We start from the raw sequence: 288,358 nt of genomic DNA, 5'->3' as shown, positions 1-288,358 counted from the left end.
CTCTCCATCTTCGGTCCGCCTCTCCCTCTCTCCCTATTTATTCCAGAACCTTCACCCCATCCCCCTCTGTGATGAAGTGTCTTGGCCCGAAGCGTCAGCTTTTGTGCTCCTGAGATGCTGCTTGGCTTGCTGTGTTCATCCAGCCTCACATTTTATTATCTTGGATTCTCCAGCATCTGCAGTTCCCATTATCTCAGGTATTATATGCCAACGGGTTATAACTGCATACCTGTAACTAGGGACTAATTACTTGAAATAAACTGTGATTTTTGTTCAGGACAGAAGCCTAGTCCATGCTTTCTTTCAACATGAGTCTGAAGGTCAAGTAAATGGGGAAACTTTGGATTTTTTTATAAAAACAAAAGTGATTTGTGTTTTGATGAAAAGTTGAGCAGTTTTGGTCTTTAGTCATCTGAGTTTAGAGGAATGAGAGGTGAAACTAGATGACTCTAGAATTAGGAGGGACAGTTTAAAATTAAGGGCTTTTCAAATTAAGATGAAAATGAGGAAGAATTTCTTCTCTTAGAAGCTCATTCATCTTTAGAAATTTCGACCTCAGTTGACAGTGATAACTTATGATATTGAAAATGCTCAAGGCTGAGCTGCGCAGCCTGACAAGGGAGTCAAAGTGCTGCTGGGAGTTAAGGCCACAATCAGATCAGCCACAATTTTACTGAGTTGTGGAGCAGCCTCAAGGGACCAAATGCCTACTCATGTTTCTCTCTCTTAGGTCTTTATGTCCAAGGGATGGTTCTCCTTCTCTACAAATAGTTTTATACTTTTCTGCACATACGAATGCTTGAGTGCCACAATGGCTCAGTGGTTAGCACTGCTGCCTCACATCGCCAGGGGCCCAGCTTTGATTCCAACCTTGGGAAACTGTTTCTGTGGAGTTTGGACATTCTCCCTGTTTCTGTGGGGGTTCCACCTGGTGCTCTGGTTTCCTCTCACAATCCAAAGATGTGTAGGTTAGGTACAGAGGCCATGCTAAATTGTCCATTGTGCCCAGGAAGGTGCAAGTTAGGTAGATTAACCATGGCAATTGGAGGGTTACAAAGATAGGATAGGGGGGTGAGTTTGGGTGGGTTGCTCTTTGGAGGGTCAGTGTGGAACTGATGGGTTGAATGGCCTGCTTCCACACTGTAGGGATTCTATGATTTACATACTGTAAGTAACACATTGCATGACAGAGTCATCCTCATCAAATTCAAAGCCCAAGACACTACCACTTCCATCCCTGGGATATGTTCTGTCCCACCAATAGAATACACCTGCTAGAGGTGGCAAAGTGGTATACACTCGGGAGGATATTGACCTGTGAGATTTCAACAATGACTCTGACCTCCTTGAAATCTCATGGAACCAGGTTAATCATGAGAAAATCTCCATTTGATTACCACTTATTGTCTCTTCCATCTCCTTAGCTAATAAATCAGTATTTCTCCATTTGAACACCAATTGGAAGAGCTGCTGAGGATGGCTAGGGCACAGAATGGTGGGTGACTTGCATATTTATCACCAAAAGTGGTTCTACCTCCATTTTGAAATTTTATTCTTTCAGGGGGTGTGGACATCACGGGCGAGAGCAGCATTCATTGCCCATCCCTAATCACCCTTGAACTGATGACTGCTGGGTTATTTCAGAGGGTAGTCAAGAATCAACCACTTTGTTATGGGTCTGGTGGCACATGTAGGCCAGACAAGGAAAGGAAAGCAAATTTCCTTTCCTAAAGGACATTATACAATAGACAATAGGCAATAGGTGCTGGAGTAGGCCATTCGGCCCTTCGAGCCAGCACCACCATTCATTATGATCATGGCTGATCATCCACAATCAGTATCCTGTTCCTGCCTTATCCCCATAACCCTTGATTCCACTATCTTTAAGAGCTCTATCTATCTCTTTCTTGAAAGTTGACATTAGTAAAACAGATGAGTTTAATAGCAATTGGTGGAAGTTTCATGATCATTAAAACCAAGATTAGCTTTTCTATTCTGTCATTGTGTCCTGTGATGCCTTGGAAATGAAGTGGGTCAAGTGGATAAAATGTCAATGGCGGAATATTTAGGAGACAAGTCTAGTACCGTAGGGTGCAGGTTGGTGCTGAAGAATGCCACACAACCATCCTGAGCAACAAAAATCAATTAGTGCAGAGCTGATCTCAATGGGTCAAGAATAGAGATGAGCAGGATTGATTGGAAAAAATGGTTAGCAGGAAGTTCAGTAACAGAAATATATACCACCTTCAATGTACAGATGGTTGAATACAGTTGAGGTATATTCCCTCTAATACAAAAGGTTGGACATACATATGTAGAATTCCCTGGATGCCCAAGGAGGTAGGAGCTAACATTAGAAAGAAAAGATGTGCTTACGACAAGCATAAGGTAGAAAATACAATTGAGACTCATTAGGAAAAGGAAATGTTTAGGAGGAGGTGAAGAAACAAATAAGAAAAGCAAAGAGGAACTTTGAGAAAACACTAACAGATAACAAAAACATAAACCCCAAAGTCTTCTACAGGCACTTAAAAAGTAAAAGAGTGGTTAAAGGAAGCGTACGGTCAATCAGAGGCCAAGAAGGGATTTACAGATGGAGATGGTGGCAGGGGTATTAGGGGTATGGCTGAGGGATTAAACGAATGCTTTGCCTCTGCCTTTACACAAGAGAAGAATGTTACCTACGCCACGGTGACAGAGAAGGAAACTCTGTCACTAGAAAGTGTAAAAATTAAAAGGGAAGAAGTCTTGGTTGATTGTTGGCATTCAAGTTAAGAAGGTATTGGGATGAGTTGCATCCAAGGATTTTGAAGGAAGTGAAGATCGAAATTGAGGAGGCACCGGCCATAATATATCAGTTTTCTCTGGGTTCTGATGCCAGAAGACTGGAGAATTGCCAACATTATGGAGGCAAATCCCGGTAGTTACGTACAGTTAGTTTAATTTCTGTAGTTGGAAAACATTTGGAAACAATAATTTGGGTTCAAATCAATAGCACATGGAAGAAGGTGGGTCGATTCGGGAGGCTCAGCATTGATTTCTAATTGTATTAACTAATTTAATTGAGTTGTTTGAAAAGGTATGGAAAGGGTTGAAGAGGGTGACATTTAAAACCTGTCATGCATGAATTTCCTGAAGACATTTATTTGATAGAGTGCCTCACTGCAGACAGTGGCAATGTGGTTACAAAATTGGGCTGAGTGATAGAAAACAAAGAGTTATGGATATGTTTTGGGCTGGGTGAAAGTTTACAGCAGGAGATCCCTGGGGACCCTTGTTTTTCCTGATATACATTAATGATCTGAATCTTGGCATGCACAGGCCAATTTCTAAGTTTGCAGATAATACTGAATTTTGTAGAATAGCAAACTGAGACGAAGATAGCATGGAACTCCAAAAGGACATTGTTGGTGGAGTGGGTGGGTAGTTGGCAAATAAGGTTCAAATCAGAGAAGTGTGAGGTGATGCTCTTTGGTTGGAAGAATGCTGAAAGACAATATAAAACACGGGGTATAATTCTAAAAGGAGTTCAGGAGTAGAGGGACTGAAATGTATATATGCAAAGATCATTAAAAGTGGTGGGGTAAATGGAGACAACAGTAATTAAAGTATAGAGCATTCTCAGCTTTATCATTAGGGGCATAGAGTACATGGGCAAGGAGATGATGTTGAAATTGTACAATTGTTGGACCTCAGCTGGTGTACTGTGTACAGTTGTGGGTGTCACATTATTGGAAAAATGTAAATGCATTGGAAAGAGTGTAAAAACAATTTATTAGAGTGTTTTCTAATATAAGATACTTCAGCTGTGAGTATAGATTGAAAATGTTGGGGCTTTCTCCCTGGAGGGAAAGTTGAGAAGAGATTGGATTGAGGTTTTCAAAATTGTGAGTGGACTGAACAGAGCAGATGGGTGAAGCCATTTCCACTTGTAAAAGAAGGAAGACCGAGAGGACATAGACTTAAATTGATGTCCAAATGAAGCATGGGTGATGGGGAATAAAGTGTTTTCACACAGTGAGTTGTGAAAGTATGGAATGTCTGGAAATTTGGTGGAAGCAGGTACAAGTGAGGCATTCAAGAGGGCATGGGATGGTTTTTGGATAGTGTTGGTATGCAGGGATATGGGGAAAGGGCGAGAGATTGGCAGAGCTGGACGAGCTAATAAATCTAGTGCCAGCACGAAAACCCGGATGGCCTCCTTCTGTTCCATAATAGAATGGTGAGTCTGTGAGATTAGTACCTTAGTTTAGGTCTGTCCATAATAGCTTCTGGTGCTGCTGGCTTACATTCCTTATGGTATCTGGGTTGATCTCTTGGCTTCATGTTAATAGCTGCAGCAAGGATAGGCTGGGCCCTGAGACAACAGATTGTAATGGAATACTGTTCTGCTGCTGCTGTTGACTGATAGCACTTCAAGAACACCAAGTTTTCAGATACTAAATCTGATCTGAGTCTGCCATTAAATACTGTGTTATATGGCGCACCATGTTGGAAAGTGTGCTCAGCATAAGACTTAATGTCCAAATGGATTGTGCAGTGTTCACTCTTACCAATACTGCCATACTGGATGCCTAGATTTCCATGATGTTTTGGCACAACATTGGTTTGATGCGTTTCTTTGAACAGGAGCTCAGTAATGGTGCTGTGTTCACTGTGCCAAAATTCTTGGGCTATTCAATTTATCTCCTGCATGTCCTAGTTGAAAAGGGATTAGGACATCCACAAAACATGCATTAAAATTATTCAAAAAACTATAATGGCAATTTTTCAAAAAGTACACAAAATTTTGTAGCGGCAATGAACAAATCTTGTAGTGTGTTGGCCGACCTCAAACTGAGGCCCAATGTTATGAGCTCTCTGGAGACCTTTTGCATGCCTGACATCAGACCACAATAAACGCTGCCAAGGCTTTATAGAGATTTGAGATGAGCTGTAATTGGAGAATCTAATAGTTACTGCCATTAGAAATATTGAAGATGCTGTCAATGTCATTTGCATCTTCTTTTCTTTTTTACAAATCTGAAATGAAAAAAAGTGGAGATTTTGCAACTGGAAAATAGCAAATGATTTGAACTAACACCACAGTGTCACTTACCCTGCCAATGAGATGGGCATCACTATGCTGAATAGTATCAAATGTCTGCATGCAGTAACTGGCCATCTGTCGGTACTTCTATTTGGCTAAAGCAATTGTCATCACATGGCCAATGATTCATACAGATCAGTTGAGCTCTCTTCTGAAAAGTACTTTTTCAGGCCATCTGTAACATTTTACACCACTTTATCCTTCTGTTGACAATTATACTGTCTGTTAGCTCAAAAAGATTGCAATGTGTGGGATTCCTGTAGGTTCCAGATCTGTTTTCAGAACATTCAATCCAAGGACACTTCTACATTTATTTATACATGTATAAATTTACATTTATAACCCGTGACAACCCAAAATCTAAGAAATACAAAAATGTGACTTAAATTATCTTGAGGAATGGCCTTGGTTTGGAGGATCAACATGAAGAATCTGTCTAGCTTGTGACAGTAGTTATACCAAAGGGTTGTGCCTAAATAATGTGAGAAAGCTTGTAAGAAAGATGTGCGGGGGTTGGAGAATATTTTAATCTTTATGTGGATTGGATGAATCAAATCATTGAAAGGTAGATTGGGGGATGGGTTAATAGAATATATTTCTTTAAAACAATACATTCTGAAACCAACAACAGATAGACTATTTTGTCATCCAATGAGACAGGTTTAATTAATGATCTCAGGTAAAGAATTGCCCAAACTCTAGTTCTGGACATCCTGCACCCAATCCAGCGTATCCACCAGACAGAGGAGCAGGAGTATGCTGTACTGTGCACTTCCATGGTTCACGGAGGAAGTTGCATATGCCGATGTGCAGCTGTCTTCAGAGAGTCATACATAGTGGAAACAGACCCTTTGGTCCAACCAGTTCATGCTGAACATAATCCCAGACTAAATTAGTCCTACCTGCCTGTTCCTAACCCATATCCATCCAAACCTTTCCTATTCATATATTTAACCAAATGTCTTTTAAAAGATGTAATTGTACCCACATCTACCAATTCCTCAGGAAGTTCATTCCACATGCAAGCCACCCATTGTGTAAAAAATTTGCTTCTCATATCTTTTTAAATTCTTCTCCTATCACCTTAAAAATGTGTGCCCTGGTCTTGAAATTCCCCATCCTAGAGAATATGTACAGTCAGGAAGTAGATTAAAAAAGGGACCCAATAAGTCCTAGATGTTTGGATTATTTCTGGTTCCATGCGTGAGTGAGCACAGAGATAGGAGGTTAGTCCAGATGACCGTGTGGTTGGAGAGATGGCGCAGGAAGGATGGCTTTAGATTTCTGTACATTGGGATCATTTTTGGGGAGATGGGACCTGTATGATGGCAGTGGAGCAGGGTTCCTGAGCTCAGGGCTGATCAGCACTGTCTGCTTTTCATTTCCTTCTTTATATCCCCCTTTTCTCATTTTTAAAATTCTTTTTATTTACTTCTTCTGAAGAGTTTGGTCGCAGTGACAGCATTGGCAGAGGTGAGCTCAGCACCAGCCATGGCTGCTGTGGTGGAGGCAGGTTTGTGTTCCTTGTGGCATCTATATCCAGTGTAGCCTCATGGAGGTGGTTGCATTGGCAAGGTAGGCCCACAGCGGACTCTTGGTGGCAGAATCAAATTTGAGCCAGAGCGGGACCCGCGACATTGGTAGTGGCTACAGTAGTAAACTCTGCCGAGGCCTCATGGTGGTGGCAGCTTCAATGGAGGCAAGATGGCACCAGAGAGTGGTGACTCTTCTTCCGATAGTGTGACAAGGGAACTCATGGCTGGGCTTGTGGTTGAGCACTTAACAAGAAGGACTGTAATACTGAACTTCATTTATTTTTGTTTTGCCTTTATATGCTATGTCTTTTTTTCTGTGTTTTAAGATGACGTCAGAGAGTGACGATGCTATACAACACCTTTCACTGTATTTTGTAACAAAATACATGTGACAATAAACAAATCAATTCAAAAAATCAACAAGGTGGACATGTTGTACTTGAACTGGAAGGGGACCAGAATCCTGTGGGCAGGTTTGCTGGCGTTGCTCAGGAGGGTGGAATCCAGAGACAGTATTTACCAGGGGAAGAAGAACATTTAAAATGAGAAGAAAGATTAAGTGAGTCAGAAAGGCATGGACATTATTGGCCAGCTTTGTCTTAAAGGAGTTTAGCACGGTTGGATGATATTATTTAGCCTTATATTCTCTGGAGTTTAGATGAATGACAGGCGAGCTAATTAACGTATATAAGATGCTAAAGAGAATGGACAGTAGATGTAGATGTAGAAAGATTGTTTCCACATGTGGTGAAATCCAGAGTGAGAGGTCATCATTTTAGGATGAGGTACAGTAGAGTGAAGACAGAGATGAGGAGAAATGATGTCTTTGGAAGAGTTGTGAATCTGTGGAATTCACTATCACGCAGTGTGGTGGATATTGGGACACTGAGTAAATTTAAGGAGCAGACAGACAAATTTTTAATTAGTAATGAGTTGAAAGAGAAGTTATGGAGAAGGTGTAGGAAAGTGAAGTTGAAGCTGAGATGAGATCAGCTGTGATTCTATCTAATGGCTTGAGGGACTGGGAGATAGCAAGAACTGCAGATGCTGGAGTCAGAGATAACACAGTGTGGAGCTGGAGGAACACAGCAGGCCAGGCAGCCTCAGAGGAGCAGGAAAACTGACGTTTTGGGTCGGGACCTTCATCAGGACTGGGGAGGGGAAAGGGAACTGAGAAATAATTAGAGGGAGGAGGGATATCATCATCTCACCTACCTTTCCCCAGCACCACAAATGCCAAAGTTGCAATTTCCAAAGCCATTGAAATGAGATTCATAGAGTCATAGATTTGTAAAACACGGAAACAGACACCAGACTAACTAGACCACGCTGACCGTGTTCCAAATCAAAACTGTCCCATGTGCCTGTGTTGGGCCCATATCACTCCAAACCTTTCCTATTCATGTACTTATCCAAATGTCTTTTAAATGTTGTAGCTGTACCTGCATCCAACACACTTCCTTTGGCAGTTCATTCCAAACACGAATCACTCTGCTTAAAAAAATTGCCCCATTTGTCCTTTTTAAATCTTTCTCCTCCCACCTTTAAAAATGTCCCCTAGTTTTGAACTCCCCCACCCTCGGGAAAAGACTCTTGCTATTCACCTTATTTATGCCCTTCATGATTTTATAAACCTCAATAAGTCACCCTCAACCTCCTACGCTCCAGTGAATAAAAGTCCCAGCTTATCCAACTCAAACCCTCCATTCCCAGCAACATCCTGGTAAGTGTTTTCTGAGCCCTCTCCCATTTTATAATGTCCTTCTTATTAACAGGGCAGCAGGGGTAATTCCCAATCATAATCTGATCAAGCAGGAGACAGGCAGTGATGGTGGAGGTTGTTTATTGGAGGCCCGCGACCAGCAATGATCCACAGGGATTGGTACTGGGTCTACTTTTGTTTGTCATTTACGTAAATGATTTAGATGAGAATATAGAAGGCATGATTAGTGAGTTTGTAGATGACACCAAGATTGGTTGCATAATGGAAGCAAAGAAGGTAATCTAAGATTACAAAGAGATCTTGATCAATTGGTTCAATGGATTGACGAGTGGCAGTGGAGTTTAATTTGGATAAATGTAAAGTGTTGCATTTTGGTAAGACAAACAAGGACAGGACTTATTGAATGGTGGGGCTCCTGGGTAATGCTGCAGTACAAAGAGACCTAGCAGTTCAGGAACATAAGTCTTTGAAATTTGTGACACAGGTAGATAGAGTGATTATGAAGGCATTTAGCATGCTTGTCTTCATTGCTCAGGCCTTTGAGTGTAGGAGTTAGGATGTTATGTTGAGGTAGTACTGGACATTGGCGAGGTCTGTCTGGAATACTGTGCCCAGTTTTGGTTGCCCTGTGATGGGAAGGATATTATTAAACTGGAAAGGGTTCAGAAGAGATTTACCAGGATGTCAAAACACTGAGGAAGGTTCACTCAACCCAAAATGTTAACCCTGATTTCTCTCCATAGAAGCTGCCAGATCTACTGTGCTTTTCCAGCAATCTCTGTTTTTGTTTTCTGGGATACTGGTAGGAATAGAGAGTTTGAGGTGTGGGGAGAAGCTAGATGGGTTGGGATTTTTCTCACTGGAGCATCGGAGGTTGGGGATGGTGGCCTGATCGAGGTTATAAAATCACGAGGAGGAGATAAAGTGAAAGGCAGGTCTCTTTTCCCTAAGATGGGACATTTCAAGACGAGAGGCATATTTTTAAGGTGAGATGAGAAAGGTTTTAAAAAGACATGAGGAACAATGTTTTATACAAAGATTGGTTCATGTGTGGAAAGAACCTTCAGAGGAAGTGGTGCATGTGGGTACAGTTGATTTAAGATGTTTAGATAAGTACATGAATAAGAAATGTTTGTAGGGAATGGGCCAAGTGTAGGTGGGACTAGTTTAGATTGACATTATGGTTGGTGTGGTCTGGTTAGACCAACAAGACTGTTTCTGTGGTGTTTGACTTTATGACTCGATAACTGGGAGAGATTAGCTATTTGGATCTCTCAGGAGTTGAAGCAATGAGGTTCTGAGAAGGTTTTGAGCACCTGCACTTTCTGCAGAACAGAAGCAGCAGCTAACGTACTGAAGAAACAATAGCCAGAGGAAATCTGCTAATTGTGTATAATTCAGGTGCCACAGACAAAGCATTTTGAAAGATGTCAGCCTAGCATAACTGTTCCCAGAGAAGTAGGGAAAATGCTTGTCTGCCTCTTTCAACCACCTTGATGCTGAAAACATCAGGACTAACTGGTGAAAGAAGCAGGACCATTGAATTCAGCCAAGTCGCCAAGCTCCACGAACAATATAGTATCAGAGATAATGGGAACTGCAGATGCTGGAGAATTCCAAGATAATAAAATGTGAGGCTGGATGAACACAGCAGGCCGAGCAGCATCTCAGGAGCACAGATGCTGCTTGGCCTGCTGTGTTCATCCAGCCTCACATTTTATTATCCACGAACAATATACCTGTTTAGTTTTATTAGATTCTAACTCGCTCAATCAATCCTTCCCCTCTCCGTTATCTATTTGTGTGCAAATTTTGAGTGTGTATGTATGATTGAGTACAATGAAAACCATCATCTTTGTTTGAAAGAAACTCAAGAAATCATATGTGATGTGTCTTTTATGAATACAGTATGTAATCAGTTAACCACTTGATGAATTGGTGACTATTTGTTTTAACAAAAGCTCCTGTTGTGGTCGAATGAAGAGATAGCAAATGGGGAACTAATCCTTCATTGTCTGGGCAATGGGCAGAATATCCCCTCCCTGGTGTAGTGTGAATGTGAAGAAAGATAGGGAGAATATGGACAGAATGAAAAATCAGAATTTTGAAATTGAGAAAACATTTTGATTTTCCCCTCAAACCTTAAACGGTGCCTTCAACATCTTATGATTGAACATGAACTGTCTAGCTTTCATGCATTTGTATCTAATGAAAGCTCCAACGTATGTTATTTGTATACCATTTCTAATTTCCCTCTCCTGTCCAGAGAAATTCCTGACATATAAATCAGTGTTTGTGATTAGAGCTTGTCAAATGCCTGCCTTGGCCATCAACCAACTCATTCCTCCCTGCATGGCTCATGACCACCATTCTCCTCAATCCTTTATTCATGGTAGCATTGAAAAGCAAACCAGCCTCACCATAGCAGTCCTGCTAACATTCTGGCAATATTACTGAAGACTTGCGATCTAGAATTTGCTGCTCCCCTAGCCAAGCCGTTCCTGTAGAGCTGCAGCACTGGCATTTAATTGACTGTATGGAAAATTGCCCAGGAATGCTCTGTACACAAAAAAGCAGGGCAATTCCAACCTATCCAATTATCACCCCATCAGTTTCCTGTCAATCGTCAGTAAAGTGGTATAAGGTGTAATCAACAGCACTATCAAGCAGCACCTACTCAGCAATAACCTGCTCAGTGACTCTCAGTTTGGGTTTGGCTAGGACAGCTTAGCTCCTGACCTCATTACAGCCTTGGCTTAAACATGGACAAAAGAGCTGAATTCCTGGGGTAAAGTGAAAATGACAGCATTTGACATCAACGCTGTATTTGACCAAGTGTGGCATCAAGGAGCCCTAGCAAAACTGGAATCAATGGATATTGGGGGAAAACTCTCTGCTGGTTGGTGTGATAATTGGCACATTAGCAGATGGTTGTGGTTGTTGGAGGTCAGTTGTTTCAACTCAGGACATCTCTGCAGGATTTCCTTGGAGTGGCGTCCTCAGCCCAACCACCTTCAGCTGCTCCATCAGTGAGCTTCCACCACCTTCCAGTTCCCCTCTAAGATACTCACCATCCTGATGTGGAAATACATCTCTATTCCTTTACTGTTGCTGAGTCAAAGTCCTGGAATTTTCTCCCGAACGGCATTGTAAATCAACCTCCAGCACGTGGACTGTATCAGTTCAAGGAGGCAGCTCACCTCCACCTTCTCAAGGACATCAAGTTATTTCTGTGACCCTGATGCACTTGTATAGTATGATTTGCCTGTAAAGCACATAAACACTTTCCACTGTACCTTGGTATATGTGGCAGTAAAAAAAATGAGAAAAGAACTAGAGTCAGGTAATAAATTATGTCCCATGAGTGAATAAAAAAAATTGTGGCTGATCTTGAACCTACACACACACCACTTTAGCCCTTTAACACTTCACATTGGAGCTCGGTGACACCAATGACTTGCATGCTTCTGCCATGTCACTTTGCATGCAGCAATACAAATACAGTGGCATAGGGTGCATTTTGCTGCTCATATGTCACTTTCTTAGCATGCACTTACTGACTCTTAAGATGTCAGCCTCTGTGTAGTGATGTTGCTTTCTTAGTGCTCAGGGCCTGTAATGCACAGTTACAGGCTGCCAGCCTCTATGGCTTGCATTATTTTTAACGGAGTGGGAGAGGCAGGCAGCTTGTCGCAGTGGGAAACACTGAACAGCCAGTGGGGTGTGTGGATATATCACTATGCGGCACCATACTATGTCAATCTCATGTCTGCAGCATATGCCACCAGTTTACACAGAAAATATATTGCTGTGCCTGAAGCAAATGGCATAGAGTCAAAGGTGAGCCATCCTTATTGAGACGAAAGGGGACTATGGTCGTCCAGGGGTACCAATACAGTCAGTTTGTCTGATTCTGAGCTGAAAACAACAAATGCTGGAGAACACAGCAGGTCAGAGAGCATCCATGGAGGGAGAGCAAGGTGACTTGGATGAGGGGATTGAAGGATGGGTCAGCAAGTTTGCAGACGACACAAAGGTTGGAGGTGTCGTTGACAGTATAGAGGGCTGTTGTAGGCTGCAGCGGGACATTGACAGGATGCAGAGATGGGCTGAGAGGTGGCAGATGGAGTTCAACCTGGATAAATGTGAGGTGATGCATTTTGGAAGGTCGAATTTGAAAGCTGAGTACAGGATTAAGGATAGGATTCTTGGCAGAGTGGAGGAACAGAGGGATCTTGGTGTGCAGATACATAGATCCCTTAAAACGGCCACCCAAGTGGACAGGGTTGTTAAGAAAGCATATGGTGTTTTGGCTTTCATTAACAGGGGGATTGAGTTTAAGAGTCGTGAGATCTTGTTGCAGCTCTATAAAACTTTGGTTAGACCGCACTTAGAATATTGCGTCCAGTTCTGGTCGCCCTATCATAGGAAAGATGTGGATGCTTTGGAGAGGGTTCAGAGGAGGTTTACCAGGATGCTGCCTGGACTGGAGGGCTTATCTTATGAAGAGAGGTTGACTGAGCTCGGTCTCTTTCCATTGGAGAAAAGGAGGAGGAGAGGGGACGTAATTGAGGTATACAAGATAGTGAGAGGCATAGATAGAGTTGATAGCCAGAGACTATTTCCCAGGGCAAAAATGGCTAGCACGAGGGGTCATAGTTTTAAGCTGGTTGGAGGAAAGTATAGAGGGGATGTCAGAGGCAGGTTCTTTACGCAGAGAGTTGTGAGAGCATGGAATACGTTGCCAGCAGCAGTTGTGGAAGCAAGGTCATTGGGGACATTTAAGAGACTGCTGGACATGCATATGGTCACAGAAATTTGAGGGTACATACATGAGGATCAATGGTCAGCACAACATTGTGGGCTGAAGGGCCTGTTCTGTTCTATGTTCTATGTTCTATGTAACGATTCAAGTCTAAATGACGCTTCATCAGAGCTGAAGCCTGATTAGGCACTTTCAGTCCTGCAGGTGAAGTTCAAACAATCTGGAGATTATAGATAGGTCAGCTGGAGTGCTATTGAGACGTCAGGTTGCTGCTGGATGGACATGATGCATGCAACAGTAACAGAGGGAGGGATTGTTCCTGACTTGAAGCATCTCACGTGGCGTGCAGCTGGGCTTTAAATATGGGAACAGATGTATAGGCAGTGGGAGTAGTTTAGTTTGGAATCATGGTCAGCATGGATTGGTTGGACTGAAGGGTTTATTTCTATGCTATATGACTCTATAAGAACAGATGCAAAGTATTTATTTATTTTAAATAACAAGGTGTAGAGCTGGAATAACACAGCAGGCCAAACAGTATCTTAGGAGCAGGAAAGCTGATGTTTTGGGCCTAGACTCTGCCATGTCCTTAATCCTATGATATATTCGGAACTGATCAATATCCGGCTGTATCTTCCTCCTCAATGGCTGCACAATTTCCAGAGAAGGTGCCTGAGGTAAAGTTTGGAGAATTTGGGAAAATCTACTGTCAGCTTTGATGGACTGAGTACCATTTGACAAAACATAATTCCTTCCAATGTGTAGGAACCATGAAAGAATTCATATATTTTTGGAAGATAACAGTCAATGCATCAATTATCTCCACAGTTACCCATGGACTGGAATGAAGTTCATCATGTCAATTATTTATCAACTTTCAGTCCCATTAATTTCTCCAGGACTGTCTTTTTATGAATAATTTCTTCCAATCCTCATCTGTTGTAATCCATCAGTTCCCTAACATTCCTGGAAGGATTTTTGTCATTTGTGTAGATGATTTGGATGAGCCTGTAGGAGAAATGGCTGATAGATTTGTACCTGACAGCAAAGTTGGTGGTATCATGGACAGTGAAGAAGGTTATCTAAGATTACAAAGAGATCCTGATCAATTGGGTCAATGGGTTGACAAGTGGCAGATGGAGCTAAATTTGCATAAATGTAAGGTATTGCATTTGGTAAGACAAACAAGGACAGGACTAATACACTTAATGGTAGGGTCCTGGGTAGTATTGTAGTACAGAGAGACCTAGGGATCTGGAACATAATTCTCTGGAATTTGTGCCACAGGCAGATAGGATGGTTAAGAAGTGTTTAGCACGTTTGCCTTCAGTGTTCAGGCCTTTGAGTATAGGAGTTGGGATTCTATATCGAGGTAGCACAGGCTGTTAGTGAGGCCTCTTCATGAGTACTGTGTACAGTACTGGTTGCCCTGTTATAGGAAGGATATTAAATTGGACAGGGTTCAGAAAAGATTTACCAGGATGTTGCCAGGAATTGAGTGTCTTAGATGTAAAAATAGATTGGAAAGGCTGGGACTTCTTTCATTGGAGTGTGGGAGGTTGAGGGGTGATCTTGTAGAGTTTTATAAATTCATGAGGAGCATAGATAAGATGAATAGTAAGGGTCTTACCTCTATGGTGGGGAAATTCAAAACTAGGGGTCATATTTTTAAGGTGAGAGGAGAAAGATTTAAAAAGGACATGAGGGTGATTTTTTTACATAGAGTGTGATTCGTGTGTGGAATGAAAGAAAGTGGTGGATGCAGGCTCAGTTACAATGTTTAAAAGACATTCGGATAAGTTCATGAAAGGTTTGGAAGGATATGGGCCAAATGCAGGCAGGTGGGGCTGGTTTAGTTTCGAATCATGGTTGGCATGGATTGGTTGGACTGAAGGGTCTATTTCCATACTGTATGACTCTATGGCTCTATCAGAACAGATGCAAAATATTTGTTTACTTTCTGTGCCATTTCCTTAATCCTACGATATATTCTTCAACTGATCTATATCCCACTGTACCTTTTTACAGCCTTCTACACTAACCACAAGGCCACCAATCTTTGTATCATCTGCAAACTTACGAACCCATCCATCTCCATTTTCATTTAAGTCATTTATATATATCACAAACAGCATGGATCCCTGCGGAACACCACCAGTCACGGACCTCCAGCCTGAGAATCACCCTTCCACCAATACCCTCTGTCTTCTATGGGTACACCTATTCTTAATTCATGTGGCCGTCACCATGGATGCCATGCATCTTAATCTTCTGGATCAGCCTACCATGGGGGACCTTGACGAAAGCCTTACCAAAATCCATGTAAACAACACCAATTGCTCTACCCTCATCAATCACCTTCATCACCTCCTCGAAAAATTCAACATCTTGGTAAGACATGACCGACCCTGCACAAAGCAATGTTGGCTGTTCCTAATTCGGCCATGCTTTTCCTAAGGTACATAAATTCTATCCCTAATGACTCTCTCCAATACCTTCCCAACCACTGATGTGAGACTCACTGGTCTGTAGTTTCTTGGATTATCCCTATTTCCCTTCTTGAACAAAGAAACAACATTAGCTACTCACGATTCCTCCAGGACCTCTCCAATGGTTGGCGAGGATACAAAGATCTTGGTCAAGACGTCAGCAATCTCTTCTCTTGTCTCTCTCATTAACCCTGGGGTAGATACCATCAGGCTGAGGGGACTTATCCACCTTAATGTTGTTCAAGAGAACCAACACCACTTCTTCCTTGATCTCAAAATGCTCTAGCATATTAGCATGTTCCACACAAATCTCACCATCCTCCATATCCTTTTCCGAGGTGAATATCGATGCAAAGTACTCATTTAGGATCTCACTCATATCCTGGTCAGATTGTATCTCAATTGCTAATCCATAACAAGTAGAAACCTGAGTTAACTTGCCCACTACTCTCTTAGCTCTAATTGACCTCAAACGAAAAGCTTCTGGGAACCAGGTTGCCAAAACCATAACATAAGGATTTATTGCTTTCTGCTTTCATTTTCAGCAATGATCCTGCACAATCTGCCAACACTCAACTAAATGGATTTTTAAAAACTGGCATTGTTACCAAATTTAATAAAATGTGAGGCTGGATGAACACAGCAGGCCCAGCAGCATCTCAGGGGCACAAAGGCTGACATTTCGGGCCTAGACCCTTCATCAGAGAGGGGGATGGGGTGAGGGTTCTGGAATAAATAGGGAGAGAGGGGAAGGTGGACTGAAGATGGAGAGAAAAGAAGATAGGTGGAGAAGACAGTATAGGTTGGGAGGTAGGGAGGGGATAGGTCAGTCCAGGGAAGATGGACAGGTCAAGGAGATGGGATGAGGTTAGTAGGTAGAAAATGGAGGTGCGGCTTGGGGTGGGAGGAAGGGATGGGTGAGAGGAAGAACAGGTTAGGGAGGCAGAGACAGGTTGGACTGGTTTTGGGATGCAGTGGGTGGGGGGGAAGAGCTGGGCTGGTTGTGTGGTGCAGTGGGGGAGGGGACGAACTGGGCTGGTTTTGGGATGCAGTGGGGGAAGGGGAGATTTTGAAGCTGGTGAAGTCCACATTGATACCATTGGGCTGCAGGGTTCCCAAGCGGAATATGAGTTGCTGTTCCTGCAACCTTCGGGTGGCATCATTGTGGCACTGCAGGAGGCCCATGATGGACATGTCATCTAAAGAATGGGAGGGGGAGTTGAAATGGTTTGCAACTGGGAGGTGCAGTTGTTTATTGTGAACTGAGTGGAGATGTTCTGCAAAGCGATCTCCAAGCCTCCGCTTGGTTTCTCCAATGTCGAGGAAGCCACACCAGGTACAGTGGATACAGTATACCACATTGGCAGATGTGCAGGTGAACATCTGTTTAATATGGAAAGTCATCTTGGGGCCTGGGATAGGGGTGAGGGAGGAGGTGTGGAGGCAAGTGTAGCATTTCCTGCGGTTGCAGGGGAAGGTGCCGGGTGTGGTGGGGTTGGAGGGCAGTGTGGAGCGAACAAGGGAGTCACGGAGAGAGTGATCTCTCCGGAAAACAGACAAGGGTGGGGATGGAAAAATGTCTTGGGTGGTGGGGTCGGATTGTCGATGGCGGAAATGCGTTGTATCCGAAGGTTGGTGGGGTGTTGTGTGAGAACGAGGGGGATCCTCTTTGGGCGGTTGTGGCGGGGGCGGGGTGTGAGGGATGTGTTGCGGGAAATGCGGGAGACGCGGTCAAGGGCGTTACCAAATTGTTACCAAATTTGCTGGTTTGATTGCCTGTTGGGGTTTTCTTTGCAACCAATATGTTTTACAGAGCTATGCTACATCTTTATGAAGTCTTGGCTGTGCAAGTTACTAATTTTTGATGTAATTGCACTTAACAAGAAATATTGTCTATTACAAATAAATAAATTCTACTTACAGATAAACAATTATGAACTGACGAGATATAGCTCTTGGTTAAAACTGTAACTTTTTAATAAAGTCCTCCCTCTGCACATACACATACACATACACACAGACAGGCAAAACACGTGGGTATCAGAGATAATGGGAACTGCAGATGCTGGAGATTCCAAGATAATAAAATGTGAGGCTGGATGAACACAGCAGGCCAAGCAGCATCTCAGGAGCACAAAAGCTTTTGTGCTCCTGAGATGCTGCTTGGCCTGCTGTGTTCATCCAGCCTCACATTTTATTATACACGTGGGTATAATGGGCAGAGGGAAAGACTGGAAATGCAGCACAGTAATCCTGGTTCACCAGGTCTGCTGAGATGGTCCCTTGGCTTGACAGGTTGTTCTTTGATTCTCCTTCACCAGATACCTTCACTTGCTTCTAGAAAGTACAGGGTAACTGGTTCACACTTATAAAATTATTGGAATAGTGAAATAAATGTCACAGCTCACAGCAACTGAAAAGGGGAAATATGAAATTTCTTTGCTCAGATCCTGTGGAATTGTCTGCCACAGGAAGTGGTTTAGACCAAAACATTGAAGACTTTCAAGAAGGAGTTAGATATAGCTCTAGAGGGATCAAAGGGAATGGTGAGAAAGCAGAAACAAGATATTCCATTGGATGATCAGGCATGATCATCTTGATTGATGGAGCTGGGCTGAAGGGCTGAATGGCCTACTCTTTCTCCTATTTTTTATATTTCTATCTTTCTAAGCTTGAGATTTTTTCACTGCAAATAAAAATGGCTCATTCTCCTTCAGATGTCCAGTGGTTTCTGCCAAAATATTCACACCCCAGCTGTTTAGCTATCTGAGAGCCAATCACATAGTTGTTGCCAGGCAGAAGGGCTTTGTTATCAATAAATGGTCACTGGTCAACGGACCAATTAGTTATTTGTTGTTAGCCAAATCTCAAATCATAAATACCCCTTTGCTCCAGCTTGTCTGCAAACTTAGTTTTGACTACTGCTTGACTAAGCATATATATAAACAATAATTTCTATAAGTGTCAGGGAAATGGCTTTTTAAAAGAAAAATGCAGTGATCCTCCAACAAACAGTCCATTTCCTATTTCAGTTCATAAACAAAACTGTGGAAAATTAAAAATGTATAGGGGTCTTTCTTCTTTTACTAAGTAAAGGAAAAGGTTACCAAAAGTCATGCTGCTCATATGGTGCGTATAGACTTTCAAAATGCTTTGATTAGGTGCCACATAATAGATGTTTTAACAAAGTTGAAGTTTGTAGAACTAAAGGGGCAATGGAAGCTTACAAAATGGCAAAGGGCCAGAAAGTTTAGTGGTGAATGATTGTTTGCAGGCGAGAGGGAAGCATGCTTCAGTGTTCCTGGGAGACCAGTACCTTGATCATTGCTGTTTTTGATTTGGATTAGTGATCTAGGCTTGGCATAACTTCAAAGTTTGCATATGACACAATGCTCAGAAAAGTAGCAGTAAGGGCAGTAGTTAAAAGATTGTAACAATCTTCAGAAGGACAGGAAGAGACTGGTGAAACGCAGAAACATGACATATAAATTTAATGTAGAGGAGTGTGAAGTGATACTTCTGTTAGAAAGAGTGTAATTTGAGTCAATAACTAGCCATAGACCACAAAGGACAATGGATAGCTCTCCTCATTTCAGATACAGTTATAAATATTCTGTATAAATGAGAAAGACTGGAGGTGCAGAACTGTACACACATGGTGCCTATTTATGAAGTATCACAGCTGGTGTAAGAGTTAAGCCTGCTCTGTCAGCATCACACTCTGGCCATCTAACAATTTTGGTGTGCTCGCCTTTGTTGGTCAGTGTATTGAGTACAGGAGTTGGGAGGTCATGTTGCAGCTGCATAGGACATTGGTTAGGCCACTTTAGGCCACTTTTGGAATACTGTGTGCAATTCTGGCCATCCTGTTATAGGAAGGATGTTGTGAAACTTGAAAAGGTTCAGCAAAGATTTACAAGGAGGTTGCCAGGGTTGGGGCGTTTGAGCTGTAGAGAGAGACTGAATAGACTGGGGCTATTTTCCCTGGAACATCGAAGGGTCAGAGGTGACCGTCTCGAGTTTTCTAAAATCGTAAGGGACATAGATGGGGTAAATAGACACGGTCTTTTCCCCAGGGTGGAAGTGGCCAAAACTAGATGGCATAGGTTTGAGGTGAGAGGGGAAAGATTTAAAAGGGACTGAAGCAGCAACTTTTTTACGTAGAGAGTGACACGTGTATGGAATCAGCTGCCACAGGAAATGGTGAAGGCTGGTACAGTTACAACATTTAAAACCTATCTGGATGGGTATGTGAATAGCAAGGGTTTTAAGGGATATAGACTAAATGCTGGCAAATGAGACTAGACTTATGTAGGACATCTGATTGGCATTGATGTGTTGGACTGAAGGGTTTGTTTCCATTCTGTACATCTCTCACTCGAAGACCCTATAACAACTGAACGACTCAACTTGCACCTAGAAAGAATGGATAGAGGCAATATAAGATAAATGTGCAATCTTAAGATAGGTCCAGGATTAGAGAGAGAGAGAGAAAGAGAGAGAGAGAGAGAGAGAGAGAGAGAGAAAGACAAAGGAGTGTATACACAGAAAACTATCAAGGTGAATGGATAAGTTGAGGAGTAAGTTAAAAAGAATGTATGATACTTACCTCTACAAAGAGAGCACAGACTTCAGCAAGATAATAAAGTGTGAAGCTGGATGGACACAGCAGGCCAAGCAGCATCTCAGGAGCACAAAAGCTGACGTTTCGGGCCTAGACCCTTCATCACAGAGGGGGATGGGGTGAGGGTTCTGGAATAAATAGGGAGAGAGGGGGAGGCGGACCGAAGATGGAGAGAAAAGAAGATAGGTGGAGAGGAGAGTATAGGTGAGGAGGTAGGGAGGGGATAGGTCAGTCCAGGGAAGACGGAGAGGTCAAGGAGGTGGGATGAAGTTAGTAGGTAGGAAATGGAGGTGCAGCTTGGGGTGGGAGGAAGGGATGGGTGAGAGGAAGAACAGGTTAGGGAGGCAGAGACAGGTTGGGCTGGTTCATCCCCTCCCCCCACTGCACCACACAACCAGCCCAGCTCTTCCCTTCCCCCCACTGCATCCCAAAACCAGTCCAGCCTGTCTCTGCCTCCCTAACCTGTTCTTCCTCTCACCCATCACTTCCTCCCACCCCAAGGCGCACCTCCATTTCCAACCTACTAACCTCATCCCACCTCCTTGACCTGTCCGTCTTCCCTGGACTGACCTATCCCCTCCCTACCTCCCCACCTATACTCTCCTCTCTACCTATCTTCTTTTCTCTCCATCTTCGGTCCGCCTCCCCCTCTCTCCCTATTTATGCCAGAACCTTCACCCCATCCCCCTCTCTGATGAAGGGTCTAGGCCCGAAACGTCAGCTTTTGTGCTCCTGAGATGCTGCTTGGCCTGCTGTGTTCATCCAGCTTCACACTTTATAATCTTGGATTCTCCAGCATCTGCAGTTCCCATTATCACAGAGTTAGGCAAAATAGTTCTGATGAACTTTTACAAATCACTGGTTAGGCTACAGGTAGAGTAATGTGTCTGAATCCTGGCACCACGCTTTAGAACAGACATTAAGACTTGAAGATGGTGCAGAGATTACTAGAGATGGTACCAGAAATGATTATGATCATTTCTAAAAAGATACAAAGAGAATCTGGGTTGTTCTCCTCAGAAGATTAAAGGGAAATTTAATAGACATTTGAAATTATTGTAGGTTTTGTTAGAACAAATGAGGAGAAAGTCTCTGTTGATGGAAGACTCATTAACCAAAGGACTTGGACACAAGATAAAAGAACCAGAGTTGAGATAAAGGGAACACATTTTAAGCAGCAAGCCTTTATTGTTTGGTATGCACTGTCTGAAAGGTTAGTATCAGCAGATTCAAAATAAACTTGCAAAGGGAATTCAAGAAATACTGGAAAGCAAACATATAAGGGAGTATCGGAAAAAAGCAGGGGAATAGAACTGAGATAATGGGAACTGCAGATCCTGGAGAATCCAAGATAACAAAGTGTGAAGCTGGATGAACACAGCAGGCCAAGCAGCATCTTAGGAGCACAAAAGCTGACGTTTCTCTGATGAAGGGTCTAGCTTTTGTGCTCCTGAGATGCTGCTTGGCCTGCTGTGTTCATCCAGCTCCACACTTTGTTATATAGGGGAATAGAACTAATTGGATAGCTTTCCAGTAGATCCATGATGGGCTGAATAGTCTCATTTATGTACTGTGTGCTATTTAACTTTAAGGTTCTAACCTGAGTCTATCTATTCTATTTGTTATGGTTATTTCTTCTTTTATCGATCATGTAAATTGTGTTGTGATGGTTTTAAAAATGCACAAATCAACAAGGTATTATCCCGTCACACTGTGCAACAAACTAGAATGGGCTACGGTTTAAATGCTCTCTAAATGAATTTATCTGAAGAAACGCCTATTTTGTCTATAAATACTTTGGCATTTCTTTTATGTCTGAGCCAAATCATTGCAGGTGTCCCAGACTTTCCCTGCCAAAGTCAGAACACTGGTATTTTTCTTATTATTGACAATAGTCTTTGAACATGTTACAAAACTTGGACATTGAATAGGCCTTTGTCTATTTCTTTTCTTCTGAGACACGCAGAAATTAGCACCACTTTCTCTTTGAACAATCAATTGCAAATAGTACATAATTTGTAACAAGTTTCAGACCTTAGGGACCATCAGGCCACTTTTCATACAACTAACTGGGCACAGTGCCTATTTATGGGGAGATCGCAGGCAAATTGCATCTCGTCACTTCTCAGCTTGCTCACCGCTCACTTCTTGCATTTTTAGCATCAGAACCAAGTGGTTTGATGTGGGCGGGATTTTGTTTATATTCATTATTGCGGGTGATGCCGTCTAGGCTAACATTTATTGCTCATTATCCACTTATTACTCAGAGGGCAGTTAAGAGTCAACCATGTCAACCAAGTCTTTTCAAAATGGCAGCGTAGAAGCGCTCCTGAGCCAGGGCTTGTCCACTCCAACTTGTCTTCTTGCAATTTTTTCTTTCTTTTTTCAGTTCTTTTTAGTTTTTCTTTTCTCTAATTAGCTTCTGGAGGGAGATTAGCCATGGAGGCAGTGGTGGTGGCAACAGCAGCCGCTGGGGGCTTTTGTGGTTAGCCACACAGTGGCTGGTGTGTCCAGGCAGATGTCTTTGAGGTCCAGAGTGCTGAAGGGCAAGCTGGGGGCCAGAGTGGTACCAGTGTGGTGCTCCAGTAGTCTGTTGGGGGTGGCTGGTGAGCCTGGATGGCAGTTGATTGTGAGACAGCTGGTGTGCCCAGATGGTGGTCAATGTGGGGATCTCCCAGCATGGGAGAGAGATCAGGCCCAGTGCTGGGGAGAGATTAAGCCCTCGTGGGGAGTGCAGACCCTTTCTGGGATTGTCCAGCGCTGATCAACTGCAGGTCCATGGTTAAAAAAGGGCTGTAATTTTGAACTAGGTTTTCTTAATTTACTACTTTATATGGAGAACTGTAACATTGTACTTTTAATTTTTTTTATTGTTCTACTTGTACCGAGGATTTTATACCGAGGTACTTTGTACCCAAGATGGCTCCAAGAGTGATAACTTCGTACAGTTTTCACTATACTCCAGCATCCCCCTGTATTTGAGTACATGTGACAATAACACCTAATTCCTATTAACATTGTTGTGGGTCTGGAGTCATATAATGGTCAGTCCAGGTAAGACCAGGATGGCAATTTTCCTTTCCAAAATAATATTAATGAACCAGATCAGCTTTTAGGGCAATCGATATTTGTTATATGGTTGCTATTAGGTTATTCTTTAAATTTTAGATTTTATTGCTTTCAAATTTCACCAGCTGCTATGAGGTGAGCTGTGCATTAACAAGGTATTTAACTAGCAATAATCCCCCTTAAGTGGCAACTTGCCGCTGCCTATTGAGTTTCTCGTCATACTGCTTGCCAAAAGCATAAAAGATGGACTAGATGCTCTCATTGTCAAGATGGGGTTTGCTGGTTTTATCTGATTCTGCCACAAATATCGCCCAAATCACCTAGACTTCTATAAGATTGCACCCAAACAGTTCTCATTTTTACAAAACTAAACTGATCATTTCACATCTGGGAATCAACAGGCAACTTTAGAGTAGAAATATAAACTCTGCTTCTACTACAGCTACAGAAAGAAATGTTGTTGAATTGTTCAGTTTGCTTTCCAATAGTTATTAAATTGAAATCCAGAATTACTAATGAAGGGAGCTGAAAGTGATATAAAATTACAGAAAATGTCACCTGATGTTAAGGTCAGATTGGTAGTGGCCCATTTCCCTATCATTAAATTCTAAAAGCTGGATTGATTTACACATATTCCAACAAGCACTTTACACATAAACTAACTCATCAATATTTATTGCCTTTTGACGTCGAAATGGGCTAGCCTAGGTAATGATTCCTGTATGCGATTGAATTTCATATGGCGTCTCAAGATTCCTGACTTCTCATTGGCTCTGTTATGCTGGCCTCAATCCTTATTGCCACACGGGACTACTCTTCTGCAATAAATTGGGCACAAAGAATGTTATTGCCGGTCGAAGTGCTGAGCAGAGAACAATGACAAAAACTGGGCAGTGAACAATGTCAGTTAGAATCTTATTTTTGATGGACATTGATTGGATGAAATGCACTTATAAACAAATGTTCTTTGTGGTCTGCTGTAGTTATGTGACCTTTACGATGAGGCATACAAGCTGCGGGCAGCTGTCTTGTGGACTATTTAATGAAAAAATATATTCTGACCAGACTGCAATCTGCCGTGCTTCTAACATGGTGTCAGAAGTGGAACTGTGATTGAGCTATAAGCAACTGAAATAAGCCAAAACACAATGAAGGAACATGACGCAACCGATATGCCAAAGCAGAATGGTAGAATATTATTTAAAAGGTGGTAGATTGGGAAAACTTGACGTACAAAGGGACCTGGGCATCCTTTTACAACGGTCAGTGAAAGCAAACATACTGCTGGAGAAAGCAGTTAGGGAAGCAAATGGAGTGTTGGGCTTCATTGCAAGACATTTTATGTTTAGGAGCAAGGAAGTCTTCGTGCAGCTCTACAGGACCATCAGTATGGTGTATAATTTTGGTTTTCTTACCTAAGAAAGCCACACAGGGAGTGCAGCAAAGGCTCATCGGACTGATTTCTGGATCAGTAAGTTTATTGCAAGAAGAGAGATTAGGTTGATTTGGTCCTCATTCACTGAACTTTAAGCATGAGAAAGGATCTTATTACAATCAGGTTACATCTTTCCCTAGTGGATCATTTCCACAAGCATCCAGAAGCTAAGACCCAACTGGGAAAGAACTCAGCTAGTTTTTATTGTACACAAATAAACCCACCATCAAATTAGCCAATCCCCCAATTAATATCAATTAATATTATTGCTGACAAGTAATAAATACTATCCACCAGGGGCAGCCTGAAAAGAATAGAAATTCAAAAAAGGGGATTACTAAGAGCAGGGAACTAAGTGATAGCAGTGGAAATAATACACTTCAGCTCCTGTGGAGCCCACCTTTCTCTAAGAACTTCGAGGATACAATGAAAGCCATGGAAGAGACACAGGTAGTCAGGAATTACAACACCCGCTATTGCCTGCTATCCAAAAATTCAGCTCTTTTATTTTTCATTTACATACAGAAGCGGTTATGAGAACCACTGAATTTTTTTCCCATGACAAGGTCACCCACCTAGCTCTTCACTCATTACCCACCATCACCAATTAAAAACCAAATTACATGCAGAGCCCACTAAGGGCAGTGCAATGATACCAAAGGTGAATGAAATGTAGGAGAAAGAGAGAAAATCAAATCAAAGCGGATTTGAATAGGGAGATAGGCCAATCCAACCTCTCCAAGAGAGATATGGGCACTGGAGGGACAGAGTGCTTTATCTCCCCATCCAACTTTTCTCAAACACAGGATGAGGCTATCACTGGCTCGGCCAGCATTTATTACCCAGAGGGAAGTTAAGAGTCAATCACATTGCTGTGGGTCTGGAGTCACATGTAGGCCAGACAAGATCAGGATGGCAGTTTCCTTCCCTAAATGACATTACTGAACCTGATGGGTTTTGCCCACAGTTGACAATGGATTCATGGTCATCATTGGACTCTTTCATTTCATATTATTATTGAATTCAAATCCACAATCTGCAATGTTGAGATTCACACCCAAGTCCCCGGAACATTCTGGATTAATAGTTCAATGATCGTACTGCTAGGCTGTCACCTCCCTTATTATCCCCCCATCTAATTCCATTTTGATTTAGCCCCCTTCCCCTTTCCTGACTCCTCCCTCACCTTTGATGATTTGCACTGCCTTTATGGACTTTGTAAGTAAATATCCAATTGGTTACACAAGTGATTTACTTATGGTGGTTAATAGTTAAAAACAAAGAAAAGGTCACTGTGATTTGGTGTTGGGGAAGATTTTTGGTTGTGTGAAGCTCTTCCAAATATTAAAAAAAAGGAGTCTTCCCTCCCTCTCTCTCTCCACCACTCCTTAACCTTTTATCCGTGACTGTCCTTCATGAATTTTGAAATTAAATTTTCAGTTGGAAGCATGGGTGATTTACTGGTTGTGGTTAATAGATGAAAATAAGTACTATTCTGCCAAGTGACTTTGACAGTGTGCTCAGGAAACCATCCAATAGGATCCATCATCTCCCAAACTGCGAGTAAATCTGAAGTGGTGTTCACCTCTGTCTCACGTTAAATGTGTGAAGAAAACGGTCAATAGCAAAGTCTGCAACTCTAGAGTTTGATTTGCTTAGCTGACAAGAAACTGCTTCCACATTTGAGGAAAGAAATACTTTTTTCTCCAAATTAAATCCGATTTTCATAGGTTATTTTCTTTTGCTGCCTGTGAATACCTGCTCTGTTCTTAATGATCGTTGTCGGGCAATGCCTCGGCCAACTGTTTGAACTTGGGAATGATTTAGTGAATCGCGTTGACATCTGTCAGTGTTCTGGCACAAAGTTTTCATCAAGGAGCTTGACATCATTTCCTCGTCCTGTTTGTCTTTGTTTTCATTTTGAGTCGGTTTATTGTGTTCCTGGGCAGTGGAAATATTTCTTACAGCCATCGTGCAATGATAGAACATCCAGATGTTCTTAAACTGTGCTCAAAACAACTCAGACTGACAGAAAGAATTATAGGTCTTGCACAATTAACTGTCAGAAGTCAAATAACTTTGAAAGATTTTGGTTTCATGGCCACCAAATCACTTTAGACGTATGGGTGAGATTCTACTATTAAAATAGTTTGACTTGGCTGTTTCTCAAGGGCTAGCTATGACATCGTTAAGCAATATTACCCAATACTGCTATTTCCTCTTGGACATTCTGTAACCATTTACATCACCTCTGGCCCTATCTTTTGCATTTGCGTTTGCCTTGCACTTTCACCTCTTTGGTCATTTAATTAAATCTGCCCTCCATGTTCTGTATTTGTGGCACAGGGATAGTGTCCCTATCTCTGAGCCAGAGCACTTAGGTTCATATCCCACATGTTCCAGAGCTGTGTAATAACATTTATGAGCAAGTTGGTTAGGAAATATCTTAAAGCCATTCATCTATCAAATCTAACAGGTTTACTTAAAGGCCAGTGACTGAGACCAGGGGCTGGATTTTCAGACTTCGATGGGACATGCTTGGGAGGCAGACAGGGACCTTGTCAGCCATTGTGCCAATTCTCTGGTTCCATCCTGCCTTCGGGCCAGTTTTGAGGAGGGAAATTTTGTGAGAGTGGGTGGTGAGGAGTGCAGGCCTACCTTTCTCTATGTGAATGGATGACATGCCTCATTAAAAGCTGATTGAAGTCAACTAAAGGAAGGTTGACTACAATGTTCCAATTAGCCCTAAAGTTCTTTTCATGAGCAGGACTAGTGGGGTGGTAGTGTTCCAATGTCTGGACTGAAAGGCCTGGGTTCAAGTCCTATCTGCTCCAGAAGTGTGTCATAACATGTCTGAACTGGTTGATCTCAGGGCCTAGAAGCAGGATCCTAGAGATGCGTGAGGGCCATTGTTTCATGCAGGCCTAGAAATGCTCCCTGCCTGTTGCAGTAACTGTAGCGGGGGCCATTGGGGTGGAGGGTGCTCCACCATATGATCATGCGCCATGGCCCATGGATGGTTCTCTTCCAGCAGAAAATACGATCCCTGTGGTTATGGCACAACTCCTTGAAGGTGACCAAGCCAACCATTTCCCTCCCTGAATGTCAGGGACTGAGCAACTTATTCCTAATTCTTTAAGTAGACTTACAGTACATTGTCTCCCTGCATAATCAGTAATGCTGATGAGATTGCTGGCTCCCTGACAGAGTGTAGTTCAGGGAGGTGGGCCCAGGGACAGAAGCAGGGGTCATGCATCCATCGGTGTGTGGTCAACTTTTACTCTGCATGCTCTGGGCAAAGCGTATTAGCTGCTGATGAAATTCAGCCCAGAGTTCCAAATTCCTGCTAATCTTTGTGTGAGAAAATGCTTCCTGACATTGACCCTTAAACTTTAAATTCAAAACAATACAAACTGAGTCCATGCAGCCAACCCTTATAGTTTCTTGCTCCATAATTATTTAACATTGCTGAGACAGAGTTCCCAGAACTGAATGTTGTACTGCATAACTGTAACATAATATCCACTCCTTTGTGTTCCAGCTCTCTTGAACTCAAGGCCAACATTCCATCAACCATTTTAATTATTTTTGGAAACGTCCACTAGCTTTTAGTGATTTTTGGACGTGGTCTTTCAAACCTCTTTGCCTCTCCACAGCTCTCAGTGTTTTGTCATTTAGAAAATGTACCAATTTGTCAGTGTTTGGTCCAAGTAGATGACCTCACACTTTCCTACATTGAAACACGTCATCCACAGTTGTTCCCACTCAGTTGATTGATAGATGACCCTTGGTAACTTTTATTTCCCACTGACACTATTTTCTGAGTGCCTAGCTTTAGTGGTATCATTTAAAAAAAATGGGTGGAACCTCATAGAGGTCTGAGCAATGTGGGCTATGCCAGATATTTGGCAGCGTTGGATGAGAAGCCCAGTAAAGGCTAACTTGATGTTGGGATCGTCTTGCACCATCTTTTATGCTTTTGCCAAGTGGTATAGTAAGTTTCTTGCTATGCATTTGCAGATTGTCATTGAAGGAGTTTATAGGTTGTTCAATGCCTCATTAATTCACCTCATTAATATTCAGCTTCCTATCTTACCAGACGTGTCAATTGTTGAGAAATCTTGATAAGAAAATCACAGCAACTACCAGCTGATTTCAGCTCAACACTTGCTTTGAAAGACATACATGTTATTTAGGACCAAGCAGTATTTCAGGGTATGATCTGTAGGCGTGAGCTGCGGGCATTCCTCAACCATAGACATTGACATCTGACATTTACTAACTGCCCCCGCAACCATCATAGCACCTCTCCAATTCATCAGCAGGACTCTCAAGAAGCACAGAGTTGTATTGTAGGACGCACCAGCAGCCAGAATTGAAAGCCTGCAGCAGGAACACATTGAGTGCAGAGACAGGCACTCAGTTCATGGATTAGACCATCTCATCTCAGTGGAGGATGAGACTTCCATGGCTGACAAGGGAAGTCAGGAACAGTATAAAAAGCAAAAGAAAAAGCATACAATATGGTGAAGATCAGTGGGAAGCTTTTAAAAACTGACAGAAGAAAACTAAAAATGCAACAAGGTGTTAGAAGATGAAATACGAAGGTAAGCTAGCCAGTAGTATAAAAGAAGATCGAAAGAGTTCTTTTAAATAAAAAATAAAGAGAGAGACAACAGTGGACATTGGGCTACTGAAAAATGAGACCAGAGAGGTAGTAATGGAGAAAAAAAAAATGATAGGGGAATTGAAGAAGTACTTTCCAACAGTTTTCATGGTAGAAGACACCAGTAGTACGCCAGAACTTCAAGCCAGATGAGGGCAGAAGTAAGTGTCACAGCCAGAACTAAGGAGAAGGTGCCGGGGAAGCTAAAAGGTCTGAAGGTAGAAAAATAACTGGGATCAAATGGACTACACTTCAGAGTTCTGAAGGAGATAGCTGAGGAGATTATGGAGGCTGGTGGTGATCTTTCAGGAATCACTAGAGTTGGTGGGGCGGGTGTGCCAGAGTACTGGGAAATGACTAATGTAACACCCCTGTTTGAGAAGGGAGGGAAGAAGAAGACAGGAAGTTATAGTTTGCTTAGCCTGACCTCAGTCATTAGTAAGATTTTTGAATCCATGATGAAGGATGAGATTGCGGAATACTTGGAAGTGCATGATAAAATAGGGCTGAGTCAGGCTGGTTTTGTCATGGGGAGGTCATGCTTGACAAATCTGTTATAATTCTTTGAGGAGGTAATGAGGAAGATAGACAAAGGAAGGTTGGTGGGCATGATCTATTTGGATTTCGAGATGTCCTTTGACAAGATGCCACACATGAGGCTGCTACATAAGAAAAGAGTCCCTAGCATTAGGGATAATGGGAACTGCGGATGCTGGAGAATTCCAAGATAATAAAATGTGAGGCTGGATGAACACAGCAGGCCCAGCAGCATCTCAGGAGCACAAAAGCTGACGTTTCGGGCCTAGACCCTTCATCAGAGAGGGGGATGGGGAGAGGGAACTGGAATAAATAGGGAGAGAGGGGGAGGCGGACCGAAGATGGAGAGTAAAGAAGATAGGTGGAGAGAGTATAGGTGGGGAGGTAGGGAGGGGATAGGTCAGTCCAGGGAAGACGGACAGGTCAAGGAGGCGGGATGAGGTTAGTAGGTAGATGGGGGTGCGGCTTGGGGTGGGAGGGATGGGTGAGAGGAAGAACTGGTTAGGGAGGCAGAGACAGGTTGGACTGGTTTTGGGATGCAGGGGTTGGGGGGGAAGAGCTGGGCTGGTTGTGTGGTGCAGTGGGGGGAGGGGATGAACTGGGCTGGTTTAGGGATGCAGTTGGGGAAGGGGAGATTTTGAAACTGGTGAAGTCCACATTGATACCATATGGCTGCAGGGTTCCCAGGCGGAATATGAGTTGCTGTTCCTGCAACCTTCGGGTGGCATCATTGTGGCACTGCAGGAGGACCATGATGGACATGTCATCTAAAGAATGGGAGGGGGAGTGGAAATGGTTTGCGACTGGGAGGTGCAGTTGTTTGTTGCAAACTGAGTGGAGGTGTTCTGCAAAGCGGTCCCCAAGCCTTCGCTTGGTTTCCCCAATGTAGAGGAAGCCACACCGGGTACAGTGGATGCAGTATACCACATTGGCAGATGTGCAGGTGAACCTCTGCTTAATGTGGAATGTCATCTTGGGGGCTGGGATAGGGGTGAGGGAGGAGGTGTGGGGGCAAGTGTAGCATTTCCTGCGGTTGCAGGGGAAGGTGCCGGGTGTGGTGGGGTTGGAGGGCAGTGTGGAGCGAACAAGGGAGTCACGGAGAGAGTGGTCTCTCCGGAAAGCAGACAGGGGTGGGGATGGAAAAATGTCTTGGGTGGTGGGGTGGGATTGTAAATGGCGGAAGTGTCGGAGGATGATGCGTTGTATCCGGAGGTTGGTGGGGTGGTGTGTAAGAACGAGGGGGATCCTCTTTGGGCGGTTGTGGCGGGGGCGGGGTGTGAGGGATGTGTTGCGGGAAATACGGGAGACGCGGTCAAGGGCGTTCTCGATCACTGTGGGGGGAAAGTTGTGGTCCTTGAAGAACTTGGACATCTGGGATGTGCGGGAGTGGAATGTCTTATCGTGGGAGCAGATGCGGCGGAGGCGGAGGAATTGGGAATAGGGGATGGAATTTTTGCAGGAGGGTGGGTGGGAGGAGGTGTATTCTAGGTAGCTGAGGGAGTCGGTGGGCCTGAAATGGACATCAGTTACAAGCTGGTTGCCTGAGATGGAGACTGAGACAGCTCTTCCCCCCCACCCACTGCATCCCAAAACCAGTCCAACCTGTCTCTGCCTCCCTAACTGGTTCTTCCTCTCACCCATCCCTCCCACCCCAAGCCGCACCCCCATCTACCTACTAACCTCATCCCACCTCCTTGACCTGTCCGTCTTCCCTGGACTGACCTATCCCCTCCCTACCTCCCCACCTATACTCTCTCCACCTATCTTCTTTACTCTCCATCTTCGGTCCGCCTCCCCCTCTCTCCCTATTTATTCCAGTTCCCTCTCCCCATCCTCCTCTCTGATGAAGGGTCTAGGCCCGAAATGTCAGCTTTTGTGCTCCTGAGATGCTGCTGGGCCTGCTGTGTTCATCCAGCCTCACATTTTATTATCATGGTCCAGGTATAGACTGGCCTGATCCCCAAGATGCTGATTGGCCTGCTGTGTTCATCCACTTCCACACTTTGTTATCTTGGATTCTCCAACATCTGCAGTTCCCATTATCTCTGATACTACAAATCCCACTTTTCCCAGTATTGTGCCAGTCCCCCACAAACTGGAACCCACTTCTCCCACACCAATCTTCCAACCATGAATTCCTCTCTCTCACCTTCTTTGCCCTATGCCAGTTTGCATGTGGCACAGGTAATAATCCAGAGACGATAATTTTTGAGAACATAAGAGCATAAGAAATAGGAGCAGGTGTAGGCCATCTGGCTTTCGAGCCTGCTTTGCCATTCAGTAAGATCGTAGCTGATCATTTCATGGACTCAGCTCCACTTACCTTTCCGCCCACCATAACACTTAATTGTCTTACTATTCAAAGGTCTGTCCATCTATCTTTGCCATAAAAGCATTCAATGAGGGAGCCTCAACTGCTTCACTGGGCAGGTAATTCCACAGATTCACACCCTTTGGATGAAAAAGATCCTCCTCAATTCAGTCCTAAATCTGATCCGCCTTATTTTGAGGCTTTGTCCCCTAGTTCTAGTTTCACCTGCCAGTAGAAACAACCTCCCTGCCCCTAGTTATCTATTGTCTTCATAATTTTATGTGTTTCTATAATTTGGAAGAAAGGAGGAGAACAAACCCTGATCTGCATCAGTGGAGCTGAGGTGAAGAGGGTCCAGAGTGTCAAGTTCCTGGGAGCAACAATAACTGACAATCTGCCCTGGACCTCTCATGTAGACGTGACAGTGAAGAAGACACAACAATGCCTCTTCTTCCTTAGATGGCTTAGGAAATTTGGCATGTCCCTCAGGACCCTTACAGACTTTTACAGATGCCTTAGGAAGTATTTTATGCATAATGACCTGGTACACCAACTGCTCTGCCCAGGACTACAAGAAACTGCAGAAGGTTTCGTGCACAGCCAAGACTGTCATGGACACCAACCTCATCCATGGACTCCATGGAAGGGCTGCCTACATCATCAAAGACCCCTCCTACACCAGTATTGCTCATTTCCAAACCCCTTCCGTCAGGCAGAAGATACAGAATCTTTAACTCATGCACCTACAGGTTCGAGAACAGTTATTAGACTGCTGAAGGGCTTCTCTAACTTCAAAAAATGTTGATCTTACTAATGTTGTTCTGCTTAGTGCACCTCCTGTGTAGCTGTAACCTTGTATGCCTTGCCTTATCTAAGCACCCTATGATCTGTATGTCCTTGTTTGCTATGTGTAACTGTACAGAGTATAGTCCCAATCTACTCAATCTCTCCTCGTAAGCCAGCCCTCTCAACATTGGAATCAACCTAGTGAACCTCCTCTCCATTCCAAACTGTACCAGTACAGCCTTTCTCAAGTAAGGAGCCCAAAACTGTACACAGTACTCCAAGTGTGGCCTCACTAGCACGTTATACAGCTGCACCAAGTTGAGGTTCTACTTCTGCATTTGGTGTCTAGCTCCTCATACTGGCAATGCAGAACCTCTTTCTTAATTCTACCTACATCAATGTACTTTTTTTTATTCTTTATTCATTCATGAGATGAGGGCGTTGCGGGCTAGGCCAACATTTATAGCCTATTCCTAATTGCCCGGAGGGCAGTTAAAAGTTAACCATAGTGCTGTGGATCTGGAGCCACGTGTAGGCCAGACCAGGTAAGGAATGCAGTTTCCTTCCCTAAAGGGCGTTAGTGAACCAGATGGATTTTTCCAACAATTGACAATGGATTCATGGTCATCATTAGATTCTTAATTCCAGATACTTATTGAATTAAAATTCCTCCATCTACTGTGGTGGGATTCAAACCCAGGTCCCCAGAACATTATCTGGGTCTCTGGATTAACAGTCTGGTGATAATACCATTAGGACATCACCTATTGGATCTTGGCAAATGGATCATTCCCTGCCACTGAAGTTCCTCTTCAGCCCCCATTTGTTGTCCTGAATCCTGGCACTGTGCCGACAAGACACCCTTTGGACTCATGAAAGATAAACAGAAATTGCTGGAGAAACTCAGCAGGTCTGGCAACATCCTTGGGAAGAAACCAGAGTTAACATTTTAAGTCTGGTGACTCTTTAACAGAACTGGACTGGACTTATGCTCTTTGCTGCAGAGAAAAGTGTCAATCCCTTTGACTTGCTGTGCTGTACCACCACTACATTCCTTTTGATTCGCCTGCTTAGATGGTTTCCTGCACCACGGTGACATGGTCAATTAGCTCATCCCCACCATAGACACTGTTCTCATTCAAACAAATCGAGAGAACTCCAAACCTGTCGGACAATTGCAGAGCCTGACATGCCTGCACTCCTGTCCTATGGATCCTTTTACCTGCCTCCTTGCAGTTACATTCACCTGGTCACTGACCATATCAGAACTCAGTATCCTAAGAGGTGTGACTTATGGTACAAAGAATCCAACTAATTTTTCCCCTCCAAGATGCTTCACAGTGTCTGTATTTCAAACCCCAGCTTCCATAAACTTTGAGCTGAAGCTGCTTGAACGTTGATCACAGATATATTTGCCCCGGATCCCAATAGTACAATTGAGCTCCCACATACTACAGCTTTGACACCAATCACCCAATCCTGCCATTTGGCATTCAGACTCTTAATCTCTATGCTTTGCGTTCTTCGTTCTGATCAATTTCTTACCCAAGCTAGTAGGTTGTAACCATTTGCTGTTTGCCTAAAAATTCAATAAGGGCTGATGTCTTTGTGTTAGTTTGACTATTCTTTCCTTCCAAATCTGGATGAAATAGAAATACATCTCCACACTGAATTTTACTAAAGTTACTAACACCTGGAACACATACTTTGTTTTCTCTCTAAATCATAATGGCGTCTCAAACAAGTACTCAGAAGGAATTTCCTTAGAGACTCCCGAGGTCTCAGGTTTTTAGAATTAATTAAGTTCAGGCTGAAGAAAGTCAGTACGTTGCTTGCCAAACCTGTGTGTTAGATATTAATTCTACCTTTCTCAAAGTTTCGTTTACAACAAATCATTTGAGGTATGATTTCATAGGCTGGAAATTTGGCCCTTTGACAAGTTTATTTCACAGAATTTTGAATACGACAACATATTAAGTTTGTGTCAGTCCTTTCGAAGGCCATTCCAGTTTGTCATTCATCCATTTTCCCTATATCCATACAGTTATATTTTTCATTTCTGATAAGTATTTATCATTTTTCTCTTAAAGTTGCTCCTAATGTTGTACTTACCATTCAATTAGGCAATGTATTACAAATCCTAACCAATAGTTCAGCAAGAATATTTCCCATCATTTCACTTGTGGCTCTTTGCCAATCTTAAAGGTGCGCCCTCTGATTGTCAACCCTACAAACGTTGGAAACAGTTTCTCTTTTTGTCACATTAACTCAACATTTTTAAGATTTTAAATCCCTTGATCAATTCTCCTCCTACCCTTCTCTGGTCTATTAAATATCATGAACTCATGAATAAGTGCTGAATTTTGAAGTTAGTTGACATGCTTTCGGTTAAAATTGACATATGATGTCAGGTGAACATTGATTAGCACAGCATCTTAACAATTGGAAGGTGAACCAATTCACTTTAGCTTGTACTAAAACCCAGGCCACCACTGCATGTTGAGATACCGGTCTGGAATATCTTGGGCTGTGGCTGTCTTCATATACACAAGGAGGCTGCATGTTCCTTAACTCTGAGTCGTAGTTGCACACAAAACATTGTATAAAAGGGACTAGAAGTTGAAGCTTTTTGTCATGCACTCATTGGAATTGGAATACAAATGGACTTGAATCATTTTTGTGAAGTCCACATTGATACCCTTGGGCACCAATTTATACAGCATAATAAGAAGGTGATGATTGGCATGGTGTTGTAGTGAGAACTGACAGCATCTGTGGAGAGAGAAACAGAGTTAACTGTACTGACATAATGGGAACTGCAGATGCTGGAGAATCCGAGATAACAAAGTGTGAGAAATAATGGGAACTGCAGATGCTGGAGAATCCAAGACAACAAAATGTGAGGCTGGATGAACACAGCAGGCCAAGCAGCATCTCAGGAGCACAAAAGCTGACGTTTCGGGCCTAGACCCTTCATCAGAGAGGAAACACCACCCACGCCCTCCACCTCCTCCAGGACTTCCGATTCCCTGGCTCCCAACACCTCATTTTCACCATGGACGTCCAGTACCTATACACCTGCATTCCGCATGCAGATGGCCTCAAGGCCCTCCGCTTCTTCCTGTCCCGCAGGCCCGACCAGTCCCCCTCCACCGACACCCTCATCCGCCTAGCCGAACTCGTCCTCACCCTCAACAACTTCTCTTTTGACTCCTCCCACTTCCTACAGACTAAGGGGGTGGCCATGGGCACCCGCATGGGCCCCAGCTATGCCTGCCTCTTTGTAGGTTACGTGGAACAGTCCCTCTTCCACACCTACACAGGCCCCAAACCCCACCTCTTCCTCAGGTACATTGATGACTGTATCGGCGCCGCCTCTTGCACCCCAGAGGAGCTCGAACAGTTCATCCACTTCACCAACACCTTCCACCCCAACCTTCAGTTCACCTGGGCCATCTCCAGCACATCCCTCACCTTCCTGGACCTCTCAGTCTCCATCTCAGGCAACCAGCTTGTAACTGATGTCCATTTCAAGCCCACCGACTCCCACAGCTACCTAGAATACACCTCCTCCCACCCACCCTCCTGCAAAAATTCCATCCCCTATTCCCAATTCCTCTGCCTCCACCGCATCTGCTCCCACGACAAGACATTCCACTCCCGCACATCCCAGATGTCCAAGTTCTTCAAGGACCACAACTTTCCCCCCACAGTGATCGAGAACGCCCTTGACCGCGTCTCCCGTATTTCCTGCAACACGTCCCTCACAACCCGCCCCCGCCACAACCACCCAAAGAGGATCCCCCTCGGTCTCACACACCACCCCACTCCGGATACAACGCATCATCCTCCGACACTTCCGCCATCTACAATCCGACCCCACCACCCTAGACATTTTTCCATCCCCACCCTTGTCGGCTTTCCGGAGAGACCACTCTCTCCGTGACTCCCTTGTTTGCTCCACACTGCCCTCCAACCCCACCACAGCCGGCACCTTCCCCTGCAACCGCAGGAAATGCTACACTTGCCCCCACACCTCCTCCCTCACCCCTATCCCAGGCCCCAAGATGACTTTCCACATTAAGCAGAGATTCACCTGCACATCTGCCAATGTGGTATACTGCATCCACTGTACCCGGTGTGGCTTCCTCTACATTGGGGAAACCAAGCGGAGGCTTGGAGACCGCTTTGCAGAACACCTCCGCTCAGTTCGTAATAAACTACTGCACCTCCCAGTCGCAAACCATTTCCACTCCCCCTCCCATTCTTTAGATGACATGTCCATCATGGTCCTCCTGCAGTGCCACAATGATGCCACCCGAAGGTTGCAGGAACAGCAACTCATATTCCGCCTGGGAACCCTGCAGCCTAATGGTATCAATGTGGACTTCACCAGTTTCAAAATCTCCCCTTCCCCAACTGCATCCCTAAACCAGCCCAGTTCGTCCCCTCCCCCCACTGCACCACACAACCAGCCCAGCTCTTCCCCTCCACCCACTGCATCCCAAAACCAGTCCAACCTGTCTCCGCCTCCCTAACCTGTTCTTCCTCTCACCCATCCCTTCCTCCCACCCCAAGCCGCACCTCCATTTCCTACCTACTAACCTCATCCCACCTCCTTGACCTGTCCGTCTTCCCTGGACTGACCTATCCCCTCCCTACCTCCCCACCTATACTCTCTCCACCTATCTTCTTTACTCTCCATCTTCGGTCCGCCTCTCCCTCTCTCCCTATTTATTCCAGTTCCCTCTCCCCATCCCCCTCTCTGATGAAGGGTCTAGGCCCGAAACGTCAGCTTTTGTGCTCCTGAGATGCTGTTTGGCCTGCTGTGTTCATCCAGCCTCACACTTTGTAAACTGTACTGAGTTTCTTTAGCACTTTCTGTTTTATTTCAGGTTTAACCTCTGCAGCATTTTGCTTTCATTTATGTTCCCTCAGTTCAAAATGACTGAGCCCTGTTGAGTGCCCCTAATGGGAAACAGTAACTAGATTTATTCAGAGATAATAGCAACTGCAGATGCTGAAGAATCTGAGATAACAAAGTGTAGAGTTGGATGAACACAGCAGGCCGAGCAGTATCAGTGGAGCGCAAAAGCTGACGTTTCGGGCCTAGACTCTTCATCAGAAATGAATCAGAAATTTCTGATGAATGGTCTAGGCCCGAAACGTCAACTTTTCTGTTCCTAAAATGCTGCTTGGCCTGCTGTGTTCATCCAGCTCTATTCACTGGATTTTTTCAAATCATTAGGACACTACTAGTAGTAAAGTTTTATCGTGGTCTTCAAAGATTGACATCTTCCAATGTATCCTGAGATTATGGGGGATAAGTGGAAGATGTAAATTGTTGATTTCCAAATGAGACACTTCTTTGAAAATTTGTGCCATACAATTTCAACTTTGTTCAGATTGTATTTCTTTAATAATCTATACCTTGTGTACTGACCTTGCTGCTACAATTTTCTAATTCCTTTTTTTGAATGCACTGATGCTTCAGGCAATCTTGTTCAAATGGGGGCAATAATTTAATGAAAGTGATTCCACATCAAAAGCTGCAGGAACAGCATCTCATATTTTGCTTGGGAAGCCTGCAGCCCTAGGTAATCACAAGCTTCAAAATCTCCCCTCCCCTGACTGCATCCCAAAACCAGCCCAGCTAGTTCCCGCCTCACTAACCATTCCTCCCACCTCAAGCCCCACCCCCTTCTCCTACCCACTAACCTCAACCTGCCTCCTTGCCCTGTCTGTCCTCCCTGGACCGACCTATCCTCTCCCTACCTCCCCACCTACATTCATCTTCACTGGCTCCAACACCGCCTCTTTGACCTGTCTGTCTCCTCTCCGCCTGTCTTCTCTTTTATCCATCTTCGATCTGCCTTGCCCTCTCTCCCTATTTATTTCAGAATCCCCTTCCCCTCCCACATTTCTGAAGGAAGATCTTGACTCGAAACTCAGCTTTCCTGCTCCTGAGATGCTGCTTGGCCTGCTGTGTTCATCTAGCTCCACACTTTGTTATCACTGATCCTGCAGCATTTTTTTTTCCTTTGCAAGTCTGCAAATATCTGATTAGATTTCTTTTGTCCTAAATTTTAATTGATAAGCTTCAGTGATGTGCTCATAGCATTGACTATAGTCTTTTTAACAGTATCATAAGTTGCAGATTGCTCGGACAAATTGTTATGCACAATTATAGCTGTACACGTCAAAATAATTTGTAACTTTAAGGTACAAGCCAGAAGCATCTTTTATCTGTTCATCTACCTTCTCAAATCAGGTAAGATATTGTTCAAATCCATCTGCAGTAAAATTAGGCAACAAGCACAGATTCTTAGTTAAAATCAAAGCTTTCATTGGAATAAAAATCATCCTTTAAGCTACTGTGTCTTTTTCCTTCTCCACTGTAAGCTTGACTGTGGCCAACTTGTTATCTAATTTCCCTATCTCTATAGCCTTTTTAAGTTCTATCTCTGTTTCCATTAGTTTCTGTTTTCTCTCCTCTTTTCATTTTCCTTTGTTTTTCTTTATGCCCACCTTCCATTTTTCTATTTTTCTTTATCATTTCTATTTCTTCTAACTCAAGTCTTTTTATTTGTAACTGCATTGTAGCTAATCCTAGCAGTACCATCACTGTTGTGGATTTCTATTTCTCTAATTCTAAATGGTGGAATGATCTGTTCATTATGAGATTCTGCTGTCACCTTTACCTTCAAGTTATCTGCTAAATGCCAAAGTTTAGTCTCAGACAAAGATTTCAAATTATTCACTGCTATTTCCTCTTACATGAATCTCTCAGCAACATTCGAAGTTATTTTGAAAATTTGTGCAATAAATATCACCGCAACACAGTTGTTTTATGTTCAGTGCCTCCACGTCACAGTTTATATATAACAGACAGATCCCTCTTAAATTCAATGAAATCAGATTCCAGATTAGCTCCCACTTGTTAAAATCTCTGATGTTACTACTGGACAAGTAAGACCCGAGAAAGGAATCTGGTTTGGTCGATTATATTTCAGTTTTTGTTTTTCATTCGCTGGGTGGTCTTTCACTAAAACATAAGCACACTGGGCTGCAGAGTTGGTTTTAACAATCAAACAGAAGTGTATTATTCAAAAAAAAGCAAAATAAAGTAAGGACAACAAGCTTAGCTTCTCTAACTTGGCAAGCCTGCAGAATTTATTACCAGGAAGGACTAGGATGAAGGGGTATAGGAACACCTTCATTAATAGAAATTGTTGGCAGTGACTATCACTAGTTAGGGAGTATGATTTTCCACCTAGGAAATGGGTTCTGGGGATCCTTGCATGACTGATGTGCCCAATCCTAGAGGCCAAACTCTGATCACACATTTGGTGTTTCCGGGAAATGGAAGCAGTCCTTGGCTTTGAGATCTTAGGCATTCCTTTCTCTGGTTTCTTTTCTGTACTTGCTCTTGCCTCTAGCAGATGTCAAGGTATGACATCCCTTCATACAGGCATTCCTTCCAAGTTGGTTTCTTCTCTCATAATATCTATGTTGCATTTCTTGTGGGAGGGAAGCCTTCAGGCAGTCTTTGAAACATTTCCTTTGCTCTTCTCTCGTTTGAGTGCCTTCCTAGAGTTGCGTGAAGAAGATTTGCTTTGACAGTTGGAACTCAGCCATCCTAAGCATGTGGCTGGCCCAGTGGAGTTGGTTTTGGATGTTGGTGGTGTTAGCTGCTTCAAGAACGCCGATGTTAGTATGCCTGTTCTCCCATGTGATGCAGAGAATCTGCCTGAAACATCGTTGATGGTACTTCTCTCGAGTCTTGAGGTGACATCTATATATAGTTCATGTTTTGGAGCCATACAGAAGATTCGGAAGAATGACTGCCTTAATACAGAGGACCTTGGTATCAGCATGAATATCACAGTTGTCGAATACTCTTCATCCTTAGGCATCCAAAGGGGGCTTTCACAGTTCGGATGCGATGTTGAATCATTGCATTGATGTCAGCCTTAGATGAGAGATAGCTTCACATATTCTTCATTTAGGAGGATTTTTCCATTGATCTTAATGGATGGTTGGACCCCCATACTTGATTCAGGATGGGTTAGTAAATGACTTGACTTTTCTTAAGGTTGAGGCTGAGACCAATTCTTTGGTCTGTTTCTGCAAAGACATTAAGCAAGGCTTGAAGATTCTCTTCTGTGAGAGCAGAGTTGGTATTGTCATCTGTATCCTGAAGTTCCACAAGTGGGGTTGGTGTCATTTTCTTCTTGAATTTCAACCAGTTGAGGTTGAAAAACTTTCCAACGATCATGTAGACAATGTTGTCACCACTGTTCTTGGCAAGATGAAGAACGGTGGCAATAGAGGTGGAGAATAGGGTGGAGATGATGACATATCCCTGCTTCAACTTTCCTGACCTCAATGGATTCAGTCATGTTACCATCAGTTCTGGAGGAGATGGAAGAATTGATTAATTTCACTGGACAACCAACCTTTGACAGAGTCTTTCATAGCACTTCCCAAATGATTGAGGTAAAGGCCTTGGTCACGACAATGAAGACCATGTAGAGTGGTTGGTGTTGTATCTAGCATTTCCCTTAGAATCGCTGAGCAGTAAAAATCATATCCATAGTTCCATGGTTTGATCGGAAACTACACAGGCTTTCGGAAAGGATTTCATCTGAGATGGGGAGAAAGTGCCTAACCAGAATTCAGGTGATGATATTCCCGGTGATGGAGATCAGGGAAATTCCTTGGTAGTTCCCTACAGTCCACTTTGTGGGTATTCTTGAAGACAGTGGTGATGGCAGGATCACGAACATCACCAGGGATTTCTTCTCTGTCCCAGACTTTCAGGAAGATGGAGATGACAGGTAAACTCTCCTCCTCCAAGTTTGAAAATCTTCATTGGAATTCTGACTACTCCTGCAGCTTTCACAGACATTCTTCATGTGTCTAATGGTGGCTTCAACTTTTCTGCCACACTGGATAGGAGTCCAAGATCAACTTTAATGGGATGTTGGGGAATTCCTTAATCACGTCATTGATAACGCGGCTTAGGAGTTCCTTGAAGCATTCTCTCTATTGGAGTCTGATTTTTCTCTGTTTCTCAAAAGGATGCCATCTTTACTCTGTACCAATTTGGGTCCATGATAATGCCTTGGTGGCACTAAAAATAACCTGGGTGTCATGCTTGTCGTCAAGGAGTTGTGACTCCTTAGCTTTCTCAGTCCACCACTGGTTCTTGATCTCCCTGTTCTTCTTTGCAACTCTGCCTTTGTTGTTTTATGAGTTCTCCTTTATGCCTCACTTGCTGACGCTGTTTTGCTAGTTTTGGAGAATTTTCCTCTTCTTGTCAACGCTGATTTGATGGAGTTCATTTTCATTGAACCGGTGTCGGTGTTTCGTAGTTTTGTAGCCAATAATTTCTTCACATCATAAGAGTTGATGGCTGTCATCAGCTCTTTTCAGATTTCCATTAAAACATTAAAATGAGCTCGGAACATTTTGCTGAAGACATTGTTGGATGTTCACCAGACTGCTTTGCTCTTAAAAGCTGCCTTATATTAGAACATAGACATGGAACATAGAACAGTACAGCACAGAACAGGCCCTTCAGCCCACGATGTTGTGCCGACCATTGATCCTCATGTATGCACCCTCAAATTTCTGTGACCATATGCATGTCCAGCAGTCTCTTAAATGTCCCCAATGATCTTGCTTCCACAACTGCTGCTGGCAACGCATTCCATGCTCTCACAACTCTCTGTGTAAAGAACCCGCCTCTGACATCCCTTCTATACTTTCCTCCAACCAGCTTAAAACTATGACCCCTCATGTTGGCCATTTCTGCCCTGGGAAATAGTCTCTGGCTATCAACTCTATCTATGCCTCTCATTATCTTGTATACCTCAATTAGGTCCCCTCTCCTCCTCCTTTTCTCCAGTGAAAAATGTCCGAGCTCAGTCAACCTCTCTTCATAAGATAAGCCCTCCAGTCCAGGCAGCATAAACCTCCTCTGAACCCTCTCCAAAGCATCCACATCTTTCCTTTAATAGGGCAACCAGAACTGGACGCAGTATTCCAAGTGCGGTCTAACCAAAGTTTTATAGAGCTGCAACAAGATCTCACGACTCTTAAACTCAATCCCCCTGTTAATGAAAGCCAAAACACCATATGCTTTCTTAACAACCCTGTCCACTTGGGTGGCCATTTTAAGGGATCTATGTATCTGCACACCAAGATCCCTCTGTTCCTCCACACTGCCAAGAATTCTATCCTTAATCCTGTACTCAGCTTTCAAATTTGACCTTCCAAAATGCATCACCTCGCATTTATCCAGGTTGAACTCCATCTGCCACCTCTCAGCCCATCTCTGCATCCTGTCAATGTCCCGCTGCAGCCTACAACAGCCCTCTATATTGTCAACGACACCTCCAACCTTCGTGTCGTCTGCAAACTTGCTGACCTATCCTTCATTCCCCTCATCCAAGTCATTAATAAAAATTACAAACGGTAGAGGCCCAAGGACAGAGCCCTGTGGAACGCCACTCACCACTGACTTCCAGGCAGAATATTTTCCTTCTACTACCACTCGCTGTCTTCTGTTGGCCAGCCAATTCTGTATCCAGACAGCTAAGTTCCCCTGTATCCCATTCCTCCTGACCTTCTGAATGAGCCTACCATGGGGAACCTTATCAAATGCCTTGCTGAAGTCCATATACACCACATCCACAGCTCGACCCTCATCAACTTTTCTAGTCACGTCCTCAAAGAACTCGATAAGGTTTGTCAGGCATGACCTGCCCCTCACAAAGCCGTGTTGACTGCATTTAATCAAGCCATGCTCTTCCAGATGGTCATAAATCCTATCCCTCAGAATCCTTTCTAACACCTTGCAGACGACAGACGTGAGACTTAGTGGTCTATAATTGCCGGGCATTTCCCTATTTCCTTTCTTGAAGAGAGGAATTACATTTGCCTCTCTCCAGTCCTCAGGTACAACTCCAGTGGAGAGTGAGGATGCAAAGATTTTCGCGAGTGGCGAAGCAATTGCATTTCTCGTTTCCCAAAGCAGCCGAGGACAAATCTGGTCTGGGCCTGGCTACTTGTCAATCTTAATGTTTGACAAAATTTTCAGCACATCAGCTTCCTCTATCTCTATCCATTCCAGCATGCACACCTGCTCTTCAAAGTTTTCATTCACTACAGAGTTCTTTTCTTTCGTAAAGACAGAAGCAAAAAACTCATTTAGGGCTTCCCCTACCTCCTCAGACTCCACACATAAGTTCCCTATGCTATCCCTGATCAGCCCTACTCTTTCTTTGACCATTCTCTTATTCCTCACATAAGTGTAAAATGCCTTTGTGTTCTCCCTAATCCGTTCTGCCAAGCCTTTCTCGTGCCCCCTCCTGGCACTCCTCAGACCATTTTTGAGCTCCTTCCTCGCCTGCCTGTAATCCTCTAGAGCTGAGCTTGACCCTAGTTTTCTCCACCTTATGTAAGCTACCTTCTTCCTTTTGACGAGAAGCTCCACTGCTCTCGTCATCCAAGGTTCCTTTATCTTACCCCTTCTTGCCTGTCTCAGAGGGACATATTTATTCATCACTTACAACAACTGTTCCTTAAACAGTCTCCACATGTCTATAGTGCCTTTACCATGGAACATTTGCTCCCAGTCCATGCTTCCTAACTCATGTCTAATCGCATCATAGTTTCCTCTTCCCCAAATAAATATCCTCCCATTCTGCCTAATCCTCTCCTTCTCCATAGCTATGTAGTATGTGAGGCAGTTATGGTCACTATCACCAAAATGCTCTCCCACCACAAGATCTGATACCTGCCCCAGCTCGTTTCGCGAGCACCAAGTCTAGAATGGCCTCTCCCCTCGTCAACCTGTCAACGTACTGAGTTAGGAAACCCTCCTGAACACACCTTACAAAAACAGCTCCATTCAAATCTTCTGCTCGAAGGAGGTTCCAATCAATATTGGAAAAGTTAAAGTCACCCATTACAACAACCCTACCACGTCCACACTCTTCCAAAATCTGCCGACATATGCTTTCTTCAATCTCCCTGCTGCTATTGGGGGGCCTGTAATAAACCCCTAACGAGGTGACTACTCCCTTGCTGTTCCTAATTTCCACCCATACTGACTCAGTAGGCAGATCTTCCTCGACAATGGAAGCTTCTGTAGCTGTGATACCCTCTCTGATTAGTAGTGCTACACCCCCTCCTCTTCCCCCCCACCCATTCTTTTTAAATGCTCTAAACCCTGGAACATCCAGCAGCCATTCCTGCCCCTGAACTTCTTTCTGAACTGTTCCTTCACCTTCAGCTTCTCCTGGTGACATCTGATGGACATTGCGGAGTGGATGAGCCACTGTTCTGTCCAGCAGTCATCTGCACTGGTTATTGCTTTGGTAATGAGGACATCCTTTAAGTCCCAGAAGTGAACAATGACATCATTGATGATGTGCCAGTGTTTTGATTGCGGACACCCCCGAGAAGCCTTCAGCTTGTCTCTTTGGCCGAACAGTGTGTTGGTGATGACCTGCTGGTGTTCACGTATTTGGCGAGTAGTAGAATCCCATTGGTGTTGCAATTCCCAACTCCTTCCTTTCTGATAGTGCCTTTTCAGAGTTTGGCAAACTTTCAAACATTGGCATTGAGGTCTCCAAGGAGGATATTTTTATCTTCCTTAGGGATGTTGGTGAGTATGGTGTCCAGGGTGAAGTAAGAGCCTTCTTTGGGCTCAACCATGGTAACAAGGGTTGGAGCATAGGCACTCACAAACATTGCCTGCTTGTTCATGGCAAGTTACAGACGGAGAGTCATGAGGGGATTGCCAACGAGGCCAGCTGGGACCACTAAGAGTCAGATAACGAGTTCATTCTTGATAGTGAGTCCAATTCCATGTGTCCTAAGATGATTCCTGGGTTTTGCTCTCCAGAAAAAGGTGTAAACATCATAAAGTCAGTTTCTTGTTCTGGGCAGTTGTTTTGCTTGTTAGCCATGAGTATTCATACATTCCTGGTTAAGAGACTTTGACTTTGGCTTCAGACCACAGATAAATGAACCTGTTGGGTGTGGTTTTCCAGCCAGTTTGATGATGACACAGACTATTTTTAGGATTCCTTTTCTAGCCCCTTGCCCATGTCGGGTGAGCTGAGTGGATCCTAAAGAGAGCTGCTCATTTGTGTAGAAAGCTGAATTGGTCTCCTGGTCCTATTCCAAGAGTGAAATGATGAAGTCAAACTCCACAACCTACTGAAACATCAGCTTTTGTGCTCCTCTGATGCTGCTTGGCCTGCTGTGTTCATCCAGCTCTACACCTTGTTACCTCCACAACCTACATGCTGTCCAAAGCTAGGACTCCAGATCTCACAAATCTACCCTTGTCATCTCTTGCTCATCACTGTCGGGCTTGTGTTGTATGTGTGTGGGGGTGTTGAATTCTTCTTGTGTGGGACATCTTTTAAAATGGGAAGGCAGTTAGACATCAGCAGACAGATGGTCCTTCACAGAAGGGAAATGCAGTTCCAGTAGCAAGGATCTCTTTCCTGCTACAGCCTTCATCTACTATCACAGCTACTGATAGCACATGAATATCTTCTACCTGAATAAATGTTGAGGACTTGTTTTGGATTGGACTTTGTCTAGTTCCTCCCCTCTGACCTTCCCAATATGAGTGGTTGAGAGCTCCTAATGGCATTGCTCTCAGAATCAATGGAACACTCAAATTTCTCTACCACAGCGAAGTGGCAATTCACAGAAAGGACTACAGCAGTACCTTCATAGAAACATAGAAAATAAGAGCAGGATTAGGCTATTCAGTCCTTTGAGCCTACACTGCCATTCAATATCATCATGGTTGATCATCCAATTCAGTACCTTATTCATACTTTCTCCATACGCTTTGATCGCTTTACCCCTAATAACTATCTGATTCAAGACACAGACTTCAGTGGTTCAAGAACAATGCCTAACTTGGTCACACTTTCTTCCACCCTGTTTCCTGCAAGAATTCCATTCCATTCCCCTACTTTGTGTGTGTCCATCATATTTGTTCTAATGACGTCACCTTTTACTGTGGCGCCCTGGCATGTCCTCCTTTTCTGTCAATCAAAGATTGCTGCTCATGATTGACAGAGCCCTCAACTGTGCCTGATTCATTTCCTGCATGTCTGCCCTCACCCGCTCCCTGAAAAAGAATCAGGTTCCCCTCATTCTCATTCTCTATCCTACCAGCTTCTGTAGCTGGTTACCCTCAAATATTAGATAATAAAATGTGAGGCTGGATGAACACAGCAGGCCCAGCAGCATCTCAGGAGCACAAAAGCTGACGTTTCGGGCCTAGACCCTTCATCAGAATTACCCTCAAATATTTCCAGGATGATGCCGTAACAAACCATACCTTCTCTTTCCCTGTACTGTTCGCATTCTGTAGGGACTGTTCCCTCCATGACACCCTAGTATATTTCATGTCATCCCTAATGCATTCTCCTACAAATCCACACCTCCCCCAACCACCATGACACCTTCCATGCAATCGCATGTCCTTTTGCCTCTTCCCTCCCTGCTGTCCAAGACTCCAAACACTTCAAAGTGAAGCAGCAATTTATTTGGGCTCCTTTCAGTTTAGTGTACTTTATTTTCTGCTCACAGTGCTTTCTCCTCAACGTTAACAAGATCAAATGCAGACTAAGGGACCATTTTCGGCACAACATCGAGGGCTGAAGGGCCTGTACTGCGCTGTAATGTTCTATGTTCTATTTTGGAGATCACCACTGCTTTGGTTGTAAGGATGACACCTACCTTCCAGTTGTTTGCCATTTCAAAATACCTTTTTACTTTCATGTTAACATTTCTCTCCAAGGACTGCTCCCGTGAAGCCCAACACAAGCTTGAGGAACAGCACCTCATGTTCTGCTGAGGGACTTTACAGTATTCAGGACGCAACATTGAAGTTAATGACTTCAGCGCATGAACACTGACCTTCATTTTGATTACACACTCTTCCCCCCAGTGTGTCTTCTTTGTATGAGTTTGCTTTCATCAGAGCTGACCTATTTTTTATTCACACTAATTTTAACACTCATGCTGCATCCAGACTTCTCACTGACCTTTACTAGTAGTCCCTTTGTTTTGCCATCACCATGTGTTCCATTCATTCATCCTTCCCTTTTGTCAACAGTATAAAAACCATAATTTTCCAGCTGTCTTCAATTCTAAAGAAGAGTCACATTTGAAATGTTAATTTCATTTCTCTTCCGGCAGAAACTGGTAGACCTGTTGAGTTTCACTAGCACTTAATTTTATTTCAGATCTCCAGCATCCATTTTTTAAAAACATTATTGACAACAGGCCTGGGTTTTTGATAAAGGTAATCCATTCCCAAGTCGGTGAACATCAGCAACCTGTATTAAGCATATAGGATACATACAAGAAATGATAAGCATCTTTGCAACCTACACACTTGTATACCAGTTTCACATTATCTGACATCCTTGACAATGAATTGCTTTAACTGCTTAAACCACAATTAACATTTAGATTCTTGGAAAAGGCTTGAATGTACAACTTTGGACTGAAGACAGGAATGTTGGTTGGTTTGAGATTGCAGTCAGATCAACCAAGACCTTACTGAATAGCGACGTAGGCTTGCAAGGCTAAATAGCCTACTCCTTATCCGGTTTCGTATGTGTGTTATTCCACCTTGAAACAACACTGTGTAAAATTTGAGATTTTTGTATGAGCACATAGAACATAGAACATTACAGCACAGTACAGGCCCTTCAGCCCTCGATGTTGTGCCAACCTGTCATACCAATCTGAAGCCCATCTAGCCTACACTATTCCATGTACATCCATATGCTTATCCAATGAGGACTTAAATGTACCTAAAGTTGGCGAATCTACTACCGTTGCAGGCAAAAAGTTCCATTCCCTTACTACTCTCTGAGTAAAGAAACTACCTCTGACATCTGTCCTATATCTTTCACCCCTCAATTTAAAGCTATGCCCCCTCATGTTCGCCGTCACCATCCTAGGAAAAAGGCTCTCCCTATCCACCCTATCTAACCCTCTGATTATTTTATATGTTTCAATTAAGTCACCTCTCAACCTTCTTCTCTCTAATGAAAACAGTCTCATTCTTTGTCACTCTCCACAACTCCACCGACCTTAGTGTCGTCTGCAAATTTACTAACCCATCCTTCTACGCCCTCATCCAGGTAATTTATAAAAATGACAAACAGCAGTGGACCCAACACCGACCCTTGCGGTACACCACTAGTAACTGGTCTCCAGGATGAACATTTCCCATCAACTACCACCCTCTGTCTTCTTTCAGCAAGCCAATTTCTGATCCAAACCGCTATATCTCCCATAATTCCATTCCTCTGCATTTTGTACAATAGCCTACCGTGCGGAACCTTATCGAACGCCTTGCTGAAATCCATATACACCACATCAACCGGTTTACTCTCATCTACCTGTTTGGTCACCTCCTCAAAGAACTCAATAAGGTTTGTGAGGCATGACCTTCCCTTCACAAAACCGTGCTGACTATCCCTAATCAATTTATTCTTTTCTAGATGCTTATAAATCCTATCCCTTATAACCTTTTCCAACACTTTACCAACAACTTAGGTAAGGCTCACTGGTCTATAATTACCAGGGTTGTCTCTACTCCCCTTCTTGAACAGGGGAACCACATTTGCTATCCTCCAGTCGTCTGGCACTGTTCGTGTAGACAACGACGAGTTAAAGATCAATGCCAAAAGCTCGGCAATCTCCTCCCTGGCTTCCCAGAGGATCCGAGGATAAATCCCATCCAGCCCAGGCAACCCATCTATCTTCACCCTCTGTAGGATTTCTAATACCTCTTCCTTGTGAGCCTCAATCCCACATAGTCTAGTAGCCTGTATCTCAGTCTTCTCCTCGACAACATTGTTGTTTTCTAGAGTGAATACTGTCGAAAAATATTCATTTAGTGCTTCCCCTATCTCCTCTGACTCCACACACAACTTACCACTACTATCCTTGATTGGGCCTAATCTTACTTTCGTCATTCTTTTATTCCTTAAATACCTATAGAAAGCCTTAGGGTTTACCCTGATCCTATCTGCCAACAACTTCTCATGTCTCCTCCTGGCTCTTCTGAGCTCTCCCTTTAGGTCTTTCCTGGCTACCTCGTAGCCCTCAAGCGCCCTAACTGAGCCTTCACATCTCATCCTAACATAAGCCTTCTTCTTCCTCTTGACCAGAGATTCTACCTCCTCCGTAAACCACGGCTCCTGCGCTCTACAGCTTCCTCCCTGCCTGACAGGTACATACTTATCTAGGACACACAGGAGCTTTTCCTTGAATAAGCTCCACATTTCTATTGTGCCCATCCCCTGCAGTTTCCTTCCCCATCCTATGCTCCCTAAATCTTGCCTAATTTCATCGTAATTGCCTTTCCCCAAGCTATAACTCTTGCCCAGTGGTATACACCTATCCCTTTCCATCACTAAAGTAAACATAACAGAATTGTGATCGCTCTCACCAAAGTGCTCACCTACTTCCAAATCTAACACCTGGCAGGGCTCATTACCTAGTACCAAATCTAGTGTGGCTTTGCCCCTTGTTGGCCTATCTACATACTGTGTCAGGAAGCCCTCCTGCACAGACTGGACAAAAACTGACCCATCTATAGTACTTGAACTATTGTGTTCCCAGTCAATATTTGGAAAGTTGAAGTCCCCCATGACAACTACCCTGTCTCTCTCACTCCTATCGAGAATAATCTTTGCTATCCTTTCCTCTACATATCTGGAACTATTCGGAGGCCTATAGAAAACTCACAACAGGGTGACCTCTCCTTTCCTGTTTCTAACCTCAGCCCATACTACCTCAGTTGACGAGTCCCCAAACATCCTTTCTGCAACTGTAATACTGTCCTTGACCAACAATGCCACACCTCCCCCCTTTTACCATCTTCTCTGTTCTTACTGAAGCATCTAAATCCCAGAACCTGCAGCAACCATTCCTGTCCCTGCTCTATCCATGTCTCCGAAATGGCCACAACATTGAAGTCCCAGGTACTAACCCATGCTGCAAGATCACCCACCTTATTCCGGACGCTCCTGGCATTGAAGTAGACACACTTCAAACCAACTTCTTGCTTGCCAGTGCCATCTTGCGTCCCTGAACCTTTATTTTGGACCTCCCTACTCTCAACCTTTTCTATACTCTAACTACAATTTTGGTGCCCAACCCCCTGCTGAATTAGTTTAAACCCACCCGAATAGCCTTAGCAAATTTCCCCCCCAGGGTATCGGTACCCCTCTGGTTCAGGTGAAGACCATCTTGCTTGTAGAGGTCCCACCTACCCCAGAAAGAGCCCCAATTACCCAAGAATCCAAAACCCTCCCTCCTGCACCATCCCTGTAGCCACGTGTTCAACTCCTCTCTCTCCCTATGCCTTGCCTCACTAGCACGTGGCACGGGCAATAAACCAGAGACAACAACTCTGTTCATCCTAGTTCGTCCTAACATGGGTTCCTGGAAGGCTGCTTTCTTATTCTTCCATGGAATTTGAATGTTGTTGCTGGGCCAGCATTTATTGCCTGTCCTTAGTTGCTCTTGAGAAGGTATTGGCGAACTGCTTTCTTGAATTGCTGCAGTCCACCTGTTGTGAGTTGACCCATAATCCCTTTATGGAGGAATTCCAGGATTTTGACTCAGTGATACTGAGGGAACAGCAATATATTTTGTCCCAGTGACACCGAAGGAACAGGATATTATGTGGCTTGAAGGGGAACTTAAGGTGGTGGTGCTTTCAGGCATAAGCTGCCCTTGTCCTTCTACATTGAATTGAATTGAATTAGGTGTAATGTCATATGTAAGCAGACGAGTACGGTGAAAAGTTTACAAGTCGCTACTTATGGTGCCAATTTGGTACAAGTTCTTGACGGAAAAAAATGGAAAAAAGAGAAATAAAAAGCTCAGAACTACAGTCCTTCCAACCCAATCCACGCTGTCACCTGGGTCCCTGGATTAACAGTTCATTTTGCCACTAAGTCCTTGTTTCTCCAAATGCTGTAACCAAACCCGAGTGTCACTATTTTAATCCACGTTTTAAAAATGTAGTTAATACATCTATACAGATTATACACCTTTCACCACAGAAATCCTGTGAAGAGATAGGCAGCATATCTGAACTGCATATGCTCACCCATCACACAGGATGCAGAATCAGGTATTGAAAGCATTATGTCAGTGCCCGATGACAGCCACATATCTCTGACTAGTGGCACACATCCATCCCTGATCATAGCCAGCACATTACAGAGTGAAGCTACACAGCCAAGTCATTATAACTGTAAATTATTAGATCTGGTTGTGTCTTATCCCTGCTGAAGTGTTACCTTGAATTGTAGAGATACAACATCTAAATGCATTTTTATCAGATTATTTTCCCCACTCTTTAAAGGAAAAAGGTGGGGACAGTGTAGTTTTGCATTGATTCCAGGGCAGACAAGCATCCTATCTTGAACACAGTCACCTGTAACATGTGACTTTCCAGTATAGAGCTATCTGCCTCATCTACCGCAGTTGCTGCTGTCGTCGCCATCGTGGTACCCAGTGCAGAATTCAGTCTATTTGTGAGTCTGACATCTTGTAGTAGTGTAAATGGGAAAAGAATACTGGAAAAGGCCAAAACTATGGAAGGAGAAATGTTGCAGTTTTAAAACAAATTACTGGAACTAGTCGTAAGATAGTTTCCATTGATGCTTTGTTCAAACAGTGGGGGAATCTCATTAACAGAGCGTGTGTATTTGGAGGTAACGTTGACTAAAGTTGGACTGTTGAACTTTTTTCAATCAAGACAGTTGTGTTGTAACTAAGGTTACTGCTGTCTCAACAAGAACCCCAGCTTCATAATACTTTACATCAGGACTAACACAGAGGGAGCACTCAGGCCATAATTACAGCTAAAGGACCATCTACTGCGGGTACTGGAGTTTGTTATTAGAGCAACTCTGCAGTTGTGGCTTGGGTAATTTTTTGGTTTTCTTGGAAACAGAAGAGTTGATTTAGAATTTACCTTGACAACTCTCAAGTTGCAGTAATGATGACTTCTGGGAGGGCCAGATAATCAGCAGCTCAGTTTGATGAAAGACATTTAAAGAAAAAGATGACACTGTCTCTCTTCTGACTTGTGGCAACTTTTTGTCTCTGGCTTTTCATGCAAAATTCAGTAGCCTTTTCACACCTAAGACTGGGTTACGTGACCTCTTGCTGTGCTCTTCATAGACTGTGTCTCTTAGGAAAGCACTACGTTCTTCACAAATGCATTACATTAGAAAAAATATACTCTTTTCAAAATCCCATTATGCCCAGCCAGGGATATTATAAATTAATATTTTAGGTAACACTTCGGCACACTAGTAAACAAACCAAAACTACACACTATACTCCTGTTGTGGTCTCACTAAAGGCCTGTTCAGCTGCAGTAACACTTCCCTACTTTTATGTTCTATTGCTTTTGCAATAAAGGTAATGTTCTATTTAACTTCCAAATCACATACTGTACCCCCATATGCACGTTTTGGGATTCATGTACAAGGAGACCCTGATTCATCTTACTGTGAAGTTATGAAGTTTCTATCAAATGAAATAATACATTACTTGTTGCCAACGTACAGAAGTTCCCACAATACCTGCCACTCTATGTGAGGGGAGACAATGGACTCGTGGTATTATTGCTGGACTGTTAATCCAGAGACAAAAACAGAAATTGCCGCAAAATCTCAGCAGGTCTGGCAACATCTGTGAACAGAAATCAAAGTTAATGTTTTGGGTTCCTTCTTCTGAAGTCAAAACAGTTCTTCAGAACTGCTAATCCAGAGACCCAGGTAACATTCTGGGAACCTGGGTTTGAATCTCACCACAGCAGATGGTAGAATTAGAATTTAATAAAAGTCTGGAAATAAGTCTGATGATGCCCCTGAAACCATTGCCAATTGTTTGGAAAAACTCATCTGGTTCACAAATGTCCTTTAGGGAAGGAAACTGCCATCCTTGTCTGGTCTGGCCTACATGTGACTCCACACCTACAGCAATGTGATTGACTCTTAAATGCTCTCTGGGATGGGGAATAAACGCTGGCCTAGCCAGTGATGCTCTGATCCCATGAATGAATAAAAATAAAATGCCCACTCACATGACCTGTGTAGATTCTCAGTCCACTTGAAACTTACCTTCCTACCTACTTTTGTGTAATCAATAAATTTACATACTATACATCTAGTTATGGACCAACAGATTTATTTGAAAACACAAGCCTTTGGATCCTCATTCCTTCTTCAGGTGTTAGTGAGAGAGGTAGCATTAAGCACAGAATTTATAAGTGAAAGATCAAAGGGACACACCACTGATGAGGATGTATTAAACAAACCTAAGACACTGTTAAATCTTTAATCAGTTAGAAGGTTTTAACCCATTAATGTGTATTTATAAATCCCTGAATTTCCTTCAAGTCACTGTCCTGAGAGAACTAAAGGCTTTATTTGCTTCTCTACCCTGTTCTTCCTCTCACCCATCCCTTCCTCCCACCTCAAGCCGCACCTCCATTTCCTACCTACTAACCTCATCCCACCTCCTTGACCTATCTGTCCTCCCCAGACTGACCTATCCCCTCCCTACCTATACTCTCCTCTGCACCTATCTTCTCCTCTATCCATCTTCAGTCTGCCTCCCCCTCTCTCCCTATTTCTTTCAGAATCTTCCCCCATTCCCCTTTTCTGATGAAGGGTCTAGGCCCGAAACGTCAGCTTTTGTGATCCTGAGATGCTGCTTGGCCTGCTGTGTTCATCCAGCCCCACACTTTATTGTCTTATAAAGAAGAATACACATTTCTGAGCAGACAATGCGCGCGCGCACACACACACACACACACACACACACACACACACACACACACACACGCAAGCACGCACGCACACACACACACACACACACACACACACACAAATCTATGGGGTGAATTTGTATTTGCAGATACATTCAATTTTGTTCAGAAAGCACACAGTTCAGAGAGAGTCAGTTAATGTGGCATTTTATGAATTCCTACTTTAGAAATAAAACCAGTCTGACTCCAAATCAAAACACAAACAGATTCTAAATAAGGTCTCACACCTAACATTCATTGTTTGCCCTAAAATGTCACCTTTTCTTTACAATGATAAAACCTTTAGTTCTCTCAGGACAGTGATTTGAAAGGAATTTGGGGATTTACATACGCATATTAATCAATTAAACCTTTCTAACTGATTAAAGATTTAACAGTGTCTCAGGTTTGTTTAATACATCCTCTTCAGTGGTGTGACTCTTTGATCTTTTACATATAAATTCTGTGCCTGATAATACCTCTTCCACTAACACCTAAAGGAAGAGTGAGGATCTCAAAGTTTGCGTTTTCAAAAAAAAACTATTGCACTATAACGGTGTTGTGTGATTTCTGAATTTGTCCACCCCAGTGCAACACTGGGCACCTCCACATCATAACTGTACATCCAGTAATTGAAGTAATCCAAGTTAGTGTACCAGTGGCACTCCACTGGTAACTGCCAACCAACCCAAAATGATTCATTTATTCCTAATCTGTTTTCTTTTAGCTAATCAGCTTTATCCACAGGAATGTGTTAACCCTACACCAAGTTCCTGCTTTGTATCTTTCCGGCAGCTTTTGAATGTCTTTTGGAAATTTAAATAAACCACATTTACAGGTTCCCCATGAACCAGGTTACATTCTCAAGAAATTCTAACAAATAAATTAAATCTGATTTCCCTTTCACTAACTAGATCAATTCTCCCTGATTGTGTTATGATTTTATGAATTCTTTCTTTAAATGGATTCAAGTATTGTGTATATGATATGTTCTCTAGGACAACTGGTCTATAATTTCATACTTTTAGTCTCCCTCCTTTCTGGAAAAGAAGAATTACATTAGAGATTTTCCAGTCTGCTTGGGCCTTTCTAGATCCAGGGAGTTTTGGAAGATCGCAACTTGCTATCTCTGTCGCCACATGTTTTAAGACTCCGGGATTGACACCATCAGGTCCAGAGGACCTGTCAGCCTTTAATTCTAATATTTTCTCAGCATCTTTTCTTTAGTGGTTGTCTTTATTTTAAGTTCTTCTTTCTTTTGTTTCTTGATATTAAAACACTATTAGGATGTTTTCTGTGTATTCTACAATGAAGACAGATACAAAATATCTGTTCAATAATTCAGCTATTTCCTCGCTTCCCATTATTAACTCCCAGATTCAGCCTTTAAAATTCTAACAATCATTTCAGCTACTCTCTTCATTTTTAAATACTTGTAAAAACTCTTATTTTCTGTTGTTATATTTCTGGCTAGTTTTCTCAGTTCTTTTCTCCACACTGATGTTAATCATTCTTTGCTAGTTTCTATAATCTGTCCATCCCTCTGATCTACCACTAATTTTGAGGTGTTGTAAGTTTTTTTTCTCTTCATTTAACATTATCTTTAATTTTAGTTTGCCACAAATTCAAACACTTTTCGTAGAGGTTTTCTTTCTCAACTGCATGTATCTTGGCTGAAAGTTCACCTTAACTGTCTATCACTTCTCTGTGCTCCTATCTTTTAAACTATTTTCCAAGTTAACTTTAGACAATTCTATCCTCATATACTTCTAATTTCCTTCATTAAGTTATTTTAAGATGCTTGTCCTAGACCCACAATTCTCTCCCTCAAACTAATGATAAATTCTATCATATCATTATCACCTTTGCTTGTGTTTCTTTCACTGAGATCACTAATTACCCTTTTGTAAAGATCACTTCTTTATATCATTCTTTATTATGGAGTGAGGATCAAAATGGGAAAAGACACTGGAATAAGCCAAAATTATGGAAGGAGAAATGTTGCAGTTTTAAAACAAATTACTGGAACCAGTTGTGAGGTAGTTTCCATTGCTGCTTTGTTCAAATAGTGAGGGAATCTCATCAACAGAGTGTGTGTGTTTGGAGGAGTTGCAGTAATGGTCAAAGACGATATCACAGCCGCACTGAAGGAGGGCCCCATGGAGGATTCAAGCAGTGAGGCAATATGGGTAGAACTCAGAAATAGGAAGGGTGCAGTAACAATGTTGGAGCTGTACTACAGGCCTCCCAACAGCGGAAAACAGATAATGGGAAGGTGTAGGAGAAACAGGCTGGTGGTGATGGGAGATTTTAATTTTCCCAACATTGACTGGGAATCACTCAGTGTTAGGGGTCAAGATGGAGCAGAATTTGTAAGGTGTGTCCAGGAGGGTTTTCTAGAGCAGTATGTATGTAGTCCAACTCGGGAAAGGGCCATACTGGACCTGGTGCTGGGGAATGAACCGGGTCGGGTGGTTGATATTACAGTAGGGGACTACTTTGGAAATAGCGACCACAATTCCGTAAGTTTTACGATACTCTTGGACAAGGAAAGGAGTGGTCCTAAAGGAAGAGTACTAAACTGGGGGAAGGCCGACTATACTAAGATTCGGCAGGATCTGAGGAATGTAGATTGGGAGAAACTGTTTGAAGGTAAATCCACATTTGATATGTGGGAGGCTTTTAAGGAAAGGTTGATTAGTGTGCAGGAGAGACATGTTCCTGTGAAAATGAGGGATAGAAAGGGCAAGATTAGGGAGCCATGGATGACAGGTGAAATTGTGAGACTAGCCAAGAGAAAAAAGGAAGCATACATGAGGTCTAGGTGACTGAAGACAGACGAAGCTTTGCAAGAATATCGGGAATGTAGAGCGAATCTGAAAAAAGGGATTAAGAGGGCAAAGAGAAACATGAGTTGGAGGAGTTGCTGGCAAACATGGTTAAGGAAAATCCCAAAGCCTTTTATTCATATATAAAGAACAAGAGGGTAACTAGAGAAAGGATTGGCCCACTTAAGGACAAAGAAGGAAAGTTATGCGCTGAGTCAGAGAAAATGGGTGACATTCTTAACGAGTACTTTGCATCGATATTCACCAAGAAGAGGGACATGACAGATGTTGAGGTTAGGGATAGATGTTTGCTTAGTCTAGGTCAAGTTGACATAAGGAAGGAGGAAGTGTTAGGTATCCTAAAAGACATTAAGGTGGACAAGTCCCCAGGCCCGGATGGGATCTATCCCAGGTTACTGAGGGAAGCGAGAGAGGAAATAGCCAGGGCCCTAACAGATGTCTTTGTAGTGTCCTTAGACACGGATGAGGCCCCAGAGGACTGGAACTTGCTAAAGTGGTCCTCTCGTTTAAAAATGGCGGCAAGGATAATCCAGGTAATTATCGACTGGTGAGCCTGACATCAGTGGTAGGGAAGCTACTGGAGAAGATTCTGAGGGATAGGATCTATTCCCATTTGGAAGAAAATGGGCTTATCAGTGATAGGCAACATGGTTTTGTGCAGGGAAAGTCATGTCTTACCAACGTAATAGAATTCTTTGAGGACAAAGTTGATTGATGAGGGAAAGGCTGTAGATGTCATATACATGGACTTCAGTAAAGCATTTGATAAGGTTCCCCATGGCAGGCTGATGGAGAAAGTGAAGTCATATGGGGTCCAGGGTGTGCTAGCTAGATGGATAAAAAACTGGCTAGGCAACAGGAGACAGAGAATAGTAGTAGAAGGGAGTTTCTCAAATTGGAGACCTGTGACCAGTGGAGTTCCAAGGGGATCTGTGCTGGGACCACTGTTGTTTGTGATATATGTAAATGATTTGGAGGAAGGTGTAGGTGGTCTGATCAGCAAGTTTGTTGATGACACTGAGATTGGTGGAGCAGCAGATAGTGAAGGGGACTGTAGGAGATTACAGCAGAATATAGATAGACTGGAGAGTTGGGCAGGTAAATGGCAGATGGAGTTCAATCTGGGCAAATGCGAGGTGATGCATTTTGGAAGATCAAATTCAAGGGCGAACTATACAGTAAATGGAAAAGTCTGAGGGAAAATTGATGTATGGAGACATCTGGATGTTCAGTTCTATTGTTCCCTGAAGGTGGCAACGCAGGTCAATAGGGTGGTCAAGAAGGCATATGGCATGCTTTCCTTCATTGGGCGGGGTATTGAGTACAAGAGTTGGCAGGTCATGTTGCAGTTGTATTGGACTTTGGTTCGGCCACATTTGGAGTACTGCGTACAGTTCTGGTCGCCACATTACCAAAAGGATGTGGATGCTTTGGAGAGGGTGCAGAGGAGGTTCAACAGGATGTTGCCTGGTATGGAGGGTGCTAGCTATGAAGAGAGGTTGAGTAGGTGAGGATTATTTTCATTAGATAGACGGAGATTGAGGGGGGACCTGATTGAGGTCTACAAAATCATGAGGGGTATAGACAGGGTGGATAGCAAAAAGCTTTTTCCCAGAGTGGGGGATTCAATTACTAGGAGTCATGAGTTCAAAGTGAGAGGAGGAAAGTTTAAGGGAGATATGCGTGGAGAGTTCTTTAGACTGAGAGTGGTGGGTGCCTGGAACGCGTTGCCAGCGGAGATGGTAGACGCAGACACGTTAGCGTCTTTTAAGATATATTTGGACAGGTACATGGATGGGTAGGGAGCAAATGGACACAGACCGTTAGAAAATAGATGACAGGTTAGACAGTGGATCTTGATTGGTGTAGGCTTGGAGGGCCAAAGGGCCTGTTCCTGTGCTGTAATTTTCTTAGTTCTTTGTTCTAAATCTCTCAATGGAGTTTGGCTTTGAGGTTAGTGGCCCTTTCGTTTGTTGCTGATCACAAATGCTAAGCCACAGTTTGTTCAAGGCTATGAAATGGGGCTTGAATCTTCTGACTAAAAGACCTGAATGGTAGAACAAAGATCAATTTTACTATGCTGTAGTTAACATTGGCAAATACCATCAACCATTCGTAACAGCATATGAATAGACTCAAAGGTCTTTGGCATCTTAAGAATGGAGAAACTGTAACCACAATTTAGAACACAGATTCACAAGTCCTAGAAAATGGGGTCCGCTATATAGGACTGAGACAGGATTAATTCCTTTGCTGGTGGATTGTGAATCTTTGTATTAACCCACCCCAGGAGCTGTGGGTGTTCAGCCACTGAGTAAATTCAAATCTCTTGAGACCATTTTCAACACTTTGTTAATCCATATCTGATGTTGTATGATGACCCTTAGTAACTTGAAGTCTTTACCTCCAACAGACGAACATACCACCTTATGCAACACAACAGTTTTCAGGTGTTATTCCAACTGCTGAAAACATTCTCTCTATGTGTCATTTTACTCCTATAGTGAGATTACCCTTGAGGCCTGTTTTGAAACTGAATGAGTCATATGAAGACATCTGTACTTAATGTTAAATTGGCGTGACCAATATTTTGCACTTAATTTTGTGTAGGCAATGAAACAAAGCCACAAAAAGAGTCATGTTCAATGAAATTGAACATGGGATCTCAGGGAGTTTTATATTTATGTCAGATTTTCTATTCACAGGGGCTGGAAAATCCCTATTCATATTTAGGTGATGCTGCTTTGCCCTCACAGTTTGAACATAAACACCACTATTCTGTGTAAATTGTGATTTCCACCACATTTATGGAGAAGTGACATCGGAGGAGTAAGTGCAATTTCCAGGCCTTCAATGGCTTGCAGTTTTCTTTAGTTGCCCAATTTTTGGGAAGCGGGGATAGTTTATTTTACATAGAAGACAACAATTACTATGTTCAATTCATAACACTTCAATGCCAGCAATGAAAATTACTCTGTCCACTCTACTCCTGTGGGGTAGAGCGATCAAATAATGATCTCAGTTAGGAAGTGATATAAACCAAGGATGCTGAAAATTCAGAGTCCCAGATGACAGAAAACTTTCCATGCAGAAAGTTCCATATTCTAACTTTTTACTACTCATTTGGGCACCACTGGAAAGGACACCATTTATTACTCACTACCTAATGTTGGTGAGTTACTTTCTTGAACTATTTTGTTTTTTGATTTCACAACCATTTCACATGGCAGTCAAGAGTCAACAACATTGCAAAGGGTCTGAAGTCACATAAGGGTCAGATTACATAAGGGACAAAGCTAGGTGAACAAAATGCTTTCATGACAAAAAGAAAATCATATTATGGCAAACATGGCTGATGCTACCTCTTTTTATTTAGGATTTTATTTAATTAATTAAATTTAATTCCACAGTTATAACGAGAGGATTCAAATTTATATCTCCAGATTGAGATCAAGATGGTTTGTACCAATTTCACTGGCTTAGAAATCCAGAGGTCCACGTTAGTGTGGTGGGGGTATGGGATTCCAATTCACTATCGCCAGTTGGCAGAATTTTGGTCAAATTATCAAAATCTAGTCCCAGTAGTGGTGAGCATAAAACTATCCATGGCAATGAACAGGGGGAGGCAATGGCCTAGTGGTATAATCCTGGATGTGAGTTTGCTCGCTGAGCTGGAAGGTTAGTTTTTAGACGTTTTGTCACCATTCTAGGTAACATCATCAGTGAGCCTCCGACGAAGCGCTGGTGTTATGTCCCGCTTTCTATTTAACTGGTTAGGTTTCCTTGGGTTGGTGATGTCATTTCCTGCGTTGGTGATGTCATTTCCTGTTCTTTTTCTCAGGGGATGGTAGATTGGCTCCAAATCAATGTGTTTGTTGATGGAGTTCCGGTTGGAATGCTATGCTTCTAGGAATTCTCGTGCGTGTCTCTGTTTGGCTTGTCCTAGGATGGATGTGTTGTCCCAATCAAAGTGGTGTCCTTCCTCATCTGTATTTTAGGATACGAGTGACAGTGGGTCATGTCGTTTTGTGGCTAGTTGATGTTCATGTATCCTGGTGGCTAGCTTTCTGCCAGTTTGTCCAATGTAGTGTTTGTCACAGTTCTTGCAAGGTATTTTGTAGATGACGTTCGTTTTGTTTGTTGTCTGTATAGGGTCTTTTAAGTTCATTAGCTGCTGTTTTAGTGTGTTGGTGGGTTTGTGGGCTACCATGATGCCAAGAGGTGCGAGTAGTCTGGCAGTCATTTCGGAAATGTCTTTGATGTAGGGGAGAGTGGTTATGGTTTCTGAGCCAATTTTGTCTGTTTGTTTGGGTTTATTGCTGAGGAATCGGCGGACTGTGTTCATAGGGTACCCATTCTTTTTGAATACGCTGTATAGGTGATTTTCCTCTGCTCTGCGTAGTTCCTCTGTGCTGCAGTGTGTGGTGGCTCATTGGAATAATGTTCTAATGCAGCTTCGTTTGTGGGTGTTGGGATGGTTGCTCCTATAGATCAGTATTTGATCCGTATGTGTTGTTTTCCTGTAGACGCTGGTTTGAAGTTCCCCATTGGCTGTTCGCTCTACTGTCACATCTAGGAATGGCATTTTGTTGTTGTTTTCCTCCTCTTTTGTGAATGTTATGCCAGTAAGGGTATTATTGATGGTCTTAAAGGTTTCCTCTAATTTGTTTTGTTTAGTGATGACAAAGGCGTCATCCACATAGCGGACCCAAGGTTTGGGTTTGATGATTGGCAGAGCTGTTTGTTCGAGTCTCTGCATTACTGCCTCTGCTAAGAACCCTGATATCGGAGATCCCATGGGTGTTCTGTTGGTTTGCCTGTAGGTTTTGCTATTGAAAGTGAAGTGGGTGGTGAGGCATAGGTCCACTAGCTAGATGATGTTGTCCTTGCTGATGAGGTTGGTGGCGTCTGGTGTATGTGTCTTTGGTTTTTCTAATAGTGTAGTCAGTGTTTCTTTGGCCAGGTTGATGTTGATGGATGTGAACAGGGCTGTTACGTCAAAGGAGACCATTATTTCATCCTCTTCTATCTTCGTGTCTTTGATGGTGTTCACTAACATCACCAACGCAGGAAATGACATCACCAACCCAAGGAAACCTAACCAGATAAATAGAAAGCGGGACATAACACCAGCGCTTCGTCGGAGGCTCACTGATGATGTTACCTAGAATGGTGACGAAACGTCTGAAAACTAACCTTCCAGCTCAGCGAGCAAACTCACATCCAGAACCTCAACCTGAGCTACAAATCTTCTCAAAACTCGCTAGTGGTATAATTGTTAGACTACTAATCCAGAGACCCAGATTCTGGGTACCCAGGTTTGAATCGACCATGGCAAATGGTGCAATTTGAATTCATCAAAAATCTGGAATCTGCTGATGACCATTAATCTATTGTAGATTGTCAGAAAAATCCATCTGGTTCACTAATATCCTTTAAGGAAACAAACTACCATTCTTAATTGTTCTGGCCTACATGTGACTCCAAACTCACAGCAATGTGTTTGACTTCTAACTGTCCTCTGGGCAATTAGGGGGTGGGCATTAAATGCTGGCCTGGCCTGTGATGTCCTCCTCCTGTGAATGAATAAAAAGTTGTTCCGCCTGTTAGAATTGCCACAAGGAAACCTAAGCTTTGAGTAAGTACATACTCAAATGAGTTAACAAGGCTGTTTAACTTATTGTAAATTTTGTTCAAATCTCCCTTTTCCTTTCCAAGTCTTTGACTTGATTGATCTAATTTGATTTGATTTATTGCAGTCACGGGTACCTGAATACAATGAAAAGCTATGGTTGCGAGCAGTACAGGCAGATCATAGTAAGCAAAGATTGTAGGAACTGTAGATGTTGAAGTATCTGAGATAACAAGGTGTAGAGCTGGATGAACACAGTAGGCCAAGCAGCATTAGAGGAGCAGGAAGGTTGTTGTTTCAGGCCTAGACCCTTCTCCAGAAAAAGAAGACCCTTCTGAAGAAGGGTCTAGGCCTGAAACATCAGCCTTCTTGCTCCTCTGATGCTGTTTGGCCTGCTGTGTTCATCTAGCTCTACACCTTGTTACCTCATAGTAAGCAAAAATGTATAGAGCATTGGGTGCTCAGAGAGAGTGAGGCATGCAGGTTACATTACACATGAGGTGCATGAAGCAAGATCAATATTAACAAGATCAACATCCAATCATCACTCTACTAATGACAGGGAAGAACTTGTTCTTGAAGTTGTTGTTGCGTGCGTTCAAGCTTCTGTATCTTTTGCCTGATGGTAGAGGTTGTAGGAGAGCATTACCAGGGTTGGAGGGGTCTTTGATGATGTTGGCAGCCTTTCCCGAAAGTGAGAAGTGTAAATGGAGTCACTGCATGGAAGGTTGTCTTCTGTGATGATCTAGGTTGCGCACACAACCTTATGTAGTTTCTTATGATCCTGGGCAAACCAGTTGCTGTACTAGGTCATTATGTGACCAGATAGTATACTTTTTATGGTGCATCTGTAAAAGTTGGTGAAGGTCCTTACAGACATGCTGAATTTCTTAAGACACCTGAGGAAGAAGAGGCATTGCAGTGCCTTCTTGTCTGTTGCATGTATGTGGGAAGTGCAGGACAGGTTATCAGTTATCATCACTCCTAGGAACTTGACAGTCTCAACCTCCGCTCCATTGATGTTTGGGGGTGTCTTCTCCTCCTTTCTTTCTTAAATCAATGATCAGTTCTGTTGTTTTGCCGATACTGAGAGAGATTGTTATAATTTCACCATGAAACCAAGCCCTCTGTCTCGTTTCAGTATTCTGACTCATCATTGTTCGATATCTATCCTACAATGGTAGTGTCGTCAGCAAACTTGTAGATCACATTCATTTTGAATCTGACTACACAGTTGTGGGTGTACAGGGAGTACACTGGGGGCTAAGGATGCTTCCTTGGGGGCTCTACTGTTGAGTGTTATCACAGAGGAGGTGCAGTTGTCTATCTGTACTGAATGCACGAAGCTGAGGTTCTAGTTGCAGAGGGTTAGGCTGCGATCCAGGTCTTGAAGTTTTGAGATCGGTCTGGAGGGAGTTATGGTGTTGAAGGCGGAGCTATAGACAAAGAGCAGGAGTTTGACATATTGGATAACAAAGTGTGGAGCTGGATGAACACAGCTGGCCAAGATGCTGCTTGGCCTGCTGTGTTCATCCAGCTCCATACTTTGTTACCTCGGATTCTCCAGCATCTGCAGTTCCCATTAAGTCTGACATATGGGTCCTTGTTGTCCAGATGTTCCAGGGATGAGTGCAGGTCTAGGTCCACTGTGAACCTGTACTTGTAGGCAAATTGCAGGGCATAGAGGCAGACTGGGAGGATTGAGTTGATGTGGGCTATGACCAGCCTCTCAAGGCACTTCATGACTGTGGTGTTCAGAGCCACTGGGCAGTAGTCATTGAGGCATATTGCATGCACTTTCTTTGGTAATGGGATGATAGTGGTCTTCTTGCAGCAGGGCTTTAGGGGCTTTGGCTTGGAGGATAGAGAGGTGGAAGATGTCAGTGAATACCTCTGTCAGCAGGTCCACATAGGATCTAAGTGCACTGCCGGGGATTTTATCTGGGCCCGTCACTTTCCATGCATTGGCTCTCAGTCTGCAGCAGTGGCGGAGGGAACTGGTGTGTCTGGGGCTGTTGGAGCCTATCTATGTTGAGGAAAGTCTATGACCAGGTTTAGAAACACTTGAAGTAACATTGGTGATTTTGCAATTTCCCTGCTGGCTTCTATTAGATCAGACATTCAATTAACATTACTTAAGGAACTTCCAGTGATATAACTGCAAGAGTGTTGAGAATGAAGAGCTGGTTACATTTCTTTTACCCCATTATTAGCATCGGATACTGTTGTTGGCTCCTTTGTAGAAAAACTAGTCCATCAATACGTTGTTGTTTTTCATATAAAGACGTTTATTCCAAGGTGTGATGTAAACTGTGGGATCTATAAGTATAATGTTTAATGTTAGTTATTGTAAGATTGCATTTCTGATTTTGAGCTAGTAACTGGTGGGATTTTCTGTGAGATGTAAATTAATAATTAATCTGTAAGTATTTCTGTCACAATGGTGATATTGTTTAATAGCAGTTTTTGAAGTTTGGCTATGGAGTGAATGAGTTTTATGCGCTCATAGACTTTTGGTTATTTTTGACTGTTTGCAAACCAGCATGGTAAATTGTGATGTCCCAGAGATTTGATAGCGTTGTATAATCTGTCGCTTTTTAATCTGTCTATCCTTAGTGGAGAGAGAAAATTTTTTTTTCACTTTCTAACTTTTATATTTTCATCTTGTGATGACCTTGGAACAGGATGGCTGTATACAGTGCTCTTAAGAAGGAAATGATAGATTTAGTGAATTAGATTACCTTGGAGTGAAAGGTTGGTGCTAGTCCCAGATCTGAAGAAGGGACTAAACCCTGAAAATGGTTATTATGATGCGTATATTGAAATTCAAGGGTTTAGTAGCTCCAGGAAGAAACTATCCACAGTTTCAGTTCAAAAGTTGAAGTCATGAGGAAGCCTCTGTTGTTGGTATTATATGCATGGAGTTTTGGTAACTGTTCCAGGGGTGTTCGAGTCCCATAAAAAAAAATTGTCGCTTATAAATTTAAAGAAGTAACTGGGTTAACGGAACTTTACTTTTACTGTGTTTAAATTTTTTGATTTTGACTTATAAACAAATTTGGGTTATTCTATATTATCTAAGCTCCTTTTGTAATAAACTATCGTTAAAGCAAAATCTGCATCATGACTTTATTAAAGCTAAAACAAATAAAAATACGAACTATTAAACCAGGTTTCTGACTGGGCTTCGTCTTACCTGGTAACAACATCTTCTGAGGCTGTTAACACCTTGCATATTGAGAAGTTCTTTAAGCTTTTGTTTCACCTCTAGAATATATTGAACAAAAACAGTTGTTGGAAAAGCTCAGCAGGTCTGGCAGCACCTTTGAAGAAAAATCAGAGTTGACGTTTCTCTGTTCTGAGGAAGGGTCACCAGCCCCGAAATGTTAACTCTGATTTTTCTCCACAGATATTGCCAGGTCTGCTGAGCTTTTCAGCAACTTCTGGTTTTGTTTCTGATTTACAGCATCTGCAGTTCTTTCAATCTTATGTAATATACATGTTGAGCTGGGAATGTTTTAAATTGGTGCTTGCTAACTTCTTCAGACTACAGCACAAATTCAAGGAGCTACATCTTTTGCTATGGATACCTTGTTGGTAGAAAGCTGGATAACTTTGTCTTCACTGATGAAGGATTTGGAAACTACATCTTGGCAAGATTAGTAATATTAGATTGTTCAGGATTTTGCATTGATGTCACATGCAATATATTGTTCGGATGAGAGATCTGTTCCTCTAGTCAGATGGTTTCTTGAGCTTTAAGTAGTCAACACCCAGTAAAATGCTCTGCATTAAATGAAACCTTTGCTGTATAATGCTTCTTGAACAATTTTTTAGGCCCTATATCCATTCCTATTTGAACTGTCTGTTCTAGAGTTAGATCCTCTTCAATAAAATTGTTCAGTCATTGACCTGTGAGACCAATAACAAGTCTGCTGCAAATAATCTCCTGACATAAGTTTTATGTTTTACTTTGGTAAATTAACTTATAAGTATCTCTAAAACAAAGGTGATTTCTTTTAAAAGCTGCTTTTGAAGCTAAGCTGTAGAATGAATGAAATTTGCAACTTTTGATTATTTTAGATTCTTTGTGACCCAGCACAGTAAACAACGAGGTCTCAAAGATTTAATAGAGAGTTCTGCAATCTGTCTCTTTTTAAGAGTAAGGAAAATACCTTCAGCTGAGAGAAAGACAAACTTTTTGCTTCACCTTTTAATTTTGTAGTTTAGTCCTGTGAAGACCTTGGAACAAGATGGCTATATGGAGCAGTGCTCCTGAGAAAGGAATGATAGATTTAGTGAATTAATTGCTTTGGAGTGAAAGAAGTTAGTGCTGGTCCCACACCAGAAGTGACTGTGGTTAACCTCAGGCCTGAAGAAATGACTAAACCCTGAGAGTGGTTACTTAAGATGTTTACATGGAAGCTCAAGGGTTTGGTAGCTCCAGGAAGAAGTTAGGCTAATGGGGCTCACTAATTTAGTTCATTATTGACCTGTATGTACTATCTACAGATCTTGGGAGTTGATATCTGCTATTGAAGCTTGAACTTGCCAGTTATTCTTGAAGTTAAAGAATAATCAAAAATTTACAAAGTTGTCAAAGTTAATCTGTTTCTGATTGATCTGTTGTCTATGTAACATATAATCTGCTGTTTTATTATCTATACAGTAAAGTGCACTTACATGCTCAGCATTTGGAGCCCCATTCTAAAGCTGTTCGAAATCTTAGAAATTGTGCTTTCCACATCTGCCAATTTGCTGATCCTCCAAATGGATTTGAATATTTAAACCTTTCTGATGGAAAGATTAAGAGAGGTAAATTTTGTTGTGAGGTTTGATTAGTAGGCACTTGAAGTTTTCACTAATTATTTGATTTGGTTGAATATTGTTCGAATTTTAATCTCATTGTATTGAATTCACTGTTGTTTTGTGTTCTTAGTGCCATTAAAGTTGATGTTAAATCTTTGTTGTCAAGATTACTCTTGTCCTAAACTGAAAGCTGTTGAGGTTTCTGCTGTGCTAAATGCTGTTTTCAATGTAAAGTTTGTTTTTCCTTTCCTATATGGAATCTCTATAGAAGTGAATGAATATATTCAAAAGGAGGATCAAGTTCCAAGCCATTCCCATTGCTCCTGAGCTCCTCTCAACAATCTGACAATTAATAATGAGTAGGAAATGGGCTTAAATAGTTAACAATTTTATAATTAATACCTTCAATTGGAGCAAGGGCACTGCGTCAGCCCAGGGCTTGTCTGTGTCACTGTAATATCGAGAGGAGGTTGGTATACGCATGCAGGTGTGCAAAGGTCATCAGAGGAATTTAATACCACTTCTAAGCCTGTAAGCTGATTGGTGTACCAACCAAACATTTGGGGAAATTCTTGGAAGCAAAATTAAGTGCAGCATTGCCATTTTTTTAGTAAAGTGATGTCTGATATCTACATGTGCATTTCATAATATCATAGAATCCCTACAATGTGGAAGCAGCCCATTCATCCGATTGAGTGCATGCTGACCCTCCAAAGAGTGACCCACTCTCCTATTTTATAACCATGCAGTTACCATGGCTAATCCTCTAAGCTGGCACATCCTTGGACACTATGAGCTATTTGGCATGGCCAAGCCACCTAATGTGCACATCTTTGGACTCTGGGAGGACACCAGAGTACCCAGAGGAAGCTCACACACACACACACACAGGGAAAATGCAAACAGAGACTAGGTTTGAATCTGGGTCCCTGGTGCTGACGCAGCAGTACTACCCACTGTGGTGCCCTAGTGTTCAGGATGACATCTTGCTAAAGTGATTATTGATACAGACTTGATGCTGGCTGAAGGCAAGCAGATTTGGATGCGATGTTAGTATTTAATGATTGGTGTTATCATTTTGGAGATTCATGCTCCAGCTGTTGTTCTGTCTCTTAACTTCACAAGACTGAATTTCAGGGAGGATTCCTATCAATGCAATTTAAAAAAGATTGATTTCTGGCAATTTATTTTGCCTGTTGCTACAACTCTACAAGAGTTTGGTGCTGACCATTGTTTTAATTCGCATAAGTCTACACGTAAGTGGTGTGGCAGGTACTGAAAAATTTTTGATGACTTCATGATTTCTATATGAAGGTGTATGTGTAAACCTGTTTGGGTATCTAAGAGTAAGTTTGTGCAAGAGGAGACTAAAGTAAGAGCTGCATGTTTACACCACTTGCAGCTTCTAAGTTAAAAGAGATTGTGGAATAACGGGGAAAACAGATGCAAGTAGGAGAATTAGACTAGAGAATACCTTCACTTTCAACCTCACTGCTGGTCATAGCTTTTCTGATACTAGCCAGTGCCATATTTTCCAGTTAATTTCTACTGTCTGCACTATATATGCCTCCTTCTCCTGCAATAAGCAGGATTGGATGTCAGTGAATATTATGTAATATGTTTGGATGAGTTGGTTTGGGTCATGGCCAAATGGCGCACAGTGACTGTGAGCTGTGAAACTTTGGTGTAAATTGCAAGACTTCTTGGTAAGTGAGTGAGCTGAAATATTTGCATGTTAAATATGATCTGTGATTGATGATGTTATGCTACAATAAGCAGTTTGAGAGTCTCTTGGTGCAGTTGGTGAGACATATTCACAGACCTTGATCACTTGTTTTGCTTTCTTTGATGCCCATTCCAAATGGGACAGAATGGCTTGATAGGCTATTTCAGAGGGCAATTAAGAATCAACCATATTGTGTGGGTCTGGAGTCACAGGTAGGCCAGATTGGGGGAACACTGGATTTGCTTCCCTAAAAGACATTAGTGAACTGGATGAGATTTTACAACAATTGACAGTAATTGCCTTTGTTCTCAATTCAGTTTTTATTAGTAGAATTTAAATTCCAAGTGCTACAATGCCAATACACCGTCATCCTCTTATTGGGAGGTGGTTAATTTCTTATAGAATCACATCTACCTGTAACATATAGACTCTTCTGCCACAGATAATATTGTCTTAGCTGCTTCACTATAGTTGTTTTAATTTAATCCAATTGACAGCTGGGCTTCTTTGGTAGGTAGGATTTCAAATAATATACATGAACTAATTACCAGAAATAAATGTCAGCTTCATGTATAAATCTTGCAGATTATTGGACTATTTAAGACAAGAACAAATTATTTTTACAGTCTTGCAGATTGATTTTTTTTCATTTGTGGGATGTGGGCACTGCTGTCAAGGCCAATGTTTATTGCTTATTCCAACTGCCCTTGAGAAAGAGCCATCTTCTTGAACAGCTGCAGTTCATATGTTGCAGTTACAGTGCTTATAGGTAAGAATTTATAAAGTTTGTATTTTACACCGTTAATGCATCTGCATGAAATTACGCTTACAATTTTTAAAAAAATCTTAGATTTAGGCATTAGTTTGATATAGTGGATTTTCGTGTGCACTAGAGAACGTACTGGCACCGTATGTGATTTCTTGGTGTTTGCATTGTTATGAAAGGATAATTGCTACCACTGCAGCAGCCAGCTGTGATCACAGCATGCTTAATGGTGCACATTTCAGTTTATAGGATAATTGACCTGTTTATGGAACTATTCTGTTGCTGTGAACACAAGTTAAACATCTTAGGAGGCAGTCCAAATCATGAATGGCACAATGGCATTTTTTTTAGGAACTTGCAAAGGGATGTAGACAGCCCAAGCAAATTGGAAGAACTAGGACAGATATTTCAATGTGTGAGATTATCCACTTCTGATCTGGGAAGGATAAAGTATATTTCTCAATGATGATTTTAGCAATAAACAAGCTGGGTATCTATTTGCACTAAAAGCTGATGCAAAAGTACAAAAAGCAATCATAAAAGTTCTTGAAACTTTAATTAGTTGATTAATTCACATAACAATGTGTACAAAATGATTAGAAGATTCATTACGTAAGTACAGAAAACAACTAATGTAGGAATACAGAACCATCGGGGATAAATTTAATGTTAGTGCTAGACCACGTTGGAGTAAAATCTGATAGTATGTCTTCAAACAAAGGTTACTAGAAATTATCTGATCCATCCACATAAACGATAGTCAAGAAAGCACACCAAAGCCTCTACCCCCTCAGAAGGCTAACGAAATTGAGCATATCCACAATGATCCTTACCAATTTTTATAGATGCACCACAGAAAGCACCCTATCTGGGTGCAACACAGTTGGTATAGCAATTGCTCTGCCTGAGACCGCAAGAAATTACAGAGAGTTGTGATTGTAGCCCAGTGTGTTACAAAAACCAACCTTCCTTCCATTGACTCAGTCTTCACTTCCTGCTACATAGCACAACATAATCAGAGATAGTAAGTACTGCAGATGCTGGAGTCAGAGACAGTGCAGTGTGGAACTGGAGGAACACAGTAGGCCAGGCAGTATCAGACGAGCAGTAACATTGACGTTTCAGGTCGGGCCCCTTCTTCAGAAATGGGGAGACAGAAGGGAGCTGGGAAATAAACCGAGGAAGGAGGAGTGGGGCTGGAGAAGGGGGGGTGGGATGGTAATAGATAAATGACATTTCGGGTTGGCATCCTTCTTCAGAAATGGGGACCCTGGTTATACTCTCTTTCACTGGGCAGATGATAACAAAGTTTGAAAACACGTCCCAACGGATTTAAGAACAGCTTCTTCTCCATTGTTATCACACTTATGAATGGACCTCTTATATATTAGAGTTAATCTTCTCTATAGCTAAAACACTACTTTGTGCATTCTGCTCTATTACCCTGAAGTACTTATGCAGGGTATGATTTGTCCAGTTAGCATGCAAAACAATACTTTTCGTATATCTCAGAACATGTGACAATAATAAATCAAAACCAAAATATCAAAAAACACTGTTGGCCTTTATTGTTGGGAAGGTGGGTAACAGATTGGTGTGATGAAATCTTGCTGCATTGTACAGGACTTTTGTGACACTACATCTAGAATCTGTGTATGTATTTAAGTCTCATGACACAAAGTAGGAAATGCTTTTCTTATAGGGTATTACAAAGGTTCACCAGATTAATTTCTGGGAAGACAAGGCTGCCTTATGAGAAATGATTGAGCAGAATGGGTATTTGTTTTCTGGGCTTAGATGAGTGAGAGGTGAATTATTTGAAACATCTACAACTATTAAAAGGTTAATGCTGTAAGAGAGCTAGACTCCAGGGAGAATCTAGACCAATATTTCATCATTTCAGGATAAGGGGTCAGATGTTTCAGATTGAAATAAAGATAAATTCTTCACTCAGTTGTGAATTTTGGAATTTCCTGTGGAGAGTGGATGTCTGGTCAATGATTGTTTAAAGACTGATATCCATAGATTTTGGGCAATGAGGCGTTCAAGACATATGAAGTCAGAGTAGGTAGTTGTATCTGAGCAAATGTTCACCCCTAATAGAGCCATACAATTGCTACTTTTACTTCTAATGTTCTGATAAATTGTGGTGTTTGGGTTCCTGCTTGTCCGCTGCTTTCTTGTGTCCATTTTTCATTTTCTTTCTTGTCTTTTCGTTTTACTGTTCCTTTTTCTACATCACTCTCTTACCTTTTGCCTTTGGCAGTGACAGTGGGCCTGGGGGGAGAAATGGCATTGGAGCATAGCAACTTTGACATTGGTGGGCTCAGCACAGCACTGGCCTCAACAGTGGCTAGCGGGTTTTGAGAAGATTTGTAGCTCAGGTTGAGGTTCTGGATGTGAGTTTGCTCGCTGAGCTGGAAGGTTCGTTTTCAGACATTTCGTCACTTTTTTTTAATTTGAAAAAATATACATTATTCATAGAATGTACAAAAAATAAAACATTTATACACCTACCCAGTCATGCAAGCTGCTCCCGGTTACCCAGGGGTACGTACATCAACTAAAGGCAAAAACAAAACAAGGAAGAAAAAAAAAAGCAAAGAAAATACCCCGGCAGTCATCTCCCCGCACAGTCATCTCCCCGCACAGTCTCCGTTGGCTCCCTGACCACTTGGGGAATGCGCCACTAGGCCCAGTTACCAGATAGGGCCCTTTTTACTGTTTTGGACGAGGGGTTCCATATGGTGGTCTTTCCCCCCCGCGCCTTGGCAGCGGCTGCCCCACGTTTTAGCGCGTCCCTCAGCACGTAGTCCGGGACCTTGGAGTGCGCCAGTCTGCAACACTCGGTCGGGGTCAGTTCTTTCAGCTGGCACACCAGCAAGTTGCGGGCAGACCAAAGAGCGTCTTTCACCGCATTGATGCTCCTCCAGGCGCAGTTGATGTTGGTCTCGGTGTGCGTCCCCGGAAACAGCCCGTAGACCCGCGTCACGGAGCTGCTCGGGACGAACCTCGACAAATACCACTGCATCCCCCTCCAGACCTCCTGCGCATAGGCACACTCCAGAAGGAGGTGATCGACAGTCTCGTCCCCCCCGCAGCCACCTCGAGGGCAGCATGCAGTGGCGCAGAGTTTCCGGGCATGCATAAAGGATCTCACTGGCAGAGCCCCTCTCACCGCCAGCCAAGCAATGTCCTTGTGCTTGTTTGAAAGTTCTGGCGATGAGGCATTCTGCCAAACGACTTTGGCAGTCTGCGTGGGGAACCACACGACGGGATCCACCCTCTCCTTTTCCCAAAGGGTCCCGAGGATACTACGTGCTGACCACTGAGTGACGGCCTTGTGGTCAAAGGTGTTTCCTTCCAAAAATTTCTCCACGAAGGACAGGTGGTACGGAACGGTCCAACTACTCGGAGCGTTCCGCGGCAACGAGGCCAGGCCCATCCTTCGCAACACCGGGGACAGGTAGAACCTCAGTAAGTAGTGACACTTGGTGTTTGCGTACTGAGGATCTACGCACAGCTTGATGCAGCCGCACACAAAGGTAGCCGTCAGGGCGAGGGTGGCGTTTGGTACACCCTTTCCCCCATTTCCCAGGTCTTTGTACGTGGCGTCTCTGCGGACCCGGTCCATCCTCGACCCCCAAATGAAGTGGAAGATGGCCCGGGTGACCGCAGCGGCGCAGGTCCGGGGAATAGGCCAGGCCTGCGCCACATACAACAGTACCGAAAGCCCCTCGCACCTGACAACCAGGTTCTTACCCGTGATGGAGAGGGACCGGAGCGTCCACCTGCCCAGCGTCTGCTTCAATTTGGCGATACGCTCCTCCCAAGTTTTAGTGCATGCCCCAGCTCCACCAAACCAAACACCCAGCACCTTCAGGTAGTCTGTCCTGATGGTGAAGGGGATGAAGGAGCGGTCGTCCCAGTTCCCGAAGAACATGACCTCGCTCTTACCCCTATTGACTTTGGCACCCGAGGCCAGTTCAAACTGGCCGCAGATGTCCAATAGTCTACTCACCGACCGACGATCGGTGCAGAAGATGGCGACATCGTCCATGTACAGGGAGGTCTTGACCTGAAGGCCTCCGCTGCCTGGGATAGTCACGCCCTTCAGGCTCACGTCCTTCCTGATGGAGGCGGCAAAGGGCTCCACACAGCACACGAACTAGGCAGGAGAGAGTGGGCAGCCCTGCCTGACTCCAGATCTAACAGGAAAACTGTCTGATTCCCACCCGTTGATCGAGACTGCGCTAACGATGTTGGCGTAGAGCAGCTGGATCCAATTGCGGATGCCCTCCCCGAACCCCAATTTGGAGAGGACGTCCCTCATGTAAGCATGAGAGACCCTGTCGAAGGCCTTCTCCTGGTCCAGGTTGACGAGGCAGGTGTCCACCCGCCTGTCCTGTACGTAGGCGATCGTATCCTTGATGAGCGCGAGGCTCTCAGCGATCTTCCTGCCCGGCACAGCACAGGTTTGGTCAGGGTGAATCACTGACTCCAGGACAGACCTGACCCGGTTGGCAATGACCTTGGCCAGGATTTTGTAGTCCACGTTCAAAAATGAAATGGGACGCCAATTCTTAATTTCTTCCCTCTCCCCCTTCCTCTTGTAAATGAGGGTGATGATGCCCTTCCTCATGGACTTGCACATTTCCCCTGCCCGAAGCGCACTATAGTACACCTCCAGCAGGTCCTGGCCGACCAGGCCCCACAGAGCGGAATACAGCTCGACCGGTAAGCCGTCGCTTCTGGGAGTCCTATTCCTCTGCAAGGACTTGAGGGCTCTGGCCAGCTCGTCCAGGGATATCGGCCAGTCCAGCCACTCCCTCGTGCCGTCGTCTAAGACCTCCGTGATAGACGACAGGAACGACTCTGAGGCCGTGCTGTCCGTGGGCTTCGTGTCGTACAGTCCAGCATAGAAGGATCTGCTGATCCTCAAAATGTCGGGCTGCGACAACGTCACCGAGCCGTCGTCCTCCTTCAGCCGGCTAAGCACAGAGCTCTCTTTGTGCACCTTCTGGAAGAAGAAACGCGAGCACGTCTCGTCCTGCTCCACGGCGCGGACGCTGGACCGGAAGATTATCCTGGAGGCCTCCGCGGCGAAGAGCGAGGCTTGCTGGCCCCTCACCTCGCGGAGGTCCTACGTGACATCGACCCCCACCAACTGCAGAAGGAGCAGGTTCTGCACCCTTTTCTGGAGTCGCGACAGCTTTCCCCACCTCTCTCTTGCCTTCTGAACACGCTTGAGGACAAAGAACCTCTTGATGTTCTCCTTCACCGTCTCCCACCAGTCGCCTGGAGACTCAAAGAGGGGTTTCACGGTTCTCCAACCGGCGTACTCCCTCTTAAGCTCCTCGACGGTCTCCGGGGTCAACAGAGTCGTGTTGAGCTTCCACGTCCCCTTGCCGGCCGGCTGGTCGTCCTGTAAGTGACAGTCGGCCAGCAGGAGGCAGTAGTCAGAGAAGAACACCGGCTCGACGCCGGTGGATCTCACCGAGAACGTCCGTGACACAAACAGGAAGTCTATCCTTGAGCGGATAGACCTGTCTGGCCGCGACCAGGTGTACCTCTGCTGCGCTCCATCTGCAGGGGTGCTGAAGACGTCGAGCAGCTTGGTGTCCTTCACCGTGCCCATCAGGAATCTGGACGTGACATCCAGTTGACTCCCCCACCCGCTGTCCCCACGCCGGATCTTGCATCTGCATCGATGATGCATTTGAAGTCACCGCCTCGGATGACCAGCCTGGACGTAGCCAGCAGGGGTGGAAACCGCTGCAGGACGGCCAACCGCTCATTCCGTACCGCTGGGGCGTACACGTTGATCAGCCTCAGGGGAGAATTTCTGTAGGTGATGTCAGCCACTAGGAGGCGCCCCCCCACCACCTCCTGAACTTGAGAGATGGTGAAGTCGCGCCCCCGCAGCAGAATAGCCAGGCCCGAGGAGCGACAGTCGTTACCCCCCGATCAGATCGAAGGCCCACAGGTCCAGGCGCCTGACCATTTCCCGTACCTGCCGAGGTGCGGTATCCCGCACTCCTGCAGAAACAGGAGGTCCGCCTTGACGGTGGTCAGGTAGGCCAACGTGGACACACATCTCGCGGTTGACTTGACGCTGCGCACATTAATGCTCGCAACTCGTACCCCCATTGTGGGCAGTGACCGCAGTACCTTCCCCAAGTCCAAGGTCCAGCCCCTCCATCTGTCCCTTCATGCCCATTGCCCGGGCTAACTGCTGGACGCTCTCCGGGCTCAGGAAACCGTCCATGCTGCCTTCCGGGTGGCATCCCCCCGTCAGGGGTGCGGAGGCAGGAGGGTCCGGCTCCGGGTCAGGCTGGGGACGCCCTGTTTCCTCCCTCCCGCCTGGAAGTTCCGGGGGGACCTCCGGTGCTCCAGCGGCACTTGACTGGGTGTCGGAGGGAGCCTCAGGACGCCTCCCGTCACCTGGAAGCGGGGTGCTGCTTTCCTTCCCCCTCGAGACCTTTAACTTCTGCTTCGGGTGGGCCCTCTCTGAATCCTCCTCGTCAGAGGAGCTCTTATAGCCCCCCTGTAGCTGCCTCTTCCTGCCTGATGGTTGCGGTTCCTGGGCCCGTCGACGCACCTTCCTCCTCGCTTTCCGGACTGTTGTCCACTCCCCTGGGTCGCCTGTCGCCGCCTCCATTGGCTCCGGGTTGTCGGGGGGGATCGGAACCTGCAGGGGTGCTTTGCTGGCCTCGGGCCCATCCTGCAGGGCTGGGCCCTCCTGCACGGCCTGGCCCTCCTTCACATTAGTGGGGTCCGTTCTGGGCCCTGGTGCCTTCCTCTCCTCCCGGGGGGGGCTGGCCCCGCATTTCCCCCGCCGGCGACCTGGGCGTAGGTGGTACCCCGCCGTGGGCATGCCCTATAGAAGAGGCCCGCTTCCCCGCAAAGGTTGCAGCTTCTCTCTCGTGGGCAATCCTTTGCAAGGTGTCCCTCCTCCCTGTAGTTCCTGCACATGGTGGCTTTGCAGTCGGCCGCCATGTGACCTGACCTACCACAGGCATGGCAGACTTTAGGTTGCCCTGCATAGGTCAGGTAGCCCCTGCTCCCGCCGATCGCGAAGCTGGACGGTGGGTGTGCGACATTCCCGTCTGCGCCCATCCTCAGCGTCACCTTGACCTGCCTCTTACTCGTCCAGATGCCAAAGGGGTCCACGATGTCAGTTAGGTCCCCTTCCACCTTCACGTACCTTCCGAGGAAGGTCAGGACATCAACTGCTGGCACATGCGGGTTGTACATGTGTACACTCACCATACAGCTCCTCTGTGCTGGCGTCACAAACAGTGGGACAGCGGTCAATACAGAGAGGGGGCCCTCACCTCCTTTCTCCTTGAAAACCTCCAGGAAGCGCTCGCAAAGCTTGGCACTCCTGAAGGTCACGTCGTAAAAACCTCCCCCGGGGAAATCCTGGAGGCAGTAAATGTCCGCAGCAGCGAACCCACAACAGTCCAACAGGACCCTCTTCACGAAGAAGGTGCGGTCCACAGGTGCACCTTCATCCACCTTCTTTACAGAAACATGGATGGTGTTCCGGACCCCCTGACCTGGGGCACGAGCACTTGCCGCAGCCATCGTTGCAGGTTGGCTGCTCCGCTGAACCAGCGTTAGGCCGAAGCCAGCATTAAGATCCACTGGTCGCAAGGGTGCACAGCCAACCCGACGTCCTCCTTTCACCTCCAAGGCAGCACTCTCCTCCTCCCGGCCCATAAAAGAGTGGGTCTTTATTTTGTTCCGGATGTAAGCTGGTTCACTGAGCTGGAAGGTTTGTTCCCAGATAATCAGTCACCATTCTAGGTAACATCAACAGTGAGCCTCCGGTGAAGCACTGGTGTTATCTCCTGCTTTCTATTTATCTGTTTCGGTTTCCTTGGGTTGGTGATGTCATTTCCTGTTCTTTTTCTCAGAGGATGGTAGATAGGCTCCAAATCAATGTGCTTGTTGATGGAGTTCCAGTTGGAATGCCATGCCTCCAGGAACTCTCGTGCGCATCTCTGTTTGGCTTGTCCTAGGATAATACCTTGCAAGAACTGTGACAAACACTACATGGGACAAACAGACAGAAAGCTGGCCACCAGGATTGACGAACATCAACTAGCCACAAAAAGATATGATCCACTATCACTGGTATCCTTACATATAGATGAGGAAGGACACTACTTTGATATGGGACAACACATCCATCCCATTGATTTGGAGCCTATCTACCATCCTCTGAGAAAAAGAACAGGAAATGACATCACCAACCCAAGGAAACCTAAACAGATAAATAGAAAGCGGGACATAACACCAGTGCTTCACCGGAGGCTCACTGATGATGTTACCTAGAATGGTGACGAAACGTCTGAAAACGAACCTTCCAGCTCAGCGAGCAAAACACACATCCTCAACAGTGGCTTTGACAGCAGCGCTGGTTCAAATGATTACACTCTTGCATTTGTTCAGGCTAGTTGTGGACTCTGACGTTTCAACTGATTCCAAGATGACATTGGCACTAGCGGCAGTGAGGCACAGGACTCGAGGAAGTGGTATCAGCAGTTGCAGTAGTGGCGGCACCATGGCATTGTCGAATCCTGTGCAGGTGATGTCGTTGAGTCCGGAGTCAAGACTCATGGCAATGACGGTGAGGGTGATCTGGACACTTTCTTTTCCTTCTGTTTCAGTTTCACCAATTTAGGCTCTTGTTTTTAATTCTAACTATTGCATTCTAAGCTAGTGCTGGAAAGTGAAGATTTAGTACACATTTCATTGCACTCTTGTACTCAACTACACGTGATATAATGTCTAATCAAAATGTAACAGTGATCACAATCAACCTGTTGTTTTGAATCCTGGTCAAAGCCAGAACCCTGAAATAATTAGTTGAAAAATCTCGAAGAATGTTCACGCTACACAGCAGACAAGAGTGTCAATGAATCCCGTATAATTCCAGCGCATCATACAGAAGAATATACGAAATATAAATATTGATACAATTAAATTAATTGGCTTAGAACGTTTTCTAACTCACAGGTTCTATTTTGCCACATTGTTGGGTAGAAATCCTATTTTTCCAATGGATTTTGAATTTGTTTTTTATTACCCTGATCAAATCAAAAGGTTGGGAGCACCAAAGTTTTATATATTTACACTCATATAATACTTGACTTTGACTTCTATCAAAACAAGGACATTTTTAAGAATAACGCTGCATGAAAGGCCCACTTATTGTGTTACTTCCAGGGGAAAAAAAGTACATTGTGGGTAGATACTTGAGTATAACAAAATCCTGTCAACAGCAATGGGTCTGTTTCTACTGACACTTGAATATGGTGTTCATCTTCAGCAGAATCTTTGCATCTTGTGTCTTGGGCAATTGTCATCTGGCAAACAGCATCAGCCCAAAAGCAACCATGATTGAATAACTTGATGCAATCTGTTGTGCTCTTCAGATAATTAGCAATGTCTTTTCTTTTGTAGATGAGCAGAGTGCTCTGAAGGAATGGCCATTTCTGCGCAGCAGATGGTGGTTAAGTAACATCAGGCAGCAAGCCATCAAAATAATCAACATCTCCATCATTCATTCATATTGCCAGATCACTGTTCATTGACACTCCTTGATTCATTCTGCACTAGTGCCAGATTTTGAGTGGTGCTTGGAATGGCACCAGCAACTTCCTGATCTTGTGCAGACTAAATACAGCTGGCTCGGGTTGTTTCCACAGTTACTGAACAACTGCTTGCTTTTGTTTGGAAGACATAATAATACCTTGCCAGATTGATTTTAAGGAAAAAACATTTCCATCTCTTTAATATAGATTTAATATTATTCTTTCCGTAAAACCAGTAATCTAAATTTTAGAAATTGGAGATCTTCATAGAGCCATAAGTAGGAATCTTGCCAAAACATTACTGGTATTTTGATGTGAACCAGTATGATATTTTGAATGCAGTCTGGAAAGATACTAGTTAGTATTTGAGGTCAGAGTCTTACAGCATGGAAACAGACCCTTCAGTCCAACTTGTCTGCACTGACCAGAAATCTTAAACTGATCTAGTCACATTTGCCAGCATTTGGCCCATATCCCTCCAACCATTCAAATTCATGTACCGATCCAGATGCCATTTAAATGTTGTAACTGTACCTGCCTCCACCATCTCCTCTGGCAGCTCATCCCATAAATGCATCACGCTCTGTGTGAAAATGTTGCCTCTCATGTTCACTTATGAAAATTTCTCTCACCTGAAACCTATGCCCTCTAGTTTTGGAGTCCCCTACATTGGGGAAAAGACCTTGGCAATACCTTGAGAGATTAGTGGGCCTGACCAGCAGCTGAACCATGCTCAATTCCCAAACTACATCCATTTGGCCTCAGTGCCCTTGTTCTAAGCTCGGGTTGTGCAGAAGGAAGAAAGCATTCTGGTTTGCCAGTCCCAATTATTATCAAATGACCTCTGCTGTAGCATGTGAAGGACAGGATCAGGGTGGCTAGGATGCTCCATTGCTGCACTGATCCTGTGTGAGGAATCACACAGGAAGAATGGCTGTCGAGGTCAGTGAGGTATCGTCTTCACTTGGAGAGGATCATTAGTTAGATGGCATAAAATATAGAAAAAACAGAGAAAGATTGAGGAGGTGCAGGTCCAAATGTAAAATCACATAGCTGGATAACCTACTGTCAAATATGCTGGCTAATTATATTTCATAAAGGAAAGCACTATGCAGTCACATGGAGTTAATTTGATTGTATAATCTCACATTGATCATGTACAATATTAAAATTCTTCAATAAAGTCAGCTGTCAGCAAAGATGCATCAGAATGAGGGGTGAATGAACTCAGGTGTCTTGACTCACTCTCACTCCTGTGGCTTTCCATGGCAGGATGCTGGAGATGAAATCTGCTTGATATTGTACTTAAATTGGACGTTATTACATTTTAGTCCATTGCACTATATGTAAACATTGTGCAGAGAAATAATAGCTCAGGAAAGGTCCTGACCCAAAACGGCGACTTTCCTGCTCCTCTGATGCTGCCTGGTCTGCCGTGCTTCTCCAGCTCCAACTCCAGCATCGGCAGTTCTCACTAGCTCAGGAAGCTGGTTGCCTCATTCTTTCCATGAAAAAGACATTCACTTCATCTTTTGCCAAAGCCACTACCCCTTTCTCCACATTGTTTGTGACATGGCCTGATCCTAAAATTATAACCTTACCTCCACCTACGTTTAGCCAATTTACATTGATATTTTCAGGTTGCGTCAGACATTTTATTCAGACAGTAAAACGGTAAATTTGGGTCAGTGACAAAGAACTCAACCGTTGTCTCTTGAGGACTAGCTGATGCATACTTTGGCATAACTTTGACATCTGGGTCTGAATCCAGACTAGCCTGCTTGGATCAAAGTATCGTCCCTCTGTCCAGCTGTAGGATTCTATCCAGAATAAGTCAAAAACCAGTTTTTTGCATGGGTTTAAAGTACAAAAATGATAGCAATTTGTAACAACTTGGCACTAATGCATAGTCTGAATAGGAGAACTAATGAAAATGGACAAAAATTATTCAACTGCAGTTGCTTGCACTCTTGAGATCTAAGTGTAGTGTTACAACAGAGCAGACTGAGCTTTATTTAGGATGCTTTTTCTTCATTTGGTGCCCTTTCCTAACTGCCCTTAAACTGAGTGGCTATCTAGACCATTTCAGAGGAAAGTTAAAAGTCAACCACATTGCTGTGGCTTGTAAGTTACATGTACGCCAGGCTTAGGAAGAATAGTATATTTCTTTTCCTAAAGAACATTATTGACCCAGATGTGTTTTTACAAAAACTAATGAAAGTTGTCAAGGTTACCATTACTTAGATGAACTTTTTAATTCCAGATTTATTAACTGAACTTAAATTCTACCAGTTATAATAGCTGGATTTGAAACTATTCCGAATAGCCTGGGCCACAAGATCCTCAGACTAGTTACATTACCATTATGCTATCGTCTCCCCCAACCAGAGAGTCCTTGGCAATGAAGCACCCAACCCAGCGAAATACTATACCTCCACAATAGATATGGATTTTCTTATTTAAAAGTGTTGACTTGAAAGTCTCTTTCTCATATGAACATTCTATATATTTTGGCCACTTTTCCCATGACAGGTTAAATACTGAAATGAATATCCTGTGTGAGTGGTAATGGGAACTGCAGATGCTGGAGAATCCAAGATAACAAAGTGTGGAGCTAGATGAACACAGCAGGCCAAGCAGCATCTCAGGAGCACAAAAGCTGACGTTTCGGGCCTAGACCTTTCATCAGATGAAGGGTCTAGGCCCGAAACGTCAACTTTTGTGCTCCTGAGATGCTGCTTGGCCTGCTGTGTTCATCTAGCTCCACACTTTGTTATCTTGAATATCCTGTGTGTGCTTTTTAGAACATCATTCAGCAGTTAGAAGGTGCAAAACATTCCTACCATTTTGCAGGGAATCACTGACCTGGATTTTCTGATGACCAGACAGTCCTTATTCCAGCATAGACATGAGTTGTGCATAAGGACCCTGCAGGATCTCCATATTAGGAAGTTCAAAAAGAATTGGGAAATTGACAATTCCACTGTGTAGTTCCTCTATGTCTGGAACCCGCTGAACCTTGCCATTTAAACTGGAGAATCTGGATTCCAATGAAACTAAATAAATAGCTAATCAAGAAAAGTTAGCCTATTAACTACACAGTCTATCTCCTATTCAACAGCTCAATACTTGCCACACATACACCAAATACATCTCCACCAGGCCAATTACCATTGCCCAGACACTGATCCAATACATGCTGGTTACCTATTCCACTTGGTATTCTATTTTCCTGGCACCCTACACCTAACCAATCTGGCATACTCCTCGCTGGCCCATACCCTTACTCAGCTGGCACTCTATCCAGCTGACAACCTACTGACCTGGCCTCCTACTCAGCTGTTACCCTACCCAGCTGGCATCCAGTTTACATCACCCCTACCCCTTATCAAACTGGCACCCTGGCTCTTTATCTATCCGGCACCATCCTTATGTAATAGCTTATTCCCCATTACATCTGGCACATGACCTTTGCAGCATTCTAACATCTTACTTTAATTAAGATTTGATTCCCTACAGGGGGGAAACAGGCCCTTCGGCCCAACAAGTCCACAACGCCCCTTGATATATCCCAACCAGACCCATCCCCCTACAACCCACACACCCCTTAAATCTATGGTCAATTTAGCATGGCCAATCCACCTGGCCTGCACATTTTTGGACTGTGGGAGGAAACCGGAGGACCTGGAGGAAACACACACAGACACGGGGAGAATGTGCAAACTCCACACAGCCCGAGGCTGGAATCGAACCCGGGTCCCTGGTGCTGTGAGGCTGCAGTGCTAACCACTGAGCCACCATGCTGCCCTATTTATGTACTTACCTGTTTGACAGCAGCTGTCAAAGTGACATCTAGACCTTTAAATTTCGGAATACAACAGATGACTACTGTGAAAAGGGGAAGCAACTGCTGGACATGCACATGGACAGCAGTGAATTGAGGGGAATGTAGGTTAGGTTATTTTATTTTTGGATAAGGATTATTCCACGGCACAACATCGTGGGCCGAAGGGCCCGTACTGTGCTGCACTTTTCTATGTTCTATGTTCTATGTGACTTAGCCTCCCACAGTAGTTCTGTACTACTAAAGAATTGTCATTACGAAGGAGCCATGAGCAGAATTTCCTGACAGAAATGCGGAGCTCCTTCCTTTCGTCAAGAAGAAGGGTTGACAATCTGTGTGAGATGGGTTCTTCCCTTTTCTACTGAATCAAACATTATTACACACCTCTTAGCTTGGTAAATTTCCACCCATCATCTTGTTTATGTTCAGATTAAAGTTAAGGCCATCACTGAAGATGATGGATAACTCTGAATATTAAGAAAGTGCATGAAAAAAAGCATTGATCACCAAAATTTGGCTTACAGGAATTTTCCTATTACTTCAATTGCATTTCATAGCTAGAATGGCACTGCAAAAGTCAGCAGGCTACATCACCAAGTTGGAATGGAGAGTCCAGATCACAATATTTAGGAAGTCAGGTCGATTGAGATTGGATAGTGAGTAGTGTTGCCACAGAGTTGTGTAGTGTAATTGTGAATTGGAAGGCAGGAAGCTAGAAAATGTTTGTTAAAAAAAGGGAGAAGAGTACAGGTTCCTTTAGGAGGTAAAGTGCTTTTCTAAGCTTAGAGATTGACACAGAAAAAAAATGCTGATACGTAGCTGAAGATGTACAACCAGTTCTGAAAATGAAACATATATCAATTGCCTGTGTGATTGGAAACCTTAGGCTTTTTTTGATGTTTTGGCAACTAGTTGGAACCAGCCAATTAATGTAAACCAACCACTTAGCAACTGAAAACCAATTGAATTTCAATCTGAGACAACAAGGTGTAGAGCTGGATGAACACAGCATGCCACGCAGCATCGGAGGAGCAGGGAAGCTGATATTTTGGGTCAAGATCCTTCTTCAGAAATGAGGGTGGGGAAGGGGATTCTGAAATAAATTGGGGGGAGGCGGATAAAGGAGCACATAGGTGGGATGTGATGGACAGGTCAAGGAGGTAGGGATGGAGCCAGTAAAGGTGAGTGTAGGTGGGGAGTTAGGATGGGGGTTGGTCACTCAAGGGAAGACGGACAGGTCGAGGAGGTATGGATGAGGCTGGTAGGTAGGAGGTGGGGGTGGGGGTTGGTCAGTGAGGTGAGAGGAGTGGATAGGTGAGAGAAATGACAGACAGGTCAAGGAGGCAGGGACGAGCTGGGCTGGTTCTGGGATGAGGTTGGGGGTGGGGAGATTTTGAAGCTTCTAAAATCCACATTGAGACCAATGGGCTGCAGGGTTCCCAAACAAAACATGAGGTGCTGTTCTGCAACCTTCCGGTGGCATCGTTGTGGCACTGGAGGAGGCCCAGGGTGGACATGTTGTCCAAGGAGTGGGAAGGGGTGTTGAAGTGGTTCGTGACTGGGAGGTGCAGTCGCATGTCACGAATCGAGCGTAGGTGTTCCACAAAGTGGTCTCCAAGTCTCCCATTGGTTTCCCCAGTGTAGAGGAGGCCACTTCAGGCACAAGCGTTATTCGTTATGTTTGGTTGGAGCGGGATACAGGTGAGTCTTTTACTGAGGACTGACCGTTTGTGGATACAATATACCACGTGAGCAGATGTGCAGGTGAACATCTGTTTAATGTGGAAGGTTTTCTTGGGGCCTGAGTTGGGGGTGAGGGGGAAGGATTAGGGGCAGGTGTAGCGCTTCCTGTGGTTGCAGGGAAAAGTGGCAGGGATGGTGGGGAGTGTAAAGTGGACAAGGGAGTCACAGAGAGAGCGGTCCCCCCGGAAGGCAGATAAGGATGGTGAGGGTAAAATGTCCTTGGTAATGGGGTCAGATTGCAGGTGGCGGAGCATGATGCATTCAATCTGGAGGTTGGTGGGGTGGTACGTGAGGACGAGGGGGATTCTGTTTGTGTTATTATTGCGGGGAAGGGACGTGAGGGATGAGTTGCAGGAAATGCGAGAGATGCAATCGAGGGCATTTTCGACTGCTATGGAGGAAAAGTTGAAATCCTTGAAAAATGAAGACATCTGGGATGTCTGGGAGTGGAATGCCTCATCATGGGAGCAGATGCGCCGGAGGTGGAGGAATTGGGATTAGGGGATGGCATTCTTGCAGGAAGGTGGGTGGGAGGAGGTTTATGTTCTGGCAGAAGTGGAGGGCGTGAGTGGTATCACGGACGTAGGTAGGGAGTTCCTGGACCAAGGGGGAGAAAATGGAGTCGAGATAGGTGGAGATAAATTCGGTGGGGCAGGAGCAGGCAGAGACAATGGGTCAACCAAGGCAGTCGGGTTTGTGGATTTTGGCAAGCAGATAGAAATGGGCCATGCGGGTTTGGGGAATGATGAGGTTGGAGGCTGTGGGTGAGAGGTCACCTGAGGTGATGAGGTTGTGGGTGGTCTGGGAGATGATGTTTTGGTGGCCGGCGATGGGGTCAAATTCACCGGGACAGTAGGAACGTAGAACAGTACAGCACAGTATAGGCCCTTTGGCCCACGATGTTGTGCTGACCTATTATCCTACTAACATCAATCTACCCTGCATACCCTACCTTTTAGTACCCTCCATGTGCCTACTCAAGAGTCGCTTAAAAGTCTCTAAAGTATCTGACTCCACTATCACTGCCAGCAGTGCATTCCACACACCCGCCACTCTCTGTGCAAAGAACCTTCCTCTGACATCTCCCCATACCTTCCTCCAATCACCATAAAATTATGCCCCCTTGTAATAGTAATTTCTGCATTGGGAAAAAGACTCTGGCTATTCACTCTATCTATGCCTCTCATCACCTAGTACACCTCTATCAAGTCACCTCTCTTCCTTCTTCATTCCAATAAAAAAAAGGCCTAGCTCCCTCAATGTTTCTTTATAAAACCTGCCCTCCAGTCTCAGCAGCATCTTGGTAAATTTCCTCTGCACCCTCTGTGAAGGTTGCACATCGTTCTTGTAATGGGGTGACTAGAACCCAACACGATATTCCAAGTGTGATTCAACCAGAGTTTTATAGAGCTGCGAGGTTAAGGAGGTATCAGAAAGCTAGCGCCTGGCCTCGCCGATGTAGAGGTCAGTGCGCCATACAACAACTGCACCACCTTTGTCTGTGGGTTTTATCGTGATGTTAGGGTGGGAGCAGAGGGCTGCAAGTTTTGTGGAGGAGAGGATGGAGTAGGTGAGAGGGGTAGAGAGGTTGATGTGATTGATGTCTTGATGGCAGTTGGAGATGAAGAGGTCGAGGGAGGGTAGAAGGCCTTGGGGTGGTGTCCAGGAGGATGGGGTGTGTTGGAGGCGGGAGAAGGGATCAGTAGATGGAGGGTTAGGCTCACGATTAAATAAGTAAGCGCAGAGGCGGAGATGGTGGGAAAATTGTTTGATGTCCAGGCACAAGCGTTATTCGTTATGTTTGGTTGGAGCGGGATACAGGTGAGTCTTTTACTGAGGGCTGACTGTTTGTCCTCAGTGAGGGGGTGGTCTGGGGGCATGGTGAAGACCTGGCAGGGCTGGGTGCTAGTGTATACTCTGGAGCTGCTGGCTGTTTAGGCGGTGGGCGGAACTACAGCAATGATGCCACCACTCCACCCACCAACAATGCCACTCTGCCCACACCGATGCCATTCTGCCCACCAACGTCGCACTGAAGGTGCAATCCTCCACTCCAACCCTAATGTCACTATAAAACCCGCGGACAAGGGTGGAGCAGTTGTAGTATGGTGCACTGACCTCTGCATCACCAAGGCCAGGTGCTAGCTGTCTGACACCTCCTCCTACCATCCCCTTTGATCATGACCCCACTTCCAACCACCAAAACATCATCTCCCAGACTATCCACAACCTCATCAACTCAGGTGACCTCCCATTCACAGCCTCCAACCTCATCGTTCTCCAACCTCGCACCACCCCTTTATATCTCCTTCCCAAAATCCATGAACCCGACTGCCCTGGTTGACCCATTGTCTCTGCTTGCTCCTGCCCCACCGAACTTACCTCCACTTATCTCAACACCTTTTTCTTCCCCCAGTCCAGGAATTATATGTCCATGACACCACCCACAACCTCCACCTCCTCCAAAACTTCCAATTTCCTGGTTCTCAACACTTCATTTTCACCATGGACGTCTAGTCCCTATATACTTGCATTCCCCATGCAGATGGCCTAAATGCTTCCTCTCCACTTATTCCTCTCCCGCAGACCTGACCAGGCTCCCTCCAATGACACTCTTATACAATTAGGCGTAGTCATCCTCACCCTTAACAACTTCTCCTTCAACTCCTCCCACTTCCTACAGACAAAGGGGATGGCTATGGGAACCTGCATGGGCCCAAGCTATGCCTGCCTCTTTGTAGGACACATGGAACAATCCCTCTTCTGAAGCTACACAGGCCATACACCCACCTCTTCCTCCATTATAATCGATGACTGTATCGACGCTGCCTTGTGCTCCCACGAGGTGCTTGAACAGTTTATCCACTTCACTAACACCTTCTACCCCAACCTCAAGTTCACCTGGACCAACTCCAATACCTCTCTCTCCTTCCTGGGCCTCTGTTTCCATCTGTAGTAACCACCTGGAAACAGATACCTATTTCAAGCCCACCAACTACCCTGGCTACCTAGAATACACCTCCTCCCACCCACCTTCCTGCAAAAATTCCATCCCCTAATCCCAATTCCTTCGCCTCTGCCACATCTACTACCATGATGAGGCATGCCACTCCCAGGCATTCCAGATATCCTCATTTTTTAAGGACCTCAACTTCTCCTTTACAGTGGTCAAAAATGCCCTTGACGGCATCTCTCGCATTTCCCACAACTCATCCCTCATGCCACCTCCCCGCAATAACAACAAAAACAGAATTCCCCTCATTCTCATGTACCACCCCATCAAACTCTGGACTGAATGTATCATCCTCTGCCACTTCTGCCACCTGCAATCTGACATCGCTATCAAGGACATTTTTCCCTCTCCACCCTTACCTGTCTTCCGGGGGGACTGCCCTCTCCGTTACTCCCTTGTCCGCTCTACACTTCCCACCAGCCCCATCACTCCTGCCACTTTTGCTTGCAACCACAGAAGTGCTACGCCTGCCCCTACACCTCCCCCCTCACCCCCATCCCAGGCCCCAAGAAAACCTTTCACATTAAACAGATATTCACCTGCACATCTGCTAATGTGGTATATTGTATCCACTGTTCCCTAAGTGGCCTCCTCTACATTGGGGAAACCAATGGGAGACTTGGAGACCGCTTTGTGAAACACCTACGCTCGGTTCGTGACATGCGACTGCACCTCCCAGTCATGAACCACTTCAACTCCCCTTCCCACTCCTTGGACAACATGTCCACCCTGGGCCTCCTGCAGTGCCACAATGATGCCACCCAAAGGTTGCAGGAGCAGCACCTCATATTTTGTTTGGGAACCCCGCAGCCCAATGGTCTCAATGTGGACTTTACAAGCTTCAAAATCTGCCCACCCCCAACCTCATCGCAAAGCCAGCCCAGCTCATCCCTGCCTCCTTGACCTGTCCATCTTTTCTCTCACCTATCCGCTCCTCCCACCTCACTGACAAACTCCCACCTCCTACCTACCAGCCTTATCCCTGCCTCCTTGAACTGTCCGTCTTCCCTTGAGTGACCAACTCCCATCTTAACTCACCTACATTCACCTTTACTGGGTCCATCCCTGCCTCCTTGACCTGTCCATCTCCTCTCCCCCTATCTTCTCCTTTATCCACCTTCGATCCACCTTCCCCCTCTCTCTCGTCAGCTTTCCTGCTCCTCTGATGCTGCTTGGCCTGTTGTGTTCATCCAGCTCCACACCTTGTTATCTCACTTTCTGCAGCATCGGTAGCTCCTACTAGTGTTGGAGAAAGTGATGCCAATAGCCTTGTAGTGGGTTAGTTAGGCTAAGAGTTGGATTAGGAGTGGAGAAATTGTGCCTTTATTTGACCAGACAGCAGACATGCCAGATACAGAACTGACTAGAGTGGGGATAAAGATGGCTTTTTTTGGGCATTTTTGTGCATCTAAAATAACCACGTGACTGATAATACCACGTTTGTTTAATTCATTTTCAGGATGTGGACATGTGTAGGGGCATTTATTATTCATCGTTAGTGTTCTGAAGAGGTGATGGTGTACGTCCTAATTGATGGCTTGAAGTGAACAATTCTATGTCTATATCTTTCGAGTTGATACATACAGACCAGACTGGGTGAGGACTCCAGATTTCCTTTCCTGAATGAATCAGTAGTGATTTAACAACAACCCTGCAGTCTCATGACCATTTTTCTGATATCAAAGCTTTATTTTCAGATGTAAAAATAGTATCGTTCTAAATACTCCATATCTATAGTTTGTACATTTAATAGAATACGTAATAGCCAGGCTAAGATAATTCAAACAATCTGCTACAAAGTTATCTACTCGACTCTCCAATAATTTGGCAAACTTGTAACAACCCCATTTTCAGGCTTCTAAAATAAAGCTTTCTGATAATGAGATCTTACCACTTCTAAAGCATTCTTAATGGTTTGGATGTTGAAACACGGTCCATCTTGAAATATGCTATGATTTTCTCAGTGGACACAGGCATTGAAATGAGAATAATGGATATCTGTTCCTTTTAGCTCGGGTGTATTTGAGCAGAATGAAATATTTTTTCCCATTCTCATATTATCTTCATTAACTATGTGGCAAAAGTAAAATAAAAAGATTTGTTTATATTACCAGCACATGCAGGAGCTTTAGTCCTAACAAGAGGATAGGGTACCAAATAAATAACTATGGGGAGTTTCTGGCAAGAGGATGAGCATAGGGAGGACATGGACAGGACCTCACTGTCACAGGAGTGTGCTGGCAGACAGCAAGCTGGATTGAAGTGTGTCTACTTTAACATCAGGAGTATCTGGAATAAGGTAGGTGAGCTTGCAGCATGGATAGGTACCTGGGACTTCCATGTTGTGGCCATTTCGGAGACATGGATAGAGCAGGGTCAGGAATGGATGTTGCAGGTTCCAGGGTTTAGATCTTTCATTAAGGTCAGGGAAGGTGGTAAAAGAGGGGGAGGTGTGGCTTTGTTAGTCAAGGACAGTATAACGGTGGCTGAAAGAACTTTTGATGAGGACTCGTCGACTGGGGTGGTATGGGCTGAGGTCAGAAATAGGAGAGGAGAGGTCACAATGCTCTGAGTTTTTTTAAAGGCCTTCGCAAAATTCCAGGGATGTGTAGGAGAGGATCGGCAAAACTATTTTGGGCAGGAGTGAAAGGAACAGGGTGGTCATTATGGGAGACTTTAACTTCCCTAACATTAACTGGAAATGCTATCACTCTCGTACGTTGGATGGATCAGTTTTTGTCCAATGTGTGCAGGACGGTTTCCTGACACAGTATGTCGAAGGGCCGACAAGCAGGGAGGCCACACTGGATCTGGTACTTGGTAATGAACCAGGTCAGGAATTTGATTTAGTGGTAGGTGAGCACTTTGGAGAGAGTGACCATAATTCAGTTATGTTTACTTTAGCGATAGAAAGGGACAGGAACATGCCACAGGGCAAGAGTTATAGATGGGGGAAGGGTAATTATAATGCGATTAGGTAAGACTTAGGAGGCATAGAATGGGTTAGCAAAATGCAGGGGATGGGGACAATCGAAATGTGGAGCTGGTTTAAGGAACAGATATTGCGTGTCCTTGATACGTAGGGAGGAAGCGATAAGGGAAGGGAACCGTGGTTTACTAAAGAATTTGTATCTCTTGTTAAGTGGAAGAGGGAGGCTTATGTGACAATGAGACGACATGGTTCAGATGAGGCAATGGAGAGTTACAGATTAGCTAGGAAGGATTTAAAGAGATAGTTAAGTAGAGCAAGGAGGGGACATGAGCAGACATTGGCAAGTAGAATAAAGGAGAACTCTAAAGCTTTCTACAGGTATGTGAGGAATAAGAGGATGACTAGGGTAGAAATAGGGCCAGTCAAAGACAGAAGTGGGAAGTTGTGTGTGGACTCTGTGGAGATTGGAGAGGTGCTAAATGATTATTTCTCATCTGTTTTCACTGAGGAACAGGAGAATATTGTAGAGAAGATGACTGAGTTACAGTCTACTAGAATTGAAAGGATGAAGGTTAGTAAGGAGGAGGTATTATCAATTCTAGAAAGTGTGAAGGTAGATAAATTCCCTGGGCAAGATGGGATTTTTCTGAGGATTGTCTGGGAAGCTACGGTGGAGGTGGCGGAGCCTTTGGCCTTGATCTTTGAGTCCTCATTGTACCAGAGGACTGGAGGATTGCAAATGTTGTGCTCTTGTTTAAGAAGGGCTATGACCCAGGTAATTATAGACCTGTGAGCCTTACGTCTGTTGTAGGAAAAGTTTTGGAAAGGATTATAAGAGATAGGATTTTATCATCTGGCAAGCAACAATTTGTTTGGAGATAGTCAGCATGGATTCGTCCAGGGCAGGTCGTGTCTCACAAACCTCAGTGGGTTTTTTGAGAAGGTGACCAAGCATGTGGATGAGGGAAAGGCAGTTGACGTGGTGTACACGGACTTCAGTAAAGCCTTTGATAAGGTTCCACATGGTAGGCTATTGGAGAAACTACAGAGGCACGGGATTGAGGGAGATTTAGCAGTTTGGATTAGAAATTGGCTTTCTGTAAGAAGGCAACAAGTGGTGGTTGATGGAAAATATTCAGCCTGGAGTCAGGTCACTAGTGGTGTGCTTCAAGGGTCTGTTTTGGGACCACTGCTGTTTGTCATTTTCATAAATGACTTGGATGCAGGCATAGGTAGATGGGTTAGTAAGTTTGCAGATGACACTAAAGTTGGTGGAGTGGTGGACAGTGTGGAAGAATGTTGCAGGTTGCAGGGAGACTTGGATAAACTGCAGAATTGGGCTGAAAGGTGGCAAATGGAGCTTAATACGGATAAACGTGAGATGATTCACTTTGGGAGGAATAATAGGAAGGCAGAATACTGGGTCAATGGAAAGATTCTTGGTAGTGTGGATGTGCAGAGAGATGCTGGTATCCACGTACATAGATCCCTGAAAGTTGCCACCCAGGTTGATAGTGCTGTTAAGAAGGCTTACGGTGTGTTAGGTTTTATTGGTAGAAGGAGTGAGTCCTGGAGCCGTGATGTCATACTGCAACTGTACAAAACGCTAGTGCGGCCTCATTTGGAATATTGTGTGCAGTTCTGGTCGCCCCATTACAGGAAGGATGTGGAAGCATTGGAGAAGGTGCAGAGGAGATTTACGAGGATGTTGCCTGGTCTGGAGCACAGGCCCTATGAAGAAAGGCTGAGGGGCTTCGGTCTGTTCTCATTGGAGAGAAGGAGGGTAAGAGGGGATTTAATAGAGACATACAAGATGATCAGAGGATTAGATAGGGTGGACAGTGAGCGTGTTTTTCCGAGGATGATGACTTCAGCTTGTACAAGGGGGCATAGCTACAAATTGAGGGGTGATAGATTTGTCAAAAATCTTAATTATGTGAACTTCATTGCATTTTGTTACATTATACCCAGCAATGTGATTTTTAATATTGACAGTTCTGACAATATTATTAAAAGATCTTCACAGTTATTTACATCAAAGCTGGTTTTCTCCCTTGCTGCCCTACATTGGAGACTGTGTAGATGAATGCAGCAAAGTTCTTGATAACATGTTTTGGCTCATTTAGCAGATTGTTGTTGGAACAGAGTAGTAGTTGTAGCCTTTATGTAAAAACTGACTGTTGTGCTCTACATCTGTTATATCAATACCATTTGTTGTGCTAAAATATTTTATTTATTTGGTAATTCAATTTGTGACTTTTTGAATTGGTGAAATGAGTTATATAATTTTCAGTATTGTGTGCAAATATACCACTTAATTTGAAATATTTCTGTTTTTTGAGGAAATGCTGTGGACACCTAAGTGAAACTGTTGTATTTAAGACTGCAATTCCCTGTAGCTACTACAAAATCTTTATTCTACAGGCAAGAGGTAAAGAAGCCTATCTTCAAACATCCCTACTTGTCCTTGTAACCCTGCAGATGATCAGAGGATTAGATAGGGTGGACAGTGAGCGTGTTTTTCCGAGGATGATGACTTCAGCTTGTACAAGGGGGCATAGCTACAAATTGAGGGGTGATAGATTTAAGACAGATGTCAGGGGCAGGTTCTTTACTCAGAGAGTGGTAAGGGCCTGCCTACCAATGTAGTTAACTCAGCCACATTACAGACAATTTCAACAGTCCTTGGAATAAGTACATGATGGGATAGTGTAGGGGGAGGGGCTTAGATTAGTTCACAGGTTGGTGCAACATCGAGGGTCGAAGGGCCTGTTCTGCGCTGTATCGTTCTATGTTCTATGATATAATAGGGAGGCAATTGATTTGCTTTGTACATTAGATATCACGTTTTTTGCCAGTTTCCTAGTTAATTTTTCCCAGAAATGCAAGTGTTTCAGCACTTGTAGCAAGCATGAACAGTATTCATGAGTTTCCACTATCGGTAAATACAGCTTCTGCCTTATCAGTTCCCCTTTCTGCTGCTGTTTATTTCTAGTTCTTTGCATTTCTTTACCTAACTCTTTTGCTTCTCTTTCTGTCCCCTTCTGCTTCTCTTCTCCTTTTGGGTCAAAGATTGTGCATCTTACTCTCTCTCAAAGTTTCTTCTCTCTCCTACTCATATAGTATCTCTCTGAGAGGCTTTACTTGTTATAAAACTCAACTTACTTGGAGTATTTTTGGAAGTTAGATTCACAGGAAGCATATCAATCCCTCATTTTGTCTCTATTACTCATTCTGTATCCCTCCAAGGAGCTTTCCTCTTTTACTGTGTACAAGGTACAATGGTGCATGTGAATATCTTCAAGATCCTTTAAAGTCACAACCTGTCCTAGCTTGGAAACATATCACAGTTCCTTTACTGTTACTACATTACAACTGGTACCACGCTTCAAAAGTGCTTCATTGGCACTTAAGGGACTTGAGACTTTGGTTGTCACAAAAAATGCTATACAAGTGAAAATCTTTCTTTCTTTCATTGGGTTAAAATCCTGGAGCTTCTTACCAAATGGTACTTTGAAAGTGCCTTCAACACAGAGAAGGCAGAATTTCCAGAATAAGGCTTATTACCACCTTTTCAAAGGCCAATGGAATGGGCATTCGATGCTGGCCCTGCCAGTGATGCCTACATCCCAAAGAATGGAAGTTTAAAAAAAAACTCCCACAGTCATGCCACATCTATCAGTCAAAGTCACTTTCGTCAACTGCTCAGAGGTCAAACAATCACAGTTCTGTCTTCACAGCAGTGATTACTTACTTTTGGAAATTCAATTTTAATAACATTTATTTTTGGAATGATCGTTAGGAGCCCTGTTGTGAGATGACAAGTGGATAACTTGATTAAGGATTTTGAAGACCACTCTGCCTAAATTATAACACCAAATCAGCAGATTCACCTTGGCTGTTACACAGTTATGTAAATCTAACTCTATTTTCCGTTTTTATTAAAATTGGGAGAAATACACAATTTTCACTCATAATCTCCTCATCCGCTGACTAAAATTGCAATCTGTGACTTTGAAACATGATTCTTACAGTGTTTGACATTTCAATAATAAAACACCAGTCCACATTATGAGACACCTGGAATAACAATACCTTATCGCTTCTCAATCTGATAAATGGTGTCACTGGTTATAGATAAATCCAGTGTTTGCAACCTTTGAGGCAAACATCTCAATGTCAACTGAGAAAAGGCTGGTTTATTGACAAGAGAGGCCCAATGCATGAGTTACCTCTGCCATGGAAGAATGGAAATTGACTTTCTGTAAAAGTGGATCAATCTCCTTTTTCTAATAAAAGATTTGGAGTTTTGTCAAAACCTTCTTCGTACTCACACTAGCTATCAACTTTCAAGAAGATTAGTTAAGGTATTGTAAGGGCAGAGAATGGGTACAGTTGCTGGAGTAGTACAGGTTTGTATCATTGCGCGAGTGGTGGTCAATCCCCTACCAGAAAGTGGCTAGCCAGATGAAATGGTGCTGTATATTGGTGGAAAGAAATGTTTTCCAAATTCTGGCCATTGGTTTGCCTCAAATAATGCTTCCAGTTCAACATTTTGGGGCCACCGATATTGGGTCTGACTTGTTTGATGATCTTTGAGCCAGAAGCAGTAATAGTAAGAAATTTGTAATTAAAAATAAAACAGCAGATGCTGTAAACCGGAAGCAAAAATAGAGATTGGTGGAAAAGCACAGCAGGTCTGTCGGCATCTGTGGACAGAAATCAGAGCCACCATTTCAGGTTGAGTGACCTTTCCTCAGAACTGGACACCCAGAAGGGCCAGTTGATCCAAAATGTTAACACTGATTTCTCTCGAGAGATGCTGCCAGACCTGCTGAGCTTTTCCAGAAATTTGTAATTACTTTCTCATATTGGAAAATTGTAAATGTTTTAAAAATTGTTTGAAAAGAACTTGTTAAGAGTTTAACTCACACATAAAGAACCCAACTGTATTTCCTGAATATTAGAAATGCCAGTCTTTGTGATTTGGAGACCTTGGTTCTCAAAGCAGCGCAAGGAAGGGTGTTAAAATAACAAGGCCTTGAAGTAAACAGACACAAAGAGGAAGAGAAAGGTTGACGAGAGGAGGTGGTCAGCAAGCTGATTTGGAGAATTAGCTTCTTCAGCAATATGGAAGCATGTACTGCTGTTTCTTTCACTTCTGAGCATGATCGAATGCCCAGAATCAGCCTTACCATGTAAAGCCAGTTCAGATAGGCCAATGAATGCTGAGAAAGTTCCACAAAGAAATACAGATTATTACATGGATGGAATCTTGATAAAGTGGAAACAACAGGTTTTGGAAAATTGGTTAAATTCTTTTCGGAAAGGGACTGAATTATGCCTTAGGAAGATCCAAGCTTGGAAGAACTTTGCAGCTGAAACAGAGAGCATTCTAGACTGTCTAGAAAATTAGTGAAATTTACCTTGTTGTATAACTAAGCTATAATTTACAGTTTGTACCATGTTAATATATATTTAATTTACATTATTACTTTGCCATGAGTCAAAATCTGTTACAAAAATGACATCTTGTTCGATCATTTCTTCAGTTGGGGATTGTTTAGTAAACATTTAACTCTTACAGTTTGTGATCTTAGCATTACATATTTTCCAGCTACAGAACAGTGCACAAGTTTATCATTAACAACCTTAACCAGGACATAACAAGCAAGAATCAGATCTTCAGCTATGAAAAAGTTCATTGATTTTATGAGAACAGCTCTTTAATTGATGTAAATTATCACTGATCTTACACATCCCATAATGAACACAACATCTAATAATGAATTAAATATTAACTTTTTATAACTGAGGCAGCAGAACATTCTTCCCAGGCAAATTACCTCAGGTCTTTGATTAAATTGATCTACACTGCCACACTTCATGTCTTTTCTGTTTTAGTGATTTGTGCATCAATTTTAATCGGATGGTAGGCTTTGTTTACAGGATTTAGACATGGAAGATTAAAGGGTGAATTATTTATGGTGTTTAAGATGAATTAAAGTTGGTATATTCCTGTTGGAGGCATCCAGCACAAGAACTTGTAATTTTAAAAATAAAGCTATGCCATTCAAGGGTGGAATCAAGATGATCTTCAAACAAAGAATAGTGAAAATCTGGAACTCCTTACAGTCAGCTGTGGCTCAACACTTAACTCAGTCTGAAAAGTTCCTGGTTCAGTACTTACTCTAGGATGTTAGCACAAACTTCAGCGTTGATATTACAGAACAAGTGATGCACTGTCAGAGGTGTCGGCTTTCAAACCAAGACCCTGTTACCCTCGAAAATCACAAAAAAGTTTATCCACTGCTTATCACAATGTGTTTGGCTATTATCTTTCGAAATTTACACTGTTGACACTTCAAAACAACTGGCTGTAAAGCACTTTGGGAGATCCTGCGCTCACAAAAACTACTACATACATGCAGGTCATTCTTTTAACAAATCCGAACATAGAATTATACATCTACCATTCTGCATTTGTGTTACCAAGTATGTTTTTACACCCATCTTGTTTTTGAGGAACCCTCCAAAAGCCTCAAGTTAACATTTTTAGTGAACCTTAATTTGTTGCTGAGACTGGAACAAAAACACAGGAGCAAAGTGATTTTCAGGTCTGGGACACGGAGGTACAATGTAGCTCAACCGGCTAGCTCTACTGCTTAGATTCCATAATCCTGAAACAGAAAAGTCACATCAGACCTCAAATATTAACTTTGTGTTTCTCTTCACAGATGCTGCTAAACCTGAGTTTCTCTAGCATTTTGGGGTAGGGTATTGCAGATCCTCAAACCATGTGGAGCTGCAGAATTGTCATTTCCAAGTACTACTGTTTATGTTCCTCATTGTAGAATAGAATTTCCATGGAAATTATTCCAAACATCCACCACTTCGTGTTGTTGTAATGTATCTCTGAGCCCTGCCTTAAACCTTTCAAATCTTCAGGGAGGTGATCCCAGTTTTACACCATTTGTGAGACCTGATCTGAAGTAGTGTGTATACAGTTGTGGATGCCAGAGCATAAGAAAGGCTTGAATATATTGGAGAGAGTGCAGCTGCGATTTACATGGCTAGTTCCAGGGACGAGGAACTTCAGTCCTAAGGATAGATTGGAGACAGGAGCAAATTACAGCAGAAGCTGGAATCTGTACTGAAAACAAAAAAATCTGCTGGAAATCACAGCGTGTCAGGCAGCATCCGTGGGGAGACAGCAAGCTAACGGCTTGAGTCTAGATGACTGCTAGATGAGCTTTGAAGAAGAGGTCTGGAGCAGGTGGGGGCCTGAACCCTGACTTCCCGGTCCAGGAGTAGGGAGGAACCAGCGGGCACAGATTTAAAGTGAGTCACAAAAGCAGAAAAGGCCTTCCTCACTCAGCGAGAAGTTAGTGTATGTAACGCAAATAGCTGGAAGTGTGGCGAGGGTGTGTTGAACAGAGGCATTCAAGAGAGGGAGTGGGTAACGTGCAAGCGGGGAGGGTGTTGGAGAAAGGAGATTGGCATTAAGTCTGGATGCACTTTGGAAGAAGCTGCGCTCTTCAGAGATTTTCAACGACAGCTCAATAACCTACACCACACTCCCCCGGTGCTGAGGAAGATCCCACAGGCCCCTGTTTTTTCCGAGGATGGTGACGGCGAGCATGAGGGGGCATAGCTTTAAATTGAGGAGTGAAAGATATCGGACAGATGTCAGAGGTAGTTTCTTTACTCAGAGTAGTAACTGTAGCAGATTCGCCAACTTTAGGTACATTAGTCGTCATTGGATAAGCATATGGATGTACATGGAATAGTGTAGGTTAGATGGGCTTCAGATCGGTATGACAGGTCGGCACAACATCGAGGGCCGAAGGGCCTGTACTGTGCTGTGATGTTCTATGTTTAAGGGAACGGGGGCGATCGGCGGTTGACGACCGCGGGCAACGCGAACTGACGCCCTCTAGCGGCGCTGACCCCGGAAGTGCTCGGCGCGCGCCGATGCGGAGACGCGGCGGTTAACGGTTGGCGCCTTCCCCACACCGCAGGCCTGCCCCTGCTTTAAACAGCTAGATCCAGACTCCGATCGCCACTCACTGGCAATAAAAAGTCTTTTTTTTAATCATTCCCTAGCCCCCCCCACCCCCCGACTCCCTTACTATCCTGACGGTATGACCGGCAACTTACCTCCCTGTGTGATTGACTGTGGAACAGGGTGAGTCCGGTGTGTCTTGTGTGTTAGTCTACCGACGCGTTTACAGGCAGAATCTTCACTTAATATTCCCCGGCCCCGTCGCCACCCCCTTCACCGTCCTTTACTCCATCCTCTCTGTCCCAACGGTTGCCCTGGCAACGGCCGCTGCGAACCGGCGGGGGCGTTTCCATGTTGGCGAGAGGTCAGGGGGTGTGGCCGGCATGGATTTGTAGGGGGAGGTTGGTGCGTGGCTGCCCCTGGAGGGTTGGGGGAGAGTGGGAGGCGGGTCCGGAGTGGAGTGGGGCATGACTAGTTGCGTGGGCAGTGGGGTGGGACGTAGCTGGTGGGCGGGAGCATGGCTAGGAGGGCTAGTGTAGTTGAAGGGACGTGGCTGGGGGGCGTGGCCAGGAGTCAGGGAAGAAGTGACTGGGGAGTCCGGGGGTGTGGGAGGTAGAGCAAGGATTTCATGGATCTTTGGCCAGGAGACAGGGTCAATGGAAGCTCGTCTGACTTAGTCTTCCAAATCCATGACCCCTTCCACCCAGAAATGCAAGAGTGCCAGAAGCTTGGGAACACCACTGCCTGCAGGTTCTCTTCCAAACCACACTCCATCCTGATGTGGAACTATATTCTTAATTCTGGCTGGGTCAAAATCCTGGAACTTTCTTTCTAGCAGTGTTGTGAGCCTTCGTACATCCTAAGGACTGCTATGTTTCAACACCACTTTTTCCATGCCAATTAGGGATAAACAATAAATGCCAGCCTACCAACCATTGCCCACAACCCACAAATGAATTAAAAGCTATCAAACCATAAAACCATAATAGGAGTGGGAGTAAGGCCGTTCGGCCCATCAAGTCCACTCCGCCATTTAAATCATGGCTGATGGGCATTTCAACTCCACTTCCCTGCACTCTCCCCGTAGCCCTTGATTTCTTTTGAGATCAAGAATTTGTCGATCTCTGCCTTGAAGGCATCCAACGTCCCAGCCTCCACTGCACTCCGTGGCAATGAATTCCACAAGCCCACCACTCTCTGGCTGAAGAAATGTTGTCTCATTTCATTTTTAAATTTACCCCCTCTAATTTTAAGGCTATGTCCATGGGTCCTAGTCTCCCCGCCCAACGGAAACAACTTCCTAGTGTCCACCCCTTCTAAACCATACAAACTGCGCTAGCTCTCTGGAGGGCAGTCCAGTCAATCTCATTCTCCTGTAGCCATACCAGTTTATTTCCTGGAAGTGATGGTCTAGGACCACAGTGCATAATCTCGCACATTTCAAATGGAGATAAGGAGGATATTCTTCTCCTGGAGGGTAATAAATCCAGAATTTTTTTTACTGCAGAGGGCTGTTGAAGCTAGGTCATTAAGTATGTTCAAGACTGAGACAGGCAAATTTTTAATCAGCAAGGGAATCAAGGGTTAAAGGGAAAAGGCAAGAAAGTGGAGTTGAGGATTTTCACTTCAGCCACTGATCTGTGGAACAGACTCAATTGGCTGAATGGCCTACCTCTGCTACAACTTATGATCCTATGTGTACTAGATCAAGGACTTCTGAAGAGGCATTATTCTTACTATTCACCAACCTGTTCAGCTGTGGCACGATACATCTCTACAGCAGGTGGGTCTTTAACCTAGGTCTTTTGGCTCAGAGGTTGGGACCAGTGTACCACATGAACCTCTGAGAAGGCATTATATTGGATTCTGAACATTAACTTTTGTTAATGTACAAGTTTCTTCCTTCACAAATGCTTCTTTTACAAATCAAGCCTATAGTGTTTCTGCAGGATTTTTGTTTGTTCCAATTTGTCTCTGCACACTGAATTAACAAAAAAAATTCTTCCTCCATTACCTTTGTATCTCTTTCCCAAAATTTGAAATCTCTGTCCACTAGTCCATTGGCAAATGGGAACAGCTTTTGTCTATTTTATTTAAACTTGTCGGCATCTTTTTCACGTTGATTAAATCCCCGTCCATTTTCTATGCGCCATGGAGAACAGTTCCAGCTTCTTCAAACTAAACTTAGTAGCTAAAGTTCTGTTATTCCTGGAATCATTCTGCTGAATGTCATCTGTACACTCTCAAGGACCCTCAAGTCCTCCCTGAAGTATCGTGGCCAGAATTGAATGTAATACTCCAGTGGATTGTTTGTCTATTTTTCCTGTAAAATCAAGGGCAGTAAAACAAAAAGCTCAGCTGGTTGCATTTGTGAATGTTAGCCATTGTAATGTTCATATGTTTAATAGAATTCTTTGAGGACGTGACAAAGTTGATTGATGAGGGAAAGCCTGTAGATGTCATATACATGGACTTCAGTAAGGCGTTTGATAAGGTTCCCCATGGCAGGCTAATGGAGAAAGTGAAGTCACATGTGGTCCAAGGTGTGCTAGCTAGCTGGATAAAAAACTGGCTGGGCAACAGGAGACAGAGGGTAGTAGTAGAAGGGAGTTTCTCAAATTGGAGACCTGTAACCAGTTCCACAGGGATCTGCGCTGGGACCACTGTTGTTTGTGATATATGTAAATGATCTGGAGGAAGGTGTAGGTGGTCTGATCAGCAAGTTTGCTGACGACACTAAGATTGGTGGCGTAGCTGGTAGTGAAGGGGACTGTCAGAAATTACAGCATAATACAGATAGACTGGAGAGTTGGGCAGATAAATGGCAGATGGAGTTCAATCCAGGCAAATGTGAGGTGATGCATTTTGGAAGATCAAATTCAAGGGTGAACTATACAGTAAATGGAAAAGTCCTCGGGAAAATTGATGAACAGAGAGATCTGGGTGTTCAGGTCCATTGTTCCCTGAAGGTGACAACGCAGGTCAATAGGGTGGTCAAGAAGGCATATGGCATGCTTTCCTTCATTGGGCGGGATATTGAGTACAAGAGTTGGCAGGTCATGTTGCAGTTGAATAGGACTTTGGTTCAGCCACATTTGGAGTACTGTGTACAGTTCTGGTCGCCACGTTACCAAAAGGATGTGGATGCTTTGGAGAGGGTGCAGAGGGAGTTCACCAGGATGTTGCCTGGTATGGAGGGTGCTAGCTATGAAGAGAGGTTGAATAGATTAGGATTATTTTCATTAGATAGACGGAGATTGAGGGGGGGACCTGATTGAGGTCTACAAAATCATGAGGGGTATAGACAGGGTGGATAGCAAAAAGCTTTTCCCCAGAGTGGGGGGCTCAATTACTCGGGGCCATGAGTTCAAAGTGAGAGGAGGAAAGTTTAAGAGAGATATGCGTGGAAAGTTCTTTACACAGAGGGTGGTGGGCGCCTGGAACGCATTGCCAGCGGAGATGGTAGACGCAGACACGTTAGCGTCTTTTAAGATATATTTGGACAGGTACATGGATGGGCAGGGAGCAAATGGACACAGACAGTTAGAAAATAGATGACAGGTTAGACAGAGGATCTTGATCGGTGCAGGCTTGGAGGGCCGAAGGGCCTGTTCCTGTGCTGTAGGTTTCTTTGTTTCTTTGTTTCTAACATTATTAATAACAAATTTTATATCTTGCATTATTTTTGTTTAGTTTTGGTTATTAGTGTCTTACATGAGCTTCAAATTTATTTATTGCCCATCTTGAAGGTGGTTCCAAGCCACCTTTTTGAACCGCCTGTGTTATTTATGGTTGTCTTGATTCGGAGACAAAAATCAAGCCCTGAGGCAGTGTTGGACTGCTATTTGTCAAGTGAGTGACCCAGTCTTCTCTAAAATGTGGGCATGAAAGACTCATGACCCTATTTCAAAGAAGGGCAGAGAATTTAGTCATTGGTACCCTTCAGTGAACATCATAAAAGCAGATTATCTGGTTCATATCTCATTACATTTTATGGGAACTTGCTATATCCAAATTGGCTGTCGTGTTTCAAATATGTATTCAAATATTAGGAGCATGAGAAGGCTACTCGAGCCTGCTTTGCCGTTCAGTAAGATCACGAATGATCTGATTACTCCACAGTTGTGCCTATCTCTGATAGACCTCACTATCCCTTTCTTATGAAGAATTTATTTACCTATTTCTGCTTTGACTGCTTTTTTTGAGGGAGAGAGTTTCTTAGTTTACAATAGTCACTGCCGAGAAGTACATTAGCTGTAAAATTATTTTGGACATTAGGAGGTTGTGCAAGGTGCCAATTAAATAAAATAAAACAAGTTCTGTTAATTTTTGATTATTCTGGACAAGGAGACTGTTCTATATTAATATTCATAGCATCTAGCTTGCACAAATGCATCAGACTGTGATCCTTACTGATGATCTTAAAGTGGTTTCTGCTTTAACTCTTAGCTCAATTTCAGATTATTTAATGAACAATTTACAATTGCAAAATCACATTTGATGATGCATGTACTTTGAGGCTTGCAAGCACAGGCTGTTTCAACACGATTGGTATGTTGCTGGTTGTGAATGGCCAATGGTATAGCATGGAAACGAATTTTCAGATCACCAGTTCAGCTCACAGAACTGTTTTATGTAAGCAAAAGAATTTTTAAATCTGTTGCACCTTTTTTTCATGGAAAAGAAATGGGTTGAGGGGGCTGCCAATGTTTGCTGCATTCCTATGATAAAACCCTGACTTTGAGAGTCTACTTGCTTGGCCTGAGAGTTAAAATTGATAGGTAACTGTTCTCGCCGCAAAAACAGAAGTTGCTGAAAAAGGTTGTTCTGAGGAAGGGTCACTGGACCTGAAACGTTAACTCTGAGCTTTTCTTCTCAGATGCTGCCAGACCTGCTGAGCTTTTCCAGCATCTTCTGTTTTAGTCTGCAGTTTCTTTTGATTTTTGTTCTTGCGGCATCTCCATACTAATGATGGTCTAACCTATTAGCAAGCTGTCTTTTTTAATGCTCTATAAAATGATGCCACTTTTTACAAGAATTACAACACAGGGCTAGTAAGCCAAACCAAATCAGTGGCATTATCACTCGATTCGCAACATGGTGAAACTAAAACATTCAATGACCCTCAAAACTGCTTAATTGTTTCTATCCAGACCTTAGAAATGGTGAATCTTGGACACCGAGTTTATGACAGAGATTGACAACTTATTATTAATAATATACTTTAGCAGAATGCAGTTGAATGATAAAACAATCTATCTATCTATCTATGATCTAAGCCCAATCTTCTTTGTTCATAAACCCCCACTCTCTCATCGACAGACACAGTTAAAAGATTAGTTAAAAAGAAGAAAGAAATCTAATTTTGTAGTTCATTGACCATTTCAATGATGAATATTAGGCCTTCATGAAATCTTTTGATGGATTGTATTACGGTCAAGTAGGTCTGTACACCTTGCATGAATTCTGAAGTCAGCAGTCAATGAAAACAACTTCCACAGACTTCTAGAAACTTGTCCTTATTTCTTACAATTGGGATTCATATCTCAGAACTTTCAACAAACCAATAACTGGATCGTAACTAGAGAGAACAAAACAAAGACAGCTTCCAAAACAAAATGGCCTCCTGCCAAAAAAAAAACATCAGAGCCAGTTCACTCTGTTTATTCTTTCATTTTCAACGTGGCCAGCACTTTGTTGACCAACTGAACATTTAACCTGCTGCCAGTCCTTAAGCATAACAACACCTCAGTGCTGGATTGGTTAAAGTCCTTCTAGCTGCAATTAAACAGCATTACCCTTCCAGGCCAGTTCCTGACAGCAAACTGCAGTCTCGTCCTATACTCTTTTCTAAAACAAGCTGCTGTTTCAGGTTCAACTCTTGACTGCAACTCACAATTCCAGACTCAAAAAAGAGAATATAGAAGAATAGTGACGTTTTCATAACAATTTTTAAAAAAATCATAGTTCTGATGAATGCAAGATGAAACTCTGACTTCTTGTCTCCATTTATCAATTTCTATGTTTTGTACACTAACTATTTCAAAAATCTTAATTATGTGAACTTCATTGCATTTTGTTACATTATACCCAGCAATGTGATTTTTAATATTGACAGTTCTGACAATATTATTAAAAGATCTTCACAGTTATTTACATCAAAGCTGGTTTTCTCCCTTGCTGCCCTACATTGGAGACTGTGTAGATGAATGCAGCAAAGTTCTTGATAACATGTTTTGGCTCATTTAGCAGATTGTTGTTGGAACAGAGTAGTAGTTGTAGCCTTTATGTAAAAACTGACTGTTGTGCTCTACATCTGTTATATCAATACCATTTGTTGTGCTAAAATATTTTATTTATTTGGTAATTCAATTTGTGACTTTTTGAATTGGTGAAATGAGTTATATAATTTTCAGTATTGTGTGCAAATATACCACTTAATTTGAAATATTTCTGTTTTTTGAGGAAATGCTGTGGACACCTAAGTGAAACTGTTGTATTTAAGACTGCAATTCCCTGTAGCTACTACAAAATCTTTATTCTACAGGCAAGAGGTAAAGAAGCCTATCTTCAAACATCCCTACTTGTCCTTGTAACCCTGCATTTTCCATGGCTAATCCACCTAGCCTGCACCTCCGTGGACACTGTGGTCAACTTAGCACGGCCAATTCACCTAAACCCCTCATCTTTGGACTGTGGGAGGAAACCGGAACACCCAGAGGAAACCGATGCAAGCACAGGGAGAATGTGCAAACTCCACATAGACGGGTGGAATCTAAACCAGGTCCCTGGTACTTTGAGGCCACAGTGCTTACCAGTGAGCCACCTTTTTGTCACTTCTTCAAAAACCTCAGCCAAGTTAATGAGACACAGTTTCTCTTGCACAAAGCCATGTTGACTATCTCTGAGATAGTAGGAACTGCAGATGCTGGAGAATCTGAGATAACAAGGTGTAGAGCTGGATGAACACAGCAGGCCAAGCAGCATCATAGGAGCAGGAGAGCTGACATTTTGGGCCTAGACCCTTATTCAGAAATAGGGGATAAGAAGGGGGTTCTGAAATAAATAGGGAGAGATGGGGAGGCGGATAGAAGATGGGTAGATGAGAAGATAGTTGGAGAGGAGAAAGACAGATCAAAGAGGTGGGGATGGAGCCAGTAAAGATGAGTGTACGTGGGGAGGTAGGGAGGAGATAGGTCAGTCCAGGGAGGACGGCCAGATCGGGGGTGGGGGGGAGGGGCGGGATGATGTTAGTGGGTAGGAGATGGGGTTGGGGCTTGAGGTGGGAGGAAGGACAGGTTAGGGAGGTGGGGACAAGCTGGGCTGGTTTTGGGATGTGGTGGGGGGATGGGAGATTTTGAAGCTTGTGACATCCATATTGATACCAGTGGGCTGCAGGTTTCCCAAGCGGAATGTGAATTGCTGTTCCTGCAACCTTCGGGTAGCATCGTTGTGGCACTGCAGGAGGCCTATGATGGACATGTCATCTGAGGAATGGGAGGGGGAGTTGAAATGGTTCACGACTGGCAGGTGCAGTTGTTTAGTGCGAACCGAGCATAGGTGTTCTGCAGAGCTGTCCTCGAGCCTCCGCTTGGTTTCCACGATGTAGAGGAGGCCACAATGGGAACAGCGGATGCAGCATACCACATCTGCTTGATGTGGAACGTCTTCTTGGGGCCTGGGATTGGGGTGAGGGGGGAGGTGTAGGGGCAGGTGTAGCACTTCCTGCGGGTTGCAGGGAAAAGTGCGGGGTATCTGTCCTTGTCTTTCCAAATGCATGTAAATCCTGTCCCTCAGAATTCCTTTCAACAACTTACATCAGGCTCACTGGTCTACAGGCCCTGGGCTTTTCCTTACCATCTTTCTTAGATAATGACACCACATTAGCTAACCTCCAATCTTTGTGCACCTCACCCGTTAAGACATCCAGTATTTGTTTTGGATGCTTTTCAAGATATCACTGTTTTTATTCCCCAAGTCTTCGAGCCTCTATGTCTTTCTCCACTGTAAATACTGATGTGAAATACTTGTTCAGTATCTCACCCATTTCCTTTAGTTGTACACATGGACAGCCTTGTATACTTTTAAGGGGCTCTGTTCTCTCCCTATTTACTCTTTTGCCCTTGATGTATTTGTAGAATGTCTTTGGATTCTCCTTAACCCTCTTTGTCAAACAATATCTCATGTCCCCTTTTTGTCCTTCTGGTTTCCTTCTTAAAAACTCATACTGCCCTTACTCCTCTCAGGATTCACTTGATCCCAGCTATCTATACGTGATATGTGCCTCCTTCTGTTTCTTGACCACAGCCTCAATTTCTGGACTCATCCAGCATTCCTTACACCCATCAGCCGTGCCCTTTGCACTAACAGCAGCATGCTATCTTTGAATTCTCATTGTCTCATTTTCCTCCCATTTTCCAACCGTCTCTTCCCCCCCCCCCGCCGCGCGCACACACACACTCACACACACACACACACACACACACACACACACGCACGCACGCACGCACGCACGCACGCACACACACAATCCTTCCTACAGCATCTATACCCTGGAACATTAAGCTGCCAGTCCGGTCCCCCCCTTGGGCCACATCTCTGTAATCGCAATGATATCCCAGTACCATCTCCCCAAAGATCGCCTTGTGTTCATCTGCCTTACTGACCAGGCCTCTTGCATTGAAATGCATTCAGTTTAATTTATCAGTCTTCTGGTAGAGGAGATCAGCAAAAGATTGGTAGTGAAATTAGTATTTTCACTGCAATATGCATACTACTAAAGTACAGGATTTCTGTTTAATTTCTATTGAATTGGCCACAATTGACCATTTCCATCATCTCATTCCTTTCACCCTTCCAATATGAACCCATCCCACTCTCTCTTCCTAGTGCATCCTTATTCTATTGCACCCTCCATCTTGCTTGATTGAATGTAACAACAGGGAAAGTTGGCACTTCATCTTCTCAGGGAGCTTACCTTCCATTGGTCTCCTGTGCCACCAATACTTTGGCACCACTAATCAACTATTTGAAACTGAATGGGATAACATTTTACATGTATCAAAATTTAATTAAAAACAACATTTTTTTAAAAGTAAGTTCAGTTGGCAACCAGAGATAGAACATAGAACATAGAACATAGAACATAGAACATTACAGCACAGTACAGGCCCTTCGGCCCTCGATGTTGTGCCGACCTGTCATACCGATCTCAAGCCCATCTAACCTACACTATTCCATGTACGTCCATATGCTTATCCAATGACGACTTAAATGTACCTAAAGTTGGCAAATCTACTACCGTTGCAGGCAAAGCGTTCCATATCCTTACTACACTCTGAGTAAAGAAACTACCTCTGACATCGGTCCTATATCTTTCACCCCTCAATTTAAAGCTATGCCCCCTCGTGCTCGCCAGCACCATCCTATGAAAAAGGCTCTCCCTATCCACCCTATCTAACCCTCTGATTATTTTATATGTTTCAATTAAGTCACCTCTCAACCTTCTTCTCTCTAATGAAAACAGCCTCAAATCCCTCAGCCTTTCCTCGTAAGACCTTCCCTCCATACCAGGCAACATCCTAGTAAATCTCCTCTGCACCCTTTCCAAAGCTTCCACATCCTTCTTATAATGCGGTTACCAGAACTGTACACAATACTCCAAGTGCGGCCGCACCAGGGTTTTGTACAGCTTCACCATAACCTCTTGGTTCCGGAGCTCGATCCCTCTATTAATAAAAGCTAAAACACTGTATGCCTTCTTAACAGCCCTGTCAACCTGGGTGGCAACTTTCAAGGATCTGTGTATGTGGACACCGAGATCTCTCTGTTCATCTACACTACTAAGAATCTTACCATTAGCCCAGTACTTTGCCTTCCAGTTACTCCTACCAAAGTGCATCGCCTCACACTTGTCTGCGTTAAACTCCATTTGCCACCTCTCAGTCCAACTCTGCAGCTTATCTATGTCTCTCTGCAACCTACAGCATCCTTCGTCACTATCCACAACTCCACCGACCATAGTGTCGTCTGCAAATTTACTAACCCATCCTTCTATGCCCTCATCCAGATTATTTATAAAAATGACAAACTGCAGCGGATCCAACACCGACCCTTGCGGTACACCACTAGTAACTGGTCTCCAGGGTGAACATTTCCCATCAATACCACTCTCTGTCTTCTTTCAGCAAGCCAATTTCCGATCCAAACTGCTATATCTCCCACAATTCCATTCCTCCGCATTTTGTACAATAGCCTATACAATAGCCTTATTTCTGAAGTAGTATTTCAGTTGAACTCACCCTAGTTGAGTTGAACAGTGGGCACTGGAAAACGATTTCAATTTTCAAAGTGTTTGAGTCAAGGCGAACCATGTGTTCATCCGCATCCTCACACAGTGGGTACAATATGGTAAGGCTCCTTAGATAGTAACCAGTTCTGTAGAGCAGCATTTTTGAAATTTTTTGTGTGTCTCATCATAGAGTCATACGGCATGGAAACAGGCCCTTTTGCCCAAACTGGCCCATGCTGACCACGATGCCCAGTCAGCTAGTTCCAATAGCCCACATTTGGTCCATATCCCTTTAAACCCTTTCCATCCATGTACCTGTCCAAATGTTTTTTAACTGTTGCTATTGTACCTGCCTCAACCACTTTTTGTGGCAGTCCATTCCATATATGCACCACTCTCTGCACAAAGAATTTGCCTCTCAGGTCCTTCTTAAATCTTCCCCTTCTCATCTTAAACTTATGGCTTCTAATTTTCAATTCCCCATGCCTGGGAACAAGACTATATGCATTCATCCTATCTATGTCCCTTGTGATTTTATGCACCTCAATAAGATCACCCCTCATTCTCCTACATTCCAAAGGAATAAAGTCCTATCCTGGCCAGCCCTCCCTGTAACTCAGTCCTGGCAACATCCTCGTAAATCTTCTTTGCACACTTTCCAGTTTAACTGTCTTTCCTAAGGTGATTCAAACTCCACTCAGTACTCCAAGGGCGGCCTCACTATTGATTTATACAGCTGTAACATAACGTCCCAACTCCTATTCTCACTGCCTCGACTGATTAAAGCCAGCATCCCAAATGCCTTCTTCACCGCCCCATCTACCTGTGACACTACTTTCAATGAACTATGTATTTGTACTCCTTGGTCCCTTTGTTCCACAACAATCCTCAGGACCTTACCATTTACTGTATAAGTCCTCCCCTGGTTTGGCTTTCAAAAGTGCAGAACCTCACACTTAGCTGTATTGATTTGCGTTGACCAATCCGCAGCCCACTTCCCCATCTGATCAAGTTTCCTGTGTAATTTTTGATAACCTTCTTCGCTATCAACTATACCTTCTAATTTTGTATCATATGCAAACTTGCTAATCATGCCTTGTACATCCAGACCATTTATCTAAATAACAAATAACAAAGATCCCAGCACCGTCCCCCATGGCATACCCCCACTAATCACAGTCTTCCAGCCTGAGAAACAACCTTCAACTGTCATCCTTTGCTTCCTACCACCGAGCCAGTTTTGAAACCAACTGGCTAGCTCTCCCAGGATCCCTTCATGACTAGCCTGCTGTGCAGGACCTAGTCAAAGGTCTTACTAAGATCTATATAGACAGCACCCACTGCCATACCCTCATCTATCATCTTGCTTACCTCTTTGAAAAACTCTAAAAGATTTCTCAAACATGACTTCTCACATACAAATTCATGCTGACTATCCCTAATCAGACCTTGACTATCCAAATGTTAGTTGACCCTGTCCCTCAGTATCTTCTCCAGTAACATACCACCACTGATGTCAGGCTCACTGGCCCTTAGTTCCCTGGCTTGCCTTTGCTACCTTTCTTAAACAATGGAACAACATTAGCCACCCTCCGGTCTTCCGGAATTTCACCAGTGGCTAAAGATGAAGCAAAAGCCTCTGAAAGGGCCTCTGCAATTTCTTTTGTAGCTTCCCACAATGTCCGAGGATGGACTTGATCAGACCCAGGGGATTCATCCACCTTGATGTGATCTAAGGCTGCAAACACCACCTTTTTGGTAAGATGTATGTGGTCCACAACATCGCCACTTGTTTTCTTTATTTCCTTAGCATTCATGATTCTCTCCCAAGTAAACACGGAGGAGAAATTTTCATTAAAAATCTCCCCCATCTCCCGTGGCTCCACACACAGATGGCCATACTGATCTTTAAGGGGACCTATTCTCCCCCTAGCCACCCTTTTACTCTTAATAAATCTATCGAACCTCTTGGCATTATCTTAACTTTATCTGCCAGATCCATCTCATACCATATTTTTGCTCTTCTGATTCCCTTAAGTGTGCTCCTACACTTTTTATAGTCATCTAGGGATTCACTTCAGCCGATAGCTTAATCCCAATGTAGGCTGCCTTCTTTTTCCTGACCAGAGCCTCAATATCCCTTGTCAGCTAGGGATCCCTAAACCTGCCAGCTTTTCCCTTCAACCTAATAGTGACATACTGTTCCCAGACTCTTGATATCACACTTTTAAAAGCCTCCCATTTGCTAGTTGTTCCCTTTCCTTAAAACAGACTCACCCAATTGATTGCTGCTAGATCCTGCCTAATGGCCCTAAAATTGGCCATACTCCAGTTTAGCATCGTGTTCTATCTTTTTCCATAACTAGGTCAAACCAAAGAGAGTTATGGTCACTGGAACCAAAGTGCTCTCTGACTGACACTTCAGTCACTTGCCTAACCTCATTTCCTAAGAGGAGGCCCGGTGTTGCAACCTCCGGAGTAGGGCCCTTTACATTTTGATTTAGGGAACTTTTTTGGATACATTTGACAAATTCCACCACATCCGGGTCCTTTACACTCTGGGTGGCCCAGTCAATAAAGGAAAAATTAAAATCTCCAACCGATACTACTCTGTTATTCCTGCAGGTATCTGCACTGTCTCTACACATTTGCTCCTCTGGAACCTGCTGGCTATGTGGGGGTCTATGATACAGTCCCAGAGTGACCATGCCTTTCTTGCTTCTGAGTTCTAACCATATGGCGTCATTTGATGACCCCTTAAGAATATCCTCTCTAAGCAGTGTTGTTATGCCCTCTCTTATCAAAAGAACAACTCCTCCTGTTTGCTTACTTGTACTTCTGTCATGTAGCTTCTGTATCCTGGAACATTGAGCTGCCAGTTCTGCCCTTCTCTTAGCCATGTTTCTGTAATGGCTATAATATCCCAGAACCAACCCATTTACTGAGCTCATCTGCCTTATCAGTCAGACCTTGTGCATTGAAATGAGTGCAGTTTAAACCAGAAGTTGTTACCCTCCCTTTACTGTGCCCCAGTCTATTCTAAATAGTAAATTTGCCCTTGATGGCTAATGTATTTTCCCCTGACTTCTTGATAGCTGCTCTTTTGTTCAGAATTGCATCCCCACTGCCAAAATAGTTTAAACCCTAGTAACAGTAGCAAATCTCCCTGCAAGGATATTGGAACCCCTCCTGTTCACAACTCATCCTTCTTGTACAGGTTCACCTCTACTCCAGAAGACAGCCGAATGATCCAAGAACTGAAAACCTTTTCCCCTACATCAGCTCCTCAACCATGCTTTCATCTGGCCTATCCTTCTATTTCTATCCTCACTGGTACGTGGCACTGGAAGTAATCTGGAGATCACTACCCTTGCAGTCCTGCTTTTTAAGTTCTTACCTAACTCCCTATACTCATTTCATAGGACCCCATCCTTTTGTCTACCTATGTTATTTTGTACTGATGTGCACAGTGACCTCTGTTTGTTCATCCTCCCCCTTCAGAACGTTCTGCACCTGCTCAGAGACACCCTTGACCTGGGAGACAACTCACCTTCCTGGTGTCTCTCCTGCGGTCACAGAATCTCCTGTCTGTCCCCATCACAACCAAGTTTACTATCAATATTGCACTGTCTCACTGCACCCGTTCCCTCTGAGCCTCAGAGCCGGCCACAGTGCTGCTGGTCTGACTGCATACTCGCCGTAAAAGGGCACCGTTCCCCCCCAGTAGTACCCAAAGTGGTACACCTGTTATTGAAGGGAATGGCCACAGCTGTCTGTTTCCCCCTTTATCTCTTCTGGCAGTCACCGAGCTACCTGCACCTTAGGAGTTACCACTTCACTACAGCTCTTATCAACGATGTTCTCTGCACCCTGGATGCTCCTGAGTGCATCCAGTTCCAGCTGGATGTGGTTTGTCAGGAGCTGCAGGAAGGGTCACTGGACCTGAAACATTAACTCTTGTTTTCTCCTCCACAGATGCTGCCAGACCTGCTGAATTTTTACAGCAACTTTGTTTTTGCACTTCTCACAGGTGTAGCTACATCTTCCACATCCTGCAAGAGCAGCATGTCACTGCCTCAGTCTAGATAGGAAGCAGAGTTAAAAAGCCCTTACCAGCCTCCTCACACTGAAACTGCTCAAGCAAAGGCCTCAGCATTTCCACTGTAACACTGGCCCCCCCGTCTCAACGGCAGCTGTCTTGTACCCTTTTAGCTTGCCAGTCGTCATCTTCACAGACCCCTTTTTCTTTTGTGAGAAGAGGAGAATGGGTGGGAAACATCACTGTAATGTTTCAGTTTAACCACCCCTTGACACCCGGTTCTCTCTGACCTGCTGTACATTCGTGATGACTGTGGCGATGTTTCCCAGAATTCTGCTGTGATGACTCTCAGCCTCCCTCTGATGCAGTTTTTTTTAAAAAAAGTATTCGTAGAATCTCGACAGTGTGGAAGCAGGCCATTTGGCCCATTGAGTCCTCACTGATTCTCTAAAGAGCATTCCACTGAAATCTACCTATCTCTGTAACCCTGCAGTTACCATGGCTAAAGAAGCACATCTTTGGACTGTGGAGAGAAACTGGAGCACCCAGAAGAAGCCCAAGTAGATATGGGGAGAATGTGCAAACTCTACATAGTTACCTGAAAGTGGAATCAAACGTGGATCCCTGGCGCTGTGAGGCAGCTGTGCTAGCCACTTACCATGTGCCACTCTTCACTACTCACCCCTATTCCAGTCCAAAATCGAACTGAAAACTAAACATGCTGCCACAAGCGCAGGGCAACACCCAACATAGCATGGTGTATTGTGACTAAACAGAAACATCTTAACAGAAAAACACCAAGCATTATTACAGATTTGTTTAGAAAATTGCTCGTTCAGGAAGGATTTGCTCTGTAAGGAAGTGTTTGTGCCTACCTTTCTGTTCTGGGCTGAGAATAACATCCATATGGGCTGATGGGCTGGTGAGCTTTTGACTTGGTTTTTCATATGAGTGAACAATCCAGTTCTCAACCTGTAGATCTTTGGGTATTAGGTGCAACACATCCCATCAGGTAGTGGGATCCAGAGTGTAGGATTTGCTCCCCTGTCCTCTGTTTCTTCATTATGATGTTTCGACTTGAACAGTGATGCAGCTTGATGCACGAGTTGTTTGTCAGTTTGAACAATTGGTATTCAGCTCCTCCTACTCATTGTTAGCAATGACAGGAACATTGACAACATCTGTAAATCGACAAAATACTGTACCAGTTGTTGTCACCATGCTGACACCTGGGCTGTGTATTATTGATCCATAAGAATACTGGAGAAATCCAATCAGAAACGTATCTGTCATATTTTCTGGATTCAGTAGGAGAACCATGGAACAAAGACTAGCTTCCTCTTAAGTCAGATCCAAAAGCAACTGAGCAATACTGCAAAATCAATATAATTGGACTGGACACAGGCTAAAAAGGATCTTCGCTGCCAGATAACAAAGTGTGGAGCTGGATGGACTCACAAGACCCAGCAGCATCTGAGGAGCACAAAAGCTGATGTTTCGGGCCTAGACCCTTCACCAGAAAATGGTCATCTTTTCTGATGAAGGGTCTAGGCCTGAAATGTCAGCTTTTGTGCTCCTCAGATGCTACATGATTTGCTGTGTCCATCCAGCTCCACAGTTTGTTATCTCGGATTCTACAGCATCTGCAGTTCCCATTATCTCTCTTCACTGCCAGGTTCTGTTTCTCAACTCTGAAGTGGCCAGCATTTCAGGGGAGGTCAAAGGAAATTATTCTGGATGTATGTAAACTTATCTTTATTTCCTTTTCAGTGTAATGTGCTGACTAAAACTTTGAAGCTACATGGCTGAAGTATGAGTTGATAACCTACATCAGAATTAGCAGACAACCTCCACAGCCAGCAACCCCAGAGGAGACAGCCACACTGAGCCCTGCCGCATCTTCACCATCCCCCCAGACCTCCCACTGACTGAGGACGAACGGTCAGTCCTTAGCAAGGGGCTCACCTTTGTCCCCCTACAACCACACATCAACGAATACCAGTCACGGTTGGATATAGAGCAGTTTTTCCGCCGTCTTCGCCTCCATGCCTACTTCTTCAACCGGGAACCCAACCCTCCTTCCACTGACCCCTTCACCCGCTTCCAACACAAGTCCTCCTCCTGGACACCACCCCCAGGCCTCCTACCCCCCTCGACCTCTTCATCTCCAACTGCCGTCGAGACATCAACCGCCTCAACCTCTCCACCCCTCTCACCCACTCCAACCTCTCCCCCGCAGAACGGGCAGCCCTCCGCTCCCTCCGCTCCAACCCCAACCTCACCATCAAACCCGCAGACAAGGGTGGCGCAGTGGTAGTATGGCGCACTGACCTCTACATCGCCGAGGCCAGACGCCAACTCTCCGACACCACCTCCTACCGCCTCCTCGATCATGACCCCACACCCGAGCACCAAACCATCATCTCCAACACCATTCACGACCTCATCACCACAGGGGACCTCCCACCCACAGCCTCCAACCTCATTGTTCCCCAACCCCGCACGGCCCGTTTCTATCTCCTTCCCAAAATCCACAAACCTGCCTGCCCTGGTCGACCCATCGTCTCAGCCTGCTCCTGCCCCACCGAACTCATCTCCACCTATCTGGACTCCATTTTCTCCCCTTTGGTCCAGGAACTCCCCACCTACGTCCGTGACACCACCGACGCCCTCCACCTCCTCCAGGACTACCAATTCCCTGGCCCCCAACACCTCATATTCACCATGGACGTCCAGTCCCTGTACACCTGCATTCCGCATGGAGATGGCCTCAAGGCCCTCCGCTTCTTCCTATCCCGCAGGCCCGACCAGTCCCCCTCCACCGACACTCTCATCCGCCTAGCTGAACTCGTCCTCACACTCAGCAACTTCTCTTTTGACTCCTCCCACTTCCTACAGACTAAGGGGGTGGCCATGGGAACCCGCATGGGCCCCAGCTATGCCTGCCTCTTTGTAGGTTACGTGGAACAGTCCCTCTTCCGCACCTACACAGGCCCCAAACCCCACCTCTTCCTCCGGTACATTGATGACTGTATCGGCGCCGCCTCTTGCTCCCCAGAGGAGCTCGAACAGTTCATCCACTTCACCAACACCTTCCACCCCAACCTTCAGTTCACCTGGGCCATCTCCAGCACATCCCTCACCTTCCTGGACCTCTCAGTCTCCATCTCAGGCAACCAGCTTGTAACTGATGTCCATTTCAAGCCCACCGACTCCCACAGCTACCTAGAATACACCTCCTCCCACCCACCCTCCTGCAAAAATTCCACAACCCTATTCCCAATTCCTCCGCCTCCGCCGCCTCTGCTCCCACGATAAGACATTCCACTCCCGCACATCCCAGATGTCCAAGTTCTTTAAGGACCGCAAGTTTCCCCCCACAGTGATCGAGAACGCCCTTGACCGCGTCTCCCGTATTTCCCGCAACACATCCCTCACACCCTGCCCCCGCCACAACCGCCCCAAGAGGATCCCCCTCGTTCTCACACACCACCCTACCAACCTCCGGATACAACGCATTATCCTCCGACACTTCCGCCATTTACGACCCCACCACCCAAGACATTTTTCCATCCCCTCCCCTGTCAGCTTTCCGGAGAGACCACTCTCTCCGTGACTCCCTTGTTTGCTCCACACTGCCCTCCAACCCCACCACACCTGGCACCTTCCCCTACAACTGCAGAAAATGCTACACCTGTTCCCACACCTCCTCCCTCACCCCCATCCCAGGCCCCAAGATGACATTCCACATTAAGCAGAGGTTCACCTGCACATCTGCCAATGTGGTATACTGCATCCACTGTACCCAGTGTGGCTTCCTCTACATTGGGGAAACCAACCGGAGGCTTGGGGACCGCTTTGCAGAACACCTCCGCTCAGTTCGCAACAAACAACTGCACCTCCCAGTCGCAAACCATTTCCACACCCCCCCCCATTCTCTAGATGACATGTCCATCATGGGCCTCCTGCAGTGCCACAATGATGCCACCCGAAGGTTGCAGGAACAGCAACTCATATTCCGCCTGGGAACCCTGCAGCCATATGGTATCAATGTGGACTTCACCAGTTTCAAAATCTCCCCTTCCCCTACTGCATCCCTAAACCAGCCCAGTTCGTCCCCTCCCCCCACTGCACCACACAACCAGCCCAGCTCTTCCCCCCCACCCACTGCATCCCAAAACCAGTCCAACCTGTCTCTGCCTCCCTAACCGGTTCTTCCTCTCACCCATCCCTTCCTCCCACCCCAAGCCGCACCCCCAGCTACCTACTAACCTCATCCCACCTCCTTGACCTGTCCGTCTTCCCTGGACCGACCTATCCCCTCCCTACCTCCCCACCTACACTCTCTCCACCTATCTTCTTTACTCTCCATCTTCGGTCCGCCTCCCCCTCTCTCCCTATTTATTCCAGTTCCCTCCCCCCATCCCCCTCTCTGATGAAGGGTCTAGGCCCGAAACGTCAGCTTTTGTGCTCCTGAGATGCTGCTTGGCCTGCTGTGTTCATCCAGCCTCACATTTTATTATCTTGGAATTCTCCAGCATCTGCAGTTCCCATTATCTCAGAATTAGCAGTACTGCTATGACCTGAATTGTTTACTCAGTTTCTCGCTCTGCAGATGCTGCCAAACCAGAATGTTTTCAACATAATTTTATTTCAGACTCCCAGCATCTGATTTATGTATTTATATCCTGGCCTTCATTTGTGGCTTATCTGTCGTGAACTAGACATTTGGATACTTGAGTGCCCTGGGGTACATCTTCTGTGAACATTGTGCTCTAAGAACAAGAATTCAATTTGATGAGGAATTTTCCATGATGGTTATTCACTGTTTCCTCCTAGTTCTTAGGGGCAGAAGGCTAGCATCTATTCTAAGAACAAGAGGTTGCATTGTAATTACAAAAACATGATATTAAATTATGTTAATTTTAGCCGGTAATTCCAATTTCTTGTATGTTTAAGATAATAAAGTGTGAAGCTGGATGAACACAGCAGGCCAAGCAGCATCTCAGGAGCACAAAAGCTGACGTTTCGGGCCTAGACCCTTCATCAGAGAGGGGGATGGGGTGAGGGTTCTGGAATAAATAGGGAGAGAGGGGGAGGCGAACCGAAGATGGAGAGAAAAGATAGGTGGAGAGGAGAGTATAGGTGGAGAGGTGGGGTGGGGATAGGTCAGTCCAGGAAAGTCGGACAGGTCAAGGAGGTGGGATGAGGTTAGTAGGTAGGAAATGGAGGTGTGGCTTGAGGTGGGAGGAATGGATGGGTGAGAGGAGGAAAAGGTTAGGGAGGCAGAGACAGGCCAGGCTGGTTTTGGGATGTAGTGGGGGGCGAGGGGATGAGCTGGGCTGGTTTTGGGATGTGGTGGGGGAAGGGGAGATTTTGAAGCTGGTGAATCCCACATTGATACCATTGGGCTGCAGGGTTCCCAAGCGGAATATGAGTTGCTGTTCCTGCAACCTTCAGGTGGCATCATTGTGGCACTGCAGGAGGCCCATGATGGACATGAAATCTAAAGAATGGGAGGGGGAGTTGAAATGGGTCGCGACTGGGAGGTGCAGTTGTTTATTGCGAACCTAGCGGAGGTGTTCTGCAAAGCAGTCCCCAAGCCTCTGCTTGGTTTCCACAATGTAGAGGAAGCCACACTGGGTACAATGGATACAGTATACCACATTGGCAGATGTGCAGGTGAACGTCTGCTTAATATGGAAAGTAATCTTGGGGCCTGGGATGGGGGTGAGGGAGGAGGTGTGGGGGCAAGTGTAGCACTTTCTGCGGTTGCAAGGGAAGGTGCCGGGCGTGGTGGGGTTCGAGGGCAGTGTGGAGTGAACAAGGGAGTCACGGAGAGAGTGGTCTCTTCAGAAAGCAGACAAGGGTGGGGATGGAAAAATGTCTTGGGTGGTGGGGTCGGATTGTAGATGGCGGAAGTGTCGGAGGATGATGCGTTGTATCCAGAGGTTGGTGGGGTGGTGTGTGAGAACGAGGGGGATCCTTTTGGGGCGGTTGTGCCGGGGGCAGAGTGTGAGGGATGTGTTGTGGGGAATGCGGGAGACGCGGTCAATGGCGTTCTCGACCTCTGTGGGGGTAAAGTTGCGGTCCTTGAAGAACTTGGACATCTGGGATGTGCGGGAGTGGAATGCCTCATCGTGGGAGCAGATGCGGTGGAGGCGGAAGAATTGGGAATAGGGTTGTGGAATTTTTGCAGGAGGGTGGGTGGGAGGAGGTGTATTCTAGGTAGCTGTGGGAGTCGGTGGGCTTGAAATGGACATCAGTTACAAGCTGGTTGCCTGAGATGGAGACTGAGAGGTCCAGGAAGGTGAGGGATGTGCTGGAGATGGCCCAGGTGAACTGAAGGTTGGGGTGGAAGGTGTTGGTGAAGTGGATGAACTGTTCGAGCTCCTCTGGGGAGCAAGAGGCGGCGCCGATACAGTCATCAATGTAACGGAGGAAGAGGTGAGGTTTGGGGCCTGTGTAGGTGCGGAAGAGGGACTGTTCCACGTAACCTACAAAGAGGCAGGCATAGCTAGTGCCCATGCGGGTGCCCATGGCCACCCCCTTTGTCTGTAGGAAGTGGGAGGAAATGAAAGAGAAGTTGTTGAGGGTGAGGATGAGTTCGGCTAGGTGGATGAGGGTGTCAGTGGAGGGGGACTGGTCGGGCCTGCGGGACAGGAAGAAGTGGAGGGCCCTGAGGCCATCTGCGTGCGGAATACAGGTGTACAGGGACTGGACGTCCATGGTGAAAATGAGGTGTTGGGGGCCAGGGAATTGGAAGCTCTGGAGGATGTGGAGGGCGTGGGTGGTGTCACGGACGTAGATAGGGAGTTTCTGGACCAAAGGGGAGAAAATGTAGTCCAGATAGGTGGAGATGAGTTTGGTGGGGCAGGAACAGGCTGAGACAATGGGTCGACCACGGGAGGCAGGTTTGTGGATTTTGGGAAGGAAATAGAAACGGGCCGTGCGGGGTTGGGGTATAATGAGGCTGTGGGTGGGAGGTCCCCTGAGGTGATGAGGTCATGAATGGTGTTGGTCTTCCTCCGTTACATTGATGACTGTATCGGCGCCGCCTCTTGCTCCCCAGACGAGCTCGAACAGTTCATCCACTTCACCAACACCTTCCACCCCAGTCTCATGAATGGTGTTGGTGCTCGGGGGTGGGGCCATGATCGAGGGGGCGGTAGTGGGTGTTGTCGGAGAGTTGGCGTTTGGCCTCGGCGATGTAGAGGTCATTGCGCCATACTACCACTGCGCCACCCTTGTCTGCGGGTTTGATCGTGAGGTTGGGGTTGGAGCAGAGGGAGCGGAGGGCTGCCCGTTCTGTGGGGGAGAGGTTGGAGTGGGTGAGAGGGGTGGAGAGGTTGAGGCGGTTAATGTCTCGATGGCAGTTGGAGATGAAGAGGTCGAGGGAGGGTAGGAGGCCTGGGGGTGGTGTCCAGGAGGAGGACTTGTGTTGGAAGTGGGTGAAAAGGTCAGTGGAGGGAGGGTTAGGCTCCTGGTTGGAGAAGTAAGCGTGGAAGCGAAGGCGGCGGATAAACTGCTCTATGTCCAAACATGACTGGTATTCATTGACGTGTGGTTGTAGGGGGACAAAGGTGAGCCCCTTGCTTAGGACTGACCATTCGTCCTCAGTCAGTGGGAGGTCTGGGGGGGATGGTGAAGAAGCGGCAGGGTCTGGGGGGATGGTGAAGACCACTGTCTCTGTGACTCCCTTGTTCGCTCCCCACTGCCCTTGAACCCCACCACACACGGCACCTTCCCCTGCAACCGCAGGAAGTGCTATACTTGCCCCCACACCTCCTCCCTCACCCCCATCCCAGGCCCTAAGATGACTTCCCATATTAAGCAGACGTTCACCTGCACATCTACCAATGTGGCATACTGTATCCATTGTGCCCAGTGTGGCTTCCTCTACATTGGGGAAACCAAGCAGAGGCTTGCGGACCGCTTTGCAGAACATCTCCGCTCGGTTCACAATAAACAACTGCACCTCCCAGTTGCGAACCATTTCAACTCCCCCTCCCATTCGTTAGATGACATGTCCATCATGGGCCTCCTGCAGTGCCACAATGATGCCACCTGAAGGTTGCAGGAACAGCAACTCATATTCCGCTTGGGAACCCTGCAGCCCAATGGTATCAATGTGGGATTCACCAGCTTCAAAATCTCCCCTTCCCCCACCACATCCCAAAACCAGCTCAGCTCATCCCCTTCCCCCACTGCATCCCAAAACCAGCCCAGCCTGTCTCTGCCTCCCTAACCTGTTCTTCCACTCACCCATCCCTTCCTCCCAACTGAAGCTGCACCTCCATTTCCTACCTACTAACCTCATCCCACCTCCTTGACCTGTCCGTCTTTCCTGGACTGACCTATCCCCACCCTACCTCCCCACCTATGCTCTCCTCTCCACCTATCTTCTTTTCTCTCCATCTTCGGTCCGCCTCCCCCTCTCTCCCTATTTATTCCAGAACCCTCACCCCATCCCCATCTCTGATGAAGGGTCTAGGCCCGAAACGTCAGCTTTTGTGCTCCTGAGATGCTGCTTGGCCTGCTGTGTTCATCCAGCTTCACACTTTATTATCTTGGATTCTCCAGCATCTGCAGTTCCCATTATCTCTTCTTGTATGTTTAACTTGGGCTTTGCATCTATTGGATAAATATTTGAAGCCAAGAAAATTCTAGGCCTCTGGGGAAAGATTAGGGCAGTATTATAAATAGTAGGTTACCCTAGCAGGATGCTTGTCAGTATGACTGTCTGCCGTTTGTGCAATAGTCATTTGCGGTTGGAAGGAGAGAGAAAATGTAACATTTTATTTACTAGTGTTCAGCTGATCTATGAAATTCAACCAACAACCATTAACATCAACTCTATCAACTCATAATGGGGCATTCAAGAAGATCTGTGGGCCATCTGAGTGGCAGAATTGTATTTTACTACCACTTTAAGGTCATGGCCCAACATAACCTTGACTTCAACACCATCATTAGGTCAACCAACATTGGTTCAATGAAACGTGTAGAAGAATACTGAAGAAAGATCACTGAATCCGAAACATTAACTCTGACTTCTCTCCATACATGTGCCAGATCTGCTGAGATGTTCCAGCAATTTGTTTTTGTTTCAGATTTCCAGCATCCGCAGTTCTCTTTTTTTTGTGTAGAAGAGCATGTCAGGAGCAGCACCAGTTAAACCCAGAAATGAAGTGCCAACACGGTGAAGCTACAACACTGGACAACGTGCATGCTAAATAGTGGTAGCTGGATGCTGTAGGATGAGTTAAACATCCCACAACCAATAGTTAAAATTCTGCTTTCCTGCCATGGGTGGCAATAATCAATCACGGCAGTGAGTCTTCACGAACATACCCTCTTCAACAATAGGAGAGTCCAGCCTGTCAGGTTAAGTGAGGGTTGTCACAAACCATCTTCCATTGAAAATACCAACTAAGTAATGCTGGCTCATAGGCTGACTTCCCAAAGTCTCTACCTGCTAAACATAATTTAGAGATGTGATGAAATACTCTTTGCTTGCTTGACAGGTGTGGTTACAATTAAATCTGAAGTTGAACACTTCTGAGACAAAACGGTCTGAGATGGTCGCATCACCAATCCATTTAAACATTCACTCTTGACCAGTTGCGTGATAGGGCCCATAGAATGCACTGCAGCAAGTTTTCAGATGTCAGTTGCTACAGGAAAGATGGGCACAGCAGATGAATGGAATAGTCATCTCCATGTCACACAGCAATTGTTCATCAACGTGTATGTGCTCCACTGTCAAAATCCTGAATCTTGGAATCTCTGAACTGGAAAAGCTGTGGTAGGAAATTCACCTCAGAGGCAGCAATAATGAAGGTTGTTGAAGAAGGCTCATCAGTACTTCCTCAGCGCCCACCTGTCATGTGCAATAAATAGCAGTGATACTTGCTGAGTATGGGTATGGCAGGGTTAATATTGGAGAACCATAGGCACCACTCACTGTAATGTCACGTGGACCTCTAACCAAAATAGGATCTTGAATGGATGAGACCTAACATACAGTCTTCCTCAAAGTTCCTGTAACAATGCCTGTCATATTAATTTTAATTGAATGAGCTGCTAATGTATAATGAACTACGTCCTGTTAACTACAAGAGCGACTTCCATCTGGACTAGGAAGGGATTTCCTATACTACACTATAGGACTATCATGTATAGTATAGACCATAACATATTAGAACAAGCAGACCGTGTAATTTCCTACACTTAAGAGGATAGTGGCAATAATGTTCATGTTCTGCTAGAACATAGAACAGCACAGGAACATACTTTCAGCCTCCTATGTCTATGTTGACCATGATGACATTTTAAACTAATTCCATCTGTCTGCATGTGGTCTGTAACTCCCTGTTTCTTGTCTGTTCATGTGTTCGCCTGAATGCTTCTTAAACATTGTGCTCCTGAGATGCTGCTTGGCCTGCTGTGTTCATCCAGCCTCACATTTTATTATCTTGGAATCTCCAGCATCTGCAGTTCCCATTATCTCTGCTTCTTAAACATTGCTGCCTTATCTGCTTCTACCACCTCCCTGGCAGTAACCATACTGCATAACCCATGCATTTAAAAAGGAACTTTCCCTGTCACTTAAATCTTTGTTCCCCTAGTATTTGACATTTCTACCCTGGGAAAAAGAATCCGACTAACCATCCTTTCTGTGCCTCTCATAATTTTCTGTGCTCTTATTAGGTTGTCCCCTTAGCCTCCGATGCTCCAGCAAGAACAATCCAAGTTTGTCCAAACTCCTGAATAGCTATTACACTCCAATCCAGGCAACATCTTGGTAAACCTCTTAGCATCCTCTCCAAAGCCTCCACATCCTTCCTGTATTGTGGCCAGAACTACATGCACTATGCCAAATGTGGTCTAACTAAAATTTTATACAACTGCAGCATGACTTGACAACTTTTATATTCACTGTCCTGACTGATGAATGCAAGCATGCCATACACTTTCTTTACCACCCTGTCCACTTGCAGGTGACTATAGACTTGTACCCCACTTTCTGTTTGTATATCAATGCTAGTAGTGTCCTGCCATTTACTGCATGCTTTTCTATTGCATTTGACCTCTCAAACTTCATCACCTCATACTTGCTGGAAATGCCATCTGCAATTTCTCTGCTCCACTTTCCAGCTGATCTATATCCTGCCGTACCTTTTGATGGCCTTCCTCACTATTCACAGCTCTAATTTTTGCATCGTTTGCATACTTACTAATCAGAACTATGTTTTCATCCACATTATTTATATAAAAGTTAAAATAACAGAGGTCCCAGCGACGATCCTGGTTTAGCATCATTGGTTACAGACTTTCAGTCAGAAAAACACCCTCCACAACCTTACTGTGTCTTCTGTGACCAAGGCAATTTTGTATTCAGTTTACCAATTCACCGTTGCTCCCATGTGACTTAATCTTCTGGACTAGCCTTCCATAGGTGTCCTTGTCAAATGCTTTAGTAAAGGCCAGGTAGATAATATTCACTGCCCTACTCTCATCAATCATCTTCGTCACTGTCAAAAAATTCAAATTTGAGAAACAATACCATGCTGACCATCCCTATTAAGTCTATTCTGTCCTGAAGAATCTTCTCCAATAATTTCTCTACCATTGACATAAGGTTCAACAGCCTATAATTTTGTGGATTATCCCTGTTGCCCTTCTTAAACAAAGGAGCAACATTGGCTATTCTCTGGTCTTATGGGACCTTGTCTCCAGTGACGAGTGGTGTCCTGCAGGGTTCAGTGTTGGGGCCACAGCTGTTCACCTTCTATATTAATGATCTGGATGAAGGGACTGGGGGCATTCTGGCGAAGTTTGCCGATGATACGAAGATAGGTGGACAGGCAGGTAGTACTGAGGAGGTGGGGAAGCTGCAGAAAGATTTAGACAGTTTAGGAGAGTGGTCCAGGAAATGGCTGATGAAATTCAATGTGAGTAAATGTGAGGTTTTACACTTTGGAAAAAAGAATACAGGCATGGACTATTTTCTAAATGGTGAGAAAATTCGCAAAGCAGAAGTGCAAAGGGATCTGGGAGTGTTGGTCCAGGATTCTCTAAAGGTTAACTTGCAGATAGAGTCTGTAATTAAGAAAGCGAATGTAATGTTGTCGTTTATCTCAAGAGGGTTAGAATATAAAAGCAGCGATGTGCTTCTGAGGCTTTATAAGGCTCTATTTAGGCCCCATTTAGAATACTGTGTCCAATTTTGGACCCCACACCTCAGGAAGGACATACTAGCCCTGGAGGGTGCCCAGCAGAGATTCACACGGATGATCCCTGGAATGGTAGGTTTAGCGTATGGTGAATGGCTAAGGATCCTGGGATTGTACTCATTAGAGTTTAGAAGGTTGAGGGGAGATCTAATAGAAACTTACAAGATAATGTATGGTTTAGAAGGGGTGGACGCTAGGAAGTTGTTTCCGTTAGGCGGGGAGACTAGGACCTGTGGGCACAGCCTTAAAATTAGAGGGGGTAAATTTAAAACTGAAATGAGACGACATTTCTTCAGGCAGAGAGTAGTGGGCTTGTGGAATTCATTGCCGCAGAGTGCAGTGGAGGCCGGGACGTTGGATGCCTTCAAGGCAGAGATCGACAAATTCTTGATCTTAAAAGGAATCAAGGGCTATGGGGAGAGTGCAGGGAAGTGGTGTTGAAATGCCCATCAGCCATGATCTAAATGGGAGTGGACTTGGTGGGCCGAATGGCCTTACTTCTACTCCTATGTCTTATGGTCTTCCGCTAAAGAGGGTACAGAGATCTCTGTCAAGACCCCAGCAGTCTCCTCCCTTGCCTCTTGCAGTGTCTTGGGATAGATCCCATCAGGCATAGTAAACTTATCTATATTAATGTTTTTTAAGAAACTCACCACCACTTCCTTCTTAATATTGACATGCTAGAATCCATTATTAAGGATTAATAGCAGAACATTTAGAAAACAGCAGTAAAATTAGACATTGTCAGCATGGAGTAGTGAACAAGAAACAAAGAGTAGGCATAAATGGATCATTTTATGAATGGCAGGCAGTTTCTCGTGGGGTACCACAGGCATTGGTACTAGGATCCCAGCTATTCACAATGTTAATGAGTTAGGTGAGGGAACTAAATATAGTATCTCAAAGCTTGCAGATGACACAAAGCTCGGTGGAAAGGTGAACTTTGAGGAAGATGCATAGATGTTGCAGAGTGACTTGGACAGGCTGACTGAATGGAAAATGTATGGCTGATACAGATAATATGAATAAATTAGGTCATTCACTTTCGTAGCAAAAGTAGGAAGGCACATTCTAATTTGAATGGCTGTGTTGAGAGAGGGTAATGTTCAATGAGTCCTAGGTGTTCTCATCCACCAGTTACTGAAAGTATGCAAATGGATAAAGAAGACCTTCATAGTGAGAGGATTCAAATATGGGAACAAAGATGCCTTGCTGCAATAATACAGGGCATTGATGAGGCCACGCATAGAATACTGTGTGCAGTTTTGGTCTCTTTATCTGAGGAATAATGTTTTTGATGTAGAGACAGTGCAGCATAGGTTTACCGAATGGATTTCTGGGATGGACAGCACTGACATATGAGGAGAGTTTGTGTAGTGATTGTCAACTCGGTCAGCCAAGCTGGACCTCATAGAATATAAGCTCTCTGATTGTTGCTGTTAATCTGGTCCAATCAGGGAGACCTGGCTGCCTTAAAAGGGTGAATGTCAGAAATAATTGAGCCTCCGAATGTCAGTGAGGGACATACTGGTGTCAAATTTGGCAGGTACAGTTACGTTTGAAAGATATTTGGACAGGTACATGAATAGAAAATACCTGGAGAGATATGGGCCAAAGGCAGCAAATGTAACTAGTTTAGTTTGGGGACCTGTTTGGTATGGATAAGTTGGATCAAAGCATCCGTTTCCATCGTATATGACTCTCTGGCTCTGTAAGTATATGGCTATGTATTTGTAAATAAAGGATATGAATGCTATGAATGTGAGGCCCAGTAAGCACTTGACCTCAATCCACCAGGAATAGTAGTTGATAACTAAAAGGAAGATTTTTTTCCACAGGAAAACCAAATCCCTCTCTAGGCTTTCTCATGGCAGATTAAAAAAGAAAACATGAGGTTCGTTCCCGTATGTCAACAGCTCATATTGAACAATTGAAGACAGATTCCACAGTAATTTTAAAAATGCCTGACCAGCAGACCATTAAAGGTGTCAATTATACAAAGAATTGTGGATGCTGGAGTTCTGAAAGAGAAACATAAATTGTGGAAAAACTCAGCAGGTCTGGCAGTATCTGTGGGAAGAAGGTCACTGGACTCAAATTGTTAGCTCTGCTTTCCTCTCACAAACTTATAAATTTCTCTCACAATTTCTGTTTTGTTTCATCTAAAGATATCAATGTGGTAATAGTGTATGTGTGCCTGAGGAGATAAAGAGTTATGATCTTACAGTAGGGTCAGATGTCTGTGGTGCTCCAAAATATTGGCTCAAACCAGGATGATTAGTCCTGCAGTTGTGCACACTTGCTCATTCTGTTTTTTTTAAAATCTGGTATAACCTTAGGATGGATGCTGGGAGGATTTGAGTGGAAAATAAGGTATAGGACTGGATGTCTTGAACAAAAGAGATCTTGGGAAGTAGGTTGCTGAACAACAATATAGGATAAAGCATCAACAGTTGTCTGGAACCTGCCCTGGACCTGTGTTTTGACACTACTATAGATCCATATATTTGTCAGCTTCTAACCATTAATTTCTCCAGCATAATTTTTTCACTGATACTCTTACTCTTCAATTCATCCCACTCACTAGATATTTGGTTACCAAGCATTTCTGGGAAGTTATTTTGTACTGTCTATAAAGTCATAGAGTCATACTGTTTAGGACACTCACCCTTCTTCCCACCATGTCTGTGTCAACCAGTAAACACAGAACTGTACTCATCCCGTTTACTTGCAATTGCTTCATAGATTACTATGCCCTGGTTTATAGGCACTTGTCCAGATGCTTCTTAAATATTGCAAGAGTTACCTGCCTCCGTCGCCCTTTCAGCAGAATGTTCCATATTTCTATCACCCTCTGAATGAAAAAAATGTTTATTCAGATCTCCTCTAAAGCACTTCCTCCTCACCTTAAACTTACGCCATCTTGTCTCTGACACATCTGCCATAGTGAAAAGATTCTCATGATATACCCCATCTGTGCGTCACATAATTTTGTATACTTTGATTAGATCCGCTCTCAGCCTCCTCTACTCTGGGGAGAACAACCCAGGCTACCCAGTCTGTCCTCATGGGTGATAATTTTCATCTCAGGCAACATCCTGTTTAATCTTGTCTGCACCTTCGCTAATGCAATCGTGTACTTCCAACACTATGGCAACTGGAACTGCACACAATATTCCATCTGTGGCCTAATCAATGTCCTGTAAAGTTACAACAAGACTTCTACCAATTTTCATGTCATCTGCAAACTTACTAATTAGAATTCTGCATTCACATTCAAGTCGTTAATGTACATAACAATCAGCAAGGATCTCAGCCCTACCCCCATGGTACACTGCTGGTCACAGACTTCCAATTACAAAAACAAACCTTCATTATTACCACTTCCTACAGACAAAGGAGATGGCTGTGGGAACCTGCATGGGCCCAAGCTATGCTTGTCTCTTTGTAGGATATGTGGAATAGTCCAGCTTCTGCAGCTACACTGGTGCTATCCCCAAACTCTTCCTCTCCTACATTGATGACTGTATCAGAGTTGCCTCGTGCTCCCATGAGGAGCTTGAACAGTCCATCAACTTTACTAACACCTTTTGCCCCAACCTCAAGTTCACCTAGACTGTCTCTCATACCTCTCTCCTTCCTGGACCTCTCTGTCTCCATCTCTGGTGACCGCCTCGAAACTGAAATCTATTTCAATCCCACAGCTACCTAGACTACACCTCCTCTTGTCCACCATCTTGCAAGAATGCGATTCCCTACTACTGCATCTGCTCCCAAGATGGGGTGTTCCACTCCCAAACATCCCAGATGCCCTCTTATTTCAAGGACCGCAACCTCCTCCCTTCAGTGGTCGAAAATGCTTTTGATTGCATCTCTTGAGTTTCCTGCACCTCTGCCTTTGCACCCCCTCCCCGCTACAAAGACAGAATCCCCCTTGTCCTCACATATCACCCCATTCAACGTATCATTCTCCACTTCCGCCACCTGCAATCTGACCTCACACCCAAGGATATATTTCCCTTCCGACCCCATCTGCCTTCTGTAGGGACCACTCTCTCTGTGACTCCCTTGTCTGTTCCACATTCCCTACCAGCCCTACCACCTCTGGCACCTTTCCCTGCAACTGCAGGAAGCGCTACACCTGCCCCAACGCCTCCCCCCTTCCCTCCATCCAAAGAACCAAAAAAACTTCCCACATCAGGCAGAGGTTCACCTGCACATCTGCCAGTGGTCTATTATATCCGCTGTTCCCGATGTGGCCTCCTGTATATTGGTGAGACCAAGTGGAGGCTTGGAAGACCACTTCGTAGAGTACCTGTGCTCGGTTTGTGACAAACGACAACACTTTCCAGCTGCAAACCATTTCAACTCCCCTCTTCCCACTCCCTGGGTGACATATCCATCCTGAACCTCGTCCAGTGTCACAATGACACCACCTGGAAACTGCAGGAGCAGCACCTCATATTCCACCTTGGGAGACTACAACCCAGTGGTCTCAATATGGACTTTACCAGTTTCAAAATCTCCCCAATCCCCGGCCTCATCCAATGACCAATCCTCTCTCTCTTCCCCGCCTCCTTGACTTGACACAACCTGTCCATCTTCGCTCCAACCTATCTGGTCCTCCCGCCTCACTGACCAATCCTCACCACTGCCTCCCTGCACTCACCTATCATCATCCCACCTACCTTCCCCCGCCCCAACCCTCCTCTCTCTACTTATTTCAGAGCTCCCTTCCCCCTCTCACATTTCTGAAGAAGGGTCCCAACCTGACATGTCAACTTTCCTGCTCCTCTGATGCTGTCTGGCCCACTGTGCTCATCCAGTTCCACACTGTTATCTCTTCATCGTTATCCTTTGCCTCCTATTTATAAGCCAATTTTGGATCTAGTTTCCCAACTTGCCTTGATCCTATAGACTCTTACCTTTTGGACCAGCCTTCCCATGTGGGACCTTGTCAAATGCCTATAGAAGTCCATGTTAACGACATCACCTGCACTACCCTCATCAATATATGCAGTCGCATTCTCAAAACACTCAATTAAATTAGATAGGATGGCTTTCCAACAAATCTTTGCTGACTATCCCTGATCAACTTCTGCCTTTTTATGTGTTGATTAATCCTACCCCTCAGAATTGTTTTCAATAATTTCCCTACCATTGTTGTCAGACCAACTGGTCTGTAATTATTTGCCTATCCGTACTGCCTATCCTGAACAAAGAAATCACATTAGCTGTCCTCCATTTATCTGGCACTTACAGGGCCCCACAATCTCCTTCCTTGCCTCTTATTGCAGCCTGGGATACATTTCATCATATCTTGGGACTTTATTCACCTTTATGCCTACTAAAACATCTATGACCTCCTTTTAATTAATTCCTACATGCTCTTGAACCCACCAACCCAACTGAAATCTGCAGTTACAATGTCTTTCTCTGTGAGTACAGTTAAGAAATGTCAACTTAAGATGTCACTCGTGTTCTCTCGCCCCAAGCACGGATTACCCCTTTGGTCTCTAATAGACCCACTCTTTCCCTTGAAATCCCCTTGCTTCTAATGGACTTACAAAATGCCTTGGAGTTTTCCTTTATCATTCTTTGCCCTCATAATTTCCCTATTAAGCATCCCCGTACACACTATGTACTCCTGAAACGGCCTTTCCTGTTGTGATGCTCTGACCCTAACATATGCTTTCTTCTTTTTCTTTATCAAACTCTCGATACCCCTCAACATCCAGGGACTTGCTGCCCTTGCCCTTCACTCTTACAGAAACATCTTGACCCTGAATTGCCAGTATACTACTTCTAGAAGACTCCTATATTCCAAATGTTGCCTTACCTGCAGGTAGCTACACCCAATCTATGAATACCAGATCCTGTCTGATGATATTGAAACTGGCCTTCTCCCAATTTAGACACTTCATTTCCACTCTATCTTTTCCCTTTTCGTAATGACTTTGAAATTTATGGAGCTGTGGTTACTATCCCAAAAAATGCTCACACACTGATGCTTCAACCACTTGACTGGTTTCATTCCCTAGGATTATGTCTCATACTGACCCATATCTAATAGGTCTATCTATGTACTGGCACAAAGAGCTTTCCTGAATGCAGTTAAACTATTCCATCCCGTATAACCCTGTCACACGAAGGCAAGTCCAGTTAAATTGAAATCCCCTACAACTACAACCCTATTCCTCTCTCACATATCTACTCATATACACATGTTTGTTTATATTATCTACTTCATTTTTCCATTGATCATTAAGATTCACCTTCAAGAACATTGATGGGAAATCATTTCTTGACACTTTAGATGTATTTTAAGTGAATTAATTGAGAGCCGTTCTTATCAAAAGCAATCAGATTACTGTGTTCTGTCTGAAAATAACTCTAGCGCTAAATTTTGTAAATTTCACTTCGTTTCATGCAGAGTTTCAGTGAGTTTTTCCATGCAATTTTATGTTGCTCATCCCAATGCATGTACTACACCTTGATGTAAAGAAAGGACATTTTACAATTTTGAGAGTTATACCTGCATTGAAACTGTTACTGCTGTTTGTTTGTGGCTATGCACCACAGTCTGAGGCCTGGACGGGGTAACTTGGAGGCATTCTGTTGCTGCAGATTTTCTGTTGGGCAGTGATTGTCCAGCTGATCAATTTCAGAGCTCATTTTCCATTGGGGCAATGAGTGTGGATTGCTGCTTCTGATTTTGTGTCTTTTCTGAGATTTATCTTTTGCTGCTGACTGCTTTGAATGATCCTGCCATCAGGTTGAATGACAGGAAAGTTTAACTGAGCAAGGTGTTTGTTACTGATGCTACTATTTAGAGATCATACCAGAGAGGTGGGAGAGAGAGGCAAGTCTGTCCTCATGCTGCTGAACAGCACATTTTATAAACTATGTGCCTTAAGTGTTTAAGTGGGAAGGAGAGTGTTCTTATAACTAATTATGATTCGACGTGATAATACAATTAGACAAATCAGGTTCCTGAATGAATCAAAAACAGAAATTGATAGAAAAATGTAGCAGTCTCAGCATCTGTGGAGAGAAATCAGAGTTAACATTTTGGGCCTAGTGACCCCCCTTCTGAATGAAACCTAGGTTTATGGATGATTTTGGTTTTTAATTTACGAACTTCAGTTTGTCTCCGGGTGTGAGAGACAGGTGAGCAGGTGGCAGGGATGATGCCATTGCCATGGAACACAGTTTCAAGAACTACTGACCTATGTCTGGAAGGACCTGTAAAATTCATGCTTCAGTCTGCATTAGTTTCATGTTATGGCCACATGAATATTTTGTGATCCCAGCTAATAGTAGCGCCACACAAGTCAGACCTCAGAATAAAACCTTGACTTGTTGGATTCTAACTTGGCTTTTCTTAAACTCTGGAGATCAGTAACAGAACATAAAATTCTGCCTGTGTACTTTTAACACTATAGGAATAAAATGAAATGTAGTACACTAGTCAAAACAAAAGATTGGAAAGATGTTATTACATACATCAGAAAAGAATTCAAATTCACACTATTCCTTTTATCTCAGCAATATCATTGCAAACAATTAAGTCTCAGTGAATATCGCACGACTGAGGCTTCTGGCTCAAACATGCATTAGTACAGCTGCCACATGTTTCCTTTCAGTGAATTTCTGTGCAGTTGCTGGATGCTTTTTGACTTCGAGCATTCTTCTCTCTGAGACACCTAAAACAAACTGTAAAATAAACTCACAATAACTTTAATTTAAAAACAATGAATGTTCAATGTTCATTGAACCCTGTGTCTAGCTTCCTTCATGCTGTGGCATACACTGTGCTGCCTAATGGACCTTCTGGATAATTTGACCTTTCTGTATGTCATTAGACCTGTTGCTTTGCAAAAGCACAATACTGAAGCCATCCTTGTCTAAATACGGTGAGACCTGGACCATACTTGGCATCCACAACCTACTGTGGTAGAGAATCCCAAAGCTTCAATACCCTTTGAGTGAGGAATGCTTCTTCATCTAAGTCCTATATCGTCGACTCCATGACCTGACATTGTCCACTGGTCCTAGGCTCCCCTAAGATAGCAAGAACTGCAGATGCTGGAGTCAGAGATAACACAGTGTGGAGCTGGAGGCATGCAGCAGGCCAGGTAGCATCAGAGGAGCAGGAAAGTTGTTGTTTAGGGTCAGAACCTTCTTCAGAAAACCCTTTCCAACCCAAAATATCAGCTTTCCTGCTCCTCTGATGCTGCCTGGCCTGCTGTATCCCTCTAGCTCCACACTGTGCTTTCTCTAAGGGAAAATATCCACCCTGCATTTGGTCTGTCTGATCTTGAGAGAATTTTGTACGTTTCAATTCAATTCCTCCTCATACTTCTAAACTTTAGTGAATAAAGCCCAAGGCAAACCAGTCTTTCCTAATAGGACAGTCCTGCTATCACTGGTATATGCCTAATGAACCTCTGCTGTACTCCCTTTAAGGCAAGTATAACCTTTTTATAGAAGCTGTCTCTTTTCATTGACTCTTATACAAAGACACCTGGATCTCTTGTACATCCACGCCACACTATATGTAGCCATTTAAATAATATTCTTCACATTTCACACTGATATGTATAACTTAACATTTAGCCAGGTTGTACTGTATCTGCCATATTTTTGCCCATTCATTCAACTTGCCTAGATCTCTTTGAAACCTCCCAGCATCCTCCTCAACATTCAAACATGCACAGTTTTGTTACATCAGCATATTTGGAAAATGTTACATTTGGTTCAGTCATCCAGATATAGATATATATATTAAATAGTTGGGATCCAAGGATTTATCTTTGCAGTGTCCCTTAGTCAGTATCTTCCCTTGGAAAATGATCCATTTATTCCCACTCTGTCAACCAACCAACTCTCAATCCATGTCAAAGTATTACCCCATCCTATGTGCTCTAATGTTGCCTAATAACCTCTTATGAGAGCTCTTTATCAAAAGTGTTCTAAAAATCCAAATGCAACACACACACTGGTTTCCCCTTATCTATTCTATGACTTACATCCTCCAAAAGGTCCAGCAGATTTGAAAAGCATGACTTGTCTTTCATGAACCCATGCTGGCTTTGTCCAATTCAGATAATGTTTTCCAAGTTTGATGTTATCAAGCCTTTTATAAAAGACCCTAGCATTATTCTCACTACTGATGATAGGCTAACTACTCTGCCGTTCCCTGTATTGTTACATTTTTAACTTCTGTCTACTTTTTAAATATGGTTTCAAAACATTCTCTGAGACTTATTTTAGGTTTTCTTTAAAGAAAATAAAGTGAGACATTAACTATTCATGAGTTTAACTTTTTTCTAAATAAAATGGCTAAGTACAATTTTTTCCATTTTTCCCTTCAGATATACAAAGCTTGGTTATGCAGGTAACACTGAACCACAGTTCATCATTCCTTCATGTAAGTATAAACGTACTTTATAATTTCTCTAATTTTACCATTGTAAGACCTGTTTTTCACACTTTTTATTCTACTGGAATGAAATGTTATACAAGTAATTTAATAATAACAGAGGGTAAATCCTAAAACAATGTTTTACTTAAAACAGTCTTTGTGATGTTTTGAGACTGTTATTTCAACAGAGTGGTGCATAATAGAATCTCTGGTGAACTGTTGCTACCAGCCTTTTTTTAAAATTCTACAGATGTGGGCATTGCTGGCCAGGTCAGTGTTTGCTGCCCAATCCTAATTGTCCTTGAGAAAACAGTGGTGAGCTGCCTTCTTCAACTAATGCTGTTCTTCGGGTGTAGGTATATCCACTACACTGTTAGGAAGGGACTTGCAGGATTTGTTTTATTCATTCACAGGAGGTGGTGTCGTTGGCTAGGCTGGTATTTATTGCCTATCCCTAATTGCTTAGAAGATTGTTAAGAGTCAATCACATTGCGGTGAGTCTGGAGTCATATGTAGTCTAGACCCTGGTCATTGCCTGAGAATTGTGTGGTGTGAAAGTTGCTTGTGACTTTTTAGAAGAAGCATGGGTATTGTCCAGGTCTCACCATATTTGGACATGGATGGCTTCAGTATTTGAGCAGTCATGAAGTGTACTTAACATTGCATGATCATTAGTGAACATACCTCAATTTGACTTTATGATGGAGTGGAGATCATTGAAGTAGCTGAAAGTGGTCCAGCCTAGGATATAGGCACAGTGGTGGTGTTGTTTCTATCTTTGAGTCAGTAAACCTGAATTCAAATTTCACCACTCCGGAGATGTGTAGTAATATCTTTGAACAGTGTGATTATAAAATGTCTACCCTGAAGCACTTCTGAAGTGATGAATAATTTGCACAATGCTCCAAAAGATGCTTCCCGAGCCATAGCACATTTGGTAAATGAGAAATGTATTGAGGGGTGTTAAAAAGGCTTTACTTAAATGTTGGTAAGGTGCCATAATTAAATGGTTCCAAAGGTACCAAGAAAATAAGCCTGAAAATTTGTGGAGCAACTGGCCATAATCTTAAAATATTCTTTAGATTGTCAGTGCCAGAGGACTGGAGAATTGCAAATGTTATATCATTGTTTGAGAAAAGATATACAGGCCACAGAGTAACCTGGCTGTTGGGAAGACTTTTAGAAAGATAATTTGAAAAAAAAATTAAGTAACGCCTGCATGGATTTGCTGAGGACAAATTATGCTTAACTAGCTTGGTAGTGTGTTTTAGTGAGGCGATAGAAGCTTGATGAGGAGAGTCTGGATTATGTGGCATACATAGACTTCCAAAAGATATTTGATAAAGTGCCACATAACAACAGGCTTCTCAGAAAAGTGAGAGCCCATGAGTAAAAGAAACAGTAGCTACATGAAAATATAACTGCTTTAGTGACTGGAAACAGAAAGAAATACTGAATACTTGCTTTTTGGACTAGAGGAAGGATACACGAGTTCCCCAGGCATCAATGTTTGGATGTTTGTTCTTCCTGATGTATATTAATGACCTAGATTTAAGTGCATGATTTTAAAGTTTGTGGCCGATACAGAACTTGGAAGAGCTGGAGGATGAAAGGAGCATACTGACAAATTTCAAAATGGCAAAGACCAGCACGTGTAAATGGAAGATGAAATTTAATTCAGAGAAGGATGAATTAATACACTTTTGTAAGAAGAGTGAGGAGACGCAGTATAAAATACAGTTTAGAGTTCTACCGAGGGTGTAGGGCAGAAGGATCTTGGGGTACATGCACGTAAATCATTTGAAGGTGACAGGAAATGTTGAAAAAGTGCCTATAGCATCTTAAGCTTTATCAATAGGATACTAAAGCAACGAAGCTGTGATAAACCCATATAAAACAGGAGTTTGGCCTAAACTGGAGTATTGAGTCCAGTTCTAAGTAAAAGCTGCAGAACTGATTTATGATACTGGTTGTGGGGATGAAGAACTTGAGTTACGTAGATAGATTGGAGAAGTTGGCATAATAGTTGATATAGGTTCTCAAAATCATTAGGGGTCCTGAGAGAGTAAATGGAGAGAAATGATTCCTGTTGGCATTCTCTGGAGTTCTGAGAAAGCGTCACTCAACCCAAAATGTTAACTCTGCTTTCTCTCCACAGATGCTGCTAGACCTGCTGAACTTTTCCAGCAATTTCTGTTTTTGTTTCTGATTTAAGCATCCATGGTCCCGTAAGCTTTTACAAAGGAAGGGAGCTTTTGTTAAAACTGTATACATCTCTAGTCAGGAATACTGTCCACAGTTTTGGACCTCTTGTCCTAAGAGAGTTTAGGGCCAGAAGGCATAGTCTTAGAATAAGGGATTGCCCTATTAAGACAAGGGTGAGGTGGAATTTCTTCTCTGACGGTGTAAATCTGTGGAATTCATACCACAGAGGGCTGTTGAGGCTGGGTCATTGAACCTATTCAAGGCTGAGATAGCCTCATTTTTAAGCGGTCGGGGAATTAGATTATAGGGAAAACGAAGGAAAGTGAAGTTGAGGATTATTGGAACAGCCATGATCTCATTGAGTGGTGTAGCAGATTTGATGGGTTGAATGGCCTACTTATGCTCCTATGTGTTATGGCAGAGATTTAGTTGAAGCCAAAAGAACCAGAGGCTTTTTGTTTCATGCAGCAGTTTTTGTGACCTTCAACCTGCATTGCCTGAAAGGAAGTGATTGTAATGCCATGGAAAATTTTAAAAGGTAATTGGATTATTACTGAAGCAATGCAGTTTAGAGAGTTCTGGGGGAACATCAAAGAAATGGAATAATTAGACAGCTCTTTTCAAGAAATAGCAGGGCACATTGGCCTGAATGCCCTCCTTTGTGTCCTTCAGTGCTTATTTTGCTGCAATTTGTCAAGGATTTTATTGGAGTGGTTTAAATTTATTGTCTTTGTTTTCCTCACAAAGGGCTGAAAAATGTTAATTTTGAAATCTCTTAAATAATTGTTTGTATGCATAAATCATTGTGAAAAATAATTTGATGCACATTTATATTGTTGCTGAGATGTTTGTGTATATGCAGTCTCTTGGCTTTTATTATGTCCCGTTACTACTGGTTGAAAACCGTACCCCTTTTACAAAATCAACGTTTGTTCCCCTTAAACTGAATAAATAAGGTATCAAGTAGTTATTGCTAGATTCCGTCATTCATGTACATTAGCTGCCATGGTCACTTTGAGCCGTTAGCTTTTTAAAGAGTTTGCGAGATTACAACAATGACAATACGTTGACTGTGTTTAAGTGGGTGTAATTGATAACTTTTGATTGACTCCTTGTGTTTTGTACCTCCCCAGGTATAGCGATCAAAGAATCAGCCAAAATAGGTAACCATGCACAGCGGAGGTTGGTGAGGGGAGTGGATGACCTAGACTTTTACATAGGTGACGAAGCTGTAGATAAACCAACGTATGCCACAAAGGTAATTTTAAAATTTTACTCTTTCTTGTCATCATTACATAATTGCAGCTGGGCCATGAGATTGGTGTGACCGGTAATTTGTCTTGGAGGAAGACAGAACAAAATACTGTACTATATGGGCAACAACCTAACTCTCTTTGTCTTGTTTCACAAGGGTGATTACAGAAACTCATTCTAGAGATCTCAGATCATTGTAGTTTCCATATTGTGCAAAAAAAAAAGAGAGAAACAGGTTATGGACTGATCTGTCCAGGTGTTGATAAACGAATATAGTCTAATGAAATAAAAATACTTGTGTCTATGTTGGTACTTCTGTAAACTATTGACATTCCTAAAGTTTCACCTTGCTGACTTACCTTTCCCTTGGACCAAATCTGATGAGTGACAGAGGGAGTTTAATGTTTGTTGATGACTTCTCTTTGAAGAATTGCATAGAATTTACAGCACAGAAAAGACCCATATTGATTTTTAGTTACCATACCTTATTCTATAAAACCATATTGGCATACTCTGTTCTCTTTGCCCTCTCCTTTATCCAGCTTCTTACTGAATTGAAGCTGGCCCCCTGGTGCTGTGAGGCAGCAGTGCTAACCACTAGCTGTGCCACTTGTTTAACGTTCATACCTCTCTTTGTAACTTCATACCTTCCTCACAGCTTTACTTTGCTCCCTAATGTGCGTCATCAGCAAATTTAGCAGCTATCCTGTCCCATTATCCAGTGATTTATATAAATTGTAAAATTAAATTGTGACAAAGATTAGCACCGATTCCTGTGTTACACCGCTTAATACATCTTGTCCAACCAGAAGATTATTCTAAAGTGTGGTGCCCAAAACTGGTTTAATATTCAACCAGAGGCCAATTTAATGTCTTACACTAAGTCTAATGTACTTCATGTCTCAATTAATAAATCCCTGGACACTGGTTGGTTTAGTAAGCCATCTCACAAAATGTCTGAGAGATAGTAGAAACTCCCGATGCTGGAGAATCTGAGATAAAATCTGAAGAAGGGTCTTGACCCGAAACGTCAGCTTCCCTGCTCCTCTGTTGCTGCTTGGCCTGCTGTGTTCATTCAGCTCCACACCGTTTTATCTCAGACAATGTTTGACCACTTTCAATGGTTCATTTAGGTCCCCCGGCTCTTTAAAATTATTTCCTACTTTGTCCCGTCTCATCATATTCTTCCTACCGAAATGTATTTCTTTACACATTGGACTTCCTCAGCAACTGGTTTCACTCATTACACAGACTTGTCTCTGTCCTTTTGAAGTTTTTCACTACCTTGTTAGTACTGGCTGTCTGAGCTTTTTAATTTATTACCAGTGTCCTGCATTTCCCGAATGTAATCTTCCAGGAATTCTTAGATTCTGGAAACTTCCCAGAGGATTGAGAACTGCCAATGTAACATCTTTATTTGAAAAGAAAACCAATCCATGAAGCAATTTATTAAGAAAAGATCCCATGCTGTTGGAGGTAATATATTAATAGAAGACAGGGAGTTGGAATAAGGGGCGTATTTGAGGTGAGCAGCCTGTTCCTAGTGGAGTGCCACAGAGATAATTGCTGGGTCCACAAATATTTACAACATGTTAGTGACTTCTATGAGAGAAGTGAACGTAGTACAGCCAAGTTTTCAGATGCCAAAAATAAGTGAGAAGGCAAGTAGTGAGGGTGACACAGTCTGCAGAGGGATATGGACAGATTAAGTGAATGGGCAATAGCTGAGAAGATAACATCACAACATATCGGAGGAGAATTCGGCCCATTTATCTCATTGAGCACAACTGCATCATTTGATCACGGCTGATCTGTTTCTCAACCTCATACTTTTGCTCCCAGTAACCTTTTATCCCCTTACTGATCAAGAACCTATCTATCTCTGTCTTAAATACACGCAACAGCCTCCCTAACCTTCTGCAGCAATGAGTCCCAAAGAGGGAGATGATAGTCTAGTGGTATTTAGTAGTCTAGATGATAGTGTGTTGGTTCAGGGACCTAGGTAGTGTTCCAGGGACCTGGGTTCCGATCCTGCCATGGCACTTGGTGGAATTTGAATTCAATAAAAATCTGGAATTAAGAGTCCAATGATGGCCATGAATCCATTGTTGCTAGAGCCCATCTGGTTCACTGATGATCCTTTAGGGAGAGAGAGGCCACCATCCTAACCTGGTTGCTCACCTACATGTGGCTGCAGACTCAAAGCAATGTAGTTGACACTTGACTGCCGTATGGGCAATTAAGATACTGCTCTGAGGAATTCCTGCAGTGATTTCTTGGTGCTGAGACAACTGAATTCCAAGAACCTCAATAATCTTCTTTTGTGCTAGGTATGATGGAAACCGAGAGAGGGTTTTTGCCGCCAATTTCATTGACTTCAGTTTTGTTTGGGCCTCTTGACGCCACAGTCACTTAAATACAGCCGTGATACTAAGGATAACAAGGTGTGGAGCTGGATGAACACAGCAGGCCAAGTAGCATCTTAGGCCACCTCAAGCCGCTCCCACATTTCCTACCTACTAACCTCATCTCACCCCCTTGACCTGTCTGTCCTCCCTGGACTGACCTATCTCCTCCCTACTTCCCCACCTACATTCCCCTTTACTGGCTCCATCCCCGCCTCTTCAACTTGTCTGTCTCCTCTCCGCCTATCTTCTCCTCTATCCATCTTCAATCCGCCTCCCCCTCTCTTCCTATTTATTTCAGAACCCTTTTCCCCTCCCACTTTTGTGATGAAGGGTCTAGGCCCGAAACATCAGCTTTCCTGCTCCTAAGATGCTGCTTGGCCTGCTGAGTTCATCCAGCTCCACACCATGTTATCTGAGATCCTTCAGAAGTGTTTCTCACTGCGACTCCTGAAACACACACTTGCAGCAATGCGCCGGCATCTCTAGGCACTGCAACCCAGGCTACTCCAGCTCAGAGCCTCCCTCTCCCAGACCTGCAAAGGACCGCTCCTGTTTTTTATTCTTCGTAGGATCCACAACCTGAACTCACAATTCTACTCTGCTTTATTGGACACCAAAAACCGTAAGTACAGTAAACTTACTGGTGCCTGCCACCCAAAACAGCATTCCACCATCTCCGAAATCCCTAGCCATACCCAGGACCTTCCCCACAATGTACCCGCCACCATTGACCATGAGGCCACTGTCGGAGAACCCACAGATGACATCACATCTGCCACCGCTGGGAAGACCAATTCCAGGACAACGAACACCATCACTGCTGAAGCCACTGCCTCCATTTCCGAGACCAACACCACAGACACAACCATCACCGCTGCTGCCACTGCCTACCTCGCTCCGCCCACCGCCGACGCCATGCCACCCATCACAGACACGGTCACAAATCCATCCACCACCGCTGCAACTCTGCCCACCGCTGATGCCGACGAAACTCCACCCACCACCACCGCTGCAACTCTGCCCACCACTGATGCCAATTTTGCTCCGCCCACAGCCTCCACAGCCAGCAGCTACAGAGGAGACAGCAACGCTGAGCCCTGCTGAGTCTTCACCATCCCCCCAGACCTCGCTTACTGGGGACATACGGTCAGTCCTCAGTAAGGGGCTCACCTTTGTCTCCCTCCACCCACACATCAACGAATACCAGTCACGTTTGGATATTGAGCAGTTTTTCCACCGCTTCTGCCTCCATGCCTACTACTTTAACCATGAGCCTAACTGCCCCTCTACTGACTCCTTCTCCCGCATCCAACACAAGCCCTCCTCCTGGACACAACCCCCAGGCCTCCTACCCTCCCTTGATCTCTTCATCTCCCACTGCCGTCAAGACATCAATCGCCTCAAACTCCACCCCTCTCACCCACTCCAATCTCTCCCCTGCAGAACATGCAGCCCTCGGCTCCCTCCGCTCCAATCCCAACCTCCATAAAACCCGTGGATAAGGGAGGCGCGGTTGTAGTATAGCGCACTGACCTTTACATTGCTGAGGCTAGACGCCAACTTTCCGACACCACCTCCTACTGTCCCCTGGTTCCTGACCCCACCCCCAAGCACCAACCATCATCTCCCAAACCATCCACAGCCTCATTACCACAGGTGACCAACCCACCCACAGCCTCCAACCTCATTGTTCCCAAACCCCGCACCGCCCGCTTCTATCTCCTTCCCAAAATCCACAAACCTGCCTGCCCTGGTCGACCCATTGTCTCCACCTGCTCCAGCGCCACCAAACTTACCTCCACCTGTCTGGATTCCATTTTCTCCCCCTTGGTCCAGGAACTCCCATGACACCACTCACGCCCTCCGCCTCCTCCAGAACTTCCAATTCCCCGGTCCACAACTCCTCATTTTTACCATGGACGTCCAGTCCCTATAAACCTGCATTCCCCACACAGATGGCCTAAAGGCCCTCCGCTTCTTCCTGTCCCGCAGGCCCGACCAGGGCCCCTCCACTGACACCCTCATCCGCTTAGCCGAACTCGTCCTCACTCTCAACAACTTCTCTTTCATTTGGTACCATGGGTACCTGTATGAGCACAAGCTATGCCTGCCTTTTTGTAGGTTATGTGGAATAATCCCTCCTCTGCACCTACGCTGGCCCTAAACCCCACCTCTTCCTCTGTTACATTGATGACTGTATCGGCGCCGCCTCGTGCTCCCATGAGGAGTTCGAACAGTTCATCCACTTCACCAACACCTTCTACACAAACTTAAGTTCACCTGGACTGTCTGTAACACCTCCCTCACCTTCCTGGACCTCTCTGTCTCCATCTCTGGCAACCACCTAAAAACTGATATCCATTTCAAGCCCACTGACTCCCACAGCTACCTGAAATACACCTCTTCCCACCCACCTCCCTGCAAAAATGCTATCCCCTATTCCCAATTCCTTAGCCTTCGCTGCATCTGCTCCCAGGATGAGGCATTCCACTCCAGTACATCTCAGTTGTCCTCATTTTTCAAGGACCGCAACTTCCCTCCCTCGACTGTGTCTCTCGCATTTCCCACAACTCATCCATCACACTCCCTCCCCGCAATAACAACCAAAAGAGAATCCCCCTCGTCTTCACATATCGCCCCACCAACCTCCAGATCCAACACATCATCCTCCAACAATTACGCCATCTACATTCCGACCCCACCATCAAAGACATTTTTCCATCCCCTCCTTTGTCTGCTTTCCGGAGAGACCATTCTCTCCGTGACTCCTTTGGCCGCTCCACACTCCCCTCCAAACCCGCTACACCCGGCGCTTTTCCCTGCAACTGCAGGAAGTGCTACACCTGCCTCCATACCTCCTCCCTCACCCCCATCCCAGGCCCCAAGAAGACTTTACTCATCAAGGGATTCACTTGCCTCTACATCGGGGAAACCAAGCGGAGGCTTGGGGACCGCTTTGCAGAACACCTATGCTCGGTTCGCAATAAACAGCTGCACCTCCCAGTCGTGAACCATTTCATCCCCCCCTCCCATTCCTCAGACAACATGTCCATCCTGGGCCTCCTGCAGTGCACAACAATGTCACCTGAAGGTTGCAGGAACAGCAGCTCATATTCTGTTTGGGAACCCTGCAGCCGAATGGTATCAACGTGGATTTCACAAGCTTCAAAATCTCCCCTCCCCCCACCACATCCCGAAACCAGCCCAACTCGTCCCCACCTCCATAACCTGTTCTTGCTCTCACCTATCCCCTCCTCCCACAGCAGGCTATGTAGCATCTTAGGAGTAGCCACCTCAAACCATACCCCCATTTCCCACCTACTAACCTCATCCCGCCCCCTTGACCCATCCATCCTCCTTGGACTGATCTATCTCCTCCGTACCTCCCCATCTACACTCTCCTTTACTGGCTCCATCCCCGCCTCTTTAACTTGTCTGTCTCCTCTCCACCTATCTTCTCCTCTATCCATCTTCGATCGACCTCCCTCTCTCCCTATTTATTTCAGAACCCTCTTCCCCACCCCATTTTTGATGAAGGCTCTCGGCCTGAAACGTCAGCTTTCCTGCTTGGCCTGCTGTGTTCGTCCAGCTCCACACCTTGTTATCTCGGATTCTCCAACATCTGCAGTTCCTATTATCTGTGATATTAAGGATGTTCGCTCTCAACTCATCTCTGGAATTCAACACTTTTGTCTGAGTTTGAACAAAGGCTGTAATGAAGTCAGAAGCTTAGTGATCCTGGCAGAAGCTCCGGGCTGCAAGCTGAGTGGTCCTGGCAGAAAGCTCCTGGTGTAAGGGGTAACGTATTGATGTGGATAGAAGGTTGGCTTGCTAACAGAAGCAGAGAGTAGGAATAAATCGGTCTTTTTTAGGCTGACAGGGATGTCATGGATGAAGTGCAACAAGTGTGAGTGTTGGGCCTGAATTCTTTAACATTTATGTAAATTATTTGGAAGAAGGGAGCGAATGTATGGTGGCCAAATTTCCTGATAGTAGAAAGATAAGTAGGAAAACAAATTTTGAAGGATTGGTTAAGTGATTAGGCCAAGATCTAGCAAATTGAGTATAATATAGAACAGTGTAAGATTGTCCATTTTGGCAGAAGGAATAAAAAAGAAGCACATTATTTAAATGGCGAGAGGTTGCAGAGCACTGAGTTGCAGAGAAATCTTGGTTTTGTAGTGCATGCATCGCAGAAGGTTAGCATGCATATACTTCAAAGAATCAGGAAAGCTAATAGAATGTTATAGTTTATTGCAAGGAGAATTGAATGCACGAGTAAGGAGTTTATGTTCAGTTATACATGGAATTGGTGAGACCACATCTGGACTATACTGGTCAACGTATTTATGGAAGGATGTTAATAATTTGGAAACAGTTCAGATAAGATTTACTCGGCTAATGTCTAGAATATGTGGATTGCTTTATGAGGAAAGGGCAGAAATGGCTAGCACGAGGGGTCATAGTTTTAAGCTGGTTGGTGGAAAGTATAGAGGGGATGTCAGAGGCAGGTTCTTTACGCAGAGAGTTGTGAGAGCATGGAATGCGTTGCCAGCAGCAGTTGTGGAAGCAAGGTCATTGGGGTCATTTAAGAGACTGCTGGACATGTATATGGTCACAGAAATTTGAGGGTGCATACATGAGGATCAATGGTCGGCACAACATTGTGGGCTGAAGGGCCTGTTCTGTGCTGTACTGTTCTATGTTCTATGTTCTATGAAAGACGAGTCCGACCAGGCCTGACTCCTCTGGAGTTCAGAAGAGTCAGAAGTGACTTAACTGAAACATGCAAGATCCTGAAGGAACTAGACTGATTGGATGTTTTCTTCTTGTGGGACAATGTAGAACTAGGGGCCTAAGTTTAAAAATAAGGGATTGAACTTTTAAAACAGAGGTGAGGGAAAAAAAACCTAAGTGAGGGTTGGAGATAAAGTGTGGAGCTGGATGAACACAGCAGACCAAGCATCATCTTAGGAGTGCTGCTAGGCCTGCTGTGTTCATCCATCTCCATGCTTTGTTATCTCGAATCCTCCAACATCTGCAGTTCCCATTATCTCTTATCTGAGGGTTGAATGTCTTTGGAATACCTTTCCCTAAAACGCAATGGATGCAAAACCTTTAAATATTTCTAAGGCAAGGGTTAGATAGATTCTTGATGAAAGATTATTGGGGGGGTACAGGAATTTAGAGTTGTGGTTAAAATCAGATCAGCATGATCTTATTGAATGGTAGAAAAAGCTTGAAGTGTCAAGTGTCCTACTGTTGTTCCTTGACTGATATTGTATGTTTGTAGAACCCCATTTGGGTGTCATTAAGAAAACTATCGCTAAGCAAGTGCTGGGTGATAATTTTGTTTGGGGCCCTTGATGCCATACTTGTTAGGGATGAAGACCTGAGATGCCAATTGCAACTACTCTTGCTTCTCCTCTGGGATTCAGCTCTTTCATCCATGTAATAAGATCAGAAGTTGATTGGCTCTAGCATAACCCAAAGCTGGAATGAATAAAATTGGCTGAAGACTGGCATCTGTGATTCTGTGGCATTCTAGAGAGGCTGAAATGGGTCATTCATTCAGCTCTTCTGGCTGAAGATTGTTGCAATTGCTTTAGCATTTTTTTTGCATTGATGTGCTGTGCTCCCCCATCATTGTGTATGGGGATATTTGTGGAGCCTTCTCATCCAGTGACTTATTTATTCACTACAATTCACGATTGGATGAGGTAGAACTGCAAAGCTTAGACCTGATCTGTTGGTAATGGAATCTTTTAGCTCCGTTTGTTATTTGTTGCTTATGCTGTTTGGGATACAAGTGTGTACTTCACCAATTTGACCCCTCATTTTAGGTTTGTGTGGTGTTGCACCTGGCATAACCTTGTGCACTTGTGCTTGATGTATAAGCTATGAAGTTCTGGAATGTATTTGAGTACAGTTTCACTGATGCTGATGACATACCGTCCTCTGCATTAATGCTGGTAAATATGGCTGTAGCAGAAGAATTTAACTGAATTAACTGGGAGAATGTCCTGTGCCTTGCATTGTCTCTGATTTCATTTGTGGTCTCTATTCCCTTTGTTAGTAGAGTTCAGGATTCCTGAATAAAGAGAGTATATTGATAATTCTAAAAGTTGTGAATTTTCTTTTTAAGTATTAGGTGCTTGCAGTTAAAAGGTGTTGGAACAGACTCACCTCTAATCAGATGATATGAACTTTGGAACCTTCTCTTCCCTATTTCATTCTGTGCATCAATGGATATTTTTATTTTATTTATGTTCTTGTTAAGTCACAAGATTTCCAAATGAGAGATAACAAGGTGTAGAGCTGGATAAACATCAGCTTTCCTGCTCCTAAGATGCTGCTTAGTCTGCTGTGTTCATCCAGCTCTACACCTTGTTATCTTGGATTCTCCAGCATCTGCAGTTTCAATTATCTCTGATACAAGATTTCCAAATGATGTGGGAAAAGTTGCTCTTGGACTAGGTATGTATAAAAGGTGACACATTTATAGCTGACTTTGGAATTTTGTTTCTATTTCTAGTGGCCCATTCGACATGGTTTAGTTGAAGACTGGGATCTAATGGAACGATTTATGGAACATGTGATATTCAAGTATCTCCGAGCAGAACCTGAGGATCATCACTTTTTAATGGTTGTGACATTGGGTTAATTGGCAATCATAACAATTCTGTTTATTTGAAGTTGCCTGTGCTCGTGCATATGCTACATAATTTTTTATCAAACCAGTATTGCAGCTAGTACTTGAATTTCAAATACTGTTTTCTGATTAAACCTACATTGGTACAATTTGAATTAGGAATGAGCAATAAATGCTTGCCTAGCCAGTGACGCCCACATCATATGAATTAATTAAAAATAAATAAATTGTAGTAGACTAGAACCATGCAAAATATGTCTTATATATTAGTTATTTTATACTGGCACATATCTTTTATATTTGCCTCATTTTACGTGTAGATTTTACTTGCAATATAAAATCTATAGCCCAACATTTATAATAGAAACCACTTATGTAAATTTATCACCCTGTAATTACAATTCTAACCTGTGGTGGAAATGCAGTACCTCATATTTATATAAACCAGCTTTCTGGCCTGTGCTGTAAACTGTTCTTATAGAAAGTCAAGATAAAAAAATGTCATTTTAAAACCTTGAACCAATCATACCATGATAATGCAATGTGAGGCTGGATGAACACAGCAGGCCCAGCAGCATCTCAGGAGCACAAAAGCTGATGTTTCGAGCTGAGACCCTTCATCAGAGAGGGGGATGGGGTGAGGGTTCTGGAATAAATAGGGAGAGAGGGGGAGGCGGACCGAAGATGGAGAGAAAAGAAGATAGGTGAAGAGGAGAGCATAGGTAGGGGGGTTGGGAGGGGATAGGTCAGTCCAGGGAAGACGGACAGGTCAAGGAGGTGGGATGAGGTTAGTAGGTAGGAAATGGAGGTGCGGCTTGGGGTGGGAGGAAGGGATGAGTGAGAGGAAGAACAGGTTAGGGAGGCAGAGACAGGTTGGACTGGTTTTGGGATGCAGTGGGTGGAGGGGAAGAGCTGGGCTGGTTGTGTAGTGCAGTGGGGGGAGGAGACAAACTGGGCTGGTTTTGGGATGCAGTGGGGGAAGGGGAGATTTTGAAGCTGGTGAAGTCCACACTGATACCATTGGGCTGCAGAGTTCCCAAGCGGAATATGAGTTGCTGTTCCTGCAACCTTCGGGTGACATCATTGTGGCACTGCAGGAGGCCCAAGATGACATGTCATCTAAAGAATGGGAGGGGGAGTGGAAATGGTTTGTGACTGGGAGGTGCAGTTGTTTATTGCGAACTGAGCGGAGGTGTTCTGCAAAGCGGTCCCCAAGCCTCCACTTGGTTTCCCCAATGTAGAGGAAGCCACACCGGGTACAGTGGATGCAGTATACCACATTGGCAGATGTGCAGGTGAACCTCTGCTTAATGTGGAAAGTCATCTTGGGGCCTGGGATAGGGGTGAGGGAGGAGTGTGGGGGCAAGTGTAGCATTTCCTGCGGTTGCAGGGGAAGGTGCTGGGTGTGGTGGGGTTGGAGGGCAGTGTGGAGCGAAGAAGGGAGTCACGGAGAGAGTGGTCTCTCCGGAAAGCAGACGGGGTGGGGATGGAAAAATGTCTTGGGTGGTGGGGTCGGATTGTAGATGGCGGAAGTGTTGGAGGATGATGCGTTGTATCCGGAGGTTGGTGGGGTGGTGTGTGAGAATGAGAGGGATCCTCTTTGGGCGGTTGTGGCGGGGGCCAGGTGTGAGGGATGTGTTGCGGGAAATGCTGGAGACGCGGTCAAGGGCGTTCTCGACCACTGTGGGGGGAAAGTTGCGGTCCTTGAAGAACTTGGACGTCTGGGATGTGCGGGAGTGGAATGCCTCATCGTGGGAGCGGAGGTGGAGGAATTGGGAATAGGAGATGGAATTTTTGCAGGAGGGTGGGTGGGAGGAGGTGTATTCTAGGTAGCTGTGGGAGTCGGTGGGCTTGAAATGGACATCAGTTACAAGCTGGGTGCCTGAGATGGAGACTGAGAGATCCAGGAAGGTGAGGGATGTGCTGGAGATTGCCCAGGTGAACTGAAGGTTGGGGTGGAAGGTGTTGGTGAAGTGGATGAACTGTTCGAGCTCCTCTGGGGAGCAAGAGGTGGCGCCGATACAGTCATCAATGTAACGGAGGAAGAGGTGGGGTTTGGGGCCTGTGTAGGTGTGGAAGAGGAACTGTTCCACGTAACCTACAATGAGGCAGGCATAGCTGGGGCCCATGCGGGTGCCCCTGGCCACCCCCTTAGTCTGTAGGAAGCAGGAGGAATCGAAAGAGAAGTTGTTGAGGGTGAGGATGAGTTCGGCTAGGCGGATGAGGGTGTTGGTGGAGGGGGACCTGGTCGGGCCTGCGGGACAGGAAGAAGCGGAGGGCCTTGAGGCCATCTGCATGAGGAATACAGGTGTAGAGGGACTGGACGTCCATGGTGAAAATGAGGTGTTGGGGGCCAGGGATTTGGAAGTCCTGGAGGAGGTGGAGGTGGACACCACCCACGCCCTCCACCTCCTCCATTTTCGGTCCGCCTCCCCCTCTCTCCCTATTTATTCCAGAACGCTCACCCCAACCCCCTCTCTGATGAAGGGTCTAGGCCCGAAACGTCAGCTTTTGTGCTCCTGAGATGCTGCTGGGCCTGCTGTGTTCATCCAGCCTCACATTTCATTATCTTGGATTCTCCAGCATCTGCAGTTCCCATTATCACCAATCATACCATTCTGTGTATTTCTATCCCATTTACTTGATTAATTTCTGGATGTGAGTTTGCTCGCTGAGCTGGAAGGTTAGTTTTCAGACGTTTCGTCACCGTCCTAGGTAACGTCATCAGTGAGCCTCCGACGAAGCGCTTGTGTTATGTCCCGCTTTCTATTTAAATAGAAAGCGGGACATAACACCAGCGCTTCGTCGGAGGCTCACTGATGACGTTACCTAGGACGGTGACGAAACATCTGAAAACTAACCTTCCAGCTCAGCGAGCAAACTCACATCCAGAACCTCAACCTGAGCTACAAATCTTCTCAAAACTCACTTGATTAATTGCTATATCTGCTTAACCCTGTACAGCAGCTCTTGCCACAGATTCGTTCGACCTCTGACAAAGACAGGAAGATGCAGAATTTAGAATACTATGTGTGATTGGTCTCTTGACAGGTGTTACCATACCCAGTACATTAAGAATAAGGACTTAGAACTGTATGCAAGGAGAAGCTGGTTTAAAGAGAGAGAGGGGAAAAGTTGGTCAAAAAATTCACCAGAAGAGTGTTACAAAATCTTTTCCATGTCCTTGCTTGTGACGTTTGCCAAACTTTGACTAAATTTTGAAGACCATAAAATAAGCATTTAAATAATCTGGATTCCTGGAAGTGCTGGTAATAATCCATTTAACTTCAGTTTTCAGTGCATGGTTTTATTTGAGTGTGAAATAGTTTGCAGCTAAAGTTTATACAGAATGCAGTTTTCCCATTAAGTATTATAACTGGCATGAAATGTCTTGTCAGTTTTTGAAAATTGACTTGGGCCAAATGCAAAGAGGACAATGATGATGTGAACTGATAATTACTATCAGCTGTTATTTTCTGTCTTCCTGGCAATGAGGAAATTGACTGTTGTGTGGGTTAGAGAATTGGTTTATATGTTTAGCATGAGAGAAGTAAGGAATTAAATAAAGACAAAAAGATAATTGAAAATATTAAAACTAATGGAGATATATAAATATACAAGGCAGTAATTATGTGCTGTCGCAGTAAAAGATGCACATGATGATATTTGGCTCTAAAATATTTATTACAATAGGTGATAATAACTTAGTTGGTGTGCTTATGCTTGTATGGTATTATGCATCTCTGTTCCAGATTTAACAATGGGCTGATTTTATTGCTTAAAAGTTGTATTTTGGCAGGAATGAGGATTTGCAAATTTAATTTCTCTATTTATATGATAGATGTAAAATATAGAAATCGTGCCTAGAAAGAGTTCATAGACTTTTGCTTTTGGAAAGAAAAGAATGTATACATCCTGGCACATCTTCTCTTTCAAACAGAATTATGATGAACCTATCTGAAATTTTTAAAAGAAATTATGAGTGTAACTACAAGAAAACAATGATGATTTTATTTGATATCAAACCTTCCAAATATTTGTCAATTGTGCATATAAATCAGAAATTCCTTCACTTGAATTACGTTTCAGCATAATCCTGTCTATTCCCTGAGCCACATTGGCTTCACCTGTTCAACTGTTAGCAACTTGCACTTAAACTTTTAAATATGAGAGCTGTTATCACCACACAGATCAGAAATAAAGTTCAAGAATGTTGCATGTTTTCCATTTAACTCTAACATTGATAATTTTCCAACAATAAAAGCAGTATAAAAGGAAACCAGTACTAGCTTGTCTGTAACTTTGAAACTTACTTGATAATACAGTTGGCTGTCAGGAAACAGAGAAAAGCAAAGCAGATGCTGAAAATCTAAAACAAAAAGCTGGTTAACTTGCAGAGCAGATCAGTAAATACCTTAAAAGAATCAGTCGTTCTGAAAGAAGAGTTGAATCTGAAAGGGTCTAGGCCCAAAACGTCAGCTTTTGTGCTCCTAAGGTGCTGCTTGGCCTGCTGTGTTCATCCAGCTCCACACTTTGTTATCTATGTTGCATTGAACTTTGTCTTTGCTTATTTTATATTTTCTGCATTAATCCCATTGGTGGCTTTTTTAAAAAAAGTGTGTAGTCAAAGGGAAGAAGCCCAGGTCCATCCAGAAGTTAAGGAGGAAATACCAGATAAATTTGGAGTGAGTGATTTAATTTGCACCTAATTTGCAGCCATATGACACTCTTTGATTTCTATTTTCTAACAATTCTTGTCACTTACTCCTCTCCAATTTCCATTGTTCTACTATTGGTGGTTGTGCCATCAGCAGCCTTAGCTCTAAAGTCTGGAAATGCCTCTCTACACTCTCTATTCACGTCTACCATATAATCGCATTACTGTCGTAAACCTCCTTTGTTAACTTAAAACAAAAACTCAATCGAATTACTAAAACACATTTTGCTCTTAAATCCATGTGACTTTCCTTAATTAATTCAGCCTTGTTCAAGTGTTTTTTTTATAGTATCAGATTATTTCTCTGAAATTTTCCCCTGACTGATGTTAAACTCATTGGACCTGCTGGGCATATCCTTTAACTTTTTTTATAAAGGCTACAATTTTCCAGTAAATAAAAACCAAAAGAACTGTGCATGCTGTAAATCAGGAGCAAAAACAGAAGTTGCTGGAAAAGCTCAGCAGGTCTAGCAGCATCTGTGAAGAAAAATCAGAGTTAACGTTTCAGGTCTGGTGACTTCCGAGGAAGGGTCACCAGACCAGAAACATTAACTCTGATTTTTCTTCACAGATGCTGCCAGACCTGCTGAGCTTTTCCAGCAACTTCTGTTTTTGTTACAATGTTCCAGTCCTCTGTAACAATGAAGGAATACAATGCCTCCACAAATTCCACCCTTGCTTTCAATGTCCTCGGATGCAACTCAAGCTGTTCTGATGGCTTATTAGTGTTAAGTACGGATCTACTTGTTTATCAATCGAGTGCCTGAACTGCCTTTCCTGTGACTGCAACTTTGGCAGCATCTTCTGGTTCTTTGGCCAACTGTCATAATCTATTTTGATGGACATGAATGCTAAATATTGTTAACACTCTTGTAAAACTCCTTTAGACATTTTACTCCGTTAAAGACATAACTTGAAGGTATGTTTTTAATTAAATCCTTTAGATTTTAGGAGAATGAAAGGGAGAAGAAATTAAGAAGCTTCAGTTTTGAAGCTTTGTAAAATTAATTAATTGGCCTTTATTTAGCTTATAGAGATGTAAGCAGGGCAGATGGTGTAGGGAACATCATTATGAGGCTTAGAAGGAATGAAAGGAAAATTCAGAGGAGCTTCTTGGTGCTTTGATTTTTATTTTTCTGTTTGTACGTGCAAGAAGTGTGCCAGAAATGCCTTCCCAAACGTTGGAGAAATGTTCAAATCTAAGACAAAGTTGGGAATATCGTTTGTAGAAAAGAGAAGTGATTTGTCTTAAACAGAAAGAGGCATCTTTGGCAGTGAAAGAAATGTGGGCTGTATCTGAGGCCAGAGAATATAATGAGGTTATGAATATAAATGGATGAAGAACTGAATGTGGAATCATCAAAAGAGAGTGAAACAACTCTTTGGAGATATTTCAGTCTTTGAAGCTGGGGCCAGGGGAGAGGGTGGTTTATATTTAAACATGAAGAGGGTGAAGGCAACAGAATTTTCCTTTAATGGTTGCATTTAATTTTTCATAAAACTAATTGCAGTCTTGTTGCAGACAGAGCCACCACTCAATACACCAGAAAATCGAGAGTACCTTGCAGAGATCATGTTCGAATCCTTTAATGTTCCAGGTCTTTACATTGCAGTCCAGGTAAGAAGCTTGCAAATAGCAGAAGTTGCTTAGCATTTCAGTGGGATGCAGTGAATGGCAGGGTGTGTTACAGTAACAATATGGGTTCCAATTTAGACCTTTTTCCTCACCCATTGGATTTTTAATCTTTGCCATGCTATTGGAGACAAGAATTGGAATGTAATCCTCATTCAAATTTCCTCTTATCTTCTGATGCTTGGAAACTATGCAGCGTTGGAGACATAGATAGTAGGAACTGCTGATGCTGGAGAACCTGAGATAAGATGGTGTGAAGCTGCTTGTCTTCCAGTCCACACGTGAAACATGTGAACAGTTTTTGTTTAGCTTCTTTTCCTGAAGCAACGATATATGAGGTGGGGCGGGGGGTGGTGGGGGGTAAGAAAGGAAAAACATTCTGAAATTCTGGAGGTACATTCCATTACAATGTATCTTGCAATATTCAGTCAAATTTGCCTTGTAATAGAGTGATAGTTTGTCCTTCTCCAATACTTGTTATAGGTCAGAAGTTAAGTTTTATAAGCTTTGACAGGCTAAATGGGTTTCTTGGTGTGCTTATTTACATAACATCAAGTTGACTTCAAATTTAGAGTTATCACATTTTTCAATGTCACTGAAGTAAGCCAAAAGAAATTCGTAGTGAGATGGTCCAGCAAAAGTTTGCATTTGTATTGTTATTATGAGCCGTATTTATTTCCGCATAACTGAAGGGACTATTTTCATATGCTTCTCCAATTTGAGTATTCAGCTGAAATGGATATATTGGACAAAGTAAAGAAAGAATTACTTGGATTGTGGTTGAAAAATCCCATCATTGCCCCTTTTCTCTCTCCTCCTCTTTCATGCAAGGCTTACGTTGCTCTTTATATTTGCATTTTCTATGTTGAAAGATGATAACCACTATATCCCATTCTTAGCAGAGTAGAAATGATTTGTTTGAAATGGCTAAAGTGTGAAGAATAGCATGACTTCAAACATGTATCAGACTTCTTTTTGTTTTATTTTATTAATTTAAAATAGAATTTAATGTGAGGAACATGGAAACAGAATTGATTCAACTTAAGGAAAACGGAATTGTTGTACAGATTTTTCATGAGTTTAGAAGAATAAGAGGTTACTTCATTGAAGCGCATAAAGGACTTGATAGAGTCGATGCAACAATGATGTTTGCTCTGGCTGTGGAGTCTAGAACCAGGGGACGCATCTCTGAATAAGATATAGACCATTTAGGACTGAGATGAGGAAGAATTTCTTCAGTCATGATGGTGTATCTTTGGAATTCTTAACTCCCAGATGGCTGTGTTGGCTCAGCCATTGAGTATTTTCAACACAGAAATTAATGAATTTCAAGATATTAAAGATGCCAAGTGATTTAGAGACAATGCAAGAAAATAACATTACAATAGAAGATTAGTCAGGATTAAATTGAAAGGCAGAGTTGGCTCAATGGGCTGAATGGCCTAGTCCTGCTCCGACATTCCTAAAAGATCAAGACTAGTTTGAATTATGTAGTGGAGACTTTCCAGCCGCTTTCATGTTTCTTGGTGGAGTGGCATTCACATTTTTTACAAGGGATTTCTATTTTTTGATTGCTTGAGAATTAGAAATGAGAATGGCAATTAACCAATTTAGTGATTCCATCTGTAACCATGGAAACAGAAATGCAGGAAACTGGTGCAGTTACACAGAAAAAGTACTTCCACATCTTTCTAATTTAGTAGCTTTTTCTTGCAATATCTTTATTAAAGAAAACTCTAAGGATTGAATTTTATTCTTAAGAGAGAGGGCTTGAATTTGTCAATTTCCAAGTCTTACTAGAGTTCACAAGGTTCAAAAATTCAGTTTGTTCTTGCCAAGAGAGTATATGGATGCTACCGTGTGAGATAATTGAGGCAAATAGCTTAGATTTATGTAAAAAGAACAGGTGGGGTGGGAGCATGGAATAGAAAGATTATGGTGATGGGGTTAGTTGAAGAGAGAGTGGATGTATGTTTGGAGCATTTGACAGATCAGGAAACAGGAGCAATCACTAAATCGTTATGCTGAGAAATTAATGTACAAAATAAGGTGAAACCTTGTGTTTTTAATTTAATGGTCAAATTAAAGTCAATATGAATAATATATTTCACAGTGAATACAACAAAGTTATTATTGGGATGTAGTCTGGACCATGTACCCATTGAGCATTGAAAATGTACTTTAAATGAATGGCTTTATCACCCTTAAGAAAAAAACACCATCCTGTGAGTGATGAGTTTTTATCCATTTGACTGTATGAGCGTACAAAATAGGAGTCATTCAGTTTCTCAAGCCCGCTTTGTCGTTTAATAAGACGAAGGTTGATCTGCTTTTAACTGAAGTTCCTCATTCCTATCTACCCTTGATAACTTTTGACTCCCTTGCATAACAAGAATCTATCTGCCACTGCCTTTTACAGTATTTACTGATCTCACTTCCACTGCTCCGACGCCGGGAGTTCTGAAGTTGCAGAACCCTGAGAGAAAAAGATTCCACTCATCTACAGGCTACTAGACTAGGTGCGATTGAGGTTCACACGGAAGAGGTATTAGAAATCTTTCAGAAGGTGAAGATAGATAAGTCCCCTGGGCCGGATGGGATTTATCCTCAGATCCTCTGGGAAGCCATGGGAGGAGATTGCCGAGCCTTTGGCATTGATCTTTAACTCGTCATTGTCTACAGGAATAATGCCAGATGACTGGAGGATAGCAAAAGTGGATGCCCTGTTCAAGAAGGGGAGTAGAGACAAGCCTGGTAATTATAGACCAGTGAGCCTTACCTCAGTTGTTGGTAAAGTGTTGGAAAAGGTTATAAGGGATAGGATTTATAATCATCTAGAAAAGAATAAATTGATTAGGGATAGTCAGCACGGTTTTGTGAAGGGAAGGTCGTGCCTCACAAACCTTATTGAATTCTTTGAGAAGGTGACCAAACAGGTAGATGAGAGTAAACCGGTTGATGTGGTGTATATGGATTTCAGCAAGGCGTTCGATAAGATTCCCCACAATAGGCTATTGTACAAAATGCAGAGGAATGGAATTGTGGGAGATATAGCAGTTTGGATCAGAAATTGGCTTGCTGAAAGAAGACAGAGGGTGGTAGTTGATGGAAAATGTTCATCCTGGAGACCAGTTACTAGTGGTGTACCGCAAGGGTCGGCGTTGGGTCCACTGCTGTTTGTCATTTTTATAAATGACCTGGATGAGGGCGTAGAAGGATGGGTTAGTAAATTTGCAGACGACACTAAGGTCGGTGGAGTTGTGGATAGTGACGAAGGATGCTGTAGGTTGCAGAGAGACATAGATAAGCTGCAGAGCTGGGCTGAGAGGTGGCAAGTGGAGTTTAATGCAGACAAGTGTGAGGTGATGCACTTTGGTAGGAGTAACCGGAAGGCAAAGTACAGGGCTAATGTTAAGATTCTTAGCAGTGTATATGAACAGAGAGATCTCGGTGTCCATGTACACAGATCCTTGAAAGTTGCCACCCAGGTTGACAGGGCTGTTAAGAAGGCGTACAGTGTTTTAGCTTTTATTAATAGAGGGATCAAGTTCTGGAACCAAGAGGTTATGGTGAAGCTGTACAAAACTCTGGTGTGGCCGCACTTGGAGTATTGTGTACAGTTCTGGTCACCGCATTATAAGAAGGATGTGGAAGCTTTGGAAAGGGTGCAGAGGAGATTTACTAGGATGTTGCCTGGTATGGAGGGAAGGTCTTATGAGGAAAGTCTGAGCGACTTGAGGCTGTTTTCGTTAGAGAGAAGAAGGTTGAGAGGTGACTTAATTGAAACATATAAAATAATCAGAGGGTTAGATAGGGTGGATAGGGAGAGCCTTTTTCCTAGGATGGTGACAGCGAGCACGAGGGGGCATAGCTTTAAACTGAGAGGTGAAAGATATAGGACGGATGTCAGAGGTAGTTTCTTTACTCAGAGAGTAGTAAGGGAATGGAACGCTTTGCCTGCAACGGTAGTAGATTCGCCAACTTTAGGTACATTTAAGTCGTCATTGAACAAGCATATGGACGTACATGGAATAGTGTAGGTTAGATGGGCTTGAGATCGGTATGACAGGTCGGCACAACATCGAGGGCCGAAGGGCCTGTACTGTGCTGTAATGTTCTGTGTTCTATGTTCTATCTCTGTCTTTAAGGCGCAACCCCTAATTTGAAGGCTGAGTTTCCTGACACACCTGGAAAGTTCACATTGTTCATCCAGAAGGGTCTGTGTATGTACACTTTGTGAAAACACTCTGCTAGTAAAAGACATAGCAGTGCCCACATAAACATCATAAATAGAAGTGAAAGGGATGGAATGACATCGCCAGCAGTGCTGTCAGGGGAACTGTGCATGTGTGTTTTGCCCATGTGTACTGAGAACTATTTGGGATTGTCAGCAGACATTTTCTAATTTGAAACCATGCACCCTAGTCTGGATTTATTCACAAGAGGAAACGCATTTTCCATGTCAGTCTTGTCAAGACTATTCAGGTTCTTATACACTTCAAATAAGTTAGCCCTCATTCTTCCACACTCCAGTGAAAACGAGCCCAAGCTATCCTATCTGCCCTCACAAGACAACTCACTCTTACCAGGTGTTAACATTGTGTACTAGGCTCACCCATCTTAAATTGCATCAATGACTCCATCATTTAGCTCCATCATAAGGCCAGAAGTGGGGATGTGCCGTGTTAGATATTCAGCACCATTTGCATGTCCTCAGAAACTGAAGCAGTTCAGATACAGATGCTGCAAGACCGGGACAATAGGCAAGCTTAGGCTAAATGACAAGTAATGTTTATGCCAGTCAAGTGCCAGGCAATGACCATTTCCAACAAAAGAGAATCTAACCACTGCCCCTTGAAAATCAGTGGTAGTACCATTACAGAATACTCCACTGTCAGCATCCCTGGGGTTACCATTGACTATAAATTGAACTAGACTAGCTATGTAAGTACTGTGGCTGCAAGAGCAGGTCAGATGCCAGGAATCCTGCAGTGAGTAACTCATCTACTAACTCCCCACTGCTTGTCCATTATCTACAAAGTGCAAGTCAGAAATAAGGTGGAATACCGTCCTTTTGCCTGGATGAGTGCGGCTCCAATAACACGCAAGATGCTTGACTCAATCCAGGACTAAGCAGCCCACTTGATTGGCACTACATCCACAAACATTCACTGTCTCCAATACTGATACACAATAGCAGTAGTGTGTACCATCCACATGATGCACTGCACCAGTTCTATTTATTGACCAGAAACTCAACTAGACTTGACACATAATTGCCACATGCCACAATAGATACAAAAGAAGGTCAGAGGCTCGGCATACTACGAGTATCTCACCTCCTGACTCCCCAAAGCCTGCCTATTATCTTGGGGGAGGTGATGGCCTAGTTGTTTTATCACTGGATTGTTAATACAGACACTTAGGTAATTTTTATGAGGACCTGGGCTTGAATTCTGCCACAGCAGATGGTGGAATTTGAATTCAGTGAAAATTGGAATTAAGAGTCTAATGATGACCATGAATCCATCGTTGACTGTTGAAAAAAAATCCATCTGGTTTCCTAGTGTTCTGAGGGAAGAAAGCTGTCATCCTGTGGGTCTGGCCCACATGTGACTCCATACCTACATCAATATTATTGAGTCATAACTGCCCTCTAGGCAATTAGGGATGGGCAATAAATGCTGGCTTAGCCAACAACACCCTCATCCCATGAATGACTATAAAAAATACAAATATTCATTCAATACCATCATCACATTTCCAGGCAGTGCATTCCCTACCCCGGCTACACTGTTTCTGAAGAAGCTTTATCTCACATCACCCTTGCATGGTTTGGTCATGACTTTAAATCTTGTGGCCTCTTTTTTCAATGAGCAGGAACACTTCTCTCTATCTACTCTATCCAGCCCAAATCCTCAGTCATATTTCCTCTCAGCCTTTTTCTGTCCAAGGTGAACAGTCCCAACTTTTCATTTTATCCTCATACCTGAAATTTTTCATTTCGGGAACCATTCTTGTAAATCCCTTCTGCCCTCTGTCCAATGCACTCATGTCTATCTTGTAGTGTGTTACCTTTACACAATACCCCAATTGAGGCCAAACAAGTGTCTTTGTATAAGTTTAACATCCCCCCCTTGCTCACCTTCCTCCCTAACAAAATTGAGGGTGTACCTACAGAAAGTGGACTGCAGTGGTTCAAGAAGGCATCTCACCACCACCTTCTCAGGACTAGTCATTGCAGGTAAATGATTGCAGTAAATGTTGGCAAAGCCAGTGAAGTCCACATTCCTATGAATAAATTAAAAAAACCCTCTGCTCCAAACCTCCCGCATTGCATTTAAAACCTTCCTTAAATAAAGTGACCACAGCTGCATACAGAATTCAAGATGTGGTCTCACCAATAATCAACATAACTGAATGTTAATGTTCAATTCCTGCTATGATGAAGAATTGAATCTCATTAACTGCCTTAATTACCTGCTGTACCTGCGTACTAACTTTTTCTGACTTGTGCATTAGAACAACTAAAACCCTCTGCACCTCAGAAATCTCTATCTTTCTCCATTTAAGAAATACTCTGCTTTTTCATTCTTCAGGCCAAAGTTAACAAATTTACACTTCTTTCCCCACTTATACTCTCTCTGTCAGATTTTTGCCCATTCACTCAATCTATCACTATTAGTCTGCAAATTCCTTAAGTTTTCTTCACCACAAACTTTCCTTCCTATTTTGGTATCATGTGCGAATTTAGTTGCCACCCCTTCATCTATATCATTGATGTAAATTATAAAAAGGCTCCAGCACAGAACCCTGTGGAACTCCACTTTTCACATCCTACCAACTAGCTTCCTGTAATTCTTGAATATTATCTACCTCACCAATATTCAGGACCCAGGTCTTGTCATGTTTTGAACCATTTTGGATAACAAGAATACCTACGTCAGGCTCTTAGTTATTAGCTACAACTCCACCTTCAACACCATAATTCCAAACAAACTCATCTCCAAACGCTGAGATCCCCCCTTTGTAACTGGATCCTCGACTTCCTGACCCTAGACCACAATTGATAAGAATGGGCGACAAAACCTCCTCCATGATAATCCTCAATGATGGTACTCTGCAAGGCTGCGTACTCAAGCCCCTACTATACTCCTATACACTCACATCTGTGTAGCCAAATTCTGCCTCGGCTCCATTTACAAGTTTGCTGAGGACACCACAGTTGTAGCCTGGATCTCAAACAATGATGAGACAGAGTAGAAAAAAGAGATTCAGAGCTTAGCAATATTGTGTTAAGACACCAATCTGTCCAGCAACATTAGTAAAATGAAGCAGTTGGTCATTGACTTCAGGAAGTTGAGTAGAGGACTCAATGCTATCAGAATCAACGGTGCTGAGGTGGATATGGTCGACAACGTCTTGTTCCTTGGAGTGGTGATCACCAACAATCTGTTCTGGTCGACCCACTTTGGCACGATGGTCAAGAAAGCCCAACAATGCCTCTACTCCCTCAGGACACTTAGGAAATTCAGCACTCTTATGAATTTTTACAGGTGCACCATGGAAAGCATCCTGTCTGGATGCAAGATAACAAGGTGTGAAGCTGGATGAACACAGCAGGCCAAGCTGCATCTTAGGGGCACAAAAGCTGACGTTTCAGGCCTAGAAAGGTTCTAGGCCTGAAATGTCAGCTTTTGTGCTCCTAAGATGCTGCTTGGCCTGCTGTGTTCATCCAGCTTCATACTTTGTTATCTTGGATTCGCCAGCATCTGCAATTCCCATCATCTCTGTCTGGATGCATCACAGCACGGTATAGCATGTGCCCTTCCCAAGACCACAAGAAGCAACTGATAATAGTGAGCGTAGTCCAGACCATTACGCAAACCAGCCTCCCATCCATTGACTCCATCTATACTTCCTGCTGCCTCAGGAGAGCAATCAACATAATCAACGACCTCTTCCATCCTAGTTATACTCTTTTCCAACCTCTTTAATCAGGCAGAAGATACAAAAGTTTGAATACACGTATGAACAGATTCAAGAACAGCTTCTTCCCTGCTGTTATCAGACTTTTGAACAGACCTCTGAAATGTTAATGTTGATCTCGCTTCCTCAATCTATACCTTCTCTGTGGCTGTAACACTATTCTGCACTCTGTTCTGCAATCTGATGCACTTTGTGTGGTATGATTAGTTTATTTACTTTTTATGAATGTGATATGCATATATTGTTTTCATTTTTCAGGTTCTCTCTACTCTTTGATATGCCATATTTTTCTATTTTTGATCTTTTGCTCCATTATTTAGTTTGAAGACTTTTCCACTTCACTGTGTTCATGTAGTTTACAAGAACTCTGGCCCCCACACAGTTCAGGTGTAGGCCAACACATCCTACTTTTTCAGTCTTTAAAGCACTTTTTAAAAAAAATTATTCAGAGGATATGGACATTAGTGGTCAGACCACTATTTATTGCCCATCCCTAATTCCCTGTGGGCAGTTGAGAGTCAGCCACATTTTTTGTGGATCTGGAGTCACATGTAGGCCACACCACATGGCAAAATTAGTGATTTAGATTTAAAGTACATTAGTGAACCAGATGGGTTTTTTCTGGAAATTGGCAACAGTTTTGTGGTCATCATTAGACTCTTCATCCCGGATGTTTATTGAATTCAAATTCCACCATCTGTCATTGTGGCATTTGAACCTGGATCCCCAAAACATTAACTGGGTGTCTGTATTAATAGTCTAATGGTAATAACACTAGGCCATCACATCTCCGTGTTCATCTCTTTAATGTAATGTATTCTAAACAAATTCATACATTACTCAAATAATATCCCTGAGATTATAATCTTTTGTGTTTCTGCTTTTCAATTTAATGCTAGCTCCTCATACTTTCTAGGCATATCCTCATTTTTCCTGTTTCTGCCTATGTCATTGATGACTACATAGATCATTGTTACTGGATTCTCCTTCTTGCATGTTTCACACCCTGCCATTGGGCAAGCAACACATCTAACTGGACTCTTGCTCTTTGCTCCAGAGAACAATGTCAGTCCTCCTCACTCTACTATCACCTACTACCATGACATTCTTGTTACTCTCGTTAGTTAAATGGCTTCCTATACCACAGCACCACGGTGCCTTGTTCAGTTTACCTTCCACCCTGCAGCTGCAACTCTCATCCAAAGCTGAGGAAACCTACAAGCTGAGTAAACTTATTAGACAATTTCAGAGATAACGAAGTGTGGAGCTGGATGAACACAGCAGACCAAGCAGAATCTTAGGAGCATAAAAGCTGATGTTTCGGGCCTCGACCCTTCCTGCACTGCTGTCCTCTGGGACGCCTAACCTGACTCATTCAATGTGACACCCCCCTGTCCCTGACTACTAGCCAAATTAGAAGATCCTATCGTAAGTGGTGTGACTGCCTTTTCATACAAAGAATCCAGGTAACGTTCCCTTCCCCAATGCATTGTAGCGTCCTTAGTTCAACCTCCTGTTCAAACTCTGAGCCAAAGCTGCTTGAATTTAAAACACTTATTGCATTAGTCTTTGCCCTAGATCACAGTGGTATTCAGGAGTTCTCACATGTTGCAACTTTGTTCTGCCATCCTTAATGAGTTTAAATGAATTGCACAATTATATTATTCACTTACTTACGTTGTTTTCAATTTACTTTGTTATATAGATCACAGATTTGTGTAGCATTTAAAATTTCTGAATCAAACTGATCTTAAGCACTCAGTAGATACTAGCAGAAGGGTTATCTCTTTTTCCTGTAGTAGAACACAAACCAATTCCTGTAGGATGAGAAGGGTAGAAAATCAAAAAGAAGCTGACATCTTCCTCACTTCAACAGAGCCCCTGCTTGCCAAACTCTCTGCTTTGCTCTCAGGTTTCTTAGCAACAGTCTTTTTAAGATATTGGTCCAAAAATTACTCTGATGGCTTCAGAAACATTCTGGATGTCATGATGGTCAAGATAATAGGCGATTGAAGCAGAATTGGGCTATTCGGCCCTTCAGGTTTGCTCCGCCATTCAGTGAAATCATGGTTGTTATGATTATCCTCAAATCTACCTACCTCCCTTTCCCCATAATTCTTGATTTCTGTACTGATTATAAATCTGTCTATCTCAGCCAGCACCCTCTGGCTATTTCCTCCTTTGTTTCATTCAACTCTCTGGTATACCATTCATCTGGCCCTCGATACTTATCTGCTCTTAAGCCTGCCATACGCATAGAGCCTCAACTCTGTCTATGCTGATTTCTTTCAGTATATTACAGTTTTTCTCCCTGATTTCGATACTCGCATTGTCGTCTGTGGTGAACACCTATGCAAAGTATCATTTCAAATCCTGTCTACATTTTCAGACTCCACAAACAATAATTATTTGTGGACCTTTCATAGTTACCCTTTTAGTCTTCAGGTACTTGAAGAGTAACTTAGGGTTTCCTTTATTTTACCTACCATTATTCTTTCTTGACCCCTTTTTGCACTTCTGATTTTCTTTTTAAGTTATCCCTTGCTCATTCCGTACTCTTTCTAGGGCTCCTGCTATTTTGAGACATCTGTATTGGCATGAAGCCTCCTTTTTTCTCTTCATCCAATAACTGTACATCGCTTGACATCCAGGATTTGTTGCTCTCACCCACTATCCTTGTTGGAATATGATGGCCCTGTTCTCTTGCTATTCCCTTCCTGAGTGCATCTATTGCTTGGACACAGACTTACCGAAAACTATCTTCTTCCAGTACACTTTGGCCAAATCATACAGTAAACAGGGGAAGGCCAGTTTTGACCTCTGATTTCAGGCCAAATCTTGTCCTTTTCTGTAACAATTTTGAACCTATTAGCATTATGATCATTGTCTGCAAAGTGCCTCCCCAGTATTAGTTCAAAAACTTCCCCAGATTCATTATTTAAAATTAACTCTACGACTGCTTCCCCTTCAACCTCCAGTTAATTTGGGGAATTAGAAATCCCCTATTTCTATATCTTAATAGTTTTAAACTGCTCAGAAATTTGTCTACACTTCTATTCTTCTATCTCTCTCGGACTCTTAAGGGCCTATTGCATTGTGATTTCTCGTTTTTGATTTTTGCGTTCTACTCATTTAGCTTCCTTTGAAGAGTCTTCTAAGATGACGAAAAGATTAGTTTGAACGAAAAAGGAAGCACATGTAAGGTTTGGGAAACTGAAATCAGACAAGGCCCTTGAGGAATATAAGGAAAACAAGAAAGAACTTTAACAAAGAATTAGGAGGGGTAAATGAGGCCATGAAGTATCCGAAACTAGTACGATTAAGTAGAATCCCAAGGCATTTGATATGTATGTTAGAAGCAGGAGGATGACAAGGGAAAGGGTAAATCCGTCTGCTTGGCCTGCTGTGTTCAATGGTGCTTGGCCAGCTGTGTTCATCCAGCTCCACACTTTGTTATCAAGGAATTTATGCGTGAAGCCAGAGGAAGTGGCTGAGATCCTTAATGAGTACTTTTCATAGATATTCACCAAGGAGAAGAATGTGGATGCTGGTAAGATTAGAGAGGGGCAGTTTTATATTCTAGGGCAACCTGAGTTTAAAAAAAGAGTTGTTTGGTGTCTTATAAAACATTAAGGTAGTTAATTCCTCGGGTTTGATATGATCTATCCAAGGATCCTGAAGGAGGCAAGGGAGGAGACTACCTGGGCCTTGGTGGACATCTTGGTTTCCTCTTCCGCCACAGGCGAGGTCCCAGAAGACTGGGGAATAACTAATATTATTCTTTTGTTTAAGAAGGGCAACAGGATAATTCAGGAAATTATAGGCCAGCAAACCTAACAATCAGTGATTGGGAAATTACTGAAGAAGATTCTTAGGGACAAGGTTTACTTGCATTTGGAAAAACAAAACAGATTTACTCCACAAGTATTAGTGCTAGGACCTCTGTTGTTTGTAATATATGTAAATAATTTGGATGAAAATTAGGTGGTTTGATTAGTGAGTTTGCAGATGACATGGTAATTAGTGGAAAAGTGGACAGTGTGGAAGGCTGTTAAAGGATTCATCAAGATATAGGTCAGTTGAAAAGTTGATTGGAGAAATGCTGGATGGACAAATGTGTGTGATGCATTTTGGAGGTCAACTGCAAGAGGAATGTATATGTAAATGGCAGGTCCCTGAGAAGTATTGTGTATAGAAAGATCTAGGGGTGAAGTCTATAGCTCCCTGAAAGTGGAAACATGTGGATAAGATTGTAAAGAAGTTGTACGCCTCTGCCTTCATTGGCAAGGGCATTGAGAAATAAAGTTGGCAGTTATGTTGCAGCAGTATGAAACTTCAGGAAGAATGAGGATGCTTGAGAGAGGGTGCAAAAGAATTTTAACAGGATGTTAGATAATAAAATGTGAGGCTGGATGAACACAGCAGGCCAAGCAGCATCTCAGGAGCACAAAAGCTGACGTTTCGGGTCTAGACCCTTCATCAGAGAGGGGGATGGGGAGAGGGAACTGGAATAAATAGGGAGAGAGGGGGAGGCGGACCGAAGATGGAGAGAAAAGAAGATAGGTGGAGAGGGTGTAGGTGGGGAGGTAGGGAGGGGATAGGTTAGTCCAGGGAAGACGGACAGGTCAAGGAGGTGGGATGAGGTTAGTAGGTAGGAGATGGGGGTGCGGCTTGGGGTGGGAGGAAGGGATGGGTGGGAGGAAGAACAGGTTAGGGAGGCAGAGACAGGTTGGACTGGTTTTGGGATGCAGTGCGTGGAGGGGAAGAGCTGGGCTGGTTGTGTGGTGCAGTGGGGGGAGGGGATGAACTGGGCTGGTTAGGGATGCGGTGGGGGAAGGGGAGATTTTGAAGCTGGTGAAGCCCACATTGATGCCATTAGGCTGCAGGGTTCCCAAGCGGAATATGAGTTGCTGTTCCTGCAACCTTCGGGTGGCATCATTGTGGCACTGCAGGAGGCCCATGATGGACATGTCATCTAAAGAATGGGAGGGGGAGTTGAAATGGTTTGCGACTGGGAGGTGGAGTTGTTTATTGCGAACTGAGCGGAGGTGTTCTGCAAAGTGGACCCCAAGCCTCCGCTTGGTTTCCCTAATGTAGAGGAAGCCACACCGGGTACAGTGGATGCAGTATACCACATTGGCAGATGTGCAGGTGAACCTCTGCTTAATGTGGAAAGTCATCTTGGGGCCTGGGAGAGGGGTGAGGGAGGAGGTGTGGGGGCAAGTGTAGCATTTCCTGCGGTTGCAGGGGAAGGTGCCGGGTGTGGTGGGGTTGGAGGGCAGTGTGGAGCGAAGAAGGTAGTCACGGAGAGAGTGTTCTCTCCGGAAAGCAGACAGGGGTGGGGATGGAAAAATGTCTTGGGTGGTGGGGTCGGATTGTAGATGGCGGAAGTGTCGGAGGATGATGCATTGTATCCGGAGGTTGGTAGGGTAGTGTGTGAGAGTGAGGGGGATCCTCTTTGGGCGGTTGTGGCGGGGGCGGGGTGTGAGGGATGTGTTGCGGGAAATGCGGGAGACACGGTCAAGGGCGTTCTCGATCACTGTGGGGGGAAAGTTGCGGTCCTTGAAGAACTTGGACATCTGGGATGTGCGGGAGTGGAATGTCTTGTCGTGGGAGCAGATGCGGCGGAGGCGGAGGAATTGGGAATAGGGGATGGAATTTTTGCAGGAGGGTGGGTGGGAGGAGGTGTATTCTAGGTAGCTGTGGGAGTCGGTGGGCTTGAAATGGACATCAGTTACAAGCTGGTTGCCTGAGATGGAGACTGAGAGATCCAGGAAGGTGAGGGATGTGCTGGAGATTGCCCAGGTGAACTGAAGGTTGGGGTGGAAGGTGTTGGTGAAGTGGATGAACTGTTCGAGCTCCTATGGGGAGCAAGAGGCGGCGCCGATACAGTCATCAATGTACCGGAGGAAGAGGTGGGGTTTGGGGCCTGCGTAGGTGCGGAAGAGGAACTGTTCCACGTAACCTACAAAGAGGCAGACATAGCTGGGGCCCATGCGGGTGCCCATGGCCACCCCCTTAGTCTGTAGGAAGTGGGAGGAGTCGAAAGAGAAGTTGTTGAGGGTGAGGACGAGTTCGGCTAGGTGGATGAGGGTGTCGCTGGAGGGGGACTGGTCGGAACTGCGGGACAGGAAGAAGCGGAGGGCCTTGAGGCCATCTGCATGCGGAATGCAGGTGTATAGGGACTGGATGTCCATGGTGAAAATGAGGTGTTGGGGGCCAGGGAATTGGAAGTCCTGGAGGAGGTGGAGGGTGTGGGTGGTGTCACGGACGTAGGTAGGGAGTTTCTGGACCAAAGGGGAGAAAATGGAGTCCAGATAGGTGGAGATGAGTTCGGTGGGGCAGGAGCAGGCTGAGACGATGAGTCGACCAGGGCAGGCAGGTTTGTGGATTTTGGGAAGGAGATAGAAACGGGCCGTGCGAGGTTGGGGAACAATGAGGTTGGAGGCTGTGGGTGGGAGGTCCCCTGAGGTGATGAGGTCATGAATGGTGTTGGAGATGATGGTTTGGTGCTCGGGTGTGGGGTCATGATCGAGGGGGCGGTCTCGGGTGTGGGGTTCACCTGCACATCTGCCAATGTGGTATACTGCATTCACTGTACCCGGTGTGGCTTCCTCTACATTGGGGAAACCAAGCGGAGGCTTGGGGACCGCTTTGCAGAACACCTCCGCTCGGTTCGCAACAAACAACTACACCTCCCAGTCGCAAACCATTTCCACTCCCCCTCCCATTCTTTAGATGACATGTCCATCATGGGCCTCCTGCAGTGCCACAATGATGCCACCCGAAGGTTGCAGGAACAGCAACTCATATTCCGCTTGGGAACCCTGCAGCCTAATGGCATCAATGTGGACTTCACCAGCTTCAAAATCTCCCCTTCCCCCACCGCATCCCTAAACCAGCCCAGTTCGTCCCCTCCCCCCACTGCACCACACAACCAGCCCAGCTCTTCCCCCCCACCCACTGCATCCCAAAACCAGTCCAACCTGTCTCTGCCTCCCTAACCTGTTCTTCCTCTCACCCATCCCTTCCTCCCACCCCAAGCCGCACCCCCATCTCCTACCTACTAACCTCATCCCACCTCCTTGACCTGCCCGTCTTCCCTGGACTGACCTATCCCCTCCCTCCCTCCCCACCTATACTCTCTCCACCTATCTTCTTTTCTCTCCATCTTCGGTCCACCTCCCCCTCTCTCCCTATTTATTCCAGAACCCTCACCCCATCCCGCTCTCTGATGAAGGATCTAGGCCCGAAACGTCAGCTTTTGTGCTCCTGAGATGCTGCTTGGCCTGCTGTGTTCATCCAGCCTCACATTTTATTATCTTGGATTCTCCAGCATCTGCCGTTCCCATTATCTCTTTAACAGGATGTTGTCTGGATTAGAGTGGATTAGCTGTAAGGAGTGATTGGATAAATTTCTTTCAGAGATAGTAGGAATTGCAGATGCTGGAGAATCTGAGATAACAAAGTGTAGAGCTGGATGAACACAGCTGGCCGAACAGCATCAAAGGAGCAGGAAAGCTGACGTTACGGGCCGAGACCCTTCTTCAGAAATGGGGTAGGGGAATGGGGTTCTGAAATAAATAGGCAGAGAGGGGGAGGCAAATATAATATTGATAGAGGAGAAGATAGGTGGAGAGGAGACAGACAGGCCAAAGAGTTGGGGAAGAATGTAGGTGGGGAGTTGGGGAGAAGATAGGTCAGCCCAGGGAGGACGGACAGGCCAAGGGGGTGGGATGAGGTTAGTAAGTAGGAAATCGGTGTGGGGCTTGAGGTGGAAGGAGGGGATAGGTGGGAGGAAGGACAGGTTAAGGAGACGGGGATGAGCTTGTCTGGTTTAGGGATGTGGTGGAGGGTGGGGAAATTTTGAAACTTGTAAAGTCGACATTGATACCATTGGGCTGCAGGGTTCCCAAGCAGGATATGAGTTGCTGATCCTACAACCTTCGGGTGGCATCGTTTTGGCACTGCAGGTAGCCCAGGATGGACATGTTGCCTGAGGAATGGGAGGGGGAGTTGAAATGGTTCATGACTGGGAGGTGCCGTTGTTTAGTGCGAACTGAGCATAGGTGTTCTGCAAAGTGGTTCCCAAGCCTCCGCCTGGTTTCCCCGATGTAGCGGAGGCCACAACGGGTACAGCGGATGCAGTATACAACATCAGCAGATGTGCAGGTGAACATCTGCTTGATGTGGAAAGTCTTCGTGGGGCCTGGGATGGGGTGAGGGGGGAGTTGTAGGGGCAAGTGTAGCCCTTCCTGCAGTTGCAGGGAAAAGTGCCGGGTGTGGTGGGACTGGAGGGGAGTGTGGAGCGGACAAAGGAGTCACTGAGTGGTCCCTCCGGAAAGCAAGTAAGGGCGGGGTGGAAAAAATGTCTTTGGGGTCAGATTGCAGATGGTGGAAGTATTGGAGGATGAAGCATTGGATCCAGAGGTTGGTGTGGTGGTACATGAGGATGAGGGGGATTCTGTTTTGGTTGTTAATGTGGGGAGGGGGTATGAGGGATGAGTTACTGGAAATGCGGGATTCACGGTTGAGGGCGTTCTTGACCACTGAGCGGGGGCAAGTTGCAGTCCTTGAAAAATGAGAACATCTGAGATGTACAGGAGTGGAATGCCTCTGGGAGTAGATGTGGCAGACACGAAGGAATTGGGAATAGGGGATGACATTTTTTGTAGGAAGGTGGATGGGAGGAGGTATATTCTAGGTAGCTGTGGGAGTTGGTGAGCTTTAAATGGATATCGGTTTCTAGATGGAAACAGAGAGGTTCAGGAAGGAAAGAGAGATATTAGAAAGGTCCAGGTGAACTTAAGGTTGAGGTGGGAGGTTTTGGTGAGGTGGATGAACTGTTTGAGCTCCTCGTGGGAACACGAGGCAGCGCCGATACAGTCATCAACGTAACCGAGGAAGAGGTGGGGTTTTGGGCCAGTGTGGCTATGGAAGAGGGATTATTCCACGTAACCTACGAAGAGGCAGGCATAGTTTGAACCCATGCAGATACCCATGGCCACTCCCTTTGTCTGTAGGAAGTGGGAGGAATTGAAAGAGAAGTTGTTGAGGGTGAGGATGAGCTCGACTAAGCGGATGAGGGTGTCAGTGGAGGCTGACTGGAATAGGATCGGGCCTGCGAGACAGGAAGAAGTGGAGGGCCTTTAGGACATCTGTATGGGGAATGCAGGTGTATAGGGACTGGGCTGAGTCGTTGGGGACCGGGGAATTGGAGGTTTTGGAGGAGGTGTAGGGCGTGGGTGATATCACGGACGTAGGTAGGGAGTCCCTGGACCAAGGGGGAGAAAATGGAGTTGAGATAGGTGGAGATGAGTTCGGTGGGTAAAAGCAGGCAGAGACAATGGGTCGACCAGGGCAGGCAGGTTTGTGGATTTTGGGAAGGAGATAGAAGCAGGCGATGTGAGGTTGGGGAATCATGAGGTTGGAAGTTGTGGGTGGGAGTTCACCTGAGGTGATGAGGTTCTGGATGATTTGGGAGGTGATGGTTTGGTGGTCGGGCGTGGCGTCATGATCAAGGGGGCGGTAGGAGGAGGTGTCGGAGAGTTGGTGCCTGGCCTCGGCGATGTAGAGGTGAGTGTGCCATACTACAACTGTGGGGGAGAGGTTGGAGTGGGTGAGGGGGTGGAGAAGTTGAGGCGACTGATAATTCGACAGCAGTTGGGGATACTCCATCCGCTCCCTCCGCTCCTATCCCAACTTCACCATAAAACTCGCGGACTAGGGAAGGGAAGTTGTAGTATGGTGCACACCTGCCCCTACACCGACTCCTCACCCCTATCCCAGGCCCCAAGAAGACTTTTCACATCAAGCAGATGTTCACCTGCACATCTGCTGATGTGGTTTACTGCATCCGCTGTTGCCGTTGTGGCCCCCTCTACATTGGGGAAACCAAGCGGAGGCTTGGGAACCACTTTGCAGAACACCTATGCTCAATTCGCACTAAACAACTGCACCTCTTGATCGCGAACCATTTCAACTCCCCCTCCCACTCCTCAGACGATGTGCCCATCCTGGGCCTCCTGCAGTGCCACAGTGATGCCACCTGAAGTTTGCAGGATCGGCAGATCATATTCTGCTTGGGAACCCTGCAGCCCAATGGTATCAATGTGGACTTCGCAAGCTTCAAAATCTCCCCTCCCCCCCACCACATCCCAAAACCAGCCCAGCTCGTTCCCACCTCCCTAACCTGTCCGTCCTCCCACCTGTTCCCTCTTCCTCCCTCAAGCCCCACCCCCATCTCCTACCTACAAACATCATCCTGCCCCCTTGACCTGTCCGTCTTCCCTGGACTGACCTTTCTCCTCCCTAACTCCCCACCTTCACTCACCTTTACAGGCTTCATCCCCGCCTCTTTGACCTGTCTCTTTCCTCTCCACCGATCTTCTCCTATATCCATCTTCTATTAGCCTTCCCCTCCCTCCCTATTTATTTGAGAACGCCCTTTCCCTCCCCCATTCCTGTAGAAGGATCTAGGACTGAAACGTCAGCCTTCCTGCTCCTCTGATGCCGCTTGACCTGCTGTGTTATCTTGGATAAACTTCAGTTGTTTTCTTTAGAGAGCAAGAAGCTGAGGAATGACCTGATCGAAGTATATCAAATTATGAGGCATGGATAGGATGGATAGATGGAGTCTTTTTTCCCAGGATGGAAATTTCAAATACTCAGAGGCATAGGTGAGAAGGAGAAAGTTGAAAGGAGATGTGTGATGCAGGTTTTTTACACCGTGCTGTGTTGTTCAATGTTCTATGCAGGATATACATTGGATTTTCTTCCAGCAATGTTGTATAATTCAGTAAAAGGTACGTTCTTTTTCATGTCACAGTTTTAGAATTAAAATAACATATGGATGAACTATATTTTCAGAATTTTCTACGTTACTTCAAGTTAATTTTTAAGCCCTGGCCCTCTTGCTACAAAGACTGTGCTGGATTTCACATTTTCCTAGACATCTGGGTATTTAGGATTAGGGATAGTTTGAAACAAAACAGTACCCTGGCATGCCACTGTAAATTATTATAGTAGCCACTATCTAGTGTGGCATACTATTAAGAGATAGTGGCATGTTGAATTGGCCCGGTATTTGGTCAACATCTAATTTGACTGGAATGTTCAAAACTGCAGCTTTTGTATAGTCACATTTCGGGCAATGAATTTATATTCCAAGAAATGGGTAAAATATTGCATTGCCTAAACTATAACTTACTTATTAACATTAATTTAAATTTCAGGCTGTGCTAGCCTTAGCTGCTTCCTGGACATCAAGGCAGATTGGAGAACGCACACTAACAGGCATAGTGATAGACAGTGGAGATGGAGTAACCCATTGTATTCCAGTGGTGAGTATAACATTTGAATCTAAATAATTACTGTGCCTGCAGCAGGAGAAATGAACATTTTGGTTCAGTTAGGTATTTAAACGGAACGTGATAGTTGATGAAACTGGTAATTAATACAAGTGACAACCTGAGCAAGATTTACCAGCAAACATCCTTTCCATGAAATAGTAGTGAACACTGGAAATCACTGACAAGTTCCATGCGGCAAACCCCATTTGTTGAGTGGCAGGCATTGAACTACTGTGGCTTGAGTGATCTTTCTCAGCCAAGCTCCACCATGGTACCTCAATACAACCCTTTTCTGCACATGTGGAGAGACATGCACAATGCTGCATGTTACTGAGGGAGTGTCGTTTCTGGGACTAAAATTCACTAAATGAGGCTATTGCTTATAGAACATAGAACATAACAGCACAGTACAGGCCCTTTGGCCCTCAGTGGTTTCACAGGTCAGTGCAACAATCTGAAGCCCATCTAACCTAAACTATTCCATTATCATCCATATATTTATCCAATGACCATTTAAATGCCCTTAAAGTTGGCGAGCCTACTGTTGCAGGCTTTGGGGGGGTTTACTTTTGCAAAAAAAGAGTGATAATTGAAATGTTCAAGGACTAAACTTTGGTATTAAAATCCAATGACAATGCAGCAAATTGTGGACAGATCCATGCCCTTGAGTGGCTTGGCAAGAAAGTTGAGAAAATATAACAGAAATGATAAAATTAGAATCTTGATGTGGTGTAAAAGACTTCTGATGATTTCCCTTTAAGGTTTAAACAGCAAGATCAGAATCTTGCTAATGAGCAGCGACTGCTTTATTCCCCTGCATCTGCATCTAATTATTAGCCCAATTTTTCTCATTTCATGTGTTCAAGACTCATTTTGGAGCCATACCTGGCACATAGGAAGTTGGCTGTGGTTGTTGGAAGTTAGTCATCTCAATTCCAGGATATCTCTGCAGGAGTCCTTCAGGGTAGTGACCTGGGCCCAACAATCTTCTGCTGCTTCATCAATGACTTTCCCTTCATCATAAGGTCAGAAGTAGGGATTTTTGTTGATGATTGCACAATGTTCAGCACCATTGAAGCACTCCATGCCCAAATGGAGCAAGGCCTGGACAATATCTAGCTAGGGCTGAAAAGTGGCAAGTTAAATTTCTACCACTCAAATGGCAGGATTGATCATCTCCAATAAGAGATTATCTCATTCTGCTCCTTGACATTCAATGATGTTCTCATCTCTGAATCCCTAGTTATCAACATGCTTGGGGGTTACCATTGACCAAAAATTCATCTGGATTTGCCATATAATTACAGTGGCTACAAGAGTAGATCAGAGGTGAGAAATACTGCAGTGAGTAACTCATCTCCTGATGTCCCAAAGCCTGTCCACCATAAGGCTGAATGTGATGGAATACTCTCCACTTGCCTGGATAAATGCAGCTCCAACAACGCTCAATAAGCTTGACATCTTCCAGGACAAAGAAGCCTGCTCGATTGGCACAACATCCACAAGCATTCACTCCCTCCTCCACTGACAATACACACTGTTGCAACTGGCCCTCTACAAAATGCACCATAGAATTTCACCAAAGATCCTTCGATAGCACCTTCCAAACCCACAATCACTTCCATCTAGAAGGACAAGGCCGGCAAATACAGGGAATATCACCATCTGCAATTTATCCTGCCAGCCTTTTACTATCGTGCCTTGGAAATATATCAACATTCCTTCTCCGCCCTGGGTCAAAATCATGGAATTTCCTCCCTAACAGCATTGTGGGTTTAGCGCATAGCAAGAGGCAGCATATTTTCATGGTTGGGAATAGTGGACAGTCACGGGTTGCTGTATGGTACAGTAAAAACCCAAAGAACTGCAGATGCTGTAAAACAGGAACAAAAACAAAGTTGCTGGAAATACTCAGGAGGTCTGGCAGCATCTGTGAAGGAAAAAGCAGCTAACGTTTTGGGTCTGGTGACCCTTCCTCAGAACTGATGGTGGCTGGGAAAACATCAGTTTATATGCAGAAAATAGGGAAGTGGGTGGGATAAACGATATGATAGAGCCCAAAGAGACAGAAAGACAGTTGCGCAGACAAAGAAATTGCTAACGATCAGACTGGGAGGATGAATAGTCGTTAATGGGGACTATTAGTGACTAACAACAGCAGGTGTGTACTGGCAGGCTATGTGATAGCAAGGTCTAACGTGGGGTAGGGAGCTGGGACATGGGAAAGTTAAGACCTAAAATTATTGAACTCAATATTGAGTTCGGAGCGCTGTAGGGTCCCCGAGCGGAAAATGTTGCTTCAGCATGCGTTGGGCTTAGTTGGGAACACTGCAGCAAGCCAGAGACGGAGATGTTGGTCAGGGAGCAGGGTGGTGCGTTAAAGGCAACAGGTAGTTCAGAGATAATGGGAACTGCAGATGCTGGAGATTCCAAGATAATAAAATGTGAGGCTGGATGAACACAGCAGGCCAAGCAGCATCTCAGGAGCACAAAAGCTGACGTTTCGGGCCTTAGTTCATTTTGGCGAGCAGAACATAGATATTCTGCAAAGTGGTCGCCAAGTCTACAATTTGTTTCTCCAGTGTGGAGGCAACCACATGGTGAGCAGCGAATGCAGTAGTCTAGATTCTGGAAAGTGCAGGTGAAGTGTTGCTTCATCTGGAAGGTATGTTTGGGCCCTTGGACACTGGGGATGGAGGAGGTAAATGGGCAGATGTTGCACCTTTGTCGGTTACAGGGGAAGGTGCTGTAGGGCTGTGGGGAGGCGTTGGGGGTGAAGGAAGCATGGCCAGGGTGTCCCAGAGTGAACAGTCCCTGCAGAAGACTGACAAAACGGGAGGCGGTGGGGGAGGCCTGGGATATGTGTCTGGCTTACGGTCCCTGTGGAAGGTAGTCGGTGGGGGAAGCGAATATGCGTCTGGTGGTGGCATCTCGCTGAAGGTGGTGGAAATGGCATCTAATGATCTTCTGGATGTGGATGCTGGTGGGATGGTAGGTAAGGATAAGGGGAACCCTATCACTGTTGCAGGAGGGAAGAGAAGGGGCGAGGGCGGAAGTGCGGGAGATGGGTCGGACCTGGTTGAGGGCCTTGTCAACAATGGAGCTGGGGAATCCTCAGTTGAGGAAGAAGGTGGACATGTCGGAGGCTCCCTTGTTGAAGTTGGCCTCATGTGAACATATGCAATGGAGAAGGAGTAACTGAGAGAATGGGATGGAGTCTTTACAGGAAGTGGGGTGTGAGGATGTATAGTCAAACCAGCTGTGGGAGCCAGTGGGTTTTTTAGTCAATATTAGTGGCCAGTCTATCCCCAGAAATGTCGAGAAAGGGAAAGGAGTAGCGAGAGATAGACCATGTGAAACTGAGGGTAGAGTGGAAATTGGAGGCGAAATTGATGAAGTTTTCCATTTCCAGATGAGAGAGAGAAGCAGCACCGATGATATCATCAGTGTATCAGAGAAAGAGTTGTGGGTGGGTGCCGGAAGAGGACTGGAACGAGGAATGTTCCAAGTACCCCATGAAGAGACAGGCATATCTATGCCTGTCATGACTCATGGCAACCCCTCTTACTGGAAGAAACTGAGAGGAGCTGAAAGAGAAGTGGTTGAGGACAATCTCGGCCAAGCCCGAGGAGGGTGGTGGTGGGTGGGGATGGTTCAGCTCTTTGGCCCAGGAAGAAGTCCTAAGACCCTCCTGGTGGAGAATGGACGTGTAAAGGGATTTCATGTCCATCTTAAAGAGGAGGTGGCTGGAACCAGTAAACTGGAAGTTTGGAAACCAGCGTAAGACGTCAGAGGAATCATGAATGTATGTGGGTAGGGATTGGCCTGGGGGGAGGATACTGAGTCAAGGTAGGAAGAGATGAGTTCTGTGGAGCACAAACAGGCTGAAACAATGGAACTGCCCGGACAGTCCTGCTCGTCGATTTTTGGCAGGAGGTAGAAACGAGCTGTGTGGTGTTAGGGGACAATTAGTTTGGAAGTGGAGAGTTGGGGGGAGGATCACTGGAAGAAATGAGATCAGTAATCGTAGTGGATACAGTGACCTGGTGTGCCATGGTGGGGTAATGGTCCAGGGGAAGGTAGGAGAAGGTATCAGGGAGTTGACTTTGTTATTAAGCCTGCCGATAAGGGTGGCGCTGTTGTACTCTAGCGTACTGGCCTCCACCTTGCAGAGGCTGAGTGCCAACTCTCAGATACCTCCCTTATAACCGATAATTGCACGTCCATGGTAAAAAGGAGCTGGTTGGAACTGGTAAACTGGAAGTCAGTTCTCTCGTCTCCATTACATATGTTCAGATGAGGCCAACTCCAACTTCTTCCTCAACCAAGGATTCCCCAGCTCTGTTGTTGACATGGCTCTCAACCAGGCCTGACCCATCTCCCGCACTTCTGCCCTCACCCCTTCTTTTCCCTCCCACAACAGTGATAGGGTTCCCCTTATCCTCACCCACTTTCCCTCCAGCATCCACATCCAGAAGATCATTAGATGCCATTCTTGCCACCTTCAGCGAGATGCCGCCACCTTCAGCGAGATGCCACCACCAGACGCATATCCCAGGCCCCCCCCAACCGCCTCCCGGCTTGTCTGCCTTCCGCAGGGACCATTCACTCTGGGACACCCTGGCCCATGCTTCCTTCACCCCCAACACCTCCCCACAGCCCTATAGCACCTTCCCCTGTAACCGACAAAGGTGCAACATCTGCCCATTTACCTCCTCCGTCCCCAGTATCCAAGGGCCCAAACATACCTTCCAGATGAAGCAACACTTCACCTGCACTTTCCAGAATCTAGTCTACTGCATTTGCTGCTCACCATGTGGCCACCTCTACACTGGAGAAACAAATTGTAGACTTGGCGACCACTTTGCAGAATATCTATGTTCTGCTCACAAAAATCCTGCCACTTTTAATGCACTACCCTGCTCCCTGACCAACATCTCTGTCTCTGGCTTGCTGCAGTGTTCCAGAGAAGCCCAACACAAGCTGGAGGAACAATACCTCATTTTCCGCTTGGGGACCCTACAGCCCTCCAAACTCAATATTGAGTTCAATAATTTTAGGGGCTAAACTCTCCCATGTCCCAGCCCCTACCACATAGCCTGCCAGTATACACCCATTGTTGTTAGTCACTAATAGTCCTCATTAACGACTATTCACCCTCCCAGCCTGATCGTTAGCAATTCCTTCGTCTGTCCAACTGTCTTTATCTCTGCGGAAGGGTCACCGGACCCGAAATGTTAACTCTGTTTTTACCTCCACAGATGTTGCCGGACCTGCTGAGCTTTTCCAGCAACTTTGTTTTTGTTGCTGTATGGCACTTTGTTACAGTATTGCCACGCATACAGCATGTACCAGCAGCTTACCCAGCCATCACATTGCATGATGCTTCAGCCATACAACCTTGTGTGAAAGTTAAAGGGGTCTAAACTTTTGTGGAGTGAAGGGGCAAGTATAGTTAACAAAGTGTGGGGCTGGAAGAAGTATAGTTAGTCAGGTGCCACTGCCAGAGTCAGAAAAGAATGTCTGATTCCAGTTCTGAGGCTTGGCTACAGTCAGTCCTGTAGGACTGGTGCGACCAATCAGTTATTGTATGTACAGTTCATAATTCAGGCTGCTCTAGGGACATCAGTCCCAGAGATGAGCTACTTTTTCTTGCAATGAAACAAAGTTAGTGACTGAATATGACAGTGAATGAAAGAGCAGCTTTTGATGATGTAGTAGAAGAAGCAAGAAGGAATGTGTGCGTAGGAAGCATGGAGTGCTAGTGGTTGAGATCATGGGGTGGAGGAGAACACAATCGACACAAAGCACACTATAATGAGATAATAAAATGTGAGGCTGGATGAACACAGCAGGCCAAGCAGCATCTCAGGAGCACAAAAGCTGACGTTTCGGGCCTAGACCCTTCATCTGATGAAGGGTCTAGGCCCGAAACGTCAGCTTTTGTGCTCCTGAGATGCTGCTTGGCCTGCTGTGTTCATCCAGCCTCACATTTTATTATCTTGGAATCTCCAGCATCTGCAGTTCCCATTATCTCTGACACTATAATGAGAGTTGTAGTGTATGAGCCTCTTTGAGATGGCTGTTCAGCAGCTGAGTTAAAGTTGGTGTTGGCCCTCTGATTGTGAGAAAAAGATAGCACCTACCCTTGCAAGAGTGCAAAACACTAACATTCTCCTTGCACTATTGTATATTGAGTTTCATTGGCGGTATTGCAATAACCCCGGACCACTGTCTCACTCCAGGCTGGTGCGCGGCCTCAATTTGTTGGCCAGCAGGATGAAAAATGGCCCTTCTTTCCACCAACCTGATCACAAGCACCACCAGGCCCCCGTCAGCAAACCAAAAAGCTAACCTTTTCTGGGCCATCAGCTGGGAATGGTGGAGTGGAAGTACAGTGTGAAGTGCAGTTCCTTACTTGCAGCATCTGAAGGGATGTGCAGCTGGGATTAAATATAGTATTAGTTGTATGAACATGACAGTCCTTGCAGGGCTAACATTTCCACCGTTCCTGCTTCATGATTCCATGAGACAAGTGCTGAAGAGCTGTATAATTAATGAGATGACAAGTAGAACATTACATGAGAAATGTTGTCATGAGCCAAAGTGGACCAGACACCATCAATCTCTGTCAGAAATATCCGAAAGGACTGTGGATGCTGTAAATCAGGAACAAAACAAAAGTTGCTGGAAAAGCTCAGCAGGTCTGGCAGCATCTGGGAAGTAAAAGTCAGAGTTAACATTTTGGGTCCAGTGACATTTCCTCAGAACTTGTCACCAGACCTGAAACGTTTACTCTGATTTTTTTCTTCACAGATGCTGCCATACCTGCTGAACTTTTCCAGCAACTGCTGTTTATGTTTGCTTAGAAAAAAATTGCCAAAAAATGGAAATATTTGGCTATCTGTAATTTTAGATGATACCAGTTAGTAATGTGGGTGCTCAAAATGGAGATTAATTGATAACTAACATTAATTAAGGACAAAATGTCACTACTCATTGATGGGCTGGCTACTAGAGATAAGAATGACTCAAAATAGAAAAGGTTACAAAATGTGTTGGTTGAGGTTGTGGATCCTGTTCAGAATGAAAAACAGAAGAGATCCTTTTGCAGGTCTGGGAGAGGGAGGCTGTGAGCTGGGGCAGACTTGATTGTAGTGCCAGAAGATGCCGGTGCACTGTTGAGAGCATGTGCTTGAGGAGTTGCAGAGAAAACCATTTTTGCTGGATCTGGATGTTGTATATGTAGAGGTTGTTGTGGTCAGGGCCAAATTGAGAATGGTCTGAATGTAGATTGGAGTCTATTGGGGATGATCGGTTCCATAGGCAGGGTACTGAGGAAGGAGATGTGGCTGTAGTACCCTGTTTGCTTGAGTATGAGTTTGAAGAGTTTCAGGGTAGAAGAGATTACCAGAGGCTTGCAGTGGGAGAGAGATCCACTGAGGTCTTTGCGGAGGGAGGAGGATAACTTCCTCAAGGTGGCCATCCTAAGAAGAGGCTTCGCAGTGGGGTTTTAAGCCACTCAGATCGTAAGAACTGCTGTTACTGGAGTCAGAAATAGCACAGTGTGGAGCTCGAGGAACACAGCAAGCCAAGCAGCATCAGAGGAGCAGGAAAATTGATGTTTCGGGTCGGGACGCTTCTTCAGAAATTTCTGGTAATCTCATCTGAAGAAGGGTCCCACCATGAAACGTCAACGTTCCTGTTCCTCTTATGCTGCCTGGCCTGCTGTGTTCCTCCACCTGCACAATGTGTTATCTCCTCCGACTCCAGTATCAGCAGTTCTTACTATTTTTCAAAGATTACAAAAATTACTTTTAAATAATATTTGCTCATTGAATGTGTGTCTCACTGGCTGGGGTGGGTCAGCGTTTTAACTCATTCCTGACTGACTTTGAGAAAGTGATGGTTGTGGTGTGCCTACTTCTTGAACTGCTGCAGTCTGTGGTGGGGTAGATAAACTCATAGTGCTGTTAGAAAAGACTTCCAGGATTTTGATCCAACAACAGTGAAAGATTGGCAACATAGGGTTGAATCTTAGAATCCCTACAGTGTGGAAACAGGCCCTTCGGCCGAACAAGTCCACACCAACCCTCATAGCATCCCACCGTGATCCATCCTCCTACCATCCACCTAATCTACACCTCCCTGAACACTACGGGCAATTTAGCATGGCCAATCCACCTACTCTGCACATCTTTGGGCTGTGGGAGGAAACCGGAGCCTCCGCAGGAAACCCACGCAGACACGGGAGAATGTGCAAACTCCACACAGACAGTCGCCTGAAGCTGGAATTGACCCCAGGTCCCTGGCGCTGTGAGGCAGCCGTGCTAACCACTGTGCCACCCCTAGATAACAAGGTATAGAGCTGGATGAACACAGCAGGCCAAGCAGCGTTAGAGGAGCAGGAAGGCTGATGTTTCAGACCTAAACCCTTCTTCAAAATTTGTGAAGGGTTGAATCTTACTTTTTTTTTGGATGGTTTTAAGTTTTTCACTGCAAGGCCTGGTGTAATCTCTCACTACATTTTACTAAATATGCCTCATGAACTACAGACCCCACCCCTATGATGCCTCTCTCACCCAATTCTAGCTTCTTCCCTACCATTTACCTATTCTGGAGTAACTTGTTAGTCATTGAATATCAGCTGCAAGACAAGCATCCCTTGCGCCTCTTGGTAATTAAAAGGCCCCGTGCACTCAGTAGAGCAATGGCATTCCGAAGTTGTCCTGATTGGTGATGGGCAGTCATTCTGATGATGTTGGAGAAGAGAAAAATTATGCTATGATTCTTCAATGGAGACCAGGAGGTCCTGATGCCTGGGGAACCAGCAGAGGAGGCCGTGGCATCAGACACCGGCAGCATGGTCTGAGGTCATCATTTGGATTAGTGAGGTCACTATGGTCTGGAGCAACAGCTAGCAGTCTTGCACAGAGGTCATCTCCACTTTATTGGCGTAAGTTCCATGATCTTTTCCCTGCTACCGCACACTCTGTCTCTGCAACTGCATCCGCTCCCAACAAGGTTTATGTGGTGCCACACTCACCTCTACCTGCAACATCTTATCTCACTTGCTTATGTTCTCTCCAACCTTCCATACCACCAACCCTGAATGGAGTCTGCATTGCCTATTCACTCTTCTGGGCCACCTGATCAGTACTAAAAGCAGTGCCAACCACTTTCATCACATTCAATCCCACCCTTTCTCTCATTCCAGGACAAAGTACCCCAGAATAGGATGGAAATAGCTGGCAGGAGTGGAGTGCTGCCTGATGTTAGACTCCTAACTTACTACGAGTACAGATTCTGTCACTCACCTAATAAGACCCAGACTGTTCCTGTGGGGATACTGAGGCAACCATGTCCTGCCAGCTGGGTAAGTACCATTCTTCAGTCCAAGACAACTCTCACAATAACCTCCCTGTCAGTTTCGGTCATTGCACACTACTTTCAGCCATTGGCTGTAAAGGGTCTGTTTCATGCTTTGGGACCTCAGTGGAAAAATGGGCTGTTCTATAAGGAGGTACCTCCTTGACCCCTGGGGAAAGAGTTCCGAGGAAGCAGAAGAAGCATCAGCAAAGCTGATTTCTGTACAACCCAGATCGGATAATGATTCTTTAATGGGAATGTTAGCATTATAACGTTTGGGAGTACAAACTTGTAAGCACCTCACATCTCTTCTCAGGACACTCCAGAATGGCTGGCTCCTCCACCTTCACCCTGTCTGCCTCCCTTTGACCCTTGGGAGTTCAGTCTCTAGTTTGCTTGCAGAGGGCGGTAGGACAGGAAACTGTATTTTAATGAAGTGACATGTGCAATTAATGAAGTTGTTAACAATCAATATCCCCCTTTAATAGACAATTCTTTGCTGCTGAATGAGAATCTCACCTTGACACCTGGAGCTTAATTAAAAGATGCAGTAAGATTAACTTTAAAGCATTGAGGTCTCCCTGAACTTTTGCATGATTCTGTCACATTCCTCACCATCGTCCTCATGGTTTTCAGGTCTCCATAGAATTAGATTCCCTGCAGTGTGGAAACAGGCCCTTCGGCCCAATAAGTCCACACTGCCCTTTGAAGCATCCCACCCAGACCCATCCCCCTATAACCCACATACCCCTGAACGCTACAGGCAATTCAGCATGGCCAATCCACCTAGCCTGCACATCTTTGGACTGTGGGAGGAAACCGGAGCACCCGGAGGAAATCCACGCAGACACGGGGAGAATGTGCAAACTCCACACAGACAGTCACCTGAGGCTGGAATCGAACCCGGGTCCCCGGCGCTATGAGGCAGCAATGCTAACCACTGAGCCACCGTGCCGCCCCGTGAATTCTGTCATCGTTGCAAGTCAGGATTGTATATGGCTGGGATGGAAATTGTTGTAGTGATATTCCCATATATTTGCTGCTGTGTCTTTGACCTATATACAAGGAATAAGGGATGGGACCAGAATTCCCAATCGGAAGCAATATTATTAACCAAACCCTTAATTTTTAAAGAAAATTGTGGTAGATAACTGAGCGGTTTAAAAACAAGTGGAAGGGGTGTTTTGCTCTTCAATTGAACACAAATCTGCATAATGCCATTTGACAGAAAGATTAACTTGTCAATGGGATATGGTTGCCACTTGCCAGCCTGTAATAGTTGCCTATTCCTGAGAACACGGTATGTTGTCGCTTGAAGTGCTGTTGACCTTGGTGTAACCTACTTTGCTTTTTATCTAATCCCACTCGCATTTACTACTTTTGCTTTATTTTGCTCCCTGTATATGCTTTGGCGTAGAATTTAAGTTTATAACTTCTACTCCTTTTTTTAGACTCTAAGTACTTCATGAATTTTTTGCCTGCTCAAGGAAACTTCCGATGAAGAGTTACCAGCCTTGAAACATTAACTGTGCTTTCCTCCTGCAGATGCTACTAGACCTGCTGAGTTTTGCCAGCAGTTTCTGTTTTTGTTAAGGAAACTTGCTACAGGTTGGCCTTCTTACACTGATCACAAATTGCCTATGGAGTGTACTATGCTGAAATTTACAATCACCACAAATTCCAATGCAAAAGCTCACTAACAAATGTCTGTGTGTAAGTGTAATAAATGGTTGGCTCTGCTTGTAATTTGTTGATTGCAAGATTTGGGCCACTACAGCTGCAGTGTACTTATAATGCATTGAATACTATGCACAGTGACAGGAGTCCTGAACAACCAAACTGATGTGGATTGTGTGGAGTTTTTTTGATTGTTGCTGTACCCATCAAAACAAGGGTTGAATTGTTCTTTACAGAGCTGACTTGATGTTTGTAAATTGTGGATGGGCTTTGAAGGTTCAGGAGGTACTCTAAGGCTGTCCTTCACCAAATGGTTATAGGGAGAGCTGTATCTTTGGTAGTGAATAATGGGAGTTTAATTGATTTTTTTTCTTGTCAGATTGTGACTTCTTTCTTTATTACCTATGGCAACCTATGGGTTGTGCTTAGAAATAATGTCATAGAAATGTACAGCACGGAAATAGACTCTTCGGCCCAACGCATCTATGCTGACTAGGTATCCTAAAATAATCAAGTTCCATTTGCCAGCATTTGGCCCATATCCCTCTAAACCCTTCCTATTCATCTTCCCATTCATCCAAATGCCTTTTAAATGTTGTTATTGTACCAACTTCCACCATTACTTCTGGCAGTTCATTTCGTAAATACACCATCCTCTGTGTGAAAAAGTTGACCTTGAGGTCCCTTTTAAACTTTCCCTTCTCGCCTTAAACCTATGCCCTCTCGTTTTAGACTCCCCCAGCCCACGAAAAGACATTGACTGTTTATGCTATCAATGCCCCTCATGATTTTACAAGCTTCCATAATGTCACCCTTCATCTTCCGACACCGCAGGGAAATTAACCCCAGCCTAATCAGGCTCTCCCTATAGCTCAAACATCTTTATAAATCTTTCTTGAACCCTTTCAAGTTTCACAACAACTTTCCTGTAGCAGGGAGACCAGAATTTCATGGAGTATTCCAAAAGTGGCCTAAACAATGCCCTGTACAGCTGCAACATAACCTTCCAACTCCGATACCCAATGCACTGACCAATGAAGGCAAGTGTACAAAATACCTTCTTCACTCCAGAGATAATGGGAACTGCAGATCTTGGAGAATCTGAGATAACAAGGTGTTGAGCTGGATGAACACAGCAGGCCAAGCAGCATCATTGGAGCAGGAAGGCTGATGTTTCGGGCCTAGACCCTTCTCAGAAATCTTTTGGCCTGCTATGTTCATCTAGCTCTACACCTTGTTGTCACTTTCTTCTCTAACTTATCTACCTGTGACTCCACTTTTGAGGAACTGTGAACCTGCACTCAATGTCCCTTTGTTCGACAACATTTGCCAGGACCTTACTATTAAGTGTAGAAGTTCTGCCCTGATTTGCTCTATCAAAATGTAACCCCTCACATTTATTCAGATTAAAAACCATCTGCCACTCCTCGTCCATTAACCTATCTGAGCAAAGTCCTTTTGTATTCTAAGGTAACCTACTTCGATGTCCACTACACCACCGATTTTGATATCATTTGCAAAATTATTAACTATATCTCCTATTTTCACATCTACCTCATTTATATAAATGACAAAAAGTAGTGAGCTAAGAATTTTTAAAAATATTGTCATTTAGGCTAAGAGATTGGCTATTCCACTGGATTACCTATGATTGTTATTGCCTGGGATGAGGATTCAGAACTGGCTGTCTTGTTTAAAGGAAATTTCCTCTATTAATTATATAATTCTTGCCTGGAATGAGTTATATCAGTTACAAGATATTTCTTGATGAGGAAGATTCATTGTGACATTGAGTTGTTTCTTAAATTATATCAGGCTGGCCTTAATTGCTGTATTGGATGTTTATTCCATATAATAATGGCACTGGAAAGGCAAATTTCCTGATAATTGTTTTCATCTTGCACACCATTTTTAAAAAAATTTACTCAGTTTTTATCACATTGTTGCTTGTTGGCCCTTACTGTGTGCAAATTAGCTGTCTTGTTTCCCACATTACAAAAGGGACTAATTCAGGAAAATATTTCTCCTTGGCTGTCAAGCATTTTATAACACCCTGACTGGGGCATGTAAGGTGCTGATTAAATGAAAGTCTTTCTTTATTTTTCTAATGTGAACTTGTGTCTTCAATTTCTGCTTGTATTGTCGAATTTGATCTAGGAACTTAAGAAATAGAGCAGGAGAAGACCATAGGGTCAGTGGAGTCTGCTCCCCAGCAATCAGTATAATCATGACTGATCTTCAGTTTCAACTTCTGTTTCCTGCCTGCTCCCTAAACCCCTTGATTACACAAGAGATCTATTTCATACGATCTTGCATGCCTCCTGAGACTTTTTTTTTGCCTTCCCGGGCTGTAAAGCCAATTAATGTCTTCAATGATAATGGGAACTGCAGATGCTGGAGATTCCAAGATAATAAAATGTGAGGCTGGACGAACACAGCAGGCCAAGCAGCATCTCAGGAGCACAAAAGCTGACGTTTCGGGCCTAGACCCTCTCTGATGAAGGGTCTAGGCCCGAAACGTCAGCTTTTGTGCTCCTGAGATGCTGCTTGGCCTGCTGTGTTCGTCCAGCCTCACATTTTATTATAATGTCTTCAATCTTTTCTTAAAACTTGCCCTTAAAGTTAGGAGTTAGCCTTCAGGTACATCCCTATACTGCTTCCAGTTTTTGAATGTGTCTGTTTAATTTTACGATTTTGAATGGACTTGTTGAGGTTCAGTTAGCTTCGAGCACTGTAAAGTTTTGATCATTAACTTATTTGCCTTTTTGACTGTTGCTTTGACTATACAACTCTTTATCTTATTATTTTAGTGTACTCAATGTTAAAGTTGTCAAACAAAAGCAGACTAGCAATGAACACCTTTCATAACTTTAGGATGATCCACAATACTTTATAGAACTCTACGTTTGAAGTATAGTTGCTGCTGTAAATAAGGGAATTGACAAAATTGTTTTTATCTGCCATGTTTAAAGAGCAAATGTTGACAAACATGTCACTTTCTTTCAGCTTCATTCTTTCTATCAACATAATAAATGGAATTTGTGCACTACCCATTTTGCTTTCCTATGTAAACTGCTAAACGTTTAACCTCATTAAATTTGATCTGATTTTGATCTGACAGCTACTTACCTATCTTGCTTATTGAACTTGTTCTGGTGTTTGGCGCTGCTCCTTCCAGTTCCTTTGCCCTTTTTAGTTGACTTCATCTATAAATATGGACAGTTTTCGTTGTGAGATTCATTGCATATTCCAATATGTAAACTGGGACAAAAGATGTGGCCCCAGCACTTGGGTATCCTATTTCTGTCATGACTACTTGAATAAATACTCAGTGTTTTTGTCTCTTCAAGCAGTTTCTCACCTGCTTTTGTGAAATTCTGTTCGTTGTCAGAGAGTGCGCAGTGATTTCTTGGCCCCCAAAAAATAGGAAAGCGGTGAAAAAAAGATAGGCTGAATGTTCTGTTCTCAGTTCTTAGTAATAACTGGACAAGTCAGATTCTGGCATGAAACCTGGCTATTTTGACATAAAACCAAAGAAACTAGTTTCTGGCCTTTTGCAAACAAAAACAAGTCATCTTCACAGAACAGAAACCAAAATCTCATTTACCTGTACTTAGGATTTAACTCAACTCACCAAATAATAATAAAACAAATAATTGTAGATGCTGAAAATATGAAACAAAAACCAAAATTGCTGGAGGAACTCAGCAGTTCTGACAGCATCTGTGGAGAGAAGCTCAGCAAGTCTGGCAGCATTTGTTTTTGACCCAAATAGCATTGGACCAAATTTTCCAAGAATAGCAACCTTGCGCAGAATGCTGTTCTAGCCCTGTTTTTTATGAAGCAAAGGAGCTCCACATTTCAGACAGGATGTTTTGATCAGGCTTCTTCAGAAATGTGGAACCATACATACATTCTTGAATTGTAGAACTGATGGGATGGAGGCTGCCCCTAGTCATAGCAGTCAGCATCATATTCTGAAATAGCTGCTGTCAAACGTAAATAGATAGGTTAACTGTGATGTTAGGATGCAGGGAGGGTAGGATACAAGATGGTAGGGTGCTTGGTGCCAAAGCATGCCAATCAGTCAGGTCTGTCCGGTGGGAGGGGAAGGGGAGTCAGTGCCGAGGGGAGCTGGTGAAGGGGGTCAGGTCCCAATAGTGTATTGTTTCAGGGGCTGGGTGTGTTATTGATCTGGGGCAGTGTTGTTGGGAGTGTGTGAGGTTTCGTATGGAGTCTGTTGAATAGTCACTCAAGAGTTATACTATGTAATTAATAATCTAATTTTTTCATGAGTAACTGTTTACGTAATTTCTTCAGAACCCTATGAATTCTCTGACTAAATGGAGACATTTGGAGGGTTCCAAGTGTTGAAGAATTGTGAAGTGAAATCTCCAATTTTCATGGGCAATCACTTCGAAGTCTGCTGCACTGGGGATTCTGGAGAGTCCTCGTGCAACTCCCGTATATGCTGGAATAACCACTGTCTGGCTGTCAGAAAATCTGGGCCGATGAACCTTCATTGCAGTAAGGGGTTAAGATAAAGTGTGTTTAAAACTTCTTTAAAGTTTAGAGAAATGTTATGTAGGCAGTAAGTGACTGAAAATTGATGGGAGGAGGTGTTAGATGATTACAACTGATGTGTAAATGGAATATAAATGTGTATAGGTCAGTGAAGAGGCAAGAGTTCATTCACAGGGCAGGCTGCTGAAAAGATGTTTTCACATTAACTGCTGATGAATAGGACACTTTGCTTACCCATTTGTATTTTTCACATGAATAAACTCTTGGTGTAATTACCGACACAAAATGCTAAAAGGTATGGAATGTCTTTTTTATTGAACCACAGGGGAGAATAGTTATTTGGCATGATTGAAATACAATAGACCAGGCAAATCAAGTACAATGAGGAAAGAAACAGATCACTAAAAGTATGGAAAAATGAGAGGAGGTCTTGTGCTGTCATTAGGATTTGAGTAGTTTGATGCTAGAGAAATAGCACCTTCCAGTTTCCCCAAAATCTGTGCCAGAAATTGAACCAGAAACAGTTAGATTGTAGCAAACAAATGTTGCCACATAAAGTCCAGTAGAGTGTCACTTTGAAGATAGTGACAACTTACACATCAATGAAAGTTGAGGTAAAATTGTGATGCTCCAGATCAAGATCCAATCAGAAGTACTTCTGACATGGTAAATCTAATAAAATCTCTGTGAAGAGCATAAGATGTAGGAGTAAAAGTAGGCTATTTGACCAATCGAGTCCGCTTTGTCATTCAATGAAATCATGGTTGATATGATCATCATAGATCACTGAATCCCTACAGTGTGGAAACAGGCCCTTCAGCCCAACAAGTCCACACCGACCCTTAGAACATCTCACCCATACCCATCCACCTACACCACACCTAATCTACACGTCCCAGAACACTATGGGGCAATTTAGCATGGCCAATCCACCCAACCTGAATATCTTTGAGCTGTGGGAGGAAACTGGAGCACCTGAAAGAAAAGCATGCTGATACAGGAACAATGTGCAAACTCCATGCAGGCATTTGCCCAAGGGTGGAATCAAACCTGGGTCCCTGGCGCTGTGAGGCAGCAGTGCTAACCACTGAGCCACCGTGCTGTCCCAATCTCAAGTCCATTTGCCTGCCTTTCCCCCATAACCCATGATTCCCTTAATGATTAAAAATCGCTAGGTCTCATCCTTAAATACATATAACAACCTATTCTCTACAATCCTTTGCAGTAAAGAATTCCAAAGATTCACTACCATCTGACAGAAGAAACTTTCCTCATCTCTGTCCTAACTGGGTAACTGTTTACTCTGAGATTATGCACTCTGGCCCTAGACTCTCCCACAAATTGAAGAAACCTCTTGTTAATATATGAAACAAACAGCAGGATGCCAGCACTGAGCTTTGCAGAACATCACTTGAAACAACTTTCCATTTGCAAAGCAAGCTATTGACCATTACCCTTTGTTACCTGTTATTAAGCAATTTTGGATCTAATTTGACATGTTTTCCTTTATCCCATGGGGTTTTACGTTTTTGACCAGTCTGCCATGCGGGATCTTGTTTAAATGCATTACTGAAATCAATGTATACAACATCCACGGCACTATCCTCATTGATTTCCAGGATGTTGCCTGGAATGGAGGGAAGGTCTTACGAGGAAAGCTTGAGAGAGCTAGGGCTTTTCTCTTCAGAACGATGAAGGATGAGAGGTGACTTGATAGAGGTGTACGAAATGATCAGACGTATAGATAGAGTAGACAGCCAGAGACTTTTTCCTAGGGTGGAGGTAGCTAGTACAAGGGGACGTAGTTTTGAAGTGAGTGAAGATAGATACAGGGGAGACGCCAGAAGTAGGATCTTTACTCAGAGTGGTATGGGTGTAGAATGCATTGCCGGAGAGGGTAGTGGAGTCAGCCTCATTAGGGGCATTTAAATAGCTATTAGATAGGCATATGGATGATTGTATAAGGTAGGGGTGGAGGTTAGACAGACCTTAAGATTAGGGTAAAAGTTCGTCACAACATTGTGGGCCGATGAGCCTGTACTGTGCTGTACTGTTCTATGTTCTATGATTCTTCTTGTTACTACCTCAAAGTATTCAATTAAATTTGTAAGGTATGACATTTCCTCGATGAAGCCATGCTGACTGTACCTGACTGGTCCATGATTTTCTAAGTGACAGTTTATCTGATCTGAGGATTGATCCTAACAATTTATCTGCCATTGAAGTAAGACTAACTGGCCTAAAATTGTTCGACATTTCCTTTGCGTCCTTTTAAACAATAGAATCACATTTCCATTCCTCCAGTCCTCCGGCACCTCACCTGTGTTTAGTGAAGAACATGGGAAGGTTTAAACTAGTGTGGCAAGAGGTAGAAACCAAAACAATGGGTCAGCATGTGGAGGATTGACGAGAAGATAGAGGTAAAGTCAAGTAAATCTAACAGGAAGAATAAACAGGGCCTGGTGAATGAACATGGTCACAGTCTGAAGTGTACTTTTTTCAATGTAAAGGGTTTAACAGGTAGGACTGATGACCTTAGAGCCTAGACTAGTACATTGAACAATGACATTGTAGTTGCTACAGAAACTTAGTTGAGAGAATGGCAGGACTGACAGTTCAAAGTTACAGGGTTTAAATGTTTCAAGTGAGTTAGAGAAGTAAAAGGAGTGGGGGAAGCTGTATTATTATGAAGGAGAATGCCACAGCTGCAGCAGGGGTCATCCAAAGAAGCCATATGGGTAGAACTCAGGAATAAGAAAGGTGCAATCATGATCATAAGGTTATACCATAGGCCTGCCAATAGCCTGCAGAGCCAGAGGAAAGAATTTTGTAAGCAGATCATAGAAAGAGTAAAAATAGTAAAAGCAGCAGGGTTGTTGTGAGTTTTAACTTTCCCAATATTGACTGAGACTCCCTTAATCTCAGGGTCTTAGATGGGCTAGAATTTATTGTGCATCAGTAAGGCTTCAAACTATCTCCTTTTTCTCTAAGACCAATCACTCTTTCGCATGCGCACACAGTTTCTCTGTTTTGGTCTGATTAGTTCTCTCCTGATTTTCTGCTGAATTCCAAATATGTCCTCCATCTTCTAATATTATTAAAGATTTGGACAAAATTGCATTTCAACCATACAGAGAATTGAGGTAATAGATGTCATGTGTACAAATTAAGGATAATAAATAAATTCAAAAGCCTATTGTTTGTTAAAGGAACAATACAAGTTCTTAGACAGTAGGAACTGCAGATGATGGAGAATCTGAGATAACAAGGCATAGAGCTGGATGAACACAGCAGGCCTAGCAGCATCAGAGGAGCAGGAAGGCTGACGTTTCGGTCCAAGGGTCTAGACCCGAAATGTCAACCTTCCTGCTCCTCTGTTGCTGCTTGGCCTGCGATGTTCATCTAGCTCTACACCCTATAAAAGTTGTAATTTAGTTGGAGTCTGGCTCATTAGACATGCTTCAAGGAAATTCTGGAGATAGATGGGCTGGAAATTCTTTGCGCTGTTGCTGACTCTTTGCTTTACCTTGTGGTTTTATTCAATCTTTGTTAAGAACCTTGAACTAAGGAATCTTGTACTGTATTTTGCTGAGTCCTTCCTCCTGAAAAGATCAGTCTCAAAACCCAAACAGGGCATCACTTCCTCTTAAAATCTTGACGGTGGGAATTTTATTTTCTTTTGGGCACGATAGGTCTCCATTTTGCACTTCAGTTCCTCAGTGAAAAATAGGAACTGCCTTCATCATATTGTGAGCACGTGTAAGAAAAATATAACGTCATTGGTATATGTTCAAAATCTGTTTCTTCCTTCTTTATTACTCTGATCAATTCTGACTTGCACAAAAGATTGGCACAGGATGAAAGATCCATGACTGCTGCCAGAACATTAAATATGGACTTGAATACTGTTTTAATTGTCACTACAGATCTGTGAATATTAAAGCAATGAAACTCTTTACGGTTGGCAAAAGTGGCAGACTGGTAAAGGGAAACAACACCAATAACCTTCTCATCCTGCTTCTCTCTATACATAGGAAAGAAGTTGTCAGTGTTTCTTAATGACTAGATAGCCTCTTGATATCCTGAATCAATTAGACTATGAGCTTTGAAATGATGGCACTGGTTGTCACTTGAACAGACTGACTGCCAATAATATTTGGGGATCACAATGTGTTTGACATCAGGATGGTCCATGTTGGGATGTAGCCATTTCTAATTATAATACCACCATTCTCAGTAGCAACCTGGGAAATGGAGTTTATGCATGTGGTTCAAGGCTTTCAAATGCTGTCATCCATGGGAAAAGCTTTGCAGGCAGGGTGTTTGCTGCTCCGAAGTCTAGCTTCTTAGTGTTCTTGAACTTAAATAAGCCCTCCATTTTAAGGTGCCACTGCAGACTTAAAATAAGACTGTCTAATTTCCTGCCTCTGAGTCAGAGATGCTGGTTGAGGTGTACTTCTCATGCCAACCAGGGAGGGGAGTAGATTTTGACATTGTGTTGTTGTAATAAGGGCTCCAAACCTTGTGCTGTAGCTTCTCCAACTTTGCTGTCATCAGATAGGAGGCTATGCCAACTATGGGGCTTTTCTTTGAGTTTAGAGGAGATTTCATAGAGATTTTCCAGTCATGAGGATTTAGAGTAGATGGGGGTGATGGGAAAGCAGCTCCCATTGGTTTGAAGGTGATAGTCAGAAGATACAAATTTCAGGTGATTGATAAAGGAACCAGAGAGAAGTTGAGGGAAAGTATTTTTATGCAGCAAGTGTTTGGGATGAGGAGTGTGCAAAACTAGCTCAAACGTGGGTTTCAAAAGAAAGAAATTCTGCACAGTATTCCCAAAAGTACAATTCAGCAATGGAGAACTGAATCAGTTTTGTTCTCTGATATGATTTTCCAATTCTTGGCACTATCATTGGCAAGCTATCTTTAAAGCTGAAGATTTTCTATGGTATTGGGGCAATAGGAAGATAACAGTAGTGAAAGGAAAAGAGGGATTTGAAGAGGAAGAGGCATGACTGGAATATAAGGATGAAAATCTTGGAGTGTTGTCTGATTATTTGCAAAGATTGAGTTTTTATGAAGAACATTCCTTCAGAAGATGAATGAAATGAGTTGAAAATTTTATGACCAGCTTAGCTATAAGACCTGCATAAGAAATGGAAGCAATTAAATGGCACTTTTTTTCTCAACAACTCCAAATAGCATTGTTGTAGTGATATGTATTTGATATCAATTCCTTGAACAATAGAATAATCTAATTGATCTTGACCCTCTCAAATTTATTTATTCACATACTGATCAGATGAAATAAATTGCCTTATACATTAAGATGCAATAAATGAAATCAATGGATTTATTTCATAAGTTTTCCTTCTTTCTTTCCTGGCATTTTACAAAAACCCCATAGGCCGAAGGTTATGTCATTGGAAGCTGCATTAAACATATCCCAGTTGCAGGTCGGGATATTACGTTCTTCATTCAACAGCTCTTGAGGGAAAGGGAAATCGGGATACCACCTGAACAATCCCTGGAGACTGCGAAGATCATCAAGGTAGGATTCCAGAATAAATACTCTCTTTATATCTCTCTGATATCCTGGGCCATTCTTCCACCACCTCCAATACCTGCTCCTTGTCCCTTCACTATTACTGATGGAAGTGCCAATGGTGCAACACCCACCCATTCATTTCTACCCATTCGGCCCCAAGCACACTTCCCTGGTGAAGCGTTGATTTATTTTTATTAATTACTATGATATAATATTTTGTTATATTCTTAAAATGTTGTTACTGCTGGAGAAGTCAGGTGTCAGAATTTAATCTGGCTGGACATTTTTTTTTCTAATTTAACATGGTAGCCTTTTATTGAAACACAAGCACTCCAGGCTGCAGATTGGTTTTAAAAATTAAACAGAAGTTTATTATACAAAACAATGAAACAGAAAATACAATTTGAGAGACATCAAAACACCCAGAAATAAAACTCCACTTAACCCCTCCAATCCCATGGTTTCACAGTTACTTTTAGTCAAAACCAAGGTAATTTTCCTTCCCTACTCAATCTGTAGTTTTGACTTAACTGCTTTATCCTTCATTCCTGCCGTGGTGAGCTATGAAGCCTTTTCCTTGAATCCTCAAAACAGTTGAGATCTTAGACATTGCTATTATTAAGAAATTAAACTTGTAGCATTCCAATCAATAATGAGTTGGACATAACACTTGAGGCTAAAGGGATCAGAGGAATGACGGAAAAACAGGAGTAGGCTATTGAGTTGGAAGATAAGCAGTGGTCATAAATGAATGACAGTGGATCAAGCTTGAAAGGCTGAATGGCTTACTCCTATTCCTATTTTATCTATTTCTATGTATCATAGTTTTACAAATTAATTTCTTTCCCTAAGATAACTTAATCTCTTGTTGCTGTTTTTCTAGGAGAGACCATACTGGTTTCTGACTCTGGTCGGATCTCCTTTGAACTGACCTGCTATTTTCCAGTATCTGGGAAAAAAAATCAAACTTAATTATCTTTAACCTAAAAGCAAGCTAATGTCTTTCAATCTCTCTCTTGTTATGTAAATAAACCACCATTAACACTCTCAGAGGCCTTTACTCAATCTGCTGTTTGCATGCAAAATTATAGTTCTACAAAAATGGACAAAGTAATTACAATTCATAAATATAGACCAGCAGTTGTATGACACTAGTTTGAAATCTAAGCTCCAAAAAAGGTATAAATTACATACTGTTTATAATACGTCCCCCCACAAAGAAAAATAAAAATGTATTTTCAACAGGCATTTTCATTTATCATTATCATTTTTAATACTATTTCTATGTCACAATAACAATTAAACATACAATAGGTTTCATGGCAACCATATTTTATATAAGTCTGTTTGCATTAGCACTCTGTTTCCTCTTAAAACATCTGCTTTGTCATTTCCAGGCATGAATGATGGTGTTGTCTTTAAAACAATATCCTTACAGACTTAATCCAGATAAATTAGTTTAAATGTGGGAAGAGATTAAGTTCAAGTTCCATTGAAACAATTGTAAATTCTTGTCCTGAAATTTCTTCAAAAAAAAATCAAAGGATTGTGGTCCTATAATTAGGTTTCTTCCACATGAGGTATATTACAAAATGATGTAGAACCAATGCAGTAAATTAAATTTGCTAATATCATTTTAGCAAGTCAATTTTGGTGACAAATCATGCAAATACATAGAAACATAGTAGATAGGAGCAGGAGGAGGTCATTCAGCCCTTTGAGTCTGCTCTGCCATTCTTCAGGTTCCACAGGTTCACCACTGTCTGTATGAAGAAGTGTCTCCTCATCTCCATCCTAAATGGTCTACCCTTAATCCTCATACTGTGACCCCTGGTTCTGGACACACCCACCATCAGGAACATCCTCCCCTGCATCTACCCTGTCTAGTCCTGTTAGAACTTTATATGTCTCATGATACCCCCTCTCATTTGTGTGAACCTCACTGAGAACAATCCTCACCTATTCAATCTCTCATCATACATCAGGCCTGCCATTCCTGGAATTAGCCTGGCAAACTTTTGCTACGCTCCCTTGGGAGCAAGAGCATCCTTCCTCAGAAAAGGAGACCAAAACTGCACACAATATTCTAGGTGTGGCCTCACAAAGGCCCTGTAGAACTGCACCAACACACCCCTGCTCCTGTACTTGAAACCTCTTGCAATGGAGGCCAACATATCGTTTGCCTTGTTTACCACCTGCACCTGTAAGCTTACCTTCAGCGACTGGTAAACAAGGACACCCAGGTCTCACTGCATACTCCCCTCTCCCAGTTTACATCCAATTCTTTCAATATAGTCCTCCAATGTTGGAATAGGAATGAGTCCAATTTTGTTACTGGGTTGATTTTGCAATAGTAAACACAGAATCTTCCGCCTCCGCCGCATCTGCTCCCACGATAAGACATCCCGCACATCCCAGATGTCCAAGTTCTTCAAGGACCGCAACTTTCCCCCCACAGTGATCGAGAACGCCATTGACTGCGTCTCCCGTATTTCCCGCCACACATCCCTCACACCCCGCCCCCGCCACAACCGCCCTAAGAGGATCCCCCTCGTTCTCACACACCACCCCACCAACCTCCGGATACAACGCATCATCCTCCGACACTTCCGCCATTTACAATCCGACCCCACCACCCAAGACAGTTCGCAAAAAACAACTGCACCTCCCAGTCGCAAACCATTTCAACTCCCCCTCCCATTCTTTAGATGACATGTCCATCATGGGCCTCCTGCAGTGCCACAATGATGCCACCCGAAGGTTGCAGGAACAGCAACTCATATTCCGCTTGGGAACTCTGCAGCCCAATGGTATCAATGTGGGCTTCACCAGCTTCAAAATCTCGCCTTCCCCCGCCGCATCCCAAAACCAGCCCAGTTCATCCCCTCCCCCCACTGCACCACACAACCAGCCCAGCTCGACCCCTCCACCCACTGCATCCCAAAACCAGTCCAACCTGTCTCTGCCTCCCTAACCTGTTCTTCCTCTCACCCATCCCTTCCTCCCACCCCAAGCCGCACCCCCATCTACCTACTAACCTCATCCCACCTCCCTGACCTGTCCGTCTTCCTTGGACTGACCTATCCCCTCCCGACCTCTCCACCTATACTCTCTCCACCTATCTTCTTTACTCTCCATCTTCGGTCCGCCTCCCCCTCTCGCCCTATTTATTCCAGTTCCCTCTCCCCATCCCCCTCTCTGATGAAGGGTCTAGGCCCGAAACGTCAGCTTTTGTGCTCCTGACATGCTGCTTGGCCTGCTGTGTTCATCCAGCCTCACATTTTATTATCTTGGATTCTCCAGCATCTGCAGTTCCCATTATCTTTGTGACCTATCTTGCTTCTTCACCATCGTAACAGATGAACTTCCTCTGCTGTGATTCGGTTCAATAATGCCTTTGTCTGTCATGAAATTAATCTCTTCCCACATGCAAACTAGGTTTCTCTGGATTAAGCTCGTAAGAATGTTATTTTATAGGTAATGTAGCTCCTATGTTGGCATCATGAACAGCTGAGTATGTTTTTCTTGACCCATTTGCACAAATCAATTTATGAGTCTGTTATAGCCTTTGCAAATCATTTCAACAATTTTCTGAGAAGAAAATATTATCGAGTTTGATTGTTAGAAGATCAATTTATAAAATTTGAATTTCTCATTCATTTTCCAATTGTTCTGATATATTTATTTCATTCCCTATTATTTTCAATACCATAAATACAGTTTTCTCCTGATTATCATCCTTGTCAAAATATCTCTCTGGCATGTTAACATGACACAGTTGCTGATTTTTTTTCTCCTTTAGTGCTTGCTACATAATCTATACAACAGAGTTTCTTTTTGATTTGACAAAGTCCAGTTGTTATGGAGTGGAAGTTGAACCCCTCTCATAATCAAAACGGAAACACCAATGGAAGATTGCCTTGCCTTGTAATCTGTGAAAGGAAATAGGAAAAATGGTAAAACCTGCCTTTCATCTCCTAGTCTGGTACAAAGGAGAGGTTAAATTAACAAAATCCCTGATACTCAACGTATAAGCAACAAGTAACAATATATTTATCTAACTGTTAGCAGTGTACAAATTAACAGACCTATGAACAAACCAAACAATTCTCTCTTAGTGACTAATTATTCCTGAACAGAACAAAATTCTAATGACATGATGTTCCAATAAATACAAGTCCCACTTACATAAACTAAAGTAATCAGAAAAATAAATTAAAACTTAAACTCTCAACCCCACAGTGAGGATACATCTACCGGAATGTGCCATGCCTTTTCCACTATTCTTCAGTCGGAAATTCTTTCTTTCTTGAATCCTTGTGTCAGGAATATTAGCTGAGAGTACCATGGTACCTTTTAGATGGTAGTCTAGATTTCTGATTCAGAGTTTTACTGTTCTGATAGCAGATTGAGGGGATATCTTAAAGAAATGTATAAGATCATGAGAGGCACAGATAATGCAAGTGCACTCAGTCTTTTTCCCAGGGTTGGGGAATCAAAGACTAGGGGGGATCAGTTTAAGGTAAGATTGGACAGAATACTTGGGGATCTTTTTACTCAGAGGGTGGTACACATTTGGAATGAGCTGCCAGCAGAAATGGTTGAGGTGGGGACATTAACAACACCTAAAAGACATTTGTACAAATGCATGAATACAAAATGTTTAGAAGGATATGGGCCAAGTGAAGGGAAATGCGGTTAGCGCGGATGGCCATTTTGGTTGGCATGGACTAGTTTGGGATGAAGAGCCTGTCTCTGTGCTGTAGGTCTCCATGACTCTGAACTCTAACATCCTACCTTCCAATTCTCAAGTACTCTACCCAACTTTGCAACACCTCCCCCTTAAGAAAAAACTTGTACCATCATTATGAAAAGATGGCATTTTTTCCCCGAAATCCTAATGCCATTATTACTAAATCCATAATGCATTAATTTAGAGTTACTCATTTCATACTAATTTTATGTATATATACAACATTGAACACTACTGTTTCTATGTTATATGCACATTTTCTTTTAAACTTGTGATAACGCATCCACAATAACATTTTCATGACCCGCAGCATCTGTGAGTTAAATGGTTGTAATGTAAAACTCCAACGAAATAGTTTGGTGTTCTTGTCCTTAAATCTTTGAAAAAGTATCAAATCGTTGTGATCAGTGTACACCACAATCTTCGATATATTATTTGCAATATAGACATTAAAATGCTGTAAGACCAGTATCAAACTGAATAATTCTTTTTCAACGGTTTAATAGTTTCTCTGTTGGATATTGAGTTTGAAAAATAACTGATTGCCCTTTGAATGCCACACTCATCCTCCTGTAACAACACACCTCCAACCCCTATATCATTTGCATCGATAGTGACTTTAAAGTGTTTCAAGAAATTTGGCGTGTCTAAAATTGGTGCAGTGGTTAACACTTCTTACATTCTCAAATGCCTCCTGGTATGGTTCTGTCCACTGAAAATTTATGTGCTTTGACAAATCTGTCAGAGGTGCCACCATGCTATTAAAATTTGGTACAAATGTCTTGTGAAATCTGCTCAGTCCCAAAAAGCTAGCACTTCCTTCTTCAAGGATGGTCTTGGAAATTTCTCGCTGGCCTTCATTTTCATGTTCCTTGGTGTCATCCTTCTGTGTCTGATGTTGAGTTCTAAGAATGTCACTTCCACCTTTGTGAATTTGGTTTTTGCTAAATTTACAATCAGTTTTGCCTTCCATAGTCTTTGAAAGAACTCTGCCAAATTCACTGCATGCATTTTCCAAAAAAGCTAAAGATCACTAAGTCATCTGTATAGATGGCATAATTAGTCAATCCTGTCACAACTCTGTACATAAGTCTTTGAAAAATGGCTGTTGCATTCTTCATTCCAAAGGGCATTACTTTAAACTGATATTGCCCATTTAGAGTTACAAATGCAGAAACTTCTTTTGCTCTCTCCGACAAAGATACCTGCCAGTAACTGCAGGAAGTCCAACTTTTCTGATATAACTGGCTTGTTGAACTTTTTCCACACAGTCTTCCAGCCTTGGGTATGAGTCTGATTTAGTCACAGTGTTGACCTTATGATAATCCATGCAAAATCATTGAGTACTAGCAGGCTTGGGAACCAACATGATCGGCGAACTCTACTCGCTTTGACTCGGCTTAATGATATCTTTTTGGAACATCACTTCCACTTGCTTTGTACCTGTAAGCTTTGAGAGGATTGAGCCTGCAGGTGTGTTGTTTTATTGCAACAACATTCCCTACATTCACCTCATGTATTATAATATTAATCCTCCCTGTTCTACTTCTACATATGTCTGCCTAATGCTGCAACAAATCTTTCAATTCACTTCTCTGTTACTGAGACAGATTGCTGACTACTTATCCCATTCTTCCTCATTATTCAACTTATTGTGATGCATGTCAAAATTGAATCATCTGCCTTTGATTCCTCACTCTGAGTGGCAGTAACCAGTACCTGTTTCTCTGGTTCCCTTTCCCTGTCATAGTAAGATCTCAGCATATTCGCCTGACATACTAGATAAAGTTTTTTCCTATCTGGCAACTTTACCAGATAATTCACCTGACTTAACTACTTCTCAATCTGATAGGCATCACAAAACCTTGCTTTTCAGGGACCTCCTACCACTAGTAACAGCACCAATATTTTACTCCCACGGACAAACGTATGAATTTTAGACTTTGTATCTGCTTCTTGCTTTGTTAGATGCAGTGTAACCTTCAAATGTTGTCTAGCTAATCATCTACTTCGTTTAATCTACCTCAGATACATAATCAAACTGTGAGATCTTTGACTTTGGCCCTATCAACTTTTCATTAATTAATTTTAAAGGCTGTCATACTTTGTGTCCAATTATCAGTTCAAATGGAGTAAACTGAATCGATTCATTTGGAGAATCTCTAATAGCAAACAATATAAATGGGATACGCTTTTCCTAATCATTTGGGTAATCCTGGCAATAAGCCCTCAGCATGGCCTTTAGAGTCTGATGCCACCTTTCCAGTGCTCCCTGGGAATCAGGATAGTGCACACTTGAGTTCAAGTGTTGGATGCCTAAACTACCCATGACCTCTTTAAATAATTTGGCGGTAAAATTGGACCCTTGGTCTAATTGAATCTCCCTGGTAGTCCATGGTGGGTAAAGAAAACAAGCAACTCCTCCACAACTTTTTTTGCCTCAACTTTCCATAATGGAATTGCCTTCAGAAATCTGGTTGGACTCATTAATTATGATTAGCAAATACTGGTTCCCACTTGTGGTTTTAGGGAGAGGATCTATACAATCAATCATAGCTGACATGAAAGGTTCTTCAAATGCAGGAATTGGCATTAAATGCGCTGGTTTTGTTACTGTCTCTGGCTTTCCTTCCATCTGATATGTATGGCAGGTACGGCAAAATTCAACCACATCTTTGTAATCCAGGCCAATAGAAATGCTTTTGTGTCTTAGTCTGAACCTTCCTCACTCAGAGATGACCTCCCTCAGGTAATTTGTGTGTTACCTGAAATACATACTGTCTGTATGCTACCGGCAGCACAATCTGGTGAACTTCCGTCCATTCCTCTTCTGCACTAACCTGTCGAGGTCTCCACTTCTGCCTCAATATTTTACCTGTAAGGTAATAACATTCTTGAATACATTCTGATTCCTTTACCGAGTAGGCTTTATGTTATAAATCTTTAATTGTCTCATCTTTTTGTTGTAACTCCATTAGTCTTTCAGAACCGAACACCTCTGTCTGATCCTCTACCTATTTAAGTTTTTCTGTTATAATTTCATCAAACAGGGTGTCAGCTAACTAGACTTCAACTCCTTCGTCTTTCTCTTTTGTTTTCCCCACTTGTTTTAGCCTTTGACAGTGGGTTCTTATTACCACACAATCCTGAAAAGTTCCAGAGTATTTTTATTTTAACTCTTCAGGTTCTTTGTTTTCCTTTGGCTTCTCCACTACAAGGGGCATCACTCTCACATTTGGTCCTGCTGGACAGTTTCTAAGAACAAACTGTATTCTTGGAAGAGACACTTGTTCTATCACTCCCACTATCATTTCCCTAGTCTTGATTGGACTTTCTAGCCTTGTCTTACACAGGGGAATGATAAATCTCTCTCCATTTATTCCACAGATTATCGTTCTCTCAGGCAACATTTCGGAAGGAGTGAAAATATTTTCGGCTGTTACTATTAGAGACTGACTAGCTCCTGTAGCTCTCATTATTTTGACTTCTTTACCATCTCCCTCTGTTCTTCCTGAGTAAACCTTATCACAGAGGTGAAATCTTTTGAGATGGACACTATCTTACTATCTAGCTCACAACCAGGCTGTGCCCTCTCCTGCAGCTCCTCAACTTCTCTTGGGAGTTCCTTCACTATTTCAACTAATCTCCTACTGGCTTAACGTCTTTTAGCACTTCCTTTTTCTTACTGCCTTTCTTAACCCACCGGCACTGTGACTTGGTATGTCCCATCTTATTGCAGTGAAACCACTTTTTCCCCAGAGTGCCTTTCTTAAACCACCAGCACTGTGACTTTGTGTGTCCTCCTCTATTACAGTGAAAACACATGAGGCCTTTTGCCTCCTTTTCACCTTCTCTGGATTTTTTTTTCACATGTGGTAAACTGTTCCCAGTGTGACCTGTTTCTTGCTTTTCATTGAAGGATCTCTCTTTTTCCCAATTTCTCTTGTCTGAACCTCTCCGTACTTTGGTAACTTTCTGATCCTCAACATTACTTCTCATCTGGAAGTGAGTTTTTGAACTCTTCCAGCTGAATAATCTCTCTTAAGATTCTCAAGTGTCTTTTCAATTTTTAACGCTCTCACCCAGCTATTGAAGTTGCTATGTTTAATTCTTTAAAACTCAACATAAGGCTGACCTGGTTCCCTCCTTATATTTCTGAATCTTTGTCTATATGCTTCTGGTACCAATTCATAGGCAGTTAAAATAGCCCGTTTTACTACTTCACATTCTCTTGACACCTCATCTGACAGCGCTGCTAACACCTGACTAGCCCTGCCTCCCACCTTGTTCTGAATTAACGTTACCCACATATCCTTTGGCCAGCTCATCTGTTTAGCTAATTTCTCAAAGGAAATGAAAAAGACTTCTATATCTTTTTCATTGAATTTGGATAATGTTTGGGCATATTTCTTCACATCTAACCAGGCTGTTGGCTAAGATGAATTTAGTCATCATCACTTCTATGTTGTACTTTTATCTCTGTCGTTTGAAGTATTTTTATTTCAAGTTCTAACTTGATCTTTTATAACTTGAACATTTTTTTCCTTTCTTCCCTCAGCTGAGAATTTTCTTTCCTTTTCTTTATCTTCTGCTTTTCATGTAATTCAAACTCTCTGACCTTCCTTTCATTCTTTAACTCCACTTGTCTCATTTTGAAATTTAACTTTTTCTAACTCCACTATGCTTGACTGTTTCTCTGATACAACTAAATGGATGGCTAACTCCATTACAATTTCAGCTTTCCTCTTATCCCTAGTTAAACCCAAATTTACCCTGTTTGCCATGTCTAAAAGTATTTCCTTCCTGTGTTCTTCTAAACTTTCTTGACAAATTTGGGAAGCACCCTCGAACTCCAAAACTTCTTTTGCAATGTTAAAAGCCATTTCCCCCACTTTTGCTTTAACTGATCACAAATAACCAAAAATTAAGCAGATTTTCTAATTCTCACCTGAGTTTTATTTAAAAATCCAAGACACGAATCCCCAAGTCTGTTTAAATATGTTCAGACCTTTTGAACCCCAAATCTGTTCAAATGTGTCTAAAACCGTTTAGATCCCATACACAAACCAGCCAGATCCTGGGCTCGAGCAGCCAATCTGTCACAGAGCAAAGGTTGAACCTCTCTAATGATTAAAACGTAACAGCCAATTGATAGATTTGTTTCAATTTCAGAGCTGCTGTGCATCTTGCCGCTGCTTGCAGAGTTTTTATTGTGTCCAAGCTTAAGAAAAGCACAAAGGGACTATGCACTCCCCTCCACCCCATCATTTTTACAAATTCTAACATCCTGCCTTCGAATTCACGAGTACTCTACTCAGCTTCACAACACAATGAACCTTGCTTTTATTGATTTCCAAGAAAACAATGGTTCTTTAGGCACACAACACCTTATCTGTATCAATAAAAGTCCAAACTTTTGTTTTTTTACCTGCCCTAGTTTTCTAGCCTTTCTCCTTTATTGTTTTTCCCCTAAAATTAGTATCCCTTCTATCAACAGATTCGCTGTTCCTCCAAATTTAATGTAGATACCAATTCAACCATTTCTCCTGTAACAGTTGTGTGAAATACCATTGGTATCTGCCAGAAATGCTGTTTTTTTATATCCTTGATGCTTGATGCTCTTCTGAATATACTTTTAGGTTTATAGGTATGCTATTTTTGAATTCTTCCATATAATAATTTCCCTTTTGTCATCAAAAGTTTCCTCTAGCTTCAGTAATGTAAACCACTGATAATACAATATTTCTTTTTCCCTTGCAAATTACACAACCGTCTGATTAGGTTTCTTTCTTGTAGTCCTAAATTTTAATTAATCAGTTTCAGGCAGGACCTCAATAGCATTGAGTATCGTCTTTTGACAGTTTCATAAACTACGTATTGCTATTCTAATGTACTGTATTATGTGATACACTAAAGTATACACTATACTATAATCACCACTTTTGATGTGGTCCTCTCCACAGTGGAAAGACCAAAAGTAGATTGAGTGAGTCTAGTGAACACCCCCTCCTTACAGCTTGCAAACCTGACTCTGTACTTCCAGCTACTCACTGTTTTGATTTTCTACCTGCCTCTGACTTCCCACAATTTTCCATTTAAACTCAATGAAACTAAAGGAACCAAATTTCATCCATTTGACTTAGTGTTCCAGTTTCCTCAGATAAAGCCACTGAAATCTTACATACCTTCATCTTTTGTTTCTTTAATTATCCCATGATTGCGATCTTTTGCCTTGGACCATCATCTCTTTTGTCTTTTAATCACTCTTATTTCACTTGGATCAGATCAGTCAGAATACTTTGTGACTGGCATTGTGTTTTTATTTCTTTACTTTGATCAAGTATTCTGATGTCAACTTTTTAACTTTTTTTTTGTAGGAGAGATATTGTTACATCTGCCCTGATATAGTAAAGGAATTCACTAAATATGACACAGATCCTGGGAAGTGGATCAAGCCATACATTGGTATCAATGCTATCAGCAAACGACAGTTTTCTGTTGATGTAGGCTATGAAAGGTTCCTGGGACCTGAAATTTTCTTTCATCCAGAGGTAATCAGAAGTATTGACTATAATCCTGCCTTTGTGTGTTTTGGATTTTGTATAATGATTATAAAACAGTTTTGTCTTTTAGCTAAGTAGAAATCATATTAAGTCCCTGATCTGGATCTCTGGATTGAAAATTTGATTCATAATATTAATTCAAGCATCAAATTCAAAATTTCTAAAAACAAAACTGCATCTGGCCACACAGAAACTGTAGCAGGAATGATCTGACATTATGAAGAGATACAAATGATTGGTCCATAATGAGTATTCTTGTACAGCACAGCACTGTCATTTCAGAATATAGAAAAAATTTCTCTTTACTAGCACTAGGCAAATGTTACTTCTAATATGGGATCCATTTCATGTGAACATAGGAACAGGAATAAGCTATTCAGTCCAGCGAATCTGTTCTGCTATTTGATTAGATCATGACTGAGCATCTACTTCAGCATAACCTTCCTACACTATCCTCATATTCCTCGATGTCAACATGTCTTGTTCCAGTAGCAGGTGTAGAGTGGGGAATATATTCAGATAGGTCAGTATTTACTTGAAAGTTAATTACAAAATGAATCAAGCTAACATGCCAATTATGGCAATCTGTCTTTCTGCCCATTATTGTCTGCTTCCATTGTTGGGAGGCAGATCTTTGCAAGCGGGTTTCAATCGAGAGAAGGAAAGAACACTCGAGGGAAATAAATTTGCAGGGCTACAAGAACGAAGCAGGGGAATAGAATAAACTAAGTTGCTTTGCAGAGTGGTAAGGATGCAATGCGCTGACAGGCCTCCTTTTGAGCCTCATTGATTTTAAGATTATAACTTGCATTTATAGAAACAAATCTGTTGGTAAATTTTTCACGGTCCCACAAAACAAAAGCAAAATACTGCAAATTTTGAAGATTGGAATTAAAAACAGAAAGTCCTGGAGAAACTGAGTAGATCTGACAGAATTTTGTTCTAAACATAGACTTGTTTGTACAGCTGCTGCTAGATCTGCTGAGTTTCTCTAGCACTTCCTGCTTTTCTTGCACATGTGGTCACTGGTGGAGTAAGCTGCAGCTGCTACAGTAATAATTTGCAGCCACATTCGAATGGACTCGTTGCGAGCAGGCAGGATTGGGCAAAGGTGCCAAAATAAAGGAAGGAAGTCGGTCAAGATAATGGAGAATTCGACTTTCATGTCAATTTAATGTCAACGATCTGTCGCAATACAATTAGTATTCATAAGCTTGAGTCACTATCCTTTTAAACTTTTGTTATCTGTGAAGTTTTTCAATTTTGGTGTATTTTAATCCTTTCTGAAATCTGAGCCATCAGTGTTTTAATTCCACCCTCCACCACTGCATTAAAATCAGGGTGGGAAACCAATTTCCCCATTCACAACACAGTCTTATGGGCCAGTGTTTCAGCGACCAGGTTTCAGGAAATGCTCAATACAGGTGAAGATCTGAGTTCAAAAACTGGGATATGATGGTTTAATTGAATCACCATCCCTCACTGTCAAGTGGAAGTTGGAGTTTGAGTTAAAAGTGGCTGTGGAAGGGTCAGATTTTCAATGTCTTTGAGTAATGATTTATCTTTTTTGAACAATATTCTTTCTGCTCGGAAGTGGGATTTTAATTGTCATATTTATTGAATGTCTATGACATTTTGACATGGAAAATTAAATCATTTGCAGTTTTGTGAAATGGAATTTCTTGTAGGGAAAACTAAGATCTTGATATCTGTGGTTTTTCCTTGAGATTAATGGATTCCAGTAATGTATGATCAATTGGGCATACTTGATCTGTCATGACAGCTGGATTTTCTGTCTTAGATTTCCCCTTAAATTCCTGTCCAAACTAAATCTTGAATTTAATCTTCAACAAAGTGGTAGACTGTAATTTGTTGAGTTGGACATAAATTGTAAATTCCATCGTGTGAATATGAAAAGACCTTCAATCTTTATTCAATGACAGAATTAGGTCACTTCTGAAATACAGGCACTTTTCTTATGGGACACAAACTATGGGCTGATGCCAAATAGAAATTACAAGATTGCTTGCTCTACTTCTTCGTGCTTTTTAACATCTCCTTAATGTTCACCTAGGCCATAATGAACTGGTATCAGTAGTCTCTGGCCACTGAGAGAATACAATATGTGTAGTATTCAAGAAGCTCGTGTCCACAAATAAAGTTAAACTTTTACAAATGAAAATAAAGTCCTGAAGGCTTGATTGTACCATGATTTGCATCTTAATAGTTTGGAACAGCTGTGTAGCCTGTCAACATATTAAAGTCATTCAAAATACTACTGATACTTGAAGGCAGGAAACTGCAATGTGCGTGGGCCTTTGAGTGTATGTGCCAAGCTCTTGTCTTCCATAGTTCACCAGTGAAAGTGGAGAAGAAGAGTAAATAAATATAAAAGTGACAGATGAATGATTTCATCATACTTTTGTGAAATGCTTGTTATTTCCTCTGGCGCTGTGGCCATGTATAAAAATTTGTGGACTTTTCCATAATTTTATGAACTATTATTATCAGAGAGGGTTGACCAGCAGTATAACATTTTAATTTGATTTAAAAGTCTCAACCAGAAGGAATACTTTTACCCTTAGCATTGATGTGTCAGGTTGTCAAGTGTGAGAAGCATTTTTAATTTGAAGCATGAGAAAGATCAAAAAGCACATCCCATTGCCCATTCACAGTGGCAACATGCAATCATTCTAAACCAGCCAGTGCTTGCAAGCCTCTGCAAAACAGATCCACCATTAAGTGATTCAGCTATTGGAAATCATTTATTAAATAATCTCTACTGTGCTAAGAGTTACACTGGAAGCCAATTTAATATCATCAGTTGATCTCACAATGTGATGCAATTGTGCGTGCTGGAAGTTGCATATATAACAACACAGTATCCTGTTTTATGTAGGAAGATGGAATTTGATCTTACATTGCATCTTTTTTAAAAAAAAGGACATGGAGATGGCCAGTTGCATCTCCATGGCAACACCCTGACAAATCAGTCCACCTGCCTGGTCTGAGAATTAAGATTGATTCGATTCCCTACAGTGTGGAAACAGGCCCTTTGGCCCAACAAGTCCACATCACCTCTTGGAACATCCCACCCAGACCCCTCCCCCTATAACCCACACACCCCTGAACACTATGGGCAATTTAGCATGGCTGATCCACCTAGCCTGAACATCTTTGGACTGTGGGAGGAAACCCACGCAGACACGGGGAGAATGCGCAAACTCCACACAGACTGTTGCCCGAGGCTGGAATCGAACCCGAGTCCCTGGCGCTGTGAGGTAGCAGTGCTACCACTGAGCCATCATGCCACCCTAACAGGTAACTGTTGATTGATATAGTTCACCAGTGGTTGTGATGTGAGGCCAACAAACCTGGCAACATACCAGCACTGATAGTCATATCTCATTATTCTTTGTGTGGTAGGCAAATCATCTTTTTTGCTCAATAACAACACTTTGTGAGAGTAGACAACTACTTTACTACAGATTTTGGATTTCAAGACTGAACATTCCTGAGGCACTATGGGCCATCAGCAGTGACAGAATTGTATTTAGCTCAACTTGCAACCATCTGAACTGACGTTAGCCCAACCAATCTGAACCCTCTTTTCATAATTTATAAAGTGGCATCCTTTTGTTCAAGACATTTTCTTGCACCATTGTCATATGATGAATGCGAGACAACTTGCTTTAACTCCTTAGATAACAAGGCGTAGAGCTGGATGAACGCAGCAGTCCAAACAGCATCAGAGGAGCAGGAAAGCTGATGTTTCAGGTTTACACCCCATGCTTACGAACACATTACCTTGCTTCAACTTCATGTCTTTTTAGCAGTGCTTAAATTCTGTGCTTCTAAGCAGTTATTTACGAACCAAAGTGTGAAGGCACATTAGGCAGACATGCACTATCCAACATACTTGGTGGTGTATAGTGGACATGTGATGCTGCTGTTACTTTAAGAAGTTATTGTGTCCTTTTTTTAAAGAGATGTTGTAAAACAGAGATGCTAAGCTGAGTAATAAAGTAAACAGTTTGGGACACCGTAGTTTTTTTAACACCCTGAATGGGTGTGGCCAGCTGGCACAGATTAGGATTTCTAGGATAACAAAGTGTGGAGCTGGATGAACACAGCAGGCCAAGCAGCATCTCAGGAACACAAAAGCTGACGTTTCGGGCCTAGACCCTTCATCAGAGAGGGGGATGGGGAGAGGGAACTGGAATAAATAGGGAGAGGGGGGAGGTGGATCGAAGATGGAGAGAAAACAAGATAGGTAGAGAGGAGAGCACAAGAGAGTTGCAGTGGGAGAGAGATTCCCTGAGGTTGGTCCGGAGGGAGGAGGGTAACTTCTACCTCTTCCAGGGATGCCTAACCTGAAGAAGTTACCCTCCTCCCTCCGGACCAACCTCAGGGTATCTCTCTCCCACTGCAACTCTCATACTCTCCTCTCTACCTATCTTGTCTTCTCTCCATCTTCGGTCCGCCTCCCCCTCTCTCCCTATTTATTCCAGAACCCTCACCCCATCCCCCTCTCGGATGAAGGGTCTAGGCCCGAAACATCAGTTTTTGTGTTCCTGAGATGCTGCTTGGCCTGCAGTGTTCATCCAGCTCCACACTTTGTTATCTTGGATTCTCCAGCATCTGCAGTTCCCATTATCACTGATAGGATTTCTAGGTTTTGGTTTCCCAGTAGCGTAATAGATATTGGGGTCTCAACAGAGCTGGAAGCTTCAGTGAATGTCTCCTGGCTGTTTCTCTCTCTGAATTTTGTCTTGATACTTTTTCCTCCTGGATAGGAGAACTGCATGTGAGAATCTGTATCTGAATTCTTGTTTTTCTCAAGGGGTGTGTGTTTATGGGATACTACTAAATTGCAACAGTTAATTTGTAATAATTACTATATCGATTATTCTGTTAAGTTTTCCAATAGAGTTTAATTATTTTAAATTCCTCTTTCTTTGGTTCTATTTTAATTATTGCTTTTTAATTAAATTGTTTTGCTTAACGTTGAGCAGTCTGACCAGTCGCATTGCATCTGGAGTAGATATTTTATATTTACCTTTAACTTCGGAAAAAGATATGTTATAGGCTACCTTCTTAAAATATTTTGAGGTGGTCTAATCTGGTCCATGACGGGCAATAATGGACATGATCAGGTTTATGTGACGGATGACTTGTTTAACATCTGGTGAATATAAAGATGTTGAAAGTGAATGCAATTTTATGATAGAGGCACACCACTTCAGTTATTGCAAGCCAGGAATTGCCCCTTAATGTTTTGTTCGAAAGTGATAATTGATAACGTGGCCCAGAAAGAGGAGCTGGCACCCGCTTCTCTGACAGGGACTTGGAGTGCTAGTGGAAGAGTGTTGCTGCTGGCTTCAGATTTATCTTGTTGACCACCAAAGGAGACTGCATTGGTGGAGAAATGGCATTGAGGTCATACTTTCCAAGTGTGCTAGTTTGGGATGTGTTTGAGAGAGTGCAAGAGAAAGGAGTTACAGAACATAGAACATAGAACATTACAGCACGGTACAGGCCCTTCGGCCCTCGATGTTGTGCCAACCTGTCATACCGATCTCAAGCCCATCTAACCTACACTATTCCATGTACGTCCATATGCTTGTCCAATGACGACTTAAATGTACCTAAAGTTGGCGAGTCTACTACCGTTGCAGGCAAAGCGTTCCATTGCCTTACTACTCTCTGAGTAAAGAAACTACCTCTGACATCTGTCCTGTATCTTTCACCCCTCAATTTAAAGCTATGCCCCCTTGTGCTCGCCGTCACCATCCTAGGAAAAAGTCTCTCCCTATCCACCCTATCTAACCCTCTGATTATTTTATATGTTTCAATTAAGTCACCTCTCAACCTTCTTCTCACTAATGAAAACAGCCTCAAGTCCCTCAGCCTTTCCTCGTAAGACCTTCCGTCCATACCAGGCAACATCCTAGTAAATCTCCTCTGCACCCTTTCCAAAGCTTCCACATCCTTCTTATAATGCGGTGACCAGAACTGTACACAATACTCCAAGTGCGGCCGCACCAGAGTTTTGTACAGCTTCACCATAACCTCTTGGTTCCGGAACTTGATCCCTCTATTAATAAAAGCTAAAACACTGTATGCCTTCTTAACAGCCCTGTCAACCTGGGTGGCAACTTTCAAGGATCTGTGTATATGGACACCGAGATCTCTCTGCTCATCTACACTACTAAGAATCTTACCATTAGCCCTGTACTTTGCCTTCTGGTTACTCCTACGAAAGTGATCAGAAAACCTGTTGATAGTCTTCAATTTGACAGGTTGCTTATTTGTTTGTGGCGAGATTGAAGAATGTGACTGAGATGGAGAAATCGAAGACGATTGTTAGGTGTGAGTTTTGGTGATAGAATTAATTGTGGAAGAATCAGTCAGCAGAAAGATTGAGACCGGTAAGAACGTGTTTTAATGCCAGAAGGCTTGGAGGGTGAACAATGAAGGAAATGCCGGAAGGCAAAACTACCACCTCAAGCAGCATAGATTTGAAACAGCTGATGTGTCCCAAGAAAATCCTTTACCATATTACATTTACTTTGCTGTCATGACATTAGGCCATTATTTTCAGTTGTGACAGCCAAGTAGCCACCTCTGCTCTGTTCTACTATTTTACAGTAAAGTAGTATTGCTGCCTTATGTGGTCTTAAGTCATGCAACTTTGTCAGTGTCCTTCCAGCAGTTGTCTGAAATGTCATGCTCTGTGACAGATTGAGTTCCTGCTCCTTTCACCTGTTTGTGGACATTGATTGGATCTGAAAATCCAGGACAACAGGGCTAGAACAGGGAGAAAGGACTTGCAGATTTGCCTTTGACGGGCTGCACTGTACATTTCACTACTTAATAATAATAAAAAAATTAAGGAGAGGTGACAGCCTAGTGGTATTAGGGCTGGACAGTTTTTCAGAGACCTGGCAATGTTCTGGGGACACGAGTTCTAATTCTGCCATGGTGGATGGCTTAATCCCAAAAATCTAGGATTAAGAGTCTAATGATGCCCACAAAATCACTATTGATTATCAGGGAAATCCCATCTGGCTCACTAATGCCCTTTAGAGAGGGAAACTGCTACCCTTACCTGGTCTGGCCCACATGTGACTCTAGACTCATAGAATGTCATTGTCTCTCAACTGCCCTCTGGGCAATTAGGGATGGGTAACAAATGGTGACATAGCCAGTGATGTCCTTATCTTGTAAATGAATTTTTAAAAATGGTGTTTAAATGAACTGTCAATTGCCTGAGATATATGAAATAGTCATAATTGAAAGAATCACTTGTTTGAGAACAGCTTGTACGTAATAATGCAGATCAGTCATTTGGTTTCTCGGGGAAAAAAAAGACTCTGACTTTAGTATAAGCATATGGACCATAATCTCTCTTCATTGGGAGATTTCCAAAAATTAAGGAGAGTCACATTGAAAGTAAAGTGAGCTACAAGAAGTTTTAAAAATTCTCCCCAGTTTGAATGCCTTGTGTACTAAATAATCCTGTTTTTGATTTGATGCTCCAATCTTTGCATTGCTTACATATGCGCAGAGAATGGATATGGAACTGTCTGCATGGCCTCATGCTGTCACTCACTCTCCCTCTCTCTCACTGTCTGCCTGTCTGTCTCACACTTTCGCTCCGTCTTTTATTTTGGAAATCCTTTTGTTACCTGCAAAGATAATTTTTACACCCTGTCCACAGCCTTGCCATCCTTAAAGTGTTCAAGCAATATACAATATTCTAATTATTGACTAAATGCCTGTTGATGTAATCTTGATGTACCTATATTAATGAAAACTTGCCTCATCCTTTTCCTTTGACCAAGGAGGGAGTATTGTGATTTTAAGGTTTGAAATTAATTTTGAATGTAGTTCATGTTTTTCAAGCTATGTTTGTTGAAAAAAAATATTTACTTTTGCAGTTTGCAAATCCGGACTTTATGCAACCTATTTCAGAGGTAGTTGATGAAGTAATACAAAACTGCCCCATAGATGTTAGACGTCCGTTGTATAAGGTAATGCAAATGATATTCCATTTTAAAATGTGGTACTTTTGCTGTTCCTATGCTAAGTGCTTCAGGAGTCAAGTGTAAATCTGGGATATTCTTAAATTTTCGTGCAAACTATAATTTTTGAATAACTTCATACTATATTGAAGGCTGTTCCAAAGGCATACTCCACATGAAATTAATCAATTCCTTTTAGGATATAAATAGAAAACTGGAAAGAATATTGGAATTCTGTATTTGTTTCTGTTGCCATTTCTCATCCTTGTTTATCTCTGCTGAAGGGGATGACAACTTACCACTTATCCACTACCTCTTGTGTTATTCAAGTGTGGGCTTTGTTATGTATTAATAGCCTACTTGACTAGAAGGGGCTATGGTATCTGCGCCTGGTGACTGCACGTATTGCTTCCAGAATGGTTTGTCAGTTAAACACACAGCAGGTTTATCGTTAGAATTTCTATTTCATTAGCTTGAGAACACTGAGGTCAGCTTACTTGTTACACACTGATTGAACACTGATGTGTATGTCAGAATCATTCACCAGATTATCTTGCCAGATAGTTTGGGAAGTCAGCATTTTATACAATTGGTGAAGTTTACATCCCAGAAGGAGGCCAGTTGATCTATCGTGTGTGCCAGTTCTTTGTGAGTGCAACAACAAACAAATCTGATGAGACTGTGTACTATTCACAACCCTGTATCTTGTCTGATTCAAACATACATCCAGTTTCCCCTGAAAAGATGCAAAAGTCTTTGCCTCAACCATTCCCATACTCAAGTAGCCCCTTACAGAAAGCAAATTTTTGTATTCATTTGAATCACACAAACGTGAGGCAATGACCATCTCTAATGAGAGAAAATCTAACCACTGCAACTTGACGTTCAATGGTGTTATTGAAATAACTGCACAGAGGTCAGGTCCCTTCACCAAATCACCCTTTATTTACTAGCGCACAATAGACTGGCAGTTCCCAGCCAACTCTGAATCAGTCATCAACTGAGGAGATTCTCATCTCCTGATTAAATTTGTCAGACAAGGCTTTCCTGAATGGCCAAGATTAACAACCTCAATCAAGATAGAAGTCAACGAAGTCCACGTGGTCTCAGCCACTCCCCACCAAGTTTGGGGATGTAGGCTTGGTCTTTTGCTTGTAGCTTCTCTTGCAATGTTTTCACCCCAGGTCCAGTTCCTCTGACTTGGACCCGGACACAGGCAGCGTGTACCGGACCATGGCCCATCTCTTGCATCCAGAACTTCTCTGGAGCGTGTCCTCTTCTTCTTCCAGCAACAACAGTATCGAGGCTGCATCCATTTCGGACTGGACACCAGACGGAGGGGCAGCACCTGCAGTTTCTGCAAGGCCTTCTGGCTGTTCTGAGGGGCTATGTATGTTTTGCTCCTGCTTCGTTTGTGAGGTAACAGTTTTCAGATGATCCATGTGTTTGTTCAGGACTGTATCACCGACCCGAACTTTGTAAGTTACAGTACCTGACCTTGCATCAACCTAGCCTTGTAACCATACAGAGCCATTTCCATGGTTCTGGCATCAAACTTCATCTCCTGACTTAAATTGCCTCCCTCGCTTAGAGGAGGCATGTGGCTGGCTCTTGGCATTCCTGCTGCTGTTTACTTTTCTGTTCTTCAGGTCTGAAAATATCATGTTTAACCTGGTGCAGAGCCTTATGCTGATCAGCAACTCTGCTGGAGCTGTCCCTGTTGTTGCATGTGGGGTGGTCCTATTATCAAACAGGAACTGGGACAGTTTGGTATCAACTGATGCTATAGGCTCCTTCTTTAAGCCTACCTTCAACATTTGGACTGCTCTTTCCGCTAGACAATTGGATGATGGATGGTATGGAGCTGTCTTATGTACCGAAGGCCATTGGACTTTACATAGATCATCGAACATTACAGCACAGTACAGGCCCTTCGGCCCTCGATGTTGTGCCAAACTGTTGTACCAATCTGAAGCCCATCTAACCTACACTATTCCATGTACGTCCATATGCTTATCCAAATAGGAAATAATTGGAGTTGGTGTTGGTAAATGATGCACCATTGTCTGTGAAGAATACTTCTGGGAGTCTGTGCATTGTGAATGATACTTTCAGCTTCTCAGTTGACATCCCTCAGTTTGCTGAACGAACTTTATGCACATCCAACTATTTTGCATAGATATTCACAATGACCAGGAACATTGAGCCCATGAAAGGACCGGCATAGTCAACATGCAGCCAAGTCCAGGGTTTATCTGGTCATTCCCATGAATGTGGGGGCGTTGCTGGTGGAAATGTTTGTCTTTGTTTGCACTCTGGGCACTGCCCCACCAATGCAGCTATCTCGACATCCAACCCTGGCCACCAGACATAGCTTCTTGCCAGCATCTTCATCTTGGAAACCCCTGGTCGAGTTCACTCAGTATCTAGTGGTGACCTTTTACTCAGAACAAATCACCCATAATCCCCACAGTAATATGCCTTTCTGCACAGTGATCTGGTGTTGCAGGGTCCAAAAAGGTTTCAGTCCTGGTTACAATGGCCCTACTGTTTTTCCCCATGACCACTAGCTGTTTCAGTTTTGCTAGGACAGGTCCTTTTGGCGTCTATAGTCAGATATTGTCTGTGGTGAGAGGAAGGGTGTTCAGAAAATTTAAAACCAAACGAACTCTTCCAGGGGAGGCACCACCAGGGGAGTGTAGTGGGATGTGGCTCAAGGCATCCACTTTAGCCACTTTGGCTTCCTGGGTGGTGTTCTAACATGTATGCACTGAGAATAAGGGCCCAACATTGAATTCTATCCAAAACTATGTGGGCACCAACTTGTCTTCCTTCAGTAGCCCGAGCTAGGGTTTGTGATCAGTTACGAAAACAAATTCTCACGGTAAAGGTACTGGTGGAACTTCCTCACACCAAAGACTATTCCTAAATCTTCCTTCTCTATCTGGGCATACTTTCGTTTGTGCATCAGCTAAAGTTCAGAAAGCATATGTTATTGAGCGTTCCTCTCTGGTCCACTGGTGAGCCAACACTACCCCAGTGCTGTACGGGGAGGCATTGCATGTCAGTACTACTTCTCACTTTGGATCGTTGTGGGGCAATGCCTTAGGTGAAGGTAGCTGTTTTGTTCACTTCCCTAAAGGCTACTTCTTGGCTTAGCAACCATTTCCAAGGCTGACCCTTTCTTAATACCAGGTTTAAGGGTGCCAAGATGGTTACGTTTGAATTTTCCGTAACATTTCACTAACCCAAGTAAAGACCAAAGCTCCAGTTCACACATGGGTGCCAGGTGTCTTTTGATCACCCTCAATTCCTCTTCCAACAGGTATAACCTGGTTTTGTCAACTCTGTAACCCAAGTAAGTCACTTGGGGTGCCTGGAACACACATTTTTCCCTTCTAAGGTGTCTGCCTGCCTGGGAGAAACGTTTAAAAATTATGCCCAAGTTCTCCAAGTGCTCTTTATTGGTCTTCCCTTTTACCAATATGTCATCCAGATAAATAGCAACTTGGGGAAGCCCTTGTAAAATGTTCTCCATGGTCCGCCCAAAAAGGGTGCAGGCTGATCCTACCCCAAATGACAGTCTTGTGTATTGATATGAACCCGTGTGAGTTTTAATTGTAGTGTACTTCTGGGACTCCTCATCCAGTCGCAATTGTATGTAGGCATGGCTGATGTCCAGCTTTGTAAATGACAGTACCCCTACCAATCTTGCGTTTGTGTCCTCAATGTGAGGGTGCAGATATATCCAGCTGTGAGAAGTGGTTTACTGTTTGCTTAAAATCACCACAAAAGGTGAACTGAGTCATCAGGCTTCACAATCGGTACGACCAGTGCTGCCCATTCTACAAACTGCACTGGTTTAATAGAACATAGAACATTACAGCGCAGTACAGGCCCTTCGGCCCTCGATGTTGTGCCGACCTGTCATACCGATCTCAAGCCCATCTAACCTACACTATTCCATGTACGTCCATATGCTTATCCAATGACGACTTAAATGTACCTAAAGTTGGCGAATCTACGACAGTTGCAGGCAAAGCGTTCCATTCCCTTACTACTCTCTGAGTAAAGAAACTACCTCTGATATCTGTCCTATATCTTTCACCCCTCGATTTAAAGCTATGCCCCCTCGTGCTCGCCGTCACCATCTTAGAAAAAAGACTCTCCCTATCCACCCTATCGAACCCTCTGATTATTTTATATGTTTCAATTAAGTCACCTCTCAACCTTCTTCTCTCTAATGAAAACAGCCTCAAGTCCCTCAGCCTTTCCTCGTAAGACCTTCCCTCCATACCAGGCAACATCCTAGTAAATCTTTGCACCCTTTCCAAAGCTTCCACATCCTTATAATGCGGTGACCAGAATGTACACAATACTCCAAGTGCGGCCGCACCAGAGTTTTGTACAGCTTCACCATAACCTCTTGGTTCCGGAACTCGATCCCTCTATTAATAAAAGCTAAAACACTGTATGCCTTCTTAACAGCCCTGTCAACCTGGGTGGCCACTTTCAAGGATCTGTGTACATGGACACCGAGATCTCTCTGTTCATATACACTGCTAAGAATCTTACCATTAGCCCTGTACTTTGCCTTCTGGTTACTCCTACCAAAGTGCATCACCTCACACTTGTCTGCATTAAACTCCATTTGCCACCTCTCAGCCCAACTCTGCAGCTTATCTATGTCTCTCTGCAACCTACAGCATCCTTTGTCAGTCTCCACAACTCCACCGACCTTAGTGTCGTCTGCAAATTTACTAACCCATCCTTCTACGCCCTCATCCAGGTCATTTATAAAAATGCCAAACAGCAGTGGACCCAACACCGAATCTTACGGTACACCACTAGTAACTGATCTCCAGGATGAACATTTCCCATCAACTACCACCCTCTGTCTTCTTTCAGCAAGCCAATTTCTGATCCAAACTGCTATATCTCCCACAATTCCATTCCTCTGCATTTTGTACAATAGCCTATTGTGGGGAACCTTATTGAACGCCTTGCTGAAATCCATATACACCACACCAACCGGTTTACTCTCATCTACCTGTTTGGCCACCTTCTCGAAGAACTCAATAAGGTTTGTGAGGCACGACCTTCCCTTCACAAAACCGTGCTGACTATCCCTAATCAATTTATTCTTTTCTAGATGATTATAAATCCTATCCCTTATAACCTTTTCCAACACTTTACCAACAACTGAGGTAAGGCTCACTGGTCTTAAATTACCAGGGTTGTCTCTACTCCCCTTCATGAACAGGGGAACTACATTTGCTATCCTCCAGTCATCTGGCACTATTCCTGTAGACAATGACGAGTTAAAGATCAATGCCAAAGGCTCGGCAATCTCCTCCCGGGCTTCCCAGGGGATCCGAGGATAAATCCCATCCGGCCCAGGGGACTTATCTATCTTCACCTTCTGAAGGATTTCTAATACCTCTGCCATGTGAACCTCAATCCCACTTAGTCTAGTAGCCTGTATCTCAGTATTCTCCTCGACAACATTGTCGTTGTCTAGAGTGAATACTGTTGAAAAATATTCATTTAGCGCTTCCCCTATCTCATCTGACTCCACTCACAACTTACCACTACTATCCTTGATTGGGCCTAATCTTACTTTCGTCATTCTTTTATTCCTTAAATACCGATAGAAAGCCTTAGGGTTTACCCTGATCCTATCTGCCAACAACTTCTCATGTCTCCTCCTGGCTCTTCTGAGCTCTCTCTTTAGGTCTTTCCTGGCTACCTCGTAGCCCTCAAGTGCCCTAACTGAGCCTTCACATCACATCCTAACATAAGCTTCCTTCTTCCTCTTGACCAGAGATTCCATCTCCTTCGTAAACCACAGCTCCCGCGATCTACAGCTTCCTCCCTGCCTGACAGGTACATACTTATCTAGGACACACAGGAGCTTTTCCTTGAATAAGCTCCACATTTCTAATGTGCCCATCCCCTGCAGTTTCCTTCCCCATTCTATGCTCCCTAAATCTTGCCTAAACTCATTGTAATTGCCTTTCCCCCAGCTATAACTCTTGCCCAGTGGTATACACCTATCCCTTTCCATCACTAAAGTAAACATAACAGAATTGTGATCGCTATCACCAAAGTGCTCACCTACTTCCAAATCGAACACCTGGTCGGGCTCATTACCCAGTACCAAATCTAGTGTGGCTTTGCCCCTTGTTGGCCTATCTACATACTGTGTCAGGAAGCCCTCCTGCACACACTGGACAAAAACTGACCCATCTATAGTACTCGAACTATTGTGTTCCCAGTCAATATTTGGAAAGTTGAAGTCCCCCATGACAACTACCCTGTCTCTCTCACTCCTATCGAGAATAATCTTTGCTATCCTTTCCTCTACATCTCTGGAACTATTCGGAGGCCTATAGAAAACTCCCAACAGGGTGACCTCTCCTTTCCTGTTTCTAACCTCAACCCATTACTACCTCAGTTGACGAGTCCCCAAACATTCTTTCTGCAACTGTAATACTGTCCTTGACCAACAATGCCACACCTCCGCCCCTTTTACCATCTTCTCTGTTCTTACTGAAGCATCTAAATCCCAGAACCTGCAACAACCATTCCTGTCCCTGCTCTATCCATGTCTCCGAAATGGCCACAACATCGAAGTCCCAGGTACTAACCCACGCTGCAAGTTCACCCACCTTATTCCGGACGCTCCTGGCATTGAAGTAGACACATTTCAAACCAACTTCTTGCTTGCCAGTGCCATCTTGCTTCCCCGAAACTTTATTTCGGACCACCCTACTCTCAACCTTTTCTATAGTCGAACTACAACTTTGGTGCCCAACCCCCTGCTGAATTAGTTTAAACCCACCCGAACAGCCTTAGCAAATTTCCCCCCCAGGATATTGGTACCCCTCTGGTTCAGGTGAAGACCATCTTGCTTGTAGAGGTCCCACCTACCCCAGAAAGACCCCCAATTATCCAAGAATCCAAAACGCTCCCTCCTGCACCATCCCTGTAGCCACGAGTTCAACTCCTTCAGGAACCTGCAACATCAGCATCTTAGGATTAAAGGAGGCTTGGGGTCGTAATATTCCTTAACCAACCCTATCAACTTTTAGAAGGTTTTAGTGCCTGGTTAAACTCCTTATAACTGGAAATGCTGCGGGTCCACACACAGTCAGAAGAATTACTCGTTGCTTTTCATCCGGCCCAATGTCATTTGTCCAGAAAAGATATTGCATTCTTTCTGCAGCCTTCAACAGCAGAGTCATAAGAGCCAAGCTTCCCAAAAAGAGGCATGGTGCCAGAAATGCTTGTCAGAAGATGACAGTCGCAAGTGAATGTTCTTCAGGCACTTCCTCTTTTCTCCCATTGCCACTGAAATAACTGCACAGAGGTCGGGTCCCTTCACCAAGTCATGCTTTATTTACTAGTGCACAGTAAACTGGCAGTGGCCAGCCAGTTCAGAGTCAGTCCTCAGCTGAGGAGATTATCATCTCCTGATTAAAATTGTCATAGCCAAGGCTTTCCTGATTATAGAACATAGAACATAGAACATTTCAGCACAGTACACGCCCTTCGGCCCTCGATGTTGTGCCGACCAGTCATACCGATCTCAAGCCCATCTAACCTACACTATTCTATGTACGTCCACATGCTTATCCAAGGTTAACAACCCCAGTCAAGAACCTCATAGTCAATGAGGTCCATCGAGTCCCAATCACTATAATTAACATCGCTGTCAACATTCTTGGGGGTACCATTAACCAGAAACTCAACTGGACTGACCACGCAAACACATTTGCTACACGAGTGGGTCAGAGGCTAGGAATACTCTGGTGAGTAACTCACCTCCTGACTCCCCAAAGCCTGTCCATTATCAACAAGGCAAAATTCAGGACTAAAATGGAATATTCCCCACTTTCCTGGATGTGTGTAGCTCCAAATATATTCAGAATGCTTGACACGATCCAGGGAAGTGCGGCCCTTTGTCACTACATTTATGAACATCTGTTCCCTCCAGTTCAGTAGCAGCAGTGTGTTCTAACTACAAGAAAAAAAGATCCTTAGACAATATCTTCCAAACCCATAACCACTTCCATTTAGCAGGACAAAGTCAGCAGATACATGGGAACACCGTAATCTGCAAGTTCCCCTCGATGCCACTACTATCCTGATTCGAAAATGTATCGCTTTTCCTTCATCATCACAAATTCCTGGTATTCTGTCCCTAACAGCATTGTGGGTCAATCTACAGCAGTTCAAGAAGGCAGCTCAGTGCCACCTTCTCAAAGGCAACAAGGAGTGGTCATTAAATGCTGGCCCAGCCAGCAATGTCCACGTCTACAAGTGCATAAAAAAACTCTCAATAATCGTATAATTAATGATGCTTTGTCATAATTTGTACATTGCCCATTCCCACTTGATTAGAGACTTTCAAAATTTTAAAAGCCTTTATCAGGTCTCCTTTTGTGGTTGGTTACGTTTCCCTCTGTAGTATTCCACAAGGAAATTTTCACCAGAGGTGCACAATCAATGCTGTGGATGTTTACGTTAATTAAAACAAATGCTCAACAGATTTTACTTGAGCGAGTCCTCGGGGCATAGAGATTAAAGTTTGTGCAGGGTAGTTCCAGTCCTTCATTGTTCTTGGGAGAAAGGATTTAGCAGAAGAAATGCATTGGGTGTATATAGTTGAACTGAACAGTTCGTGTTTGGTCACTTTTAGGGTTCATATACTGCTTGGAAAGCTTTTATTGCTGAATATATACCCTCCTTCCATTTTTTTTAAACCTCTCAAACTACGTCCTGTCACACTTACCCATATTTAATCTTACCAGCTAGCCATTCTCCCCCTTGATCGAATATCATTTTATTGAGCCAGCTGAATGATTTTTATAAAACATTGTGATAAGTTCTTTACTTTTCCCAATCTCTATGTTGCTGAAACTACAGCTTACAATATTAATGGCTCTTTGTGAAATAAAAACAGTGCTGGAAATACTCACCTGTGGTGTCTGAAACATGTAGTGATTGTAATAAGGTCAGCCAGCTGGACTTCATACAATATGAGTTCCCTGATTGGGGCTGTTAACCTGGTACAATTAGGGAGCCCTGGCTGACAGATATAAACAGGAATGTCAGAGGTTCTGTTCACTCTGAGAGCTGGCTTAGGAGGAAGCCGGACCAGTGTCAAGTACTATGCATTTGTAAATAAAAGGTGACTTGGTGACAGAATACCAGCCTCTGTGGAGTTCTTTCAGTGGCAACAGGAGAGGGATTAATGATGTAACCATACAAAAAGCACCTACCATCTGAAGCCCAACTACACTTCAAACAGGTGGCTTTATCATTGGAAAATGTGGCAAGTGGAGCATATGAGTTGCAGGGTATTCCAGTGGCAGTGGGTACTCTTGCCAGTCTGATTGAATTTGGGGAAACACTACTCGAGTCCAAGAAATTGCATGGCCTCGCTCAGCGCATATCCTGATTGGAGGGACTCTAGGTTGGTTCAGCAAAACTCCAAAACACAGCCAAGCCTCAGCCAAACAGTTAAAATTTTCTTCAGGATCTGGGCTGGCAAGCCAATGTAGTTGCTGCTGGTATACGGTTTCAAGGCAACAAAAGAGTCCTACTGGACCTAACTTGAAAAAGATAACTCATAGGCTGGTATCCAGGAGAGTGCATACCCTGGAAAGTCCACCTACATCTGGGTTTGGACAATCAAATTGCTAAACAAGTCCAAATCAGAACGAATCAAAATAAACGTCTTTTTAAATGGTAATCCAGTTCTAATAGCGGTCGATACTGGCATGACCGTATCAGTGATCACAGAACCCGTTTTTAACAAAATTTGCTCTGGACTCCAACCCTTACATTTGTGCAAGATCTTGGCTAGACTGAGACAGTACTCCAGGGAACCTTTATAGATTAAGGGTTTAACTTCGGTTTTAGTCTCATGAAAAGCAGCTGGTTCAGTTACTAGTGATTGTAGTTAAAAGGCTTGGGCCCAATCTTGATGGGGCTGACTGGTTGAGAGAGATTCTCCTTGATTGGCTCCACGTTTTTCAGTTAGAAAATGGCTGCCTGAGTGAAATCCTACGGAAATACCAAGAAGTCTTCCAGGAACATCTAGGGATTTTGAGAGAAGCTAAGGCTATCTTGCATGTTGACCAAGCAGCAGTTCCATGATTCTGAAAGGCCCACCCAGCATCGTTTGCCTTATGGGCAAAAGCAGAGGCAGAAATCAGGAGGCTGGAAAGTGAAGAAAGCATCAAACCAGTCCAGTTTGTGGAATGGGCAGCACAGGTTGTACCAATTTTGAAGCCCGATGGCTGTTTCGCCTTTTGTGGGGATTTTAAATAAACAGTAAACCACTTTTCACAGCTGGATAAGTACATGATTGCTCTGGTAGAAGATTTATACACTAAGCTGGTTGGGTGGGGGTGTCCTTCGCGAAACTGGACTTGAGCCACGCTTAATTGCAATTGCGTTTACACAAGGATTCTCATAAGTGTACTGAAATTAATATCCATTAAGTTTATACCAATATATGAGATTGCCATTTGGGGCATCATCAGTCTGTTCAGTTTTTCAGTAGATAATGGAGAACATTTTGCAAAGTCTACCTCAGGTTGCCATTTATTTAGATGATGTGGTAATAACAGGGAATACCAATAAAGAACACTTAGAGAACTTGGAAATATTCCACCAATGTGTCTCCGAGTTGGGCATATGCCTTAGAAGAGAAAAATGTGTGCTCCAGACATTCTAAGTGACCTATTTAGGCTACAGAGTCAACAAGACTGGGTTACACTCATTGGAAGATAATGCGCAGGCTATCAAAGGTGCCCAGCTCCCATATCTGTGCAGGAGCTTAGATGATTTCTTGGGCTAGTAAAATATTATGGAAAATTGCTATATAACTTGGCCTCCAGCTGGCACCTTTGCATCAACCAAAAAAGGGTCAGCCTTGGAAATGGTCTTTTGGTGAAGTAAAGAAACAGCTATCATCCTCTAAGGTATTGGTGTACTATGACCCCAAGCAAGTCCTGGTATTGACATGTGATGTGTCCTCATATGGCATCAGGGTGGTATCATCTTATAGGTGGGTCAATGGAGAAGAATGCCCATTTATGTATTCATCCAGGACTTTGGTTAATGTAGCAAGTAGATACATCCAAATGGAGAAAAAAATTTAGTAGTCATATTTGGAGTCAGGAAGTTCCACTAATACCTTTATGGACAAAAATTCGTGAGAATAATGGACCACAAATCCCTTTTTGGTCTGCTTAAAGAGGATAAGACAGTTTCACCGACAGCTTCAGGCTGAATTCAGTGGTGCGCTGTATTACTAAGTGCCTATATTTACAAGTTAGAACACTGTCCAGGAGGCCAAATAGTGCATACAGATACATTGAGCTGCCTCTCCAAAGGGCAGATACACCATTGGTGGCACTGCTGATGGAAGAAACTGTAATGGTTTTAAATTTTTTGTGACTTTCAGTCACATCTGACAATATCAGACTTTGGATGGAGAAGGAACTGGTCCTGGCAAAACTAAAAGAACTGGTGGTGATGGGGGAAATCAAAGGGTTGTCATAACCAGAATTGAAACCTTTTTAGACCTGGAGAGACCTGCTTGCAGTAGAGGATGGCATTTTGTTATGGGAACAAGAGTGATTGTCCTGAGACTAGGTCACTGCCAGGTACTGGCTGAACTCCTCAAGGGTCATCCAGGCTTCTCCAGAATGAAGATGCTGGCAAGAAGTTATGCCTGGTGACCTGGCTCAGATACAGACATAACTGCTTTGGTGGGGCAGTGCCCAAAGTGCCATCAAGGAGGAAAATTACCACCAGCAGCTTCCCCACAACTGTGGGTATGGCCAGGTAAATCTTGAGCTTGGTTACATGTTGGCCATGCAAGTCCTTTCACGGGCTCGATGTTCTTAGTCATTGTAGACACCTACTCAAAGTGGTTGGACATGCTTAGAGTCCATTTTTCAAACACAGAGACCACAATAGAAAAACTGCACGCATCTTCCTCAATACACAGACTCCTGGAAGTGTTGCTCACAGATAACAGACCATTGTTTACCACCAAAGAATTTGGGTATTTCCTAGAGTTGAAAGGGATTCAACAGTACCATGCCATTCATCATCCAATGATCTGGCAAAAACAATAGTCCAAACTTTGAAAGCAGGCTTGAAGAAACAGCTTCACTAGATACAAAGCTGTTATGATTCTTATTTATTGACCACCCCACATACAACTACAGAGATAGCACCAGTAGAGTTGCTAACGTGCAGAAGACTCCACACCAGGCTAAATCTGATCTTCCTGCACCTGGGGTTGAGGATGAAACAGCATTCTGAACACTGGAGCCAGGCTCAAGAAGACTCCACAAAGTGAGAGCAAGAGTTTACTGCAGGAGATGAAGTTTGGTGTAAGAAGCATGGCAATGGCCCTGCATGTGTAAGAGGCATCGTTGATGCGAGGCAAGGGCTAGTGACATATAAATTTCAGGTCAGTGCAATGGTCCTGAACAAGTATTTGGACCGTAAGAAAGCTGCAAACTCTCAAGTGGTGTGGGAGCAAAAGGTGCCCTGCTCCTCGGAGCAGTTGGAAAGTCTGCTGAAACCCTTTGGTTCACTCTTCCCATCAAGAGTTGACAAGACTTCTGAATCTGAGCTGGACCTGACAGAAGTAACCACATCGATGCCTTTGCTGGCAGAACCAAGGTGTTCCTGCCACAGGAGGCAAGCTCCTGCACATCACAAGTTGCCCATGTCATATGCCAAGTTGGAGGAGCCTGGTATAGTGTTAGAACGCCCCATGGGGCCACCCAAGAGAAAGGACTGGCTTATGTCCTTGGACCCTGAGTGGGAGGCAATGTAGTGATAATAACAAGGTTAGCCAGCTGGACCTCATTGAATACAAGTTATTTGACTGGAGCTGTTAGTCTGGTCTCATGAGGAACCTGTGGCTTACAGATAAAAAGAGGAGTGCCAGAGATTTTGACACTATGGTGCTGTTTCTGTTAAGGCTGTTATAGAGTCAAGAACTTCCTACATGTAAATAAAGGGTGACTTGGTGATGGGATACTGGCCCCTCTGGAGTTATTTGGAAGCAGAGTTAATTTTTCTTCTTCCTTTTCCCACAGAGGGAAACAGACAAGCAGTAGCCCAGGTTCAAAGCACATATCTCCTTTTAAAGCATGGGCGCACTCTGATTACTGCTGGCTGCCTAAACTCTTGTAGATGGAATTAATTCAAATTGAACTTGGCTTACAAAGAAAAGGGGCAGCACGGTGTCTCAGTGGTTAGCACTGCTGTCTGACAGCACCAGGGACTGGGTTTGATTCCAGCCTCGGGCAACTGTCTGTGGAGTTTGCACATTCTCCTTGTGTCCGTGTAGTTTTCCGCTGGGTGTTCTGGTTTCCTCCCACAGCCCAAAGATGTGCAGGTTAGGTGGATTGACCATGCTGAATTGTCCATAGTGTTGAGGGGTGTAATTGAGGTGGATTAGCTATCGGAATGCAGGGTTACAGGGAAAGGGTAGGGGGATGGGTCTGGGTGGGATGCTCTTCAGAGGGACAGTGTGTGCATGTTGCACTGATTGTCCTGTTTCCACACCACAGGGATTCTAGTCTATGAACTATGTTGCAATTAAACTCATAGCATTTGAGACTGTATTCTTGAAGTAAACCTCTATTTTGTATATGTATGTAAAGCCACTGTATCAGAAATTATACTACAGAGCAGATCATTATGCCCAACTAGTTTACGCTTGTGTTTATGTTCTGTACAAGCACCCTCGACCCCCACCCACCCACCCACATCCCACTTTACTTTTAACCCTATCAACGTGCCCATTTATTCTTTTCTGTCTCCAGGTTCTTGTTTAACTTTTCCTGAAATATATCTATGATATTTGCCCCAAATGCACCTTGAGATAGTGAGGCCCACATTTTCTGTAATTTTTCCCGGATTTTGTTAGTTGGTATCTTACACCACTGACTCTAGTTTTGACTCTCCCGTGAAGCAAAATGTTTTCTTTGCATCTACCGCATTGTAATTTCAACGTCCTCTTGCAGCTTAACCCTCCGCCCTCTGTTTTCGAGAAAAGAAAACAGCTGTGCAAAAATTCTTCTACAAAGCAGTTTGACCTAAAAAGGTAGCAGCAGACAAAGTAAACACTGTCTGATAAAGAAGTTATTCTTCAGTGAAGGCTTTTATATAAATTATTTCCCCTACCTACCATTTTAGATTTGTTGTCCAAGAGCTAGGTGGCACTGCTGTACTGTTGGTAAACTCCTTAATTGACTGCTGTCGATGGTTTTATCGTTTACCACTTTACTTTTAGAATATTGTTAGTAATGTCTAAACTAAAAACAATACCATTTGTTGACCACGTTTTCTCCATATGCATGGATACATTGAGGACTTTTGATAAGCTGTTGGGCAAGCAGTATGAAAAAATAAATTGTTTCAGAGATAGTAGGAACTGCAGGTGCTGGAGAATCCGAGATCATAAGGTGCAGAACTAGATGAACACAGCAGGCCAAGCAACATCATAGGAGCAAGAAAGCTGATGTTTGGGCCTAGACCCTTCTTCAGAACTGGGAAGGGGAAGGGGGATCTGAAATAAAAAGGGAAAGAGGGGGAGGCGGATAGAAGGTAGATGGAGAAGATAGGTGGAGAAGTGGGGATGGAGCCAGTAAAGGTGAGTGTAGGTGGGGAGGTAGGGAGGAGATAGGTCTGTCCAGGGAGGACGGACAGGTCAAGGGGTGGGATGAGGTTAGTAGGTAGGAGATGGGGGTGGGGCTTGAGGTGGGAGGAGGGGATAGGTGGAAGGAAGGACAGGTTAGGGAGGTGGGGACGAGCTGGGATGTGATGGGGGAGGGGGGATTTTGAAGCTTGTGAAGTCCACATTTATCCATTGGGCTGCAGGGTTCCCAAGCGAAATATGAGTTGCTGTTCCTGCAACCTTCAGGTAGTATCGTTGCGGCACTGCAGGAGGCCCGGGATGGACATGTCGTCTGCGGAATGGAGGGGGAGTTGAAGTGGTTCACCATTGGGAGGTGCAGTTGTTTAGTGAGAACCGAGCTTAAGTGTTCTGCAAAGCAGTGCCCAAGCCTCTGCTTGGCTTCCTCGATGTAGTGGTGGGGTCGGATTGCAGATGGCGGAAGTGATAGAAGATGATGTGTTGGATCCAGAAGTGGTTGGGGTGGTATGTGAGGACAAGGGGGATTCTGCTTTGGTCCCACCCAACCACCAAAGACATTTTTCCCTCCCCACCCTTATCTGCCTTCTGGAGGGACCACTCTCTCCGTGACTCCCTTGTCCGCTCCATACTCCCCTCCAGCCCCACCACACCTAGCACTTTTCCCTGTAACCGCAGGAAGTGCTACACCTGCCCCTAAACCTCCTCCCTGCCCCCCACTCTCATCCCAGGCTCTAAGAAGACTTTCCATATCAAGCAGATGTTCACCTGCACATCTGCTAATGTGGTACACTATATCTGCTGTACCCGTTGTGACCTCCTCTACATCGGGGAAACCAAGCGGAGGCTTGGGGACCACTTCGCAGAACACCTACACTCAGTTCACACTAAACTGCACCTCCCAGTCATGAACCATTTCAACTCCCCCTCTCATTCCTTAGACAACATGTCCATCCTGGGCCTCCTGCAGTGCCACAATGATGCTACCCGAAGGTTGCAGGAACAGCAACTCATATTCCACCTGGGAACCCTGCAGCCTAATGGTATCAATGTGGACTTCACCAGCTTCAAAATCCCCTCTCCCCCACCGCATCCCAAAACCAGCCCAGCTCGACTCCGCTTCCCTAACCTGTCCTTCCTCCCACCTTTCCCCTCCTCCCACCTCAACTTCACAAGCTTCAAAATCTCCCTTCCCCCACCGCATCCAAAGACCTGCCAAGCTCGTCTCCACCTCCCTAACCTATCCTTCCTCCCATGTACCCCTTCTCCCACCTCAAGCCCCACTTCCATCTGCCACCTACTAACCTCATTCCACCCCCTTGACCTGTATGTCCTCCCTGAACAGACCTATCTCCTCCCTCCCTCCCCACCTACACTCATCGTTACTGGCTGCATCCCTGCCACTTTGACCGGTCTGTCTCCTCTCCACCTAGGGGCAGCACGGTGGCTCAGTGGTTAACATTGCAGCCTCACAGACCAGGGACCCGGGTTCGATTCCAGTCTCAGGTAACTGTCAGTGCGGAGTTTGCACATTCTCCCCGTGTCTGCATGGGTTCCCTCTGGGTTCTCCGGTTTCCTCCCACAGTCCAAAGATGTGTAGGCTAGGTGGATCGGCCATGCTAAATTGCCCGTAGTGTTCAGAAGTGTGTGCATTTTAGGGGGATGGCTCTGGGTGGGATGCTCCAAGGGGTGGTGTGGACTTGTTGGGCCGAAGGGCCTGTTTCCACACTGTAGGGAATCTAATCTATCTTCTCTATCCATCTTCTATCTGCCACCCCACCTCTCTCTATTTATTTCAGAACTCCCTTCCCCTCCCCCATTTCTGAAGAAGGGCCTAGGCCCAAAACATCAGCTTTTGTGCTCCTATGATGCTGCTTGGCCTGCTGTGTTCATCCAGCTCTACACCTTGTTATCACTGTAAAAATAAATTCTTATTTTGTCAAAATTAAATCTTGTTTATAGAACATAGTTCTTTCTGGAGGTTCAACAATGTTTCGGGACTTTGGGCGTCGTTTGCAGCGAGATCTAAAAAGAGTTGTGGATACAAGATTGAAAATTAGTGAACAGCTTAGTGCTGGTCGAATAAAGGTACGTTGTTATCTAATCCTATTACTTTTTAAAAAAAATTTAAACCATTTAAGAAAGTCAACTATCAATAACGTTGTTTTTCAGAAATGAATTTAATCCTTTCCTTTTTTAAGGCCTGATTTTATTTTCAGTCATATATCTGAAAAAGCAGTTATAGTTTGATATTGAGGTTAAAAATCAACAGGAACAGCTGACACAGGGTGAATGGTTGTGTAGCCATGAGAAAGAGTCTCTCAGGGTTTGATAGTCTGACTTGAATGGACACGACCACAATTTGAGCTGCTCCTCATGTTCCACTTGTGAACCAAGTGACTACAAGTTTCCAACTCATCCTCAAATAATTGAAGATTGTGCAGATTTTCCATGTAAGGCTGAAACCTGGCACTCATGGCTGTAGAGAGAGAGATAATGGGAACTGCAGATGCTGGAGAATCCAAGATAACAAAGTATGGAGCTGGAAGAACACAGCAGGCCAAGCAGCATCTCAGGAACACAAAAGCTGATGTTTCGGGCCTCGACCCTTCATCAGAAAATTTTTCTGATGAAGGGTGTAGGCCCGAAAAGTCAGCTTTTGTGCTCCTAAGATGCTGCTTGGCCTGCTGTGTTCATCCAGCTCTACACTTTGTTATCTTGTACTCATGGCTGTAGATTTCAGTGTGGGTTTCTTTTTTAGGTTCAATGATCTCTGCCACAGCCTGTTGTTGGTTATTATTGAAAATTCAGTGATGGGGTAGAGGCCATGTGGATCATCAAATGGCTTCCCTGGCTTGGCCGATATTTGTTATTTTGGCCACTTTACAGCTTCTAATAAAATCAGCGATACCAGCCTGCCAGGAATTAACACGGCACTGCTGCAGTTTTTCAAAATTTGTTCCAGAGCATTCTAGATGCTTGGATGGCTCATCCAGTGAGGCCTTATGGATAGACCTCAAGAATGGGAAGGGTGTAATCACTTTGTTGGGGTTGTATTACAGGCTTCTGAGTAGCCAACAGGAGATAGCGGGCATATAAATGGACAGATTATGGATAAATGCTAAAACAACAGGATTATTATGGTCGACTGGGATTCCATTAATCCCAGGATCATCTCTGGCGGAGAATTTCTTGAAGCAATATGTAAATAGTCCAACAAGGCAAGGGGCCGTACTAGACCTGGTATTGGGGAATGAGCCTGACCAGGGGATAGAAGTGGGGGAGCATTTCAGGAACAATGACCATAATTCTGTAAGTTTTAACCTACTTATAGATAAGCTCCACAGTTCCTTGAAAGTGGCAAGTTACGTGGATAAGATGGCCAAGAAAGCATATGGCATGCCTGCCTTCATCATTTAGGGCATAGGGTATAAAAATTGTAAGTCATGTTGTAGCTGTATTTTATTTTAGTTCGGCCACATTTGGAATATTGTGTACAATTCTGATCACCACACTACCAGAAGAATATGGAGACTTTGAGCAGGGAACAGAAAAAGTTTACCAGGATGTTGCCTGGTTTGGAGGATATTACCTATGAGGAGAGATTGGACAAACATGATCTGTTTTCACTGGAATATCAGAGGCTGAGGGGAGACTTGATAGAAGTTTACAAAATGGTGAAATCAAAATTTACAAATGAGACGCACAGATAATTTGAGTTTTTTTTCCCCTCAAGTTAGAAATGTCAATTACTAGGGGACAGAGGTTTAAGGTGAAGAGGGGAAGTTTAAAGAAGATATGAGAGGCATCTTTTACAGAGGATGGTAAGTTTAGGAATGTCCTGTGAGAAGAGGAGGTAGAGGAGATATAATAGCAACATCCATGAGGCATTTCAACAGGTACATGATTAGGCAGGAAATAGAGGGATATGGACCATGTAGAGACAAGAGGTTTTTAGTTTAGAAAGGCGTCATATGTAAGTGCAGGATTGGTGGGTCAAAGGACCTGTTCCTAAATTGTACTGTTCTTTGTTCTGTTTGTTATTTGTTCATTCTGACTTCTCATGCCCTTATAAAGACTAGGAAATATATGGCACTCTGACAGCAGCCAAAACAGCAACAATAGATGGACTTCAACTAGAATTCCTGAAGAACATCAGATCACATAGACAGTGTCTAACAGAGCATCATCCACAGGGCAGGAACATTCCAAGCATCTGGTACTCCAAGAGAGTAGCCACTGACAATCCTGGGATACCACTCTTGACAACCCATGCAGCTGCATCCTGCCATCATAGGGATGGCAGAGTACAGAAGTTAAAATAGGCATGAATGGTGATGTGTGAGAACACCTCCATATTGTTGTTAAACAGTTAAACAGTTCTGTTCATTAACTTCAACCAATACCTTTTGTCTCTCTAATGAAAACAGCCTCAAGTCCCTCAGCCTTTCCTCGTAAGACCTTCCCTCCATACCAGGCAACATCCTAGTAAATCTCCTCTGCACCCTATCCAAAGCTTCCACATCCTTCTTATAATGCAGTGACCAGAACTGTACGCAATATCCATGTTCCCAAATCCTTTTGTTCTTTTTTACATCATCCGTTTAGGTAATCTAATTTAGAACATTGGCCTAGTTTCTATCTCAACTATAAATTCTCAAAGTGTAATCTGCAGCTTGCCAGCTGTATAGAGAAAATTATTGTCCTACCTGTTCTTAATTTTAACCTTGTATCCTGGTTTCCAAAGTTGGTGTTGGGTCCTCAAAAGCTGTGCTCCTTCTCCAGCACGCTGCCATCGTCCCTCCTCCACTGACACCCTCATAAGTTCTTCCCATGGTTGGCTGTACAACACTATGTTGCACTGATCTTTGTTAAATCAGTCTCGCCAGAGCTAACAGGTCCCATAGAGGGGTTGTGGCAATTTTCAAACTTTCAAATGGGGTCACAGAAAGAAAATGTTTGTGAATAGCTGATCCATGGATTCCACATTTTTAAGATCTGAAGTGCTTCTTACATGCCCTATCCCAATCATTCCTGTTTTAAAATAACTCTGTCACATCAAGTGGGGTGAAAATTTTGCAAATAGGTTACCCCAATCATTTTATATGATCAGAATTTACTTGCATGGATTAAACTAGCAAGTTATGAGACAAAAGTTCTAAAGGTATGACTGATCAAATTCTTTCTCCTGTTATGACATAATAATGACTATGAAACTTTGTAACTGAGATTGTTTTTAAAGACTGATTATTAATTTTTATTATTTCAATAAGCCTAAACCAATTGAGGTCCAGGTGATAACCCATCATATGCAGCGGTATGCAGTTTGGTTCGGCGGTTCCATGCTTGCATCAACAGTAAGTGAACTTAAACATACATGAATACTAAAATAGAAATATTTTCTTTATTCACTTGCAGGACATAGTTGTCACTGGCTGGTCAGAATTTATTGCCCATGTCCAGTTACCTTTAAAGATGGTAGTGAGCTGCATCCTTGAACTGCTGCTGTCCATGTTCAAGTAGGAGCAGAAGTAGGCCATTTAATCCTTCAAGCTTGCTCTGACATTCAATTGAATCATGATTTACCTGTTTCTGCTTAAATTCCACATTCCCATCTATTTGCAGTAACCTTTCATTCTCTTGCCTGACAAGAATCTGTCTCCCTCTGTCTTAAATATTCAGTGACAGAGGGCAGTGAGTTCCAAAGTCACTTGACCATTTGACAGAAAGAAAAATCTATTCCTCTCTCTCCTAAAACGGTGGTCTTAATTTGTCCGTGCTCCCTAGTACCACTAGGGATTTCCTAGAAGAAGAAGCATCCTTTCCATAACCACTTTCTTGAGGCCATTCAGGATTCTCTCATAAAGTCACCATAATCCTACCAGATCATAAGCTGTTCTGTCATTAGAGAGAGATGACTGCTGGTGGTTTAACCTGAGGGTCACAGGTGAGGGGGGTGGGGGGGGGTGGAGGAAGTTAAAAATCACACAATGGCAGACACAACAGCAACATTCAACAAGCACCTGGACAAATATATGAATAGGAAGGGAATAGCAGGATACAGATCCTGTAAGTGAAGACAGTTTTAGTATGGAAGGGCAAAATGTGTTGGCACAGGCTTGTAAACCTGAAAGCCCTGTGCTTGTGCTGTATTGTTCTCCGTTCTTTGAAAAGAATGGTACTTCATGGTAATCTCAGCTGGTATGGGAATTGAATCCATGCTGTGATGTCACTCTGCTACAATTCAATCAGATCACCACTCACTCATCTGAATTCTAGTGTGACTAAACCCAGCCTCATGTCTAATCTTTCCTCATAAAACAACCCATTCATTCCAAGTATCAGTATAGTAAACTTCTCTGAACCACTTCCAGTGTGTTTATATCCTTCCTTTAATAAGAAGACCAAAACAAAGTAGTCAAGATGTGGCCTAAGTACAATGTCCTTACTTTCATGTTCAGTTCCTTTCATAATAAAGGCTAACATTCAATTAGCCTCCCTGATTCTGTATTGTACTTGCATATAACCTTTTGTGACATCTGCAAAATATGTAGAATACCTAGATCCTTCTGCACATTGTAATTCTGCAATAATTTTCCAATTTAATATTCTGCTTTTTTTAATTCTTTCTTTAAAAGTAAACTTCACATTTTCTCATTGTATTCTAACTGCCAGATTTTTATACAACACTTTACCCATCTATATAGATGTGCAAACTTGTCATGTCATTTTCACATGACTTGCTTTCCTTCCTATGTCATCTGCAAATTTAACCACCAAGCCTTCAATTCTCTCATCCAAGTCATTAGTATAAGTTGTAAGAAGTTGATCACCCAGCATAGACCCCACTTGTCTCATGCTGCTAATCAGTAGAAGACTCACTGTTTTCTGCCAGCCCACCAAAATTCTATCTTTGCTAGTATGTTACTGCCTTTACTTTGAGCTCCTCTATTGTGCAATAACATTTTATGTAGAACTCTTTCAAATGCTGCTGATGCAAGTACATTATATCAACAGCCTCCCTTTTATTCACAGCCTGTGTTATTCCTTCAAAGAATTCGAATAAATTAGTTAAGCACAATTTCCCTTTCACTAAATCACACTGATTCTTCCTAACTGTCTTGAGTTTATTAAAGTCCCAGTTATATACTCCTTAATGACAGACATAAAGCTAAATGGCCTATAGTTTAATTTTTAGTACCTCCATTGTATGATGGGATTATATTTACTATTTTCCAGTTTAATATAAGTTTACTAGAATTTAGGAAAATGAATAAAACACATGTAGAATCCCTACAGTGCAGAAAGAGGACCATTGAACCTGCACCAGTCCTCCAAAGGTCATCTCTTCCAGACCCTGTCCTTGTAACACCACATTTACCATAGTTAATGCACCTAGTATGCACATCTTTGGAATGTGGGAGGAAACCCACGCAGCTAGGGTGGAGACAGTGCAAACTGCAGTCACTCAAGGCTGAAATCAAGCCCGGGTCCCTGGCAATGTGAGGCAGTAGTGTTTACCACTCAGCCATCATGCCACCCATATTAGCTACCTCTTTTAAAGTAGGATGAAGTCCATTGGGACTCAGAGGCTTATCAACTCAGTTTCATCGGTGTGTTCAGTATGCTTCCCTCGTGAATATATCTTCACCAAGCTCCACTCTTCCTTCCAGATATACAGGCATTACTGGGATGTTTTTGTAGCCTCTATCATGAAAGCCCAAAGCAAAACATTTATTTGTAACATCCACCATATCTTTATCTCCATTATTAACCACTATTTTCTCCCTTTAGACAACAAACAATCACTTCATTTATTCCGGTTCGTAAGATTAGAAGATATGGGAGCAAAATTGTACTATTTAGGCTCAACGAGTCTCCTCTGCCGTTCGATCATGTGATTTGTTTCTCAACTCCATTTTCCTGCCTTCTCCCTGTAACTTCAGATTCCCTTAACAAACAAGAATCTACCTATCTCTGACTTAAATACACTCAATGACTTGGCCTCCACAACCCTCTGCAGCCATTAGTTCTGCACATTAACCACCCACTGGTTGAAGAAATTTCCCTTCATCACAGTTCTAAAGGATTGTCCCTTCTCTCTGAGGCTGTGCCCTTGGGCCCTAGTCTCTTTTACCAGTGGGGTTCAGGTTAACTGGCCTTTAGTTTTCTGTCTTCTGCCTCCCTCCCTTCTTAAACAGGGATATTAGTTGTTTTCTAGTCCTCTGGCACTGTCCCTGACTCCAGTGATTGCTGAAAGATCACTAACAAAGCCTATACTATGTCCTTAGCTATCTCCTTCAGAACTCTGAGATATAGTCCATCTGATCTGTGTGATTAATCCATCTTCAGTCCTTTCAGTTTCTCCAGCACCTTCTCCTTCATCGTGGCCACTGCACCCACCTCTTCCCCCGATTGCCTTGAAGTCTGGTATGCTGCTGTCGTCTTCCACTGCGAAAAGTGATGCAAAGTACCTATTTCATTTCTTTGCTAGTTCTTTGTTCCCTATTACTACTTCTCCAGCATCATTTTCCAGCAGTTCAATGTCCAGTCTTCCTTTTTAAATACCTGCAGAAGCTCTTGCTATCATTTTTTACATTCCTTGCTGGTTTCTCATGCTCTAATTTATTTGTGCTAATTAACCTTTTAATTGTTCTTTTCCGCTATTTGTATTCTGACCTGTCATCTGACCTGGCATTCACCCTTTAAACAGTTATAGATATTTCTCTCAAGCTTGATGCATTCCTTAACTATTTTAATTAACCCCAGATGGCACATCTTTTCCTTCAGAATTTTTCTTTATACTAAGAATATACTTCCTAGCATGAGAGTGGCCCTATGATCCACTAGGACAGTGGTGACTTTACGTTACCTTTACTTGTTTCTAAGTATTCTGAAGTATCCCTTATAATGTCTGTCTGTTTCTCAACTGCTAGCCTATTGTCCCAGTTTCCTTCTGCTTGCTTAGCTTCCATGCCCTTGCCCTTAAAAGTTGCTTTTTTCAAGATTAAAATACTAGTCCCCCTCTTCTAAACTTTCAAATTGTATGTAATTCTAACAAAGATGGAAAGATTGTTTTGATGCTAAGATCTTTTTTTTAATGTCATTTTAATGTAGCAATATCATTTAACAGCAAATTCAATTAAATATAGCTGTGTTGACTGGAGTCTAAACTATCTCTAAGTCATCATAATGGTCATTATCAAGATAAGTGAGGTAAGGAGGTAAAAATAAAAATAATTTAGCAACATGACTACATTGTTTTCCTTTCAACAGCCTGAATTTTACCAAGTGTGTCACACAAAAAAGGATTATGAAGAATTTGGACCTAGTATTTGTCGGCACAACCCAGTTTTTGGCATCATGTCATAATGGCAGCTATAAATAACTACAATTTAAGAATTGAATGTCCAGCTACTGAACAGCATGGGTAGAAGAACTGGCATGTTTATCCCACTGCTGAATCTGGAAATTTGTACCTGAATTGGTTATCCGACAGAGTTGGATGCTGTCTAGAATAATTTTTAATTAAGCCCACCATGTGTCAGCTATTTATATTCTTGCAATGTGCCTGCATTCCCATCCTTAAGCTTATTGCACTGCACAACTCGTTTTCAACTTGAGATACAGTGTACTAATTTGAGTAGGTTTTGAAAAATAACCTAGTGTCATTAATCCTCCCTATCTAGTGAAGGAATGAAATTGTCCATATAAAGGAATTTGATTCCTTTTGTAAATATAGAAAGATATATTGCAGATCATGTGACAGTTTTGTTTATATTTCATAACTGGTTTGTATTATAAGATTGTGCTGAGAAAGTTTCAATGAGGATGTGTGATGTTTATTAATGTATACAGTTGAATATCTTGAACTTGGAAATATGGAGCTCCTTAGCAACTGATAGTTATTTATTTTAAAAAGAGAGAATGTTTTCTTTTTGTTGGAGTGAAATTACCCTTAATTTTTTGTTTCAGTTTACAGTATTTTTTGTAACATCGTGTCTTGAACATTGATGTTTCTGATATAGTTACTTATTTGCAGTGTTTTAGGTTTGCTGTTTTGAGCCAGAATCTTGAGAGAAATGTTAAATATTTTGAGATTATGTTAAATGGATAAAATGCTGCCATGCATTGTTTTAATAAAAACACTTCACAATTCATATGTTTTAGGACTTTGTCATTTCCTCCTTCACAAGATTTTGCCTTTACTGGATATCTACTGCTGTTAATCCAGTCATTTTCACACTAAAAATAGCTGAAGTGATTCTAATTAGGAAACTTTAAATAAAATACCTTAAGAGGATTTGTCAGTGTTGAAAGATTAAATTATCCAATCATTGAATTATTTGAAATATTGAATTAAATAGAACAGACTGGCAACCATTTCAATATATTACTACTTACTGCTTGAATATCTGATAACGTACATTGGTATTTATTTTGGCCCATTGCGTTCTTGCTAGCTCTCTGCAAGAGCATCTCATTCGGTACCACTTTCCAGCCTTTTTCAAATAGTCCTGCAAATTTGTTCATTTCAATTCCTCTTTGAAAACCACAGATGAGTCTGCCTCACACCCTCCTACAGAATCACAGAATTGTAATGGCGCAGAAGCAAGCCATTTGTCCCATTATATCTGCACTGGCACTCCAAATGACCATTTTGTCGAATGCTGATCTCCTGTCTTGTCCACATCACTCTACACAATTTCCTTTTTTTAAATAACCATGTAATTCCCTTCTGAATGTCTTGATTAAACCTGCCTCCACCACAGTTTGCATTCCAGACCCTGACCACTTGTTGTGTGAAAACAATTTCCTCATATTAGATTTTTGCTGCTTTTATCAATTACTTAAATCTCTACCTCTCATTTTGATCCTTTCACAATGAGCACATTGTCTCCATATTTAATCTGCTTGTACTAATTATGATCTTGAATGATTCTGTCTCTTGTCAGCTTTTTCTTCTTCAGAGAGAAATTTGAACTTCTCCAATCTATCTGTTTAACTGAAATTCCTCATCCCTGGAATCATTCTCCTGAATCTTTTCTGCACTTTCCAGTGTCTTTATGTTGTTATTACAGTATAGAGCCCAGAATTTGATTTAGTTCTCTGGCTGAGGCTAAACTAGTGTCTTATGCAAGTTCCATTAAGGCAGTGCATTCAAATACTAACCATCTGTAATATAAAGCTTTTCTTCATGTTGCTTTTGTTTGTTTTGCCAATCACCTTATATTAGTTGCTACAGAAGCTCAGTAGGTCTGGCAGCATCTGTGAAGGAAAAACAAAGTTAATGTTTCGGGTGTGGCCACCATTTCTCAACATTTTCCTTCACAGATGTTGCCAAGCCTGCTGAGCTTCTCAAGCAACTTTGTTTTTGTTCTTGATTTAAAGCAACCACAGTTCTTTCGGTTTTCACCTTATTATTAGTGTCTTCTGATTCTCAGTCTCTCTGCCAATGGAAACAACTTCTTGTACTCTTTCTTTATCGTAACTTCCTTGCCAATTGATATCCTGTTCCTCAGTTTATAAAACTAACAAGTTTTGTCTTACTCACTTTGAAGGCTGTGCTGCCAAACATAAAACATTCAAGGTCTCTTTTCAGCAATACTTCCTTTATCTCAAACAATTCCTGATCTGCAGTTTAATTTCATCCTTTGACAATTTAACAGAGTCAGTTTAACATTGTCAGGGTGGTTCTCTTTTAGTTACAACCCTAAGCAGGCCTCATCTGCCTGCTCAGTGGATGCAAATAATCCCATATAATCCCAAATAATTCACTTTGAGAAAAAGCAGAGGAATTCTCCCCAATTTCCTGGCCAATATTTTCCCCTCAAAAAGCCATATAATCCTGTCATTATCACAGTGCACAAATTAGCTGTTGCATTTCCTACATTGCAACATTTCAAGAAAAGAAGGAAGGACTTAATTGCATCGGAACGCTTTGAGAGTGATAAAATGGTAATGTGGTGGTGAAATGCATTATATAAACTTTCTCTTACTTAGATCTATTTAATAAAATACAATTTCTTGTAGTTCTTATCTCCTCTAATCCTACCTTATTTTAAGTTTCTAATGCTATCTACATCTATTTCCCTGCCAAGTTACATTAAATCCCTTACAACAGCACTAGAAGACTGGTTTGCATGGTCATTGGTTGCAGTTCTGTTCTGATATAAACTGTCTGGTCTGTATAGGTCACACCCCTTCCAGCATCAGTCCTATTGTCCTGGGAATCTAAAGTCCTCTACCTCGTCACCTATTGATTCATTTGCTCTGTCCTCCTGTTTCTAGATTCATTAGAGTTTAAGACTCAGAGTAGATTACTGCTCTGAGGTTCTGCTGGCGGATCTTTCCCAGCTTCCTTAAATCTGCAGAATGGACCATTACTGGAAGATGAATTTCAGTGTGGAGATATGAGGTAATGCATTTTGGTAGAAGAAATACAGAGACAATACAGGCTCAATGGTACAACTTTGAGGGGAGTGCAGAAGCAGCAGGTCCTTGATGTTCACATACATACTTCTCTGAAGGTGACAAGGCAACTTGAAACAGTTGCCAAGAAAGTTGAGAGCATCCTCGATAATAGAGACATAGAGCGTCAAAGCAAGGAAGTGCTGCTACACCTGTACAAATCATTGGTCAGACCATATTTGGAGTACTGTGTTCAATTCTTGGCACCTTATTTAGAGAAGGATGTTAACGTCTGGAGAGAGTGCAAAGGTATTGCCACTAGGCTGGCATTTATTGGCCATTCCTAGTTGCCCAGAGGGCAATTAGGAGACAACTACGTGGCTACGTGTCTGGAGTCACATGTAGTGTCAATATCAGGAAAGGGTGGTAGTTGCCTTCCCTAAAAGACATTAAAGATTGAGATGAGTTTTTTACACAATGGATTCACGGTCACCATTGGACTCTTAATTCCAGATTTTTATTGAATTCAAATTCCACGATCTGCCATGGTGGGATTCAGAGCTGGGGCCCCAGAAAACTATTTGTGTCTCTGGATTAACAGTCCAGAAATAATACCACTAGGCCATCCCTTCCCCATTTACACTCCAATCCGGGTAAAAGTCCTGTAAAGAGATAATAAGGTGTAAAGCTGGATGAATACAGCAGGCCAAGTAGCATCGGAGGAGCAGCAAGGCTGACGTTTTGGTCCTAGACCCTTCTTCAGAAAATAAAATCTCATTTTTTTTTCTGAAGAAGGGCCTAGGCCTGAAACATCAGCCTTCCTGCTTCTCTGATGGTGCTTGGCCTGCTGTGTTCATCCAGCTCTACACCTTGTTATCTCAAAATCCCTCTAAATGTGTTTTGCAGCCTTTTCATCCTTCTTATAGTGTGGTGACCAGAATTGAACACAATACTCCAAATGTGGCATAACCAGAGGACTTGACCTGCCAACCTTTATACTCAATGTCCCAATCACTGAAGGCAAGAATGCATTATGCCTTCTTTGTCACCTTGTCTCTTTGCGTTGTCAGTTTTAGGTAGCTGTGGAGTTTCAACCTGAAGATCTGTCTGATTGTTAATCCTGCTAAGAGTCCTGTAATTTACAGTATACCTTCCTCTTGCATTTGACTTCCCAAAACACATAATCTCACACATGCCTGGATTAAATTCCATCAACCAATTCTCTGCCCAACTTTCCAACTAATCTATATCACGCTGTATCCTTCGACAATCTTCCTCACTATTCACATCTCCACCAATTTTGTGTCATCTGCAAACTTACTAATTAGACCAGCCACCTTTCCATATCATTTATATAAACTATAAAGAGCAAAGGTCCCAGCACTGATTCTACAGAGCACCACTGATCATAGATCTCTAGCCAAAAAAAGAAAGCACCTTTCCACAACTACCTATGACCAAGCCAATTCCGTATCCAACTTACCAACTCACCATGGATCCCACGTGAATTAATCTTCTGGACCAGTCCACTGTGAGGGTCCTTGCCAAATGATTTAGTAAAGTCCATGTGGACAACATCCACGGTCCTACCTTCATCTCTCAGTTTTGTCACTTGCTTGAAAAACTATCAAATTTGTGAAACTGAATATCCCCACTCAAAGCCATGCTGACCAGAACTAATAAGTCAATTATTTTCCAAATGTGAATAAGTGCTGTCCCAAGAATCTTCTCCAGTAATTTCCCTACCACTGATGTAAGGCTCATGGCCTGTAATTTCCTGAATTACCCCAGTTCCCCTTTTTAAACCAAAGAGCCATGTTGCCTTTTCTGCTGTCTTCTGGGACCTCTCCTATGACCAAAAAAGATACAAAGATCACTATTAAGCCCCAGCAATCTCCTCTCTTGCCTCCTTCAGTATCCTGGGATATATCCCATCAGGTCCTGGCTACTTATCTATCTTAGTGTTTTTCAAGGCACCCAACACCTCGTCCATCTTATTATTGACCTGGCCAGGAATGTCAAAAAATCCCTCCCTAATCTTACTATCATCTATGTCCTTCTCCTTGGTGAATACCAGTGCAAAGTACTCATTAAGGATCTCATCACCTCCTCTTACTCCATGCGTAAATTTCCTCCCTTTGTCCTTGAATGGACCTTCCCTCTTGCTGGCTAGTGTCTTATTCCTATGGGGTGGCACGGTGGCTCAGTGGTTAGCACTGCAGCCTCACAGCACCAGGGACCCAGGTTCGATTCTACCCTTGGGCGACTGTCTGTGTGGAGTTTGCACATTCTCCCTGTGTCTGCGTGGGTTTCCTCTGGGTGCTCCGGTTTCTTCCCATAGTCCAAAGATGAGCAGGCTAGGTGGTTTGGTCATGCTAATTTGTTTGTAGTGTTCAGGGGTGTGTGGGTTATAGGGGGATGGGTCTGGGTGGGATGCTTCAAGGGGTGGTGTGAACTTTTTGGGCCGAAGGGCATGTTTCCACACTAGAGGGTATCTAATCTAATACGCTTACAAAATGCCTTGGAATTCTTCTTAATCCTACTTGTAAAGCACATTTCATGGCCCCTATTATCTCTCCTAATTCCATGTTTAAATTCTTTTCTGCTTCCTTTAAATTCCTGAAGGGTCTTCCTGATTTCAGTTTCCTAAGCTTTATATATTCTTCCCTTTTTCTTTTTGACGAAACTTTCAGTATCAAGTCAATGTTTTTTAAAAAATTCATTAATCGGATGAGGTCATTGCTAGCTCAGCAGCATTTATTGCCCATCCCTAATTGTCCAGAGGGTAGTTCAAAGTCAACCACATTGCTGTGGACTGGAGTCACATGTAAGCCAGACCAGGTAAGGAGGCAGTTTCCTTCCCTAAAGGGCATGAGTGAATCAGATGGGTTTCTTTTCCTGACAATCAGCAATGAATTCATGGTCATCATTAGATTCTTAATTCCAGATGTTTAGCTGAATTCAAATTCCACCATCTGCTGTGGCGAGATTCAAACCTGGGTCCCCAGAACATTAACAGCCCAGTGATAATACCACTAGGACATTGCCTCTTCTGTTCTGCACTCCACTCTGCTGCCTTCTCTGGACTCTTGCTCTTCACTAGCAGCTGCTTCGAACAGAAATAACATCCATGCTGTCCTGTGATCCCAAGCCTGGGCCTGCTTTTATTATTTCCTACGGTAGAATTATATGTCTCCACTGAGTTGTGCGTCCTCCATTCTGCTTCTTGCTTGGCTTTCCACCAGCTTGCAAATGTAATAATTAGGGCTTTCCCGTGGTGGGATAGACAGCAAGAGTTTAGATAGGGGTTTCTTGGCATTCTCATTTTCCTGCTTTGACTAAAAGGCCTTGATGTCAGTGTCATGTATTTGGATTTTACATGTGCTTAAAAGCTTTTTAATTCAATGATATTTTGGGCTAAGAGTTTAGATGGTTAGGCAAAGAGCTAACAATTACAATATACTTTCTGATACCAATGCAGTTTATAGGTTCACTTCTCCAAACAGTATGTAGGTCACCTTGTTTGTTCATACAAAGGACTGAGAATAGGAAAGTGTCATGAATCAAATTTTCATCTGACACACTTAATGCCGCTTTCTTCAAAAACAGAGACTTCAATGCAGCAAGATAAGCAGGCAACTTAAGAAATGGAACTGGGCAAAACAAAGATGTGTGAAACTTTTTGACGGTATTGAAACCAGGGCTGGCATTTTATCATGAAATGGTGATCTGTGCCAAAGATTGATTGGCAGCATTTTGTCTCTTACTCCATATTGTTGTAATTTAAGTGGGTCCTATCAGTCCTGTCAATCTTCAACATCTATGCAAATATCTATGGGCTATTGAGAGACCATCTCAGAAAATTAGATTACAGAATGCTGCATATCAGAATTTTCCACTAATAAATTTGCACAGTGTTACTGTCTTTGGTTGTCTCTCTTTTTTCTTTGCTGATGTAGTCTTCCTTTGACGGTGCTAGATTATCTTGCTGTGCAGATGGACCATTTTTGTTTCATATCAATCCTCGGGGACATCTGACAAGTTATCTCCTGGATATTATGGATAGAAAGAATAACAGGGCCGGTGATGAATAATTTAGGCTTCCTTCCTCGTAACCCTCACTTTCTGTTCTCATTTTATATATAAAATACTTGCAATATTCAGCAATAGATTTTTCAGCCCCTTCAAAAAATAATCCAGTTGAGTTTTTGAATCATTTGCTGTTTGTGCAGGTTTCCTTGAGAATGTCTTGCAGCAGTGGTGCACTTTAGTAAATGAGCCACATGAGGTTTTAATGAACTGGAACTCAGAACTCTTCCAAGATTGATGACTGAACCCTTTATAAAACTATTAATAAAAAGCACTGTCCAACAGTTCATAACAGCTTGAATATTCTTTCTGTTAAAATTATTACATGCAAATGGCCCCTGTTAACCCTTTTTTGGATCATAAATGAGTAAAAACTATATCGATTTCTAGAAGTGAATGTATTTGCTGAACAGTGAAATATATGACATTAATTTTCCTTTGATACTTCAAGCAATAAAACAATAAGAAGGCGTACACGAGCATGAAATTTAATGTATGGTACACACCACTGTTATGAGCATTGTATAAGATTCACATAGAAAGAATGAACTCTTTGATGTTGCAACACGTGTATATTGTTGGAAATAATGCATTTATAATGCTTTTAGGAGTTAGATTAAGATACTCATTTCCATTTTACCATCCTGGAACAATTTAAGTATCGCAATTCTGCTATTCATTTCATTTACTCATTCATTCATTCATTGTATTTTTCTTTTTCCCTGGAAGGAAATGACTGCTTTAATATTGTTCACTATTTGAGGCCATTTTTTTCATTGTAGAGTTGAATATATCGAGTGAATCGATGGGGCAAGCCAGTGAAGTGGGAATGCTATCAGTGATTTCTTTCGATATGTATTTCCACAGTTGTCACCCATCTAGTCTCCCTAAATTGTGAAAGCAAGATTTTGATTCTATTTAGTTATTCCTTGTAATATTGATAATTCCCAGTTGTAATAGTTCCATGTAATAGTAATCTCTGCAAATCACCAAGCACGTTTCTCTTTATCTCATATTTCCTTCTCTGCTGCGCAGTTTCCTGACTGTCTTTTAACTTTTCCTTTTTAAAATTTGCATACCTTCATTGTTTTCACCCGTGCGTATTCCTACAATGCTATCAAATTCTCTTCCATATTTTACCATGACATGAGATAGTAGGAACTGCAGATGATGGAGCTTGTACCTGGGTTGGCTTCAGGACGTGGTCGAGCAGTTTCAAGGCTGAAGAGATTACAGGACAGTTGCAGTGGGAGAGAAATCCACTGAGGTTTTTCCGGACGGATGAGGGTAACTTCTTCAGGGTAAGCATCCTTAGAAGAGGCTTCGTGGTGGGTTAAAATTGTTTCAGAGATAGTACTGCAGATGCTGGAGAATTGAAGAAGGGTCTAGGCCTGAAACGTCAGCCTTCCTGCTCCTCTGATGCTGCTTGGCCTGCTGTGTTCATCCAGCTCTACACTTTGTTATCTCTTCTACCATGGCATGTTCCCTTCTCCCTCCAACTTGATTAAATTAGGCCTTTTAGCCATTTCATTATTCTTCTCTCTGTTCCAAGATGCTACCTCTAGGCCTTTTCTGTCATTTTCCACTTAGCTGGCACTCTATTGTACTGCCCCTCTGCTCCCTGCTAACCTGCTGGAGGAAACCTGTTCACTTGCTTGCTAGGCCACCCACTGACTGCTCAACTTAGACTTGCCTTGGGCATCTTGATTACTGTTTGAATGACTTTTCATTTCTGCTGTTTTTCACCATATTGCCCATGTCAGTTTATATTCCTCCCACCAGAGATAAATCAATGTGCATCCTGGCAACCAATGGTAGGCATCAATGAGATACATCATGAACAATTAAGAGCATGAAGCAGTGGGAGAGATGTTCAGACCAAAATCACGATTTAAACTGTAAGGGAAACTTATACCATGGGCAAAAGCATAAGCGATCTGCTCCAAATAAGCATTTACCACTTAGCTTAGTTTTGAATATCACACCTCAAAAATTGTACACCACATAGCAATATCCAGGTTTCTGTTTTACGCACATTACTATTTTGCAACATGCCTCTAATGTAGACCAAGAGGGAATTTTAGTGAAGAGCGGTTAGGGTTAATATTGCAGTGAAGTCCTGGGGTTACATTCGCATTTGTGTACTGTCCTATGCCTGGGTCTGGTGATAGTGTAGTTGTCATACCACTGGCTTAGTAATCCAGAAGCCTAGGTTAATGTTCTGGAGGCATAGTTTCAAATTCAATGATGGTCCCTGGTGGAATTTAAACTCAATGTCTCAGTAACAGTGGCCATGAAATTGACATCACTTGTCGTTTAAAAAAATACAACTCACTCACTAATGTTCTTCAGTGCAACAAATCTGCTGCTCTAACCTATATGTGACTCCATACACAAAGTGGTGTGGTTTACTCTGAACTGTTTTTAAAGGTCTGTGTGACAAGTATGACTTTACCGTTGGGGCGGGGGGGTGGAGCGTAAAACAGGAATGAATAAGAAAAAGTGCTGTCTTTCATTTCAAAATGCCAAATACACATTTAGCGTTCTGAATGATTCTATTAGACGTGAAGTGACCATAATGATAAAGATGAGAAGGAAATGCATATTTTGGCATCAAAACAGGTAAACCACAGCATTCAGTTCATCCTGCAAAGCTGCAGAGGAAGCTTGCAAATAAAGTGTGACTTGGTACGGGATACTGGCCCCTGTGGAATTATTTCAGTAGAATATGCATGTTCTGAGTGTTTAATACTAGTGTGTGAGGACGGTACCTTGTTTTATCATCTTTTCCATTATATCCAGCAGCGCTCTTATGCACTACTAAATGGTTTTTGCTTTCCCATCATCAAATCACGTGTGGTTTTCTTTCCATTTATTAACAAACACCAGTAAATCACCCATATTTTCCAACTGAATAATTGATGTGCAAAGGCCATTAATGCCAATGCAAATCATCAAAGGTGAAGGAGCGATAGAGAGAGGTGGAAGGACTGAAATTAAAATGGAGTTGGAAGAGGAGATAAAGCATCTACTCCTGTGGTACCCACCTCTTTCTAAGGACATCAAGAGTATTGATGGACACTGCGTGCTCTCTCCAAAGACACTGGATCCCTATAACACCATAAGACATCGGAGCAGAATTGGGCCATTTATCCCATTGAATCTGCTCTGTCATTTGATCATGGTTACATAGAACATAGAACATTACAGCACAGTACAGGCCCTTCGGCCCTCGATGTTGTGCCAACCTGTCATACCGATCTCAAGCCCATCTAACCTACACTATTCCATGTACGTCCATATGCTTATCCAATGACGACTAAATGTACCTAAAGTTGTCGAATCTACTACATTGCAGGCAAAGCGTTCCATTCCCTTACTACTCTCTGAGTAATGAAACTACCTCTGACATCTGTCCCATATCTTTCACCCCTCAATTTAAAGCTATGCCCCCTCGTGCTTGCCATCACCATCTTAGGAAAAAGATTCTCCCTATCCACCCTATCTAGCCCTCTGATTATTTTATATGTTTCAATTAAGTCACCTCTCAATCTTCTTCTCTCTAACAAAAACAGCCTCAAGTCCCTCAGCCTTTCCTCGTAAGACCTTCCCTCCATACCAGGCAACATCCTAGTTAATCTCCTCTACACCCTTTCCAAAGCTTCCACATCCTTATAATGCAGTGACCAGAACTGTACGCAATACTCCAAGTGCGGCCACACCAGAGTTTTGTACAGCTTCACCATAACCCCTTGGTTCCAGAACTCGATCCCTCTATTAATAAAAGCTAAAACACTGTATGCCTTCTTAACAGCCCTGTCAACCTGGGTGGCAACTTTCAGTTAATATGTTTCTCAACCCCATTCTCTTGTCTTTTCTTTATAACCCTTGATCCCCACACCAATCAATCTATTTCTGTCTTACATTGACTCAATGACTTGGCCTACATAGTCTTCTGCAACAATGAGTTCCACAGATTCACCACTCTCTGGCTGAAGAAATTTCCCCTCATCTCGGTGCTAAAGAGTTGCTTCACTCTAAGGCTGTGGTCTCTGGTCTAGCCTCTCCAGCTGGTGGAAGCAATTTCTTCATGTCCACTCTATCCAGGCCTCTCAGTATTCTGTAAATGTCAATGAGATCCCCCCTCATTCTTTTAAACTCCATGCAGTACTGACCAGAATCCTCATCTGTGCTTTTATTTTGGCAGAGGACAGCCAATACAATGAAATGGAGTGCTGATTGCAGAAATGTGGTTATTAAAATCCCAGCACAAATCAGCAACCATTGCAGCTGCCTCCCATTATGCCACAGCACACACAGCAGACAAAAATTAATCAGATACTGCAGTCGACATCATGTCCCAAAACACAGCAGAAACTGTATGAAAGATTTGGGAGTTTGATGCTCTTTGTTCATTTGGAAGATAAATTCACTGTTTCCCTAGGCAGCTGGAATCTATTATTGTCAGTTAGATTTTGATTAAACTCCAATATTAACCATGCACCTTTCTAGACCAGTAAACTCTTTTAAGGTAGAATATATTTAGACTTGTTATTGAATTTTTACAGCTTTTTGTATTGAGAAAATTAACCCTACTAAGTCATGATTCTATGAGTATATTTTAAATTGATTTTAAAGAAATTCTAAGCAAAATGTCTCATGCTGTCTTTTAAAAAAAATGATTACTTCAAAACAATAGTAACGCTAAGTATGGACTTCTTGACCAAAGTTTATTCCTGATGTGACCGTACGGTTCATCTAGTTGTGTTCTGACTTTGGTTGTAATGAAATTTATCCTATCCACTCTGCAACATTATTAGCTGTGGCTCAGCTGGTTACACTCTCTCTTATAAGTCTTTCTTCAAGTCCAACTCTGGGACTCGAGCTCAATAAATAAGAAAGACGATCCCACGCACTGCTCAGGTAGAGTTGCAAATTTTGAAAACTGTATTTCCCCAATGAGATGTTAAACTGACGCTTTGTCAGCTTCCTCTGGTGAATGTAAAAGGATTGTATGGAGCCATTTCAAAGAAGAGTGGATGGTTATCTTTGGAGTCCTGTTCAATATTTATCTCTTATTCAACTATACATAAACAGGTGATTTGTTCTTATGACAGTGCTGGCCATAGGAGCTTGTTGTATGCAAATTAGCTGTCATTTTGCCTACTTTACAACAGTGCTTTAAAAGTGTTGTAAATGTCAGGTGCTTGTGAAAGGTTTTTTTTAAAAAAAAGGTTCAATAACCGAGCTATTTGCTAAGTATTGCTTTTTTAAAAATGAAATTGCAAAACTAGGACAGGGTCTCCTATCAGAGGTAGTAGGAGCTGCAGATGCTGGTAAATCTGAGATAACTAGGTGTAGAGCTGGATGAACACAGTATGCTGGGTCTAGGCCCGAAATGTCAGCCTTCCTGCTCCTCTGATGCTGCTTGGCCTGCTTTGTTCATCTAGCTCTACATCTTGTTATCGCAGGGTCTCTTGACTTGAAATGTGAGGAAATAGAGTTGAGATGTCTGATGGGGTCTATGAGTGAACTACACTGAAATTTTTTATGAAACTCAGCCATTGAGGTTAGAGGAGGAGATGGAGCCTATCTAGAGCATTTGGGATCCGCAAGGAATGTGTGATGTGGTGTGGTGTGGAATTGTGCTTGGATACAGAGAAAGGAGACTGTAATTTTTCTGGTGCCACAATCCCTGTCCATCCCCTTGCTCCTGGCTAAAACACTGCTGGCAGTTTCCTCCATGATCTTAATGTTTGCCCTGCAGCAATTGAATGCTGGGATTATAATGATAGGGTTTCATGAACTTGTATATGTGATTCTGTTATAATTTGTAATGTTACCATGATCTCAGTCATCACACGTTAGTGTTTTGCTAAGAAGGTAGAACTTGTACAGCTCTGAGCATGTTACTCTGCAGTCTTACCATCACGTACAGCTTAACAGTAAATGTAGTTTATACACATTACAAGTCTGGCCTGACCCTGTATTTATTCATTTTTTAAAAAGTTTATTCATTTGTGGGATGTGGGTGTCATTGCTGGGCCAGCGCTTATAGATCAACTGGGTCCCTCGTTGCCTTTGACGGGGCTGGTGAGTTGCCTTCTTGAACTGTTGCAATCTGCCTGCTGTGGGCTCACACACAATGCCATTAGGGAGAGAATTTCAGGATTCTGACCTGGTGATAGTGAAGGAATGGCGGTATATTTCCAAGTCAGGATGGTGAGTGGCTTGGGGGGAAACTTGAAGGTGGTGATGTTTCCATATATTTGCTGCCCTTGTCCTTCTAGATGGAAGTTGTCGTGGGTTTGGAAAATGGTGTCTGAGGACTTATGGTGAATTTCTGCTGTGCAACTTGTATTAAGAGTCAAAGAACCCGCAGTTATGCAAAAGTAAACAGTTCTTTATCTACAGATAACAAAGTGTGGAGCTGGATGAACACAGCAGGCCAAGCAGCATCTCAGGAGCACAAAAGCTGACGTTTTGGGCCTAGACCCTTCATCAGAGAGTAGACCCTCTGATGAAGGGTCTAGGCCTGAAACATCAGCTTTTTGCTCCTGAGATGCTGCTTGCCCTGCTGTGTTCATCCAGCTCCACACTTTGTTATCTTGGATTCTCCAGCACCTGCAGTTCCCATTATCTCAGTTCTTTATCTACAACCACATCCCCAGTTAAAATATCAGTGGTGAATTTAATGGCTGTCTTGCAGCATATCAATTCTGGGAGCAATGTTAATTACTTTAAAGTGAAATTTCCACCCTTAACCTGGGGAGGACATCCTGCCTTAGACAGTTCCTGATCAATCAGAAAAGATCAAGCAACTTTTTAGAGCAGTATGGATCTACTTAAATTTGGATGTGGAAGCAATAATGATTTGACAGATATAGACAGTTAGTTGAGACTCTTTGGGGACATTGGTTCATTTGTTAAATTCCCGAATGGTGATCAGTGACAACGCGAGCACGGGATGGGAGTAGGTGGATGTAAGAATTATTCCCCAGGTAAGGATCATTACCAAACAACTCACCACCTTCCACAGCAACATTCTGAGAAAAAGCATTCAGAATCTCACAAATCACATCAGTTTGACCCACCTTGTCCGATATTAAGCCCTAGGCCAGAATTCGGATTTGTGCTTGTTCGTGACAATAAGATCTTGTATGATCATGAAATCCATGAGCTGCTACCTGTGTTTCCAACCATAACCTTAGTCCGATGGTGTTCATCTCATACTGAAGTGCTGCATATGACAAGAATGTGTCAGTTAATAGTTGAAGCTCCTCAGTTCAACAGTGGAACACAGCCAGTAGTCTGGGAGCAAAAACTGGCTGAGACGCCACTGGATAAAAGATGCTACAGTGTTCAGGAATCACAATAGTTAACTCCATCAACCTAACTAATGTGGACCAAAATGCTCAAAACCTAAGTTGACACTTTATTAAGGCATTAGAAAATACTAGAACTGGGGATCCTGGATAGTTAAGTAGGTGCAGATCAAGACCCGAAGTAAATATTTCAGAGCTTGACCAGTGTGCTGGTGGGCATGTGAACATTATTAAGAAATTAGTGAAGGTGGGTAAAAAGTGTTTTGATGATGTCAATAGCAATGGTATTTGCAGTACCTAGGGATTATCGGCGCTTGAACAAATGCAGGAGAATTAAATGCACATCTTTTTAAGCCTTTCATGATAAAGGTTGGGGCGGCATGGCGGCTCAGTGGTTAACACTATTGCCTCACAGCACCAGGATCCCGGGCAACTGCCTATGTGGAGTTTACACATTCTCCCTGTGTTTGTGCGCATTTCTCTTTGGGTGCTCTGGTTTCCTCTCACAGTCCAAAAGTGTGCAGGTTAGGTGGATTGGCTGTGGGAAATACAGGATTATGGGGATAGGGTAGAGGGATGGGCTTGGGGGGTGCATGCTGTTTGGACTCAGTAGGCCAAATGGCTTGCTTCCATGAGGTAGGGATTCTGTGATCTCTAAATGGCTCTGGAGTTCTATGACAGATATTGGATGAGTGGCATGACCAGTATGAAGGGTAGGTGCAGGGTATAATTATGCAGCAAAGTGGCAAGGGATGAAGGATGACTGAAGGAGTGTGCAGGACGACAGCTAGAGGGTCTAATGGCTTTGCAAAACAACAGGAACAAAGTCCTACAGCAGTAAGGCAAGCCTCTTAATTAGAGATAATGGGAGCTGCAGATGCTGGAGAATCCGAGAGAACAAAGTGTGAAGCTGGATGAACACAGCAGGCCAAGCAGCATATTAGGAGCACAAAAGCTGACGTTTCGGGCCGAGACCCTTCTTCAGAAAAGGGAGATGGGGAGAGGATTCTGAAATAAATAGGGAGAGAGGGGGAGGCGGACTGAAGATGGATAGAGGAGAAGATAGGTGGAGAGGAGAGTATAGGTGGGGAGGTAGGGAGGGGATAGGTCAGTCCTCTGTCCGTCCTCCCCAGATTGACCTATCCCCTCCCTACCTCTCCACCTATACTGACCTCTACAGGTTCCATCCCTGCCCCTTTAACTTGTCTGTCTCCTCTCCACCTATTTTCTCCTCTATCCATCTTCAGTCCACCTCCCGCTCTCTCCCTATTTATTTCAGAACCCTCACCCCATTCCCCTTTTCTGATGAAGGGTCTCGGCCCGAAACGTCAGCTTTTGTGCTCCTAAGATACTGCTTGGCTTGCTGTGTTCATCCAGCTTCACACTTTGTTATCTCCAAATCTCTTAATTAGCCCACATCAGCTCTTCCAAAACAGCATGACCGTGTTTGGGATCACTGGGCCTGGCAGTTTCCTTCCAGGCCTCCCCGGACTGAAAGTTGGGTCTAATGGGGCTCTTGAAGCTGAGCCAGGGCTGCCCTGCTGATAAAAAGTCTTCCACTCACACACCTGGACAGTGAAAATCCAACCCAAATTTTCCATTTGTGGAGAGGCCTATAACTCAAAGAAACCATTGTTCTCAGAAAGTGGTAGAATGTGTAGTTGTGAATAGATGTCTTGAATAGTTAAATATCTGAAGAGAAAAGGAGCAGGAAGACACGCTGATGGAGTGAGATGAAGTAGGATTTGTATAGATTGTCAAACAGTCCATTCTTGTTCCATCAGTTCTATGTTCATTCACAATGTCTGTGACACTCACTGGATCAGGGTAGCATGCTGGCTAGTGGCTAGCAATGCAGCCTCACATATTCTCCCCCTGTCTGCATGAGTTTCCTCCCATAGTCCAAAGATACGCCCATTGGATTGGCCCTGCGAAATTGCCCCTTGTGTCCAAGGATACGCTGACTGGGTAGATTAGCCATGGGAAATGCAAGGTCACAGGAATTAGGTAAGAAGCTGGGTCTGGGTGGGATGCTCTTCAGAAGGTTGGTGTGGACCTGATGGGCTGAATGGCCACTTTTCATGTTGTAAGCTTCTTTGATCAATGTTTGTCTTGGTGAGCAGCAGCAGATTTGATGACGGCTCCCACAGTAATTTTTCACATTTTTTTCTCCAGGTCTGATGGACCAGCCTTTATTTCCAGAATTTCACATTTATATTAGTTTGAAGTTAGGCTGTAATAGCTCCTTGGTAGCGATGGATACTATAAACAACATTGCCAGTAGGTGGTGCTGTCCCATCTATTCTTCGCTGTTTGAATGACTTCGGGCACATCCATTTAATAGAGGATTTAAAAATTTTAAAATTCATTCAAAATAATTTACTTTATCTCCAAATTATTTGCATTCTGTTTGCACTCCAAATCAATATATCTTTAATATTTCTTTTCAAATATTTGACTTGCAATCATCACTTTCCCTTTTGTATTCAATATCTTGTATAATTCATTTGCTTTTTCTGTATGAGTCATTGCCAAGCTTTTAAAGCTTGAAAGGGGAGATGAAATTATGGTGTGTGTGTGTGTGTGTGTGTGTGTGTGTGTGTGTGTGTGTGTGTGTGTGTGTGATTTGAAACTGTATTCACACCTTATTGGTATCAAGTGAGATTTAACAGGGGTTGCTTTGTGAAGACTTCAATCGTGCCCGAAATAAGCTGGGGGTGAGGGAGGTGGAATAAGGATGGGGCATTGTGAAAGAGGGATTCTCATGGAATAGGCCAGGTAATTGAGAGTTACAGTGGGCAGTTCCCCTGCACCCAGAACCCTTTGAAAAAGCCCCTTAAAAAGTGGAGAACTTGGAGGGTTCCCAATCATTGAACCTCAGTAGATACCCAGGAAAAGTTAAAAAGATTAAAAACCTACTCCAGCTCCTGGGTAACTGTTAAACTGATCCCACCATCAACTATACACTGGTCCCCATCAGCCCCCGATGCCCACTGGCCTTCCGGACTTAGCCCCCGTGTCTCTATTCTCATTTGACCCAAAACCACTTCTCTCAAACTCATCCCCAGCCCAACATGACACCCTCAATGACCTGAACTGACAACTCTCCTAACCTGGACACCCACCCTACTCGAATCACTCATCCACTTACCCAGCACCTTGCCGCCTCACCCATCTGGTGCCATACACTCTATCACCTGGCACACTACCACCCCCCCAAACATCTGACACCGTTCAAACCCCTCACCCACCTGACACATTACTACCCCCTCAAACACAAGTCAGCTGAATCACTCCTGTCTGGCACCCTGCCTGTGTTACCCATCTGGGACCCTACGACCTCCTCACCCACTTGGCATCCTCCTCTCACTTGTAGTTCCCTAACCCCCTCACCCAGCTCACACAATTGTCCCTCACCTATCTGTCCTCCCCAATCACTCTCCCCCACCGCCCCCTGAATTAAGCGGCTTTCAAAGTATCTCCTATACATTTAAATGTCAGAATTCAGGACTCAGTGCTGGAAAAGGGAACATGGTTTTGAAGATAATCTTCTCCACTGCTCAATTAGTGGATCCCTGTCTAGCACAGGCGTCATCTGAAGACAAGTGGGTAATTTCTTTAAGCTCGTAGTTGATTTCTGTTTGTGTGTATGCATCACTAAATTAACAAAATGTTTTGTGAAAAAAGCACTTCAAGATGTTGTTGAAATGAATCTCTGTCTATTACTGTTGCCATTTGAGTAACAGCACTGTGGCTTTTAAAATTTTGAGATGTTGATTACATTTTACAAAATGGCTCTTCTTGTTTTTAAGGATGATAATCCCTGCTCTAGGTGATTGACCTTGCAAATTTGAGAGGTGCTGTCTTTACAATTACCATGAAGGGAACTTACTCTGCCACTCTCTCTTGGCTTCAAGTCACTGAGACATCTGGAATTATTGTAGAGAGCTGTTTAGACACTAATCCTATACAACACAAGCTTGGCCTGACCAGAAATTTCACAGTTCTCGAAGCATTTGCTAACCTTCTCAATCTTTTCTTGAAGGGTCATTGTCAGAGTGAGGTTATCAGTAACAGAATCTTAGGGTGCTGAGATGAATCAACATTTGAGATGGATGACAGGTGCATTTTTGTGTAATTCAATAAATACTTTCAATAGCCACAAAAAGACATGACCCACTATCACTAGTATCCTTACATACAGATGAGGAAGGACACCACTTTGATTGGGATAACACATCCATCCTAGGACAAGCCAAACAGAGACACGCACGAGAATTCCTAGAAGCATGGCATTCCAACCGGAGCTCCATCAACAAATACATTGATTTGGAGCCCATCTACCACCCTCTGAGAAAAAGAACAGGAAATAACATCACCAACACAGGAAATGGCATCACCAACCCAAGGAAACCTAAACAGATAAATAGAAAGCAGGACATAACACCAGCGTTTCACTGGAGGCTCACTGATGATGTTACCTAGAGTGGTGACGAAACGTCTGAAAACTAACCTTCCAGCTCAGCGAGCAAACTCACATCCAGAACATCAACCTGAGCTACAAATCTTCTCAAAACTCACTTTCAATGCTGCAAAGTTGTAACATCACACTGGGGGACACCCTGTACCATCTCCCATTGGTTAGCCCATTGTTCGAGAAGGTGAGTTGAATTCACTTGGTGTAATCTTTCCGTGCAGAAGAGGCTTTGGGTCAAAGACTTATGAAATATGATCAAAAATTGATTTTTGACGGTTTCCCAGAGCTTGCAGTGCTCTGACAGCCTATAGAAAGTGATGATAATGGCACAGCTGCAATGTCAACAGGACAGTAATCCACGAAACCCAGCTAATTCTCTGGGGATGAAGGTTCAAATCCCATCACGGTGACTAGCAGGGTTTAATAGGCTAGTGTGAAGGACATTGGGCTGTGGGAGTTCAATCCTATTTAGTTTTGCTAATAATTTCTTTCAGGTACACACTCTCATTAGACTGCTGGATCTTAATTATATCAAGGAGAATTCTTGAGTCTTCCTCCATACAAACTACTTATTTAGTTTCTCCTATTTTTTGGCTCCTATTAGATATTCTCCTGTCCGTGCCTGTAAAGGACCCACATTTATCTTTCCTAATTTTTTTTTCTATTCACATATCTGTAGAAGTTTTTAAAATTTGTTTTACTGTTTCTTGCTATTTTACGTTCATCATCCATTTTCACCTTATCAGCTTCTTGGTCTTCCTTTTCTGAATTCTAAAATTCTCCCAATTCTCAGGCTTACAAAGTTTTTGACAATTTTATAAGTGTCCTCCTTTAATCTGATGCTATCTGATGCGATCCTAAACTTCCCTGGGTTGGTATGGCTCGCTTGCTTTTCTTGCTGGCTATTTTTGCCTAAGAGGAATGCATGCTTTGAAAAGCAAGTATTAATTTGTTGAATATTGGACATTAACTATTTACCAACAAACCTTATAATGCATTTTTCCCAAGCCAACGCAGCTAACTCGCCCCCCACATCTTCATAATTAACCTTGTTTAGATTTGAGATTCTAATTTCATATTGAACAGATCCTTTTGCAACTTAACACTGAATTATGGTTGCCATTCTTGAAAAGCACTTTTACAATGAGATTTTTAGTTAATGCTTTATTAAGTAACCCCTTCTCATTGCTCAGTGCTGAAGGTGCTGTGAGCGTCTAACAGAGAAACATCAAAGATAGGAACAGGAGGAGGCCATTCAGCTCTTCGAGCCTGCTCCGCCTTTCTTCATGATCATGGCTGATCATCGAACTCAACGGCCTAATCCTGCTTTCTGCCCATAACCTTTGATCTCATTCACCCCAAGTGCTATATCTAGTCACCCCTTGAATACGGTTTTGGCATCAACTACTTCTTGTGGTAATGAATTCCACAGGCTCACCACTCTTTGGGTGAAGAAATGTCTCCTCATCTCCGTCCTAAATGGTCTACCTCGAATCCTCATAATATGACCCCTAGTTCTGGACATACCCACCATCGGGAACATCCTCCTTGCATCTATCCTGTCCAGTCCTGTTAGAATTTTATAAATCCCTATGAAATGCCCCCTTATTCATCTGAACTCCAGCGAAAACAATCCCAACCTAATCCATCTCTCCTCATACGTCAGACTCGCCATCCCTGGAAACAGGCTGGTAAATACCTTATAGATATACTGTGACAATTTGGAAAATCACACTGAGTGACATATAGTGCGAATGTTCTCATATTTAACCGTAAATGTGTGTTGCCATTCTTATGGATGGAAGCTACAACAAGGGTTTTGATAGTTGAGGGTATGTGTGCTTCAAGTACAATACCATCTAGGAAAACCATTACAGGGCAAGTGGGTGGCTCCTGGTGTTCTTTCCTGAAATTACGCTTTTCATTGTGCTTTTCCCCAGACCAGGGTTTAGGAATTTGGTATGATCACCTCACCATATTCCAGAGAGACAGTGCTGAGAGCAGGTCCTTCTATCAAGCTAAAATATAAAGACAGGAGAATGAGGGAGGAAGGATATATCTGAAGAAATTAAAAATAAATGAACAAGAAGTTTGATGACCTTGGAAGAGTCAGGAGAAAACATTGTTGACGGAAAATCCGAAGATTGGCTGTTGCCCTAATGCCTTTAGAACGTTCGCAAAAGACTTTGGAATTAATCAGGAAAATGATCATCAGTGCATACGTTGAGCTTACTAGCTGAGACTTTAGAAAACTCTACTCAAAAGGTTCAGAGATAACGAGGTGTAGAGCTGGATGAACATAGCAGGCCAAGCAGTATCAGAGGAGCAGGAAAGCTGACGTTTTGGGCCTAGACCCATCTTTAGTTCGTCTTTATTAAGTTGTTCCAGTGTATCAGTTGATATTATTTTTCTAATAATCTACAGAATCTCACAGCGAGGAGAGGCCATTTGAAGAAAAGAGACCGTGCCTCATTCAAAAAGAGCAGACTTATGCAGCCTCTTAGAAAGTGCTGTCCAATTTGGACCCATGCCCACTGCTTTTTCTGATTCAACCTGAACATTAATCCTCTTCAAGTACATGCTCAATTGCATTCGAAGGCACAGTTACTGTGGAATCTCATTTCAGCACCTTTTCAACTAAAGCATTCCATTCTGGCTGAAGGTTTTTCTCATTTTCCCTACAATTATTTTGCTGATTACTTTCTTTCAGTGATCTCAGATTATCCACCTACTGTCAGAACACCTCATAATTCTAATCATTTCCATTAACCTATGGGGTTATACTATGCTCCTTCCAATAGCCAGCGAGAGATAGACGAACAGATATGTAGACAGATGATGGAAAGATATAAAAACAGTAGGGTTATTGTTGTTGATGATTTTAACTTTCCCAATATTGACTGGAACTCCCTGAGTGCCAGGAGCAGAATTTGTGCAGTGCATTTCAGGGGGTTTTCTTGGTACAACATGTAAATTATCCAAATGGGAAAGAGGCCAGATTAGACCTTGTATTAGGGAATGAGCTTGGCCAGGTGATCAAAGTTTCAGTGGGAAATCATTTGGAGAACAGTGATGATAATGCTGTAAGTTTTAAGATAGTTATGGATAAGGATGAGACAAATGGGGTAAAGCTAATTACAACAGTATATGGTGAGAACTGGAGAGGTTGGCTTGGGGGTGGCTATTTGACAGTAAGTCCATATCTGACATGTGGGAGTCTTTTAAAGGGCAGTTGATCAGAGTTTAGGACCAGCATGTTCCTGTGAGGATAAAAGATTTGGGAACACTGCATGACAGGAGATATTGAAAGCTGAGTCAAAAAGAAGAAGGAAGCATACATAGGTTTATAGAATCATAGAGCCATACAGCATGGAAACAGGCCCTTCGGTCCATGCTGATCATGTTCCCAAACTAAACTAGTCCCATCTGCTTGGTCTGTATCCCTCCAAACCTTTCCTATTCATGAACTTATCCAAATGTCTTTTAAATGTTGCAACTCTACCTACATCCATCAGTTTCTCTGGCAGTTCATCCCACATACAAGCCACTCTGTGTAAAAAAAGTCGCACCTCATGTCCTTTTTAAAACTTTCTACACTCACCTTAAAAAACACCCCCTAGTTTTGAGCTCCCTGACCCTGAGGAAAAAGACCCTTGTCATTCGTGGAAATATAGAAGAGAGGAGCAGGAGGAGGGCATTCAGCCTTTCGAGCCCGCTCTGCCATTCTTTCAGATCATGGCTGATCGTTCAACTCAATAGCCTAATTCTGCTTTCTGCCTGTAACCTTTGATCCCATTCGCCCCAAATGCTATATCTAGTCACCTCTTGAATACATTCAATATTTTGGCATCAACTACTTCCTGTGGTAATGAATTCCACAGGCTCACCACTCTCTGGGCGAAGAAATGTCTCCTCATCTCCGTCCTAAATTGTCTACCCTGAATCCTCAAACTGTGATCCCAGGTTCTGGACACTCCCACCATCGGGAACATCCTCCCTACATCTACCCTGTCCAGTCCTGTTAGAATTTTATAAATCCCTATGAAATCCCCCCTTATTCTTCTGAACTCCAGTGAAACAATCCCAACCTAATCCATCTCTCCTCAGGCGTCAGTCCCACCATCCCCAGAATCAGCCTCGTAAAGCTTCGCTGCATGATGGGGAAATAAGGGCAGATTTCATTAAGACTTATAAAATTCTAACAGGACTGGACAGGGTAGATGCAGGGAGCACATTTCTGATGGTTGGTGTGTCCAGAACCTGGGGGTGACATTATGAGGATTCCGGGTAGATGATTTAAGATGGAGATGAGGAGACATTTTTTTTCACTTAGAGAGTGGTGAGCCTGTGGAATTCATTACCACAGGAGGTAGCTGATGCCAAAACATTGAATATATTCAAGAGGTGACTAGATATAGCACTTGAGGTGAATGGGATCAATGGTTATGGGGAGGAAGCAGGATTAAGCTATTGAGTTGGACAATCAGCCATGATTGTTAAGAATGGTGGAGCAGACTTGAAGGGCTGAATGGCCTCCTCTTGCTCCTATCTTCTATATTTCTATGTTTCTATGTAAGAAAGAGATTTTGGGTGTCGAAGATATGTACGTACTAGGGCCTGATGGGATCTATCCCAGGATACTGAGGGAGTAAGGGTGGAAATTGCCGGGGACTTGACAGAGATCTTTATACGCTTGCCTTCATCAGTCAAGGCATTGAGTATAAAAATTGGCAAGTCATGTACTTTATGTAAATAAAGCTTTGTGCAAATTTATTTAGGCCATGTTTAGAGTTATGCAATTCTGGTCTGCATGCTATAGGAAGGATGTGGAAGTTTAGGAAAGGGTGCAAGAGAGGTTTACCAGGATAGTAGGAACTGCAGATGCTGGAGAATCTGAGATAACAAGGTGTAGAGCTGGATGAACACAGCAGGCCAAGCAGCATCAGAGGAGCAGGAAAGTGCTTTGGGTCCGAAACGTCAGCCTTCCCGCTCTTCTGATGCTGCTTGGCCTGCTGTGTTCACCCAGCTCTACACCTTGTTATCTCCGGTTGATCAGGATGTTGCCTGAATTGGACTGTATTAGCTATTAGGAGAGGTTTGGACAAACTTGCTTTGTTTTCTCTAGTGTTAGAGGCCAAGGGGCAACTTGATAGAAACATATAAAATTATGATAGGCATGGATAGGGTGGATAGCCAAAGTCTTTTTCCCAGGATAGAAATGTCAAAAACTAGCGGAGGTGGATTTAAAAAAGGAGGGGTAATGTTTTAAGGAGATGTGTGAGGTAAGTTTTTTTTAACACAGAGGGTGGTAGGTGCCTGGAATGCAGTGCCAGGGAGGTGGTACAGCAGATACAATAGCACCATTTAGAAGGCATTTAGACACATGAAGGGATTTGCATCACACTCAAGCAGATGGGATTAGTTTACAGTGGCATCTTCATCAGTGTTGACATTGTGGACCAAAGTGGTTCTTCCTGTGACATATCATTCTATGCTCTATGTTGATCTCCCTTTGAGCGTCTTTGCTCTAAGGATTATCCCAAGAAGACCCAATCAGAGATTTTGCAAGATTAATAATGACTTCCTTTCTTCTGTATACAACCTGCGTGAAGCAGCTCATCACCATATTCTTAAAAACAATGATGGATGGGCAATATGTGGCGGCTCAGCAGGGAAGCCCTCATAGTCTGAAATAAATAAAAAAGATGAAGAATGCCTTTTTGCAGTAACGAAACTTGCTGTCCTTAACTAACCTGTTCTAGTGATGTGAATCCCACACCAATGTAGCAGAAGTTTTGACAATCAGCTGAAGTGCTCGAGTAAATCACTCAATTGCAGAAAGATAATTAACGTCAGCATCATTCGTGACAACAATGTCATAATTAGTCTTTAAAAAAATGTAATGTTTGAAGAAATGAACCCAGAACTTGCAATCCTAAGCTTAATTAAATTAAACATTATCTAGTAAATGCTGTTTTCACCCGGTGCAAAGCTTAGAGCAGTTTTTTAAAAAATAATCTCAAAATAAAGCCTTGGTTTCGCAGTGATTTATGTTCATATTCACAGAGCTATTCCTGACACAAGAGGAGCTTTTTTCAGGATTTCTGGTGAGTAATCATCTCATTAATTGGCATTAGAGAAAATGATTACAGATCATTAACTAAAGCTCTTCTAATTTATTTAATCATTAGATGTCATCAACTTCAAATAAATTCATAATCTTTTTTTGTTTCTCCCCCACTTTTAAATAAAACTCAGCTGCAAGATGATGTGCTGCTAAGATTTATATCAGATTCTGTGGGGGCTTGACAGAATAGATGCTGAGATATCCCTTGTATTGTGGGTGGAGGATGTGCTTTAGATAGAGGCAGTAATTTCAGAGTAAACTGTCATCCATTCAAGACAGAAATGATACTTTCTTCACAAAGTGAGTCCATAAGGCCATAAGACATAGGGCCAGAATCCCTAGAGTGTGAAAAGATGAAAAATGCCTTTTTGCAGTAAAGAAACTTGCTGTCCTTAACTAACCTGTTCTAGTGATGTGAATCCCACACCAATGTAGCAGAAGTTTTGACAATCATTTGAAGTGCTCGAGTAAACCTTTTTGCAGTAAAGAAACTTGGCCCATCGAGTCCGCACCGACCCTCAGAACAGCATCCCACCCAGACCCATCCTGTCCCTATAACCTTGTATTTCCCATGGCTACCCTACCTACCCTGCACATCCCCAGACTTTACCGGCAATTGAGCAAAGCCAATCCTCCTAACCTGTACATCTTTGGACTGTGGGAGGGAACCCACACAGACATGGGGAGAGCATGCAAACTCCACACAGACTGTCAACTGAAAGTCTCTGGTTGTGTGAGGTAGCAGTGCTAACTAGACCCACTGTGCCACCCTGAAGTAGATAATTCAGCTCTTCGAGCCTTCTCCACCATTTATTAAGATCATCACTAACCAGATAATCCTCAGCTCCTCTTTCCTGTCTTTTTCCCAAAACTCTTGATTCTAATACTGATTGAAAACCTGTCTATATCAGTCCTGAATAAACTTAATAATTTAATCTTAACAACCTTCTGTAGGAAAGAATTCAATAGATTCATTACCCACTAAGTGAAGAAACTCCTCTTTATCTCTGTCTTAATTGTGTGGCACCATATTCCAAAATTACACAGCCTCCACGAACTCTTCTACAAGGGCAAACAATCTTTCTGCATCTGCCTTGTCAAGTTTCCCAAAGAATATTGTATGTTTCAGCGAGGTTGCCTCTTGTTCTTCTAAATTCCAATGAATAAAGGCCCTATCTGCTCAACTTCCCCTCATAAGACGATCCTCCATACCCCATATCAGCCTAGATGTAGAGTTGCCGGAATTAGCCTGGACTGGACAAAGTCACACATCACACGACACCAGGTTATAGTCCGACAGGTTTATTTGAAATCACACAAGCTTTTGAAGTTCTGCCCCTTCGTCAGGTGCAGTGAGAGAGCGGAGCACAGAGACCCAATGTTTATAGGCGGAGAGATCAAGGGCAGAGAGATTAAATGATCATACAACTGGTGTGAGTGGACTGTCAGATAATAAGTCTCTGCAGGTGGCCAAGAGTGTTAGATGGTGAGTAGAGTGTCAACAGCTGAATAACCAGCAAAGGGATGGTTTATAATCTGATTAAGGGAGGCAGAAAGATAATTATAAAAAAATTAAAAATAAGATGGTGCTAAAGACAAACTAAATGGCTGGAATCACATGCTGAATTCAAAATTCTACAAATTAATTAAACTACAGAGATCATAACAATTTATCAAGGTCATGCTGTCAAAACAGGACAGTAAGGAAGATTTTATAGATTGTCAGACAAGAATGTTTTTTTCCCAGTGGGAGAACACTTCAGCAGCCCAGGACATTTGGCCTCTGATCTTTAGGTAAGCATCCTCCAAGGCAGAGTTTGAGATACACAACAACATTGAATGGCTGAGCAGAGACTGTCAGTAAGTTCTGCACCCATGAGGACAGCCTCAACCATGATCTTGGGTTCACGTTGCACTGCAGGAGTCCCCACCTCACTGTTCTGTATTTGTGAAAGGGTGGATAGAAAGCAGCTATTCCCCACTGGGGGAATGAAAAGGGCCATAGTGTAAAGCCAGGAGGTTTAGAGAAGATTCGAGGAAAGACTTTTTCACCCAGAGGGCAGTTGGCGCCTGGAACTCACTGCCTGGAAAGGTAGTTGATGTGGGAAATGTCACAACCTTTAAAAAGTATGTGGATGAACACTCAAAATGCCATAACATTCGAGGCTGTGGGCCAAGCGTTGGAAAGAGGGACTATTCAATGTTATATATAGCACAGAAAAAGACCCTTCAGCCCATTGTGTCTGCTGACAAAAAATGACCACCTAACTGTTCTAATCCCATTCTCCAGTACTTGGCATTGGCACCATGAGTGCTCATCTAAATAGTTCTTAAATGTTGAGGGGTTTTGCCTCTAACCCCCTTATAGGCAGTAAATTCCAGATTCCCATCACGCTCTGGATGAAGAAAATATTCCGCACATGCCTCGGAACCTCCTGCCCATAACGTTTAATTTGTGTTTCTTAATCATTGATCCTTCTAACAAGGTGAGAAGTCTTTTCCTATTTACCCTATTTATGCCTCTCATGGTTTTATTCCTTACATTTAGAGTAGAATCAGAGCAGTTTTTGCTGATGCAGGTTTCTGTCCTGTGTGATTACATGACCTTTCCTTGGGTAAGGAAATCAAAACTGTTCACAGTATTGCTGCTGTGGTCTGACTAGTGCCTCAGATAGTTTTAGCAAAATTTTACCTCATTTATATTAACATTGAAATTATTTTGAAATAAGGCCAACATTCTATTTGCTTTCCCCATTACCTGCTGAACATGGACACTAGTTTTTTTGTTATTCATAGATGGGTAATCCCAAATCCCTCAGTTCTGTGGCTTTCTGCAGTCTTTCTCCACTAAAATAATATTCAACTCCTCTATGCTTCCTGTCAAAGTGCAAAACCTCACATTTGCCAAGTTATTGCCCACTCACTTAACCTCACATATATCCCTCTGCACACTTTGCGTCATTCTCACCGCTTGCCTTGTGACCTATTTTTGGTTCATCCACAAACTTGCCTGTTGGATGTTCAGTTTCCTCAATGTAATGTTATATAATTACTTCTACTTGTTAGCATTTTGTAATTTATGGGTTGTGATCAGTCTGTCTTGTTCAGGGCATAAAAGAAGGCACTTCCTAAGGCTAGGTAACTTTCACATCCAGTATTCAAGGCTCATATTGTATCCTGGTTATGTATTGAAAACAACTTCCATGATTTTTTAGCTAGAAACTATTTAATATTGCTGGTAGCTTTAAAGAGGCAACTTTTTGCTATGAAATAACTTTAACTGTTATCCTCATAGCTGCATGAGGACCTAATCTGGCCCCTAGCATTATTCATTTATTGGGACAATCACCCTTTTATCTCTAAAGCTGGAATCGATCATTTATCTGTCCTAAGGCATCCTTTTACCAGAACTGTCTCAGATGGGAACATACAACATTTTTTTACTGATCTTCTAGCAGTTCTGTTCAAAGGTACCATTGTATTTCACTGTGTGAGCAGGTTGCTTAGTTTTGCTTAGCTTCTGCATGCCATCTTGTAAACAGGCATGGGCCTCTTAGTGTAGTCAGGTACAAGTCACCTGACATAGCCAGGTACAGATCATACATCACAAAATAAATGTCCTTAAATTTGCAATGCAGTTTGACTGATACAATGGAAGAATCCCTACAGTATGAAAACAGGTTATTCCGCTTATCAAGTCTGGACCAACCCCTGAAGGACTTCCTAGCCGGACCCACACCCCCACTCTATTCCTAGAACCCTGCATTTCCCATGGCCAATCTACCTAGCCTGCATATCCCTCAACACAATGGGGCAATGTAGCATGGTCAACCCCGCACTTCTTTGGACTGGGAGGAAGCCGGAGCAAACCCACACAGGCACATGCAGAATGTCTGTGTGGAGTTTGCACAGCTGCCCAAGGCTGGGATCAAACCCGAGCCCCTGACATTATGAGGCAGCAGTGATAACCATTGAGCCACCTGCCATTTTTAATGAAAATGTCGCTGAGGTAGCATTTTATAACCAAAAAATGTTGAGCCAATCAAGGTAGATCTTGCACAACTGATTTCACCCAATCAGGCCTGAGTGCCTTCCGACAATCAGTGCTAACTGAACCAACTGTTTTTCACATGAGACTGGAACTGAATCATTCAGTTCCCCTGACACAAACACTCACTGGCAGCAGTGCCTCCTATCTATACAATGCTCTGCAGAAATTCACTGAGACTCATTCTAAACCCATGGTCATTGTCATCCAGAAGAACATAGGCAGCAGATACTTGGGAACACCACCAAGTGCAGGGCCTCTCCAAGCCACTCACCATCCTGACTTGGAAACATGCTGCCTTCATTCATTGTTACTAGGTCAAAATCCTGGAACTCCATCTCTAACAACGTTATGGGGGTGCCTATACCAAACAGACTCCAGTAGTTCCAGAAGGCAGCTGACAAGCATCTTCCTGAGGGCGGCTGGTGATGGACTATAAACCGTACCAGCAAAGTCCAAATTCCTGAATGAACTATTAAAGAAGGCAAACACACATTAAAAATCACCTTCACAATGTATGGTGCTGTCCAGCTTTACTGCTTTTGTTTCAGTTTATAAGCCTTTCATCTGCTCACGTTTTAATGGCTAAAATTAAAAGCAATTGCTTGCCTTTCTTTTTGATTTACAGTTTTTCTCCGTCTGATGTTTGATAAATGTGTTTTAGTGGCAACCAATATTCACTTTAACATGTTGATAAATGTTAACAGTGATTGTGGGATTATCCTTCTGCCTGATTAATTATGTTAGGGTTTTGGCATGAACATATTTTTGTACAATTCAGAGTGACTACCTTGGGTGAGAAAGCAACATTAATAGTGCAGCAATAATGGATACTACTCTTGTCAGATATACTCAATAGTTTATTATGCTCCAGGGGTATCAAAGAGAACTGTTTGAGAAGAGAGATAGGGAAGGCACAAATAAAACAGAGTAAGGAGATAGACAGCACACACCAGATTAAAGTGTCTGAGGAACAGAGAGTGGGTCTACATCAAAATGTGCAAGGGACAGAGAGCACACAGACACCAGATAAAGCAGTGGGAAGGAGGCATGTTCACTTAAGCACTCTAGTGGTGGCTCGTTGGCTAGAACATAGAACATACAACACTACAGCACAGTACGGGCCCTTCGGCCCTCCATGTTGCGCTGACTTGTGAAACCATTCTGAAGCCCATCTAAACTACACTATTCCATTATTATCCATATGTTTATCCAATGACCATTTAAATGCCCTTAAAGTTGGCAAGTCTACTACTGTTGCAGGCAGGGCATTCCCTGTGTTAGTTAGTACTGTGGCCTCACAGTGCCAGTGATCCAGGTTTGATTCCAGCTTCCGATGACCGTTTGTGTGGAGTTTGCACATTCTCCCCGTGTCTGCGTGGTTTTTCTCTGGGTGCTCCGGTTTCCTCCCACAGTCCAAAGATGTGCAGCCTAGTTGGGTTGGCCATGCTAAATTACCCATAGTGTTCAGGGAAGTGTTAATTAGGGGAGTCACAGGGAAATGGTAGAGGTCTGGGTCTGGGTGGGATGCCCTGAGAATAAATGTGGACTTGCTGGGCTGAAGGGCCTGCTTCCACACTGTAGGGATTCTGAGAGAACAGAAGATAAAACAGTACAAGGAGAGAGTGGGCACAAGATAAAATAATGTGTGAAATGCAGAAATTGGGGACCAGATCACTCATTGCTGTACAGAAAGAGCAAACACTAGAAAGAGAAAGAGTGTGGCAACTAGATAAAACAGCACAAAAGATAAATGGGAAGAAATTTGCCTCATTTGAAAGTTACCAGGTCCTTTTAAAACCATTATTTATGGACACACAGTTGTTACTGCACAGGAATAGACCGTTCAGCCCATTGTTTCTGTACTAGCTCTCCAAATGATCATGTCACCTAATGTCATTCTCCTGCCTTTTCCCCACAACACCCTGCATTCTTCCTTTTCAGATAATAGGCCAATTTCCATTGGAGTGCTTCAACTGAACATACCTCACTGTATTCACAGGCATTGCAACTCAGACCTTTACCACTCACAGCACAAAAAAGCCTTTCCACCGTTTCAGTTTTGCTTCCCTTACCTACTGCTATATCATCTCATTCCTCATCCTTTCATGAGCTTCTCGCTTTCTCCTCTGTTCAGACCCCTCATGATTTTGAATATGTCCATCATATCTCCTTTTTACCTTCTTTTCATCTATGAAACCAGTTCCAACCTCTCTAATCTGTCCTTATAACTGAAGTTCCTTATCCCTGAAACCATTCTCGTGAATCTGAAATGTAGCAGTGACCTGAGAAGGGTATGGACAGAGGGCGCTGCATTGCTTGTGTGCTGAAGTTGGAGTGTGCCAAGTATTGAAGTCTGCCGTATTGCTAGCTCCATTTGGGCAGATCTCAATGCAAGCAGAAATTAATTTAAATTATGTTCTATTAACACAAAATAATCGCTGATAATTATATAATGGGATTCAGAAGGAACTTTCCTAGAGAGTGGTTAGAATATGAACCTAAATATTACAGCCAATCATGTAGATGTATCAAATGGGAAACTAGATGAGGGAGAAGGGAATAGAAGGATAAGATGGTTTCAGAGCTAGTAGGAACTGCAGATGGTGGAGAATCTGAGATGACAAGGTGTAGACCTGGATGATCACAGCAGGCCAAGCAGCATCAGAGGAGCAGGAAAGCTGATGTTTCGGGCCTGGACCCTTCTTTTCTGAAGAAGGGCCTAGGCCCGAAACGTCATCCTTCCTGCTGCTCTGATGCTGCTTGGCCTGCTGTGTTCATCCAGCTCTACACCTTGTTATCTCAGAAGGATAAGATGGTTGGGTTGGATGAAGTAGACGAGAGGAGTCTTGTGTGGAACATAATCTGGTTCTGAATAGCCTATTTCTGTGCTGTATTTTTGATGTAATTTTTGTAAAATTGAGTAATTATTTCAATGAAATCCCTCACTGAGTGTGAAGACTATATTAATCTAGTTAAATGCCTATTTTGAAACCTTCTACTGTTGCTTATGGATGTTATTTGATTTCATGTCCCTACACTGCAACATTTTCATTAGATTTTCTCAAGCCTTTAACTTTGTCTGTCTGCCACCAATCTGACAAAATTCAACACATTTAGTTTGACTTGCACAAAGTGAATTGCCTTTCTGAATAGATTTTCAGAGAGTAAATGCTTTATGCACAGCACATCCACCTCAATAAAACTTTTGATGTTTTAAAATGAGACTTTATAAATTGCATGGAGGTTGAAATTGTCTCTCCATATTTGAAAGAATAACAGATCACTTCAGCATAGATAGATGCCATTCAACCTATCTTGCTCCTGCCAGCTCTTTGAATTAGTCCTTGCCTACAAGACCTTGAGACAAAAGACGAAGTAAGTCATTCAGCCCATTGAGACTGCTCTGCTATTCAATGAAATCATGGCCAATCTGATAATCCTCAACTCCAGTGTCCTGCCTATTTCCCTGCTCTTTTACCTTTGCCCTGCAATATTTTTCATTTTTGAATTGTAAGTTGAAATCCCTTTTGAACGTTACTGCTGCATTTACTTCCACCATCCTGTTCAATGCAGGCCACAACAAGCAGCAGTGTTTAAGAAAACATAATTTTTTGTCTTCCTCGTGATTTATTTCATTAGTTTTCTTTGGCTGGTGTACTTTCTCATGTCACTGGCCCTCCTACCTACTGCTACCTACTGCCTATCTACTTTTATCAAATCCCATCATGTTTATTTCTTTTGATCAAGAGAGCCAGGCCCCGAGTTAACCAGCTTCTGTACTCAAAATTAAGTCCTTCAGCTGTTCCAATTCCAGCCACTCTAATCTGTCCTTGTAACTGAAGTTCCTTATTCCTGGAACCATTCTCGTGAATCTGAAATGTAGCAGTGACATGAGAAGGGTATGGACAGAGAGAGTTGCGTTGTCTTGTGAGTTGAAGTTGGAGGTAAGACAGGCATAGTGGCAATGTTGTAATCCAAACCCTCAGACTCATGTTCTGGTGATTAAGTTCAAATCCCACCACCTTAGATAATGAAATTTGACAGCAATTAAAATCGGTAAGTTAAAAAAAAACTGGTTTAATGTTGACCATGTAACCATTGTTAGAAAATCCCATCAGGCTGGTGATTTCACAATTTTAGGACCTTAGCAAGTGGTTGGCTCGAAACCACTCTCTGGATAGGCTCAGCAAGCCATTTAGTTCGAGGGCAATAAATCCTGATTGTGTTGGTGATGCCTGCATTTCATGACCAAATTTAAAAAAAGCAGGCAGTAGCTCACTATGGAAGGGGAAAGAGTGTGGCAGTGGGAAAAAACGTAGTCAGCATATATAATGAGAGAATGGGCAGCACTATGCCCTATGATGCAGAAGATTTGGAGGTCTTGCAGAATTGCACTGAAGGCAGAGTGGCTCTGCCCATGTTTAAGAGGCACCCTCTCAAATACCAATTGCCTGGAGTGAGGTTGTCATGGAACTGATGTAGGGGGCTCGAACAAGGCTGTGGTTGAGAAAAAGCTTCCTTTGTGTCAGGAGAAGGTAAAGATTAATGTTTTTTTATATGATTGCATGTATTCCTCATCTACTCCACTAAACATTGCACAAAGCTAAATTGGCAGGATCTGAAAGATTTTGGATTTTTTCAGTGCTAATTTTAAGTATTAATTATCAGCTAAATGATCTTTGTTTCGAGGTATTGATTCAACAAAGGAACTCTTAAATAGGCTGTTCAATGGCACCTTGGGATTGTTGACCACATATGAAATTGCTTATTCAGCAGGCTGTCAAGAGAATTAACCTGTGATGACTTGAAAGTCTGCAGGAAAGTGAAATCTGTGAGCATCAAATTCCATTGTATCAATCTATTTTAAACATGAGGAAGACAGAGGGACTGCTGAAATGTGCAAGCTGCATTTGCAAGCAAGAAGATTATCAAGTCAGGATTTTGGCAAGTTTAAGGAGATTATCCATGAAGATGGTTTTATCTGTCCCATAGTTTGCATTGACACCTTGGATATAACCTCACATGGAATAGCTGAGTCCTCATGGATTCCGTTTACCACAAGGCATGGGTGTTGGGCTTCTCTTCTGGTCTCTAGAGGTTGCTCTTTTGAACTCGACTGAGCCCCTACTCTGAGTCTGTTGCATTGTTGTTTCTACCTTCTCTAAGAGTAATTATTGTCTGACTCTCAGGAGGTCTAACAAATAATCTTATTTACATACTAATATACAGAATAGTGATCTTTGTGTTACAGCTGTCTAGTACAATGTGTCTATTACTCTTTTTGCTTTGTCTTGACAGCATGGAACTATTTCTGTCAGGGTCACATCATCTTATGTATTATAGTGTAATTAATGTATTCCTGCTTTACCACCACACTTCAGAAGGCTTCTCTCAATTTAAAGTTAAGATTATTTCAACAATGTCTTTCAACTCATGGAACTATTTGAGAAAGGAAAATCAGAGCAGGGCTTATACACTTAATGGTAAGGTCCTGGGGAGTGTTGCTGAACAAAGAGACCTTGGAGTGCAGGTTCATAGTTCCTTGTAAGTGGAGTTGCAGGTAGATAGGATAGTGAAGAAGGTGTTTGGTATGCTTGTCTTTATTGGTCAGTGCATTCAGTATAGGAGATGAGAGGCCATGTTGTGGCTCTACAGGACATTCGCTAGGCCACAATTGGAATTCTGCATGCAATTATGTCTCCCTGCTATAGGGAAGCTGTGGTGAAGCTTGAAAGGGTTCAGAGCAGATTTATAAGGATGTTGCCAGGATTCATTGGTTTGAGCTTTCGGGAGAAGCTGAATAGGCTGGGGCTATTTTCCCTGGAATGTCAGAGGCTGAGGGGTGACCTTATAGAGGTTTATAAAATCATGGAAGGCATGGTAACTAAACAAGGCCTTTTTCCTCGGGTTGGCTGGGGGGGGGGGGGGGGGGGGGGTAGTCCTCAACTTGAGGCCTTAGGTTTAAAGTGAGCGGGAAAGATTTAAAAGGGACATAAGGGGCAACATTTTCATGCAGAGGGTGTTGCATGTAAGGAATGAGCTGGCAGAGGATGTGGTGGAGTTTGGTACAATTACAAATTTAAAAGGCATCTGGATGTGTACATTAACAGGAAGGGTTTAAAGGCATATGGGCCAAACGCAGGCAAATGAGATTTATTTATGATTTCTGGTCAGCATGGACAAATTGGACTGAAGGGTCTGTCTCCGTGCTGTATATTTCTATGAGTCTTCATATTCTTTCCAATCCCATCACCTGTGCCCATCCGCTCACACCAAACCCGTGCGTCATGAAGTCTAGTCCTTGTGACTGACACAACTACTGAAAGAGGGTGATGGCCCTCCCCACTTTTTGTGAACCAATTCCCATTTACTGAGGAGATTCAAGTTATTCTGTTTTCATTATCTTATATTCTGTGGTGGCTATGCTAGGTAATTCTCACTGTGTCGAGTAAAATCAATGTTCTTATGTTCCTAGGCAACTTGAAAATGTTTGTCCTCTGGTTCTTGTAACTTCCACAAGGGGAAACAACTTTGCACACCCACCCTGTCAAGCCCCCTAAGAATTTTGTCTGTGTCAGTGAAATCATCTCTCATTGTCCTGAACTCCATTGAATGCAGGCCCAATCTTCTTAACCTCTCCTTATCAGGCAATCCCTCCACACCCAGGATCAACCCTATGCCAATGGACTGCCAAAGCCAGCTTTCTTGGATACAGGGACCAAAACCATTTGCCATATTAAATGTGTGGCCTAGAAATTTAGGAATTTAAGAATTAGGAGTGGGAGTAGGAAATTCAGCCCTTTGAACTGGCACTGCCATTTAACGTGATAATGACGGATCTTATCTTGGTCTCAAACTCTTCTTTCCTGTCATCTCCCCACAGCCCTTTATCCTGCTTTTCATCGGAAACATGTTTATTTCTTTCTTGAATCTGTTGCTTGATTCTGCCTCCACTGCACTTGGGACAGTGTGCTCCACATATTCACAACCCTCTGAGAGAAGTAGTTTCCTCTTCATCTCAGTTTTGAAGCTACCTCCTCTCACTATATATCTATGACATCTTGTTCAAGACAGTCCCGCAAGGGGGAACATCTGTTCAATGTTCACCTTATCAACCCCCTTTAGCATTTTATATACGTCAATCAGATTCTCCCCCTTTTATTTCTGAACTCCAGAGAGTACAAGCCCAAACTATTCAAACAATCCTTGTATGACTGTCCTTTCATCCGTTGAATCAATGTGGTGAACCTCCTCTGAACTGCATACAGTGCCACCATATCCTACCTCAAATAAGTAAACCAAAACTGGACACGATACTCCAAGTGTGGTCTCACCAATGCCTTACATAATTGTAACAACACTTCTTTTGCTTCTATAATCTGATCCCTTTACAACAAATGCCAGGATTCCATTTGCCTTTCTTATTATATGTTGCACCTACATACTCACTTTCTGTGATTCATGCACAAGGACTCCCAGATCCCTCTGCACTGACGCACTTTGAATCTGCTTCCCATTGGAAATAATAATTTGCCCTCACACTTATCCACAATAAACTCCATCTGCCAGATTCTATCCCATTCTCCTAACCTATCAATACCCATCCAAAAACTCTTCAACTCCTCATCACTGCCTGCTTTCCCATTTTTTAGTATCATCCGCAAACTTTGCTATGTTACACTCTGTCCCTGCTTGCTGATTTATCTAGATTTTAAGTAATTGAGGCCTGAGAACTGAACCCTGCAACACCCCATTAGTGACAGTTCATCTTCCATACAAGGACACACTTCTATCAACTCTGTTTTCTGTCAGTCAGCCAGTCTTCTATCCAAGCCAGTACTCTATTCATTATACCCTGGTATCTAACCTCCTGGATCATTCTTTTTTGTGGTACCTTGTCAAATGTCTTCTGGAATTCTTGATATACCACATCAACTGGATCCCCATTGTTTACCTTGCTGCTTACATCCTTAATGAACTCTGGCAAGTTTGTCAATCACAACTTGCTCTTCACGAAACCAAGCCAACATTGGTGAACTGTGCTTTGCTTTTCCAAGCGTTCAATTATCTCCTCCTTTGTGACTGATGCCAGCAACTTCTCTGCTACAGAGATCAAACTATATGGTTTATAGTTTCCTGCTTTTTGCTAATTTCATTTTTTTGTATAAGGTTGTCACATTTGCATATTTCCAATCCACAGGGACCTTTCCAGAATCCAGGGAATTTTGGAAAATCATAACCAATGCATCCAATATCTCTACTGTCACCTCGTTTAATACCCCAGGGTGTGGGACATCAGGCCTGGGGGACCTACCTGCCTTTAATCTCATTGGTTCACTAAATACCTTCTACCTAGTTATATTAATTTCACAAGGTTCCTGTATGGCAACCATAGCTTTTGGGAAGAAATTACTGTCTTCTACTGTGACAACAGAGACAGAATGTTGGTTTAGTGCAAGCAGGGATAGAGTGTAACACAACAAAGTTCACAAATGATACTAAAATAGGTAGGAAAGCAGGCAGTGACGTGTCGATAAAGAGTTTGCTGATGGATATCAATAGGTTAGGAAACTGGGCCAGAATTTGGCAGATGGAGTTCAATGTGGATAAGTGTAAGTTTGTCCATTTTGGCCAGAGACATAAAAAGGCGAATTAATATTAAATGGGAACTGAGATATAGGCTACTAGACTAGGTGGGATTGAGGTTCAGAAGGAAGAGGTATTAGAAATCCTTCAGAAGGTGAAGATAGATAAGTCCCCTGGGCCAGATGGGATTTATCCTCGGATCCCCTGGGAAGCCAGGGAGGAGATTGCCGAGCCTTTGGCATTGATCTTTAACTCGTCATTGTCTACAGGAATAGTGCCAGATGACTGGAGGATAGCAAATGTAGTTCCCCTGTTCATGAAGGGGAGTAGAGACAACCCTGGTAATTATAGACCAGTGAGCCTTACCTCAGTTGTTGGTAAAGTGTTGGAAAAGGTTATAAGGGATAGGATTTATAATCATCTAGAAAAGAATAAATTGATTAGGGATAGTCAGCACGGTTTTGTGAAGGGAAGGTCGTGCCTCACAAACCTTATTGAGTTCTTTGAGAAGGTGACCAAACAGGTAGATGAGAGTAAACCAGTTGATGTGGTGTATATGGATTTCAGCAAGGCGTTCGATAAGGTTCCGCACGGTAGGCTATTGTACAAAATGCGGAGGAATGGAAATGTGGGAGATATAGCAGTTTGGATCAGAAATTGGCTTGCTGAAAGAAGACAGAGGGTGGTAGTTGATGGGAAATGCTCATCCTGGAGACCAGTTACTAGTGGTGTACCACAATGGTCGGTGTTAGGTCCACTGCTGTTTGGCATTTTTATAAATGACCTGGATGAGGGCGTAGAAGGATGGGTTAGTAAATTTGCAGACGACACTAAGGTCGGTGGAGTTGTGGATAGTGACGAAGGATGCTGTAGGTTGCAGAGAAACATAGATAAGCTGCAGAGCTGGTCTGAGAGGTGGCAAATGGAGTTTAATGCAGACAAGTGTGAGGTGATGCACTTTGGTAGGATAAACCGGAAAACAAGAGCGATATGTATGAATTGAAATTTGGCCATCAGCAAGTAGCTGGTTGGTCTACGAAGCGGAGACCATCAATCAATGGCAAAGACATCCTGACTGCCAATATCTATGTGATTTGCCCCTGGATTGCTGAACAGCTTGGGGATATGAATATTTGGGCTAGGATCCTCAGAACTCTGGAAGGGAAGCAGATATTTTTGCTTTGCATTAAAAAGCATTTCAAGCCAGAAAACCTGTCAATTTATTTCCCTTCACCAGTTTCTGAAAGCTGTAACTTAGATTAATAAGGCCTTTATAAGTGTGAAACAACCATCCTGTGCTTCCTGTAAACCTGTGAAAGTATCTGGAGAGGGAAGCTCGAGAAGCAGTGTTCTGATCTACAAAATGATCATCTCAACAAACCCTGAAAACACCTTATGTGCCATGCTCATGGTTGTCTACCCACACCTGGGTTCTGTTTATTTGTGATAAATGACAAGGATTGTCAAATACAGAAACACGGTCTGTGTTTCCTGTTAACCTGCGAATAAATTTATTGAAATTTGGGTATTTTTTAAAATCTTTAACTTTTGGGCTGACTTCGGAAATAGTGCAGGCTACCTCACTGAGGCACAACTCTTATGCCTTATTGAGTTTCAGCAAGGCGTCCCCATTTTTATACTCCATTTCATTTTGAAATTAAGGCCACTATTCGATTTTCCTCCCCATTACCTGTTGCATTTGCATGCTAGATTTTGCAATTAATGCACAAGGATTCCCCAAATGCTCTGTACTGCAGCTTTTTGCACTCTTTCTCCATTTCAAAAATATCCAGCTCCTCCATTCTTCCAGCCAGAGTGTATAATCAAGTGAAATCACAATCACCGTTTTTGACCATGAACAAATCCATAGTATTTACCATTTTCAGGTCTTTTCTCTTGGCAGTGCATTGAAGAGAAGAAAATTCAATGAGACTTGGATGTCCTCATGCACCAATTGCTGAAAGTAAGTGAGCAGCAGGCAGTAAAGAAGGAAAACTGCATGCTGGCCTTCATCGTGAGAGGATTTAAATACAGGAACAGACATGTCTTGCTGTAATTATATAGGCCACTCCTGGAATATTTATGCAGTTTTTGTCTCTTTATCAGAGGAGGGACTATCTTGCTACAGAAGAAGTGCAGCGAATTGATTCCTGGGATGGCAGAACTGACGCATGAGGAGAGACTGAGTCAATTAGGATTGTATTCACTTGAGTTTAGAAGAATGAGAGGGTCTTCATAGAAGCCCAAAAAATCCTAACAGGACTCGACAGCTTAGATATGCTTCCGTTGGTGGGGGAATTCATAACCAGGGGTAACAGAAACAAAGTTTCCGGAAAAGCTCAGCAGGTCTGGCAGCGTCTGTGAAGGATAAAACAGAGTTAATGTTTCAGGTCCGGTGACCCTTCCTCGGAACTGAGGGGGTCATAGTTTAAGGATAAAGGGCCAACCGTTTAGGACTGAGATGAGGAGAACTTCCTTCATGCAGAGAAAGGTGAGCCTGTGGAATTCACTGTTACAGAAAATGGTTGAGGCCGAAACATGATGTGTTTTCAAGAAGAAGCTAGATACTGCAGTTGTGGCAGTAAGGATTGAGGGATATAGGGGGAGAGTGGGATTAAGGTATCGAGCACAGTGATCAACCATGATCATATTGAATGGCAGGGCAGGCTCGAGGAGTCGAATGACCTACTCCTATCTTCCATGTTTCTCAGGTGATACAATTGATTTTTGATTCTGCTGTGAACCTCTTAAACTTTCCATTTGTGGATTGAACATAGGAACATAAGAACTAGGAGCAGAAGTGGGCCATCTGGCCCCTCGAGCCTGCCCCGCCATTTAATAAGATCATGGCTGATCTTTTTGAGATTCAGCTCCGCTTACCCGCCCACTCACTGTAACTCTTAATTTCTTTACTGTTCAAAAATTTATCTAGACTTGCCATTGTCCATTATCTAGCCGAACCATTGCAAACCATTGTCTGAAACAATCTCACTTGAGAATCTATGTGTTGAAACTGATTTCTTCAGTGCTGTGGTCACTGACCCAGCCATGGTGGGATGAAGTTTAGAAACTTCTTTTCATCTGGACTTGTAATCTATCAGTTCCTCTAACAGAGTTGTCTATCCCAACCTTTGCCAAGATCTCCCTGGGAATCTAGACAATAAGCTGTTGCTGCCCAAAATATTGATTGTACATGTGGCAAGACAACTTGAATTTTTATATTTCTTATTAAATAAATAGGCACCGTACAGGTTGCTGCGCATAAACTGTACACTTAAACATTCCTAGGTATTCTTCATGACTTCTTCATGGAATTTTTTCTCTCATCAGTTTAGCTATTACCAGCCTGTAATCACAAATAACAGATCATGTATTATAGTCGTGTGTTTCTTTTTCGTAGAACTGCATAGATTCTCAGTGTGGAAACAGGCTGTTTGGTCCAACAAGTCTACACTAATGCTCATGGCATCCTACCGAGACTCTTCCACCTAAAACCCACCCTAACCTACACGTCCCTGAACACTATGGGCAATTTAGCCTGGCCAATCCACCTAGCCTGCGCATCTTTGGGCTTCATAATGAAATAGCTTTTTTTTGTTCATGATATTTACTGGTCAATTGTGGGCAGCGCAGTGGCTCAGTGGTTAGCACTGCTGCCTCACAGCACCAGGAACCCGTGTCTGATTCCATCCTTGAGCGACCGTCTGTGTGGAATTTGCACATTCTCCCCATGTCTGCGTGGCGCTCCCCTGGGTGCTCTGGTTTCCTCCCACAATCCAAAGATGTGCAGGCTAGGTGGCCATGCTAAATTGCCTGTATTGTTCAGGGATGTGTAGGCTAGGGGGATGAATCTGGGTGAGATGTCTACGGGTTGGTGCGGACATGTTAGGCTGAAGGGCCTGTTACCACACTGTAGGAATTGGGCCAAACTTTGACCAACTGTCTGGCCAATGTGCATTCTACAGCTGTCTTTTGAGCACGGCAAATTTCCTGCAACTCCTCTTCCAAAGCTGGTAATAAATTCAAGATAACTGTTGAATATATATTCCTACTCTGCTGGTCACTGGCTACCATCTTGAAAAAGGCCCCTTTATCCCCATACTCTGCCTTCTGCCAGTCAGGTAATCCTCTAACCATGCCAGTACCTGACCCATAACATCAAAGAATTCTGTCAGATCTGTCAGGCATTACCTTCCCTTGACAAAGCCATGCTGACTCAGCCCTATATTACCATGCACTTCCAACCACTCCACAATCGCATCCTTAACAATGGGCTCCAAAATCTTACCAATGACTGAGATCATGCTAACTTGTTTATAATTTCCAGGCTCCTGCCTCCCTCCTTTCCTAAGCAGGGGTGTTACGTTAGCCATTTTCCAGTCCTCTGGAACCTTTCCCGACTCAACGGATTCTTGCAAGATCTCAAACAGCAGAGTGAGCTCTATCATATGATGGTTATTGATCCCAGGGTTTCTTGCATCTTAACTTCCCTAATCAAGTCTTCCTCATTACACATCAGCAAATCCAGAGATTGTAGGAACTGCAGATGCCGGAAAATCCTAGATAACAAGGTGTAGAACTGGATGAACACAGCAGGCCAAGCAGCATCAGAGGAGCAGGAAAGCTGATATTTCGGGCCTAGACCCTTCTTCAGAAATGGGGTGGGGGAAGGGGGTTCTAAAATAAATAGGGAGATGGGGGGAGGTGAATAGAAGAAGGATAGAGGAGAAGATAGGTGGAGAGGAGACAGACAGGTCAAAGAGTTGCGAACCATTTCAACTCTCTCCCATTCCTCCATCGACATGTCCATCCTGGGCCTCCTGCAGTGCCACAATGATGCCACCCGAAGGTTGCAGGAACAGCAACTCATATTCCGCTTGGGAACCCTGCAGCCCAATGGTATCAATGTGGACTTCACCAGCTTCAAAACCTCCCCCCCCACTACTGCATCTCAAAACCAGCCCAGCTCGTCCCCACCTCCCTAACCAGTTCTTCCTCTCACCTATCCCCTCCTCCCACCTCAAGCCCCACCCCCATTTCCTACCTACTAACCTCATCCCACCCCCTTGACCTCTCCATCCTCCCTGGACTGACCTACCCCCCCACCCCCCCCACCCCCCCACCTCCCCACCCACACTCACCTGTACTGGCTCCATCCCCTCCTCTTTGACCTGTCTGTCTCCTCTCCAAGTCCAGAACTGCCTGTTCCCTCATGGGGTCTACCTCAAGCTGCTCCAAAAAATAAATCATCTTGTTGACGATCCACAAATTCTTTTATTTGGGATCCACAACCAACCTGATTTTCCAACTCTGCCTGCAAATTGAAGTCCCCCATGATTGTTGCAGTGTGTCTTTCTTACATGCCTTTTCTATCTCCTGATTTAATTTCTTCCCCACATCTCAACTACTGCGAGGAGGCCCATATGTAACTGCAATCAAGGCCTTTTTTCCTGTGTAATTCAACTCTACCCACACAGATTTTATAATTTCTGACCTTCTCTTGCTCCTTACTATCAATTTAATTTCATTTCTTACTAACAAGGCAATCCTGCCCCTGCTGCCCATCTGCCTGTCCTTTCAATAGGACAGGTATCCTTGGATATTTTATTCCCAGCCCTGATCCCTTTGTGATACCTACAATAGTGCGGCCGCCAATTTTAATCTGCACTCTGTTTCGTATACCACACAGATTTAATACAACACCCTCACTCCTGCTTTGATCGCTCTCCTTCCTCAGAGTTGTCCTTTTATCTGCTGTGCCTGAAGTTAGAATCCTGACCCTTTGCGTACTTTCTGTCCTATTGCTTGTTCTGAGTACTTGAGTAACCTGTGCTGAGAACGCCTTCTCCCGACGCTCCCATTCCCTGTCAGCTTTTAACTACTTTAAAATCCTTGTACGCTCAATTTACGTGTATTTGCAGCATCTATTTTCCTACCTGATTTCAGATGTTTCATGCATTAAGATACAAAGCTTTTAAGTTTGTTCTATTGTTCACTTTCCAAAACTTTCCTTGGTACAATACAACATTCCCATGTTCTGTCCCCCTTTTTATTTTTTGTTAACAATCATCCTCATCACTAAAAATCAATCCTAACTCCTCCTTTACTGTTGATTATACAGCTCTCCATGCATCCGAACCTCCTCCCACCAATTACTCAGCTTTAAGCCCCATCTACTGCCCTAGTTATGTTACTTCATAGAATCTCGACAGTGTGGAAACAGACCTTTTGGCGTATCAGGTCCACACTGACTCTCTGAAGAGCATCCCACTCAGACCCACAGCCTACCATATCCCTGCAACCCTGCATTTCCCGCAGCTAATTCACCTAACCTGCACTTCCCTGGGCACTATGGGTGATATTGCATGGCCAATCCACCTACTCTACACATCTTTGGATTGTGGGAGGAAACTGGAGCACCCGGAGGAAACCCACGCAGACACAGGAAGAATGTGCAAACTCCACACAGACAGTCGCGGCAGGGTGGAATTGAACCTGGATCCCTGGGGCAGTAGTACTAACCACTGAGCCACTGTGCAGATTTGCCAGCACGCTGGTAGCAGCATGATTCAGGTACAGCCCATCCCATTGGAACAGTTCTCTCCTTCCCCCAGTACCAGGGCCAATGTCCCATGAATTCAAACCCACATCTCCCACACCAATCCATGAACAACACATTTTCCCGTTTAATCTTGTTGATCCTGTGCCAATTAGCTCATGGCTCAGGTAGTAATCCATTATTATCTTTTTGGTTCTGCTTTCTAATTTAATCTCTAGCTGCTCATATTCTCGGAGCAGAACCTCTTTCCTGTTTCTACCTACATCGAAAATTCCTACGTGGACCACGCCAATTGGATCTTTCCCGTACCACTCCAAGTTCCTCTGCAGCACAGATGAGAGATCCTGAACCCTGGCACCAGGCAGACAACACAGTCTTGATCCTGGCCGCAGAGGTCAGTTTCTATTCCCCTGACTATACTATCTCTGATTACAGCCCTATTACTCTTTTTCTCCCCCATCTCTTGAATGGCCCCCTGTACCACAGTGCCATGGTCAGTTTGTTCGTCCTCCCTATAGGCCCCCACCCAATTCTCATGATGTTCAATCTCCTCAATTTTTCCTTCCTCCATAATTTTTCGCTTCTCAGGATTTCTCTTGTTGGCAGGCTTTTTGCTCGGTTTATGATGACCTGCATTTAGAAAGGTGGCTGTTTTCTGTGCATGACTTCCTCAAAATGCATGGTTGAGTCTTGTGACTTGAGAGAATTGCATAGGATTAAAGAAATTGAATACTGATGAAAAGGCACGTATTACTGAAATGTTTCATCTTACCCTTGTCTTGACACATATAAAAATGCCAACTTTCAGATTATTACAACAATTTATACTGCAAGAGATTGTTTTGTGGGTTGACTCTAATTGGCTGAAGAATTGTAATGGAGAAAGTAATGTGGAGCCCCAGCCTCTCCAAAATCTGAGGTAATTTAAGGAAGTTGTAAAGATTGAAAATGCTTTTGTTTATAGAGCATGGCTGTATGGATACATGCCACCTCCAGCCTGCGTAAATGAACTGCATTATGAGCGCAACTAAATACCCGCACTGTCTTTTAGCGTAGCTATTAACAAAGCCAGGATTGTTCAGCAAGTGTTACCCAGTTCAGGATTCATATCTCTTTTCATATCTTTTGGGAGTTTTGCAAACGTTGGCTGGCCAAGAACGGTCTGTGCGCGGCCTAATTTAAATACCAGTTTGCTTACTTTCTAACACAGTGTAGTTAGGCGAACATGAAATAAATTTGAAGGTAAAGGCAATTCGTTGTTCATTTTAAAACAGCAAGAAAAGTGAAATTGTACTGAGAGATAGTAAGAACTGTCGATGCTGGAGTCAGTGATAACGCAGTGTGGGTCTGAAGGAACACATCAGGCCTGGCAACATCAGAGGAGCAGGAAAGTTGACGTTCCGGGGTGGGATCCTGCTTCAGAAATGGGGGTACTGAAGTTGTACTGAATTGTGATCTGCAAAACCTTATGATAGATAATATTGAAAACCTGTATCTTTGTGTGACTAAGAATGTAACATATTTAACAGATCAAACAAAATAGAAGTCTAAATAGAGTGGGTAAGTTTGGGAGTTATGGTCAGGGGGTTTGGTGTGTCAGGTTAGTTGGGGTGTGTGGAGTTGGAGAGAGACAGAGATTTTCCAGGGATTTATTTTCTCTTTAATGGCCCCGATGTATTTTTCTCTGATATTTTTGCCTCTCCCTGAAGATGGCATGAGTGTGACAGGGTGGAAGTGATCCAGATGTGATGCCGATGTTGTGTGTAGTGTCAGATGTAAGGTTTCCCTGGTCTTTACTTGCTCACAGACCTTGTGTAGATTGAAAGAACTCAGGCTTCATGTTCAACTCTCTATAATGTGTTTCCTGACCACCTCATGCCCCCTGCCCAACTCGAATGCAGCTGAGGTCAAAACAATGGTCAGTAATAGTAATTGTAGCTAACCATCAGAACTCTCCCAACCTTTTGATCCATATAGAGTTCCAACTGCTGAGATAAAGGATGCGTTTTTGACACCAGTGTGCCACCAACCAGAGTAAACTGTAAGGATAGAGATAAATTATATATCACATTTCCCAAATGCTCCTGTGAAGAATAAAATTTCATTGGCTTGAGTTTAAGACACAAATATAATTTTTATGAGTTGGCAACATTTGTGAAGCACTGGAGCTGTGCGGTTTACGAAGTAATCAAGTGTGCCTGATTGAAGTGCATTAACTGTCTTCTGAAGACCCCAGATTCTACTGTAAACACAGTGATTTGCAATCAGTAATCACACATGCACTCCTTTCAGATGCCACACTTCACTTACCACTGCCGACCAGAAGATGCACAGGGGAATGGTGTTTATGTGGATGGTGTTTTGTAAAGCTCTGATGGATATGCAAAAGGATGATTGATAACTCAGGGGGCCAAAGCAGACTTATGTTAGGGAAGTGATTGCAAAGGTCTTCAGCAAGATTTAGTGCTGTGGAGTTTTAATGAATACTGGTGGTGATAATGAGTTTATGGGCTGGGTAAAGATCTGTTTCCAAACTGACTGAATAATTCCATAAACCTCATTCTAAAGGCCAACTTTCCTGCAGAATTACACATCAGAACTGCTACCATAGTAAATGGCAAATATAATAATTTAAAGTTTATGGTGAAGTGTTTTCTATGAAGTGTGCACATATATCATAACTGGGAACGATGCAGTGCGGAGGGAGGCCATTCTGCCCATAATGACTGTGTTGGCTTTCAGTAGAGCTAGCCACTTAGTTCTATGTCCCTGCTTTTTATAATTATCATTTCTTTTGAAGTCAACAATCAAGCTCAATGTTACTGCAATATTTCGCTTAATACCTATGCATATTGAATAGCATTGAATTCAAGGAAGAGGCTTAAAATGTTGCAAAGAATTGTAGTAAGCCTGAAATTTGGAGAGGCACTGGTGGCGAGCAATACCACTGGCCTGGTAATCTAAAGCCCCAGGCTAATGCTTTAGAATCATAGATTTGAATCTAACCGTGGTATGTGGTAAAATTTGAATTCAATAAAAATCAGGAGTAAAAAGCTGGCCTAATAGCAACTGCCATCAATTGCTTAAAACAAAAAATCTGCCATCCTTACCTTGTCCCACTTACTCATGTCTCCATACCCAAAGTAGTGAGCTTCGTTTTGAACTGCCCTCCGAAATGGCCCACAAATTCACTCACTCCCAGGACCATATGCGGATTGGCAATGAATTTCAGGCCAGCAGTGACACCCACATCCCGTGACTCAATAAAAAAATCGGAGTTGCTTTAGAAAAGCATGACCGAGAGGGTGGAAAAAAAGGAGAGAAAAGTAGAACATCAGAGAATTCTGAAGATTACCCATATCTGTTTAACAGAATTAGCATCAAAGATGAGCTTGAGTTGCTTCCCTTGGAACAGAGGAAGTGCACAAGTTTACGAAAGGTTCAAATGAAGTAAAATAAATTGAAACCTGCAGGCCATCACAAACTGCGCCGATAAGCTCATGCTGGAAGGACTGGATTTAAAGTGTAAAGATGTAGCTGGAATATGTGTGGGAGGTGATAGCCTAGTGGTATTATAGCAGTGCTGTTAGTCCATGGGCCCGGGTTTGAATCCTGCTGTGGCAGATGGTGGAATTTGGATTCAATAATTTAAAAAAATCCACAATTTAGGGTCGAATAATGAACATGAATCATTTGTTGATGGCCCCACTAATGTCCTTTGGGGAGGGAAACTGCCACCCTTACCTGAGATCATGGGAACTGCAGATGCTGGAGAATCCAAGATAATAAAATGTGAGGCTGGATGAACACAGCAGGCCAAGCAGCATCTTAGGAGCACAAATCTGACGTTTCGGGCCTAGACCTTTCATCAGAGGGGGTGATGAAGGGTCTGGGCCCAAAACGTCAGCTTTTGTGCTCCTAAGATGCTGCTTGGCCTGCTGTGTTCATCCAGCTTCACACTTTGTTATCCTGCCATCCTTACCTGGTCTGGCCAACATGTGAGTCCACACCCACAGCAATGTGGTTTACACCAAACTGCCCTCTGGACAATTAGGGTGAGCAATAAATGCTGCCCAGGCAGTGTCACCCTCATCCTGTAGATGAATAAAAAAGAAAAGAGCTGCTTTGCAAAGTGAATGGCAATGACATGGAACTTGAGGCCCAAAATGATTTTGAAAGCATAAATAATGATTTCAAAAGCAAAGTGGATTGAAAGAAACAAACCTGCTGGGGGAATTGGATTGTTCTCTGTAAAGCCAGCATAGACTTGATGGGCTGAAAAGCCTCCTTCTGTTCTATTAGTGACATTGACTCTATTTAATCTGATTAAACACTTCTTACATAGAGGAATACAAACCTGATCCATGCAATCTATCCTCATAATTTAATCATAGCTCAGTTGCCAATCAGTTCCAATGCAAGGTTAAAGATGTAGTGACGTAGAAACGTGTTCATTGCATTTGGCCTAGCGTGCCATCGCTAAGAGATCATCAATTAATCTTATCACAGTGCACAAAACCAGATCTACAATAGCTTACCCTCTGGTTGGCTCTAGGACATGCTGTTCTGACAAACTATCCTGAAAACATCCTCTGAATTCCTTGTTAGGCCTCTTTTTGCCTATCTAACTTTTCCAGTTCATGTGTAGATTAAAATCTCCCATGATTATCATTGTATCTTTCTAAAATGTTCCTGCTATTTCTTCCTCAATACTCCACACTGCCAAGTGGTTAGTGTTGGGTGGTTTGTGCACCATTCCAACAAATGACAGTCTTTATTTCTCTCATCTGAAACCAAATGCTTCCATGTCCAAGTTTCCTGAATTTGCTCAATGTTGTGCCAATGCTATCATGAACTAACTGAGCCACCCTTCCACCTTTTCCTAGCCTCCTAGTCTTCCTACATGCCCTGTAAGCTTCACAGCTCATATCCCAATACATGCCATCCCTCAACCATGTCTCCGAAGTAGGGACTGTACTTTCTACTTGCATTCGCAGGTCCTAAGTTTTGTTTTGAATGCTATTGACATTCTCTACACTAAACTGCATCTGCTATGTATCTATCCATTTCCTTCGGAAGTCTGTCAGTTACATTTCTGGGTTTTCTAACATATGCATACTTTTGAAGTTATGGTCTGCAAATCCAAATCCTGGGTGATGCTATTGCATCAAAAGAGCAATGAACCTCACTCTGTCACTTGGGTATCACTGCTTTTTCAAAATAACACTTATATAAAACGGAAGCAGGCAAGAAAAGGTCAAAACTCTTGTGCCAAAAGAAAACTACTGTTGAATGTTAACAGAAAGTATTGAGAAACTCAACAGGTCTGGCAGTATCTGTAGAGAGAAACAGATTTAACTTTTTGAGCCCAGTGACCCTTCATCAGAATTGATGCCACTAGACCTAGAATACCTATAGAGAGGGAACAGGCTGTTTGGCCCATCAAGTACATACCGGCCCTTGAAAGATCTTCCCACCCAGACCCACACCTCTCCCCTAACCCTGT

The 288,358-nt window shown here is 43.3% G+C and overlaps 1 protein-coding gene across 2 annotated transcripts; it reads left to right on the top strand.

Moving 5' to 3' along the window:
• Positions 1 to 99,850: 99,850 nt before the first annotated feature.
• LOC125460628 (actin-related protein 3B-like) lies at positions 99,851 to 239,300 on the top strand. 2 transcript variants are annotated; one of them, XM_059642133.1, is made up of 13 exons: positions 99,851 to 100,043; positions 135,807 to 135,862; positions 139,195 to 139,319; positions 148,259 to 148,369; positions 154,615 to 154,710; positions 173,949 to 174,056; positions 183,283 to 183,441; positions 195,043 to 195,186; positions 206,314 to 206,487; positions 214,443 to 214,535; positions 231,190 to 231,315; positions 234,501 to 234,584; positions 238,504 to 239,300. In XM_059642133.1, exons 1-13 carry the CDS (start codon positions 100,000 to 100,002, stop codon positions 238,597 to 238,599), a joined length of 1,416 nt encoding a protein of 471 aa, XP_059498116.1. In that variant the 5' UTR covers positions 99,851 to 99,999; the 3' UTR covers positions 238,600 to 239,300. The 2 variants fall into 2 exon arrangements, with proteins under 2 accessions (XP_059498116.1, XP_048404236.1); XM_048548279.1 differs by lacking the exon at positions 183,283 to 183,441.
• Positions 239,301 to 288,358: the final 49,058 nt, after the last annotated feature.

The sequence above is a fragment of the Stegostoma tigrinum genome, chromosome 2, assembly GCF_030684315.1.
Source record: "Stegostoma tigrinum isolate sSteTig4 chromosome 2, sSteTig4.hap1, whole genome shotgun sequence".
In the NCBI taxonomy this organism is placed as follows: domain Eukaryota; kingdom Metazoa; phylum Chordata; class Chondrichthyes; order Orectolobiformes; family Stegostomatidae; genus Stegostoma; species Stegostoma tigrinum.
Note: the sequence above shows the minus strand (reverse complement) of the source record. Positions and strands in the feature narration are given on the sequence as shown.

Coding starts and splice junctions, on each gene's coding strand:
- LOC125460628 (XM_059642133.1), top strand. CDS start 100,000: ATGACCGGCAACTTACCTCCCTGTGTGATTGACTGTGGAACAGG. Junction 100,044..135,806: donor GTGATTGACTGTGGAACAGG/GTGAGTCCGGTG, acceptor TTTTCCCTTCAG/ATATACAAAGCTTGGTTATG. Junction 231,316..234,500: donor TTAGTGCTGGTCGAATAAAG/GTACGTTGTTAT, acceptor TATTTCAATAAG/CCTAAACCAATTGAGGTCCA.